At 45.5% G+C, this 288,358-nt stretch overlaps 1 protein-coding gene across 3 annotated transcripts; it reads left to right on the forward strand.

Moving 5' to 3' along the window:
- Positions 1–21,906: 21,906 nt before the first annotated feature.
- Positions 21,907–232,772, forward strand: LOC141259659 (cAMP-dependent protein kinase inhibitor beta-like). 3 transcript variants are annotated; one of them, XM_073675950.1, is made up of 3 exons: positions 21,907–22,200; positions 224,464–224,638; positions 232,128–232,772. In XM_073675950.1, exons 2-3 carry the CDS (start codon positions 224,491–224,493, stop codon positions 232,202–232,204), a joined length of 225 nt encoding a protein of 74 aa, XP_073532051.1. In that variant the 5' UTR covers positions 21,907–22,200; positions 224,464–224,490; the 3' UTR covers positions 232,205–232,772. The 3 variants fall into 3 exon arrangements, with proteins under 3 accessions (XP_073532051.1, XP_073532053.1, XP_073532052.1); XM_073675952.1 differs by lacking the exon at positions 21,907–22,200 and adding an exon at positions 86,675–86,756; XM_073675951.1 differs by lacking the exon at positions 21,907–22,200 and adding an exon at positions 86,689–86,824.
- The last annotated feature ends 55,586 nt before the right edge of the window (positions 232,773–288,358 follow it).

The following is a 288,358-nucleotide window of genomic DNA, read 5'->3' on the forward strand; positions in this document are numbered from 1 at the left end:
TCCAGATGAGGCACAAAAACAGCAGGTGCTTCAACGGATATCAAGTGCTCCTTTAAGTGGGCTCTCCTCCACATCAACTTCAACATCACAAATACTCCAGTCCTCAAAGGTGTCACCCAAATCGCACTTGCTTCCTCACAGCTCCCAAATCTCCAGCTGCCCGTCTGAGTATGAGGTAGAACAGATGGTTGAGTCTGCAGAGCTGTTTACTCATACTATAGCCTGGGAATCAGAGGTCGACTCCAGCGCTTCTGTGAATCCAGACGAGGAAATGATCTGCACTGATGCCCAGAATCTTTATGAGTCGGATCCAGGACCAGACGCAGAAGGTTCTGACCATAATGTAGACCCTCATTCCCAAACTGTAACTCCTGTTGGTGGAGACAATGAGGAAGACAATGATAAGACTCAAATACCTGATTGGAGCGACAACTTTAGCTTTTTGTCAGGGCAGGAACAGGTTGGCTCTGAGGACGACGGGTGTGATAACACACAGGGTGATGATGATGAGGTTGGAGATCCCACTTACTGTCAACCCACAGTCAGCCAAGAGATGAGGTCAGCAGAGGAGGTGGAGGAAGATGCTAGTGACGACGAGGTCAGGTTGCGCCTTCCTGGACAGAGACGTAGTACTGGAAGCACGTCAACAACTGCATCCTCAAACACAACTCTGCCTCTCACCACAAGTCGTGGTGGCTCTTCAGGTCGCATGGGTGCTAAGCCTTGCATAGCCTGGGCATTTTTTCAGATCGATAAAGATGACCCAACTCGTGTTATCTGTAACATTTGTCAGCAAAAGCTAAGTAGAGGCCAAAAAATACATAGTTTGAGTACTTCATGCATGAACCGGCACATGGACATGAAGCATAAGTTGCAGTGGGAAGCTCAGTGTGCTACAATGCGGCCTAGCCGGCCGGGCCAACCACCGTCTGCCATATCTTGTGCATCCGCGGCCTCTTCATCCTCTGTGACTGGGGGGACAGCAGTCACACCTGTTTTGGGGCGCAGACCTGCCACCTCTTTACCCGCAACAGCCAGTGTGATTGGCAGGTCATCATTTTCTTTGGAGGTGGTAACACCAGCTGGTGTTGAGCGCTATCCGACATCAATAGCACCACCTTTGGATCAAGGCAACCTAACATGTCCGCCTGCATCTTCCTCACAGACCGGCAGTTTGCCGGGGACACCCTTATCAACCCCGTCTAAGCACAATAGCCAGCCCTCGGTCCCTCAGATGTGGACAAGTAAAAGACCATTTCCTCCTAGCCATGAGAAAGCTAAGAGGTTGAATTTCACCATCTGCAAGCTCTTGGCTACAGAAATGCTGCCTTTCCGCCTGGTGGACACAGAGGATTTTCGAGACCTTATGTCCGTCGCAGTGCCCCAGTACCAGATGCCCAGTCGGCACTACTTCTCAAAGAAAGGTGTGCCTGCGCTCCACCAGCATGTCGCACACAACATCACCGCTTCTTTGAGAAACTCTGTGTGTGACAGGGTGCATTTCACCACAGACACTTGGACGAGTAGGCATGGACAGGGGCGTTACATGTCGCTGACTGGGCACTGGGTAACTATGGTGACAGCAGGACAAGGGGCTGCTGTCCAAGTCTTGCCGTCCCCACGAGTTGTGCGTCAATCCTCTTTATGTCAAAGTTCCTCCACTGCTTCTGCCTCCTCAACCTCCTCTCGGTCTTCCACCTGCACCCAAAGCCTGTCTGGTCATGCCACAAGCTTTCTAACTGCGCAGAAGGGATCCTGCACACCTCCTTACTATGCTGGCAGTAGGGCTCAACGTCATCAGGCGGTTTTTACTTTGAAATGTCTGGGAAATGTGAGTCACACAGCTGAGGAGTTGTGGTCAGCTCTGGAGAACCAATTTCATGAATGGTTGTCTCCACTGGACCTGAAACCAGGGAAGGCCGTGTGCGACAATGCTGCAAACCTAGGTGCGGCCCTTCGCCGGGGCAATGTCACACACGTGCCTTGTATGGCTCACGTGTTGAACCTGGTTGTCAAGCAATTTTTAGCCCACTATCCCAGACTAGATGGCCTTCTGCAGAGGGCACGGTCGCTGTGTGCTCACTTCCGCCGTTCGCATCCCGCAGCTCAGCGACTTACATCTCTACAGAAGTCGTTGGGCCTGCCACTTCACCGGCTAAAATGCGATGTGCCTACCCGGTGGAATTCAACTCTGCACATGTTGCAGCGACTGTGGCAGCACCGACAAGCCCTGGTGCAATACGTTCTGACGTATAGCCTGGGCCAACGAGATTCAGAGGTGGGGCAAATCACGCTGGAGGAGTGGTCTCAGATCAGGGACCTATGCACCCTTCTGCACAGTTTTGAAATGGCGACGAAGATGTTTAGTGCTGACGATGCCATTATCAGCATGACTATTCCGGTGATTTACATGCTGGAGCACATGTTAAACAGAATTCGGAGTCAGGTGGTGGCACAAGAGGAGGTGGAGGAAGTAGAGGAGGAGGAGTTGTATGCGGAAGGGCTAACATCTGCAAGGTCCAGACGGTCGGCAGCACCAAGGCGGCAGGCATGTGAGGGTGGGGGAGATGGTTTTACCAGGGCGCATGGTAGCAGCCAAACTAGTGAGGAAGGTGCAGGAGCCCAGGAAGAAGTGGAGGACGAACTGATGGAAGACTCATCAGATGAGGGAGACCTTGATCACATTTCTGTTGTGCGAGGTTGGGGGGAGAGGACAGAGGAAGGAAGCATGATTGTTACCTCGCCACCAACACAACAGGGACTTGGTGCTCCTGGATGCGCAACACACATGAGTGCCTTCTTGCTGCACTACCTGCAACATGACCCTCGAATTGTGAGAATTAGAAATAATCCTGACTACTGGGTTGCCACACTGTTAGATCCCCGGTACAAAAGTAAATTTGCAGAAATTATTCCTGCCATAGAAAGGGATGCACGCATGCAGGAGAATCAGCAGAGACTGTTGCAGAATCTTACATGTGCTTTTCCACAAAATACCAGTGGTGCACGTAGTGAATCTCACAGTTCCAACTTGCCAACCGTGGGACCGTCAAGTGTTCAGCACTCAAACCGTAACAGAACCACAGTATCTGCTGGTAACATCAATTTTGCGGAATCATTTCACCACTTTTTTAGACCATCCTTTGCAAGGCCACAGGAGACAAGAAGTCTGACACATAGTCAACGCCTAGAGACGATGGTACAGGAGTATCTCCAAGTAAACATTGAAGCCACGACTGTGTCACTGGACCCTTGCTCTTTTTGGGCTTCCAATCTGGATAAATGGCCGGAGCTAGCCACTTACGCCTTGGAGATCTTGTCATGCCCCGCAGCCAGCGTTCTGTCTGAACGTGTGTTCAGCGCTGCTGGTGGTGTGCTGACAGATAAGCGCACGCGGCTCTCCACTGATAATGTAGACAGACTCACGTTCATAAAGATGAACAAATCATGGATCCGAAACGACTTTTCTACCCCTGTGTCATCCTGGGGAGAGTAAAAGCTTGATGATTGGTTAAAATCACCCTACCAACCGTTTTAAGCTTTCAAATTACTAATCATGTTTATCTGTATCTTGACTGGAAAATAATTTGGGCTTTGTAGCAGTGTGCAGCACTGATCCTATTAGGCCATCTATAATAAGCTCCACCAGATTTAAAATTAAAAATAATTTTTAGCTGCATCTAGCCCGGAAAATAATTTTGGGGCTCCGAGATGCGCAAGACACATAAGTGCCTTCTTGCTGCACTACCTGCAGCATGACCCTCATATTGTCAGAATTCGAAGTAATCATGACTACTGGGTTGCCACACTCTTAGATCCCCCAAACTTTTCGATCAACCTTTTCATTTTAATAAAGACCAAAAAAAATGGTCATTTTTGAAATTATAAGCATTAGCAGGTTGTTAGAACCTGAAATCAAACAGTTTTCAACTCAAAACTTTATTGTAGGTGATGTTACATTTTCACATAGGACCCATTGTTCGAAAGGAGCTTCTGAACTCTCTCGTCCATTGAATTTGTCAGGTTTTGGATGGTTTCTGCTTCAATTGTTTTGCATGAGGACAGAATACCCTCCCAGAGCTGTTGCTTAGATGTGAACTGCCTCCCGCCATCATAGACACTCCTTTTAATGATGCTCCAAAGGTTCTGAATGGGGTAGAGGTCAGGGGAGCATGGGGGTCACACCATAAGTTTGTCCCCTTTTATGCCCATATCAGCCAGAGATGCAGATGTTTTATGTGCAGCATGAGATGGTGCATTATCATGCAGAAAAATGATCTTGCTGTGAAATACACGGTTCTTCTTCTTGAACCATGGCAGGAAGTGCTGTTTGAGAAAATCCACATACATTATGGAGTTCATCTTTAGAACCTTCAGGGATCCTAAAGGGGCCGACAATCTCTCTCCCCATGATTCCAGCCCAAAACATTACTCCACCTCCTCCTTGTTGGCGCTGTAGCCGTGTTTGCGTGGGGTGTCCATCAACCAGCCATCCTCCACTCCATCCATCTGGACCATCGAGCGCTGCACGGCACTCATCCGTGAACAAAACAGTTTTGAAATCAGTCTTCATGTAATGTTTGGCCCACTGGAGCCGTTTCTGCTTGTGTGAAGTGGATAGAGGAGGTCGACAGGATGGCGTATGCACAGCTGCAAACCTCTGAAGGACCCTGCATCTTGCTGTTCGGGGGACGTTGGAGGCACCAGCAGCTTCAAAAACTTGTCTGCTGCTATGACAAGGCTTTCTTGCCGCTGCTCTTTTAACCTGACGTAATTGCCTGTAGGAAAGAGTCCTCAATTTGCCCTTATCAGCACGCACACGTGTGTACTGTGAATCAGCTACATACTTCTTGATTGCCAAGACACTTCATCCTGATCATCGCACAATGTTGATTGTAGTCATGCCTTGACCTAAACACTCCACAATTTGTTGCTTCTCAGCAGCCGACACATCCTTTTTCTTTCCCATTTTGGCAGAAAATGTAGGCTGCTTAATAATGTGAGAGAGCCTTCTTAAGTAGTCTTGCCTTTCATTGGACACACCTGCCAAACTAATTAGCACAGGTGTCTGCAATTGCTTACAGTGATATAAAGAGCCCTGACACACATCACCATCAATGAGTTTAACTGACAAACAAACAAATTCTTCCCTTATCACTCCTAAACACTTTTTGCATAATAATTTGGAACGCAGTGTACATGTGCTTTTCCACAAAACACCAGTGGTTCACGTAGTGAATCTTACAGTTCTAACTTGCCAACCGTGGTCTGTATGGAATTGTTCAATAAAGGGCCCAAAATTAAGATAACATAGATGGGAGAGGTCTCTATGAATAGGAATTCCTAAGTATTTGATACCCTGTGAGGGCCAGGCAAAGGGAAAGTTGGACTGGATGGAATCCTATATGGATTTGGGGAGGGAGACATCGAGGGCCTCAGACTTCGCTGCATTGATTTTAAAATTTTACCATGTAACAAAGTGATCTATTTCAGCCATAACAGCAGGGATGGATATATGTGATTGAGTGATATATACTAGGACATCATCAGCAAATAGAGAGCACTTGTACTCGGTGCCTCCCACCTCAATCCACCTAATATTGGGGTTATGGCGAATTGATGAGAGCAGGTGCTCCGTCACTAGGATGTATAAGAGAGGGGACAGAGGACATCCCTGCCTTGTCCCATTGGTGATTGTGAAAGGTGATGAAAATGTTCTGACGCACCCCCTGGGCCTTGGGACACCCGGAGCCGGACCCTTTTTGGTGGATGCTGGTGGTTGTAGTCTTCGTGGCGGCGACCCGGTTCCGTGGCTCAGGGCGGTCAAACCAGTGGCGGAACTATTTATGTGGTTTTGATGTTTAAATGTCCGACTACGCCACCCGTGGATTGCGGTCAGAGTGAACCGCCGCTACAGGGCAGACCGCTGAGGCTGGTGTTGTGGGTGCAGCAGAGCGTAGCATAACTCCCCACGGGAGGAGTATAGCCTCAGGGCAGTGTATGCGGAGGATGGGGGTGATGGTGCAGGGCAGCAGCAGTAACGACACGGAGTCAGTGATGCAGTCCAGGGCCTTTACTCACAGTTCTTATTATCCAGACCACGTCTGCAGGTAACGGCTGCCCACGTCGTACTGTGCTCACCAGGTGAGGGGCTCAGACAACTCCCAGATAACTTTGGAGCACTTCACAGGACCCCCTTTGTGTGTCCTTTGTCTGGCCTTTCTTACCAACACTTCTGTCCGGCTGCCTCGGGCCTCCTCTTGGTAAACTTGGCACCAGTTTCCCTGACCCTATGTGGTGCCTTCCTAGCGGGTGTAGCGAGGGGCTGCGCCACATAAAATGTCAGAGCCTCCGGTTTCTAGCTGAGGGTCGTTTCCTGCCTCCACTAGTTCGGGGACCGGTCTCCCCCTTTGGCCTGACCCCTCCACGCAGGTGGATTCGGGCGTGCGGTGGCGACTCGCCCGTCCGCACCCCTGGGATCCCTTCATTCCTCGTTCCTGGAGCCTTCTCCGCTCCTCTTCCTTCCTTTTCCCTCTTCCAGGCCTGGGCCTCTGTTACTAGGCCCGCCTCCGGAGCAGAGCTCATGCAGAGCCCCTGCTCCCTGCCACTTCTGCTCAGACTTCTCTGCACTGAACTAAGATGGTGCCCACCTTTTATACTCCCTTCTCAATGCACCCAGGAACTGCTTCCTCCCTGCTCCTGCACTACAGGGTTCCCCTTCCTCAGTGTTCCCTCCCCCCACTCCAGCCAGGGACAGGGACTGTCGTGCCCATCTCAGGGGCATATTGGTCGCCCTGCCCCACGGCAATGTGGTGTAATGCATGCAGGTGTCGGGTCCTGATCCACACTCCATCCTTACCTGAGAGTGAGATATCACACCTCTGGGTGAGGTGCAATACGTCTGTAGCAACCGAGCCCTCAGGGTGCTACAGTTCCATTTATCTTCAGCCTAGGTGACGTATTGCGATACAGGGCCGTGATTTTGGCTATAAAAGGGTCCCCTAGACCCCTACCCCAAGCTTTTTAAGAGAATCATATATGGCGTGCCAGGAGACTCTATGGAATGCTTTCTCAGCATCCAACGAGAGTATCTAATTACAAATTTTTAACTGCATCTAGCCCAGGAAATACTTTGTGCCTAGTAGCAGTGTCTGCTAGTCAGCGGATTATCCCGGCTGTTAAGCAAGCTACACCACCTGTAGTTTAGACACTTAATTTTTTCAAAGGAAATGCTTCGGGACCATGGGATACTTAGTGAAGAGCATCAGGAGGCACCCCAAGGCATAGGGGCTGGGACTGGCAGTAGGATGCCTTGCGGTGGACAGCCGAGCTCGATCCTTATAAAAGCTTTTTAACTGCAGCAGCTTTAGTGGATGCTACTGGAGCTGGAATTACCGCGGCTGCTGGCATGAGACTTGCCCTCCAATAGATCCTTGTAAATGGATTTAAAGTGTATTCATTCAAATTAGAGAGACAATTTAAATTAAAAAGCTTAGAGCTGCCTCCACCACATGGGGGCTCGCTCGACCCACCAGCGGACAGGCACCAGTATTGGGAGAGGGGGGCTGGCCGTCAGGGTTCACCGCGGCTCTGGCACAAACCCGGCGACACGGAGGTGGCACGGGCAGGAGCGGACTGGCCGTGTCGGCTTCTCACTTTTTGGATTTTAGAAGGGCATGACATGCCTATATCTGTGTCTCCCCCTCCTTTTACTCCTCCACCTCTTTTCTTTTCGCATGACTATATGTACTTGTCACTTTTCCATGTGTTAGTTATGTCTTCTGAGCAGTTTGTCAGCTTTTGGACACCTCTGAAGGTGTTTTCTATGTGTTTCTATGTGTTTTTGTTTGCCTGCCATTGGTTTTAACGGTGTTCGAAGGTGTTCGACGAACAGTTCGACGAACAGTTCGGCGAACACACGGGTGTTCGACGAACCGAACTCGAACACTACGGGGGTGGCTCAACACTAGTTATAGGTTCTGTGACGAGCAGGATGGTCACCGGAAGGAGTCTTCCATCCACGGAGGCGACTGCCAATGGTTCAGCCAGAGATTTGGTGGAATGTGATATTTCTCTACCAGGGACTGGGAAATGAGGTTCCCAGCAGCTCCGGAATCCAGGTGTGCAATTTCAAAGTAGCGGTTCTCTCCGGAGATAGAGACAGACAGTCAGCGAAGGAGAGGGATTACTTTTGCCCAGGATGACCTCTCCGAGCGGTCCTAGACACTGGCGTTTCCCGGCTTCACCAGGCAGGAACGGATGAAGTGCTCCTTACTGCCTCAGTAGAAACAGCTCCCCTCGGCTCGGCGTGACTCTTGGCGCGATTTGACCATATTGGTCTGGTCGACCTGCATAGGTTCGGGCGAGCGTGCCCGGGGAGTTGCTAATTGAGAGGCAGGTCTCTGGAAAGTAGGAGCAAGACGAGGAAATCTTCTCTCCCGGGTAGTCTCTTTAGCACGTTCCAGGAAGCGGATGTCGATCCGGGTAGCTAGCGACACCAGGTCATCCAGAGTGGTAGGGATATCCAGACCGGCTATCTCGTCCTTGATCCAACCGGAAAGGCCCTGCCAAAAGGTGGACACCAGTGCCTCGTTGTCCCAGGTAAGCTCAGAGGCGAGGGTACGGAACCGTATGGCATACTGTGCCACGGTGAGACATCCTTGGCGGAGACGGAGCAATCCTAGGTCCGGGTTCATCGAAGACCCTCCGGAAGGCAGAGAGGAAAGCCGGAAGATCAGACACTAGGGAATCCCCTCTCTCCCAGAGGAAGTTAAGCTATGCCAGTGCCTCCCCGGTGAGGTGAGACATGATGAACGCCACCTTGGCCCGGTTGGAGGGAAACTGATGTGCCAAAAGTTCAAAGTGCAGCGTGCACTGGTTCAGAAAGCCCCGACATCAGACGGGGTCACCTCCAAAACGAGGAGGTGCAGAAAGCTGAGGACCTGGGTTGGATGCCGTGGTATTGGTGGGCAGCGGCGCTGCCGGAGCGGGAGTCGCACGACTCGAGGCGGACACAGGTGGGACAGTCAGCGTGTCCAGACGGGAGTTGACATTCCGCAGGAAGTTCAGGATGGTTTCCTGTTGGGATCTCTGACGAGAAACCTCCTGGTACAGGTCAGAGAGCGAGAGCGCTTGGGGGCCACCGGGTTCCAGGGCCCGAGCAAACTGTTACGGATCCGGTTGGTGGAACCTCTGTGCTGCGGTGCAAGGAGGGACCCAGAGGGGCGTAACTAGGTATCAACTCGGAGCGACCGAGGTCGTACGACGGCTCAATCGACTCCGTGACCAGGGAGGGTCCGAGCAGACGGACCAGGTGCTACTCTGGGGACGACCTTGTAAGGGAGCAGGTGACTCCTATGGTACAGATGGCAAGGACTGACCGATATTGCAGATGGGCACAGCAGGCAGGCTGACGAGTGGTCCGGGTAGATGGACTGGCAGACACGGCAGGCGACAGGCGGGAGCCTCTAGGTAGGCTGTCAGGTGGTCACGGCAAATGACGGGCAGGAGCCTCTAGGTAGGCTGACAGGTGGTCACGGCAAGTGACAGGCAGGAGCCTCTAGGTACGCTGTCAGGTGGTCATGGCAGGTGACAGGCAGGAGCCTCTAGGTAGGCTGTCAGGTGGTCACGGCAAGTGATGGGCAGGAGCCTCCAGGTAGGCTGACAGGTGGTCACGGCAAGTGACAGGCAGGAGCCTCTAGGTAGGCTGTCAGGTGGTCATGGCAAGTGATGGGCAGGAGCCTCCAGGTAGGCTGACAGGTGGTCACGGCATGTGACAGGCGGGAGCCTCTAGGTAGGCTGTCAGGTGGTCATGGCAAGTGACGGGCAGGAGCCTCCAGGTAGGCTTACAGGTGGTCACGGCATGTGACAGGCAGGAGCCTCCAGGTAGGCACGGCAGGTAGCAAGCAGGAGCCTCCAGGTAGGCACGTCAGGTAGCGAGCAGGTGCTTCCAGGAAGGAGGCGGGCAGAGCCCATAGACAGACTGGCGGACTGAACGGAAGACAGACTGTCGGGCTGGAGAGTAGTCAGGCTGGTGGGAACGACTAGTAGTCAGGCTAGCAGCAGGACCTGAGGGCTGAAGCAGAGGTAAGTACACTATGCAACAACTATTGCTCGGGCACCTCCATTTTGGAGGAGGTGCCTTATAAATGGGAGGACCTCCGTCAATTGGCCGGGGACTCCTTAGGGCGGAGCACGCGGCCCCTTCAAGAGGGAGGGAGCATGCGCGCGCGCCCTAAGTACCGTGCCCGGGAAGCTGCGCACGCCGGCAGCAGCAGGAAGAGGAGCGCTGGAGGACGCTGGGCGGGGAGCGCGGCGGTGAGAGGGACGGCGTCTCTGCCTCGCAGGGGGCAGAGACACCGATGCTACAGTTATCATGAACAAGGATATACTGGAGAATGTAATGCTGCTACATGGGAAAGCCAAAGTAGGCAGGAGATGGAAATTCCCGCAAGACAATGATCCTAAGCAAACATCCAATTTAGTCAAAAAATTGGTTAGTGAAGAAAAATGTTCACCTGTTGCAATGGCCAAGCCAATCACCTGATTTAAACCCTATAGAGCACATTTGGGATGAGTTAGGGCGTTGAGTTGGGGCCCGTACCCACAGCAATAAAGATGAATTGTTTTCAGATTTGCAAATAGAATGGAGCAAGATCCCTCAAGATGTCTTGAATACCCTAGTGGCTTCAATGTACCATCGGTGTAGTGCAGTAATTAAAGCAAGAGGTTATACTACAAAATACTAAGTTATGGCATTGTAAACAATGAATTACTCTGTTGATATTGTGATCAATAAATAGTATATGCAAAACTTTTGGCAGTCAGTTTTCTCTAATTAAATGACCACACCTATATTCAAAAGCATATTTGTTAAAATTAAGGTCTTGCATGATGACAACTTCATGCACTTTCAATTCATCACCATTGAAATGGCATCCCAACAACCAGACAGAAGTAATCACACTTTTAAAAAAAATGCAAAACTTTTTGGTCGCCACTGTATTTATTCTGTTTCTACACTGTATATGGGCATGTTTACACGGACAGTCAGGCTGCACTAAACGACCGCTGATCGGTAAACCTTTGCTCAGGGCACATGGGTTGCCATAGTTCTTGGCAGTATGAATCCTATTTACACTTGACTATGCACTGTTGAGGACGATAATCTCTTTCACTGTACAAAATCTGTCTACATCTGATGAACGAGCATTTTGCTCAGTCATTGGGCGATTGGCAGCCCGTTCACACTGAGAAATTATCGTGAACGAGCAATCTTAAGAATGTTTTTGTTTTGTGTAGCACTGTCTTATTTCATAGAATCCCCTCATGTTATATATAGCACTGTCCCTCTTTACTTAGTATCCCCTCTTGCTATGTATAGAGCTGTCCATTACTACATAGCATTCCCTCTTGTTATGTATAGTGCTGTCCCTTATTACATAGCATCCTCTCTTGTTATGTAAAGCTCCTTCCCTCTTTACATATCATTTAGTGATGAGCAAAAGTGCTCGCCACTGCTCGGTACTCGCCCGAGTGTCTCACTGCTCGAGAAGCTCGGCGCTCGACGAGTATTTCCGGGTTGCTCGGGCGGGAGCTTGGGTCCCCTCCCTGCATTTTTAGCGCTCTTTAGACAGCCAATGAACATGCAGGGATTGCCTGCCATGCACTGTAATGCCGTAGCCATGTTGGTTGTGGGCATTACAGTGATTGGCTGACCACACAGCATCATCAGGTGTATATAAGACCGGGCGCCGCCATGCTCATCACAGTCTACCAGGAATCAAGCAGAGTAGGGAGAGGTGCTGCTGCGTCAGGGAGAGATTTCCTTGTTTAGAGTTAATATAGATATTCCACAACATTTATCTATAATATCTATCTGAACTAACAGTCCTTCTGAGAACTAATCCAGCTGCTTATAATCCGTGCTAGGCAGGCAGGCAGTGTATGTTGCAGACTGCAGTGCATGATACAGCACATGGGGGTCCATTGAACGTCCAGTTAGTATAGGCATTCCACAACATATACCTATATCTATCTGAACTAACAGTCCTTCTGAGGACTAATCCAGCTGCATATAATCAGTGCTAGGCAGTTAGGCAGGGTATGTGGCAGACTGCAGTGCATATAGTGCAAGAGGGTCCATTGAATGTTCCTGCTGCTGCTGTTGTTACAGATATTTGTAGACATAGCCCCAGATATCAGGGGTCAAGGAAAAAAAATTTTTGATCGTAATCCTAGTTATTTGCTTAAAAAGCAATCCAGAGTACACCATTTTCTGCTCCATTTGCTTGTTGGCACTGCAGAATAGAGCCAGATCCTTTCCATATTACAGAGATAGAAATCCAGAAATTTGTAGTGAACATGGAAAATATTGGCCTCCATTTAATCTTTTTTGCAGTGTGTCAGTGAAGTTATTGACACGAGGTCACTGTGAAAAATAGTAACCTACAGGCCAGCTATTTAAAACTGTGGTTTTCCGTCACGTATCACATATCACTGAGGTTCAATTCCAGCCATTTGTAGTGACCGTGGAAAATATTGTCCTCCATTTAAAATGGGCAAGGCGCGTGGCAAGGGACAAGGAAGTGGATGAGATGGTGATGGTGCATGCAGAGGACGAGACTGAGGCCGTGGGCAAGCTGAAATTGTGCCACAACAAACACCCACATCTTGTCGCTCGACCTTCCTGTGCTGATTAATAGGGGACCACAGAACACCACTATTGAACACAGAGCAGTGTCAAAAGGTTGTTGGTTGGATAGCAGATAATGCTTCCAGTCACTTAGCCACCACCAACACCACCCTGTCTTCCACATGGTCAAGTCTCAGTAGCCGTGAGTCTGGACTGCATATTCCTCACCCTGAACCTCCTTCCTCCCACCATTCTGAGTGCCCGGAGACAACTGATCCCACACTTGGACACTCCGAAGAACTTTTCGCTTTTCCATTTATAGATTTGGGCCTCTGGCCTCGTCCACTTGAAGCGGGGCAAGAGGAGATCGCATGTAGCGAAGCCCAAATATTTGAGCAGCCACGGTCACACGAAGGCGACGGTGGGAACTGTCTCAAGAGGTGGATGATGATGAGACACAATTGCCAGAAAGTCAGGAGGAGGACCAGGGTGCGGAAGTGGAAGACGATGTGGTGGATTATATAGTAACTGACTCATCCTGGCAGGGGGACACACAGAGCAAGGACAGCAGCACACAGGGGGAGGGAGGCATAACACCACAACAGGCAGAAAGAAGCAGTGTGGTGGCCGCAGACACAAGGCGGGAAAGTGTTCCTCGTAACGCCAACACGACGGAAGTTGCCAGTACAACTGCGGTCTTCCCGAGTCTGGTTGTTTTTCAAAGACTCTGACGATAACCTCAAAAAGGCCATTTGTACCACCTGCCAGGCCAGCATCAGCAGGCGTAGCAAAACTAGCAGCCTGACCATCACCAGAATGATCAGGCACTTGGCAGCAAAGCACCCGACTAAGTGGGCCAAACCCCAGGGTTCAGCAACAGTGTCTGTGGGTGACACCACTGCTTGTTCCGCTGTTGTGTGTGCACGCCAATCCCTTGTCCATGGCGCATGCCAAGATACCTCCCGCCCTGCACCTGTCGTTGAACACTCTCAAGTAGCAGCATCAGCAAGCATGTCCACGTCCTTGTCCCAGTGCAGCGTTCAGCTGTCCCTACCTCAGTCCTTGGAACGCAAGTGCAAATACGCAGCTAACGCCCGACAGGCCACACTACTAAATTCACACATTTCGCGAATGCTTACACTCGAAATGTTGCCTTTTAGGCTCGTGGAGATGGAAGCTTTCCGCAACCTGATGGCGTCGGCTGTCCCTGGGTACTCTGTCCCCAGCCGCCACTGTTTCTCCCGATGTGCGGTCCCCGCATTACACAAGCACGTGTCCCACAACATTAGCCGTGCCCTGAACAATGCCGTTATTGGGAAAGTCCACCTAACCACGGACATGTGGACAAGTGCTTGTGGGCAGGGACGGTACATCTCGCTGATGGCACTCTGGGTTAACATAGTGGAAGCCGGGACCCAGTCGGACCTTGGGACGGAACAAGTCCTTCCGATGCTGAGGATTGTGGGCCCTAGGTCAATCAGGGTTGCCCCCACATTTTACAGCTCCTGCACCTCATCCTCCTCCTCCTCTTCATCCTCCATCTCTGAAATGGCCACATTAGTCACAAGCTGGAAGCACTGCAGCACTGCCTCAGCCAAGCGGCAACAGGCTGTGCTGTGACAAACCGCACAATGCTGAAGAGTTGTGGACAGCTCTGAAAGAGCAGGCAGATCTGTTGCTGACACAGCAGAACCTACAGCCAGGCATGATCGTGTGTGACAATGGATGGAACCTGGTGGTGGCTCTGAGGCGAGGCGAGCTCACACACGTACAATGCCTGGCCCATGTTCTTAACCTCGTGGCTCAGCGGTTTCTCAAAACCTACCCGGATCTCTCGGATCTGCATGTCAAAGTATGCCACCTGTGTGCCCATTTTAGAAAGTCAGCTACAGCTTCCGCCGCCCTTGCCGTGCTTCAGCAGCGTTTGCAGCTTCCAGGTCATGGACTGATCTGCGATGTCCCCACGCATTGGAACTCTACATTGCAGATGTTGAAAAGGATTTGTGAGCAGAAGAGAGCAGTTGTTGACTACCAGCATCCACAAGGCGGTCGGTATTCAGGTCATACTCCACACATAAAACCTCAGGAGTAGACATGGATGTTAGACATATGTATCATCCTCCAAAACTTTGAGGACTCCACCAAGATGGTGAGCGGCGATGACGCCATAATTAGCATCACCATCCCGCTTCTCTGTCTTCTGAAATGCTCTCTGCTCTCAATTAAAGAGGATGCATTGCAGGCGGAAGATGATGAGATGGAGCAAGGAACCATGCAGAGTAATTCCACACAGCCCAGCCTCATCTCATCCCAACGTGGATTGGGTGACAATGAGGAAGAAGAGGAGGAGGAAGAACAGGAGCTAGTTTCCTGCGCTATAGATGGTACTACCTGCGCAACTGTCATACCAACTGTTCAGCATGGATGGCCTGAGGACAGGGAGGAGGAGGAACAGAAGCAGGATGAGGAGAAGAGCATGGTCCGTCATCCTCTTGGTGGGGACACGGATGTCTTGCCTCTTTGCAGTCTGGCACAGATGGCTGAGTTTATGTTACGCTGCCTCTCCCGTGACCCTAGCGTTGTCCAAATTTTGGGTGACAGTCATTACTGGTTGGTGACGCTTCTAGACCCATGCTACAGGGAGAACTTTATGTCTCTTATTCCTTTGCAGGACAGGCCTAATAAAATGGGGCAGTACGAGAAGGCCCTTGTTGTGGAATTATTGAAAAAATTTCCATCTGAAAACGCTGGCAGCAAAAGTCACAGTTCGTTGGACAACGAAGGAGCAGCAGAGGCAAGGGAACACTGTCAAAGTTCTGGGACAGTTTTCTCAGACCCTACCATCGCACAGGTGATGAGGCGGGGGGTACTTTCACAAGGAGTGCAAAGTTTGGGAAGACGCTGAGAGAGTACCTTGCTGACCGTACCAACGTCCTCCGTGATTCCTCTGTGCCTTATAATTATTGGGTATCCAAGCTGGAGACGTGGCATGAACTGGCTCTCTATGGCTTGGAGGTCCTGGCCTGCCCTGCCGTTAGCGTTTTGTCAGAGCGGGTTTTTAGTGCCACCGGTGGAATTATAACCGATAGGAGCATCCGCCTGTCAACTGAAAATGCTGACAGACTGACTCTTATAAAAGTGAACAAGGGCTGGATTGGGCCAGACTTCTCAACACCACCGAATGATAGCAGCATAACATAAACTCAAATACAGTGTCTTTTTTTGGGGAGGTCTAACTCTATTTCCATGCACCTCTGTCTTCACACCCAGACATGGGTATACGCTTCCTGATTTTATCTATTTGGTCGTGTCCTCCTCCTTCTCCGCATCCTCATCCTCCACCACATGTACCATATCAACATATCTACGCCTCTTGCAAGGGGCATTGGAGTTCCTCCACATTTTTGGCAGCCATTGCTTCTGTGCTTAGGCAAACAGTATGGGAGACCCACTTCCTAATAATGGGAATTTTTTTTTCAGGAGGCCCTCCGACCTCTGCGTCTCTTGCAAGGGGCATTGGAGTTCCTCCAAATTTTTGGCAGCCGTTGCTTCACTGCATAGGCAAACAGTATGGGAGACACACTTCCTAATAATGGGAGCATTTTTTGCAGGAGGCCCTCAGACCTCTACATCTCTTGCAAAGGGCATTGGAGTGCCTCCAAATTTTTGACAGCCATTGCAGTCACGTCATAGGCAAACAGTATGGGAGACCCGCTCCTTTCTAATGGGAATATGTCATTACTGTGGCCCAGCTCTATGAGTCTTTAAATTGTTAGTGGGGCTTTTCACAAATTTTGGCAGCCCTTGCAGTCACATCATGGGCATTACCACTATAGGAGACCTGCTCTTTTATAATGGGAACATTTCTTTTACTGAGACCCTCCTCTATGTCTCTTTAATGGGGTATTGGGTTGCATCCAAATTTTTGGCAGCCCTTGCAGTCACTGCATACGCAATAACAGTATAGGAGACCCACTCGTTAATAATGGGAACAACAAAGCATAGCCGGCTGATGGCTCTTTAACAATAGCGAGGGCTGACTGCTGACCCTTTAAAAATTGTAAGGGCTGCCTGATGACCCTATAAAAATAGGCTTTGTGACTTTCAGAGTCCCTCCATCATAAATGAAACAGGATGTGTCTGATGATGTGTCACACACCACATGGCCAGATAAGGTTGTAAAATGTTAAAATGACATTTCCCGGTGAATCCATTTGTCTTAAAAAATAACGTAAAAAAATAAATAAAAACACAGTAGGATATTTGTTTAGTATAAAAACCAGACTCGTCAATGTAACCTCAATGTAATCACATTGTTCAGCTCCTGCACCTCCTCCTCCAGTTCGGCCTCCATCTCCGAAATGACCACATTAGTCACAAGCTGGAAGCACTGCAGCACTGCATTGGCCAAGCGGCAACAGGATGTGCTGAAGATAACATGCTTAATGCTTAGGTGACAAACCGCCCAACGCTGCAGAGTTGTTGAAAGCTGTAACACAGTAGCCTGATTTGTGGCTCTCACCGCTGAACCTAAAGCCAGGCATGGTCGTGTGTGACAATGGGCAGAACCTGGCAACGGAGAAATTACAGTAGGAGTAGACACTGTTTCTCTCTATGCCAGTCCTTTAACCGAGCTAAAGATTATGGCTGTGGTGAAATACAACTCCCACTGAGAAGCAGTTTCAAACTGAAAAACATTGGGCCCACCAGAGGATTTGATTCTGAGGGCTCACCTTTCTACCCCACTCAAGAACCCCATAGCTGTTGCAAAGTTTGCACTATCATGAACTCTCCTGATGGAGAAGCCAGGGCCCACCCGAGGATTCTCTGGTGGGACTGTCCAACCCTGTCGAGAAGCAGTACTGGCTAAGAAAAGTGTGTGGGAAGGCTCCCGGGCACCCTATGGCTGCTTTTTTTTTAATGTGGATTGAACGTGCTTAATTGCATGTTATTTCTGAAACCGCATTGCAGATCAGGCCATTGCCCAACTCTGTAGTCATGAAATTAAAGGGCAAAGAAAGATGTTTGTGTGTTGAAGCACCAACGACAAGTGCGAGCTGATGTTGGACGGGCTGCCATTGCTTATGCGCTAAGCTGCATAGAGGACTTCCTGGGAGAAATGACACCCAGAGTAGATATGGTTTCTTTCTATGCCAGTCCTTTCACCGAGCTAAAAAATATGCTGTGGTGAAATACAACGCTCACAAAAAGCTGTGGACTGGCTCTGTACCGTCCCTGGCCACATTCATTTGCCCACGTGTTTGTGGTTAGGCAGTCCTTCCCAGTAGGTGCACTGGGAAGAGCACGGGTAATGTTGTAGTGTGGCGCCCCTGAGGGTTCAGTCGCCACAGAGGTACTACATCTAGTGGTGCCTCACTCTCTGGTAAGGAAAGGGTACAGCCCGGGACCCCAACACCTGCATCCAACACTACACTGCTCCAGGCTGGCTGGAAGGGCAAGATGCACTGTGTTCTGCTGAGCCCTGTCCCTGGCTGGAGTGGGGGGAACCAGAGTGAGGGGGAACCAAGTAGTGGGTGTGGGTGGAGGAAGGAGTTTAGGGGAGCATTTGTTAGGAGTATAAAAAGGGAAACCATTTTTGGAAGAAGAGTAGTAGTAGTTGTTTTGGAGAGTTTGGGGTCTGGTGAGAGGGGCAGGGGCTCTGCAGGAGCTTCGCTCCAGAGTGGGGCCTAGCAAGAGAGGCCCAGGAGTGAGAGGGGAGCAAGGGAGGAATGCTCCGGGAACAGAAGAGATCCAAGGGGGTACGGTGAGTGCAGGACGGCACCCGTACGCCCGAATCTGCCAAGAGTCAGAGGGATCAGGCCGCAAGAAGGGAACCGGTCCCTGGCTCAGCCATGTTACTCCAGGTCTCGGCTGGAAAAACCGGAGGCTTCTGCACTTCCATGGTGCAGTTGCCACAACCTCACCCTAGCCGCCGTGAAGGGCACTGAGTAGGTCCGGGAACTCCAGGTTGACCAGAGGGATCTCAGAGTACCCGATCGGGACAGAGTGTGGGGAGCGCAGGGCAGGAGGGAGAAGACCCAGCGCGAGAAGTCGGCTGAGGAAAGGAACATATAGTAGGGGGGTCCCGATAAGTACTCTCAAATTGCCAGAGGGACTTCTGAACCCCTGCTTGGTGAACGCAGCGCGACGTGGGAAGCGGTAACCTGTGCAGTGTAACCTGAGGAACTTGTAAACTGTGAGTAAAATCAGAGGACTGCACTTCACTGTCTCTGTCGGTTATTGCCACTGCACCATCATCCTTCCTACACGACAATGCCCTGCATCCCTTCATCAACCCTGCCCCGGGGGGCTCGCTCCGCCTGTGGGGAGCAGAAACATCCCAGCTGCCATCCCATCACCCCCGGAGGTCTGCAGCAGCGCCGGTACTCCTTACCGGGAACCACAGGTGGCGTCATGAGACAGACTGTTAACAAAAACCTCCTTTTAAAGAGTGACCCCAGAGGACGGGCCCGGGAGACGACTGCCGTGACATCCCACAGAAGGTCAAGGCCCAGGTACCGAGTCCCCCCCCCCGTATCCCCCTGGGCGAGTCAGTAGAACCCGTGCTTGTGGAAGACGGAGCCGACACCGGGACAAATAGTGGCGGCTGGGGTCCAAGTATGGACACCCGGACGCTGACGCTATAAGGTTGTGGACAGCTTCCGTCTCCACGAGCCTAAAGGGACACATTTCAAGTTCAAGCAGCTATCAAAAATTTGTCAGTATAGTATTACAGCCTGTGGGTGGGTGGGTTTCTGGCTGCATACTTGCGCTTGCATTCCAACTAATGGGGTAGGGACAACTGAATGCTGTGCTGGGACAAGGACGTGGACGGTGATTGTTGCAAGTCTGCAACGACAGGTGCATGGCGGGAAACATCTTTGCATGCGCCAAGGATCACTTATGATGGGCACACTTTTAGGCAGTGACTTGGGAGTCAGAGATGCTTCCAGAGGTCTTCCCCATGCTGTTCCCATGTCTTTTCAGCACTGTATGCATTTGTCTGATGATATGTCACACACCACATGGCCAGATAAGGTTGTAAAATGTTAAAATGACATTTCCCGGTGAATGCATTTGTCTTGGCTGAAAGCAATGCAAAAGTGCAAAAACGCATCAAAAATGCTACGTGTGAACATAGCCCGAGGTGTGGAGGAGCATTTTTGTTTTTGGTTATTTATTTTGCCTTATATACAAGTCATTACCCTGGAAAGGATGTTCCTTAACATATTGCCCGGAAAATCCATTTTGGTTTTGTTTTTGTATGTTTTCTTGTGAGTCCGTAAAAGTGGCGTAATACCTCTGACAACATTGTTGACAGCAGTGACCTGGGAGTCAGAAATGCTTGCAGGGGTCTTCTCCGTGCTGTTCCCATGTCATTTGAGCACTGCTCCCATCGATTTGGGCAATTTTTAGGCCCTCTGCAGACCGCCGGGGTGAGCTGCTTGAAAAATGCTCGAGCTTCTCATAGAATTACATTGGGTTCGTTAATCGGACCGAGCACTCGAGCATTCCAATTTGCTCGCCTCAAACAACGAGTACCCGAGCATTTTAGTGCTCGCTCATCACTAATAGCATTCCCTCTCGTTACGTATAGCGTTGTCCCTGATTACATAGCTTCCCCTCCTGTTATGTATAGCGCTATCCCTCTTTACATAGTATCCCCTCTTGCTATATGTAGAGCTGTCAGTTACTACATGGCATCCTCATTTGTTTTGTACAGAGCTGTCTGTTATTAAATTGCATTCCCTCTTGTTATGTATAGCGCTGTCGCTAATTACATAGCTTCCCCTCATGTTATGACACTGTCCCTCTTTAAATAGTATCCCCTCTTGCTATTTATAGATCTGTCCATTACTACATGGCATTCTCTCTTGTTATGTATAGAGCTGTCCGTTATTACATATCATTCACTCTTGTTATGTATAGCATTGCCCCTGATTATATAGCTTCCTCTCCTGTTGTGTATAGTGCTGTCCTCTTTACATAGTATACCCTCTTGCTATGTACAGTATAGAGCTGTTCCTTATTACATAGTATTCCCTCATGTTATATATAGAGCTGTCCGTTATTACATAGTATCCTCTATTTTTATGTAAAGCCCAGTACATAAGGGATTTACATGGCATTATCATCCCATCATGTTAGGTATAGCATTGTCCCTGATTATATAACTTCCTCTCCCGCTATGTATAGTGCTGTCCCTCTTTACATAGTATACCCTCTCGCTATGTTATGTATAGCGCTGTCCCTTTTTACATAGCATTCCCACTTGTTATGTATAGAGCTGTCCGTTACTACATAGCATTCCCTCTTGTTAAGTATAATGCCGTCTCCTATTACATAGCATTCCCTCTTGTTATGTATAGCGCTGTCCCCTATTACATAGCATTCCTTCTTGTTATGTATAGCGCTGTCCCCTATTACATTGCATTCCCTCACATTATATATATCGCTCTCCCTCTCCCTTTTTACATAGTATCCCTCTTGTTATGTATAGCGCTGTCCCTTATTACATAGTATCCTCTATTTTTATGCATAGCCCAGTACATAAGGGAAAAAAATTGGTGTCTGCAGATGTGCAACAGAGTACCTGTGTGTTCATCACGTGACATATCACATGTCCTCCCTAAAATGACATGTGACAAGTCACATGATACATTGGTAGCTGTGGGGGTCCACACACCCTAAACTGCCAGGGGCCCTAGCTACCCTTAATCTGCGCTGAGTATGGGGTCTAACTAGATTCCCATTTTTAGAAGGAAAAAAAAAGTTTCATATGCAGTGCTTTTTTTCTCTCTAATAAATGGGCCATAGATTGACTCCATAATAATCAATGAGCTTCCGCTTGCATAAATGATATCACTTTTTCCTTATGTCTGTTCCCAAAACGGAATATGTAAACCGAGCCTTCGTTTTCTGTCAATTATTTCTTTTTTTTTACATGGAGAATCCCTCCAATATGAACATTAATTACAAATGGATTGCAGATTATTTTCTAATTCCGGTTACGCATAAGAGTAAGATATGTGAACCAGATATCAAGCACAACATGAAGACACTGATGCATTCAGTTATTTACTCAGATTTGGCAATTGGTTAAGCAGTCTATATCGTATGACATTGATGGATACAGGCGATTTCTTCCTCGGCTTCACTTCATTTCATCATTTTTGCTTGTAAATCTTGCAGCCATATATGCTAATGTGTTATTTCCGTGTCCACTTGATGGCAGTGCGATTATCTTTCTAGAATTGCTCAGTGCTAAGATCCAGGCAGGGGAGGGGAATCTGTCTGTTCAAGTCACATAATAAAGAGGAGAAGTAAAGGTGTATGTGTGTTGGATTACTGGGAAGAACAACTGTGGCAGCGTCTCAGTTGGCACCGGGCACCGCATGTGGCTGCTGTCCTTACGCCCCATCTTAATCAGTGCGGCTGTCGCTGCTGCTGACATGACCTCCACACTTCTCTGCAGAGGTCTGGATTATAAAGGCTGAGCACTGTATCCTGAGTCTTTTCAAGAGGGTCTCTGACAGCCCCAGAGTGCTATACTGATCATCTCATTGGTGAGTGATTATGGGGCTGCAAGTCATTGGGTTACGGTGGGTCAAGGGCTGCAGGAGCGCACATCATATATGGATTTCTATATGTATATTTTGCAAAAGATCATCAGATTATTCCATGACTCACTCTGCTGCTTTGTTTTAGATCTAATCTTCATTTGATTGAAAAAAATCCACAAATTCCTGACTTTTTTTGACTAAAGAACAGGAATTAGAGTCAACAGATGGGATATGAGCGTGAGGGGGAGTCAAGGGGGCTTTTATCATATGCATATTGGTTATAAAGGATGTCCTGGCTGCTAGGATTCCTGATCTGTGCACCATAACTATGCACGGATTAATTTATGGAGGTCTTTAAGGGTTACGTTAATATTTGATGTGTTGCATCCTTGGCGAATCAATGAGTGCCTTTGATCACTATGTGTTTCTTTCCGTGGTACTCCTAGTAACTGCTGGCATATTTTGTCTTACCAATGCTCAGAGAGTAAGCAATTCATTGAATGAACTCCGGCTCTTCACTACAATAAACTGTCCGTCAGTCTGTGACATTTTATTAAAAGAAATCAATTCCAATTTTATGGCAAACATCAGCTGTGAAAATAGCAATCACATGGATTGCCGTTCAGTAAACTGTAGGAATCCATTTTGTATAAATAAATCATAGTGTACATATAGATAGAAAAAGCTAAGGAATGGAAGAATGGTTGTCTGGGGTCCAATTAAATGGAATTATCTGAGTGTATTACCTGGATACAGCAGTGGATGACCATACCTATTAAGCCGCTGTGTCTGTGCAAACAGGTCTCTATAGAGATGTGTCTTATTGTGATACCTAGAGCATGTATATTATTCTTACTACTGGTTCATGTTCACACTGTCTTCTTATCAGATAGGTCCCATGACTATGCACAGGATAAAATGCACCTTCTATAAATTGGTCCTTATGCATCTTTAAACCTTTTCTAATTCATGTGTGCAGTCAATGCGCTGATGCAGACAAATCAATGGACCATTGATGTATTCCATTGTGAGATACCTTTTTTATAGTGGCTCTTTGGACTGGAAGATGAATGAGGTTTTTTTTTTGTTCAGACAAAACCATTTTTTTTGGTCATTGAAAAACACTATGAGGGCAATTTGTTAAGGTCTTTAATACATTAATAAATTACAGTATTTTTGCAAATCTTGACAGATTACATACCAGTCCTGGCCAGCTATGCCAATATAGGTGTGACATGGGTGGTCACGCCCACCTGGCAAATTAATTATAAGTTATGTCACTAAAGTGGTGTCACTTTCTCCACAAATGTACTCCTCTGTCTGGTGTACAATTCTGGCGATGGTGCATGATGGGTACGAGGCGTGCCTGGTTCGCTTATAGGTGAGCGCTGATTAATGAATCAGGTCAGTGTACTGCAGCGAGCACTTCATTAAGACTGGCATCCCCTACACCAATCTTAATGAAAAAAAAACAAATAAAACCTACAAAAGACAAAAAATATATCTCATACCCTACCATCATTATATATAAATGTAAAGCAAAGTTGCATATTAAATATAGGGTACTTAGTGAACTATTTTTGATCAAAAAAAGTATACAAGCCGTGCCACCAGCGACCAGGTGACCCTAAATTGGGACGGTACCTACACTGTCTATATTAAAAACTTTACTGTATATCAAAGTTGAAGTAATGCATATAAAAGGGTAGACAAATAGGACCGGGTCCCAACTTCAGACCACCTAGGCCCGTGGTAAACTACATATATACTAATCAGCTCAACAAAGGGGATGCCACACCCTTAATTTGCACAGAATGCAAACAAGACAAAAAAACAAGCAATGTGAACTGAGGTCTAAGATGGTACACATGCAAGAAATAGGAGCATGTTCACACTAGCAAAAAGAAGCAAAACCTACAAAAGACAAAAAATATATCTCATACCCTACCATCATTATATATAAATGTAAAGCAAAGTTGCATATTAAATATAGGGTACTTAGTGAACTATAATTGCACCCTATATATAGAGCACGCTGTAAAAGATATGCCAAAATGGAAAAAACACACAAAACTAAAATAATTCACAAAAATTCTTACAGTTTATAGAACTTTTCATATTTCCCTATATTTTTATCTGGCCCAGACCATCATGACAACTACTTCCAGTCATAACTTTAATCTGCACACCTATCTCCCATCCAACAACTAGCCCAAATGTCCCTCTCACTACCCCCACACAGTAAGGGGCCCCACAAAGTAAAAGTAATAAATTTCTCTATATGCCCACTACCTAGTAAAAATAACCATATGTGCTTCGACTCAAAAATAGCCTTTTTGTGTGCCTCCACGGTAATAATTTCTTTATTTTGCCCCTCAAATTAATATTTAATTTCTATGTCCCCCTCAAAGAAATAATCCACTCTTTTCACTCCATTGTAATAATACCAACATTGTGCTCAATATCGATAATCCCCCTTTGCTCCACAAAAGTAATAATTCCTATTTGTGCCCTGACAAAGAAATAATGACCATTTTGTGTTCATTAATGTAATGTTACCCAAAAATATCCACTTTGTTCTCCACAGTGATGGTGCCCCCACAAATAAAAATATGTTAATAAAACACATACACTCAAAAAAAGACCACAGTTTATAGTGTTTTTCATCTCCCAATTGACTTTTAGCTGCAGTGTTTTTTGCTGCAAAAAATGTGGAAAAACACCAATACAACCTGTGCAAAAGTATAGCTTTTTTTCTCTAAAAAGGTTGTGTGTGAAACCACCCTAAGACTTAAAAGGACTCTGTCAGCACAGAATGACTGTTCAAACCAAGTACAAGTCCTCAGTGCATCATGGTGGAGCCATTCATTTATATATACCTTCCCACCTGCTTGGTTTCTATCTATCTCTGCCCTTCTCTGGCTCTATGAAGACAGAGCTGTCAATCAAAGAAGAGGAGGGTGGAGAGAGGGGAAACAAGCAGGTGGGAAGGTGTATATAAATGATTGGCATCTCCATGATGTAGAAAGTGACGGGACTTGGTTTGCACAGTCACCCTGTGCTGACAGAGTCCCTTTAATAATCCAAGCTCTACACTCATGTGTTCTCTATTTCACATACAACAAATCACTTTTTGAAAACTGCAATGGAAGGAATTGTCCAGTTGAACAAAATTATGCTTTAAGGGAATCTGTCACCAGGTTTTTGCCTCCATAGCTAAGAGTAGCACAACACAGGGGAGGAGACCCTAATTCCAGTGATGCATCACTTACTGGGATTCTTGCTGCAGTTTTGCTAAAACCATAGTTTTAACTGCTGCAGATCTACTAATGAATGCTGAGCTTTGTATAACCCCTACCACACCACTGATTGACAGCTTTCTGTGTACACTGTGCATACTTAGAAAGCTGCCAATCAGAGGTGGGGGCGGGGCTATACAGAGCTCATAAATATGGAGGACAACCTTGCAGCAGGTTTACTAGTCCTCTAGAAATAATCTCCTGCTGATAAACTCATTTTATCAAAAGTATGGCAAACAGCCTAGTAAGTGAGACTTCTCTGGATTCAAGGTCTCTGTTTCTGCATTATGCTGCTCTCAGATTAGGTGGTGGAAAAACCCTGCTGTTTTCCTTTACATAATAACTAAACTTTTTTCATTTTTAAACTAGAAATGTAACTTTTATACTTTTTGTATAAACCTATTTTGCCGCCTTCATGAAAAAAATACTGTAGGTGCTGCAGTGTGTTTATTAAGTGCATAGATCCATACTGTATATGTGGAGTATGGCTTTCCCAACTATGATATACAGTAGCAGTCACAGAGAGGAGTGCAGAAGCTGGTACTCGTCTTACCAATCCCCTGCCACTCTTGGTTCAATGCTGCCTGATTCCCGGATGGTCTCTGTTTGGTCCAAAGAGACATGAGACTTCTGCCCATTATTGCAGGAAGGACTGAGACCCAGGCAGCTTTGGAATGTGAGCGTTTTACTGTTCAATGCCTGTGTAAGAACTACACTTTTCAGAGTGCAGATCACCATGTGCCAAAACACACAGCTATGCGGAAAAAACACATTAAAACCGTATCAAACGTGTCTGTTATTGCAGGTGCAGACAAGTGTATTTTCGGTGCGAGTGTGATCCGATAAAACGTCAGATCACACTCGGACCAATGCTAGTCTGTGGGGCCATGTACAAGTCAGATTTTTTCCTCGGACCGCGTCAGTCTAAGGAAGAAGTCACTGCATGCCAGAGTTTGATCCGATATTCGGATCGCACTCGGCAATGTAAGTCAGTAAGTCAGACTGCACTCGGATGACATCTGAGTGTAGCCTGATTTCCATGGACAGAATGGAGAAGAAGGAAACTATTTTTTCTCCATATGCAAAGCCGTAGAATGATGGGGGAAGGGGAAGGGGCAGGAGAGTCAGCTCACTGGATGAGTATAGCAATAAAGACTAGTATATCCTCGCACGGAGCCACCCAGGATCAGGTGCAACAGTCAATTGAAGGAAAAGGAATCTCCAGCGAAGGATCCAGTCAGGTAACTATAAAGCATCAGTATTTATTCATTATTCGTTTCGGCTAACCTTATTCAGGAATGATCCTTCCTGGATCCTTCGCTGGAGATTCCTTTTCCTTGAATTTTTTCTCCATCTCGTCATCCTAGAGAATCGGATCACAATATGCTCGCACTCTGATCAGCGTTTAATCAGAGTGTGATTTGCCCAATCGACCTGTTTCTCTCGGATGAGAGAATACACAGTCGTCTTTACATGCGCTTAAAAGCGGTTTTACCTGTGGCTTTTGTCAAAGCTTCTAAATTGCAGGCCACCTGTTAATGGGGTCGATGTTTCCCTTCTACGGCTAAAGACTGATTGTTTGTTTTGATGTTATTGTATTACATGTACTGTGTAAATCTATGTGCTATACCTTTAAACCAGGGGTGAGGAACCTTCTTTCTGCCAAGGGCTATTTGGATATTTAATCCATCCTTTGAGGTTCCCCACTCCTGCTTTAAAGTGTTGGTCGGCGTAAATCTCCAGGCCTTAGTTGTCTGGACCAGTAGACCGGCACATGGCAGTATGAGCGCTTGTTTTTTTGGGGACGTTTTGCACTTTTGAATGACACCATTCATTTTTATCATGTGATTTACTGGAAAGTAGAAAAAAAAGTGCTATAAAATAGCAAAAAAAAACGTGTAATTCTGCAAAAGTTTTTTTTTTTTATTCACTATGTTTACTACATGGTAAAACTGACCTGGCAGTATGATTCTCCAGGTCAGTACGATTACACGGATACCAAACATGCATAGGTTTTTTCTATTTATTTGCTGAAAAAAAAAAAATTCTGAAATTTGTAGAAAAAAAAATTGACTTTTGTCGCCATTTTCCGAGATGTGTAACATTTTCAATTTTGGGGAATGGGGCTATGTGAGGGCTTATATTTTGCTCCCTGAACTGACATTTTTACTGATACAATATTGGGGGTCGAAAAGATGTTTTGATCTCCTCTTATTGCATTTTATTCCAGTGTTGTGGCAGCCAAAAAAACATAATTCTGGCATTTTGATTTTGTTCTCATTACGCCATTTACTGATCGGGTTAATTTATTTTATATTTTGATAGATTGGACTCTTCCGAATACAGCAATATCAAAAATGTGTATTTTTTAAATTTACTTTTAATGGGGGAAAAGGGAGGTGATTTGAACTTTTATATATATTTTTTTCATATTTTTAAAATCATTTTTTTCACTTTCAACAGTACTTGTTAGTCCCCTTAGGGGACTTAAACCTGTGATTGTCTGATTGCTTCTACTATAGGATTGTTATGTATAGCAAAAATCACGGTCTTCTATGAACCCCAGCTACAGGATGGCTTTCACAGTAGTACCGTCATAACAGGCACACAGGTCTTCAGCAGACCCCCGGCAGTCATGGTAACCCATCGGCGCCCCGCGATCACCAATACATATAACACAAAGACTCGATTTAAGCAAAGGTCACTTTCTGATGATAGCTTCCTTTAAGAGTGAAAATGTCTTATCAGCATACTGTAGAACAGTACAAAGTTATTGCATTCTTTTTAAGAACGAGGGAACATCCTAGTTCTCACACTGCAACCTTTATTGTCTGTTCACCTGCCGTTATGATCATTGAAAGTGCTGAACAAGAGCACTTTAAATAGGGGCATCAACATGTGACCTCTTGTATTTATGAGTAAAAGAAGGTTCTTTGGTTGAAAAATCTGTGCAATGTTATTTTCAGGTCAGGTGGAATTGCTTCTTCAAGTAACTTGTCATTTCACTTAACGGGTCTGTTTATTGGATATTCTTGCATTGCCCGTAACATAATAAAGCTGGAGCATCTATTCTGAGAATTTTTTTTTTCGTAGAATTTCTTAGAACTCTATTCTGTACAGTTTCGCTGCTATTTAATCTGGAAATGTATGAATAAAATATTTTGCTTTGTTATTCACCTTGACAATGGGGTCATTTCTCTACACAGTCAGTGCAGACTGTTTAGGGACATACCCTATCGAGCAGAATGGTAACGCCTAGTTGTTCATTTATTCATACATTTCCCTGAGGAAGAATAAAGGACCATTGTAAGAAAATATACCTTAGTATTGTACTTTATGGACAAGTTCTCAAGCTGTACTCTTTGTTCCAAGGTCTCTCTAATAAATTGGTTATTAGTGTAAAGAAAGGAGTCATTGTAGAACCTACACATAAGGGTTAAAACGTCCGTCCGGAGACTTTTTTACTTGTTCAAGTAAAAAACACAAGGAAACAATGTTCAGCACACTACACTCCTATTTTACCTGTTTCAGGTGGTAGATGTCTGCTTAGTCTTAGCTCATGACCCACAGCTTCGACTAAGGACATATCTATTGTCTGAAACTAGTAAGATAGTGTTGTGTGCTGAACATACTTTCCCTATGGAGGTTTTTTTGTCATAATTTTATTTTCTTACTTTTAACTTTACCTTTTAGTACACAGACAAATTTAATCTGACAATGATCACATATCGTAAATTTACAGCATGTGGTTGTAGCAGGTGTTTGGAGCGGGCTCAGGAATTGAGCCTGCATCATTCCAGGCAGTTACCAGCTGTTTTACACAGCCAGCATCTGCCCGTAACAGCAACGACCTCAACTGAGCTCCGATCTCTGCTGGTTAATCATTTAAATGCCGCTGTCAATCACTGATGCGCCAGTGCGCACATACACCGGCTCCCATTGGCATCTTACAATTTGATGGGTTGTCATGGCAGCTGTTACCCTGCTGAAGATTCCCATAATTGCAATCTTGATCCTCATGTGAAGCTTAGCCACAGATTGAGCTCCATAGAAGAACCGCAATTTCACTACATACTGCAATACTGTGCTATTAAATACTATGGCATTAAATAACGGAAAAAAAAGAGTGGAGACACATAAGCAGCTATTTTATGATACTTGCTACAAAAAAATGCAATAAAATGAGATCAAAACGTATGTTTGAAAATATTGTTTTAAATAAAAATGTAAGCTCAGAGTGAAAAACAAGCCCCTACACAGTTCCAGTCATAGAAAAATAAAAAGTTACGGGTTTCAAGAAATGACGACAACATTTTTTTTTTTTTACAAAGTTCTTTTTTTGTTCACTAAAATATCAAAAAAAATCCTCATAAAGTTTTGTATCACCATATCCATACTGACCTGAAGAATCATACAACCATGTCATTTTTACTGTATAACAAAACCTCATAAACAATAGCGAAATTATTTTTTTTTACTATTTGACTAAACTTAGCATTTTTTCCCCATTTTTCGGTACATTTTTTCCCTAATTCATCAAAAGCCATTACCCCAGAATTCTGGAGTAAATCACCTTGAAAAGTTGCAAAAAAATTTTGCAAGTTGGAGTTGCCGAAAACAAATTGTGACTTTTGGTGTTTTCGCGCTAGTTTCTCCAAGCTCCATCAAGATGGAGCTAAGATTTGTGGCAAGGTGCATGGAGTGGCTAGACTAAGATCACCTAGGTGAGCCTCAGGGAATCAATGTGCATAAATTAGGAAAATGTAGGTTTACTTATTTATAGTCAAATAATATAGGTCATACTTGGACTAGACATGTAAAATGCACATAGGGATCACCAGGTTCACAGGAGATCAGAAAAAGACACATGCTAAGAGAAATGCAATCATACATATATGGCAGAAACATATTGACAAGTTTAAAATAACATGAAGGAGGCATACCAGTGTGGCAGTTCAACTAAGGAGCACCCCTGACGCGCGTTTCGCGATCAGCGTCCTCCGAGGGGTGAATGCTAAATCATTTGTTGTGTGTTATGTATAGATGTTATGTGATTATAGAAAGATGACTGGTGCGAGGTGATCGCTACAGAACAGGAACTGTTAGCCTCAAACGGACTTACTTGCAAGACATCTGGATTTTTGGCACATCTAGAGAAATAGAAAATTAAAATAAATATAATCAAAGTTCTTAAAACTATGTTTAACTTAAAAATTTATTAATATAATAGGTTATTTTCTATTAGGATTGGTAAACTCAATATTCACTGATTATTGTGCGGATAGACCAGATGATAAACTATATCTGGCTGGTGATGATTGCAGGTTTATTACCCTACAGTTCTCAAGCTATATTTTAAAAGCTTTAAAAAGGGCATTGAATTTTCTCAGCAAAGCTCAAAAGATGAAATAACATTGTTCAAAGGGGGTTTTCGTTTAAAACAATGTGCAAGTGGCATAAGAAGAACAATCTTTCCCGTCTGGAGACCTGTCACTTGTAATAATGCTGCTCCGAGAGTACCTCTGCATACTGCCTGCAGCGCTACTTGCTCTGTAAAAGCCACTACATTAAATGAAGATTTCTTTAAATCTATATGACAGCTCAAGTATTAGTCTGATACAGTCACTCTCTTGGCCTTTAAATGCCATAGGAAAAGAAAGCATCTATAAAGAAGCATAGCATGGACCTTGTCTTCAGAGCATTTACAGGAGGGTAAACTGGTCAGAATTTTGCTGATACAGATTGGGCTCTATTCACATCTGTGTTAGCAAATCTCAGATTTCTCTTTTGTTACATGTGCAGAATTTTGAACTTAATGACAGTGATGGACCCTTTGTATGCCAGACATAAGCAGTGCACCAATCGATGGACCAAAATTAATTTAATGCAGTTTGATGGGTTTCCATTAGGGGGACCACACAAAATCTGCAACAGAGCCACTTAACAGAAGATCCAACACAAATGTGTACATGGCCTTAGCTGGTGGCAGTCATACTCTTTTAATGCAAATTTCTTATACAGCATAGTATATAAAGCCAAAAATAATAACCTGAACTTCCATTGCCTTGCCCAATATTTTTTTTCTACTTTGATTTACAATGTGATATAGTGTGCTGTCAAAATGTTATACTCAAAGTGGAGTTTTCTACTGTATTTGCAACTCAAAAAACATGTAGACATGGCAACTGAAACAATGGCAATGCTGTTTTTTTCTCCTACAGGGAAACAGCAGGACAAGGTCTGGTCCTTTGTCTACTTGAAATATCACTGTGGTTATATGCTGCAGGAAGGAGCCATTTTTGTAGTGTATTCCTATTCTAATAATCATTTTGCTTCCTTTTTGCCAAAGACCATGCTGAAAGTGCTGTATATACAGCCTTGTTCATGCACTTAGAGTAGCTGATTTGAACTGCAGCTGTACTAAAAATTTGTATTCCACAGTGAGCTTCAATGCTCCCCTCCCCAATGCTCAAACACTATTTACAACCACTCTCCCCTCTGATCATCGGGAAGGAGAGCAAAGGAGCTTGCACTGGAGCATACATTTTTGGCACAGCTGCATTTCAAATCAACTACTTTAAGTGCATAAACTAGGCTGGTGAAACAGCACCTTCAGCAGGGAGTTTGGCATGAAGCATACTACAAGATTCATAACTTTTCAAAAACTGATCAATAATAATAATATATAAAAAAAAGTTTAGTTACTCATTAATATAACAGATGGTTTTATAAAATATTGTTTTGTTAAAGATTGTTATTCTAAAAAGATGAATCATAATCTATGCTTATTCAGTTTTAAATGATAAATATAACGTATCAGATGTACTGCTGCCATAAATAAAGTGTGCAATCTGCAGATTAAAGTCTGCCTCTGTGGTTCTTCTCCATACTTTATACGTGTGTGGTCCCTAAGCTTATTATATTACTCCCTGTTGCTCTATCTTTTGTTTTATACTGTTTCACTAAAACACTGATAAATAAATTGCAGCTGCTTTAACCTCCTCCGCATCAACGCCCACTTTTAGGCTCTGTTCACATTACCATCATGTGTTAAGAATCATGATAGTTTTGATTCATCCGTTGTGTAAAGGATTCTAATGAATTCCACCAGTTTACCATAGATTTGTCTGTTTTTTTTTTTCCTTTTTTTCACACTATATTAAAAGGTAAAACTGATGTAAAAGAATATGACCACAGTATGAACAAAGTCTGTATGACGATAGTCACTACTTACGGGCACATTGTGAGGTGGGGAAGTCAGGGAGTCTGAGGTCGAAAGCCAAGAGGGTATATCATAAACTCAGGGGTGAGGCAAAAGCATAGGCAGGTCACAGTCCAGAGGTCAGAATTCCAAGAAGGTAGCCAACGAAGACAAATGGGCTAGGCAAATGGATGGTCAAAGACAAATCCAAGGTCAGTCAACAAAGATGAAAATACTAGAATTCAAAGCACAGAGCAAACATACACACACCACTTGGGCAGAGATACAACTAGCAAAGATAAGAGGCAGACAGGCAGTTAAATAGCCTGGGAATCATAATGAGCAGGAGACACCTGTAGGAAACCTAGCAAGCCCCGGCCCTGATTGGGCAACTGGACTGTCACTAGACTGACAGCTCAGCATACCCAAGCCTCAGAATGGACAGCTGAGCTGTCTATCACAATACTGACAGCTCAGCACGACCCTGTCCCAGTTTGGACGGCTGAGCTGCCACTCACCACATTGAGAGGAGGAATCGTGACAGTCTGATTTTAGAAATGTTTTTTTTTCATTATTTACTTATTTAATAGCATATATTAATATAGACTTTTTTTTTTTACTTATCAGTAAAGTAACAGCTTTTCCATCTTAGCTTAGATTGTCTGGCTACATCTGAATTGATTTCTCCTTGCTCACCATATGGATTTATAGTAAATAAAATCTAAAAATACCAACCTCCGCTATATGTTAATCCTTATTAAATGGCCGTACGTAAGAAGCTTACCACTAACTTACATAATACGGTTTCAGTGACAAATCTTTATTAACCACTTCGCTGCCAAAAATGAGGGCTATTCTAGTTTTTATCTTATTAGAGTGATAGAGCATATTCATATTGTAAATTAGAAGTCATTTTAATGAAAGTTTTATTCTATGAAATCTTACAAGTGTTAATCATGGTAACCTGGGGTTTTAGAGGTAAAATTACATTGTGATAAGCTAATTTACATTTTGGAACCCAATCAATTTATGCAACAATCATGCGACCACATGTAGTTATTTTTTGCACTTCATTTATGAAAAATTCCTTAACTAGTTTTAAAACTTGTCTCCGGAGACTAGTAAAACTTAAAAATACACTGAAAAAAAAGAAAGTAGGGTACAACCACAGTAAGGGCTGTGAAGCATAAAACATACTTCAGTCAAAACTGTCTTTTTAGCTGCTCCTTACCAACAAGAGGGAGAAAGGAGCTTACAATTTGGGAAGCAAGTGCCTTAGACCAACAAGTATATTAACTCCTGAAACAACATATGTACAGTGCTAATATAACCTGCAAATGGAACATATATCACTTTTCTTCTTTATAGTTCTGCAACTTACTGAGGTCCTTCTGCATTCCATAAATGTCAAATTTAATATGTGTTGATTTTAGCATGGCGGGTAGTAAAAATACAATTTGGTAACATTAGGTACAGGTTCATTCTTCTATAAAGCATCATACTCACATGAGGAACTTGTTGGTCTCCAAGGCTTTGCACATTGTCAGAAAGTCTTTATAATGAAGTCTTCAGAGACTTGTTGTAAAATGAAGCGGATGAAAGAAACCTGTAATATATACACATTTATTGTACCATACGCATACAGACATTCCTTTTGTTACATAAACCATAAAACCGGATTATGCACTACAAAATATTCTAAATGGACCATAGGCAAAAATTCTTCAATCTTCCATACATAATTGTTATCATTTTGAAAGTGTCTTTTGCCTAAAATTTGCATATACTGTACAGCATATAATAGTTTTATTACATATCATACACATACAGTGAAACCTCTGTAAAAGACCATCTCTTTAATAAGACCACTGGCTTTTCGAGAACAGATTTCCTGTAACAGATTTTCAGTTCCACTATGTGTAAAAGCCATCTTCTTTGGGAAGACCCTCTTTCCCTTAGGTCAGTTTTGAATATACAGTATACTGTTATGTCTATATACCAGTCATCCATAACATTAAAGCCTGTAAGGTAGCGCTATTCATCACGCTGGGGTACTCGCCTCACTGGGTCAATTAAAGCACACATGCAACGCTTTCCAGTATTACGTAGTCCAGTAGTTTATTACACCTCATAAACCGCACATAACATAGTCCATCTCAGTGGCTCGCCGACATGTTACACATATAACATCCAAGAGCCTTTCCAGTGACAGATATGCCCACTTGGCTCCAGACACAGCCTTCAGCAAGGTAACAATATCAATGTCCACATCAAGCAGCGGTTTTACCTTTGCCGGGTCGTAGCTGCTTCAGTCAGCTCGGATCTGCCACAGCTGTGGCTTTAAGGCTTCCCAGATGGGGCCTCCGGGCCATGTATCTTCAAAGGCTACTGGTTTCTCAAACACAGGGGATCCAGCCTCTGCCTTCCAGGCTAGTGGAGTCCCACACAGGGACCAGGCCTCTCTCTCTAGGCCTCGCCAGGCCACTCTTTCTCTACCTGTTTCAAAACTACCAGGGTTTATATCCTTTTGTGCACACAGGGCGTGTGATGATGTCACAGTCACGTGATCAGTCACGTGAGGGGGAGGTAAATGGTCAGCTAGAGAACACCCCCTGGACATTCTAGCAATGCAGCAAGCTGCTGAATTACATATCCCCCCCTCTGTTCAAACTTGTGGGGTTGAACACATAGCATACACAATAACATTATAACCCACGGTTCACACAGAGACTTGACAATTGCGCTGCTCAGCCCCTGGAACATTAGTCATCGACATTATCCCATTCCTTTGGGACCTACCATCTGTTATTGTCACTACCTTCGTCAAGTCACATTTCCGAGTAGTAACCTTGTCAGACCTCCCCTGCTCCCAGCGGCCAGTCGTAACCCTATCAGACCTCCCCCACTCCCAGCAGTCAATACAGCAGTGTAACTTACTTGCCCTTGTATCTACGGTCAGGTCTGAATTCGTGCTGTCCCGTACTCTATTGGGTTGTTTGTATGGGCCTCTCAGACCTGAGTTACTGGAGGTCTCACTACCTCTAAACCAATGCCCACTATCCTCAGGACATCTTGAAAGGTCTCTAACTTCTACTGTAGCCGTCCTATTATTTGAAGGCCCCTTTCTCTGTCTGGTCTCACAATTTATAGACGGCTGCCATCTTTTGCTGGTCAGACGATGCTCTTTCCATTCGCAGTCTGGCGTGATTCAACTGTTCTACCTCTCGCAGGTAGGTCACTCGGTACTCCATCAGCATGCGTATATAGCAAGATTTTCTTCCTTTCCTACAGCAGAGAATGACACCATGCCGTCTTCATCTGGTATCCAGTCCTGATAATCACGTGGACTGCTTACTTTCATCACACTAGACTTCTTTACCGTCATTTGCATGGCTTGGCCATTTCTCCCAATGAGATTTCTTATCAGAGCATGAGGCACCCGGATGACTTCTTTCCGCAGACTTTGAGCTTCTCTCATAAGCTCCAGATGTCTAATGGCTTGTTCCGTCTTCAATCGGACAAACCGCTTTGTGCGAATACATCGCCAGTGCATGTCACTTAGGATAGCCACCCTCTTCACTGTGGCTTCGATTGTGGACAGGACCTCCAGCTGTTTAGCTTCTGAAGTCGAGTACACCTTACAGGCACCCACGGCCTTCTTGAACTCTTCATGCACTGACTCTCTGGTGCATTCTTCTCTCAAATCTTCGGGTACATCTATGAGACACTTGTACCGAGACATTTCTGTCTCACCAGTGGTCTCCAAATGATCATCTGGCTTAGGTTTCAGGGACAACTGACTTTCAGCTTCTTCACCCTGTATGCTTCCCCTGAGCTGACTCACAGCTATGAACTCAAGAATTCTCTTCTTGACCACTCCCATTTCATACTTATTTTCTTTCAACACTCTCTCAGCTCTTTTCAGGTCCATCCTCTCATGGCCCAAAGGACTGAGCGCAACTTGTTTGCCCTTCTCCAAGGAGGCTTCATTCACTGATTGGTACTTTGCCAGGCGACCTTTGAGCTCGACAACTTCTTTCTCTAGCTCAGCTATTCGCCTCTCAGCAGCCCATCTCTGAAGCTCTTACAGCTTCAACTGCTCCTTTGTCAACAGAATTTTCTCAGAGCTCTCTGTCTCCAATGCGCCCACTCGGCTCTCGACAGCCAGTCTCTCAAGCTTCTCTTGCTTAAAATGGAATTATAGCGACTCCTTGAGCTCCTTGATCTCGGCTCTTACATCCACCGAACACCCAAGCTCGCCTTATCCAATGAGGCATTTGCTTCATACCTCCCTTCTTCGATGGACTCCTCCATCCTGCAGATTCTATCCTTAAGGCACATCTATGCCCTCTGGAGATCACCACAGAATGTCTGCAGCTCCTTCACCTGAGCTTCCAGACCTGGGATCTTTCTGCGGAGATCATCATTCTCATCAGGGGTGTCCTGTAGAGTAGTCTCAATCACTTGGCGCATGTGCTCTGCATCAGTTTTATCATCCTCTAGTTTTTCCTTAACCTTGAGGAGATCTTCATAGTCTCTCTTGATTTGTTGCAGTTCCCTATTGAACTTTTCATGCCTCTTTTCTGCCTCACGGTCGTGACCAGACACTTCATCTTTTATTGCCTCTTTCAGGGCGGATAGTTCCCAGTCTCGCTGGTACAGAGAGTCCACCAGCCACTCCTTCTCCTGCATTAGAGGCTTTACTTGGTCCTGGAAATGCTGCAGCTCCCTCATGAGTTCACCATACTCCTTCTTGGAGTCACACAGCTCCCAGTTGAACTTTTCGCGCAGTCGTTCTAGGTTTTGGTCACGTCCAGAAATTTCATCCTGCAGCGCCTCTTTTAAGGCAGACAGCTCCCTATCCCTCTGGTGTAGTCCCTCATCCAGCTTTTGCTTCACCGGTATCAGCTCTAAGTGTGCCAGGGAGAACCGATCTTTCAACTCGCACTGCTCATCTTCAAACTCCGCTTTGTCAAGCTCCAACTGAAAAACCTCCTCTTTACTTTTCTGGAACTTTTCCTTCCAATTGTTGCTTTCCTCCAGTTCTCGCTGTAAGTTCCTCACAACCTGGTTTATTTTCTGCCGTTCAGACTCCAGGCTCAGCTGGTTTGAGGACACATTCTCCAGGTTTTTCCTTAGTTGTTGCACATCACTCTTATACTGCTGCCTGATAGGCTCCAGCTCTTGGTCATGACTGGCCACCTCCTCTTTCAGGGCTGTCGGATCCTGATCCTTCTGTCTCAGTACAGTACTGGAGATTGCTACTGGCAACATCACCTCCTCTTCTGCTTCTAAAGGAGGAGGATCCACACTCGGAGTTAAAGCACACAGCATTACATTTTCTTTATTTGCGCTTTCAGCAAAGGCTACAGGAGCAACTTTTTTGTGGCCCTTGCGCCGTCGAAGACGAGAGAGGGACTTTCTCACCTCGTCTAGTTTCTCCTGACTGAACTCGCTTTCTACTTTCGTAGTGTCACCATCAGTTGTGAGGTCTGTGTCACTCCCCATGGTGTTGTGGACCAACAAGTCACCTCCCACTTTGACGTCAACCCCTTCTACTGGAGCTACCCCATTATCAACGGTCAAATTGTCATGTTTAGGCGGTACCAACCCACAACCAGTAACCAATTTTGGTTTTCTATACTCCACGCTCTTTTGAAAATCCGCCCCCTTTTGAGACTCCGCCCCCTTTTGGACATCCACACCTGTAGAGGGTTTTTTAAAAAAAAAAAAAACACGCGATAGTCTTAGGACCCAGTTCACAACATCTCTTACCACCTCCCCGGGCACTCTGGGACAATACTGGCACCCCCGGAGAACTCACAGAATGGCCCACTGCCGCCATTCTATATGGTGCCAACAGCTCCTGCCGTTCCTGAACCATGTCCTGTTGCTGTAATTTTAACAGGTACCTAAACCGCTCAGCAGCTTCAGTCTATTCTGCTGCTCCCTTCACAGCCATTTTCATCTGCTCCTGCACCTCTTCAGAAAACTCTGTTTTGCTGAAGAGTAGAGATGAGCGTTGTTCTACTCGAACTGTTCGCCAATCTCAAATTCGAGCTGTTTTGGGCGGTGTTCGAGCCGTTCGGCGAACACGAACGATTTGAGAAAAATTCGGCTGTTCGAGGTTATGTTCGATAACTGTTCGTGCACCAAAATCATAACTGGATTTTTTCTCAGTAATGATGAAAATTAATGTTAATACGCAGTTTGAGTGTACAGCGGGGTGGGGGGAGGGGCAGGGGGTGGATCTCTGCAGGAATAATGAAGATCTCCATTTTTTTTTCTCTTTCCCGCATTTACAGTGGGGAGGTGCAATCTGTCAGCCTATCAGCAGCGCACACACGGAGCGAAGTGCTTTTTTTCACACAAGCAAGGGCATGTGTCATTGGCAGTGTATGTCACATGTCCTTGCCCTATAAGACCAAGCCATTTTCCCCGTCGCCACCATTTTCTCACTGCTGCAGCTGCGTGTTAGACGGCACCGCTGTTGCTGTGTGTGCTATACCTTGTTAATTTCAAGCCAATTTTCGCACAAATCTACAGATAGCTTGGGAGTAGGGAATAGTTGTGATTGCAGTCCTTTTAAGGACTAGGTTACAGCATTTCCTACGACTTTTATCAGGCAGGTCTGTGCTCTTAAATAGATAGGTTGTGGGAGTAAAGACTAATTGTAATTGGAGTCCTTTTCAGGACTAGGTTACATCAGTTCCTATCAGTTTTTGCCAGGCAGGTCTGTGCCAGTGCTGTGCAAGTTTTTTTCACAGCATTTGGCTGAATCTAGCAAAGCTAATCCTTTTTGGCCTATTGCAGAGTGTGTTAGTCAGTGGAGTAGCCTATCTGTGTTGCAAGATATACCACCTGTGTATAGAATACCAATTTTTTTACTGCACCTAGTGAAGTAAAGTCTTTTGGGCATAGCATCATTCTATTAGTCCATCTATACTGACCTCCATCAGGTTGCAAATTGAATATAATTTTTTTCTGCATCTAGCTCTGAAAAAATATTTGGCCTTCTAGCAGTGTGTGGGACTTTCTCTATTAGTCCATCTATACTGACCTCCATCAGGATGCAAACTGAGTATATTTTTTTCTGCATCTACCTCTGAAAAAATATTGGGCTTGTAGCTGTGTGTGGGACTTGTTCTATTAATCCATCTATACAGACCTCCATCAGGTTGCAAACTGAATATAATTTTTTTCTGCATCTACCTCTGAAAAAATATTTGGGCTTCTAGCTGTGTGTGGGACTTGTTCTATTACTCCATCTATACTGACCTCCATCAGGTTGCAAATTGAATATAATTTTTTTCTGCATCTAGCTCTGAAAAAATATTGGGCTTCTAGCTGTGTGTGGGACTTGTTGTATTAGTCCATCTATACTGACCTCCATCAGGTTGCAAACTGAATATATTTTTTTCTGCATCTACCTCTGAAAAAATATTGGGCTTCTAGCTGTGTGTGGGACTTGTTCTATTAATCCATCTATACAGACCTCCATCAGGTTGCAAACTGAATATAATTTTTTTCTGCATCTAGCTCTGAAAAAATATTTGGCCTTCTAGCAGTGTGTGGGACTTTCTCTATTAGTTCATCTATACTGACCTCCATCAGGTTGCAAATTAAAAATAATTTTTATCTGCATCTAGCTCTGAAAAAATATTTGGGCTTCTAGCTGTGTGTGGGACTTGTTCTATTACTCCATCTATACTGACCTCCATCAGGTTGCAAATTGAATATAATTTTTTTCTGCATCTAGCTCTGAAAAAATATTGGGCTTCTAGCTGTGTGTGGGACTTGTTGTATTAGTCCATCTATACTGACCTCCATCAGGTTGCAAACTGAATATATTTTTTTCTGCATCTACCTCTGAAAAAATATTGGGCTTCTAGCTGTGTGTGGGACTTTCTCTATTAGTCCATCTATACTGACCTCCATCAGGTTGCAAATTAAAAATAATTTTTATCTGCATCTAGCTCTGAAAAAATATTTGGGCTTCTAGCTGTGTGTGGGACTTTCTCTATTAGTCCATCTATACTGACCTCCATCAGGTTGCAAACTGAATATAATTTTTTTCTGCATCTAGCTCTGAAAAAATATTTGGCCTTCTAGCAGTGTGTGGGACTTTCTCTATTAGTCCATCTATACTGACCTCCATCAGGTTGCAAATTAAAAATAATTTTTATCTGCATCTAGCTCTGAAAAAATATCTGGGCTTCTAGCTGTGTGTGGGACTTGTTCTATTACTCCATCTATACTGACCTCCATCAGGTTGCAAATTGAATATAATTTTTTTCTGCATCTAGCTCTGAAAAAATATTGGGCTTCTATCTGTGTGTGGGACTTGTTGTATTAGTCCATCTATACTGACCTCCATCAGGTTGCAAACTGAATATATTTTTTTCTGCATCTACCTCTGAAAAAATATTGGGCTTCTAGCTGTGTGTGGGACTTGTTCTATTAATCCATCTATACAGACTTCCATCAGGTTGCAAACTGAATATAATTTTTTTCTGCATCTAGCTCTGAAAAAATATTTGGCCTTCTAGCTGTGTGTGGGACTTTCTCTATTAGTCCATCTATACTGACCTCCATCAGGTTGCAAACTGAATATAATTTTTTTCTGCATCTAGCTCTGAAAAAATATTTGGCCTTCTAGCAGTGCGTGGGACTTTCTCTATTAGTCCATCTATACTGACCTCCATCAGGTTGCAAACTGAATATAATTTTTTTCTGCATCTAGCTCTGAAAAAATATTTGGCCTTCTAGCAGTGTGTGGGACTTTCTCTACTAGTCCATCTATACTGACCTCCATCAGGTTGCAAATTAAAAATAATTTTTATCTGCATCTAGCTCTGAAAAAATATTTGGGCTTCTAGCTGTGTGTGGGACTTGTTCTATTACTCCATCTATACTGACCTCCATCAGGTTGCAAATTGAATATAATTTTTTTCTGCATCTAGCTCTGAAAAAATATTGGGCTTCTAGCTGTGTGTGGGACTTGTTGTATTAGTCCATCTATACTGACCTCCATCAGGTTGCAAACTGAATATATTTTTTTCTGCATCTACCTCTGAAAAAATATTGGGCTTCTAGCTGTGTGTGGGACTTGTTCTATTAATCCATCTATACAGACCTCCATCAGGTTGCAAACTGAATATAATTTTTTTCTGCATCTAGCTCTGAAAAAATATTTGGCCTTCTAGCAGTGTGTGAGACTTTCTCTATTAGTCCATCTATACTGACCTCCATCAGGTTGCAAATTAAAAATAATTTTTATCTGCATCTAGCTCTGAAAAAATATTTGGGCTTCTAGCTGTGTGTGGGACTTGTTCTATTACTCCATCTATACTGACCTCCATCAGGTTGCAAATTGAATATAATTTTTTTCTGCATCTAGCTCTGAAAAAATATTGGGCTTCTAGCTGTGTGTGGGACTTGTTGAATTAGTCCATCTATACTGACCTCCATCAGGTTGCAAACTGAATATATTTTTTTCTGCATCTACCTCTGAAAAAATATTGGGCTTCTAGCTGTGTGTGGGACTTGTTCTATTAATCCATCTATACAGACCTCCATCAGGTTGCAAACTGAATATAATTTTTTTCTGCATCTAGCTCTGAAAAAATATTTGGCCTTCTAGCAGTGTGTGGGACTTTCTCTATTAGTCCATCTATACTGACCTCCATCAGGTTGCAAACTGAATATAATTTTTATCTGCATCTAGCTCTGAAAAAATATTTGGCCTTCTAGCAGTGTGTGGGACTTTCTCTATTAGTCCATCTATACTGACCTCCATCAGGTTGCAAACTGAATATAATTTTTTTCTGCATCTAGCTCTGAAAAAATATTTGGCCTTCTAGCAGTGTGTGGGACTTGTTCTATTAGTCCACCTATACTGACCTCCATCAGGTTGCAAATTCAAAATAATTTTTTGTCTGCATCTAGCTTTGAAAAAATATTTGTCCTTCTAGCAGTGTGTGGGACTTTCTCTATTAGTCCATCTATATTGACCTCCATCAGGTTGCAAACTGAATATTTTTTTTTCTGCATCTACCTCTGAAAAAATATTTGGGCTTCTAGCTGTGTGTGGGACTTGTTCTATTAGTCCATCTATACTGACCTCCATCAGGTTGCAAATTGAATATAATTTTTTTCTGCATCTAACCCAGCCAATAGTTTTGGCCTAATACCACAGTTTGGCCACTCAGCTCTGCTCGGTTCCCATCCATTGTTTTTTTGTGCAAACAACTCCAGAGTTGTGAATTAGTTAACCACCAAAATGAGTGGAAAAAGGCCTGCTGCTGGTGGAAAGGGGAATAGGCGTGTTGGGAAGGGGAAAAAAGGTTGTGTCCGTGGGGTAGGTGTTAAAGCAACAGTAACATCTGCAGAAGAAAGACCATCTTCCAGCCAAACTAAAATGTCTACTTCTTTTAGCGGACAATGTAATAAGTTCCCTTTCTTACGGCCACGCCAATCGCTACAAATTCCAGATGAGGCACAAAACAGCAGGTGCTTCAATGGATATCAAGTGCTCCTTTAAGTGGGCTCTCCTCCACATCAACTTCAACATCACAAATACTCCAGTCCTCAAAGGTGTCACCCCAATCGCACTTGCTTCCTCACAGCTCCCAAATCTCCAGCTGCCCGTCTGAGTATGAGGTAGAACAGATGGTTGAGTCTGCAGAGCTGTTTACTCATTCTATAGCCTGGGAATCAGAGGTCGGCTCCAGCGCTTCTGTGAATCCAGACGAGGAAATGATCTGCACTGATGCCCAGAATCTTTATGAGTCGGATCCAGGACCAGACGCAGAAGGTTCTGACCATAATGTAGACCCTCATTCCCAAACTGTAACTCCTGTTGGTGGAGACAATGAGGAAAACGATGATGAGACTCAAATACCTGATTGGAGCGACAACTTTAGTTTTTTGTCAGGGCAGGAACCGGTTGGCTCTGAGGACGACGGGTGTGATAACGCACAGGGTGATGATGATGAGGTTGGAGATCCCACTTACTGTCAACCCCCAGTCAGCCAAGAGATGAGGTCAGCAGAGGAGGTGGAGGAAGATGCTAGTGACGACGAGGTCAGGTTGCGCCTTCCTGGACAGAGACGTAGTACTGGAAGCACGTCAACAACTGCATCCTCAAACACAACTCTGCCTCTCACCACAAGTCGTGGTGGCTCTTCAGGTCGCATGGGTGCTAAGCCTTGCATAGCCTGGGCATTTTTTCAGATCGATAAAGATGACCCAACTCGTGTTATCTGTAACATTTCTCAGCAAAAGCTAAGTAGAGGCCAAAAAATACATAGTTTGAGTACTTCATGCATGAACCGGCACATGGACATGAAGCATAAGTTGCAGTGGGAAGCTCAGTGTGCTACAATGCGGCCTAGCCGGCCGGGCCAACCACCGTCTGCCATATCTTGTGCATCCGCGGCCTCATCATCCTCTGTGACTGGGGGGACAGCAGTCACACCTGTTTTGGGGCGCAGACCTGCCAGCGTGATTGGCAGGTCATCATTTTCTTTGGAGGTGGTAACACCAGCTGGTGTTGAGCGCTGTCCGACATCGATAGCACCACCTTTGGATCAAGGCAACCTAATATGTCCGCCTGCATCTTCCTCACAGACCGGCAGTTTGCCGGGGACACCCTTGTCAACCCCGTCTAAGCACAATAGCCAGCCCTCGGTCCCTCAGATGTGGACAAGTAAAAGACCATTTCCTCCTAGCCATGAGAAAGCTAAGAGGTTGAATTTCACCATCTGCAAGCTCTTGGCTACAGAAATGCTGCCTTTCCGCCTGGTGAACACAGAGGATTTTCGAGACCTTATGTCCGTCGCAGTGCCCCAGTACCAGATGCCCAGTCGGCACTACTTCTCAAAGAAAGGTGTGCCTGCGCTCCACCAGCATGTCGCATACAACATCACCGCTTCTTTGAGAAACTCTGTGTGTGACAGGGTGCATTTCACCACAGACACTTGGACGAGTAGGCATGGACAGGGGCGTTACATGTCGCTGACTGGGCACTGGGTAACTATGGTGACAGCAGGACAAGGGGCTGCTGTCCAAGTCCTGCCGTCCCCACGAGTTGTGCGTCAATCCTCTTTATGTCAAAGTTCCTCCACTGCTTCTGCCTCCTCAACCTCCTCTCGGTCTTCCACCTGCACCCAAAGCCTGTCTGGTCATGCCACAAGCTTTCTAACTGCGCAGAAGGGATCCTGCACACCTCCTTACTATGCTGGCAGTAGGGCTCAACGTCATCAGGCGGTTTTTACTTTGAAATGTCTGGGAAATGTGAGTCACACAGCTGAGGAGTTGTGGTCAGCTCTGGAGAACCAATTTCATGAATGGTTGTCTCCACTGGACCTGAAACCAGGGAAGGCCGTGTGCGACAATGCTGCAAACCTGGGTGCGGCCCTTCGCCGGGGCAATGTCACACACGTGCCTTGTATGGCTCACGTGTTGAACCTGGTTGTTCAGCAATTTTTAGCCCACTATCCCAGACTAGATGGCCTTCTGCAGAGGGCACGGTCGCTGTGTGCTCACTTCCGCCGTTCGCATCCCGCAGCTCAGCGACTTACATCTCTACAGAAGTCGTTGGGCCTGCCACTTCACCGGCTAAAATGCGATGTGCCTACCCGGTGGAATTCAACTCTGCACATGTTGCAGCGACTGTGGCAGCACCGACAAGCCCTGGTGCAATACGTTCTGACGTATAGCCTGGGCCAACGAGATCCAGACGTGGGGCAAATCACGCTGGAGGAGTGGTCTCAGATCAGGGACCTATGCACCCTTCTGCACAGTTTTGAAATGGCGACGAAGATGTTTAGTGCTGACGATGCCATTATCAGCATGACTATTCCGGTGATTTACATGCTGGAGCACATGTTAAACAGAATTCGGAGTCAGGTGGTGGCACAAGAGGAGGTGGAGGAAGTAGAGGAGGAGGAGTTGTATGCGGAAGGGCTAACATCTCCAAGGTTCAGACGGTCGGCAGCACCAAGGCGGCAGGCATGTGAGGGTGGAGGAGATGGTTTTACCAGGGCGCATGGTAGCAGCCAAACTAGTGAGGAAGGTGCAGGAGCCCAGGAAGAAGTGGAGGACGAACTGATGGAAGACTCATCAGATGAGGGAGACCTTGATCACATTTCTGTTGTGCGAGGTTGGGGGGAGAGGACAGAGGAAGGAAGCATGATTGTTACCTCGCCACCAGCACAACAGGGACTTGGTGCTCCTGGATGCGCAACACACATGAGTGCCTTCTTGCTGCACTACCTGCAACATGACCCTCGAATTGGGAGAATTAGAAATAATCCTGACTACTGGGTTGCCACACTGTTAGATCCCCGGTACAAAAGTAAATTTGCAGAAATTATTCCTGCCATAGAAAGGGATGCACGCATGCAGGAGTATCAGCAGAGACTGTTGCAGAATCTTACATGTGCTTTTCCACAAAACACCAGTGGTGCACGTAGTGAATCTCACAGTTCCAACTTGCCAACCGTGGGACCGTCAAGTGTTCAGCACTCAAACCATAAGAACCACAGTATCTGCTGGTAACATCAATTTTGCGCAATCATTTCACCACTTTTTTAGCCCATCCTTTGCAAGGCCACAGGAGACAAGAAGTCTGACACATAGTCAACGCCTAGAGACGATGGTACAGGAGTATCTCCAAGTAAACATTGAAGCCATGACTGTGTCACTGGACCCTTGCTCTTTTTGGGCTTCCAATCTGGATAAATGGCCGGAGCTAGCCACTTACGCCTTGGAGATCTTGTCATGCCCCGCAGCCAGCGTTCTGTCTGAACGTGTGTTCAGCGCTGCTGGTGGTGTGCTGACAGATAAGCGCACGCGGCTCTCCACTGATAATGTAGACAGACTCACGTTCATAAAGATGAACAAATCATGGATCCGAAACGACTTTTCTACCCCTGTGTCATCCTGGGGAGAGTAAAAGATGGATGATTGGTTAAAATCACCCTACCAACCGTTTTAAGCTTTCAAATTACTAATCATGTTTATCTGTATCTTGGCTGGAAAATAATTTGGGCTTTGTAGCAGTGTGCAGCACTGATTCTAGTAGGCCATCTATAATAAGCTCCACCAGATTTAAAATTACTAATCATGTTTATCTGTATCTTGGCTGGAAAATAATTTGGGCTTTGTAGCAGTGTGCAGCACTGATCCTATTAGGCCATCTATACTAAGCTCCACTAGATTTAAAATTAATAATAATTTTTAGCTGCATCTAGCCCGGAAAATAATTTTGGGGCTCCTAGATGCGCAAGACACTTCTTGCTGCACTACCTGCAACATGACCCTCATATTGTCAGAATTCGAAGTAATCATGACTACTGGGTTGCCACACTCTTAGATCCGCCAAACTTTTCGATCAACCTTTTCATTTTAATAAAGACCAAAAAAATGGTCATTTTTGAAATTATAAGCATTTGCAGGTTATTAGAAACTGAAATCAAACAGTTTTCAACTCAAAACTTTATTCTAGGTGATGTTACATTTTCACATAGGACCCCTTGTTCGAAAGGAGCTTCTGAACTCTCTCATCCATTGAATTTGTCAGGTTTTGGATGGTTTCTGCTTCAATTGTTTTGCATGAGGACAGAATACCCTCCCAGAGCTGTTGCTTAGATGTGAACTGCCTCCCGCCATCATAGACACTCCTTTTGATGATGCTCCAGAGGTTCTGAATGGGGTAGAGGTCAGGGGAGCATGGGGGTCACACCATAAGTTTGTCCCCTTTTATGCTCATATCAGCCAGAGATGCAGATGTTTTATGTGCAGCATGAGATGGTGCATTATCATGCAAAAAAATGATCTTGCTGTGAAATACACGGTTCTTCTTCTTGAACCATGGCAGGAAGTGCTGTTTGAGAAAATCCACATACATTATGGAGTTCATCTTTAGCGCCTTCAGGGATCCTAAAGGGGCCGACAATCTCTCTCCCCATGATTCCAGCCCAAAACATAACTCCACCTCCTCCTTGTTGGCGCTGTAGCCGTGTTTGCGTGGGGTGTCCATCAACCAGCCATCCTCCACTCCATCCATCTGGACCATCGAGCGCTGCACGGCACTCATCCGTGAACAGAACAGTTTTGAAATCAGTCTTCATGTAATGTTTGGCCCACTGGAACCGTTTCTGCTTGTGTGAAGTGGATAGAGGAGGTCGACAGGATGGCGTATGCACAGCTGCAAACCTCTGAAGGACCCTGCATCTTGTTGTTCGGGTGACGTTGGAGGCACCAGCAGCTTCAAAAACTTGTCTGCTGCTATGACAAGGCTTTTTTGCCGCTGCTCTTTTAACCTCACGTAATTGCTTGTAGGAAAGAGTCCTCAATTTGCCCTTATCAGCACGCACACGTGTGTACTGTGAATCAGCTACATACTTCTTGATTGCCAAGACACTTCATCCTGATCATCGCACAATGTTGATTGTAGTCATGCCTTGACCTAAACACTCCACAATTTGTTGCTTCTCAGCAGCCGACACATCCTTTTTCTTTCCCATTTTGGCAGAAAATGTAGGCTGCTTAATAATGTGAGACAGCCTTCTTAAGTAGTCTTGCCTTTCATTGGACTCACCTGCCAAACTAATTAGCACAGGTGTCTGCAATTGCTTACAGTGATATAAAGAGCCCTGACACACATCACCATCAATGAGTTTAACTTACAAACAAACAAATTCTTCCCTTATCACTCCTAAACACTTTTTGCATAATAATTTGGAACACAGTGTACATGTGCTTTTCCACAAAACACCAGTAGTTCACGTAGTGAATCTTACAGTTCTAACTTGCCAACCGTGGTCTGTATGGAGTTGTTCAATAAAGGGCCCAAAATTAAGATAACATAGATGGGAGAGGTCTCTATGAATAGGAATTCCTAAGTATTTGATACCCTGTGAGGGCCAGGCAAAGGGAAAGTTGGACTGGATGGAATCCTATATGGATTTGGGGAGGGAGACATCGAGGGCCTCAGACTTCGCTGCATTGATTTTAAAATTTGACCATGTAACAAAGTGATCTATTTCAGCCATAACAGCATGGATGGATATATGTGATTGAGTGATATATACTAGGACATCATCAGCAAATAGAGAGCACTTGTACTCGGTGCCTCCCACCTCAATCCACCTAATATTGGGGTTATGGCGAATTGATGAGAGCAGGTGCTCCGTCACTAGGATGTATAAGAGAGGGGACAGAGAACATCCCTGCTTGTCCCATTGGTGATTGTGAAAGGTGATGAAAATGTTCTGACGCGCCCCCTGGGCCTTGGGACACCCGGAGCCGGACCCTTTTTGGTGGATGCTGGTGGTTGTAGTCTCCGTGGCGGCGACCCGGTTCCGTGGCTCAGGGCGGTCAAACCAGTGGCGGAACTATTTATGTGGTTTTGATGTTTAAATGTCCGACTACGCCACCCGTGGATTGCGGTCAGAGTGAACCGCCGCTCCAGGGCAGACCGCTGAGGCTAGTGTTGTGGGTGCAGCAGAGCGTAGCATAACTCCCCACGGGAGGAGTATAGCCTCAGGGCAGTGTATGCGGAGGATGGGGGTGATGGTGCAGGGCAGCAGCAGTAATGACACGGAGTCAGTGATGCAGTCCAGGGCCTTTACTCACAGTTCTTATTATCCAGACCACGTCTGCAGGTAACGGCTGCCCACGTCGTACTGTGCTCAGACAACTCCCAGATAACTTTGGAGCGCTTCACAGGACCCCCTTTGTGTTTCCTTTGTCTGGCCTTTCTTACCAACCCTTCTGTCCGGCTGCCTCGGGCCTCCTCTTGGTAAACTTGCCGCCAGTTTCCCTGACCCTATGTGGTGCCTTCCTAGCGGGTGTAGCGAGGGACTGTGCCACATAAAATGTCACAGCCTCCGGTTTCTAGCTGAGGGTCATTTCCTGCCTCCACTAGTTTCGGGGACCGGTCTCCCCCTTTGGCCTGACCCCTCCACGCAGGTGGATTCGGGCGTGCGGTGGCGATTCGCCCGTCCGCACCCCTGGGATCCCTTCATTCCTCATTCCTGGAGCCTTCTCCGCTCCTCTTCCTTCCTTCTCCCTCTTCCAGGCCTGGGCCTCTGTTACTAGGCCCGCCTCCGGAGCAGAGCTCATGCAGAGCCCCTGCTCCCTGCCACTTCTGCTCAGACTTCTCTGCACTGAACTAAGATGGTGCCCACCTTTTATACTCCCTTCTCAATGCACCCAGGAACTGCTTCCTCCCTGCTCCTGCACTACAGGGTTCCCCTTCCTCAGTGTTCCCTCCCCCCACTCCAGCCAGGGACAGGGACTGTCGTGCCCATCTCAGGGGCATATTGGTCGCCCTGCCCCACGGCAATGTGGTGTAATGCATGCAGTTGTCGGGTCCTGATCCACACTCCATCCTTACCTGAGAGTGAGATATCACACCTCTGGGTGAGGTGCAATACCTCTGTAGCAACCGAGCCCTCAGGGTGCTACAGTTCCATTTATCTTCAGCCTAGGTGACGTATTGCGATACAGGGCCGTGATTTTGGCTATAAAAGGGTCCCCTAGACCCCTACCCCAAGCTTTTTAAGAGAATCATATATGGCGTGCCAGGAGACTCTATGGAATGCTTTCTCAGCATCCAACGAGAGTATCTAATTACAAATTTTTAACTGCATCTAGCCCAGGAAATACTTTGTGCCTAGTAGCAGTGTCTGCTAGTCAGCGGATTATCCCGGCTGTTAAGCAAGCTACACCACCTGTAGTTTTGACACTTAATTTTTTCAAAGGAAATGCTTCGGGACCACGGGATACTCAGTGAAGAGCATCAGGAGGCACCCCAAGGCATAGGGGCTGGGACTGGCAGTAGGATGCCTTGCGGTGGACAGCCGAGCTCGATCCTTATAAAAGCTTTTTAACTGCAGCAGCTTTAGTGGATGCTACTGGAGCTGGAATTACGCGGCTGCTGGCATGAGACTTGCCCTCCAATAGATCCTTGTAAATGGATTTAAAGTGTATTCATTCAAATTAGAGAGACAATTTAAATTAAAAAGCTTAGAGCTGCCTCCACCACAGGGGGGCTCGCTCGACCCACCAGCGGACAGGCACCAGTATTGGGAGAGGGGGGCTGGCCGTCAGGGTTCACCGCGGCTCTGGCACAAACCCGGCGACACGGAGGTGGCACGGGCAGGAGCGGACTGAACGTGTCGGCTTCTCACTTTTTGGATTTTAGAAGGGCATGACATGCCTATATCTGTGTCTCCCCCTCCTTTTACTCCTCCACCTCTTTTCTTTTCGCATGACTATATGTACTTGTCACTTTTCCATGTGTTAGTTGTGTCTTCAGAGCAGTTTGTCAGCTTTTGGACACCTTTGAAGGTGTTTTCTATGTGTTTCTATGTGTTTTTGTTTGCCTGCCATTGGTTTTAACGGTGTTCGAAGGTGTTCGACGAACAGTTCGACGAACAGTTCGGCGAACACACGGGTGTTCGACAAACCGAACCGAACTCGAACACTACGGGGGTGGCTCAACACTACTGAAGAGTGTTTGCAGCCGGTCATCTAACCACTTTTCCATTCCGTCTGGGGATACTGCTCCATTCATAGCCTTCGCGGTACACTGTTCACACTAGACACTTCACACCGCTCTCCCCAGAAAATTTTTGTGGCCCCACCAAGCCACAGCAAACCAGGTTTGAGTGCGACGACAATTTTCGTAACCCCGCCGAGTTACAGCAAGATGCTTGCATCCACAATCGTCGTCCTGTGCCGTTACCCCTAGCAACCAGGCTTCCATTGGATTCTGCAGTTGCAGGGTGCATTCTCCACCACATGTAAGGTAGCGCTATTCATCTCGCTGGGTTACTCGCTTCACCGGGTCAATTAAAGCACACATGCAACGCTTTCCGGTAATACGTAGTCCAGCAGTTTATTACACTTCATAAACCGCACATAACATAGTCCATCTCAGTGGCTCGCTGACATGTTACACATATAACATCCAAGAGCCTTTCCAGTGACAGATATGCCCACTTGGCTCCAGACACAGCCTTCAGCAAGGTAACAATATCAATGTCCACATCAAGCAGCGGTTTTACCTTTGCCGGGTCGTAGCTGCTTCAGTCAGCTTGGTTCTGCCACAGCTGTGGCTTTAAGGCTTCCCAGATGGGGCCTCCGGGCCACGTACCTTCAAAGGCTACTGGTATCTCAAACACAGTGGATCCAGCCTCTGCCTTCCAGGCTAGTGAAGTCCCACATAGGGACCAGGCCTCTCTCTCTAGGCCTCACCAGGCCACTCTTTCTCTACCTGTTTCAAAACTACCAGGGTTTATATCCTTTTGTGCACACAGGACCTGTGATGATGTTACAGTCACGTCATCAGTCACGTGAGGGGGAGGTAAATGGTCAGCTAGAGAACACCCCCTGGACATTCTAGCAATGCAGCAAACCGCTGCATTACAAGCCTAATAATGTGTAAATGGTCCTAATTTGAAAGCCAAGTGAACTCTTTAATATTTTTCTGAAACCATTACTTAAAGGGGTTTTCCCACAAACAAAGTTAATTTTAATGTTGATTTTAATCAATACATTTTGGAATAATAATAAGTTCCACAACTGGATGTGTTTAAAAATAATGTTCCTGTGCTGAGATAATCTTATAAATGTGCCCCTGCTGTGTACTGTGTAATGTTTGTGTCTCACCAGGCATGAACATGGTCTGATCATACCACAGCTCCTGAGCAGGAGAGGAAGCAAAAGAGATAAAACATTTCCCTGCCTGTTTTTAAAAAATGTTTTACCTCAAAGAAAGAATTATTGGCGATTCCATGTTGTAATCTCTGTATACTCTTTTGCTTCCTCCCCTGCCCAGGAGATGTGATATGATCAGACCATGTCCCTGTACGGTCAGACACAGCCATTACACAGTACACAGCAGGGGAGCATTTATAAGATTATCTCAGCACAGGAACATTATTTTTAAACACATTCAAATGTGGAAAGTATTATTATTCCAAGATCTATTGATTAAAATCAACCTTAAAATGAAATTTGTTGTGGGAAAACCTCTCTTTAACAATCCCTGAAAGAGGCTATTACCATTAGAAATGCCATTGCCATAAAAGAAGAGTAGTTTGAACCAGTGACCTTTTGCCCTCATACTGTTCTCCATACTGAACCCCCTCCTCACACTGTCCCCCTATACAGTATGATGGTGACCACAGCTGCCCATACAGTATAATATCCACAACAGCCACCCATATACACTATGATGTCCATCACAGACCCCAATGCAGTATGATGTCCACTACAGCCACCCATATATGTCATCACTGTCATGTTTGGGGATTCGATCCACTGACCTATTACTCCATGGTCAGTTCCTCTGTCTGCTGAGCTATTGCCTTTTCTTCCCTGAGTGAGTGTGTATTACATTCATAGCAGTCACCACCACAGCCCCCCATATATAGTATAGTGGCCCCCCACAGCACCCCATACAGTATTATGGCCCCCAATCTCTGATACAGTGTAATGACCCCCACCGCCGCATATATATACTATAATGTCCCCCACACAGTATGATATCCACCACAGCCCTCCAATATACAATATAATGTACACTACAGCCCCTGTACAGTATGGTAACCACAGCCATAGAGAATAATGTCCCCCACATCACCCTTTAGAGGTTGGTCACAAGAGCCCCAATATAGTATGGTCAGCACAGACCCTTGTATGTCCCCTACAGCCCCTATACAGTATGTTCATCACAGCCCCTTTACAGTATGATGTCTTCATAACCCCCAGTATTATGTCCCCCACATCCTTCTATACAGTATGATGACCCCCACAGCCCCCTACATAGTATGATGTCCCTATATACCCCTATATGGTACGACAGGAAATGTCTGACCACTGTAATTGCAAGCAAAGGTATTTGTACCAAATATTAAGTACTGTTTATCTATTATATCAAATACTAATTTCATGCAATAAAAATGCTATTTAATTATTTAAAAATCATACAATGTGATTTTCTGGATTTTAATTTTAGATTCTGTCTCTCACAGTTGAAGTGTACCTATGATAAAAAGTACAGACCTCTCTATTCTTTGTAGGTGGGAAAACTTGCAAAATCAGCAGTGTATCAAATAATTATTTTCCCCACTTTATGAGAATAATAAAAAAACGTATACTCACCTAATACAGGCTTCTGCCTAGCGCAGCCTCCATCTCTTTTCCTATCCTGTACAAATGTGGGCACTGGATGGCACGATGACTTCACTACATCGCGCCATGTGACGTCCCCTGCATGCGCCGTTTCCAACAGGACCTGCATTCTGAGGGAGTTCCCAGCTGAGCAGGGAGCTGATTACTGCTCCTCTGCTCCTGTGCTGGGCAGCGCCATCATCAATTGTATGCACCTCTTACAGACACGAAAACAATTGAATGTGAGGAAGCAGCGACAGCTGGGGCACAGGCATATAGAGGGGCGAGCGGTGTCGTTGACTGCTCACCCGTGTGCCCACTCCCCGGCCGTCACTGTGCTGAATGCCTGTGACCGGGTGAAGGAGATGGGCAGCCGCAGGCATTCAGCGATGTCAGATGTTTACCCCCTAGGCGGTGCTTACCCTACCTACTCTTTGTCCCGGCCCTGTCTGCAGGGTCTAAGTTATAGTCATGCTAAACTGATATGCCATGTATCCCGGTTTAAATAGGGATTTTAACTTGACAATCATATATAATCAAGGTTTACAATTTACTCATTATAGAACTTCATTATTATATAGTTATTTTATGCAAAGGAAATATTTTTCCACATTTGTAAAATAATTTCTTCAGTACATTATATGATAAATTCTGTATTCTAGGACATTTTACTTACCATCTGTTATTCTCTTTCTAAGAATCAATCTACAGAACTTCCATCATTTGTTGTCTCCTCATACATTAGGTGGGCTGAATTAACTATTACTCAGTTTGTCTGCAGCGTAGGTTTTTAGAAATCTGCAAGCATATGTCACTTGAGAATAATTGAGAAAGAAATATATGAAATTCCTGTGTATATCATCCTCTGCTTAAGCAATTATCATCTGAAACCTAAGGGCACGTTAGTCTTCTGTTCATTTTAATCCATTTACTGAAATGATTCATTGAAGATATTCATTTTCTTTTCTACATATCAATCAGATCCCCAGGAGTTAGCCTATACCAGCCCTGGGAGTGGTGTTATCAAATGTATCCACTTGTGACAATTCAATTCCAGTTCATTTAAATCGCAAGCAATTGGACATGTATGAGGGTCAGGAATATGTCTTATTCTGTGGATTGGTAGATGGTCTAACTACGAAATCCCCACAGATCTGATGTCTATGACTTGTCTGTTTTACTTGATGTAACAATCGTTATTTGACAAGCACTTTATTGCACAATTTTTCCTTTTTGCGCTTTACTCTTTCCTATAATTGAAATTGTCACTTAAGTTGTTAAAAAGCATACTCGCTTACCCAAATGCTTGCTGCTCCTCTGTACTTCTGCCAGTGTCCTCTTCTGGTTTCATGGTTAACTCTTTGACATCAAGTGACTACTGCAGCTAGTCAGCAGCAGTCATGTTCTATCTGAGCCAGTCCAAAGAGTCCGAAGACTCTTCTCACTCAGATAGAATATGACCTATGCTGCGGTGACCTGATGCCATCCTTCTCCCCTTTAGGAGACCAATGAGAGACACTGACAGCATTAGCCACCAGTAAAAGTGTCAGGGGTATAGTGGTTGTTTTCTTTTATTTCGCATTATATCAATAATTATAAAATGTATTTAACATTATATATTATATCCAAACAGAAAAAATGGAGTAACCATGAAACACCAATAAATATCAAAATTCATATATGAATTTTTATATTTATTGGTGGTTCAATGTTACTCCATTTTTTCTGTTCCGATATCATGTTGGAAGTACTCCACTATTCTGATATTGTGGTAAAATTTACTATGTGGTGGGACATCAAACTCTAGTCCATTACCATAATGATGATTGAGTGCTATATGAATTTTTTTGTATTCATTATTTATTATATTCATTATCATCTTTTTAATATGTTGTGAGGAGAAAATGAAAACATAGGTTCCTTATTGTTCACTTAGACTTCACAAGGTATGTTCCTCAGAATGTCACAAGCCAATGGGGTAACTGGGGGAGGGAGCAGGAGGAGTATTTTAGCAGGGAGAAGAGAGGGAGCGTTGAGGGACAGTTTGTGAACAGCAAAAGGATTGTTTCTGCAGCCACCCGACACAGAGCACCTCTGTCAGCAGTAATCAGATGCTTCCTTCAACTGTAGGCGCTCTGTGCATCCAGCGTCTGCAGCAGTAATCAGCTGCTTCCTTCAACTGTAGGCGCTCTGTGCATCCAGCGTCTGCAGCAGTAATCAGCTGCTTCCTTCATCTGTAGGCGCTCTGTGCATCCAGCCTCTGTAGCAGTAATCAGTAGTGTTGAGCCACCCCCATAGTGTTCGTGTTCGGTTCGTCGAACACCGGGATGTTCGAGGAACTGTTCGTCGAACTGTTCGTCGAACACCTTAGAACACCGTCTAACACCGTTAAAACCAATGGCAGGCAAACAAAAACACATAGAAACACATAGAAAACACCTGCAAAGGTGTCCAAAAGCTGACAAACTGCTCAGAAGACACTCTCTTTAAAAAAGCCGGCCCGCAAATTCAGCAGTGGCATACACCGGTACCCGACAATTTAGACAAGAAGGAATAGAGCATCACACATAGATTAGATAGATAGAAACATGTCAGTCACATATATAAGAAGTACAGTGACAGAGTTGGTTACTGCACTTGTCATTTAGTGTAAAGGATTTAGTAAAAAAAATATTAGTGTTTTCATGCACCGTCTCTTTAAAAAAGCCGGCCGGCAATTCAGCAGCGGTACCCGACAATTTAGAACAGAAAGAATAGAGCTTCACACATAGATTAGATAGATAGAAACATGTCAGTCACATTTATAATAAGTACAGCGACAGTGTTGGTTACTGCACTTGTCATTTAGTGTAAAGGATTTAGTAAAAAAAATAATAGTGTTTTCATGCACCGTCTCTTTAAAAAAGCCGGCCGGCAATTCAGCATCTGTACCCGACAATTTAGAACAGAAAGAATAGAGCTTCACACATAGATTAGATAGATAGAAACATGTCAGTCACATTTATAATAAGTACAGCGACAGTGTTGGTTACTGTACTTGTCATTTAGTGTTAAAATAAAGGATTTATTAAAATAAAAATTGGCGTGGGGTTCCCCGTAATTTTAGGCTCTAGCGGAGGTTAAGCAGACGGCTGGGGCAGAGGTTTGAAGCCTGGGAAGGGGGTAATACCCACGGAGCTTCCCAGGCTACTAATATCAGCCCCCAGCTGAATACTTAGCCTTTACTAGCTATTAAAATGGGGGACCCCCCCCCAAAAAATGACGTGGGGTCCCCCCTATGTTAATAGCTAGCAAAGGCTAGGCAGACAGCTGGGGGCTGATATTAATAGCCCAGGAAGGGTGCCATGAATATTGGCCCCCTCCCAGGCTAGAAACACCAGCCGTAAGCCGCCCCAGAAATGGCGCATCCATAGGATGCGCCAATTCTGGCACTTAGCCTTGGTCTTCCCACTGCCCTGTAGTGGTGGCAGTGGGGTAATAGGGTTGGGGTTGATGTCAGCTTATAACGCCTGCTGACATCAAGCCCAGGTTAGTAATGGAGAGGTGTCTATAAGACACCCCCATTACTAACCCCATAGTCAAAGTTAGAAAAAAACACAAACACCCAGAATAAAGTCCTTTAATTGAAATAAACACACAATTCTTTATTGTTCTAAATTAAACCATACTTACCATCACGCCCATTCCAGCTGAAGCCAACGATCTCCTGTAATAAAAATAAAATAATAAACCAACATCATCCTTACCTTTCGATGGTTCCCAGGACAGCTCCAGCTCTGCTACATCGAGATGACAGGCTGGACCGCAGGAGAAAGCTGCCATCCAGCCTGTCATCCCGCGGACACTGAGAAGCGCAGGCATGCTTGCGCTCCTCAGTGTCTCGCTGTGACGGCATCCAGATGAGCCGAGGTCATGTCCAATGAACTCGGCGCACCTCATGCACGTCACTGACAGCGTGGGAAAATTCTCCTGCACTCAGCGCTTCAGCGTGGGAAAATTCTCACGCTGAAGCGCTGTCAGTGACGTGCATGAGGTGAGTTCATGTCCAATGATCTCTGCTCACCTCATGCACGTCACTTACAGCGTGGGAGAATTCTCCTGCACTCAGCATTTCAGCGTGAGAATTTTCCCACGCTGTCAGTGACGTGCATGAGGTGAGCTGAGTTCATTGGACATGACCTCGGCTCATCTTTATGCCGTCACAGCGAGACACTGAGGAGCGCAAGCATGCCTGCGCTTCTCAGTGTCTGCGGGATGACAGGCTGGATGGCAGCGTTCTGCTGCGGTCCAGCCTGTCATCTCGATGTGGCAGAGCTGGAGCCGTCCTGGGAACCATGGAAAGGTAAGGATGATGTTGGTTTATTATTTTTCTTTTATTGCAGGAGATCGTTGGCTTCAGCTGGAATGGGTGTGATGGTAAGTATGGTTTAATTTAGAACAATAAAGAATTGTGTGTTTATTTCAATTAAAGGACTTTATTCTGGGTGTTGTGTTTTTTTTAAATACTTTACTAGAAATTCATGGCGGTCATGTCTAATACTGGCGTGACCCCATGAATTTTGGGCTTAGGGCCAGCTGATAATACCAAGCTGTCCCTAACCCCTTTATTACCCAGTGAGCCACCGCACCAGGGCCCTGGATGAGTTGGGTACAGCGCCAGAAGATGGCGCTTCTATGAACGCGCCATTTTCCGGGGTGGCTGCGGACTGCAATTTGCAGCGGGGGGGGGGGCCAGAAAGCTTGGGCCTCCCTGCGCTGCAGATTCCAGCCCCCAGCTGCCTAGTTGTACCTGGCTGGACACAAAAATAGGGCGAAGCCCCACGTATTTTTTTTTTAATTATTTCATGAAATTCATGAAATAATTAAGAAAAAAAGGCCTTCCCTATATTGTTGTGTCCGGCCAGGTACAAATAGGCAGCTGGTGGTTGGGGGCAGCCCGTTCCTGCCTGCTGTACCTGGCTGGACACAAATATAGTGCGAAGCCCCACTTCAATTTTTTTTTATTATTTCATGAAATTCATGAAATAATTAAGAAAAAAAGGCCTTCCCTATATTGTTGTGTCCGGCCAGGTACAAATAGGCAGCTGGTGGTTGGGGGCAGCCCGTTCCTGCCTGCTGTACCTGGCTGGACACAAATATAGTGCGAAGCCCCACTTCAATTTTTTTAAATTATTTCAGGAAATTCATGAAATAATTTAAAAAAAATTGACGTGGGGCTTCGCACTATATTTGTGTCCAGTCAGGTGCAGCAGGCAGGAACGGGCTGCCCCCAACCACCAGCTGCCTATTTGTACCTGGCCGGACACAACAATATAGGGAAGCCCTTTTTTTCTTAATTATTTCATGAAATAATTTAAAGAAAATTGACGTGGGACTTCGCCCTGTTTTTGAGTCCAGCCAGGTACAACTAGGCAGCTGGGGGCTGGAATCCGCAGCGCAGGGAGGCCCAAGCTTTCTGGGCCACCCCCGCTGCAAACTGCAGTCCGCAGCCACCCCAGAAAATGGCGCGTTCATAGAAGCGCCATCTTCTGGCGCTGTACCCAACTCATCCAGGGCCCTGATGCGTTGGCTCACTGGGTAATAAAGGGGTTAGGGCCAGCTTGGCATTATCAGCTGGCCCTAAGCCCGAAATTCATGGGGTCACGCCAATATTAGACATGACCACCATGAATTTCTAGTAAAGTATTTAAAAAAAACACAACACCCAGAAAAAAGTCCTTTAATTGAAATAAACACACAATTCTTTATTGTTCTAAATTAAACCATACTTACCGTCACGCCCATTCCAGCTGAAGCCAACGATCTCCTGAAATAAAAGAAAAATAATAAAGCAACATCATCCTTACCTTTCCATGGTTCCCAGGACGGCTCCAGCTCTGCTACATCGAGATGACAGGCTGGACCTGCAGAACGCTGCCATCCAGCCTGTCATCCCGCAGACACTGAGAAGCACAGGCATGCTTGCGCTCCACAGTGTCTCTCTGTGAGGGCATCCAGATGAGCCGAGTTAATGTCCAATGAACTCGGCTCACCTCATGCACGTCACTGATAGCGTGGGAGAATTCTCCTGCACTCAGCGCTTCAGCGTGAGAATTTTCCCACGCTGTCAGTGACGTGCATGAGGTGAGCCGAGTTCATTGGACATGACCTCGGCTCATCTGGATGCCGTCACAGAGAGACGCTGAGGAGCGCAAGCATGCCTGCGCTTCTCAGTGTCCGCGGGATGACAGGCTGGATGGCAGCGTTCTGCTGCGGTCCAGCCTGTCATCTCGATGTAGCAGAGCTGAAGCTGTCGTGGGAACCATGGAAAGGTAAGGATGATGTTGCTTTATTATTTTTCTTTTATTGCAGGGGATCGTTGGCTTCAGCTGGAATGGGCGTGACGGTAAGTATGGTTTAATTTAGAACAATAAAGAATTGTGTCTTTATTTCAATTAAAGGACTTTATTCTGGGTGTTTGTGTTTTTTTTTTTAAGTTTGACTATGGGGTTAGTAATGGGGGTGTCTTATAGACGCCTCTCCATTACTAACCTGGGCTTGATGTCAGCTGGCATTATAAGCTGACATCAACCCCAGCCCTATTACCCCACTGCCACCGCTACAGGGCAGTGGGAAGAGCGAGGCTAAGTGCCAGAATTGGCGCATCCTATGGATGTGCCATTTCTGGGGCGGCTGATGGCTGGTGTTTCTAGCCTGGGAGGGGGCCAATATTCATGGCACCCTTCCTGGGCTATTAATATCAGCCCCCAGCTGTCTGCCTAGCCTTTGCTAGCTATTAAAATAGGGGGGACCCCACGTCAATTTTTTGGGGGGTCCCCCATTTTAATAGCTAGTAAAGGCTAGGCATTCAGCTGGGGGCTGATATTAGTAGCCTGGGAAGCTCCATGGGTATTACCCCCTTCCCAGGCTTCAAACATCTGCCCCAGCCGTCTGCTTAACCTCCGCTAGAGCCTAAAATTAAGGGGAACCCCACGCTAATTTTTTTTAAAATAAATCCTTTATTTTAACACTAAATGACAAGTACAGTAATCAACACTGTCACTGTACTTCATATATATGTGACTGACATGTTTCTATCTATCTAATCTATGTGTGATTCTCTATCCCTTCCATTCTAAATTGTCGGCTACCGCTGCTGAATTGCCGGCCGGCTTTTTTAAAGAGACGGTGCATGAAAACACTAATATTTTTTTTAATAAATCCTTTACACTAAATGGCAAGTACAGTAATCAACACTGTCACTGTACTTCTTATATATGTGACTGACATGTTTCTATCTATCTAATTTATGTGTGATTCTCTATTCCTTCTATTCTAAATTGTCGGGTACCGCTGCTGAATTGCCGGCCGGCTTTTTTAAAGAGACGGTGCATGAAAACACTAATATTTTTTTTTATAAATCCTTTACACTAAATGACAAGTACAGTAATCAACACTGTCACTGTACTTCTTATATATGTGACTGACATGTTTCTATCTATCTAATCTATGTGTGAAGCTCTATTCTTTCGGTTCTAAATTGTCGGGTACCGGTGTATGCCGCTGCTGAATTGCCGGCTTTTCATGTTTCACTGTTGGCACTGTTCCCATCGATTTGGGCAATCACTGTAATGCCACAACCACCATGGCTGTGGCATTACAGTGAGTGGCAGACAATCCCTGCATGATTGGTGCTCTAAATAGCGCCAGACATGCAGGACACGCTTTTGGTGCACGAACAGTTATCGAACATAACCTCGAACAGCCTAATTTTTTGCAAATCGTTCGGGTTCGTCGAACAACTCGAACACCGCCCAAAACAGCTCGAATTTGAGATTGGCGAACAGTTCTAGTCGAACACCGCTCATCTCTAGTAATCAGCTGCTTCCTTCATCTGTAGGCGCTCTGTGCATCCAGCGTCTGCAGCAGTAATCTGCTGTTCCTCACTATCTTGTCTAAAATTGAACTGCTCCTGTGAGCAATGTTGCAATCGTACCATACAACATTGCATGAGCGCTGGCGTCACTGTCCCCGCCTTCAGATGTATTGGACATCAACAGGAAGTCAAGGCTGCGGCTGCGCTGACTTCCCTCTTCCTGTTCGATTTGTCCAAAGGCATTGACAATGTCGCCAACGCTGATTGGGAAGAGGGCTCACGTGTCATAACATCACGTGAGCCATGGGAAAGCGAGTGCCGACACCACTGAAACAGCGCTATCACCAGGGGGTGAGTATAGGTGTTTTTATTTTAAAGGGGCCAAACATAAGGAATGAGAAGGGGTTGACCAAGTAGTGGACAATTCCTTTAATCGCTTTGCAGTATCTCCATTCTATTCATTATTGTAGTGAGGCAGGTAGAATGGAGTTACTGTGTGAAGAACTTCTATATACTACTGTTTGCACAGTAATCAAGAACCTCCATATATCAACATCATTCTAGTCATTCCTGTAGTGAGACAGCTAAAATTGAGTCACTGTGTAGAGAATGTCCTTATGCACACTACTGTGTGCATAGAAATCATGAACCTCCATACTGCAACAATGTTGTAGTTATTCCTGTAGTGAGCCAGCTGGAATGGAGTTACTGTATAGACATGAGTGTGTGCAAAGAGATCGTGAACCTCCATACAGCATCTAGATTTGATTCTAGTCATTCCAATAGTAGGACATCTAGAAAGGAGTTCAAGGTCTTTAGGCAGGCAGTCACACATCTTGAAAAGTCGCAACATTTTTTTGCACGTAATTGGCCAAAAATTTGGTGACATTTAGCATTTTCATGCTAATTTTGGGTATCTCCACCAAAATGGGTAGAGCAGGTGCAGATTTGTACTAGAATGAGGTGTGGCTATGTCTGCCAAATTCTTCAAATCTGTTGGTGTTTCTTACGCCAGAAATGTTACTTCAGTCACTGGTAATGTAGCACCCTGAGGATTCGGCTGCTACAGGGGTATTGCACCTCAACCCAGAGGTGTGATATTCCACTCCCGGGTAAGGATGGAGTGTGGAACTGAGCTCGGTAGGCTGCATGCACTACACACATCCCATTTCCGAGGAGCAGACCGACGGTACTCCCACTTAGAAATGTGCAGGTACGACCGAGTCTGTTCCTGGCTGGAGTGGGAGGGGGGTGGTACATCCCAAGTAGTGTAGGGGCAGATAGGGGGAGCAGCCTGGGTAAAGTTAGGAGCTCATTGGGTGCTGGTCACCTGAGCTCACACATAGAGGGTGTATATAAGGTGGGCACCAACTAAGAACAGGGTCAGTTGCAGAGAGAAAGTCAGGAGCAGAGGAGAAGAGAGACCCAGAGTGAGAGAGGAGAAGAGAGAGACCCAGAGGGGGGAAACAGCAGAAAAGGACTCCAAGAACCCAAATTAAATCCCCGGGTGAAGAGTCGGCATCAGGGTACCGGAACCCAAGCTGGTGGGGGCAAAAACACACCCCAGCCAGAGACCGGAGACCGTGGGCAGCGTTTGCCACGGTCACCCACCACATCCACCACGAAGGCATACCACGAGGAGGGTCAGGGAACCCAAGGCCAAGGGTCTCCCAACAGAAGGCCCGAGGGAGCTGGACCTGGGTGGATCACTGGTGGGGACGGCCAGAGAACGGGACAGAAGGAGAGCTCAGGGCCACGCTCCGGACTTGTTTGGGGGTTGGCTGGATCCAGGACCTGGTGGACGCAGCACGGCTCGGGTGGTCACTCGAAGCTGGAGTGACCAGTACAACATCTGCAGTAAGTAAACACCCTTAACTGCACAACCCGACTCTGTCTTCACTGCCGTCTGCACTGCACCACCACAACCCCCATCCTCTGCACCTGTCCCCCCTGAGGCTATACCCCTCCCGTTGGGGGTTATTACACCAAGCTGCGCACCCACCATCAGCCTCAGCGGACCCTGCTGCAGCGGCGGCCACAGTGACCGCATCACAACGGGTGGCGTAGTCGACACAAAAGAACTCTTAATAACATCTGTAGGACTGCCACATAACACTGAGTTTGACGCCCTGGGCACGGGCCGGGTCGCAGCCGCTCGGAGACTACAACCCCCCATCTGATCCGGTGCCGGGTATTCCCCTCAAAAAGGAATATGTCCCAGGGGGCGCGTCAGTAATAATTGATTATTATACACTACATTTTGCGGACCAGCTGTGCTACCCATATAAATGAATAATGGTGCCTCAGCATTTACATTAAAACTGCTTAAAAACATTTGGTAACATCACAGTCACGTGACCATAATGTCACCAAAAGTCCTTTAACTGCAGGAGTCTAAAGAAACTAAAGAGGAGATAGGTTGATATGCAGGGCTGGCATTAGGGAGAAGGAGGGGGGGGGGAACTGGGCAATTTCTCATGGCCCCCACTTTCTTAGGTGTCCCCAGCATTTCTGTTCTGAGGTTAAGACTGCATAAGGACCTCTGGAGACATCACAGTCATGTTATCATGATGTCACCTTCAGATCCTTTGCCTGCAGGAGTCTAGAGACAGACTGGTATTTACTATATGTGCGTATGTATGTATTTACATGTGTATATGCAGTGTGTGTAATGACATGATTATTTTTGAATAAATGTTGATTTTTTGTTCAAAAATAAATGTGGATTGTTGTTCATGGAAAAAAAAAGACATCCCCTGAAAATAAGGCTGAACCCATCTTTTGGAGCAACAAAGAATGTAAGACCCTGTCTTATTTTCAGAGAAACACAGTATTATCATCAGGGCCGGCGTCAGCACCCGGCATACCCAGGCAAGTGCCGGGTCCCTCGACCTTCAGTGGGGCTCACTCGCTGTCAGGGCCTGGGCCGCTTCCCCGGCATCTGTGCAGGACCGCCGGTGCTATGTGAGTGCTGTCACTTTCCAGACATGGCCGCGCGCAGTCCGGCTGTGTCTGGTAGTAATGACACGGCAGGAGCGACACTGCGCCTCTAATTGTGCTTGTGTGTCGCCCCTGCCGCGTCATTACTAGCAGACACAGCCGCACAGCGCGCGGCAATGTCTGGAAAGTGACAGCACTCACACAGCACCAGAGATCCTGCACAGATTCTGGTGAAGCGGCCCGGGCCCCGACAGCGAGTGGGCCCCTCTGATGGTCCCGGGCCATGTCTGTGACACGCCGGCGGCCCTGCACAGCCACATGCCTGAGGATCTGCTGGACAGGACACAGGCCGAGGACAGGTGAGCGAGCTTCCTCAATCCCCATATTAAAAATATTTCTAATGTGTGTGTGTGTGTCTGTGTGTGTGTCTGTGTGTGTGCATGTATGAAGTGAATGTTTGTGTATGTCAGTGCGTATGATATGACTGTATATATATTTATGTCTGTTTTATATGTGTTTTTAAGAATTTGTGTTCAAATATGTATGTATGCCTGTATGTGGACGTATCTGTGTATCTGTTTGTGTATGTACGTGTCTGTGTATTGTATCTGTGCATATCTGTGTACCACGTGCATGTGTGTATGACGCACCCCTGGGCCTGTGTCGCGCAGCGTAGCGCACGCGGGAGCTTACCCGGAGCCGGATCTGTTGAGGGTTGTAGTCTCGTGGCGGTGACCCGGTCCGTGCCCAGGGAGTCAGACTAAGTGGCGCTGTATTAGCGGTAGATGTTGGACGACTACGCCACCCGTTGAATGCAGCGAAGGAGCTGCCGCTGCAGGGCAGACCGCTGAGGCCGGTGGTAGGATTGTGCAGCGTGATAGTATCACCCCCAACGGGAGGGGTATGGCCTCAGGGCAGCCGACGTGGATGATGGGGTAGCAGGAATCACTCAGAGACGATGCGGTGTAATTCAGGGTCTTTACTGGTGATAAAGATAGACCCTCCCGGAGTACTGGCTAGCGATCGGGGCCTGGTCAGTCCTTGAGCAGATGGGATCTCCCCTGGCCAGGCGGAGTTGTAGGCCTCCCAAACTGACTGTACTCTTCTGGCTACCTTGCTAGAGGCGGGTATAAGTAGCCCACGTCCCTGAGTGTACCGTGTGGTGCTCACCCGTATGGCCGGTGACTCGGGGCCTTCTAGTGGTGTCCGCTCCACGACGGCGGTGCTGGTCCCACGCGTGTGACCGTGCCTTCGGGTTTCTTGGCCAGAGGACCTGAAATCCCCTGCCGGGCGGTTTCTGCTGCTGGGTAAAGATTAGTCCCCACAGCCTCGGACTCCGGGTCCGGTGATAGCTTCTCAGTCAGGGCGAGCTCTGCAGCTGCCAGCCCCTGACTCCTTATAGCACTGCTCCCACAGAGCTCCTGATGTTCTTTTCCTATATCTGCTTCTCTTCTCTGTCTCTACTTCTTCTCTACTCTCTAACCCTGCCTCAGCCCTAGGTTTATATAGGGGAAGTCCTTCCCCTCCCAGGACTGGGCAGGAGGTGTGGCATGCATAGGATTCCTGACCAAGAGACCTCCCACCTGCTCTCAGACATAACATTGCTGTTACTGTGGAAACCAGACCCCTGGGGTGCCACATTCCCCCCTAGTGAAATTTAGTACTCCGGGACTAAACATATTTTTAGAAAAACATAACAAGGTATAAACAATAATAATACAATAAGAAAAACACATAAAGATGGTTACGGCGTGTCCGCAACTGGGTGCAGTCTTTGAAGAAAACAAAGGTGTCCATTTCACCAAAACAGGGAGACGTAACCAGGTAGGGGTCTGTCCTGCCCCGAGTCCTTAACAGTCTTTTAGTCCATTCCTGGGTTACGCTCCAACCAATTGTACAAGGATTCCCGGTAAATCCACCAAGGACTCCTAAAAATAACTAGAAACACATAATTATTTACAAGTAACAGACAGGTGACCACAAATAAAACAATTTAAACACTTCAAATCCTCCAACGTGCGGGTAACTGGCCTCTAGTGGCCCTAGTGGACCTACGGAGTTGACTGTCTGGCCCTGAACTACAGGGTATAGGAGCTGTCAAGGGTAAACTGGGCAGCTGTCTACGGGCTCTTTGGCTCACTAGGGGTACGCATCCTTGTGTGTGATACGGTTAATTTTCCGGTAATCTACACACATCCTCATGGTGTTGTCTTTCTTTTTGACTAAGACTAGTGGAGCTGCCCAGGGGCTACAGCTATCCCTGATCACCCCAGCCTCCTTCATGTCCCTAAGCATCCCCTTGGCGTGTTGGTAGTGTGCAGGGGGTACGGGTCGATACCTCTCTTTTATAGGAAGATGGTCTCCCGTGGGGATGTGGTGTTCTACCCCCTTGACTCGCCCGAAGTCTAACGGGTGTTTACTAAACACTCTCTCGTACTCTTGAACCACCCGATAGACTCCCTGTTTCTGGTGTGAGGGAGTGGAGTCAGTACCCAAATGTAGTTGCTGACACCAGTCCTCCATTGTTTCCTTAGAGCCGTTACCTTCCTCCGGGGAAGATGGAGGCAAGGGTTCTACGGACTGTATGGAATTTTGATTGATGGTATACAATTTGGCTAGCGTGGCATACCGGGGCAGGTACACTTCCCTCTTCCCGATATTTATTATGCGAACGGGCACCCTCCCATGGTGTACATTGACCACCCCCCGTGCTGTCAAAATGGTGGGCCTACTGTCTGAGTAAACTGGTTCTACCATTGCCTGGTAATCTCTACCTCTCAGACCAATAGCTGCCCGGCACCAAATCATCATTTCACTTTTTGGGGGCATGGCAATAGGAAAAGGGTCACACATTCTTACGCTACCAATCTCACCACCGGAGAGTTCTATCTGTTGCCGTCGCATCAGTGCCCGGATCTCTTTCTGGAGCACTCGCTGCTGGCCGGAGCTGGCGTTCTTGGCAACCTGCTGTAAAAGGAAAATCACCTCTGCAAGACAATTTTCAATTACATTAGTTCCTAGAGTTATCTTTGGGTGACTCTCGCGCTTGTCAATGTCTACAATGATCAGTCCCTGTGCCGCCAATTCGACTCTACCGATTTTAATGGTCACCTCTTTAAATCCAATCTGTGGCACGGGCTGACCATTGCTGGTGATGATACTCAAGTCGTCGTCAGGGTAGCGGGTGATATCCGAGTCATTCCAGTACTGCTTGAAGAGCACGTACGGGATAGTGGTAACCTGTGACCCGGTGTCCAGTAGGGCACTCATGGGGATGCCATCCAGTACCACGGGCAAGACTGGACGTCCTCCCACATATTTGTCGCGCCAGTTCGATGGGCCTGATGATCTTTTTCCTGGGGTTTGGCCCTCTACCCCAGGTTGTGCCAGTTTAAAGGACAGTACCTTGCCATATGTCCGGGTTGATTGCAGCGGCGGCAGATGGGTTGTCCGTCCTCGTATCGGTCGCTGGGTCTTCCTCTGGCCGGTGGGGTCCTCCTTGGTCGACGCCACGGGATGTCCTCCGGTCCGGATGCCAGCTGGATCTTCCCTGGAGTGGAAACCTGTAAAGACTGCACAGTTCGGGTTAGCGCGGCAACGCTTTTAGCTAGCTCTTGGACCTGATGGTGCAGGTCTGGAGCCGGGTCATTGTTCAAAGCCTGCGCATCAGCTCCCACAGGCCCTGCCGACAAGGGTGCCGCCTCCTGGTGGTAAGTGGTAGTGGGGCGTCTGTGGGTCACAACGCCACCTGGTGCCGGTTCTCGGAGCACCCGGATGGCTCTGTCCTTGAACTGTGCAAATCCCAGATGATGGTCCTGTAAGGCCATTGCCCGCAACTGGGTTCGGTGGGCATTGCAATATAAACCCTCTATAAATTGTTCAGTCAACAGCCTGTCCTCGTCTCCCACGCCGTCAGGGTCGGTCTGCTTAATGGCTCTCAGGGCCTCTTGTAGGTTCAGGGCATAGTCCCTTATACTCTCGTGTGCTCGCTGCTTGCACCCGTAGAATCTAAGCTTGATCTCGGCTGAGGTGCGGGTATCAAAGGTGTCCCTCAGCCGGGTTAGTATCCCTGCAACAGTCCTTCCCCCAGGTGGCCAGGACTTTACCTCCCTTTGGGCTGCCCCGGTTAATTGGGCCACCAGGATGCTCACTTTTTGCTCTTCTGTGAGGGGATACACCTGGAAGAGGCTATCCAGCTTTTCTCTAAAGTCATGCAGGGTATGTGACTCCCCTGAGTACTGGGGTAGCCAGGCCGCTCCCGGGATATAGGGCATGGTGAAAGGCATGACTGCAGCAGCGCTGGCGGGGGTTGAGGCAGTGAAGCTCTCCTCCGTATCCGACATCTTCCTCCCCCCTAGTGGACCGTGGCCTACCTTGCGATGATCCTCTTCCGTAGGCCGCGGCTCCGCAGTGGATCGTCAGGGTTGAGGACCTTCCGTCGCGCTCCTGTGACGTCGGCGTCTGCTGGGCTCCTTCCAGGACCTTACGCAACGTCCGGACGTGAGGCGGGGCTTCAGTTCTCGCGCGCTTTCGGAGTCCACGCCCCTCTTCTTCCCGCGCGGCGTCTTCAAGATGGCGTCCAACGGCGGGAAAACTCCACGGATGGCGGGAAGAAGGCAGAAGATGGCGCCGGATGGCGGGAAAACTTCGCGGATGGCGGGAAGAAGACAGAAGATGGCGCCGGATGGCGGGAATCTTCACCACTGGTAAGTTTGAGCAGTCTTTTTCAGGCACGCAGTACCCGGTGGTTGCGGGCACGAGATCCTGCCGACTACGCCAAAAGTTGACGCACCCCTGGGCCTGTGTCGCGCAGCGTTGTGCACGCGGGAGCTTACCCGGAGCCGGATCTGTTGAGGGTTGTAGTCTCGTGGCGGTGACCCGGTCCGTGCCCAGGGAGTCAGACTAAGTGGCGCTGTATTAGCGGTAGATGTTGGACGACTATGCCACCCGTTGAATGCAGCGAAGGAGCTGCCGCTGCAGGGCAGACCGCTGAGGCCGGTGGTAGGATTGTGCAGCGTGATAGTATCACCCCCAACGGGAGGGGTATGGCCTCAGGGCAGCCGACGTGGATGATGGGGTAGCAGGAATCACTCAGAGACGATGCGGTGTAATTCAGGGTCTTTACTGGTGATAAAGATAGACCCTCCCGGAGTACTGGCTAGCGATCGGGGCCTGGTCAGTCCTTGAGCAGATGGGATCTCCCCTGGCCAGGTGGAGTTGTAGGCCTCCCAAACTGACTGTACTCTTCTGGCTACCTTGCTAGAGGCGGGTATAAGTAGCCCACGTCCCTGAGTGTACCGTGTGGTGCTCACCCGTATGGCCGGTGACTCGGGGCCTTCTAGTGGCGTCCGCTCCACGACGGCGGTGCTGGTCCCACGCGTGTGACCGTGCCTTCGGGTTTCTTGGCCAGAGGACCTGAAATCCCCTGCCGGGCGGTTTCTGCTGCTGGGTAAAGATTAGTCCCCACAGCCTCGGACTCCGGGTCCGGTGATAGCTTCTCAGTCAGGGCGAGCTCTGCAGCTGCCAGCCCCTGACTCCTTATAGCACTGCTCCCACAGAGCTCCTGATGTTCTTTTCCTATATCTGCTTCTCTTCTCTGTCTCTACTTCTTCTCTACTCACTAACCCTGCCTCAGCCCTAGGTTTATATAGGGGAAGTCCTTCCCCTCCCAGGACTGGGCAGGAGGTGTGGCATGCACAGGATCCCTGACCAAGAGACCTCCCACCTGCTCTCAGACATAACATTGCTGTTACTGTGGAAACCAGACCCCTGGGGTGCCACATTCCCCCCTAGTGAAATTTAGTACTCCGGGACTAAACATATTTTTAAACATAACAAGGTATAAACAATAATAGTACAATAAGAAAAACATATAAAGATGGTCACGGCGTGTCCGCAACCGGGTGCAGTTTTTGAAGAAAAGCAAGGTGTCCATTTCACCAAAACAGGGAGACGTAACCAGGTAGGGGTCTGTCCTGCCCCGAGTCCTTAACAGTCTTTAGTCCATTCCTAGGTTACGCTCCAACCATGTACAAGGATTCCCGGTAAATCCACCAAGGACTCCTATAAATAACTAGAAACACATAATTATACACAAGCAACAAGAAAAACAGGTAACCACAAATAAAACAGTTTATACACTTCAAATCCTCCAACGTGCGGGTAACTGGCCTCTAGTGGCCCTAGTGGACCTACGGAGCTGACTGTCTAGCCCTGAACTACAGGGTGTAGGAGCTGTCAAGGGTAAACTGGGCAGCTGTCTACCGGCTCTTTGGCTCACTAGGGGTACGGCAGGCTCACTATAAGCAAAGGGTTGATCCTCCTGTTCTGCTTGTGTGGAGTCTTCTGCCTCCTGGACCGGCTGCTCTTCCAGCTCTACCTGTTGCTCCGTAGGCACTTGGGATGCTGGTTGGAGGAACGTGAGGACGGGTACCACAACTGCACCATTGACTTGAGTCCAGGACCGAGGGAAGTCTCCGAGCACAGTACTAACCATATCTTCCCTTTCCTCTACGGGTCGATGGTCTTCTTGTTCCTCTTCAGGGTTCCGTAGCTGTTCAGGACACTTCTTCAGGTGATCCCGGGATACAATGACTATGGTCTCCCCTCCGTCTTTACTGATGGTACAGACTTTCGGGTTCTCGTGGCTTGAGGGCAGTACGGTGTACGGGTCCTTCTCCCACTGGTCGTCCAACTTGTGGAGCCGTCTTTTCCTCTTCAAGACCTGCTCTCCGGGTACCAGGGGAACAGCGGGAGCATACTGGTTGTAAGTTTTCTCTTGTCTTTCCCTAGCCTGACAGAGACTTCGCTCCACGCTCTCCTGTACTTTCCGGTACTGCTGCTGCCTCTCTGTGTCCCAGTCTGCCTCTGGTGAAGTGTCCTCGGGTGTCAGGACTCCCATTTCCAGGTCAACAGGTAACTTACCAGGTCTCGCCCTCATTACTTAAGCCGGGGTACAGTTGGTGGAACCTACCGGGATGTGGTTGTATAGGTCTACCAGATCGGGCAGCTTCTCAGGCCACAGACTGCGTTCTTCCAGGGGCAACATTTTCAGGAGATCCATTACCACCTGGTTCATTTTCTCACAAAGTCCATTAGTTTGCGGATGATAGGGTGTCGTCCTTATCTTCCGGCAGCCATACAGATTGCAGAATTCCTGGAAGACCTCCGCTTCAAAGGCAGGTCCCTGGTCCGTCAGCACTTGGTCCGGGTACCCGTGTGGGCGGCAGAAGTGCTGCTGGAAGGCTCTAGCTGCTGTTTGAGCCGTTAAGTCCTTAACGGGGACGACGACCAAGAACCGGGAGTAATGATCCACAATGGTTAACGCGTAGACGTAGCCACTTCTGCTTGGGGTCAGTTTTACATGATCCAAGGCTACCAGTTCCAACGGCTGCCGGGTGACGATGGACTGCAGGGGAGTCTTCTGGCTGGCACGGTCCTTCCTTCTTAGGTTGCACGGGCCACAGTCTCTGCACCACCTCTCGATGGTTCCCCTCATGCCTACCCAGTGGAACCGCCCACGCAGCAGGAACTCCAGCTTCTTCCATCCGAAGTGTCCAGCCCCGTCGTGGTATGCTTCCATCACCATGGCTGCGTCTCTCCGTGGCACCACTACTTGCCAGATTAGTTCATGCGTCCGGGAGTTAACCATTCTGCGGCACAACTTCCCCTTGTAAAGGAACAGTCGACTCTTCTCAGCCCACAGTTGCTTGGCTTCCTCCAGAGCGTCTGGGTCAAGGCGAGCCTCTGGCCGAGTCAGCATCTCCTTCACCAGCCGGACGGCAGGGTCACTGTCTTGCGTTTCCTCCCAGTTGTAGTGAGGCAAGGGGTTAAACGTAGCGGCTTGCTTACTCCTTACCCGATGGGAATACTGGATAGTCCCATGACGGTGGAACGCGGGGAGTTCGACTTCTTCCAGTCCCTCTGGATCTTCTCCTACGTCCGGTAGGTTTGGCATCCTGGACAGGGCGTCCGCGTTGGTATTGGAGCGTCCTGCCCGGTATTTGATTGTGAACTCGTAGTTGGACAGACGGGCCATCCATCTCTGCTCTAGGGCACCGAGTCTTGCCGTGTCCAGGTGTGTCAACGGGTTGTTATCCGTGTACACGGTGAACCGGGAAGAAGCGAGGTAGTGCTTAAAGCGTTCGGTGACTGCCCACACCACTGCCAGGAACTCTAGCTTAAATGAGCTGTAATTCTCAGGGTTTCTTTCGGTGGATCGCAGTTTTCGGCTAGCGTAAGCGATTACTCGTTCTTTCCCCTGCTGGATCTGGGACAGTACGGCTCCTAGCCCGATGTTACTTGCGTCGGTGTAGAGGATAAAGGGCTGGCTGTAATCAGGGTACGCCAGGATTTCATCCCGCGTGAGGGCCATCTTCAGCTGGCGGAAGGACTCTTCTTCTAACTTCTCCCATTTGAAGGGCGGCTTCTGGTTCTTGGCCTTCCGGGACTGGCCTATCAGGAGGTCCTGCATAGGAGCTGCCTTTTTGGTGAAACCGGGGATGAATCTGCGGTAATAGCCTACCAACCCGAGGAACTGCCGCACTTCCTTTACACTGGAGGGACTTGGCCATTCCTTAATTGCGGTGATCTTATCAGGGTCGGGAGCCACTCCGTCAGCGCTCACCACGTGTCCCAGGTACTGCACCTTTGGTTTCAAGAGGTGACACTTGGAGGGTTTTACCTTTAAGCCGTAGCTTGCCAGAGCTTCGAACACTTCCGCCAGGTGTTTCAGGTGGTCCTCATAAGTCTTGGAATATACGATGACATCGTCCAGGTACAACAGGACCGTCTCGAAGTTTCTGTGGCCCAGACAGCACTCCATTAATCGTTGGAAGGTTCCCGGTGCGTTGCAGAGTCCGAACGGCATACAGGTAAACTCGCTAAGTCCCATCGGGGTGGTGAATGCGGTCTTCTCCCGGTCCGCCTCTGCTACAGGAACCTGCCAGTACCCGCTAGTGAGATCCAAGGTAGAGAAGAAGTTAGCAGATCTTAAAGCAGCCAAAGACTCCTCTATCCTTGGTAAGGGGTACGCATCCTTGTGTGTGATACGGTTAATTTTCCGGTAATCTACACACATCCTCATGGTGTTGTCTTTCTTTTTGACTAAGACTAGTGGAGCTGCCCAGGGGCTACAGCTATCCCTGATCACCCCAGCCTCCTTCATGTCCCTAAGCATCCCCTTGGCGTGTTGGTAGTGTGCAGGGGGTACGGGTCGATACCTCTCTTTTATAGGAAGATGGTCTCCCGTGGGGATGTGGTGTTCTACCCCCTTGACTCGCCCGAAGTCTAACGGGTGTTTTCTAAACACTCTCTCGTACTCTTGAACCACCCGATAGACTCCCTGTTTCTGGTGTGAGGGAGTGGAGTCAGTACCCAAATGTAGTTGCTGACACCAGTCCTCCATTGTTTCCTTAGAGCCGTTACCTTCCTCCGGGGAAGATGGAGGCAAGGGTTCTACGGACTGTATGGAATTTTGATTGATGGTATACAATTTGGCTAGCGTGGCATACTGGGGCAGGTACACTTCCCTCTTCCCGATATTTATTATGCGAACGGGCACCCTCCCATGGCGTACATTGACCACCCCCCGTGCTGTCAAAATGGTGGGCCTACTGTCTGAGTAAACTGGTTCTACCATTGCCTGGTAATCTCTACCTCTCAGACCAATAGCTGCCCGGCACCAAATCATCATTTCACTTTTTGGGGGCATGGCAATAGGGAAAGGGTCACACATTCTTACGCTACCAATCTCACCACCGGAGAGTTCTATCTGTTGCCGTCGCATCAGTGCCCGGATCTCTTTCTGGAGCACTCGCTGCTGGCCGGAGCTGGCGTTCTTGGCAACCTGTTGTAAAAGGAAAATCACCTCTGCAAGACAATTTTCAATTACATTAGTTCCTAGAGTTATCTTTGGGTGACTCTCGTGTTTGTCAATGTCTACAATGATCAATCCCTGTGCTGCCAGTTCGACTCTACCGATTTTAATGGTCACCTCTTTAAATCCAATCTGTGGCACGGGCTGACCATTGCTGGCGATGATAATCAAGTCGTCGTCAGGGTAGCGGGTGGTATCCGAGTCATTCCAGTACTGCTTGAAGAGCACGTACGGGATAGTGGTAACCTGTGACCCGGTGTCCAGTAGGGCACTCATGGGGATGCCATCCAGTACCACGGGCAAGACTGGACGCCCTCCCACATATTTGTCGCGCCAGTTCGATGGGCCTGATGATCTTTTTCCTGGGTTTTGCCCCTCTTCCCCAGGTTGTGCCAGTTTAAAGGACAGTACCTTGCCATATGTCCGGGTTGATTGCAGCGGCGGCAGATGGGTTGTCCGTCCTCGTTGTATCGGTCGCTGGGTCTTCCTCTGGCCGGTGGGGTCCTCCTTGGTCGACGCCACGGGATGTCCTCCGGTCCGGATGCCAGCTGGATCTTCCCTGGAGTGGAAACCTGTAAAGACTGCACAGTTCGGGTTAGCGCGGCAACGCTTTTAGCTAGCTCTTGGACCTGATGGTGCAGGTCTGGAGCCGGGTCATTGTTCAAAGCCTGCGCATCAGCTCCCACAGGCCCTGCCGACAAGGGTGCCGCCTCCTGGTGGTAAGTGGTAGTGGGGCGTCTGTGGGTCACAACGCCACCTGGTGCCGGTTCTCGGAGCACCCGGATGGCTCTGTCCTTGAACTGTGCAAATCCCAGATGAGGGTCCTGTAAGGCCATTGCCCGCAACTGGGTTCGGTGGGCATTGCAATATAAACCCTCTATAAATTGTTCAGTCAACAGCCTGTCCTCGTCTCCCACGTCGTCAGGGTCGGTCTGCTTAATGGCTCTCAGGGCCTCTTGTAGGTTCAGGGCATAGTCCCTTATACTCTCATGTGCCCGCTGTTTGCACCCGTAGAATCTAAGCTTGATCTCGGCTGAGGTGCGGGTATCAAAGGTGTCCCTCAGCCGGGTTAGTATCTCTGCGACAGTCCTCCTCCCAGGTGGCCAGGACTTTACCTCCCTTTGGGCTGCCCCGGTTAATTGGGCCACCAGGATGCTCACTTTTTGCTCCTCGGTGAGGGGATACACCTGGAAGAGGCTATCCAGCTTTTCTCTAAAGTCATGCAGGGTATTTGACTCCCCTGAGTACTGGGGTAGCCAGGCTGCCCCCGGTATATAGGGCATGGTGAAAGGCATGACCGCAACAGCGGTGGCGCTGGCGGGGGTTGAAGCGGTGAAGCTCTCCTCCGTATCCGACATCCTTCTCCCCCCTAGTGGACCGTGGCCTACCTTGCGATGATCCTCTTCCGTAGGTCGCGGCTCCGCAGTGGATCGTCAGGGTTGAGGACCTTCCGTCGCGCTCCTGTGACGTCGGCGTCTGCTGGGCTCCTTCCAGGACCTTACGCAACGTCCGGACGTGAGGCGGGGCTTCAGTTCTCGCGTGCTTTCGGAGTCCACGCCCCTCTTCTTCCCGCGCGGCGTCTTCAAGATGGCGTCCAACGGCGGGAAAACTCCACGGATGGCGGGAAGAAGGCAGAAGATGGCGCCGGATGGCGGGAAAACTTCGCGGATGGCGGGAAGAAGACAGAAGATGGCGCCGGATGGCGGGAATCTTCACCACTGGTAAGTTTGAACAGTCTTTTTCAGGCACGCAGTACCCGGTGGTTGCGGGCACGAGATCCTGCCGACTACGCCAAAAGTTGACGCACCCCTGGGCCTGTGTCGCGCAGCGTTGCGCACGCGGGAGCTTACCCGGAGCCGGATCTGTTGAGGGTTGTAGTCTCGTGGCGGTGACCCGGTCCATGCCCAGGGAGTCAGACTAAGTGGCGCTGTATTAGCGGTAGATGTTGGATGACTACGCCACCCGTTGAATGCAGCGAAGGAGCTGCCGCTGCAGGGCAGACCGCTGAGGCCGGTGGTAGGATTGTGCAGCGTGATAGTATCACCCCCAACGGGAGGGGTATGGCCTCAGGGCAGCCGACGTGGATGATGGGGTAGCAGGAATCACTCAGAGACGATGCGGTGTAATTCAGGGTCTTTACTGGTGATAAAGATAGACCCTCCCGAAGTACTGGCTAGCGATCGGGGCCTGGTCAGTCCTTGAGCAGATGGGATCTCCCCTGGCCAGGCGGAGTTGTAGGCCTCCCAAACTAACGATACTCTTCTGGCTACCTTGCTAGAGGCGGGTATAAGTAGCCCACGTCCCTGAGTGTACCGTGTGGTGCTCACCCGTATGGCCGGTGACTCGGGGCCTTCTAGTGGCGTCCGTTCCACGACGGCGGTGCTGGTCCCACGCGTGTGACCGTGCCTTCGGGTTTCTTGGCCAGAGGACCTGAAATCCCCTGCCGGGCGGTTTCTGCTGCTGGGTAAAGATTAGTCCCCACAGCCTCGGACTCCGGGTCCGGTGATAGCTTCTCAGTCAGGGCGAGCTCTGCAGTTGCCAGCCCCTGACTCCTTATAGCACTGCTCCCACAGAGCTCCTGATGTTCTTTTCCTATATCTGCTTCTCTTCTCTGTCTCTACTTCTTCTCTACTCACTAACCCTGCCTCAGCCCTAGGTTTATATAGGGGAAGTCCTTCCCCTCCCAGGACTGGGCAGGAGGTGTGGCATGCACAGGATCCCTGACCAAGAGACCTCCCACCTGCTCTCAGACATAACATTGCTGTTACTGTGGAAACCAGACCCCTGGGGTGCCACATGTGCGCATGTCTGCATACTATGTGTGTGCATGTCTGCGTACTGTGCATGCGCATGTCTGCGTACTATGTGTGTGCATGTCTGCGCACTGTATGTGTGCATGTCTGCCTACTGTGTGTGTGCATATCTGCCTACTGTGTGTGTGTGCATGTCTGCATATGTGAAGGATGAGGTGGCAGGCTGGGCCCTGTGTTGTACACCTATATTTCTCTGCCGTATCTGTGCATCATGAATCGTGATATGTGCTCAAGGGGCCAGCTGACTCTTTCGCCTGGGGCCCACGAAAACCTGGAGCCGGCTCTGGTTATCATGTTGTGCTCAATCAGTTTGAAGCAGTACTAGATAATGTGGTTTCTTTCCTAAATACAGTGAAACCTTTCCAATAGACCAGCTATTTCATAAAGAAAAAAATATATCTTTTCCAATCCAGATTTCTGGATGGTGACAATTGCACTAGATATATGATGATCAGATGATTGTGGTGATTTCAATTTCAGTAATCCATAATGATTAGCTGGAGTAGCCTGACATTTCCCATGCAGCAAGCAAAATGTAGTATGATATACCTGTCACTCAAATTAATGGCTGTAATCAATCAATGGACTTTGTCCCTCATGGCAAGAGGCACTCTTTGTCGGTGACTCTCTACTATGGCCAATACGAAGGGAGATGGTAACTTGAGTATTGCAAATCCCAAAAAATCAAGCAAGATCTTTGACGAGCTATTAGGCTGTGCGCCCACTATGCGTTTTTTAAGCATTTCCGCAGCGGCAATTCTGCTGCAGAAATGCTTAAAAAACACTTGGTAGAAGGCCTGCTATGTTCCCCAATGGTAATCCGCATGTGCTGTGCACATGCTGTGGAAATTTCCGCTGCGGATTATCATTGCGGAAAATTCCGCAGCACTACCAATTATATTGTGTAATCGCAGCATTTTCGCCGCCATTGACTTGCATTGAATCGCTTAATATCCGCATGACTACATGTGCACATGCAGATATTAAGTGATTCAATGTGCAGATGGTACCCATTCTGGAGAAGAGGAGACTCTCCTCCAGACCCGGGTACCATTGTACCTGTAAAAAAAAAAAAATAAAATAAAAAAATACATTATACTTACCTTCTGATGGCCCCCGGTCTCCATAGCGATGCGACCTGGCTTCCTGGGAGCTCGTAATGGTCTAACAGGACCTGCGGTGATGTCATTTAGTCATGTGACAGGTCACGCGACCGCTGACGTCTGCGGTCGCGTGACCTGTCACATGACTAAATGACGTCATGGAAGGTCCTTTTAGACCACCGCGAGCTGCCCAACACACCGGACGCACCGGAGGAGACCGGGGGCCATCGGAAGGTGAGTATAATGTTTATTTTTTTACCATTTTTTACCATAACTTGGTCACACTATATAAATCCATGCCAGTTGCATGGATTTATATAGTGTGACCAAGTTGTCAAGCACTTTCCAAGTGATGCTAAAATCGCTTGGAAAGCGCTTGACAACCCGCATGCGGAAATGCAAGTGAAGAACGCTTCACATCCGCTTGTCCCTGGCAGGAAAAACGCATGTACAATCCGCATGTACAATCCGCATGCTTTTTTTCTGCCAGGGAGATGCAGAAATGCTCAGGAAAAATCCGGAGCATTTCTGCATCGTGGTCATCCAAGCAATTGTTTTTGCCATTTGGATTCCATCAAAAAAGTACATAACTTACAAGTGTCACCGGGTTGAAGCTTCTGCTGTCCTTAAAATATATAAACTGACAAAGGACACATGATGTAAAGCATTCCAATTTAGCCAAACCGAGCTTTTCTTATTCAATAGATCTTTCTAAACCCAATGTAATAAATTTGGTTGGAAATAATCCAAGTTGACATATAGTGGTTTCAGCTGGTTAGAAAATCTCTTTGTAATGAACTGATCTCGGAGAGTTGAGGCTTGAAGATGTGAAGATGACTTAGCAACTACCACTGTCAGCTGTAAAAAATTCATCTTTTTTTTTATTTATTTTACTCACTTATATAGTGCCATTAATTCCACAGCGCTTTACAGACATTATCACCACTGTCCCCATTTGGGCTTACAATCTACTTTCCCTATCAGTATGTCTTTGGAGTGTGGGAGGAAACCAGAGGAGACTCAGAGGAAACCCACGCAAACACAGGGAGAACATACAAACTTGCATATGTTTCCTTAGTTGGATTTGAACCCAGGACCCCAGCACTGCAAGGCTAGAATGCCAACCACTGAGACACTGTGCTGCCCTTTCTTTTTATTATTTGGTTTCGTACTGTCCAGTACAAAAGCTTCTATGTAAGAAATGTTTATGACAGACTAAAACTATATGTAATTTATAATGCAAGTTGTAGGTCTCATCAGGATGTGTGACTTCTGCTTCTTTTATGATGTGGGAGAGGTAGCTGCTGATGGAATAGAAAGCAAGAAGTGATCAAACTGTTTTGCTGCAGCTGTTGCTGTAGTTACCCCAAATCTTTCTCCACAAGCGCTTTGTGAAGTGCACAATATTGGCACATTGAAGCCACTGGAGGTAAATGCACTATGTGCTTCAGCTGCTGAAATACAGATAAAAACAAGATGTAATCTTTATATTTAGATACACATTTCTAGCTGTGCTCTATGTGAGAGTATGAACTGTGATAGCAGCAGGAGAGCATTAGGACCCTGTGGGTTTTGCCTGGCTGAGCTCAGAGCAGGGGCAAATCGGGAGACCCTGTGTGTTCTGAGGGTGTCTGCTGTGTGAGATGCTGGAAGGAGAGTCTGAGGAGAACTGTGAGGACTGTACATCAACAAGACTCTTTCTCTACAAGCTTTCCTGTGGGGGTGTTAACCCCTGGCCCTGGTGAAGCTGTGTCCCTGCTTAAGAACGAGTGCTGAGCTGGGGAAAGCTGTGTGGCTCTTTGGAGTTTTGTGGAAGTCCATGCTGAGTGGACTAGAGACTTTGTGCTGAACGAGCCAAATGTCGAGTGAGAGGGAATGAGACTGAGGCTGCGTGCCCACTATGCGTTTTTCAAGCGTTTTTGCCGTGAGATTTCCGCAGCGAAAACGCTTAAAAAAATGCTTGGTAATACATGCCCCATGGTGCCCAATGATAATCCGCATGTGCTCTGCACATGCTGCGGAAATTTCCGCTGCGGATTATCATTTCGGAAAAATACGCAGCATGTCCTTTAATTTTGCAGACACGCAGCGTAATTGCCGCCATTGACTTGCATTGAAGTGCTTAATATCCGCATCACTACATGTGCACAAGCTTTAAGCGATTCAATGTGCGGACCCGGGTCTGGAGAAGAGGAGACCGTGGTATCTGTTAATAAAAGAATTTAAAATAAAAAAATAAACATTATACTCACCTTCCGATGTCCCCCGGTCTTTTCTCCGCTGCGTCCGGTCTCTTGTACGACTCATGGTGGTCTGAAAGGACCTTTCATGACGTCATTTAGTCATGTGACAGGTCATGCGACCGCCGACATCAGCGGTCACCGGACGCAGTGGAGAAACGACCGGTGGCCATCAGAAGGTAAGTATAATATTTTTTTTTGTTTTTTTTACCATTTTTATTATTTTTTTCAACTATTAACTTGGTCACACTATATAAATCCATGCCGGTTGCATGGATTTATATAGTGTGACCATGTTGTCAAGCACTTTTCCAAGTGATGCTAAAATCGCTTGGAAAAGCGCTCTACAACCCGCATGCAGAAATGCATGCAAAAATGCTTGACAAACGCTTCTACCTGGCAGGAAAAACGCATGTAAAATCCGCATGCATTTTTCTTGCCTGGGAGGTGCAGAAAAAATATGCAGCATTTCTGCATCGTGGACACTTAGTCTGAGGATATCATTTCTGTGACGGAGCGCGTGGTCAGTGGTCTGGAAAACAGTGAGTGACTGTGAGAGGAGAGACGGGGTACGGTGCCATTCACATTGAGAGGATACTGACAAGCCTGGTGAAGAGTTCTTCCCAGACCTTAACCTGAGGCTACAGGACTAAAGTCCCCGGCGTGTGGGCTCGGCATTGGCCGACAAGACAAGGAACCTTTGCTGTTTTTGTAAACGTTGCTTTTTATTTGGCGCCAAAGTTTTCCGGGACTAGCTGCAGCCACCGCGATTCACAGGCCTGTGATAGACCACATCTGAGGTTAATGGTACCGTAACTTTAAGATACCCGGGTATCCCTAAACTAGGGGTATAAGAGCAATTGGTGTAGTTTCATGCATTGTTATTGTTAGTAGTGGTAGGATTGTACTCAGTGTACCATCTCAGGGGTCCCTATAGAACACCCCCACTAGATTAACACAGTGTTTAGTAAAATTGTTCCAGATCTTTAGTATAATTCACATAAACTGGAAACCTTGAGATTGGCACATTGATTTCAGCTTTTGCTGATTGTGTGTAGTTATTAGAGACAGTGTCCCAGGTAGAACCTGAGACTGATTCATGCAATACTGAATTTTAGTCTAATCCCTGTTTTAGTATAGAAAGTGTATATTTCTGTCTCTGTCGCAGTTTGTGACTCACTGGATCTCTCTCGGACCTCCAGTCATTACACTCTACATCGCAGTTCCTTCCATCTGGGATCAGTAACTTGTTGGATTTTATGTATTTATGTTCCCATGGGAATAGAACTCCACCGTATTTGGCAGCATTGGTCAGACATGTCAACACTCACATTAGTCCTAGATATAAGCTGCCTAATATTGTGTAGGGCCGCCTAGTGCAGTTACATAATATGTTGAGGCACTGACTTATGGCGCAAAGGCTGCTTGTGTACTCCACAAACTGATATTAAAATTGGGCCATCACACCTTTCTATGTAACTCTGAAGCCCCCAGCAATAATGTTCATTATAGTCAAATGCTCCTTCAGTTATTTAGAAAGTGATTCTGATATTCACTTTATATAAGGCATTGCTTATCACCACTGATAGTAGAGGATGATGACATTTTTATTTCACCCCGACAGCAAAGCGAAGGTCTAATCTTTTATCTGTAATGATGAAGTCAAATAGTGGTTAAAGTTAAAGGGGCTGTCCACTACTAGGAAACCCCTTTTAAATCTGAACATTTCACCCCGTTAAAATAAAAACACCTATACTCACCTCCCGTGCCGACGCCGTTCCAGCTGTGTCGGCACTTGTGCTCCCGAGTCTCACGTGAGGTTGCTATGTCACGTGAGTCCTGCGCCCAGTCAGCGCTGGCATCACTGTCCTCGCATTCGGACGTATAAGTAATCAAGAGGAAGTGAGAGATGTGGCTGCCGCTCACTTCCTCTTGATTACTTATACATCCGATGGTGGGGACAGTGATGCCAGCGCTGACTGGGCGCAGGACCCACGTGACATAGCAACCTCATGTGAGACTCGGGAGCACAAGTGCCGACACAGCTGGAATGGCTAGTCCATATGCAAATTAGATGGCTTTGGTGCACCAATGGCATGGTCTTGAGCCGGATTCACCATTACGCCTCCTCAATTTGCATCTAGGGGACAGCCTTGGCTTGTGATGGACAGCAATCACTCCTAGAATGCTCACTGCCCCACGGTTGTTCTTATACACACTGATTCTGGCTGTGCTGGCCATGTGCGCAGACAGTGGCTGACTTCCTTTTCCTACATGGCTCTCTGCGGATGCCACTCACTATGCTTCCTGGTGTACAAGTGGCATCAGAAAAGAGGAACCAGGAAAGAGTGCATGGCCAACACAGCTAATATCAATGCACACGCGGGGCAGCGTTCACTCTAGGAGTGATTACTGTCCATCAGAAGCTAAGGCAGTCCTCAAGATGCAAATTGAGGGGGCTTAATGGTGCACCCAGCTCATGGCCTCACCATCAGTGCACCAAAGACCCCTAATTTGCATGTGGATTAAAAGTTATTTTCACAAGAACTGTACCAGTAACAGGTACAGTGCTAATTAGATTTTTATTGGGGATGAAATCCGCTATATCATGGTATAGTTGAAAACTGGAAAAAGGCATTTTTGGGCTGACAGATTCCTTTTAACTAGTCAACAAGAGAGGATTCCTGATGGTTTTTTTTTTTAGAACTGGCTTAATCTGTTTCTCTAAAAGACAATTTTGTATCCAAATCTTTCCATTCTTTTGGGATCTGGCCCACATTAACTAGTAAGCAAGCTTTGAGATCAGCGGTTTATTACTGTAAATGTGTGTCATGCATAATTGCCTTTTTTGCAGTCATGGTCCAGTGTGAAATCAATTAAATGAAGCTCAGTGGATACTTAGGCAACAAGTTTTATCTTGAAGTTTTGATGTTATTATCGATAGAGATGATGTTACAACACATTCTCTTCACAGGGGTTGATGACCATGACAGTAATTTAGAAAATATATATGTGGAGTGTTAAAATTGCCAGCTGAGAAATAGAAGGATTTCTTACATGTTAGGTTAAAATGACACTGTTAGATGGATGGCCTGAAAAATAACAATGGCCAAAGAAACGCTTGTATAAATATACTTCCAAGGTTGACACGTTAAATAAGCTACATAATGGAAGAGCACATTTTTGGTGGAAGGGAGTTGTCATATTATTTCCCAGATTAGTTTTACGAAATAAATAGTGTGATGGTAATGCTAAAGCAGGGGAAATTATTGGACTCTGTCAGAGAACAGGGCACCTCTTGAATGAAGTATTATGATTATAATTATTATTATTATCTTTTCAACTTACTGGCTTTAAAAATATTTGTGTATTTGCTAATAAAATGAAGAGTGAAATATTAATTTTGTAAAAAGGGGATAATACTTATAATTTAGAGTTAACTAAAAAAGATTTGCTTGACTGGTCTAGCTGCCAGACCGGTAGTCCATGGCAGCCAGACCAAAGCCTTGTAAAACGCCTCCTTCCTGCCGACATGCCTGGTGCCTCTTCCAGTTAGTAGACCTGGTAGAATGTCATGCATGCATTGCACCACAACGATTACATTGTGATAAGGCTACTAATCAGAAGAGACGCCTGAGATGCTAGCAAGTAAGAGGCTCTGGTTCGGTGGACATGGACCACCAATGTGGCTGAAGGACAAGAGTCCTGAGAATCTTTTTGACTAAGTGAACATATAAACCCTCGAAACAATATTTATTTATTATTCGTCTCTCTATTAAAAAAACACCAAACCCCGTGCAGTAGGAGTGTAAAATAAAACACCAAGTCTGGAGGATCAAAAAGTTTATATTACAAATATACAGTGATATAGTTTCATCCAAAAAAAAGTGGATCCAGTAAACCTATGTATCCCAAGAATCCCAATATCCTCCAACTATAAACAATTTCTGTCTATTTAATGATGAACATAAACATCAAGCCTGCTGCACTTATAAACAGTAGACTTATAGACAATGCAGAGCAGATGATAGGCTAACAGTACTAATTGGAAGTACTTCCCCAGGTCAAACCCCCCCAAAAAACTATGAGTCCTTGGTGAATACTTAGGCAGATGATGCCTGGCCATCGATAGAAGGAATATAGGATGGGGTTACACTATTTTATGTTCAATGGTAGAACATATGTTACAATGCAGTATCAGAACAATTAATGGTGAGTGCTCCCAATGGAGATATCACATAAAGTGATGCATGCTAGAAGCAATCGGAAGGAACCCAACATAAAACACATTCTTGGAGAACGCAAAGAGGTGCTTTTATAGGAAGCAAGTACAGGAGATTTGTTTGTTTGATCCTTTAGGGGTCAAGGATTGAAACCTGAAGATCCACTCTGATTCCCTTCTGAGGATGATTTTATCCAAATTACTTCCCCAAACCCTCGTTTTTTGATGTTCCACAATACAGAAGGAGATATACCCCAGTCATCCATCATGGAAGCTTTTAGTGTGCCGTGCTATTGGGGTGTCACATTTATTACGGATGTCACCTCCTCCCACCAGCCTTCTTAATTCCCTTGTAGTCTTCCCGAAATAGTCATGGGAACATGTACAAATGGCCTTATAAACTTCCCCAGAGGATTTAAAATTGCCAAAGTTCCAAATAGATAAGGTTTTTCCTGATGCTGCACTTTTGAATGTCTTACATGGGTCCATTCATTCACAAGTGCAGAATTTCCCGCATGTAAAATATCCACACATCTTTCTGTCCAACCAGGTCCCTGCCTTCTGTGGTTTCTGCTACCGGCTGAGCACCAGCCGATCACCAATGGATCATTTATAGGTAATATTGGGTGTTAGTGAAATCAACCCCTTTAGATTTGGGTCTGCTAGTAAAATTCCCCAATGTTTCTTAAGAGTATGATACACTCTATCAGCCTGACGATCATAGGTACCAATTACCCTGATCTTACTAGTGTCCTACTTTACTTTGGGTTTTGAAGGAGGGAACTTCGGTCCATCCCTAGTGCATGGGAGTAAGATTGGTCAAGGACCTGGTGGGGATAACCCCTATCCTGGAATCTCCAGTAGAGATCAGATGCCTAAACCCTGAAATCACCCATATGGGAACAGTTTCTTCTATCATTATCATACACAAAATCTTTCATACTAATTGAGAACAGCTGCATCAGATAAAATATTCATAGAGCTGCGTTATGGTTCTGTGTTGTGTGGATGCATAATATGACACCTTATATATACTGTATATTTATTGTTATGAACAACTATACATAAATCATTATCACCTACTGCCACATCATAATCATAAATCCAGTGACTGACATGTGCTGTACTTTCTGTTTGGAGTCATTTTTCCCATCTTCTTTCTCTGGCCCAAACAACCTTGACGACATCTTCAATTTGTGATTTGTGTCTACAGAGTTTGCTGTAAGGAAATGGAAATGCTGTGCACACGCCATGAAGAATCTGTGCTGAAATAATGCATTTTGTTATTTTGCACATTTACTGTATTGCATGTTCAGTAATTTGCATTGCCATGTGATGGAGTTGTGTTCTGCCCAGCAACAGGTAGTTGGGATAGAAGGAGTTACGCAGGGGCACAGGACATGACCTCCTGGTTATGAGTCAGTTAGGGCCCAGATCGCACCTGTAACAGACCTCAAGTCTGATTAGTTGGTAGATTTGCATAGATTGTGTGTTCCTGTAGCAACAGGGAGACGAGAGAAGTGGATAGTACAACCTTGCAGAGAGAGAAATGATCCAGAAACAGTATAGCAGATCAGAGTCGGAACAGAGACAGAGAGAAAGAAGGGGCGTTAATTGAGGTCTGGGTCAGGAAGCCCAGCAGAATGTTATGGAGTTTACAGCCGGAAAGGTAATGGAAAAAGAAAGGGAGAGGGAAGCAGAAAGAAGAGAAAGTGCACCACATGGTGGTTCAGAGGTGTCAGTACAAAAAGGAAGCTGAGCAGTCACCATATTGACATAGAGAACTCTCCTACGGAGAGAAGGACACAATACCGCAGGTTAGAGTTTATAACTCTTGCTTACTGGACTTTAGTGAAGATTTCTGAGGACGATGGAAGCTCCCAAGGTAGTGTGCTGGGTTGTGCTAAAAGCTGAGAAGAACCGAGAGAGACGATGATTTCAGCAAGGCAGGAAATGTGTGTGAGGTTGTGTTCTACTAAATGCAAATTGTCTCTTCAGAACGTCCATAATAATAATAATAATAATTTTTATTTTTATGGCGCCAACATATTCCGCAGCACTTTACAATTTTAGGGGGGACTTCTACAGACAATACAGAATAAGCATATCTCATATCGAAAGGAGTGAGGGCCCTGCTCGCGAGCTTACAGTCTATGAGGAAATGGAGGCACAAAAGGTAAAATGTACATATATTGTATAATGCAGCCTTGATATACTAAATAGGATAAATAATAATACATGGACTGGTCGCCTGCCAGTATGTGTACAGTCCTGACCGAGGCTATTAAGTGCATGGATGGTATGAACCTGAAATTGAAAATTTTAATATGGACCAAAACTAGGACAGTTAGATAGTGTGTTGAGGCGATAGGCCAGTCTAAAAAAATGTTTTTTTAGGGTCCGCTTGAAACTGTGGGATTGGGAATTAATCAAACTGTCCTGGATAGTGCATTCCAAAGAATTGGCGCAGCACACAAGAAATCTTGGAGACGGGAGTGGGAAGTTCGGATTATGAAGGATTTTAGTTTTAAGTCATTGGCAGAACGGAAGGCACGGGTAGGATGGTAGTCTGAGACAAGGGAGGAGATGTAGGGCGGTGCTGAAGCATGGAGTGCTTTGTGGGTAAGCGTGATAAGATTATATTGAACTCTATATTGGATGGGAAGCCAATGCAATGAATAGCACAGGGAAGAGGCATCGCTGTAGCGGTTGGCGAGGAATATGATCCTGGCTGCTGCGTTAAGGACGGATTGGAGAGGGGAGAGTATAGTAAGAGGGAGCCTGATAAGTAGAGAGTTGCAATAGTCGAGACGAGAATGAATAAGAGCTACAGTAAGAGTTTTTGCCGAGTCAAAGGTAAGAAAAGTTCTGATTCTTGAGATGTTTTTGAGGTGTAGATGACATGAGCGAGCGAGTGATTTGATGTGAGGAGTGAAGAAAAGATCTGAATCAAAAATGACCCCAAGACAGCGGGCTTGTTGCTGGGGAGTAATGGTTGAGCCACAAACGGAAATGGCAATATCGGGCACAGGTAGGTTAGTGGAGGGAGGAAATACGAATAGTTCAGTTTTTGACAGATTCAGTTTTAGATAGAGGGAGGACATAATGTTAGACACAGCAGAAAGACAATCACTGGTCTTTTGTAGTAATGCAGGGGTGATGTCCGGAGCAGCGGTGTATAATTGGGTGTCATCAGCATAGAGATGGTACTGAAAACCGAATCTGCTGATTGTTTGTCCAATAGGAGCGGTGTATAAGGAGAAAAGAAGGGGGTCTAGGACTGATCCTTGAGGAACCCCGATGGTAAGGGGAAGAAGAGAGGAGGAGGAGCCGGCAAAAGACACAGAGAAGGAGCGGTCAGAGAGACAGGAGGAGAACCAGGAGAGAACAGTGTCCTTGAGACCAATAGAGCGGAGCATAGTGAGGAGGAGCTGATGATCCACAGTGTTGAATACTGCAGAGAGATCTAGGAGAATCAGCAAGGAATAGTCCATGAAGATATATATCTACTATCCTCTGTATATAGTCCTTATTCAGTTACTCTTTAGTAAAAAGAAGTTTATGTTTGAACTGTGGTCTCCCTCACTGGAATCCTTAACACCTGGTCCTAGCCAGTCGAATACAGTAGCACCATGGGGTCTGCAGAGAAGTAACACGTTCTGGGGCGTGGAAGACGAGTACCTCGCCCATGGCTACCGCCCCGCGCCCCCTTACATTGCAATACAAACATATTTGACTTCTAACTTTTCTAGCACCCTCCCTACCTTTTCCCAGTCCCCCCTTCCAGCAGCTACTACTAATTCCATTCCTGTTTCCTACTCTATTTGCCCCATCACTGTATCTACTGAGTGACCCTGTGCTATAAAAAGTTGGCATGTGCCCACTATGTTTGGCATCACAGGTATATAGATTTCCCACAAACACATACAATTTTGTTTCTCTCAGACCCGATATCAATTCCTTACTAACCAGAATCCCACAATGTCTGTCCGCTATTTCATCCTTTTTCTCTGATAGATTTCTAAAACTTAACAAGGAAAAAGCTGAATTCATCATCTTTCCCCCACCTCACTCAGCCCCCCATCTGACCTATCCATCAAAGTTAACAGCTGCCCGCTCTCCCCAGTCCCACAAGCTCGCTGCCTTGGGGTAACCCTGGACTCTGATCTCTCCTTCAAACCCACATATCCAAGCCATTTCCACTTCCTGCCGACTCCAACTCAAAAATATCTCCCGGATCCGCACATTCCTCAGCCAAGACTCTTCAAAAACACTAGTGCACACCCGCATCATCTCCTGCCTCGACAACTGCAACCTCCTGCTCTGTGGCCTCCCCTCTAACACTCTCGCCCCCCTCCAGTCTATCCTAAATTCTGGGGCCCGACTAATCCACCTGTCACCCCGCTATTCCCTGGCCTCTCCCCTCTGTCAATCCCTTCACTGGCTCCACATTGTCCAGGGACTCAAGTTCAAGACCCTAACCCTGGCATACAAAGCCATCCACAACCTGTCTTCCCCATACATCTGTGACCTAGTCTCCCAGTACTTACCTGCATGCAACCTCCGATCCTCACAAGATCTCCTTCTCTACTCCCCTCTTATGTCCTCTTCCCCCAATCGCATACAAGATTTCTCCTGTGCATCCCCCCTACTCTGGAACTCTCCACCTCAACATATCAGACTCTCGCCTACCGTGGAAACCTTCAAAAGAAACCTGAAGACCCACCTGTTCCGACAAGCCTGCAACCTGCAGTAACCATCGCTCCACCACACCGTTGCATGACCAGCTCTACCCTCACCTACTGTATCCTCTCCCATCCCTTGTAGGCTGTGAGCTCTCACGGGCAGGGTCCTCTCTCCTCCTGTACCAGTCGCTAGCTCGTTCTGTTAAGATTATCTGTATAATCAAGTCCCAGAACTTTTTGCTGCTCTTTGAAACTGACATTTTGAATTGATTTACTCAAAGTACAAAACAACTAGTTATTTTTCAGAATTTGTACAGTACTGGGCTATTTTCTCACTATAAATAACAATATATATTTGTAATGTGCCTGACCATTGTGAAAGGGTAAAAGGTCAGATTATATGTAATGTAGGAATAAATCAAGAAAAACAGTGTTTATTATATTGGAAAAAAAACAAGGTAGATAGATTCAGGGGTACTTAATCAGTAAATAAAAAGCTGAAAAAAACCCTTTAAAAATATTCTTTATTAAATATCATATTAAAATTCAAAGTGATTATAACACACACAAATATTAAAGGGAGTACTGCAAGGTCCCTAAATGGAAACCTATTGTCACTCCTGTCTGTCAGCGCATGTTGGCGCCCTAATGTGTGGTCGAAATGGTGCACCCGCTCCACGTCGGCTGACCCTATTGATCCTTGGTAGTCCCTATACCCTCAGTTTTGGCATGATAGAAAATAAAAATATATATCAGTTTGGGTTTACTATATTGACTCTGAAATATATTATTATCCCCCTCAAAATGAGAATTTTGTAGTTGTGCTGCAAAACTTAGTTGAATAGTTGCAAATGTTTACTATGAAATTTTGTGTATTAGTTCTTGATTGCATGTAAAAAAAAAACATTAATTTTTATAAATCCCATTCACTGGATCTGAATGGCATTTATAAAAATCAATACGCTTTTTTTACATTTCGGAAACTGACCTAAGGTGCATTTTTGAATTCCACAATATGTCAATTTCCGCTTTGTGATACGTGTTTTATTTGCGGACTATATCCATAAACTTAGATGAGATGAGAAAAATCCACAGGTAAAAAAAGCATATGCCTTTTTAGTGCGTTTTAGTGGGGAAATACACTAAAAACACATATAATCCACACACTAAAATGTTACCAAAGCTGAGTAACCAGAAGCATCCAAAATAAAGCAGCTTAATTTAAAAGACGACGTACCAAAAAAAAGCATGTAAAAAATGTACTAAAAAATGCAATGAGAAAATAACCAAATTTAGCTAATTGGTGCAGAAATGCTGCAGCATCAAAAACGCACTAAATACGAAACGTTAGGTCTTCTTTTCCCTTCCATTTTTAATTGTTGGTTCATTTTTGACAAACCACAAGTCACTTCTGTTAGCTAAGGAATTGCATGGATCGCATAACATATTGTTGTATCAATATTCGAATAGCATATAGTTGTATCAGTCCAATATTAAAATCCAGTCACTAGTGTTACATGGGCCTATACAGAAATGTATTTGAAAAATGATGTCTGTCCCTCATATACAGGTATAAGCTTTCACCGGTTCAACAGCACTGAAGTGATGGTTTAGGAAAAAAATGAAGATGAAGGGGATAAGATTATAAGTAGAAGCCATGATACTAGTGTGAACACGGCCTACCATTATCCTTCTTCTTCCTTTTACATCTATTCCCAGCTGATATGTTTTGAAAAGTAGGCTAATTGGTTAAACTAAAAATTGTGTAAATAATAATAATAACAACTATAATGGTGTACAACGGTGTTAATGGCAAATATGCTTACAATTACATCTTCCATTCTTAATTCCGCTTATTCAACTTGGGTAACTTGGTTATTTACCTTTCTATACTTGGATCGTCATCAGAGCCAAGCTTAAATTGGATCTGTCTTTTGATTTTGCAATACAAACTACATATATTATCAAGTAGACCTTTGAACCTGATGAGGCAGCTGTACTTATAGTGAAAATCCATTGCAGATTAGATGTATGATCCTATTTTAATCTTTTTCAGCTTGATATTGAAATAGGTATTTTATGACCCAGAACTGGACTCAGAAAATGTTCATTTTCAAATCAGAATTGTTATTGCTCTGCTAATAATGTTATGAACATGTTATCGGGTCATACTGTATGGTGATATCAGTACTGCGTAGCCATGACTCATATCTGCGCACACATTTCCCATCCTATGGCTACTTATAATGTCCCTCTCACTTCCCCACATAGTAATAAGGCCCCATAACATAAATGTGCCTCTACACAGTAATACATTTCCCATTCTGCCAAACAGAATGTACCAATCTGCCATTATGCCTCGTAAAAAAGTGCCCTTACGCAGTAATGAAATTCATATTTTGCCCCTCATAGTAATAGTTACCCCCCTTTTTGCACCCTAGAGAAGATATTCACCCTTCTGTGTCCGCAAAGTAATAATCCTCTCTTTGTGCTCCAAAGTAATAATACCAAGTTAGTGCTCTATAGGAATAATCCCCTTTTAATCCTTACAAGTAATAGTACCTATTGTATCCTCCCATAGTAGTAATGCCTTTTGTATCCTTCAGAGTAACACTACCCCCTCCAATTTAATAATGTCCACTTTGCTATTTGCTACCACAAGGAGGAAATACAAATGTTGTGCCTCACACTAATAGTGCCCCCAAATAGAAATATTTTTCTTTGTGCCCTTCACATAAGAATTTTATCTTTTATGCCCAAAATGTAACAAATATACAAGGTGCTTAACTCAGTCCCCACTTGATGAGAGCAATTCCGTGCACTAGGCTTGGTCCAGGCAGCGCAACAATGTCACTGAATTGTGCCACCTGCACCCGGCCTGTAGGTACAGATGAATGTGGTAGTGGCTTGAGGTTCCAGAGTGCGTGGCTAACATTTTAGGACTTGTGCCCAGATGCCTCGCGCTAGACACCCCAGTGCTGCTTATAATTCAGTACTGTATGGTGTGTACACTTTTTACAAATTGAGTATATGAGGGGATATAACAGGGCACACCCAAAGGAAAGCCATCTCTGAGTATGATTAGTTATTTTTTTCACATTTATAAATTACTTTAGGTTTTAGATTTCTAATTTATAGGGCTTCTCACTGCTTATTCCTTCTTAAAAGGGATTTTCTAGGATTTGGAGCGTTCCAGAGGAAAAAAAAGTCGAAATTAATGACAACATGAAAAAATAACCTTTCCAATATATATACTGTCAAAATTTTAATCCTATCTGCGTCATTCAGAATAATTGCCTTTGTCTTCTTGTGCCTTTCTTCACACTGTTTCATATCAGTAAATCATCCCCAATATTTGCTGCTTTGACAGTGTGAATTATTAACCGGCTGGACGTGTATGAAGATGTCCCTTTAGCTGGGAACTGTTGACTGTTTCTTACAGGAACATAGTGTCCAGATGACTGCTGTGCCTTCCATGTAAAATGCCTAATTTATAGTTTGTATAGAAAGACCACAATAAAAGGATCTATACTGATAAAAAACAGTTTAAGTAATGTTCAACATCCTGAAAGTTTATTATGTGAATGTTAGTAGATACAGAATTTACAAGAGAGACTTGCGGAAGCAGATAGTCTTCCTGACAGTACATTTACATAGATTTATATCTTAAAGGGGTTAAATGAAAAGTCTGCAGTCACACAGAGTGACTACAGACTTCATTTTAGACCGGACAAGCCCTTTAAACCAACCCGTTGCTCTGGTATGTGGTGGTATATTAGTCGTTCTGCCATATTGCTTCTGCGCTGAAGTATTTCTTGCCATATCTAGAACCATGATAGATATGCTAAGCAATGAGAACATTTAAACAGTTTGTAAAGCAATATTTCAACTTTAGATGGTCCCGTTTTGTTTCAGAGGCCCCTCAATAAAAGCTAAATGCAGTTTGTTCTGCTCTAGGAAGCCCTAGTAATCAGCTGTAGTCTTTGGGGTGTGAAGACTGACCGTCTGCTGTTCTTAACTACATGCCTTACACTGGTAATGCCCGTTTACATTTAAAATAAGCACTGGAGGCAGATTCTCAGAGAGATCTATGCCCCGCCCATAGATCTTAACAGCTCATTTACATATTAAGAAAAACCTGGATTTCTCTGGAATAAGACATCGGATCATAGATATCAAGGTATCATTTTATTCAGCTTCCTATGACCCACATATCCATATAGACATCTTAGGAGATTTGATCCTACTAACAGATTCCATCTAATCTTGGAGCCGACTTCTGGCACCCCCACAAATCAGCTGATTGAAGCAGGTGCAGCATATCTGAATTGGAACTGCTCCATACATTATGCTGTTACTGTGAATGGTACTGCATGTTCTTTCCTATTCATTACACAAGGGTAGGTAAGGGTAGGTAATCAATATTAATGGAAAAGAAAAATCTTTAAATATACTGCTGGATATTAGCAAAATTAGCTTATATACTTACAATCATGGATACATGGGATGTATGGGAAATATGCCTGCTGATGAGGATCATGGTCATTATGTCTATACACAGACTCAATGATTGCACTATTAGAATTATTCCTTTTTCAGAACCGTTGGTAAAGCTAATTTACATGTGTAAATTATGTGCATTTTGGAAGTGAATTACACAAATTATCTACCTGTGATTGCAAGATAAGATTGTAAATTTATATTTACCATATATACATTTATATATGTGTGCTTTCACGCACACAGTTTTTTCCTGCATTTTTTTAAACTCAAATATTATTTGTAAATCAAGAGGACAATGTTTAACACACAACAAACATTTATTTTTCTATTATCTTTTTTAAAAATTTTTTTACAAACTTTGCATTCTGTAGGTTTGGCTTTTTTAAGGCAGTCTGTGGTGTTTGTCATCTGTGGATAAAAAAGTGGGTAATCATGTATGGGTTTATCATTATAATATTATAATATTTATTAAAGGGATATCCCCAGAACTTTAGGGAAAAACAAAAAATGTGGCTAAGTACTAACAGGCAGGCAATTGTAACTTACTTGCTTGTTGTATCCAGTACCGTTCTTCCCAGACCGCTCCTGCCGTGGATTCAGCTGCATCTGCGATGCGACGGGGCGTGACTTCTGCCGTCATTCTGAGTGACAGCCGGCTCACCCAGTTAGGCAGCGGGGATCCGGCTGTCAATCAGAATGACGTCAGACGTCCTGCCCCGTCTACAGAGCGTAGTGGAACAGAAGCCTTCGCTCTGTATACATGACGTCAGCAGCTGCTTCAGAATCCCGGTAGGAGCCGTCTGTAATCGCTCTGTACCGGGGAAGAATGGAGCCGGGTACAACAGACAGGTAACCAGCCTGTTAGTGCTTAGCCACATTTTTTTTTTCTAATAAAGTCACGGATATACGTTTTAATATTTATAAATGCTGCAGGAAAAAAAGCCGGTACTAAAACAAATTATTGGAATTAAAAAAAATCCTAATGAAAAGACACCCGAAAATAAAGAAAATTAAAAATTAAAAAAAAACTATCTTTTGCATATCAATTTCAATCAGTTTTTATGTAGTTTCAGAAACATATGTATGTCTATATCAGGACACTATGGAGGCAATCATTCTGAGATCCATGTTACCAAGTAGCTAACATTGTAAACAGTGGTGTAATTTTCAGGAATTTGTTTTAACATCTATTACTGATCTCTGGCTTTGTAGATACTGTTTTTCACGTTTAATCATTCTCTTATATGTAATGTTACTACTGTGTATCATCACTGGAACTAAATATTATAATGCCATGTATAGTAATATTAATAATGCATTTTTCATATAAATTGCACTAGTTCTATGCAATATATCCAATGCCAATAATCTCTTTTCTTCTATTCTGATCATCAGCATTAAGCGGGTGTTCTGAAATTTACATTTTATTCATCCCTTTAGCAAACATATAAATAGCAGGCATTTTGTCGTTCGGAAACTCTCTCTTTTATAAGTTTCGATAATAGGTCATGTGATACAGGTTGATTTGTATATTTCTAACTCCATTGACATCTCATACTTCGGTCAGGTGGATATCTTCTTCCATTAACCCTCCCTTATGAACAGGGATGTATCAAACGAGGGGTAGAACCAGGGCCGGCGTCACCACCCGGCGCACCCGGGCAAGTGCCAGGGCCCTGGACTAACAGAGGGGCCCACTGGCAGTCTGGGACAACGCTGCTCGCTCTGGGAGTGTCTAAAATGGAGTTGCTCCCGGGAGGTGATGATGCGATTGGAAGGGGCGGCGCCTCCTCCAGTTCAGTGCCCGCCGATACCAGGAAGCAGCGTGGTGCTGCTGAGGCTGCTGTATATGAGGTGATGCTTCACTACAGATCCTGGGAGGGCTGAGGAGCTGCATATGTGGTCAGGGTGGAGACAGCAATTATGTATTTAGTTTTTATGTATAGGACAAAGTGTAAATGGTCTGATACTGTGTTTTGAGGGCATAAAAATTTGGATCAGGTTACTACATGAGGGTTGCATGTAGTGGGACTTGCACACAGAATGTGCACAGTTCTGCAGGTTGTGAGGGCTTACATAACTAAAGGTGTGATGTTGAGGGTCTTGCACATAGAAGGTAGTGATGCATACATGTGCTGGATGTTGTGGGGCCTTTCATAGGGAAGGGATTGTCCACTGCTAGGACAACCCCTGTTCATACCCCACGCTTGGCCCAGATAAAATAAAAAAGCCTATACTCTGATGCCGTTTCAGCGGTGTCGGTACGAGCGGGCTCTGGGCTCCAGTGCGGTTGTTGTGACACGTGACCCCGGCACCCAGTCAGCGCTGGTGTCACTGTCCCCACCTTCGTACAAACTGAACATGAAGAGGAAGTCTGAGATCAGCCACAGCCCTGACTTCCTGTTGATGTTCGATTTGTACGAAGGTGGGGACAGTGACGCCAGCGCTGACTGGTCACGTGTCACAACAACCGCATGGGCGGAGACCATGCTTTAGTGATACCACTCTGGCAGTGAAACAAAAAAAAAAACTACTGGAGTGGCGCTTAAATCATTTTTAACCATTTTTGTTGGTAAATTTGTGTAGCTAATAAAATTTGGAATATTCTTTACTTGAGATTACTGGTGTGCACGTATTTATATGTGCGACTTTTCTGTGTGCTTGGCACTGGTATTTGGGCACCGTAATCTATAGCACTTATTTAAACATTGTTTGACTGTACACCTTATGGGGCAATAACCGAAGGTACCGCATAGGGTATCAACCAATGCTATGCCAGCCCTGCAAGAATGAGCTGAAGGAATATTAGATAAACTTAAATATTGGTGCAATTACCATTTTATTTAATCTTTTTAGTCTACGTGGAGTGTAGAGCTTGGGTGAATATTGTTTGTCATCTCAATGCTTTTACAATGTGCTTTTAGAAGTCTTTTAGTCCCAGGTACATCTTTTATAGCTGAATTCTATTTTAAGATAAAAGCAAACCACTACAATTTCCAAAACAGTCTTCGCTAATGTGGGAATTTGGATTACTTTGAGTCACTCAGTCCCAAAAATAATGTCTTCTTTCTCAAGTCTGAATGGTGCTATTTCTGTTCATAGCTTCTCTGTGCATTATGGCTGCACATGGATTAGTATTTCCATTCCACATGTATTTATATGTGAGTGCAAGCTCCAGTATCTTTATAAAGACACAGCACAGGTGGTGATTTTCTTTTGTCAAACTTTTCTGAAAACTTGTATTTGAGGACAACACAGTTCCAATTTATATGTCTTTTGTAAAATAATATAAATAAGTGATCTCCAATACAACCTCTAAGGTTGTGTTCATCTTTAAGAAATGCTCAATGCTGACCATTCCATAAGGGGGTTACATTTGCATTAGAGATGAGTGTATCCTTTGAAATTTGAATTTGCTGATTTCGCTGAATTTTCTCAAAAATTTGATTCGTAGTGAAAAAATTTGGGCGAATCTCAATACTAGTAAGCTTGTAATTGATCAGAAAATATACGTTGGGGAAAGGAGAGAGAGGAAAACCGGCTGACCATAAGAGCTTACACTCTACAGTAGAGAGAAACTTACCCAGAGACTGGACAAAGACTCTGCTGTATATACGGCTGAGAATCACTGATCTGTGATGGCCCAGGTAGTGACCACCACTGTAGAAGGTATGATGATCTGTAAGATGTCATAGCTGCAGGGCATTATAGGGAGGTGTGAACGGCAATGTAAAATGACATTGGACTGTCATTTTATTTCATCAGTGTGAAATTGTGCCAGGCAAGTATTTTTCAATATAATTCAATTCACGTGGAACCATGGATTTCAGGATATTTGACTCAAATTTGATCCTCTGCGGACTGATCTGCTCATCTCTAGTTGGCAAACTCAAAAATGGTTCTCAGACGTGCCCCTTGGTGTGTCCGTTCAATACAATGAGACAAATAGAGACCTATGGTTAAAACTTTGGACTCTGTTGACCTACTTTCCATCTTGTTTGTGCGACACAATAGCATGCTGATGCAGGGTCAGGTGTAACTCTAAGTAATGCTCAGCGTGGAGTATTATGTGAATATAGCCTAACATTGTACAGTGTTAACAGTGCCAACTTTAACATTAATATATGAAAAACGAGAAAAAGGGAAAATATGGGATATTAAAATAATACCTACAGTGGATGCTACCTTTTGTATGGGTCCTATGGTCTTTGCTACTGGCTGCCAAGAACCTGTGTAGGACTTTCCTCTTTATAAGAATTGCATTGTTGGCAAAAAAAGTGGTTGGAAATTAGTCCAAAGTACATTAAAAGGGCAAAAAAAATCGTAGATCTGAGCTTCCCCATAGTATAAGGCTATGTGCCCACGATGCAGAAATGCTCAGGATTTTTTCCTGAGCGTTTCTGCATCTCCCTGGCAGAAAAAAACGGATGCGGATTGTACATGCGTTTTCCTGCCAGGGACATGCGGAAATGGAGCGGTTACCCACTGACATTTCCGCATGCGGATTGAAAGCGCTTTCCAAGCGATTAGCATCACTTGGAAAGTGCTTGTGACAACTAGGTCACACTATATAAATCCATGCAAACAGCATGGATTTATATAGTGTGACCCGAGAGAGTGGTAAAAATAAAAAAATAAATGTATACTTCCCCTCCGATGGCCCCCGGTGTCCCGCTCACTCCATTCTCCCTTGCCGGCAACAGTGAATTGAAAGACCTGCCGACGTCAGCGTCACGTGACCCGTCACATGACTCTGACGTCAGCGCAGGTCCTTCAACTCACTGCAAAGTGCCGGGAACCAAGCAGGAGCGGTGCGCGGGCCGACAGATGGTAAGTATACATTTATTTTTTATTTTATTCTTTTTTTACAGATTTTTTAATGGTACCTGGGTGTGGAGGAGACTCTCCTCTCATCTACACCCGGGTACCATCCGCACATTAGAACGCTTGGATTACACATCTACATATACAGTGATGCGTAATCCATGCGGTCTAATGCAAGTCAATGGCGGCGAAGACGGAGCACTTCCGCAAAATAATTGGTAGTGCTGTGTTTTTTTCCGCAATGATAATCCGCAGCGGAAATTTCCGCAGCGTGTACACAGCACATGCGGATTATCATTGGGGAACATGGCAGGCCTTCTACCATGCGTTTTTAATGCGCTTTTAATGCGTTTCCGCAGCTGCAAAACCGCTGCGGAAACGCATTAAAAACACATCGTGTGCACACAGCCTAACACTGGATCGAGTGCTATCCAATAAAACGTGTGAGCGAGCCCTTAGTTTGAGGCCTTCTGTCTTCTATTTACCCCACGGTTTAGCCCCCAATCCTGCCACATAGGTTATACAACTTGTCAAATCAAAATAAGTGTATATTTATAGATAGTCATGCAAAAACTCCTACAGTTTTGTTAATGATTCTCTGCTATTATATTGCTACAATTGAGCTTGCATTAAATAAATCTGAGAGCAGAGTGATACTGTTTTATTGTAATAGAAGCACTGCATTAACTTGATTTATTGTTATACTTCAAGTGCTTTTTATCATTTCTATTTGAAGTTATTCATCAAAGGTTTATCACATAATGTGATACCTTAAAGGGAATCCTTCAGTAGGATCATCCCTCCTAAGCCATCTATATGGGCATGTAGGTCATGGGAATATGAATAAAATGCTAACTTGATATCTGTGATCCGATGTCTTATGTAATGCACACGCCCGGGCTGAGCGGCGTGTGCGTGTATATGTAGTGATTCCACTAGACCGTGCCGGAGAGTGAATGCCTGGAGGGACGTAACTAAGTATTCACCCGATCCGACCAGGGTCGCACGACGGCATACGACGCCAGTGCACCAAGGAGGAACCGAGCAGAGGGACCAGGTGCTACTCCAGGACAGACCCCGGACACGGCTGTTGACCCACACAGGGGAATACAGGAACAGACAGGTTAGGCTAGCACACAGACTGCTGGGTATATGCAGGCACGACTGGTATGCAGGCAGGCGGGTATGCAGGCAGGGGGGTACAGGCAAGCACGGCTAGAGTGCAGACAGGGAGGCACTAGCAGGTTGGAACACAGGCGGGATAGGACCCAGTACACACTGGGACTCAGGAATAGAACCACAGATGTGGCGGACAAACAGCAGAGTAAGGCCACCCAGAGTGGTGAGTGAGAGCAGGGCAAGACGAGACCGCCTAGAGTGGTGAGCCAGAGAAGAGCAGGATGAGGCCGCCTGGAGCGGTGAGCGAGAGTAGAGCAGGACGAGGCCGCCTGGAGCGGTGAGCGAGAGTAGAGCAGGACGAGGCCGCCTGGAGCGGTGAGCGAGAGTAGAGCAGGACGAGGCCGCCTGGAGCGGTGAGCCAGAGTAGAGCAGGACGAGGCCGCCTGGAGCGGTGAGCAAGAGTAGAGCAGGACGAGGCTGCCTGGAGCGGTGAGCGAGAGTATAGCAGGACGAGGCCGCCTGGAGCGGTGAGCGAGAGTAGAGCAGGACGAGGCCGCCTGGAGCGGTGAGCAAGAGTAGAGTAGGACGAGGCCGTCTGGAGTGGTGAGCAAGAGTAGAGCAGGACGAGGCCGCCTGGAGCGGTGAGCAAGAGTAGAGCAGGATGAGGCCGCCTGGAGCAGTGAGCAAGAGTAGAGCAGGGCGAGACTGCCAGAGCAGTGAGCAAAGGGTCAGAGCAGAGCGAGACTGCCGGAGCAGCGAGCAAAGGGTCAGAGCAGAGCGAGACTGCCGGAGCAGCGAGCAAAGGGTCAGAGCAGAGCGAGACTGCCGGAGCAGCGAGCAAAGGGTCAGAGCGGGGCGAGAACCGCAGGAGCGGAGATCGAGGCAGGGCAGAGGGGACAGGGCTCTGTTCACACGGAACAGACAGGAAGGGAAAGGCAGAACCAGATACCCACAGGGTACTTGCAGTGAAGTAGCGAGTGGACCACAAACTCACAAACGGAAGTACAGTGACAACGAACAGGAATTAGGTACGAGTTCAGACTCTGCAGAAAAAGCAAAGGTACGGACATAGAGAAAAACAGGAAACAGGCTAGAAGAGTATTCAGACAAGAACAGACACAGTAGCAAGATACAGGAGCGGGTCTAGGTATGCAGCCCCTAGAAGGCGGAAGGAACAGGCTAGGAACGTGTATAGACAGGCCTGGAAATACAGCCTCCAGGAAAGGCAGGCAAGCAAACACAGAAAGGGACTTGGCACATTCAGAGTGAAAGAGCACACTGAATGAAACACAATGCTCAGGCATGGATTCCAGGGAGGAGCTGGGTTAAATACCAGGTGACAGACAGCAATAGGCTGAGGACGCACAAGGGGTGTGCCTGCAGCAGCTACAAGAAGCAGGAAGTGATCGGGCGCTGCCCTTAAGCAGCAGAAACAGAGGCAAGCAGACAGCATGGAGGGAAGCCAGGCTAGCAGACTGGACTGGAGATCAAGTGCGCGCTCTTGCACAGTGGGAGATGGACCACTATGCAAGGAAGCCGCCAGGTATGTTACATCTTATACCAGAGAAATCAACATTTTTCTTAATATGTAAATGAACTGTTACGTTTTTCCCCCATATAACAACTGTATTAAAATATAGAAATATTTTGCAATTTTCACTCTGGTCACTTGGGCTTTTTAGACTCAAACGTCTCGTTGGTTCAAGATACGCCACATAGACATTAGCAGCAATGAACAGACATTGACCCTTTACTAATGAGCATGTGCAAAGGTGAAGCCCTGCTATGTGTAGCACAGGGAATCGGAAGATCACAGCTTCTAGCCTCCCATGGAGCCAGTGTAAAGTAAAAAAAAATGTTTTTAAAAACATTAACAAAATGAAAAAAATATAAAAGTTCAAATCATGACCTTTTCACCCCATTCAAAATAAAACAATAAAAAAATAAAAAATATATGTATTTGCAATCGCCGCATTCAGAAAAGCCCGATCTCTCAACATATAAAAAGAATTAATCTGATCTGTAAATGGCGTAACGAGAAAAAAATCTAAACACCAGAATTACTTTTTTAGGTCACCGCAACATTGCAATAAACTGCAATAATAGGCGATCAAAAGATTGTATCTACCCCAAAATGGTATAAAAAAAACCCCTCAGCTCTGCGCGCAAAAAAATACGTCCTCACCTGGCCCAAGTTCCCGACAAATGGAGACACTACGGGTCTCGGAAAATAGTAAAATGTTTTTTTTTTTGCAAACATTGGATTTGTTTTCACCACTTAAATAAAAAAGAAGCTATACATGTTTGTTATCTATAAACTCATAATGACTGGGAGAATCATAATGGCAGGTCAGTTTTAGCATGCAGTGAACGTGGTAAAAAAAAACAAAAAAAAACAATTCTAGAATTGCACTTTTTTTGCAATTTCATCGCACTTAGAATTTTTTTCCCATTTTCCAGTACACAATATGGTAAAACCAATGGTGTTGTTCAAATGTACAACTCATCCCGCAAAAAACAAGCCCTCACTTGGCAATATTGACAGAAAAATAAAAAAGTTATGGCACTGGGAAAAAGCGGAGCAAAAAACGAAAACGGAAAAACAGAAAAACCCAAAGTGGTAAATACATGTAATACAAAAATCTGATTTAAACAATAGGTCATTTTTTGACCACACATTCCCAACTTATGCTGCTTTAAATGCAGCATGAATAGTAAAAAAGAAGAATAAAAAAGGTAAAAAATAGAAAAAAACATTATACTTACCTCTCCCGTGGCCCCCGGTCTCCTTCTCCGGTAGCGTGCTCTGTCCTCGGCGTCCCGCGGTGTTCTGAAAGGACCTGCGTTGACGTCATTTAGTCAGCTGACAGGTCACGTGACGGCCGACGTCAGCGGTCACTTGACCATCACTTGACTAAATGACGTCACCGCAGGTCCTTTCAGAACACCGCGAGACGCTGATGACAGAGGAAGCCACCAGAGAGGAGACCGGGGGCCGCCGGAGAGGTAAGTATAATGCTTTTTTAAATTTTTTACATTTTAATTCTTTTTTTTTACTAATGGTACCCGGGTCGGAGGAGAGTCTCCTCTTCTCCATACCCAGGTACCATCCGCGCATTGAACCGCATAACATCCACATGTATGCATGCGGATGTTATGCGGTTCAATGCAAGTCAATGGTGGCGATTTCACCGCGCTTATGCACAAGAAATGGTTGTGCTGCAGAATTTTCCGCAATGATAATCCGAAGCGGAAATTTCCGTAGCATGTGCACAGCACATGCGGATTATCATTGGGAAACATGGCTGACCTCTTAACAAGCGTTTTTAATGCGCTTTTGCGGCGGAAATGGCGCAGCGGAAACGCATTAAATCCGCACGGAAACACAGCCTAAAGCTGGACTTGTTTACAGTCCTGCAGAGGTAATATGCTGTATACCTATGTGACCACTGCAGACAATCACTAGCTTTTGTGGTCTAACGGTATGCCTGTTAGCTAATTATGCAGGCAAAGTCACATGACTTTGTGGAATAAATTTTCAATATGATCACATGTGTGATTTGAAAGAAATCATAGGATTTTTATTTTTTAAAGGCTGTGAAATTGTCTAAACTAATGGAATGACTCAGTCACTGTAGCTTGCAATCTCCTTCCTTTCTATGGGGCTCGTAGAAGCATATTAGAGATATTAGAGCAAATGAATGTTTATCACACATTTGCAGCTGCAATGTCACATCAAGTTCTAGTCACACAGTATTTGTAGCGGTAAACCCAGCCGGGATCAGCTGTAATTCGGTACAAGATAAGTAAAACTTAGTGTTTGAACGTTCTCTTAGTTTTTATGTAAAATATTCTTATGTATAAACTGTAAATTGATGTTCAGAGGCAAACCTATGCTTTAAGCTTATGTTCTCAGGAACCCCATGTCTGTGTTATGTTGAGTATGTATTATTGTTTAGCTATAGTTTCTTTTATATTTAAGCAATATTTATTGAATTTTAACATTTTCTCTTTAAAATACAGAAAGTATAGTCTGCAAGGAATAAATACAAACACATAAAAAATGAATGTCAATCGGAAAAGAGTAAGAAAGGAGTCACATACAATATTAGCCTGTATAGTCCTGCTCATCTTTATTTGCACCCATGAAGTTTAAGTGCATAATGTGGAATATCTCCTGAAAAACCTGAATCAAGTGAAACAGTTTTTTTGTATAGAGCACTAGTGTTAAATACAAAAGAGCAAATGATAAACAATAATTTAAAACAAAAAACAATGGGAGGGAAAAATAGAAAAACCTAAAGCTTGCTGTGTCACTGGTATTGGCACCCTTTACGTTAATTTAGTATGGAAACACATTTTGACTCGCCTATGGTAAATCATAAAAGAGATTCTCCTGTGATTAATTGTCGGTGCTCATGTGACATGAATTAGCCAATGAATGATGAATTCACTGTTTAAAAAGCCGCATAGTAGGCCCTGTTCCTTTGTCACAATGGTGAAGACAAAGGAACTGTCTGAGGACATCAGAAATGCTATTATTAGCAAACACAAGACTTCCAAAGAGTATAAGGCCATCTCCAAAGATCTTGGTTTCCCAGTTTCAATAGTGCGCAATGTTATTGAGAAGTTTGCCAAGCATGGAACCCTCAAGAACCTCCCTGAATGAGGGAGAAAGAGGAAAACTAAGAAGAGATGTCTTCGAATGTTGGTGCAAGTAGTGGAAAAAACACAACGCTAAACATCCAAAGACCTGAAGGCCAACCTTCCAACAGTCTGGGGTCATGCTTTCAACAAGTACCATATGCCGCACACTAAACCAAGCAGAGCTTTATGGGCGGAGGCCAAGGAAGAAACCATTGCTGAAGAAAAGACATAAAAAGGAACAACTGATCTTTGCCAAAGAGTACCTTGACAAATCACAATCCTTCTGGGAAAATGTTCTGTGGATAGATGAAACAAAAATAGAGCTTTTTGGCAATGCAAAGCAACATTTTGTTTACAGACGGCGCAATGAAGATTATAAGGAAAAGAACACCTTACCAACAGTTAAGCATGGTGGAGGATCCATAATGCTGTGGGCTTGCTTTGGTGCATCTGGTACTGGAGGCCTGACCCTATCACAGCAAAATATCCTACCCAGTGTAAGAAAACTTGGTTTGAGTTGAAGATCATGAGTTCTCCAGCTAGACAATAACCCATAGCACACATCCAAAAGTACCCAGGAATGGTTGAAAAAGAAAAAATAGACTGTTTTAAAATGGCCAGCATTGAGTCCTGACCTCAATCCCATTGAAACTCTTTGGGGTGAGCTGAAATCTGCCATTGGGAAAAAGAACCCTGCAAACATTCAAGAGCTTGAACAAACTGCAATGGAAGAGTGGGAGAAAATTCCAGCTAAGAAGTGCAAGAAGCTTATAGATGGCTACAAGAAACGTTTGGCGGCTGTCATCAATGCCAAAGGGTGTGCAACCAAGTATTAATTAGGGGTGTCTTTATTGCTGCACATGCTGTTTATTCTGTTTCTTCTCTGAAATTGCAAAACAGAGGTTGAAAAACAATGGTTTAGTGTTGCATTACTTTGGACTACTAATTAAAAAATCCTGAAGATAGAACTTTGGTACTTTTCCATTTATTTCTGGAGATATTGTACAGTCCATGGAAAAAAATAAGGGGTGACAATAATGGTGACCAGCACTGTAGTAATGGCTGTGAAGAAAATTAAACCATGTACTTGAAAATCATTTAGATCACCATATCAATCTCTTATCAAGCTTTTTGCAACTTAATAATATTAAATAAAAATTGTATTTATATAACGCCAACATATTCCTCAGCACTATATAATTGAGCAGGAACACGAACAGACAATAAAGACATCACAAAGTAACAGATAGTTCAACAGTTACCGGAGGAGTGTGGGCCCTCACATTCCAGAAAACTGGCGCAGCACGAGAGAAGCCTTGGAGACGGAGATGTGAGGTTCAGATTATGGAGGATGTTAGTCTTAGATCAGTTGAAGAAAGGAGAGCACGGGTAGTGTGATAGACAGAGATGACGGAGGAGATGTAGGGTGATGCAGAAATTTGGAGAACTTTGTGGGTGATTTCAAAGCTTTATAGAGCCTTGGAGTTTTAATTTTATACAGCTAATTAATAGGTTTGCCTGATCAAGTCTTAATAAATAGCAAATAAAACATTAGGGGGTAAAGTTCCTTCTTCAGGAGTATCGAGATTTATATTTATGGCAATCCCTGGGAAAAATGTATACAAATAGCAACTTCCATATGGAGTAAAGCTTGCTCTCTATGCCACCTAATGGAGGTAGCCACCCTTTAAGGAGCATTGCTACAATTTCAGTTCAAATTCCTTTAGTTTTCTTAATATCTCCTGTTGTTGTGCCATCCTTTTATAGCGCTCTCTTGTACTCGTCATGCTTTGCTTCCTGACCATGCAACGGCAAACCCTGGGGAATCAGATGACCTATGAAGCAAAGCACATGTCCATGGCTGAACGTTGCCCCCTGTCATTTAGTATTCATTGCACATGCTCCAAATCCACCATTCAGCTCATATACATTACAAACCTGTACTGCAATAAATGGCGGCTTCAGAGCAGTAGCATTGGATATTAAATGACAAGTTTGCACATTTGGCCATGAAAATGGGGATGGAATGATATGAAGCTGTAACTTGCAGCAATACGTGCGTGGACCCATCCCATCTACTTAATTTTTCATTTTTAATTATAATTTCTGCTTTATTATGCACTTATAATGGGGTGTATGTAGAAAGTGTTTCTAACTTGTCATCATTTTTTACTGCCTTATTGATTAATAGTATTTGTTGACTATACTTGTTCTTGAGTAAGGGTGTTGGATCGGAGACCAAGTTGTATTATGACCGTGTGCCTCGATTCTTCTAGGTTGGGATTGAAATGGTTTTAATGGATATATTATATATTGTGTAGCTCGTTTATTGATTCGATAATAAAGTATAACATTTTTTACGATTGGATGTGCCCTGTTATCTTGTGTATCTTTCCATGGTAAACAACCGGGAAAGAAATGGAGTAAACTATAGACACCCAAAGAAATGAAATGGAAATACAGTATATTAAAATGTATACAATTTAATTGATACACATAAAAAGATTTTGTATAATATAGTTCTATTAGGAGGTCATAACATATAATAGCACAAGTAAAAAACAAGAACGGAATGATCCCCAGAAAAATTATATAAGGAGATGATAATCACTATGCTGTAGATATCAGTACGCACAAAAATATGTGTGTCAAAATTGTGTGTAGTATAGACGGCATAGATGAATCAACAGTATATATGAAGAATCCCTATAAGTGAAGTGCACTCAAACTGCTGCTACCAATTAGAAAGCAGAGACAATATGGCATGCACAAAATAGTTGTGCAAGAAAATCAACACATAGGAAAAATCAAACTAGCAAGTGCATAGGTAGTATAGGTAGTCAAGGGTATATATAGGAAATATCTATGAATGAAGTACCCTCAACCTACTGCTAGCAATTGGAAACAAATAATTGGAAACAAATAATAATAATAAATAATACATGTACAAAACGATTATACAAAGTCCACCAACATTTAAGGGAATACAAGTGACAAGTGCACAGAAGGTATGTATAAGGTGCCAAAGTAATGCAGGTACAGAAATCTGTCATGCACAATAATGGCAATAGAAATGCTAGTGCAGACTTACAGGACTTATAATAATAGGTATAGAGTAAAATTCACAATATTCCCATGAAAGGTAAAAGATTATACTGTGGAAACACATGTGTGGAGACCACTTGAATATACACTGCTGGAAAAAAATTAAGGGAACACTCAAATACATCCTAGACCTGAATGAATGAAATATTCTCATTGAATACTTTGTTCTGTACAAAGTTGAATGTGCTGACAACAAAATCACACAAAAATCATCAATGGAAATCAAATTTATTAACCAATGGAGGCCTGGATTTGGAGTCACCCCCAAAATTAAAGTGGAAAAACGCACTACAGGCTGATCCAACTTTGATGTAATGTCCTTAAAACAAGTCAAAATGAGGCTCAATATTGTGTGTGGCCTCCACGTGCCTGTATGACCTCCCTACAACGCCTGAGCATGCTCATGATGAGGTTGCGGATGGTCTCCTGTGGAGTCTCTTCCCAGACCTGGACTAAAGCATCCGCCAACTACTGGTCAGTCTGTGGTGCAACGTGGAGGGAGACATGATGTCCCAGATGTGCTCAATCGGATTCAGGTCTGGGGAACGGGTGGGCCAGTCCATAGCTTCAATGCCTTGATGTTGCAGGAACTGCTGACACACTCCAGCCACATGAGGTCTGGCAATGTCCTGCATTAGGAGGAACCCAGGGCCAACCGCACCAGCATATGGTCTCACAAGGTGTCTGAGGATCTCATCTCGGTACCTAATGGCAGTCAGGCTACCTCTGGCGAGCACATTGAGGGCTGTGCGGCCCTCCAAAGAAATGCCACCCCACACTATTACTGACCCACTGCCAAACCGGTCATGCTGAAGGATGTTGCAGGCAGCAGATCGCTCTCCACGGCGTCTTCAGACTCTGTCACGTCTGTCACAAGTGCTCAGTGTTAACCTGCTTTCATCTGTCAAGAGCACAGGGCGCCAGTGGCGACTTTGCCAATCCTGGTGTTCTGTGGCAAATGCCAAGCGTCCTGCACGGTGTTGGGCTGTGAGCACAACCCCCATCTGTGGACATCGGGCCCTCATACCACCCTCATGGAGTCGGTTTCTAATCGTTTGTGCAGACATATGCACATTTTTGGCCTGCTGGAGGACATTTTTCAGGGATCTGGCAGTGCTCCTCCTGTTCCTCCTTGCACAAAGGCGGAGGTAGCGATCCTGCTGCTGGGTTGTTGCCCTCCTATGGCCCCCTCCACATCTCCTGGTGTACTGGCCTGTGTCCTAGTAGCGCCTCCAGCCTCTGGATACTACGCTGACAGACACAGCACACCTTCTTGCCACAGCTCGCATTGATGTGCCATCCTGGATGAGCTGCACTACCTGAGCAACTTCTGTGGGTTGTAGAGTCCATCTCATGCTACCACGAGTGTGAAAGCACAACCAACATTCAAAAGTGACCAAAACATCAGCCAGAAAGCATTGGTACTGAGATGTGGTCTGTGGTCCCCACCTGCATAACCACTCCTTTATTGAGTGTGTCTTGATAATTGCCAATAATTTCCATCTATTGTCTATTCCATTTGCACAACAGCATGTGAAATTGATTGTCAGTGTTGCTTCCTAAGTGGACAGTTTGATTTCACAGAAGTTTGATTTACTTGGAGTTATATTCTGTTGTTTAAGTGTTCCCTTTATTTTTTTGAGCAGTGTAGTAAATCACTTACCCATAGTGGAAGAAGAAGGAGATCACCCACCCATACCCCCTGACGCGTGTTTCGCATTTTGCTTTTACGAGGGGATATGACACATTGTAGGGGAACACTATACTAACAAGATATGTTCCTAGCCCAACATAATATATATTTGTGCTTTGTTCATTTCCTGTCAGTCATATCTTTCAATGTTAAAGGACTGCAAAGAGCAAGCAGATAATACACATTTAGATTTATGTATAGTGTTGATACTCCTAAACATCCACATCATGGATTATGTGTCTCTGCTGACTAGATTGGATTGACCAATCGAAATTAAATGAAAAAAAACTATAAATTAACATCCGACAAGAAGGCCATATATATTCAATAAAAAAGACCTTTATTATAACAAATTAGGGTATATATTGACGCAGAAAAAGAGCATTCCTCAGGGGGTGAGGAAGGACGCACCGAAACGCGCGTCGGGGTGGGCATTACACGTGTAGGAGGAGTAGCCACCGCTATATTTGGACATTCCAACCAGCAGGTATGAGGACATCTAATGATACATATGCATGTAATGCTGAATATACATTATAATTCAGCAAAGACTAGTAGCCACACATCTTTTCCAGTGAATCTTCTAGCCATAGTCCAGTGTTAAAGGGAATATGTCATCAGTATATGACCTATTGTTTAAATCAACTTATTGTATTACATATATTTTTTAAATTTTTTTTAAATATTTCTTTTATATCATAGTCTTTATTAAAAATAAAATTATTAATCTCGCACTTTTCACACTGGCTATTGAGGCTCTTTTAGACCTATACTTCCTCAGTGTAGTGTTTACTGCATTTTCCATATGATATCATATGAGGCAGGATCACAATGACAGGTAACACCGCTGCATACAGCTGATAACACAGGATCCACCAATCACAATAGGTAATGTCACAGCCGACCCTGCTCCCCCTCCCTTCACAGTAACCTGTGCACACGCTCATTAGATGCTTCAATGCAAAAGACAGGCTCAGAGTCTCTTCAATGCTGTTAATTTAGATGAATTTCCTGAAACAACAGGAAGTCAGAATATAAAAAATCCCCAGTGGCCAGTGTGAAAATTGCAATATATCTATTGTGCTAATGGAGAAGTAAAACATTGCTAACATTTAAAAAAATACATTTAGCACCAAACCTGATTTAAACAATTGGTAATTTTCTGATGACACATTCCCTTTAAGTAACCAGAAGGATAACAATGGAAACAAAACTGTTACATTAAAAGCACTGATAAAAGGACAAGTACAAAGCACTGATAAGCTGCAAGTGCACAGATATGGGACCCACAGAATGAGAACCCAGATATCATTTCCCACTAAGTGCTCACTTATGTACTTGGGTCAGCATGCTCATTACTTCTCTGCTTTGTGTGAATAGCATATTAAATATAAATAGACATTGCCATCATGGACATTTATGGTTTATCCATGGACTGACTGATGGATCAAGACTGTGAATTAGTTAAGTGGTGCTTTGCTGTTCCTGTACATAGAAGTGAGTAAAGAAAGAAAGAGAAGATGAGCAGCAACCTCTTCATTCATTCCTTGTCTGGATGCTGCAGACAGCGATCTTACCTTCAAGGCGGAAAAGGATCAGGACCACCATTATGTAGTAAGAAGCAGGTCCAAGTGGTGGGACCCATACATATCAAACATTTAGCTCATGTTTTCTGTAAATGCCTATGATGAGATTACATATTACCCCACTAAAAATACATATATCACATTTTATTTCTGTGCATATAAGACTATGTCCACATTTTTTTCATCTGCATCTTGTGTATATAGTGGAATAGCTCTTGGCATAAATCCACAGGATCCCACTGAACTGACCTGACATTTACTTTAAGAATATATAACAGATTGGGACAGCACAGATCTCAGAGGAATGTGGAAATACGTGTGCACATTCCTGGGTACCTGACCACTGCTGGTCTAACGTTCATGAGAACAGTACATTTCCTCTAGCGGCACTCCAATACACACAAGTTATGCCTCAAGTGATATTTTTATTAAGATTCATTCAGTTCCTGCTCCAAATTTTACAACACAACTCTTGTTGAGGTTTTAGTCTTTGCAGTAAATCAGACAGAGTCCTTCATCAGATATCGATCTCATGGAGACATCTAGGGTCATGGTCATGGAGTGTATTTTTTAATATGGCAAAGATCTGAAAATGCTTTTTCACTTAACCACAAGCACTTACTTATTTTCTTCCAAGGTGTTAAAAATCCTGAGGCTGAAAAACATGCTCCATGCTCCTTCTGGCTTACATTTCTCCATGAGTCCTATGAGTCTATGTCCGATGAGGGATTTCTACTCAAAACATTGCTATAATTTACTTCTATAATCTAAACTAAAGACTAAAATCTCAACATGAGCTGCCGTGTATAATTTGTGTCTGGACCTGAATAATGGCCATATGCCATAAGTATGGTTTCGATACACTTTTTTTTCCATTGGAAGTTTACATCTGGAAATACTGAGCTGTGCCTACAGCAAAAGTCTGAAGCACAGATGAAAAAATTGACCAAGCGGATATGCAATGGTCCAATTATATATTTTTTTAACCATTGATGAATAATTTGTGATTTGAAATAATATATTAAGTATCTTGCTGCCTTCTAACAGCTGTCACAACAGCCAGGCATATGTTGGCTCAAGGGAAGCTTTCTCTTCCCTTGAGAAAGCTGGACGTGTTCCCTGCGAAACGCGCGTCGGGAGGGAAGAGGCACTAGTCTCTCTTATCAGCTGGTGGGGCGCATTTTTACTCTTCGAGGTAATTATCTTATGGACATTTATTGGGGATGCATGGGGATTCTTTTTGAGACTATATATCCAAACAACTATGCTGTGGGCTTATGAGAGGGGCATTGTAGCCTTAATTGTTGCCTTGTACTACTAGGAGATGGGGCACTAAGCTCCACAGTAGTGTTTTGATATTTATTTCCCTAGTCAATTTTTTTCCCTGACCTCCCCCCTCTATTTTACTTGACATCAAGTTCCATCTATCTTGATAATTGCCACATTATTTTTCTACTTCCTTGTGCCCGTGCTGCCTTTCTTTATTGCTATTCTTTTACACACTTTGTACCTACAGATTTTATATGTATGTTTTGCACTAATAAAGTTGTTATATCTTTGCATCAACCTTTAAGACTTCATTTCTTTCTATATAATCTCATGCGTTTTGAAGTGGTTGCTTCAGTGATATCCATCTGCAATCCGTTGCGGGTGTTTTTTCACTGATTATGTTCCTGAGACTTGTGGTTCTAATATGTATTATACATGTAAATTTCACAAAGCATAAAGTTTACATTTACAGAGGTTGATTTTGACAATAATTTATACATTTATTATTAAATTAATGATAATTACATTGGGCAATTATGGTTCTGAGTTTTTTATAAATGAAGAAACCATACTGATAATTGACAAGTGATTCTCCATATCATCTACTAGCAGATATGAATGTCATTACAGGGTATTCCTTATTTCCTTGAGTTGTTCATGTAGTAGACCGGCTGTAGACGAACCTGTGAAAAATTATTCAAGTTTCATCCAGGTTTTCGTCTTTTTTACATCTATGTGCCATCCGACTGTCATTTTTTTAGTGTGTGATCCGTTTTCAGACATCTTTATTCCAAAATATACACAATCAAATACATACATTTTTTACACACCCATAGACTTGAATGGGTTATTATAATCTTAGACTTGGAAGGGAATAATGCGGCGATTTTTTTCGGCACAGACAGTTGGACCAAGAGGAAAATTGGACGTCTACCTAGCCCTATTGAATAACATGGGTCAGTGTGCTGTCCGTGTGCTATCTGATCAAAAATCAGACAACAGACATTTGATTTATACGCTTGTTCTAACAAGCCCTTACACAACCATGCATCTGTGTGTCCACCATGTAACACTACATTCACACACCCATGTGAGATGCTGGAGGGTTTCCGTTTTTTTCTCAGACAACACACTGGTCCATAGAGTTCATTGAGCCATGCACACATCAGTTTTAAACATGGATTATTGTGGTTCTCCTGAAGAAGTATGAGAACTTCGAAACGCGTTGAGAATAAACTGCACTGTCACCTCTAGACCGCATATAGGAATTATTTGTGGACTTACTACCAGCAGCGCAGGTTACCTAAATCTCCGATTACCTGAAAAATAGAATACTGAGAATCAGAGCAATATACTATTCTCATCTTTTTTGTGGATCTGAATTGCCATTAAAGTCTATGGTGATGAAAAGTCTACGAGACACAGATGAAACCAAGAAGACATACTTTGTACCTCAGTCTTCCATCCGAGTTTCACCAGGTTTTAACTGATGCATTGTTAACAGTCAATGGATAAAAAAGTTCAGTCTACCTTCTTCAGTAAAAAATGAAACAAATGATAAAAAAACTGATGCAACTAGGATGACACTTGAGAAAAAAATGGTCCATTTCTCTCTGATGGTAGCACACAGACTTGTGAATCTAGCCTAATAGTACATTATCCCAGGTATAGCCAAAGAAAGCTTCAACTGCAAAATCATATATGCCAGTGGTACTGACGGTCAGTCTATCTAATGGAACAATCCTCTAAGGCCACATTCACACGTTCAGTATTTGGTCAGTATTTTACATCAGTATTTGTAAGCCAAAACCAGGAGTGAGTGAAAAGTGCAGAAGTAGTGATGTGTTTCTATTATACTTTTCCTCTGATTGTTCCACCCCTGGTTTTCGTTGCCTTCATTCAAATAAATGCATTTTAATTGAGTATAGAATATCCAGAATACATAAGATGTCTTGGTCAATTAGAGCTTCATCAGTCCTCTGGAACGTGCTCAAACTGCATGCTGCAGCACTATAGGAATACCTGCGATATCCACCGCTCAGATATGTGGCGCTATGATACAGCAGATATTCCTATAGTGCTGCGGCATGCAGTTTGAGCACGTTCCAGAGGACTGATGAAGGTCTGATTGACCGAAACGTCTTATGTATTCTGAATATTCTATACGCAATTAAAATTAATTTATTTGCATGAAGCCAACGAGTGGCAAGTAGTGTTGATCGAGCACTAAAATGCTCGGGTGCTCGAAGCTCGGGCCAAGCTCACCGTGATACTCGGGTGCTCGACCCGAGCAACGAGCCCAAGGTTAGTCTATGGGAGACCCGAGCATTTTTGCGGCGGCACCCGCGGCAGTCTGTAGAAAGTGCCCAAAACGATAGTGACAGTGCTCAAATGACATGGGGACAGCATGGGGATCGCCCCAGGAAGAATTTCTGACCCCCAGGTCACTGCTGTCAACAACGTGGTCAGAGGTATTAAGCCACTTTTACGGGCTCACAATAAAACGTTCAAAAACAAAACTGAAAATGTTTTCCTGTGAAATATGTTAAGGAACATCCTTTCCAGGGAAAAGACTTGTGTACAAGGTAAAATAAATAACCAAAAACAAAAATACTCCTCCACACCTTGGGCTATGTTCACAAGTAGCATTTTTTAGGTGTTTTTGCACTTTTGTATTGCTTTCAACCGTGAGAAATGCATTCACCGGGAAATGTCATTTTAACATTTTACAACCTAATCTGGCCATGTGCTGTGTGACACATGCATACAGTGCTGAAAAGACATGGGAACAGCATGGGGAAGACCCCTGGAAGCATCTCTGACACCCAGGTCACTGCCTAAAAGTGTGCCCATCAGAAGTGATCCTTGCCGCATCAGAAGATGCAGACTTGCAACTATCCCCGTGCAAGTCCTTGTCCTAGGGCAGAGTTCAATTGTACCTCCCCCATTCCTTGCAATGCAAGCGCAAGTATGCAGCCTGCCACCCACCCACCCCCAGGCTGCAATACCATACTGCTTGCTTTCACTTGAAATTGGGCCTTTTAGGCATATGGAGGCGGAATCTGGCCACCACGTCATGGCTGCGTCGGCGGCCTGGCATCCATACTCAGCCCCCAGCCGCCCAGCGGCTGGGTGTCCATACTCGGTCCCCAGCTGCCCCGCGGCCGGGTGCCCACACACGATCCCCAGCCGCCTGGGGCTTTCTGTTCCTTGGAATGCAAGTGCATGTATGTAGTAGCGACTAGGCCTGAGGTGGTCAGCGTTTTGGCGCATATCCTACCTCCTCCGAGGATTGCTGGATATTTTCCTGCTACTATCCCAGTTCTATGACTCCCGTTAAAACAAAGCTTCAGGTGATGAATGATGGATGAGGTGGTGGCAAAGGAGAAAGAGCAGAAGCAACAGGGACCATTCACATCAATATCAGGCCAGTCAACCACACATGTCTTGTAGGATATGTTTCTGTACCAAAAGGAGCAGTTTGGCTACACAGTTATAGGGCATACAGTGAGTGCAATGCCTACCAAAAATTTCGAGGCACTCCAATGCCCCTTGGAAGTGACAAGGAGGTCAGAGGGCCTTAACTAAACCGTTTTTTCCATTTATAACAACTGGGTCTCCTGTACACTGTTGGCCTAAGCAGTGAAATTATGAGGAACTGCAATGCCCCTTGAAACAGACATGGATTACAGCGTACTAAAAACCTTCTACCCATTATTGGGGAGAGGGTCTCCTTTAGTGTTCGCCTATGCATTGAAAAGCAAAAGCTGACTAAAATTAGGAGGAAATGCAATGCCCGTTGGAAGAGTCGTGGAGGTTAGAGGTAATTAAAAACAACATTTCAATGCCCCTTGGAAGAGCTGTGGAGTTCAGAGTGGTTTAACAAGACGGTTTTAATGCCCCTTGGAAGAGACGTGGAGGTCACAGTAGCTTAACAAGACGGTTTTAATGCCCCTTGAAAGAGACATGGAGTTCAGAGTGGTTTAACAGGACGGTTTTAATGCCCCTTGGAAGAGACGTGGAGGTCACAGTAGCTTAACAAGACGGTTTTAATGCCCCTTGGAAGAGACGTGGAGTTCAGAGTGGTTTAACAAGACGGTTTTAATGCCCCTTGGAAGAGACGTGGAGGTCACAGTAGCTTAACAAGACGGTTTTAATGCCCCTTGGAAGAGACGTGGAGGTCACAGTAGCTTAACAAGACGGTTTTAATGCCCATTGGAAGAGACGTGGAGTTCAGAGTGGTTTAACAAGATTGTTTTAATGCCCCTTCGAAGAGACGTGGAGGTCACAGTAGCTTAACAAGACGGTTTTAATGTCCCTTGGAAGAGACGTGGAGTTCAGAGAGGTTGAACAAGATGCTTTTAATGCCCCTTGGAAGAGACGTGGAGTTCAGAGTGGTTTAACAAGACGGTTTTAATGCCGCTTGGAAGAGACGTGGAGGTCACAGTAGCTTAACAAGATGGTTTTAATGCCCCTTGGAAGAGACGTGGAGTTCAGAGTGGTTTAACAAGACGGCCTTAATGCCCCTTGGAAGAGACGTGGAGGTCACAGTAGCTTAACAAGACGGTTTTAATGCCCCTTGGAAGAGACGTGGAGTTCAGAGAGGTTGAACAAGATGCTTTTAATGCCCCTTGGAAGAGACGTGGAGTTCAGAGTGGTTTAACAAGACGATTTTAATTCCCCTTGGAAGAGACGAGGAGGTCACAGTAGCTTAACAAGACGGTTTTAATGCCCCTTGGAAGAGACGTGGAGTTCAGAGTGGTTTAATAAGACGGTTTTAATGCCCCTTGGAAGAGACGTGGAGGTCCCAGTGGAATAAAAAGACAATATCAATGCCCCTTGGAAGAGTGGTGGAGGTCGCAGTGGAATAAAAAGACAATATCAATGCCCCTTGGGGGAGTGGTGAAGGTCGCAGTGGAATAAAAACACAATATCAATGCCGCTTGGAAGAGTGGTGGAGGTCCCAGAGGAATAAAAAGACAATATCAATGACCCTTGGAAGAGACGTGGAGGTCACAGTAGCTTAACAAGACGATTTTAATGCCCCGTACAAGAGCCATGCAGTACAGCATATTAAAAACATTATTCCCATTATTGGGGAGTGGGTCTCCCATAGTCTTTGCCTGTGCCTTCCAAGCAAAAGCTGCCAAAAATTAGGACGGAGGAACTTGCAATGCCCCTTACAAGAGCCATGCAGTACAGCATATTAAAAACATTATTCCCATTATTGGGGAGTGGGTCTCCCATAGTCTGTGCCTATGCCTTCCAAGCAAAAGCTGCCAAAAATTAGGATGGAGGAACTTGCAATGCCCCTTACAAGAGCCATGCAGTACAGCATATTAAAAACATTATTCCCATTATTGGGGAGTGGGTCTCCCATAGTCTTTGCCTATGACTTCCAAGCAAAAGCTGCCAAATATTAGGACGGAGGAACTTGCAATGCTGGGAACACGGACCACGGTCACCCTGGTGGTATAGTGGTGGTGGAGGCTGAGGATAAGGAGAAGAGCAAAAAATAGCCGAAATGAGGAAGCGTATACCCATGTGTGGGTGTGAAGCGGTGCATGGGAATACACCTCCCGAAATAACACAGTGGATTTGACTTTATGTTACTCTTCTGTCATTTGGTGTTGATGAGAAGTCTGGCCCAATCCAGCCCTTGTTCATTTTGATAAGGGTCAGCTTGTCAGCATTGTCAGTTGACAGGCGAGTGCGCTTATCAGTTATAATTCCCCTAGCAGCACTAAAAACCCCCTCCAATAACACGCTAGCGGCAGGGCAGGCCAGGACCTCCAAGGCGTACAGAGCGAGTTCATTCCAAGTGTCCAGCTTGGATACCCAATAATTAAAAGGCACAGAGGAATCATGGAGGATGCTGGTACGGTCGGCAAGGTACTCCCTTACCGTCTTTTGAAACTTTCCACTCCTTGTGAGAGTACCCCGCGCCTCAGGGCCTGTAAGCTGGGCGGGTCTCAGAAAACTGTCCCAGAACGTTGACAGTGTTCCATTGCCTCTGCTGGATTGGAGTTGCGTCTCTCTCACCTGTACGCCTTGGTTGGGCAACGAACTGTGACCTCTGCCGCTAGCGTGTTCAGATGGGAATTTTTTTAACAGTTCTGCAGCAAGGGCCTTCTGGTACTGCCCCATTTTTGTAGACCTCTCCATCTCAGGAATAAGAGAGTGAAAGTTCTCCTTGTAGCGGGGGTCTAAAAGTGTCACTAACTAGTAATGACTGTCACCCAACATTTTGACAATGCGAGGGTCACGGTTAAGGCAGCGTAACATAAAGTCAGCCATGCGTGCCAGACTGGTAACGGGCAAGACTTCCGTGTCCTCACCAAGATGACGACTGACCATGCTCTCCTCCTCCTCCTCCTCCCCCCTGTCCTCAGGCCACCCACGCTGAACCGACGGTATGACAGTTGAACAGGTACTACCATCTACAGCGCATTATACCAGCTCCTGTTCTTCCTACTCCTCCTCCTCCTCTCCCTCAATGTCCCCCAATGCATGTTGGGATGAGATGAGGCTGGGCTGTGTGTAATCGCCCGCTATGGCTTCTTGATCCATCTCATCATACTCTGGCTGCAATGCCTCCTCTTTAATTCTCTGAAGAGAGCGTTGCAAAAGACAGACAAGTGGGATGCTAACGCTAATGATGGCGTCATCGCCATCTTGGTGGACTCCTCAAAGTTTGTCAGGATGGTACATATGTCAGACATCCAGGTCCACTCCTGAGGTCTTATGTGTGGAGTCTGACCTGAATATCGACAGCCTTGTTGCAGCTGGTATGCCACAACTGCTCTCTTCTGCTCACAAATCCTTTGCAAAATGTGGAGGGTAGAGTTCCAATGTGTGGGGACATCACACACTAGTCAGTGTGCCAGAAGCTGCAAATGCTGCTGCAACACAGCAAGGGCGGCGGAAGCTGTAGCCGACTTCCGAAAATAAGCTGACAGGCGGCGTACTTTGACGAGCAGATCTGGCAACTCGGGGTACGATTTAAGAAACCGCTGAACCACGAGGTTAAGCACATGAGCCAGGCATGGTACGTGTGTGATCTTGCTTCGCCTCAGAGCCGCCACCAGGTTATGGCCATTGTCACACATGACCATGCCTGGATGTAGGTTCAGCGGTCTCAGCCACAGATCTGCCTGCTCTTTCACAGCTGTCCACAACTCACAAGCAGTGTGAGGTTTATCACCTAAGCATATGAGTTTCAGCACAGCCTGTTGCCGCTTGGTTGAGGCAGTACTGGAGTGCTTCCAGCTTGTAACTGATGTGGTGATATCTGAGATGGAGGCTGAACATGAGGAGGAGGAGGAGGATGATATGCAGGAGCTGTACACTGTGGGGGCAACTCTGACTGACATAGGGCCCGCAATCCTCAGTGTGGGGAGGATGTGTTCCGTCCCAAGGTCCGACTGGGTCCCGGCTTCCACTATGTTTACCCTGTGTGCGGTCAGGGAGATGTACCGTTCCTGGCCACAAGCACTTGTCCACGTGTCCGTTGTCAGGTGGACTCTCCCAGTAACTGGATTTTTGAGGGCACGGCAGATGTTTTGGGACACGTGCTTGTGTAGTGCGGGGATGGCACACCGGGCAAAATAGTGTCGGCTGCGGACCCAGTACCGAGGGATAGCCTCCGCCATAAGGTTGCGGACGGATTCCGTCTCCACCAGCCTAAAAGGCAGCATTTCCAACGCAAGCAGTCGTGAAATGCGCGAATTTAGGACTGTGGCCTGTGGGGCGTTGGCTGCGAATTTGCGCTTTCATTCAAAGGTCTGGGATATGGACAATTGAACGCTGCGGTGGGACGTGGACGTGGACGTTGATGCTGTTTCTTGAGAAACTGCCATAACAAGTGAAGACTGAGAGGAGGGGGCATCTTTGCATGCAGTATGGACAGGGGATTGCCTTGCACGCACAACAGGGGGTTCTCTTACACACACAACAGCGGAAGAAGCAGTGGTGACACCCGCTGACACTGGTCGTGGACCCTGGGGTTCGCCCCACAAAGTCGGGTGCTTTGCTGACATATGCCTGATCATGCTGGTGGTGGTCAGGCTTGTAGTTTTGTCACCCCTGCTGATGCTGGCCTGGCAGGTGGTACAAATGGCCTTTTTGGGGTTATCAGCAGAGTCTTTAGAAAAATTCCAGACTCTGAAAGATCTACCGGTTGTACTGGCAGCGTCCCTCGTGTTGGTGTTATGGGGAATGGTTGCCCGCCCTCTGTCTGCAGCCACCACACTGCTTCTTCCTGCCTGTTGGGGTACTCTGCCTCCTTCCCCCTGTGTGCTGCTGGCCTCGCTCTGCGTGTCCTCCTGCCACGTTGGGTCAGTTACTAGATCATCCACCACCTCCTCCTCTTCCACTTCCGCACCAAGGTCCTCCTCCTCACTTTGTGGCAATTGTGTCTCGTCATCGTCCACCTCTTGTGACAAATTGCCAGTGTCGCCTTCCTGTGGCCGTGGCTGTTCAAATATTTGGGCATCGCTACATGGGATCTCCTCTTCCACCACTTCAAGCGGAGAAGGCGAGGGGCACAAATATGGAAATGGACCAGTGAACAGCTCTTCAGAGTGTCCAACTGTGGGATCAGTTGCTGTCTGACGACACTCGGCATGGTGGGAGGAAGGAGCATCAGGGTGAGGAGGAGTATGCGGTCGAGACTCACGGCTACTAACACTTGACCTGGGGCTAAGTCTAGCAATTTGAGAAGCAGCACACAGGACTGTAATGCAGTGTTTGTTGGTATAACCACTGCGTCTCCTATACAGCCTGCCTGCCTGATATCTGGGATGGATATTAGTCCTGAGAAGGACTGTTTGTTTGATTTGGCAGCCTTTAGAGACCCTACACTACCTATTTTGCAGTATAAATCTCTTCCTAGCTCAGCAGCACTGATCCTACACTGGCTGATCCGGAGCGACTGTGTCCAAGATGGCGGCGCCCGGTTTTAAATACTCGAGGTGACGCTGTGCAGCCAGCCAATCACTGTAATGCCCACAACCAACATGGTTGCAGCATTACAGTGACTGGCTGGCAATCCCTGCATGTTCATTGGCTCTGTAAAGAGTGCCAAACGTGCAGGGCGGAGACCCGAGCTCCCGCCCGAGTAACCCGGAAATTCTCGGTGCTCGCCGAACATCCCGAGTAGTGAGATGCTCGGGCGAGTACCGAGCAGTGTCGAGCATGCTCGCTCAAGACTAGTGGCAAGTATTTTTTGTGTACTACCTACGGATTGGGGTCTTACTTATACACCATGTACTCAGAAGTGCCGTGCTTCTTTTCATATCTGCCACTCCTGATTTTGGCTTACGAATACTGATGTAAAAAACTTACCAAATACTGAATGTGTGAACATGGCCTTAAAATAAGTCTTACAGAGCAGAATATCTTAAAAACTGAGTTTGGAGTAGTGTCCGCCTCCTTAAAACTCATATTCCAATTTAGTTTTTACTCTGCGGCCTGCTGATTTGTCATATTCTTTATATTTTCTAAAGAATTTCCTTTAACATATTTGTGAATATCCATGTACTGAGGACTCCAACCCAAAATACAAAAATACCTTTCACAAGCCTACATCATACTAAATTGATTAACGGTAAAGAATTTACTGTATAGCGCATATAAAGCCTGCCATGGACATTCCTATGAGATACTAAGCTCCGGCTTACTAAGCTTTTTGCGTTTTGCTCACAAATCCCAATGTAATTGTTATCCAGGATTTAGAATCAGCCCTGTGCACTGACAGATAAGGTAGAAAAGCAAGTTGAAGCCTGCATGTAGTCACCCCGCAGGTAATTAACCTTAGGTGGAAAATGCTGGTACGTTATCTGCTGGTGCCACATTGAAACAGTTCACTTCTTAATACCTAAGCCTGTAATGGGGGGCACTGCTGTGAAGATTGAACAGTTTAATATCTTTGTCATATGCCTTTTAGAACAATAAAGTAAATTAATAAGAATTTTACAGTATTGTTATAAAGCAATGATTTTCGACATGATCATAAATGTGCGTTAATCACCTGAGAAGTTCTAATGCAGACCATATTGGGACACTGAATGTACGTTATAATTTCTGAACAGTTTACTATAGTTATTACAAAGATCTTAAACAATAGCCATCGTTTTAATTTTTATTTTTATAAATCAATAGTGCATAAAAAAATAAGTAACTTTGTAATATATGTTATTGGAAAAAAGTATGTAAAATCTGTGTTCAGTGATGACTGACTTTCACATAAGTTAAAGAGGTTGCCCACTACTTTATCATTGATGACCTATCCTTAGGATAGGTGACCAATGTCTGATTGGTCGGGATCTGACAGCTGGCACCCTGCCGTTCCTGTTGTCGGCAGCCGTCGGATGGAAATGCTCAATTGCAAAGCTGCTCCGTCTTCAGGTAGTGGCTGCGATAGGTACTGCACTTCCGCCTACTGTTCATTTGAATAGGAGGCGGATGTGCAGTACCCAGTCACGGCCACTATTAGTAGACAGAGTAGCTCCGCATTTGAGCATTTCCGGCCATCGAGAACAGCTGATTGGCAAGGGTGCTGTATGTCGCACCCCGACCGGTAAGACATTATGCAGCTCTCATATGAGGTAGTAAAAACCTGCTGACAGATTCCCTTTAAAGATGCAGCTTTATGCTACAGGGGCCTTATTGAATTTAAATATACATAGTTCATTGCTGCAGAGAGGCAACAGGAATGGGAGAAGCTGAAGACAATAATCTATAAAGTATATTGCAAATTATATTGTTTGGCAATTTTGAGCTGAGTTTAATGAATTGTTAAATCCAGAAAATCCCTCTAATGAAATGTCATGTATAATGTGGGCTTTGCGCACCATTACTGCACTTGCTGTTTTATTTATAGACACTTTCCTATATTGTACAAAGTGTCTCTAATGTTTGATGTGGATGAAACTGCATTTTATATTACTGCTGTATCAACAGTTATAAATTTGCTGGGCAAGCTTCCAGAGTTTTACTGACTCTATAGATATAATGTTCAGTTTGGTGTTACATGGTGATAAAGTATGGTTGGTTATCAGACGCCATTGTCTAGTGCACTTTGAAGATTACAGACTTTGGGACTCACAATAGCAACATATACATACATTGTGCGTTAGTGAATACGTGAACTCCTCTATTGCTATATACATAAAAATGTGAGGTACTTGGTTAACATTTTTTGATCAAAAAGCACGAAAGCCATCCAACCATCCAATGGATGGTCTCCAACTCTAGTAATAATACTGCTAATAATTATACTAATACTATAGGTGTAAGGGTCCCTTTATTGTTTTTCTTTGTATACATTGGAGGCTATGGTCCTCCTGGGTTGTACACACTTATTCACCCATATTTCCCAAAAATGTATCATTACTAGCTAAGACTGGTTCTTATCTCTTACCTATTTCATTTGAGGCCTGTCTGGGCACATGAAGAGGTGCACTACAAGGGTTAGGGACCATCCATATGAGGTCACCTTGTCATTGTTGGATGGCTTTTGCATTTTTCGGTCAAAAAATGTTAAGTAAACACCTTATGTTTTATAGCAATAGTGTGTAGGGATTAGCGCTCTCAGGTAGGCATTAGAGTTCGCACTGACACTGGATTCTTGTGTCAAAACAATGTGATGTTTATTTGGACAGGTTGCACAGCCCCGAAAAAACCCCATAAACACTAAATTCCAGGCGCTAACTAAACAAAGTAGACCCTGGCTACTCATACAAGGCTGAACTAGTCCCAGTTCGGTCAAACAAAATGGCTATTGTCCAGAGCAACCACTGATACTTGCAGACTCCTTTCAGAGAGACTCTAGTTTGTCTCTCCCCAGCTCCAACACAACCAGCTTTGCTCAGCTTCCCCAGCTGACAGAGAGAGAAAGGTGAAAACATGTCCTGGATCTTAGTCAAAGCTAGCCAGGTGAATCTAATCAACACCTGCAATGCAAGGATTTAATCCAAGCTTAACTACAGGTGGAATTCATGAATTTGTTAATCGCAGTGTGCTGATGCATAGTGTATGTACATGTTTGTATATTGGCCTTATAGCGTATTTGTGCACCTCTTTCCTACATGGACAACTTCTGTTCTTGTGTTTTCGTTTTTTCCTTCTTCCAAAAGCCATAACTTCATTTCTTCATTTTTCTATCCACATAGACATATGACAACTTATGTTTTTTTGCAAGATGAGTTGAATTTTTGAATGACATCATTCATTTTACCACATAGTTTACTGGAAAACAGGAATTACATATTAGAAAAACTGGAATTTCTCTCGGATAAGACATCAGATTACAAATATCAAGGTAACATTTTATTCAGCTTCCTATGACTACATGCACATATAGACAGTGCCTATTAGAGATGAGTGACGCGCCCCCTGGGCCAGTGTTGTTGGGGATACCCGGAGCCGGATCAGATGGGGGTTGTAGTCTCCGAGTGGCTGTGACCCGGTCCGTGCCCAGGGTGTCAAACTCAGTGTGTGGCAGTCCTTACTGATGTTACTAAAGTTCTTTATGTCGACTACGCCACCCGTTGAATTGCGGTCACTACGGCCGCCGCTGCAGCAGGGTCCGCTGAGGCTGATGGTGTTTGTGCAGCTCAGGTAGTATAACCCCCAACGGGAGGGGTATAGCCTCAGGGGGTCAGTTGCAGAGGATGGGGGTTGTGGTGGTGCAGCGGGGATGGAAATGAGACTCAGAGTCGGGCTGTGCAGTTCAGGGTTTGTTTACTTACTGCAGTTGTTCTGGTCACTCCGGCCTTAAGTGACCACCCGAGCCGTGCTGCGTCCACCAGGTCCTGGACTCGGCCAACCCCCAGGCAGTTCTGGAGCGTGGTCCTGAGCTCCCTTTCTGTCCTGTCCTCTTCTCTGGCCTTCCCCACCAGGGATCCACCTATGTCCGGCTCCCTCGGGCCTCTTGGTGGTAAACCCTTGTCACTGGGTTCCCTGACCCTATTCGTGGTCTGCCTTCCGGGTGGATTTAGTGGGTGATCGTGGCAGATCAGTCCTGCCCACGACCTCCGGTTCCTGGCTAAGGTGTGCTGTAGCCTCTGCCAGTTTGGGATCCGGTACCCTGTTGCCAACTCTTCACCCTCTGGTCTAATTTGGGCTCTTGGAGTTCCTTCTTTCTCCCCCTCTGGGTCCTTCTTTCTCCTCTCTCACTCTTGGCCTTGGGGCTGCTCTGCTCCTCTGCTTTCCTCCACTGCTCTGCAAAAGACTGACAGACTGACCAGCCTTCTACAAAAGACTCCTCTGCAAAGACTGACTGACTGACTGACCCTGATCTTAGATGGTTCCCACCTTTTATACTCCCTCTATGTGTGAGCTCAGGTGACCAGCACCCAATGAGCTCCTAGCACTACCCAGACTGCTCCCCCTATCTGCCCCTACACTACTGGGATGGTCCACCCCCTTCCACTCCAGCCAAGGACAGACTCGATCGTACCTGCACATTTCTAAGTGGGAGTACCGTTGGTCTGCCCTCCGGAAATGGGATGTGTGTAGTGCATGCAGCCTTCTGAGCTCAGTTCCACACTCCATCCTTACCCGGGAGTGGAATATCACACCTCTGGCTTGAGGTGCAATACCCCTGTAGCAGCCGAATCCTCAGGGTGCTACATTCCCCCCTGGTAAATCACAGCACGTCCTCGGGCTGTAAGATATAAACAACACCAAAACATACAATTTTTGCATAAACAACATAATAAAACATCATATAAAACTTTTCATAAAAACTTTTCATAAAAACATTCTTGTCTTCTGGTTCCTCCGGTCACTGTGCAACTTGTGACCGGGTAAAGTGCGACAGTCTCTTGTAGTAAAAACAACAGTTTCCTATAAAACCGGTAGGGGGCGCTTTAGGAAGCGCAACTATTTACAAGGGAATTATGGCCGCTCTCAGTCCTCGGCCAGGTATTAGGGACACACGGGGTTAACAGTTCAGTTCTCTGGTCCCAACGGGGACTATATTAGCAGCAACGGTTCACTGTGCCCCGACGGGCAACTATATACAGTCTCTATACTACCGTACTCAATGACGGCGTCCTCCTGCTCCTTCTTTGTGGACAGTTTCAGTTTCAGACCCGTCCGGGTCCTCTTGCTCCTCCTCACACCGCAGCTCCTCCTCCGTCAGGCGATGCACATGGAGGGCGTAGGGTCCTTTGGCACACTTGTGCCGGGTGAAGGTGACCTCGTCCCCTAAATACAGGTCACGACCTCTGTGTCCCTCCGGTAGGTGGGACTCAACGTCTCTCCTGGTCACGAAGACGTCGCCTGGGGTGCGGTGATCCCTGATGAAACCCCACCCATGCTGCAGATTAAATTTTATTACAGTCCCGATGGTACGGGGACCATGCGCTGCACGGGGGTCTCTCCTGGTCCGGCTCTTCTGCTCCGCGCTCCTGACTTGAGCTTGCTGTTCCCGGACCCGCCTCTCTCTCCGCTCCCTCTCGAAGACCTCGAGCTGCTGGCGGCAGCACTCTACACGCTCCGCTGCGGCTGCCCGAGTCTCCTGAGTGAACCCCATGAGGTCTTCTCCGGTGGGGTCCCACTCAAACTGGGTCTCTTCTAGCGGGGGCGAGATCCTCTTTATGGGCTTTGGAGCCGGGATCAGGGGTTCGTCTAGGGGTCTCTCTTTCCGGAGTCGAGGATGGTGAAACTCCGGTGGCCATATGAAGGGCTGCCCATCCGGGCACGTATGCTGGGCGAACAGGTCCTCACCCAGGTGCGGCACTCTTGATGTTACGGGCGCTGTGGTGGTAGCGGCGCCCGGGTTGCCCAAGCCTTGCGACCAGGCTTGGGGCACCTTGAAAGTAAAGGGCACCGTAAGTACGGCGGCGCCCTGTGTTACTTGGCCCTGCGACCAGGCCGGTGGCTCCGCGGAGGTAGGGGGCGCTGTTGGTATTGCGGCGCCCGGGGGTACTGGGCCTTGCGACCAGGCCGATGGTACTTCCTGCTTGGTCACGCTCGGGGTCGAGGCGTGTGACGTCACAGGGGTCGCGGCTTCCGTTTGAGGCCTAGTCGGCGGCGGTGACGTTGCAGCGACGGGCACGGCAGGGGGTACTTCGGGCTCTGCGACGGGGAGCTGGGGCAGGCACGCGGTTTCCCGGCTCGGGGTAGTGACGTCCCCTTTACCTGCCTCCATTCGTTCGGCTCCCTTCTCGGCGCCGTCTCCGGCCTTCAGTCCTCCTGCGCCATCCTCAGAGGCGGTCTGTCTCCTCGTCTCGGGTGGCGTGCTCCGCTGACGAGTCTCGGTCTGCTGGGCCATCTCTCGGCTCCACTCCGCCAACGTCTCTCGCTGTACCCGGGCCATCCTCCATGCGAGGCCCTCCAGCGCGGTCTGTGCACACTCCCGGTCTCGGGGGAGCTGTGCTAGGATCTCCAGCAGGCCTTCTGGAGTGGCGACCTGCAACAGGCTCCTGACCACTGGGTCGGTGCTGCCTGGAGTGGCGGCCCGCATCAGGCTCCTGACCGCTGGGTCGGTGCTGCCTGGCTCTCCCTCCATCTCCGGGTAGGCTCTCTCTGGACTCTCCTCCAGACGTCTTGTCTCCGGGTGCGCTCTCTCCAGACTGCTCCAGGCGACACCCATCTTTGTTCTCTTCTTCTGTCTCCGCCCACATTGAGGGTGGTCCCGGGGCAACTTCAGTTCCAGGGGCAGTTCTCTCACGCTGATGGACACTTCCAGCATCACAGTCTCTGTTGGTGGGGGCGGTTTCCGCTTTTGGCGCCATTCTTCGACCTGGCCCACGATGGGAGGTGGCCTCTTGCCACCCTCTGGCACGCCCATAATGGCGTCCGTTCTTCCAAGGCGGGAAATCTTCGGAAATGGCGGGAATCGTCTCCCAGTGGCGGGAAACTCCTTGGATGGCGGGAAAAAGCTGCAAATGGCGGACAACCGGCGGGAAACGACCTGTGATGGGGCCCAATGGCGGGGAGCCTCCGGAACCGGCAGGAGACTTCTTTTTAAGGTAACGATGTACTTTTCTTCAGGCACGCAGTACCCGGTTGTTGCGGGCACGTAATCCTGCCGACTACGCCAAAGTTGACGCGCCCCCTGGGCCAGTGTTGTTGGGGATACCCGGAGCCGGATCAGATGGGGGTTGTAGTCTCCGAGTGGCTGTGACCCGGTCCGTGCCCAGGGTGTCAAACTCAGTGTGTGGCAGTCCTTACTGATGTTACTAAAGTTCTTTATGTCGACTACGCCACCCGTTGAATTGCGGTCACTACGGCCGCCGCTGCAGCAGGGTCCGCTGAGGCTGATGGTGTTTGTGCAGCTCAGGTAGTATAACCCCCAACGGGAGGGGTATAGCCTCAGGGGGTCAGTTGCAGAGGATGGGGGTTGTGGTGGTGCAGCGGGGATGGAAATGAGACTCAGAGTCGGGCTGTGCAGTTCAGGGTTTGTTTACTTACTGCAGTTGTTCTGGTCACTCCGGCCTTAAGTGACCACCCGAGCCGTGCTGCGTCCACCAGGTCCTGGACTCGGCCAACCCCCAGGCAGTTCTGGAGCGTGGTCCTGAGCTCCCTTTCTGTCCTGTCCTCTTCTCTGGCCTTCCCCACCAGGGATCCACCTATGTCCGGCTCCCTCGGGCCTCTTGGTGGTAAACCCTTGTCACTGGGTTCCCTGACCCTATTCGTGGTCTGCCTTCCGGGTGGATTAGTGGGTGATCGTGGCAGATCAGTCCTGCCCACGACCTCCGGTTCCTGGCTAAGGTGTGCTGTAGCCTCTGCCAGCTTGGGATCCGGTACCCTGTTGCCAACTCTTCACCCTCTGGTCTAATTTGGGCTCTTGGAGTTCCTTCTTTCTCCCCCTCTGGGTCCTTCTTTCTCCTCTCTCACTCTTGGCCTTGGGGCTGCTCTGCTCCTCTGCTTTCCTCCACTGCTCTGCAAAAGACTGACAGACTGACCAGCCTTCTACAAAAGACTCCTCTGCAAAGACTGACTGACTGACTGACCCTGATCTTAGATGGTTCCCACCTTTTATACTCCCTCTATGTGTGAGCTCAGGTGACCAGCACCCAATGAGCTCCTAGCACTACCCAGACTGCTCCCCCTATCTGCCCCTACACTACTGGGATGGTCCACCCCCCTCCCACTCCAGCCAAGGACAGACTCGATCGTACCTGCACATTTCTAAGTGGGAGTACCGTTGGTCTGCCCTCCGGAAATGGGATGTGTGTAGTGCATGCAGCCTTCTGAGCTCAGTTCCACACTCCATCCTTACCCGGGAGTGGAATATCACACCTCTGGCTTGAGGTGCAATACCCCTGTAGCAGCCGAATCCTCAGGGTGCTACATGAGCGTTGTTCTACTCAAACTGTTCGCCAATCTCAAATTCGAGCTGTTTTGGGCGGTGTTCGAGCCGTTCGGCGAACACGAACGATTTGAGAAAAATTCGGCTGTTCGAGGTTATGTTCGATAACTGTTCGTGCACCAAAATCATAACTGGATTTTTTCTCAGTAATGATGAAAATTAATGTTAATACGCAGTTTGAGTGTACAGCGGGGTGGGGGGAGGGGCAGGGGATGGATCTCTGCAGGAATAATGAAGATCTCCATTTTTTTTTCTCTTTCCCGCATTTGCAGTGGGGAGGTGCAGCCTATCAGCAGCGCACACACGGAGCGAACTGCTGTTTTTCACACAAGCAAGGGCATGTGTCATTGGCAGTGTATGTCACATGTCCTTGCCCTATAAGACCAAGCCATTTTCACCGTCACCACCATTTTCTCACTGCTGCAGCTGCGTGTTAGACGGCACCGCTGTTGCTGTGTGCGCTATACCTTGTTAATTTCAAGCCAATTTTCGCACAAATCTACAGATAGCTTGGGAGTAGGGAATAGTTGTGATTGCAGTCCTTTTAAGGACTAGGTTACAGCATTTCCTACGACTTTTATCAGGCAGGTCTGTGCTCTTAAATAGATAGATTGTGGGAGTAAAGACTAATTGTAATTGCAGTCCTTTTCAGGACTAGGTTACATCAGTTCCTATCAGTTTTTGCCAGGCAGGTCTGTGCCAGTGCTGTGCAAGTTTTTTTCACAGCATTTGGCTGAATCTAGCAAAGCTAATCCTTTTTGGCCTATTGCAGAGTGTGTTAGTCAGTGGAGTAGCCTATCTGTGTTGCAAGATATACCACCTGTGTATAGAATACCAATTTTTTTACTGCACCTAGTGAAGTAAAATCTTTTGGGCATAGCATCATTCTATTAGTCCATCTATACTGACCTCCATCAGGCTGCAAATTGAATATAATTTTTTTCTGCATCTAGCTCTGAAAAAATATTTGGGCTTCTAGCAGTGTGTGGGACTTGTTCTATTAGTCCATCTATACTGACCTCCATCAGGTTGCAAACTGAATATAATTTTTTTCTGCATCTAGCTCTAAAAAAATATTTGGCCTTCTAGCAGTGTGTGGGACTTTCTCTATTAGTCCATCTATACTGACCTCCATCAGGTTGCAAATTAAAAATAATTTTTATCTGCATCTAGATCTGAAAAAATATTTGGCCTTCTAGCAGTGTGTGGGACTTTCTCTATTAGTCCATCTATACTGACCTCCATCAGGTTGCAAATTAAAAATAATTTTTATCTGCATCTACCTCTGAAAAAATATTGGGCTTCTAGCTGTGTGTGGGACTTGTTCTATTAATCCATCTATACAGACCTCCATCAGGTTGCAAACTGAATATATTTTTTTTCTGCATCTACCTCTGAAAAAATATTGGGCTTCTAGCTGTGTGTGGGACTTGTTCTATTAATCCATCTATACAGACCTCCATCAGGTTGCAAACTGAATATAATTTTTTTCTGCATCTAGCTCTGAAAAAATAGTTGGCCTTCTAGCACTGTGTGGGACTTTCTCTATTAGTCCATCTATACTGACCTCCATCAGGTTGCAAATTAAAAATAATTTTTATCTGCATGTAGCTCTGAAAAAATATTTGGCCTTCTAGCAGTGTGTGGGACTTTCTCTATTAGTCCATCTATACTGACCTCCATCAGGTTGCAAATTAAAAATAATTTTTATCTGCATCTACCTCTGAAAAAATATTTGGGCTTCTAGCTGTGTGTGGGACTTGTTCTATTAGTCCATCTATACTGACCTCCATCAGGTTGCAAACTGAATATAATTTTTTTCTGCATCTAGCTCTGAAAAAAATATTTGGCCTTCTAGTAGTGTGTGGGACTTTCTCTATTAGTCCATCTATACTGACCTCCATCAGGTTGCAAATTAAAAATAATTTTTATCTGCATCTAGCTCTGAAAAAATATTTGGCCTTCTAGCAGTGTGTGGGACTTTCTCTATTAGTCCATCTATACTGACCTCCATCAGGTTGCAAATTAAAAATAATTTTTATCTGCATCTACCTCTGAAAAAATATTTGGGCTTCTAGCTGTGTGTGGGACTTGTTCTATTAGTCCATCTATACTGACCTCCATCAGGTTGCAAATTGAATATAATTTTTTTCTGCATCTAGCTCTGAAAAAATATTTGGCCTTCTAGCAGTGTGTGGGACTTTCTCTATTAGACCATCTATACTGACCTCCATCAGGTTGCAAATTAAAAATATTTTTTTTTCTGCATCTACCTCTGAAAAAATATTGGGCTTCTAGCTGTGTGTGGGACTTGTTCTATTAATCCATCTATACAGACCTCCATCAGGTTGCAAACCGAATATATTTTTTTCTGCATCTACCTCTGAAAAAATATTGGGCTTCTAGCTGTGTGTGGGACTTGTTCTATTAATCCATCTATACAGACCTCCATCAGGTTGCAAACTGAATATAATTTTTTTCTGCATCTAGCTCTGAAAAAATAGTTGGCCTTCTAGCAGTGTGTGGGACTTTCTCTATTAGTCCATCTATACTGACCTCCATCAGGTTGCAAATTAAAAATAATTTTTATCTGCATCTAGCTCTGAAAAAATATTTGGCCTTCTAGCAGTGTGTGGGACTTTCTCTATTAGTCCATCTAACCTGACCTCCATCAGGTTGCAAATTAAAAATAATTTTTATCTGCATCTAGCTCTGAAAAAATATTTGGCCTTCTAGCAGTGTGTGGGACTTTCTCTATTAGTTCATCTATACTGACCTCCATCAGGTTGCAAATTAAAAATAATTTTTATCTGCATCTACCTCTGAAAAAATATTTGGGCTTCTAGCTGTGTGTGGGACTTGTTCTATTAGTCCATCTATACTGACCTCCATCAGGTTGCAAACTGAATATAATTTTTTTCTGCATCTAGCTCTGAAAAAATATTTGGCCTTCTAGCAGTGTGTGGGACTTTCTCTATTAGTCCATCTATACTGACCTCCATCAGGTTGCAAATTAAAAATAATTTTTTTTCTGCATCTACCTCTGAAAAATATTGGGCTTCTAGCTGTGTGTGGGACTTGTTCTATTAATCCATCTATACAGACCTCCATCAGGTTGCAAACTGAATATATTTTTTTTCTGCATCTACCTCTGAAAAAATATTGGGCTTCTAGCTGTGTGTGGGACTTGTTCTATTAATCCATCTATACAGACCTCCATCAGGTTGCAAACTGAATATAATTTTTTTCTGCATCTAGCTCTGAAAAAATAGTTGGCCTTCTAGCAGTGTGTGGGACTTTCTCTATTAGTCCATCTATACTGACCTCCATCAGGTTGCAAATTAAAAATAATTTTTATCTGCATCTAGCTCTGAAAAAATATTTGGCCTTCTAGCAGTGTGTGGGACTTTCTCTATTAGTCCATCTATACTGACCTCCATCAGGTTGCAAATTACAAATAATTTTTATCTGCATCTAGCTCTGAAAAAATATTTGGCCTTCTAGCACTGTGTGGGACTTTCTCTATTAGTCCATCAATACTGACCTCCATCAGGTTGCAAATTAAAAATAATTTTTATCTGCATCTACCTCTGAAAAAATATTTGGGCTTCTAGCTGTGTGTGGGACTTGTTCTATTAGTCCATCTATACTGACCTCCATCAGGTTGCAAACTGAATATAATTTTTTTCTGCATCTAGCTCTGAAAAAATAGTTGGCCTTCTAGCACTGTGTGGGACTTTCTCTATTAGTCCATCTATACTGACCTCCATCAGGTTGCAAATTAAAAATAATTTTTATCTGCATGTAGCTCTGAAAAAATATTTGGCCTTCTAGCAGTGTGTGGAACTTTCTCTATTAGTCCATCTATACTGACCTCCATCAGGTTGCAAATTAAAAATAATTTTTATCTGCATCTACCTCTGAAAAAATATTTGGGCTTCTAGCTGTGTGTGGGACTTGTTCTATTAGTCCATCTATACTGACCTCCATCAGGTTGCAAACTGAATATAATTTTTTTCTGCATCTAGCTCTGAAAAAATATTTGGCCTTCTAGTAGTGTGTGGGACTTTCTCTATTAGTCCATCTATACTGACCTCCATCAGGTTGCAAATTAAAAATAATTTTTATCTGCATCTACCTCTGAAAAAATATTTGGGCTTCTAGCTGTGTGTGGGACTTGTTCTATTAGTCCGTCTATACTGACCTCCATCAGGTTGCAAACTGAATATAATTTTTTTCTGCATCTAGCTCTGAAAAAATATTTGGCCTTCTAGCAGTGTGTGGGACTTTCTCTATTAGTCCATCTATACTGACCTCCATCAGGTTGCAAATTAAAAATAATTTTTTTTCTGCATCTACCTCTGAAAAAATATTGGGCTTCTAGCTGTGTGTGGGACTTGTTCTATTAATCCATCTATACAGACCTCCATCAGGTTGCAAACTGAATATATTTTTTTTCTGCATCTACCTCTGAAAAAATATTGGGCTTCTAGCTGTGTGTGGGACTTGTTCTATTAATCCATCTATACAGACCTCCATCAGGTTGCAAACTGAATATAATTTTTTTCTGCATCTAGCTCTGAAAAAATAGTTGGCCTTCTAGCAGTGTGTGGGACTTTCTCTATTAGTCCATCTATACTGACCTCCATCAGGTTGCAAATTAAAAATAATTTTTATCTGCATCTAGCTCTGAAAAAATATTTGGGCTTCTAGCAGTGTGTGGGACTTTCTATATTAGTCCATCTATACTGACCTCCATCAGGTTGCAAATTAAAAATAATTTTTATCTGCATCTACCTCTGAAAAAATATTTGGGCTACTAGCTGTGTGTGGGACTTGTTCTATTAGTCCATCTATACTGACCTCCATCAGGTTGCAAACTGAATATAATTTTTTTCTGCATCTAGCTCTGAAAAAATATTTGGCCTTCTAGTAGTGTGTGGGACTTTCTCTATTAGTCCATCTATACTGACCTCCATCAGGTTGCAAATTAAAAATAATTTTTATCTGCATCTAGCTCTGAAAAAATATTTGGCCTTCTAGCAGTGTGTGGGACTTTCTCTATTAGTCCATCTATACTGACCTCCATCAGGTTGCAAATTAAAAATAATTTTTATCTGCATCTACCTCTGAAAAAATATTTGGGCTTCTAGCTGTGTGTGGGACTTGTTCTATTAGTCCATCTATACTGACCTCCATCAGGTTGCAAACTGAATATAATTTTTTTCTGCATCTAGCTCTGAAAAAATATTTGGCCTTCTAGCACTATGTGGGACTTTCTCTATTAGTCCATCTATACTGACCTCCATCAGGTTGCAAATTAAAAATAATTTTTATCTGCATCTACCTCTGAAAAAATATTTGGGCTCCTAGCTGTGTGTGGGACTTGTTCTATTAGTCCATCTATACTGACCTCCATCAGGTTGCAAACTGAATATAATTTTTTTCTGCATCTAGCTCTGAAAAAATATTTGGCCTTCTAGCAGTGTGTGGGACTTGTTCTATTAGTCCACCTATACTGACCTCCATCAGGTTGCAAATTCAAAATAATTTTTTTCTGCATCTACCTCTAAAAAAATATTTGGGCTTCTAGCTGTGTGTGGGACTTGTTCTATTAGTCCATCTATACTGACCTCCATCAGGTTGCAAATCGAATATAATTTTTTTCTCCATCTAACCCAGCCAATAGTTTTGGCCTAATACCACAGTTTGGCCACTCAGCTCTGCTCGGTTCCCATCCATTGTTTTTTTGTGCAAACAACTCCAGAGTTGTGAATTAGTTAACCACCAAAATGAGTGGAAAAAGGCCTGCTGCTGGTGGAAAGGGGAATAGGCGTGTTGGGAAGGGGAAAAAAGGTTGTGTCCGTGGGGTAGGTGTTAAAGCAACAGTAACATCTGCAGAAGAAAGACCATCTTCCAGCCAAACTAAAATGTCTACTTCTTTTAGCAGACAATGTGATAAGATCCCTTTCTTACGGCCACGCCAATCGCTACAAATTCCAGATGAGGCACAAAAACAGCAGGTGCTTCAACGGATATCAAGTGCTCCTTTAAGTGGGCTCTCCTCCACATCAACTTCAACATCACAAATACTCCAGTCCTCAAAGGTGTCACCCCAATCGCACTTGCTTCCTCACAGCTCCCAAATCTCCAGCTGCCCGTCTGAGTATGAGGTAGAACAGATGGTTGAGTCTGCAGAGCTGTTTACTCATACTATAGCCTGGGAATCAGAGGTCGACTCCAGCGCTTCTGTGAATCCAGACGAGGAAATGATCTGCACTGATGCCCAGAATCTTTATGAGTCGGATCCAGGACCAGACGCAGAAGGTTCTGACCATAATGTAGACCCTCATTCCCAAACTGTAACTCCTGTTGGTGGAGACAATGAGGAAGACGATGATGAGACTCAAATACCTGATTGGAGCGACAACTTTAGTTTTTTGTCAGGGCAGGAACAGGTTGGCTCTGAGGACGACGGGTGTGATAACGCACAGGGTGATGATGATGAGGTTGGAGATCCCACTTACTGTCAACCCACAGTCAGCCAAGAGATGAGGTCAGCAGAGGAGGTGGAGGAAGATGCTAGTGACGACGAGGTCAGGTTGCGCCTTCCTGGACAGAGACGTAGTACTGGAAGCACGTCAACAACTGCATCCTCAAACACAACTCTGCCTCTCACCACAAGTCGTGGTGGCTCTTCAGGTCGCATGGGTGCTAAGCCTTGCATAGCCTGGTCGTGGTGGCTCTTCAGGTCGCATGGGTGCTAAGCCTTGCATAGCCTGGGCATTTTTTCAGATTGATAAAGATGACCCAACTTGTGTTATCTGTAACATTTGTCAGCAAAAGCTAAGTAGAGGCCAAAAAATACATAGTTTGAGTACTTCATGCATGAACCGGCACATGGACATGAAGCATAAGTTGCAGTGGGAAGCTCAGTGTGCTACAATGCGGCCTAGCCGGCCGGGCCAACCACCGTCTGCCATATCTTGTGCATCCGCGGCCTCTTCATCCTCTGTGACTGGGGGGACAGCAGTCACACCTGTTTTGGGGCGCAGACCTGCCACCTCTTTACCCGCAACAGCCAGCGTGATTGGCAGGTCATCATTTTCTTTGGAGGTGGTAACACCAGCTGGTGTTGAGCGCTGTCCGACATCGATAGCACCACCTTTGGATCAAGGCAACCTAACATGTCCGCCTGCATCTTCCTCACAGACCGGCAGTTTGCCGGGGACACCCTTATCAACCCCGTCTAAGCACAATAGCCAGCCCTCGGTCCCTCAGATGTGGACAAGTAAAAGACCATTTCCTCCTAGCCATGAGAAAGCTAAGAGGTTGAATTTCACCATCTGCAAGCTCTTGGCTACAGAAATGCTGCCTTTCCGCCTGGTGGACACAGAGGATTTTCGAGACCTTATGTCCGTCGCAGTGCCCCAGTACCAGATGCCCAGTCGGCACTGCTTCTCAAAGAAAGGTGTGCCTACGCTCCACCAGCATGTCGCACACAGCATCACCGCTTCTTTGAGAAACTCTGTGTGTGACAGGGTGCATTTCACCACAGACACTTGGACGAGTAGGCATGGACAGGGGCGTTACATGTCGCTGACTGGGCACTGGGTAACTATGGTGACAGCAGGACAAGGGGCTGCTGTCCAAGTCTTGCCGTCCCCACGAGTTGTGCGTCAATCCTCTTTATGTCAAAGTTCCTCCACTGCTTCTGCCTCCTCAACCTCCTCTCGGTCTTCCACCTGCACCCAAAGCCTGTCTGGTCATGCCACAAGCTTTCTAACTGCGCAGAAGGGATCCTGCACACCTCCTTACTATGCTGGCAGTAGGGCTCAACGTCATCAGGCGGTTTTTACTTTGAAATGTCTGGGAAATGTGAGTCACACAGCTGAGGAGTTGTGGTCAGCTCTGGAGAACCAATTTCATGAATGGTTGTCTCCACTGGACCTGAAACCAGGGAAGGCCGTGTGCGACAATGCTGCAAACCTGGGTGCGGCCCTTCGCCGGGGCAATGTCACACACGTGCCTTGTATGGCTCACGTGTTGAACCTGGTTGTCCAGCAATTTTTAGCCCACTATCCCAGACTAGATGGCCTTCTGCAGAGGGCACGGTCGCTGTGTGCTCACTTCCGCCGTTCGCATCCCGCAGCTCAGCGACTTACATCTCTACAGAAGTCGTTGGGCCTGCCACTTCACCGGCTAAAATGCGATGTGCCTACCCGGTGGAATTCAACTCTGCACATGTTGCAGCGACTGTGGCAGCACCGACAAGCCCTGGTGCAATACGTTCTGACGTATAGCCTGGGCCAACGAGATCCAGAGGTGGGGCAAATCACGCTGGAGGAGTGGTCTCAGATCAGGGACCTATGCACCCTTCTGCACAGTTTTGAAATGGCGACGAAGATGTTTAGTGCTGACTATGCCATTTTCAGCATGACTATTCCAGTGATTTACATGCTGGAGCACATGTTAAACAGAATTCGGAGTCAGGTGGTGGCACAAGAGGAGGTGGAGGAAGTAGAGGAGGAGGAGTTGTATGCGGAAGGGCTAACATCTGCAAGGTCCAGATGGTCGGCAGCACCAAGGCGGCAGGCATGTGAGGGTGGGGGAGATGGTTTTACCAGGGTGCATGGTAGCAGCCAAACTAGTGAGGAAGGTGCGGGAGCCCAGGAAGAAGTGGAGGACGAACTGATGGAAGACTCATCAGATGAGGGAGACCTTGATCACATTTCTGTTGTGCGAGGTTGGGGGGAGAGGACAGAGGAAGGAAGCATGATTGTTACCTCGCCACCAACACAACAGGGACTTGGTGCTCCTGGATGCGCAACACACATGAGTGCCTTCTTGCTGCACTACCTGCAACATGATCCTCGAATTGTGAAAATTAGAAATAATCCTTACTACTGGGTTGCCACACTGTTAGATCCCCGGTACAAAAGTAAATTTGCCGAAATTATTCCTGCCATAGAAAGGGATGCACGCATGCAGGAGTATCAGCAGAGACTGTTGCAGAATCTTACATGTGCTTTTCCACAAAACACCAGTGGTGCACGTAGTGAATCTCACAGTTCCAACTTGCCAACCGTGGGACCGTCAAGTGTTCAGCACTCAAACCGTAACAGAACCACAGTTTCTGCTGGTAACATCAATTTTGCGGAATCATTTCACCACTTTTTTAGCCCATCCTTTGCAAGGCCACAGGAGACAAGAAGTCTGACACATAGTCAACGCCTAGAGACGATGGTACAGGAGTATCTCCAAGTAAACATTGAAGCCATGACTGTGTCACTGGACCCTTGCTCTTTTTGGGCTTCCAATCTGGATAAATGGCCGGAGCTAGCCACTTACGCCTTGGAGATCTTGTCATGCCCCGCAGCCAGCGTTCTGTCTGAACGTGTGTTCAGCGCTGCTGGTGGTGTGCTGACAGATAAGCGCACGCGGCTCTCCACTGATAATGTAGACAGACTCACGTTCATAAAGATGAACAAATCATGGATCCGAAATGACTTTTCTACCCCTGTGTCATCCTGGGAGAGTAAAAGCTTAATGATTGGTTAAAATCACCCTACCAACCGTTTTAAGCTTTCAAATTACTAATCATGTTTATCTGTATCTTGGCTGGAAAATAATTTGGGCTTTGTAGCAGTGTGCAGCACTGATTCTATTAGGCCATCTATAATAAGCTCCACCAGATTTAAAATTACTAATCATGTTTATCTGTATCTTGGCTGGAAAATAATTTGGGCTTTGTAGCAGTGTGCAGCACTGATCCTATTAGGCCATCTATACTAAGCTCCACCAGATTTAAAATTAATAATAATTTTTAGCTGCATCTAGCCCGGAAAATAATTTTGGGGCTCCGAGATGCGCAAGACACATAAGTGCCTTCTTGCTGCACTACCTGCAACATGACCCTCATATTGTCAGAATTCGAAGTAATCATGACTACTGGGTTGCCACACTCTTAGATCCCCCAAACTTTTCGATCAACCTTTTCATTTTAATAAAGACCAAAAAAATGGTCATTTTTGAAATTATAAGCATTAGCAGGTTATTAGAAACTGAAATCAAACAGTTTTCAACTCAAAACTTTATTCTAGGTGATGTTACATTTTCACATAGGACCCCTTGTTCGAAAGGAGCTTCTGAACTCTCTCGTCCATTGAATTTGTCAGGTTTTGGATGGTTTCTGCTTCAATTGTTTTGCATGAGGACAGAATACCCTCCCAGAGGTGTTGCTTAGATGTGAACTGCCTCCCGCCATCATAGACACTCCTTTTGATGATGCTCCAGAGGTTCTGAATGGGGTAGAGGTCAGGGGAGCATGGGGGTCACACCATAAGTTTGTCCCCTTTTATGCCCATATCAGCCAGAGATGCAGATGTTTTATGTGCAGCATGAGATGGTGCATTATCATGCAAAAAAATGATCTTGCTGTGAAATACACGGTTCTTCTTCTTGAACCATGGCAGGAAGTGCTGTTTGAGAAAATCCACATACATTATGGAGTTCATCTTTAGCGCCTTCAGGGATCCTAAAGGGGCCGACAATCTCTCTCCCCATGATTCCAGCCCAAAACATTACTCCACCTCCTCCTTGTTGGCGCTGTAGCCGTGTTTGCGTGGGGTGTCCATCAACCAGCCATCCTCCACTCCATCCATCTGGACCATCGAGCGCTGCACGGCACTCATCCGTGAACAAAACAGTTTTGAAATCAGTCTTCATGTAATGTTTAGCCCACTGGAGCCGTTTCTGCTTGTGTGAAGTGGATAGAGGAGGTCGACAGGATGGCGTATGCACAGCTGCAAACCTCTGAAGGACCCTGCATCTTGTTGTTCGGGGGACGTTGGAGGCACCAGCAGCTTCAAAAACTTGTCTGCTGCTATGACAAGGCTTTTTTGCCGCTGCTCTTTTAACCTGACGTAATTGCCTGTAGGAAAGAGTTCTCAATTTGCCCTTATCAGCACGCACACGTGTGTACTGTGAATCAGCTACATACTTCTTGATTGCCAAGACACTTCATCCTGATCATCGCACAATGTTGATTGTAGTCATGCCTTGACCTAAACACTCCACAATTTGTTGCTTCTCAGCAGCCGACACATCCTTTTTCTTTCCCATTTTGGCAGAAAATGTAGGCTGCTTAATAATGTGAGACAGCCTTCTTAAGTAGTCTTGCCTTTCATTGGACACACCTGCCAAACTAATTAGCACAGGTGTCTGCAATTGCTTACAGTGATATAAAGAGCACTGACACACATCACCATCAATGAGTTTAACTGACAAACAAACAAATTCTTCCCTTATCACTCCTAAACACTTTTTGCATAATAATTTGGAACACAGTGTACATGTGCTTTTCCACAAAACACCAGTGGTTCACATAGTGAATCTTACAGTTCTAACTTGCCAACCGTTGTCTGTATGGAGTTGTTCAATAAAGGGCCCAAAATTAAGATAACATAGATGGGAGAGGTCTCTATGAATAGGAATTCCTAAGTATTTGATACCCTGTGAGGGCCAGGCAAAGGGAAAGTTGGACTGGATGGAATCCTATATGGATTTGGGGAGGGAGACATCGAGGGCCTCAGACTTCGCTGCATTGATTTTAAAATTTTACCATGTAACAAAGTGATCTATTTCAGCCATAACAGCATGGATGGATATATGTGATTGAGTGATATATACTAGGACATCATCAGCAAATAGAGAGCACTTGTACTCGGTGCCTCCCACCTCAATCCACCTAATATTGGGGTTATGGCGAATTGATGAGAGCAGGTGCTCTGTCACTAGGATGTATAAGAGAGGGGACAGAGGACATCCCTGCCTTGTCCCATTGGTGATTGTGAAAGGTGATGAAAATGTTCTGATGCACACCCTGGGCCTTGGGACACCCGGCGCCGGACCCTTTTTGGTGGATGCTGGTGGTTGTAGTCTTCGTGGCGGCGACCCGGTTCCGTGGCTCAGGGTGGTCAAACCAGTGGCGGAACTATTTATGTGGTTTTGATGTTTAAATGTCCGACTACGCCACCCGTGGATTGCGGTCAGAGTGAACCGCCGCTGCAGGGCAGACCGCTGAGGCTGGTGTTGTGGGTGCAGCAGAGCGTAGCATAACTCCCCACGGGAGGAGTATAGCCTCAGGGCAGTGTATGCGGAGGATGGGGGTGATGGTGCAGGGCAGCAGCAGTAACGACACGGAGTCAGTGATGCAGTCCAGGGCCTTTACTCACAGTTCTTATTATCCAGACCACGTCTGCAGGTAACGGCTGCCCACGTCGTACTGTGCTCACCAGGTGAGGGGCTCAGACAACTCCCAGATAACTTTGGAGCGCTTCACAGGACCCCCTTTGTGTGTCCTTTGTCTGGCCTTTCTTAGCAACCCTTCTGTCCGGCTGCCTCGGGCCTCCTCTTGGTAAACTTGGCGCCAGTTTCCCTGACCCTATGTGGTGCCTTCCTAGCGGGTGTAGCGAGGGGCTGCGCCACATAAAATGTCAGAGCCTCCGGTTTCTAGCTGAGGGTCGTTTCCTGCCTCCACTAGTTTCGGGGACCGGTCTCCCCCTTTGGCCTGACCCCTCCACGCAGGTGGATTCGGGCGTGCGGTGGCGACTCGCCCGTCCGCACCCCTGGGATCCCTTCATTCCTCGTTCCTGGAGCCTTCTCCGCTCCTCTTCCTTCCTTCTCCCTCTTCCAGGCCTGGGCCTCTGTTACTAGGCCTGCCTCCGGAGCAGAGCTCATGCAGAGCCCCTGCTCCCTGCCACTTCTGCTCAGACTTCTCTGCACTGAACTAAGATGGTGCCCACCTTTTATACTCCCTTCTCAATGCACCCAGGAACTGCTTCCTCCCTGCTCCTGCACTACAGGGTTCCCCTTCCTCAGTGTTCCCTCCCCCAACTCCAGCCAGGGACAGGGACTGTCGTGCCCATCTCAGAGGCATATTGGTCGCCCTGCCCCACGGCAATGTGGTGTAATGCATGCAGGTGTCGGGTCCTGATCCACACTCCATCCTTACCTGAGAGTGAGATATCACACCTCTGGGTGAGGTGCAATACCTCTGTAGCAACCGAGCCCTCAGGGTGCTACAGTTCCATTTATCTTCAGCCTAGGTGACGTATTGTGATACAGGGCCGTGATTTTGGCTATAAAAGGGTCCCCTAGACCCCTACCCCAAGCTTTTTAAGAGAATCATATATGGCGTGCCAGGAGACTCTATGGAATGCTTTCTCAGCATCCAACGAGAGTATCTAATTACAAATTTTTAACTGCATCTAGCCCAGGAAATACTTTGTGCCTAGTAGCAGTGTCTGCTAGTCAGCGGATTATCCCGGCTGTTAAGCAAGCTACACCACCTGTAGTTTGGACACTTAATTTTTTCAAAGGAAATGCTTCGGGACCACGGGATACTCAGTGAAGAGCATCAGGAGGCACCCCAAGGCATAGGGGCTGGGACTGGCAGTAGGATGCCTTGCGGTGGACAGCCGAGCTCGATCCTTATAAAAGCTTTTTAACTGCAGCAGCTTTAGTGGACGCTACTGGAGCTGGAATTACGCGGCTGCTGGCATGAGACTTGCCCTCCAATAGATCCTTGTAAATGGATTTAAAGTGTATTCATTCAAATTAGAGAGACAATTTAAATTAAAAAGCTTAGAGCTGCCTCCACCACAGGGGGGCTCGCTCGACCCACCAGCGGACAGGCACCAGTATTGGGAGAGGGGGGCTGGCCGTCAGGGTTCACCGCGGCTCTGGCACAAACCCGGCGACACGGAGGTGGCACGGGCAGGAGCGGACTGAACGTGTCGGCTTCTCACTTTTTGGATTTTAGAAGGGCATGACATGCCTATATCTGTGTCTCCCCCTCCTTTTACTCCTCCACCTCTTTTCTTTTCGCATGACTATATGTACTTGTCACTTTTCCATGTGTTAGTTGTGTCTTCTGAGCAGTTTGTCAGCTTTTGGACACCTTTGAAGGTGTTTTCTATGTGTTTCTATGTGTTTTTGTTTGCCTGCCATTGGTTTTAACGGTGTTCGAAGGTGTTCGACGAACAGTTCGATGAACAGTTCGGCGAACACACGGGTGTTCGACGAACCGAACCGAACTCGAACACTACGGGGGTGGCTCAACACTAGTGCCTATGTTTTTAAAGTTGTTCTACACATGCACTAGCTAGCTTGATGATGTAATGCTATGTCTTCCCCAACATGATAACTTTGTATATGCTCAGTGGGTTTTTCAGAATGCTGAAGTTGGCGCTCCTTGATAATTACATGGGTCTGTTACATCTTCACATTGTAAGTGAATCATCTTTTGTAATTATGCACACACTTGTGATCTATTATGATTTTTTAAGCACTATGCCCTTTATTTTACACTGTATTGTAATTGAATAGCATTCATTAATATAGTGTGAAATATCACTGTTATTTGTATTTATCTATTTATGCTATAAATGAATTGTATATTTGCTATATGAATTATTTGCACTTTAATTATGGAGAGCTTATAATTTAAGGGAATCTGTCAATAGGATAAACTCTCCTAAGCCATCTATATGGACATGTAGGTCATAGGAAACTGAATAAAATAATACCTTGATATCTGTGATCTGATGTCTTATTCCAGAGAAATCCACGTTTTTCCCATATTATTATTATTATAATTTATTTATATAGCGCCATTGATTCCATGGCGCTGTACATAAGGAAGGGTTACATACCAAATACAGATATCACTTACAGTAAACAAAACTAACAATGATAGACTGGTACAGAGGGAAGAAGACCCTGCACTTGTGTGCTTACATTCTACATTCTATATAAAGTCCTCTATACAAATAGATGTGCGTATAAGTTTGATAAAGTATGGGGAAGGTGGTCAGCAATAGCATATGTAAATGAGCTGTTAAGATCCATGGTCTGGACATAGATCTCTCAGGGATTCTGCCTCCAGTGCTTATAATAAATGAAAGGGGCAGTTACCAGTATGAGACATGTAAATCAGGAGAGCAGACTGTCAGTCATTACATGTCTCACACTGGTAACTAGTATGACCCCTTTCATTCAAAATAAGCTCTTGAGGCGGATTCTCTGTGAGATCTATGTCTGATGCATAGATCTTATTATCAATTAGTTTACATATTAAAAAAAATGTGGATAACTCTAGAATAAAACATTGGGTCACAGATATAAAGGTATCAGTTTTTCAACTTCCTATGACGTACATGTGTAGCGCCCCGAGGGTTCGGCCGCTACAGGGGTATTGCACCTCAGACCAGAGGTGTGATATTCCACTCCCGGGTAAGGATGGAGTGTGGACCAAGACTCAGTAAGCTGCATGCATCACACACACCCCATTTCCGAGGGACAGCTCAACGGTGCTCCCACTAGACAGAAGTGCAGGCACGACAGCATCTGTCCCTGGCTGGAGTGGGGAGGGGGGAGGAAAACCCAGTGATGTAGGAGCAGATAGAGGTTGGGTCTCTGGGCATAGGTAGGAACCCATTGGTTGCAAGTCACCTGGGCTCGTACACAGAGAGGGAGGTATATAAGGTGGGCACCATCTTAGGACAGTGGTTAGTTCAGTCAGGAGGAGAAGAGGAGAGGAGCTCAGCCAGAGAGGGCTGACAGGGAGCTGTGGCTCAGTCTGGGCCCAGCTCCACGAGGCAGGCCTGGAGTGAAGGCCAGAAACAGCAGAGAGGACAGGACCAGCAGAGAGGAACAGAAAGGAAAGGAAGAAAGGAACGGAACACTAAGAGAGGCCCAGAGACACGAAGGCAGAAGGAACCCCAAAGGCCCAGGAGATTGCGGGTGACGGGTTGGCAGAACAGGGTACCGGATCCCAAGTTGGTGGAGGCGACTAATCCTCAGCCAAGGACCGGCGGTCGTGATCACATCTTGGTGCGACCCCTCACTACACCTACTAGAAAGGCATACCACATAGGGTCAGGGAAGAGGACATCCAACATCCCAAGAGAAGGCCCGAGGCAGCTGGACAAAAGTAGTGTCACTGGTGGGGCAGGGCCAGAGAAAGGAATCGAAGGGAGTCCTGTGCCACACTCTGGAATTGCCTGGGGGTTGACCGAGTCCCTTGCCTGGTGGACGCAGCATGGCTTGGGCAGTCACTACCGGTACCGAAGTGATTTGGAATATAAAGAACTGTGAGTAAAGCCTTTGAACTGCAATCCCACGTCTCTGTGCTTCATCGCCGTGCCAGCACTACTAGTGCTGGGACGCTCGCACCATCACTCCCATCATCCACATTCCCTGCCCTGAGGCCATACTCTTCCCGTGGGGAGTTATCCCATCTTTAGCTGCACACACCACACCGGCCTCAGCGGACTGCCTTGCAGCGGCGGTACACGCTGACCACAATCCACGGGTGGCGTAGTCGGACAATTAACCTAAAACCCCCACAAAATACTGCCATCGGCCTGACCACCCTGAGCCACGGGACCGGGTCACCGCCACTGATTCTACAACCCCCAGAGACCCGGCTCCGGGTATCCATACACACGTCCACACTAGGCCCAGGGGGCGAGGCACATGTCCATATAGATGGCTTAGGAAGGTTGATCGAACTGACAGATTCCCTTTAAGCACTTAATTAATACTTCTATATATATCCTCATTGTACATTCATGTGTTTGTTTGTTCTGTGATGGAACCAAAACGTCGCCACATGGGATAATAAAAAGTCCAATTTTGTGCACAATATTTTTTCTTGAGTACAGCTTTTTTAGTTCTTATTATATTTCAAGACTAATGAAGACATGTCTTTGAGGCTTGGAACCTTTTAATGGAAAAACCAAGTGCTGCTTCAGTATTATTCCTATTATCTATCTATCTATCTATCTATCTATCTATCTATCTATCTATCTATTTTACCAAGTAAAATTAGGCAGCACTCCAAAATTTGAAGAAAAGAAAAAAAGTGGACTTTATTCAGCCTATATGGTATGCCGACGTTTTGGCTACACAGAATCTTTATCAAGCCTATCTTACCTTATCTTATCTTATCTTATCTATCTACATGCAAAAATGAAAGCAGCATTCCCAAAATAGAAATTTTGGAAAATTCAATGACCCATAGTCATAGCAACGTTTCGATCCAATTGAGGACCTTTTTTGTATGTATATTGGAGGATTAGTTTATGCCTGGGAGGCTCTGCACTCCTGCCCCCTTTTTGCTGTTGCTGCATTAATTTTTTCTTTCTATCTATCTATCTATCTATCTATCTATCTATCTATCTATCTATCTATCTATCTATCTATCTATATCCTGGAAATTAGGGTCAATCTATCTGTAGCTTACACTTAACCAAATTCTTAAATATGAAAATATGAAATAATAATAAAAGTTAGTCTGTATGCCTTACATATTGTGACTAGGTATACCAGGCATGTTCTGACCCTTTATTTTTGTGTTCTGGCTTATTTTTCCATTTACATTGTATTGATGGATTAAATAGTGTGCTGGGTAATTATTCTGTTGTTCATAATGCTGTCATACAGACCATAAAAATACCGCTGAGCAGCCACTGATCACTGCACATCTCTTAGAAACATTAATGGTTTGTCCTATGACAAGGGTCAGTCAGGTGTTTCTAACATATTCCATGGAGCCAAAGTATGTGAACATTCTAGTTAATGCCACGGCCCCACTATCAGTATTTGGTCAGTAATCAGTCAGTATTTTTCTCAGGAGTGGGAGCCAAAACCAGGACTGGGTGATAAATGCAGAATTGGTGACTTGTTTCTATTATACCTTTTCTCTGATTGTTCCTCATCTGGTTTTGGCTCCCACTCCTGAGAAAAAGAAAAAATACTGACCGAATACTGACCACATACTGATAGTGGGGCCATGGCCTAATAATAATAGAGTTGTCCATGCTAAGGGAAGGAAAGGAATAAAATAACAAGCATTACTCCTAATCGGACCACTGTAGCAGCTCCCTTGGAAAGGTGGGTGTTTGAATGGAGAAGTAAGGCATATTGTATTATTATTATGCTATTTCCTACTCGTAGCCAAAATTTGACACATCCCAGACAACCCCATTAAGTTCAAGTTCTAGGTTTTGTATATAATTCTTATTCATACTTCATCTTATGCTATGAATAAGGATTATCTGCTAAACACACAATCCAATATGGACCCTTGTGGTGATATTTTATCCATTGTTGATCCTGAAAAAAAACCTCAAGCGCTATGCAGATTTTTGAGCGAGTTCACACTTTCAATCACCGGCGGGAAATGATTTGGAAACATGATAAGCTGACACCTTCTGTATCATTTGAAATTAAAGGGGTATTTCCATCTCATACATTTATATGCTATAGATTTATGGTAGGTGTTCATCCTACCAATGGCACCTGCATCCTTCTCTAAAACGTGGACTTGGTGCTCACCGCTGTCACTGGAGAGGAAGCCAGATTTCCCATTCATTAGTCTGAGAACCCCACACCACTAAGTGCCATGCTCGAAGAGGTTTGTTCTCCAGATAGATGCAGGTCCCACTGGTGGGATCTGCATCTAGTATACATTTTTGGCATATCCTGTGGATATAACGTAAATATACAAGATGGGAATTCCCCTTTTAGTTAATCTACTTCAACCATTAAAAACCAGTGCAAAAAAGCAAGCACACAGGCATGGAATGACCGTAGATAAATAATAGTAGTATTATGTGTTAGTTCATGACTCCAAATCGGAGGTGTAGCTTGGGTTTTGGTTCACGGGGGGAAACTTCTGAGTGGGTCCCTAACCAGGTAACCCTGATTACAGCTATGGTGGCGCACCCCAATAGTGGATATATGAGAACCTCAGCAGAAGACCGCGCTGTTACTAAAAATAATTTCTATACAAAGACCAATACTGATAGTACTGCCATATGGTGACTATATATTGATAGATGCCAGTCCCACGAACAAAGTTGATTTTAAAGTTGATTTTAATCAATACATCATGGAATAATAATAATTTCCACATTGGGATGTGTGTAAATAAAATGTTCCTGTGCTGAGATAATCTTATAAATGTGCCCCTGCTGTGTACTGTGTAATGGCTGTGTCTGACCGTACAGGAACATGGTCTGATCATACCACAGCTCCTGGGCAGGGGAGAAAGTGACGTGCAAAAAGGGGATACTTATAGGGGATTTGTCGTGACGCCACCTGTGGTGTCTGGTGAGGATCACCAGCGCTGCAACAGTCATCTGAGGCAGATGATAAGGCAGCTTGAGATGGAACGGCTACCCACTGGTGGAGCAGGCCTCAGGGCAGTGTAGAGGTGTAGAAAGATGGTGGAAGCAGGAGAGAGACGGCAGGACGGTCCCAGAGGAAGTACAGGCACACACACAAGGGCAAACTTCAATTCCTTTACTGGTGGTGATGCAGGTACGGTCCAGGGCACTCAGGGCGAAGGGTACATTTCTGGACTCTCCCCAGTGAGCGGGTGTAAGGCCTCCTGATCTGTGTCTTTTACTCTCTAAGCTTCGGGCCTGCCTGGAGCTAGGCCTGGCTTGCTTACTGCTTCCTTCTTGTACCTACTGACCTGGCGGTAGGGTTTTCTCCTGGTTCCACTATTCCTGGTCGCTGGAGCCTTAGTGGTACCTAACCCTGTTGCTGTGGTCAGCGGTTGGTTATCCTGGGACTTGTAGTTCTCCAGGGATTCCAGTTGTTCCTACTGGTCATAAAGATCCCTGTAGGCGCGGACCCGGTGTCCGGTATATGGTTCGGGGTGAGCCTGTTATGCTCCTCTGCCCCCTATGCGTTTCTCTTTCTTCTCATCAGTCTGCAGACTCTCTCATGCAGACTCCCTGAGCAGACTCTCTGAGTTCTGTTCCTGTCTGTGCCTGACAGGAACTCTCACTTGCCTTCTAGCCCGCTCCAGGCTCTCACTGGCCAGACTAGCCCGCAGCTTGGGCCTAGCCTGGCCTTCAGCCACACAGACTTCAGCTTGTCTGGAGCTGCAGCATGGTGTCACACTGCTTCCCACTGACTGACTTCCTGAACTCCACCCCCCAGCATTTATATACCTGACAGGGCTCCATCTAGTGGACTAGGGTGGAGGTGTCTGTATGTATTGAGGCCACTGGGGAGAATTCCATTCATGCACCCCTCTGGGATCTGTGGCACCAGTGCGCAGCAGGGCGCCACAGAAGCAAAAGAGTATACAGATATTACAGCACGGGATCACAGCTGATTCTTTTTGTGAGGCACGTGATTGCTGGTCACCAATGCGTGGTCATGACAACTCGGGGTCTGCAGCAGTCCCCTGTGGTTGTCATGTAAAGATTGCTATGAACGCCACCTAGTGGTCGGCGCTCATATCACAGGAGCATTTCTACTACATAGAAGCGATCTGCTCATCGCCTCTGTGTTGCAGAGGCGATCAAGTAATTCCTGCTTCTCGTCTCCTATGGAGTCTATTGAAGCAAGCAAAAAGTGTAAAAAATGTTTTTAAAAATATAAATAAAATTTAAAAAATATAAAAGTTTAAATCACCCCCCTTTTGCCCCATTCAAAATAAAATAATAAAAAGTAAAGCCCACATACATATCTTTGGTATCACCCGATCTATCAATATAAAAAAAGAATTAATCCGATCGGTAAACGACGTAATGAGAAAAAAGTTCCAAACGCCATAATTACGTTTTTTTGGTCGCCGCAACATTGCAATAAAATGCAATACCGTGCGATCAAAACATCGGACCTACCCCAAAATGGTATCAATAAAAATGTCAGCCCGGCGCACAAAAAATAAGCCCTCACCTGGCCACAGATCCCAAAAAAATTAGATGCTACAAGTCTTGGAAAATGGCATCATATATATTTTTTTTTTAGCAACTTCACCGCACTTGGAATTTTTTCCCCATTTTCCAGTACGTGATATTGTAAAACCAGTGATGGCGTTTAAAAGTACAACTCGTCCCGCAAAAAATAAGCCCTCGCATGGCCATATTGACCAAAAATAAAAAAATTCTGGCTCTGAAAAGAAGGGGAGCAAAAAACGAAAACGCAAAAATGGAAAATGCTCCGGTCATGAAGGCGTTAATATTCCAAGATCTATTGGTTAAAATGAACTTTGTTCATGGGAAAACCCAATTAAGTACAGTTTTGAAAAATGTGTAAAAAAATGCGTAGTGGAGCCCTAAAATGCGTCAACTTGACCTAAACTTTTGGTGCAAAATATTGGCTAGAAATAAGCCAAACAAAACTTATGCCTCTCTGCGTCTGTCTTTGTATGTATACCTTGTCTCCATGTTCTGGTAAGTGTATACGTATTTTTAGTTAAAAGGGGTCTTATTAAGAAAACCACTTCTCATATGCCCTATTAGCGCATATTTACATAGTACCATACATAAATACTGACTGCAGTATCCATTTTTTGAGATGTTAAAAGCTTTTAACTACAATATTTTTCTGCATCATGTAGTGTAATAAAGATGGAACTGTTTGACTACAGTGATGTTGCGCTTTATTCTATACTGAATATCTTTATATCTTTATTTTCCTTCAGCAGAATATAAGGTGTAAAGGTTACACCCCTGCTATTGTGTTTGATAGATGATAGAGATGACTGGCCCAGGAGTAGTGCAATAAGCTCCTTGTTAGATGGCAAGTGCAATTACTCATCCTGTAGAGACATCTGCAAACTTTGCTGATAAATATAACCTGTAATAAAAATTAGATGACAGTATTTTGATCAAAAAAGCGTAAAAACCACTCCACTGCGACAAGGTGTACCCAATCAGGATGGTCCCTAACTCTAGTATCTCACCTTGCTATGTGCCTGCAGGCCTCAAAATAGACAGGGGGCAGAGAAGGACCTGAACCTGACTGTTTTAAATGCCATCTCACCGGGACAAGGTGACCCAAGAGTTGCACCTCATAATGTTCAAATAATTGGTAGGTTCTTGCAGATTTACCTGCAGAAGAAGATATAGAACATGGTGTTTAAGATAATAAGGTACAACTTGTTTTTATTGCAAAAAAATTGGCTGTATAACCTTTGTAGCACAAAAGAGCGTTCTTCGCTCCACATCCTTTCTGCATCTGCCTGATGTCTTACACTGCCCTCGAGTGCCTTTTGCTCCCTTCACTATCTTATGCTCTTTCTGTGGCTATCTGCTTGACTTTTTCCATCCTTTTATCGAGAAGCTAATCTAGACACATACTGATTCGTTCTCACTTGCTTTCAGCAGTCACTGCCTGCCACAAACACTATAAAGATCAGCTACAAAATCTTTTTGTCAACACCAGAGAAAATATCATCAGTTCATCCCATATTTCTTCAAATTTATTATTAACCCTAAAAAGATGCTGAAGACTAAGTATACAATTCTCACACTTTGGGAAGAAGAATGTTCTTAATTTGCAACAGTTCATTAAACACAACATTGGGAAAACATTAAAATGAGTCTAGAATATAAAAATGCGCTTTAAAATTCTACTACTTTGTCAAATTCTATAAAGTTAAATATCATGGACCATTTTCTACTGCTGAATTTCTACAATGATTTTACGTACTTTGCCTAATAGGAGGAACTAATTTGAATAAACAAAACCCAGAATATTATGCACAGTATTACAAATGTGTTCCCAAATGATTTTTTTTTCTACATGTCACTAGCACGATATAATAGTAGGAAGATCGTCTTCATACTTGACATTTTATGGTCTGCAGTGGTAGGAAGTAGATCACAATCATAGACAACCAGAGCAGTTGGATATATTGGTTATGGCTTGACACAATGTGGATTAGTGTGTAGAACGATGGCTTGTGATTGCCGTCAGTCATCGACCTGCACACTACTCTACAACTAGTTGGATTTACCATTACTACCTTGTACCAAATAGCAGAGCATTAGGTAAATTATGAGTTGGCCATCTGCTGGCAACAACAGTCTATTGGGCCAGCAATTTCACTTGAGCTAGAATGGAAAAATAATGTTAGCTATTACAAAAGTCAAACAAAACTTTCCAATTAATGAAATTTTGCTTCTCATGCGATAGCTCTAAAAGATTATATTGACACAGTCAATTCAACAAATGCAGTTGTTTTTTAATTGTTGGGATATTGTAGTTAAAGGGAGTTTGTCAGCAGAAAATGACAGTTCAAACCAAGCATGAGTGCTCAGTGCAACCTTGGCATCTCCAAGCAGGTCAGTGTATCTTTCCTCCATCTACTTGTTTTCCATCTATCTCTGGCCCCCTCTTCCTCGATTAACAGCTCTGGCTTTACCGCAGCCAGAAGAAGGTAGTGATAAAACACTCCCATTAATTTTTTTTTTCATTTAATGTGTGTATATGTCTATGTAATGTAGTGTGAGTGTATACTCACCAACCACCCCTCTCTTTAGGATCCAGCGCTGTTCTGCTCCTCTTCTCAGTGACCTCACCGTTCTTCAGACTAACCCGCTCACGCTATGATCTATGCATGAACTGCAAGTATTTTTTGCAGTATGAGAACATGCAGCCTTGTTCTAATGCTCCATAGACTTATATTGTAAGAGCCACTTCCAGGTCATGTAATGTGACCTGGAGAGTCTGAAGAGCAGTGATGTCACTGAGAAGCGGAGAAGAAGAACAAAACAATGCTGGATCCTAGAAAGAGCGATGGTAGGTGAGTATTATAATACACTCACGCTACATTTCATGCACATACACACGTTTAATGAAGAAACATATTAATGGGAGTGCTTCTTTAAAGAGAACCTGACAGCTGTTACATGCTCCAAAGGCAACACGTATCAGACACTGAAAGTATAATTTCAGCCATATATGTTCAACTCTGAAATGCTGCGGCGTTTCAGAGAAAAACATATTTTAATATCCACTTATCCTCACCTGCTGATATTAACAGGTCTCTGTATAGGGATAAACCTATCACTAAAGGGAAGTGGGCAGGGAGAAACCACCGGGGAACCGCCTGTACGACTAGTCTCCCATGGTGCTCAGTCCCTATGGCTATTAAATTATGTTTTTCTCTGAAACAACGCAGCTTTTCAGAGCCAAACATACCTGGCTGAGATCATACAGCTAGCGCCTGATATATGCTGTCCATGGATCGGGAAGTATGTATCAGCTGTCAGGGGCCCTTTAACTCCTTTGCCACATCATCAAGTGCCTGTTCTTGATTTGAAAAGTCATTTTGTGCTGACAGACACTATTTAATTAAAATTTTCTTTTACTGCATTAATTGCATTAAACAAAATCAAGCCTTCATATGGCAGATCCAAGTGTAGCAGTAACACCCAAGTGCTTGTGCTTTGGGATATAGGGTTGGTGGGAGGTAAGGCCACTATGCCACATAAACCATTTCTTTAATAAATGGCAAATGGTAGGTGTGACGATACAGCTTATAATCTTAATCAGCCAGACTATTAGATTTGTTAAGCCAAATGAAATATACTATTGTCTTTATGCTGACTTCTGAATGTATGTGTATTTCTGTGGCTGGTCAAGAAGGATAGACCAGTATTTGTATAAAACTGAATGTTGACTTGTCTTCGTTTGGAAACAATGATGTTTGTTAATATGCTAATGACATATTGTACTAAGCCATCTAGATGTGAATTTTTAAGAGCAGGAAAGATACAAACTATGTAAGTAGATTAGCTCAAACAATGAGCCCTGAGCCCTGTGAGTGCTGCCCTTTCCCCCCAACCTGTGACTGATGACCTTAGCCACATATGTAAATATAAAAATGGTTTTTCTATCATGCTGCAAGGAGACTCAGGGAGAAGCAAAAGACACACAGACTCTCTGAGACCATCAGCTTGGAAGCATTATACTTACCACCCTCAGTCTTCAGCTGTTCCCTGCCCCACTCTTTTCCCGATCCGCCATCTTGTGACCCCAACGTCTAAATAACCGGAAGTCAGGGGTAACGGTCACAAGGTGTCAGTAAAGATTCGAGCAATCCGGCAAGTCATACGTTGCTGGAAATTGACTGGAGCAGTGGCGAGAAAAGAGCGAGGCTGGTAAGTATGAGACTAAATTCAGGGAACTTAGATTAGTTGCACCACTCCAGCACTGCAATAAAAAAAATTGCTTGAGTGGTGCTTTAAAGCTAGAATGCGTGCATACAAAATGAAATTCAGTATAGAATATTATCCAGAATAATGCCAACCACCAGTATAATTAGGGGAAAAAATAAAGGTTAATAGATACAGCTAACATAGTAGTTTATGAAGTTGCTAAGCAATCTTACCGACTTTTTAGAATAACTATGATTTTGGATTTTATACTGTTAATCCTTAGCAACCACTGCACTGTGTGACTTTGTTTTCTATTAAACATACTATATATACCTCTGAATATTTCATTTTTATTATAAACACCATGAAAAAGTAGGATAAATGACTTTTAATCTTAGTTTAAACTCTAGCACAAACTAAAGTGGTAGATTTGAGTGAAACTTGTGAAACAGAATCTATGACACTTACAATGCTTGATATATTTAAAGGGGTATTCCCAACTCATTCCCATTATGTAGGTAGGTGTATTAATAATAATATTAGCAAATAACTCCAATTATAAATGTAGTATAGTTTTTCAGATTCGCTATGTTGCTTACCCCATGTGCAGGGCATCGCAGTAGCTTAGGTATCCATGGTTATGACTACTAACAAATAACTGTCACTATATCAGTGGTCATAACCATGGATACCTAAGCTACTACAATACCCTGCACATGGGGTAAGCGACATAGCAAATCAGAAAAACTATACTACAGTTGTAATTGGAGGTATTTGCTAATATTATTATTATTACATCTACTACATATTGGGATAGAATTTTGGAGATGGGATTACCCCTTTAACTAAATGGGCCAATGTGCAAGGAATGGCCCACTAACTCTTGTGAAAACTATGCATTATAGTGCTATATAGGTGCTGCACATTTTAGCAAGTCAGAAAGCGGACTGCAATAGGGTAGAAAGTATGAAAAGGATATTTATTTTGGGATTTGGAAAAATAATGGTATTTTGATTGACACTGGTCAGTCTGTTTGGATGTGGGTAATAACTGGCTGACACTAGTGGGGCATTGTATCTGACACCCATGAGATACTGTGGTTAAGAGTGCAAGAGATGTAACATGGAGGACTCCTTTGGAGTTCTAATACTGTATGGGTGGAACACTATAGCTAGCAGTGTATTATCACCCTTGTGGTTTGATTGTATGACGGTGTAATGTATGAAGGACTGCAACTCGTAAATCATCTGCTATGGAACCTCACTCTGAAGATGACATGAAACTCCTACTTTACTTTAAAAAAAAAGGTTCTGTAGCAGCTTAATCATTACAAATAGTAGCAGTGAACTCTGATTTTCTATTTGCTTTACCTATGAGCGGTGGGACGGCCATTATGGATAGTTTTCTGATAGGAACCAGAATCCCCTGATGAAGGAAAGAAACGTGTCAGGAGGTTCCACACAGTGATCGTCCGTGAATGGAGATAAGGGTGAGATCGATCCAATATAGCCTAATGAGTATATGGTCCTGGTAAAAAAGAAGTCCCTCTATTTTTGAGCTATATTAATTTGTGGTACCAGTCGGATGTGGTTATTAGTAGTGTTGGAAGAAATGTCATGATGATTGTTTAGGGGACATACATACTTCTTACCAATAGAAACTGAAGGTCACAAGGTTTTTGCTGCATACTGCTCATACTGTATGTATTCTAGTATACAGTACAGACCAAAAGTTTGGACACACCATCTCATTTAAAGATTTTTATGTATTTTCATGACTATGAAAAGTGTACATTCACACTGAAGGCATCAAAACCATGAATTAACACATGTGGAATTATATACTTAACAAAAAAGTGTGAAACAACTGAAAATGTGTCTTATATTCTAGGTTCTTCAAAGTAGCCACCTTTTGCTTTGATGACTGCTTTGCAAACTCTTGCCATTCTCTTGATGAGCTTCAAGAGGTAGTCACCGGAAATGGTCTTCCAACAATCTTGAAGGAGTTCCCAGAGATGCTTAGCACTTGTTGGCCCTTTTGCCTTCACTCTGCGGTTCAGCTCACCCCAAACAATCTCGATTGGGTTTAGGTCTGGTGACTGTGGAAGCCAGGTCATCTGGCGTAGCACCCCATCACTCTCCTTCTTGGTCAAATAGCCCTTACACAGCCTGGAGGTGTGTTTGGGGTCATTGTCCTGTTGAAAAATAAATAATGGTCCAACTAAACGCAAACTGGATGGAATTACATGCCGCTGCAAGATGCTGTGGTAGCCATGCTGGTTCAGTATGCCTTCAATTTTGAATAAATCCCCCACAGTTTCACCAGCAAAGCACCTCCACACCATCACACCTCCTCCTCCATGCTTCACGGTGGGAGCCAGGCATGTAGAGTCCATCCGTTCACCTTTTCTGCGTCGCACAAAGACACGGTGGTTGGAACCAAAGATCTCAAATTTGGACTTATCAGACCAAAGCACAGATTTCCACTGGTCTAATGTCCATTCCTTGTGTTCTTTAGCCCAAACAAGTCTCTTCTGCTTGTTGCCTTTCCTTAGCAGTGGTTTCCTAGCAGCTATTTTACCATGAAGGCCTGCTGCACAAAGTCTCCTCTTAACAGAAGAGCCAGTTTCTTTGTAGCGCTTGATGGTTTTTGCAACTGCACTTGGGGACACTTTCAAAGTTTTCCCAATTTTTCGGACTGACTGACCTTCATTTCTTAAAGTTATGATGGCCACTCATTTTTCTTTACTTAGCTGCTTTTTTCTTGCCATAATACAAATTCTAACAGTCTATTCAGTAGGACTATCAGCTGTGTATCCACCTGACTTCTGCACAACGCAACTGATGGTCCCAACCCCATTTATAAGGCAAGAAATCCCACTTATTAAACCTGACAGGACACACCTGTGAAGTGAAAACCATTTCCGGTGACTACCTCTTGAAGCTCATCAAGAGAATGCCAAGAGTGTGCAAAGCAGTCAGCAAAGCAAAAGGTGGCTACTTTGAAGAACCTAGAATATAAGACATATTTTCAGTTGTTTCACACTTTTTTGTTAAGTATATAATTTCACATGTGTTAATTCATAGTTTTGATGTCTTCAGTGTGAATGTACAATTTTCATAGTCATGAAAATACAGAAAAATCTTTAAATGAGAAGGTGTGTCCAAACTTTTGGTCTGTACTGTATATTGCACGGTGAATGGTGCAAAAATACAGATAAGAACTATTTTAGTACTGCTGTCTATTTCTTCATTCTGCCTCCAAAAAAATCGGAATAAGGCTCGGCTCACATTTATCCTGCGCTCTCTGCTGAGCGCTTACGTTGGGGTTTCCGTGTAAATTCCCCAAAACCACAATTCAGACAAAAAACCCAGATGGAGCCACTCACTTATGAGGCCGATGGAGTCCCTTTGGACTGGTCTCTGTTCCGGCGGTGTCCCATCATTTTAGGGTTGTTTTTTAGCGCACAAGTGTGGAAGACTACAGATCTGTGCAAGACTAAAAAGATGGAGATTACCGGAGCAGATGCCAAACAGAGTGTTTCCATCTGCCTCATTATTATGGGTGGTTCCGTTTGGGGGTTTTGTCTGAATCACATTTTTGCTGAATTTACATGGAAATCCCGACGTAAGTTCTTAGTGTAGACTGGCGATCCTGTCTTATTCTGGAAGCAATCGAAAATTATGTACCCCAAAATGTTACCAATAAAACCCCCAATTTATCCCACACAAAACCAGCCCCCCTCTCAGGTCTGTCATCTCTCACTGGAACTATAGGGGGTTACAGGTTACTGGTAGAACAAAGACTCTGGAAAAGTGACAGCTTCCACACCCTCAAATAAAATTTAGTGAATTCTGCACTCCCAAATCCAAATGCCACTTCTTCTGATAACCACTGTGCCTAAACTGCAGTAAGCGGCCACATGTTTGACATTATTGTAGCGGGGAGAGCACTTAATAATTTACAGGGTGTGTGTCACCAGGAGAAATGTATGGGGGCGCTACAATAAATGGGGGCACTACACTTTATGGGGGAAACAATGTATGGGCACTAAACTAGCATATTTGGAATTATCCTGGCATGGATGTTACATAATAGTCACTGTAGCAGTCAATAAATTCATTGAGAATTTCTACAATGGGATCACTTTTGTTTTTTTTCTTCTGTTCTGGCACCTTTGGGGCTCCGCAAATGTCGCCCACAAACTATTCTACCAAAATCTGTGCTCCAAAAGCCAAATAATGCTCCTTCATTCTCAACCCTGACGTGTGGCCTAACAGTAATTTCTGATAACATATGGGGCATCATAGCGTTTGGGAGAAATAGCATAACAAATTATGGGGTCCGTTTTCTCCTATTATCCATTGTAAAAATTACAAATTTGGGGCTAAAACTACATTTTCGTGAAAAAAATGAAAATTTTCAATATGATGACCTAATGTTATCAAATTTTGTGTAGTACCTGTGGGTTCAAAATGCTTACCATATCCCTGGATAAAATCCTTGAGGGGTGTAGTTTCCAAAATGGGGCAACTTGTTGGGGTTTTCCACTGTTTAGGCACATCAGGGGCTCTCCAAATGCAAATTGACACCCGCAGACCACTCCATCAAAGTCTGCTCTCCAAACATCACTCCCTCCTTTACAAGCCCTGCCGTGCGCCCAAACAATAGTTTTCCCCTACATATGGGGTATATCCGTACTCAGGAGCAATTGCACAACAAATTTTAGGGTACATTTTCTCCTGTTACCCTTGGGAAAATAAAAAATTGGGGCTAAAAGTACATTTTTGTGGAAAAAAATTTGATTTCTTAATTTCATGGCTCTACGTTAAAAACTTCTATGAAGCACATGGCGGTTCCAGGTGCTCACCACACATCAAGATAAGTTCACTGAGGGGTCTAGTTTCCAAAATGGAGTCATTTGTGGGGGATTTAGACTGTTTAGGCACATCAGGGGCTCTCCAAACGCAACATGTCGTCAGCTCTCAATTCCAGCCAATTTTGCATTCAAAAAGTCAAACGTTGCTCCTTCCCTTTTGAGCTCTGAAGTGCACCCAAACAATGGTTTTCACCCACATATGGGGTATCAGCGTGCTTAGAATAAATTGCACAATACATTTTGTGGTCCATTTTCTCTCTTTACCCTTTTTAAAATTAAAAAATTGGGTCTGAAGTAAACATTTTGTGAAAAAAAGTTAAATGTTAATTTTTTCCTTCCACGTTGCTTCAGTTCCTGTGAAGCATGTAAAGGTTAATAAACTTCTTGAATGTGGTTTTGAACACCTTGAGCTGTGCAGTTTTTATAATGGTGTCACTTTTGGGTATTTTCTGTCACATAGACCCCTCAAAGTCACTTCAAATGTGATGTGGACCCTAAAAAAATGGATTTGTAAATTTTGTTGGAAAAATGAGAAATCGCCGGTCAACTTTTCACCCTTATAATTTCCTAACAAAAAAAAATGTTGTTTCAAAATTATTGTGCTGATGTAAAGTAGACATGTGGGAAATGTTATTTATTAACTATTTTGTGTGACATATCTCTCTGATTTAAGGGCATAAAAATTCAGTTTGAAAATTGTGAAAATTTCTAAATTTTTGCCAAATTTCCATTTTTTTTCACAAGTAAACGCAAGTGATATCGAATACACTTTACTACTATCATGAAGTAAAATATGTAAAGAAGAAAAAATCTCAGAATCAGTGGGATCTGTTGAAGCGTTCTAGAGTTATTACCTCATAAAGTGACACTGGTCTGAATTGAAAAATTTGGCTTGGTCATTAAGGACATAATTGGCTCCATCCTTAAGGGGTTAAAGGAACAAGAAAATATTTAAAGGATATATCTGCAGCCCTTATGCAATAACTGGGGAATATACAGATAGCTACGTACATGCTAATTTAGAAGCAGTGCAAGATAAGTAATGTACAGTATTTAAAAAGTTAATCAACTTGTTAAGCAAATTATTCATTCATAGAAATACAAAGACACAAAATATGATGTAAGTAGAAATGTAAATATAATGAAGCCTGGCTGCATTGTTTTTCTGCCGTCTTCTTCAAATAATAAATTGAGATACTGATGTTTGGTTTTAGTCTCTACAAATTCCTAAAAGCATCTCTGTTTGTATAAATCAATTGTGCCAACTTGCAAAAGCCTGGCGTCAGCTCTTTAAATTCACAGAAATATGCGCTTAGTGTGCTGTACTATTTATAACTAGCGATTGGACTTTGAGATGACATAGAGCTTCCTCACACACATGCAGCTGGTCTGGACTTCATGTAGCTTCAAAACAAGCGTTGTAATTAGTGTTGAGCGATACCTTCCGATATCAGGAAATATCGTATCGGATTGGATCGGGCCGATACCCAAAAAGTATCGGATATCGCCGATTCCGATACCGGAAACCAATGCAAGTCAATGGGACACAAATATCGGAATGAAAATAAACCCTTTCTTTCCTTGTAGGTTAATTCTACATGAAGTAAAACAACTAAGAATAATGTAGAATGACATGAAAAGCCGGCAATTCATCAGCGGCATTCACCGGTACCCGACAATTTACAACAGAAAGAATAGAGCTCCACACATAGATTAGATAGATAGAAACATGTCAGTCACATATATATGAAGTACAGTGACAGTGTTGCTTACTGTACTTGTCATTTAGTGTAAAGGATTTATTAAAAAAAATATTAGTGTTTTCGTGCACCGTCTCTTTAAAAAAGCCGGCCGGCAATTCAGCATCTGTACCCGACAATTTATAACAGACAGAATAGAGCTTCACACATAGATTAGATAGATAGAAACATGTCAGTCACATATATATGAAGTACAGTGACAGTGTTGCTTACAGAACTTGTCATTTAGTGTAAAGGATTTATTTAAAAAAATAATAGTGTTTTCATGCACCGTCTCTTTAAGAAAGCCGGCCGGCAATTCAGCAGCGGTACCCGACAATTTAGAATAGAAGGAATAGAGAATCACACATAGATTAGATAGATAGAAACATGTCAGTCACATATATATGAAGTACAGTGACAGTGTTGATTACTGTACTTGTCATTTAGTGTTAAAATAAAGGATTTATTTAAAAAAAAATTGGCGTGGGGTTCCCCTTAATTTTAGGCTCTAGCGGAGGTTAAGCAGACAGCTGGGGCAAATGTTTGAAGCCTGGGAAGGGGGTAATACCCACGGAGCTTCCCAGGCTACTAATATCAGCCCCCAGCTGAATACCTAGCCTTTACTAGCTATTAAAATGGGGGACCCCCCCAAAAAAATGACGTGGGGTCCCCCCTAATTTAATAGCTAGCACAGGCTAGGCAGACAGCTGGGGGCTGATATTAATAGCCCAGGAAGGGTGCCATGAATATTGGCCCCCTCCCAGGCTAGAAACACCAGCCGTCAGCCGCCCCAGAAATGGCGCATCCATAGGATGCGCCAATTCTGGCACTTAGCCTCGCTCTTCCACGCTGCCCTGGTGCGGTGGCAGGGGGTAATAGGGTTGGGGTTGATGTCAGCTTATAATGCCAGCTGACATCAAGCCCAGGTTAGTAATGGAGAGGCGTCTATAAGACACCCCCATTACTAACCCCATAGTCAAAGTTAAAAGAAAACACAAACACCCAGAGTAAAGTCCTTTAATTGAAATAAAGACACAATTCTTTATTGTTCTAAATTAAACCATACTTACCATCACGCCCATTCCAGCTGAAGCCAACGATCTCCTGCAATAAAAGAAAAATAATAAAGCAACCTCATCCTTACCTTTCGATGGTTCCCAGGACAGCTCCAGCTCTGCTACATCGAGATGACAGGCTGGACCGCAGCAGAAAGCTGCCATCCAGCCTGTCATCCCGCAGACACTGAGAAGCGCAGGCATGCTTGCGCTCCTCAGTGTCTCTCTGTGACGTCATCCAGATGAGCCGAGTTCATGTCCAATGAACTCAGCTCACCTCATGCACGTCACTGACAGCGTGGGAAAATTCTCCTGCACTCAGCGCTTCAGCGTGAGAATTCTCCCACGCTGTCAGTGACATACATGAGGTGAGGTCATGTCCAATGAACTCAGCTCACCTCATGCACGTCACTGACAGCGTGGGAAAATTCTCACGCTGAAGTGCTGAGTGCAGGAGAATTTTCCCACGCTGTCAGTGACGTACATGAAGTGAGCGGAGTTCATTGGACATGACCTCGGCTCATCTTTATGCCGTCACAGCCAGACACTGAGGAGTGGAAGTATGCCTGCGCTTCTCAGTGTCTGCGGGATGACAGGATGGATGGCAGCGTTCTGCTGCGGTCCAGCCTGTCATCTCGATGTAGCAGAGCTGAAGCTGTCGTGGGAGCCATGGAAAGGTAAGGATGAGGTTGCTTTATTATTTTACTTTTATTGCAGGAGATCGTTGGCTTCAGCTGGAATGAGCGTGATGGTAAGTATGGTTTAATTTAGAACAATAAAGAATTGTGTGTTTATTTCAATTAAAGGACTTTTTTCTGGGTGTTGTGTTTTTTTAAATACTTTACTAGAAATTCATGGTGGTCATGTCTAATATTGGCGTGACCCCATGAATTTTGGGCTTAGGGCCAGCTGATAATGCCAAGCTGGCCTTAACCCCTTTATTACCCAGTGAGCCACCGCACCAGGGCCCTGGATGAGTTGGGTACAGCGCCAGAAGATGGCGCTTCTATGAACGCGCCATTTTCTGGGGCGGCTGCGGACTGCAATTTGCAGCGGGGGTGGCCCAGAAAGCTTGGGTCTCCCTGCGCTGCGGATTCCAGCCCCCAGCTGCCTAGTTGTATCTGGCTGGGCACAAAAATAGGGCGAAGCCCCACGCATTTTTTTTTAAAATTATTTCATGAAATTCATGGAATAATTAAGAAAGAAAGGGCTTCCCTATATTGTTGTGTCCAACCAGGTACAAATAGGCAGCTGGTGGTTGGGGGCAGCCCATTCCTGCCTGCTGTACCTGGCTGGACACAAATATAGTGCGAAGCCCCACGTCAATTTTTTTTTAATTATTTCATGAAATAATTTTTTTAAAAAAGGGCTTCCCTATATTGTTGTGTCCGGCCAGGTACAAATAGGCAGCTGGTGGTTGGGGGCAGCCTGTTCCTGCCTGCTGTACCTGGCTGGACACAAATATAGGGCGAAGCCCCACGTCAATTTTTTTTAAAATAAGTCCTTTATTTTAACACTAAATGACATTTGAGGAGTTAATAAAGATGCAGTCCCTAAATTATTATTTATTTTTTAATTAATTTTTCCCAAAACTTTTGACGTGGGCTTCGCCATATTTTTGTATGCCAGCCAGGTACAGCATCCAGCTTCTATGAACGCGCCATTTTCCGGGGTGGCTGCGCACTGCAATTTTCAGCGGGGGGAGGGGGGGGGGCAGAAAGCTTGGGCCTCCCTGCGCTGCAGATTCCATCCCCCAGCTGCCTAGTTGTACCTGGCTGGACACAAAAATAGGGAGAAGCTTCACGTATTTTTTTTTTTTAATTATTTCATGAAATTCATGAAATAATTAAGAAAAAAAGGGCTTCCCTATATTGTTGTGTCCAACCAGGTACAAATAGGCAGCTGGTGGATGGGGGCAGCCCGTTCCTGCCTGCTGTACCTGGCTGGACACAAATATAGTGCGAAGCCCCACGTCAATTTTTTTTAAATCATTTCAGGAAATTCATGAAATAATTTAAAAAAATTGATGTGGGGCTTCGCCCTATATTTGTGTCCAGTCAGGTACAGCAGGCAGGAACGGGCTGCCCCCAACCACCAGCAGCCTATTTGTACCTAGCCGGACACAACAATATAGGGAAGCCCTTTTTTTCTGAATTATTCCATGAATTTCATGAATTTAAAAAAAAAAAAACGTGGAGCTTCGCCCTATTTTTGTGTCCAGCCAGGTACAACTAGGCAGCTGGGGGCTGGAATCTGCAGCGCAGGGAGGCCCAAGCTTTCTGGGCCCCACCCGCTGCAAATTGCAGTCCGCAGCCGCCCCGGAAAATGGCGCGTTCATAGAAGCGCCATCTTCTGGCGCTGTACCCAACTCATCCAGGGCCCTGATGCGGTGGCTCACTGGGTAATAAAGGGGTTAAGGCCAGCTTGGCATTATCAGCTGGCCCTAAGCCCGAAATTCATGGGGTCACGCCAATATTAGACATGACCACCATGAATTTCTAGTAAAGTATTTAAAAAAAACACAAACACCCAGAAAAAAGTCCTTTAATTGAAATAAACACACAATTCTTTATTGTTCTAAATTAAACCATACTTACCATCACGCCCATTCCAGCTGAAGCCAACGATCTCCTGCAATAAAAGAAAAATAATAAAGCAACCTCATCCTTACCTTTCCATGGCTCCCACGACGGCTCCAGCTCTGCTACATCGAGATGACAGGCTGGACCGCAGCAGAACGCTGCCATCCAGCCTGTCATCCCGCAGACACTGAGAAGCGCAGGCATACTTCCACTCCTCAGTGTCTGGCTGTGACGGCATCCAGATGAGCCGACAATGAACTCGGCTCACCTCATGTACGTCACTGACAGCGTGGGAGAATTCTCCTGCACTCAGCGCTTCAGCGTGAGAATTTTCCCACGCTGTCAGTGACGTGCATGAGGTGAGGTCATGTCCCATGAACTCGGCGCACCTCATGCACGTCACTGACAGCGTGGGAGAATTCTCACGCTGAAGCGCTGAGTGCAGGAGAATTTTCCCACGCTGTCAGTGACGTGCATGAGGTGAGCTGAGTTCATTGGACATGACCTCGGCTCATCTGGATGACGTCACAGAAAGACACTGAGGAGCGCAAGCATGCCTGCGCTTCTCAGTGTCCGCGGGATGACAGGCTGGATGGCAGCGTTCTGCTGCGGTCCAGCCTGTCATCTCGATGTAGCAGAGCTGAAGCTGTCCTGGGAACCATGGAAAGGTAAGGATGAGGTTGCTTTATTATTTTACTTTTATTGCAGGAGATCGTTGGCTTCAGCTGGAATGGGTGTGGCGGTAAGTATGGTTTAATTTAGAACAATAAAGAATTGTGTCTTTATTTCAATTAAAGGACTTTTTTCTGGGTGTTTGTGTTTTTTTTAAATACTTTACTAGAAATTCATGGCGGTCATGTCTAATATTGGCGTGACCCCATGAATTTCGGGCTTAGGGCCAGCTGATAATGCCAAGCTGGCCTTAACCCCTTTATTACCCAGTGAGCCACCGCACCAGGGCCCTGGATGAGTTGGGTACAGCGCCAGAAGATGGCGCTTCTATGAACGCGCCATTTTCCGGGGCGGCTGCGGACTGCAATTTGCAGCGGGTGGGACCCAGAAAGCTTGGGTCTCCCTGCGCTGCAGATTCCAGCCCCCAGCTGCCTAGTTGTACCTGGCTGGACACAAAAATAGGGCGAAGCGCCACACATTTTTTTTTTTAATTATTTCATGAAATTCATGGAATAATTAAGAAAAAAAGGGCTTCCCTATATTGTTGTGTCCGGCTAGGTACAAATAGGCAGCTGGTGGTTGGGGGCAGCCCGTTCCTGCCTGCTGTACCTGGCTGGACACAATTATAGGGCGAAGCCCCACATAATTTTTTTTTAATTATTTCATGAATTTCCTGAAATAATTAAAAAAAAATTGACGTGGGGCTTCACACTATATTTGTGTCCAGCCAGGTACAGCAGGCAGGAACGGGCTGCCCCCAACCACCAGCTGCCTATTTGTACCTAGCCGGACACAACAATATAGGGAAGCCCTTTTTTTCTTAATTATTCCATGAATTTCATGAAATAATAAAAAAAAAAAAAACGTGGAGCTTCTCCCTATTTTTGTGTCCAGCCAGGTACAACTAGGCAGCTGGGGGATGGAATCTGCAGCGCAGGGAGGCCCAAGCTTTTTGCCCTCCCCCCCCCCCCGCTGAAAATTGCAGTCCGCGGCCGCCCCGGAAAATGGCGCGTTCATAGAAGCTGGATGCTGTACCTGGCTGGCATACAAAAATATGGCGAAGCCCACGTCAAAAGTTTTGGGAAAAATTTATTAAAAAATAAATAATAATTTAGGGACTGCATCTTTATTAAGTCCTCAAATGTCATTTAGTGTTAAAATAAAGGATTTATTTAAAAAAAAAATGGCGTGGGATCCCCCATAATTTTAGTCTCTAGCGGAGGTTAAGCAGACGGCTGGGGCAGATGTTTGAAGCCTGGGAAGGGGGTAAAACCCACGGAGCTTCCCAGGCTACTAATATAAGCCCCCAGCTGAATACCTAGCCTTTACTAGCTATTAAAATGGGGGACCCCCCAAAAAAAAATGACGTGGGGTCCCCTCTATTTTAATAGCTAGCAAAGGCTAGGCAGACAGCTGGGGGCTGATATTAATAGCTCAGGAAGGGTGCCATGAATATTGGCCCCCTCCCAGGCTAGAAACACCAGCCGTCAGCCGCCCCAGAAATGGCGCATCCATAGGATGCGCCAATTCTGGCACTTAGCCTCGCTCTTCCACGCTGCCCTGGTGCGGTGGCAGGGGGTAATAGTGGTGGGGTTCATGTCAGCGCCAGCTGCCATGAAGCCCAGGTTAGTAATGATGGCCGTCTATATGACACCCCCATTACTAACCTACAAAGTGTTAAAAAGAAAAAACACACTACACCCAGAAAAAAATAATTTATTTGAAATAAAACACCATTTTATTTAATTCTTAGTTTACTAAAAAAAAAATAGTTACCTGTCCACGTTCCTGCGCTGATCTCCCATGCACAGCTGTCACATCTGGAGATGGTGACAGCTGTGCATGGCTGCTGTAAGCTCACGCTGCCGGGAACACGTCCGCTCCCGGCAGCGGGGGCCACTGACTGAGGTCACCGGAGTGCATTCAGGCAGCGCAGCTCCGGAGACCTCCTTTACGGCAGTGCTGTACCGTGGGAATTTCTCACGATACAGCAGTGCCGTAAAGGAGCTAACCGGAGCAGCGCTGCTTGAACTCCGGTGAACCCTTACGGCCCCGTCATTCTAGCGGCGGCAGCGGTTCAGAGCGGTCACATTCTATGTGGCTGCTCTGAACTGGAGATCATCGTGGGACACTCGTGGACTACTACGGAGGGGTAAGGATAAGGTTGTGGTTTATTATTTTATATTTTATTACAGGAGATCGATGGCTTCGGGGAATTAGGTGTCTAGGTGAGTATAGGTGTAGTTTTTTATTTTTTACTTTATTTTAGGTGGCGATCGGCGGGGACAGGTAATGTATGAACTAATTTCTTTTAGGTAACCACTGGCCACCAATGACATGTATTTAACATTTATTGGGGACACAGTAGGGCAATTTAAATAGCAGGATCAGGCTGATGGGAACTACTGCTCCCATCGAGCTGATCCTGCTGGCAGGAGTGGACGGGGGACAGACATAGGCCGATGGGAGTAGTAGTGTCACATCGGCCTATGTCTGCCCGCACACACACCCGCACACACCCCGCACACACACACACCCCGCACACACACACCCCGCACACACACCCCGCACACACACACACCCCGCACACACACACACCCGCACACACACCCCGCACACACACACACCCCGCACACACACTAATCATGACGGGTCCGGGAGGTGAGGCTGACCTGTGCGGCCGTGGGAAAGTTGATGTGAGTTCATGCAGTCAAGCATGAACTCACATGAACCCTCTGAGGGCACCGCGGCTACTTCAAATGAACAGCTGATCGGCATCACCTGATACCTCAGCTGTTCATTTGAAATAACCGGCGGGAAAGCGCAGCACAGAACGGGAAAGCCGGCGGTGAAGTCTTTTCACTGCCGGCTTCCCCGCCCGGGTCCTTCGCTCCTTGGTGCTGCGCTCCCCGCCCGGTCCTAATTTACGATCGGGATGGGAGGTGGCGAGGGGAGCGGAGGATCGGGGTGGGAGGCTGCGGGGAAGCAGTATGGGGCTGCGTGATTGTTTAAAAGCCGGCGGCTTTTTACCGCCCGCCGGCTTTTAAACAATCAGGAGAATTCTCCCACGCTGGGATGGCATTCTGATGACAAGCTGGATCGCAGCTGAGCGCTGCCATCCAACTTGTCATCCTTCACAGACACTGCAGAGCGCAGGCATTATGGGAACTTCCGATTCCGGTATCCGATATTATAAAAGTATCGGAATTAAGTATCGGAATTCCGATACAGTGAATATCGGCCGATACCCGATATTTCAGTATCGGAATGCTCAACACTAGTTGTAATCTATCACTTCAGTTATATGACTATACAGAACAATGCTGGTGTAACCAATCCCTCCCTCCATCTAATTGTCACACACCATTAAAATGTTAGAATATTTCCCTCCCTAGATATCCTCTTCAAGTAGAAGGTCAGCTTCACTATTATGAATTACCACTGTTGGAAAGAAAGTGAAACATTGAGCTTACCCCCCAAAATACAGCAGCAAATCCAGAGCAAAATTAATACCATGTTCTTAGGCTTTAAAAATATATATATTTTTTATTAGGATAAATTCTGTGACAAATACCTAATCTTTTTTATACTTAAAGGGGTTGTCCAGACTTAAAGGGTTATTGTCATCTACAAGATCCTATCCCAATATCCCACTGCATTCACTGCTCTGCTCCTTCCCGTGTTAGGCCACCCCACTGAGTTCTCATGCAGCTTCTTCAGCTCTGCTGCATATCCCTGCTGCTTTCACCTTGCTATATGGAGGCACAGCCAGATCCTGCAGCAACTTAACCCTGCTGTGTCCTGCAGGGATTGACTTTCCCAGCCTATCGCTAGACAGCAGGGGTTTATTAGGCAGCTCCTCCCTCGATTCCTTGGGTGAATGTAGGTTCCTAGTAGCTTATCTCTAGTTCCTGTTTGTGTATATTCATTCTGTCCCTCCTGTTATTGACCCTGCTCGTTTACCGTTTATCCTGATCTCTCCACTTCTGACCTCAGCTACATATATTGAACCTGTGCTGCCTGCCCTGACCTCGGATTGTCTGACCAATGCTTTCATCCTCCTGTACCTCCTACCCATGTCTCTGATTCTCCGGTCAGCTGTTGCAGACCATGGGATTGCCCTAGAGCGGTAGCTGGTGACTACCTGCGGCCAAGCCAATCCTCACCATGAGAGGCTCTAGTCTAGCGGATACCAGCTAGTCACTTAGCTACGCCCCTCCAGAGTAAGACCGGCCCATGGCGCAGTGGTCCGAACCCACCAGCATTACACAGGGACTGTCTTCTAACTAGCTATTGGTGAGATTGTTCCTATATTTTCTTATGGCATTTAAATTCAGCACATGTTGTTTAACACATTAGGGCTTGGAGTACAGACAATTTAGTTACAGTTGTTTGTCGTTTTTTTAATATGCCCCTGATTAGGATATTTTTAAATAATTAATTAAAAGTTATATTTTACCTACTCTATTGCTGGGTTCAATATGTTTAGTTGCCAGTTAGTTAATTATATTGAGATTACACATTTGTAACAACACTCCTTTGCGGTACTGCAGATTTTTTAAGCTGGAAATATTCTGAATATAAAATAAAAGGAAAATCAAATGTCAGGTTTTAGTTTAGAAACAAATTAGTTAAAAGATGTATTTCACTTTTACTTTACTTTTAGCAAATGAGTGCTATGCTTTATATAATAGAATATATGTGTAATACACTTTCCTAGTATGCTTTCTGTATCAATAAATCATACCTTTCTGGATCTCTGTCATTTAATAGAAAACCTCTGTTATTTAATCCCTGGGTGATAACTATATGTTCTGTCCATAAAAAGGACACACAGGTTTGTGGTTCATGATAATACAGAGCTCTGAAAACTATGAAGAGTCTTAAAACTGCACATGACCAGGACAGATATTTATGACCAGTAGAGATCATGAAAGCCAAGAGAAATTGATGACAAATTACTATAAGATTATATAACTGCAAATCAGTTGTAAATCCTATCAATGCATTTGTATGCGAGACTTGGTTCACACTTATGGTTGGAGTTTTGCTTTTCTGTTCCATTATAGGAAAATGGAAGTCTCTTACAGAAATACTCATGAAGGTAAGGGCTCGTTCACACTGGCGTGTGCTCTGTCATGCAAGAGAATTGGCTCAATTATACTAATGACATTAGGCTCAAACTCTGTCAGAGTTTGATCCGAGTGTCAACTGAGTGTACTCCGCTTCTCTTGCATGAGAGAATAGCAGCACAGGTGTGAAGACGGAGAACTTAAATTTCTCCATCTTCTCCATTGTCTCTGGGCGCATACATAGGACTACACTCGGATGTCATCCAAGTGCAGTTTGATGTTTCACACGCACCCATAGACTTGTATGGGAGCACGTGATCCAAATATTGGAGACACTCGGCATGAGAAAATAATCGCAGATCTGCACTGCCCCATAGTATAACACTGAGCTGAGTGCTTTCTGATAAAACATCAGAGAGCACTCTGTAGATGACGGACACAACAGCACCAGATGGACCCATTGATCATAAGGAGGTGTGACAAAGTCATTGGCAAAGTACTGCAGGGGAGGTATGTAGCACTGAGATTGTTAGCTGCAGTAATATCAACATAGGAAAAATGTTGCAGCACACGAAGTGATGAGGGGTTTATCAGCCATGTTTAGTGCTAGGCTGATTATCTGATACCCCACGAAGATGAACTCATATCGAAGCTGGGGTCAGCCAGATACATCACCTCTCTGGACAAAATGAAAGGTTACTGGCAAATCCTCCTCTCTCAAAGTAACAAGAAGAAGACGGCCTCTTTTACACCTGACGGTTGCTTCCAGCATACCAGAAGCCCATTCGGGCTGCAAAGAGACCCCGCTACCTTCCGGAAGGCCATAGACCAGATCTTAGCCCCTCACAAAAAGTATGTCACAGCTTACCTTGACGATATTGTGATATTCAGCCTGGATTGGGAAAGATATCTGTAGAAGGTCCAGGCCATGCTGGATGCGCTAAGGCAAGGGGGGGTTTACCATAAACCCTAAGAAGGGTGCCATCGGGAAAAAGAAGGGAAATTACCTGGGCTACATTGTTTGAAGAAGCAAAGTAAAGCCGCTATTGAATAAGGTCGAGGCAATCCAAAATTGGCAGAAACCGGTCTCCTAGGATCAGGTTCGGGCATTTCTGAGAATGGTGGGATGCTATCAGCGGTGTATCCCAAATTTTGCCATGATAGCCGCACCCCTGACTGGCCTTCTTAAGGGCACGAAGACGTCAATGGCCAAAAGGCTTCTTGAAGCAGAGATGTCATTCCAAGAGTTGAAACTCAGGGCTACAGGTTTTCATCTTTCATGTGGAACACAGGCCTTGGGAAGCTGCACGGTAAGGCAGATGCCCAGTTTAGACTTCCATGTTTGGCGACTGAAGGTGCCAAAACCTACGGCTTTGGGCAGAGAGGGCTGGTATGTAGGAAGAATGTTCCAGCACACAAAGTGATGAGGGGTTAATCAGCCATGTTTAGTGTTAGGGTGATTAAACACCTATAGAGAGGGAAGAGGTCAGAGAATAAATTCCCAGCCTTTTAGAGTATTTGGTGTGGGGTGGGTCTGGAGTGACAAGCGCTGGTTTGTCATGTGAAGGAAAGCTAAACCTTGGGTTGATAGTTCCTGAAACGAGCAGTTACCCGTAGCAATAAGGACTGTGCCATACGTTATGTTTTGTTTTTCCTGTTAAGCCGGGAAGGCCGTCTTTGTTTTGCTAACGTCGCCGTGGTTTATGCAGTGCTCTTAATAAACCACAAAAGATTTATAGAGACAGTGTTCCTGTGTCTACCTCTATGTGCAACCAAGTGAGCCGATCTACCACAGAGGATAATTTGGTTTCCCCTAGAGTATTTCTCAGTTTAGCATGAAAAATAGTCCAGCATGCTACACGTTTTCTTCTGCTGAAAACAATGGCTCTTAGTAACGGATGTTAAAACTCAAGTGTGAACCTAGTCAAGCACTTAATTTTGCTGAGAATTTTCCCCTTTGCATTTGAAAGAGTATAATCCATTGCAAATTTGCAGTATATAAGATGTGCTGTAGATTTTAGGATCTGAAACATTCCCCAAAAGCAGTGAAATTTTTTTTTCTGCCGAGTCTGAACATGCCCTTACAAGACAGAATAATTCAGCTCTTAAGGTTGGGTGACAAATCATAAGACATTATGGTAAATTACATTAGCAGACAACATATTGGAAATACAGCCTCCTTTGATTCAGACATGGCTGCACAGAACATTAGCAAATGTTCAAGGACTTGTCTTTCCAGGTATTTTACTTTCTTTTAAGTGGAAATGTTCTTTAAGCGCACTCGTTGTCATGTTAAATTTTTCACTTTTCTGCCCAAACACTCCAATGGATGGCTACAAGAAGCTTCAAACTGATCAATGCACTTCCAAGAACTCTCTTCTTCATGTAGCAAACATTTGTGTTCTTTTTATGTTGGTTATAATAGTGATATATTCTGAAAATGTCAAATGAAACAAAAAGTATAAGTTAATATAATCAAATATAGCTTTCTTACTGGTTTGTTATCATGGATGGATACACATAGGATATTTCCCTACTTACAGTTCCCTTAGCGAATTTTCTAGGGGTAACATTCAAAATCCTAAAGTGCAAATGGGTTTGTAGTATCTTATTAAATAGTTAGAGTACATACACTGTTCACTCAAACTACAATATTTTATTACTCTTTTATGAGACCATTGTAACCTAAAATATTGAAATTTAAAACATTCTATGGAGAACTAGTAATTGGTTGGGAAGCTCCCAAATGTCAACACAAGAAAGAATTAAGATAGACAAAAAAGCAGATGACTATTAGGTATAAAGCAAGTCCTTACATGTAAAGGTCAGACAGAGCTGCTGAAAGCTAGGAATCACTCTCTGGATGGAGATTTCTGAAAGGTCAGTACAATGCACACAATGAATTGTAATAATAATAAAATGAAAAATATCGCTTGTCAAGTAGAGAGTTAAACAGTAGATGTAGTACAGGTAGTAGAAATATATAACATGTAACACAGATAAAGAAGAGTGCAGTACATATAGTACAGCAAGATACATGTATAGAATATACAACACAGGTAGGAAGTCATACAGTACATGTAGTAGAAGAAAAGAAAATATAACACAATGTGTGAGCAGTTCAGAACACATAATACAAGTAGATATAAATTTTGAACATTTAATAGATAGAGAACAGTACAGTATGTGTAGTACAGGTAGATATATACAAGTAACACAGATACAAGCCACTCCAATTACATGTTACCCCTTAAACCACTCGAGTGTTGCTTTAGCAGTATGCTTTGGGTCAGTGTCCTGTTGGACGGTGAACCTCTGTCCCAGTCTCAAATCACTGACAGACTGAAACAGGTTTTTCTCAAGAATATCCCTGTATTTTGCACCATCCATCTTCCCCTCAACTCAGACCGTTTTCCCTGTCTCTGCTGCGGAAAAATATGCCCACAGCATAATGCTGCCACCATCATGCTTCACTGTGGGTGTTCTTAGGGAGATGAACTGTGTTGATTTGGCACCAGAAATAGCGTTTACCTTGGTGGCCAATTTTGATCTCATCTGACCATGGCACCTTCCTCCATACATTTGGGGAGTCTCACACATGTCTTTTGGCAAACTCAAAACGAGCCTTACAATTTTTGTGTGTAAGTAAAGGCTTTTTTTCTGGACAATCTTCCATAAAGGCCATGTATATGGAGTGTACGGCTTATTGTGATCATATGAACAGATACTTCAGTCTCAGCTTGAAACTCTGATTAATGCCCTCCTTGCCTGGGCTGAGAGTTTTGGTGAGCAGCCCTCTCTTGGTAGGTTTGTTGTGGTGCCATGTTCTTTCCAGTTGATGATAATGAATTTGATGGTGCTCTGGGGGATCATCAGAGATTGGGTTATTTTTTTTATAACCTAACCCTAACTTGTACTTCTCAACAACTTTGTCCCTGACTTGTTTGGAGATCTCATTGGTCTTCATGGTGTTGTTTGGTAAGTTTTGCCTTTTGCTTAATGGAGTTGCAGCCTCTGTTGCCTTTCAGAAAAGGTGTTTATACAATATATTGACAGACCATGGGACACTTAGATTGCACAGAGATGGACTTCCTTTCAATAAGCATGTGACTTGTGAAGGTAATGGCTACCACCAGAAATTTTTATGGGTTTCATAGCAAAAGGAGTGAATACATATACAGAAGGAAATTTCTATTTATTTTATCCAATAAATTAAATTTTTGCCTATATGTTTCTTATTAGGCGTCGGTCTGGTGCTGGATTTGAAATGGGTCCAGGACCTTCTGTGGTCTCCCATTTTGGTTCAGCTGGGGCTGATGCTGCTCAGCATCTTCATCAGCCCCAACACCTAGCTGGTCCGCGAGCACTGTTTATGTCCAGAGTTTGCCGTACTGAGCATGTCCGTGACCTGGCGGATCATGATTGGTGGTGTGGCACCCACCTGACCCGGTGACCTGGCACCGCCTGATTGGTCCACGGGTAACGTCACCAATGGCGCGTCGGTGGGCAGGGCTTAGTCTTTAAAAGGCCCTCCCACAAACATGGCGACGCGCTCAGATCATTTGAGCTGGTTATTTGTGGTGTGCACGCTTAAACTCTTGGGCTCCTCTAAGAGCCATAGCTTTATGCAGGCAGGTAGCTTGAGCCATATAGAGCGGGTCTGCTCAGTCCGGTAGCACGCCGGCTGAGTGCACGAATACCCGGCGGGTATCACACCCACATACTAGCGCCGTCTCCTATAGCGTAGCGCCTGTACCGGAGACAGGGCTACGGCTTCTTCTCCGGTCACACGTCTCCCTGCGGTTCTTGGAGATTGTGTGAACCGCTTTAGCGCCATTCACCATAGAATAGCCCCTGTATCAAAGACAGGGCAACTGCTTCTCCCACGGTCGCACGTCTCCCTGCGGTTCTTGGAGATTGTGCGAACCGTCTTACCCTTCCGTGTGCTTTAACACGAAGGGCTAAGATAGTTGATAGGTGCGTCGCCGGTCGCTCTTCCTCCGTGCAGTTAACGGAGATAGAGCGTATTGCCTTACCCGGTCCAGTGTGCTGTTAACACAGACGGGTTATCAGTTTAGTTGTCGCTTTCCTTTCCACCCGGAAAGTGTTCGGCAGCAGTCCATTAGGCTGCATTGCGGACCCCGGGGTCGGTTGCATTCCATTAAAATAAAGGTGTCTGCAACCGCCCTCCTAACAGTATCTGAGCGCCAGGGTCTTGCCAAACATGGCCGACAACCAGCAACTGCAGCGGTATATTCAGCAACTGGAGGCCAGACTTAGAACTCTGGAACAAACTGCTCCGGTTGTTGATATCACTGCAGTAGCTTCCCAGGTGGCTACTCTAGCAGCCAACATTATAAACTCGGCTGCGGTGAATACTGCAACCACTGCAAGTGCCCTATTACCCCGGTTTGCTCTCCTGGAGAAATTTTCTGGGGACAGTAAACTCTGTAGGGGGTTTATTAACGTATGCTCCATTCATTTGGAGATGATGGAGGCACGGTTCCCCTCCGAAAGAGCCAAAGTGGGATATATTATTTCTTTACTTTCTCACAGGGCTCTGGAGTGGGCTACTCCTCTATGGGAGCGGAACGACCCAGTGGTAGTAAACGCGGGTCTTTTCCTTAAGACCCTAAAAAGTGTTTTCCTGGGTCCTCAGGTCACGCATGATACGGCTCTTAAGCTTCTTGCGTTGGTCCAGGGTTCGGCCACCGCCAGTCACTATGCCGTCCAGTTCAGAACCCTAACGGCTGAACTGGATTGGTCAGAGCAGTCGCTTATTCCGGTGTTCTGGAGGGGTCTGGCTGGGCATATTAAGGATGCCTTATCTACCAGAGAGATTCCAACCTCTCTGGAGGAGTTAATATCTCTCACTGACCGTATTGACTTGCATCATGTGGAACATAAGTTAGAGCTGGAGGTTGCCAGACCTCAACATCTGTTGGCACCAGGTGTCTTTAAACCCAAGACTCTCGACCCGGAGCCTGAGGCTATGGATATATCCCGGACTGAGTCTAGTTCCTCTCGTTACCGACCCGCACTTCTCTTGGAGCACCCCATAAATAAGGGTTCCAGGCAGTCGGTAAAACGAGTAGGTCTTACCACCGTTGGAGGAGGTGTATTAAAGTCCGGGACGTCTTCCTCCAAATTATCTTTCAATGTGACATTGTCCCTTGGTAAATCTACAACTGCTGCCAAGGCGTGGGTGGACTCTGGTGCTGAGGGCAATTTTTTATCATCTACATTTGCCCAGAAGCATGCCATCCCTATTGAGTTACTCTCCAGACCAATGGACATTAGTGTTGTCAATGGTTCACTCCTGGACGCGCAAATCACCCACCAGTCGATTCCCCTCACCATGTCATTCCCTCAGGGCCATCGGGAGGTCATCTCATTTCTTATTATTCCCGGTGGTTTAGACGAGGTGTTATTGGGTCTCCCCTGGCTACGTTGTCATACTCCACACATTGACTGGAATACGGGGAGAATTTCTTCCTGGAGTGAGAATTGTGCGTCTCAGTGTATGGTCAATGTCACCCGGAGGGTAGTCTCTGATCCCTCTACCGTTGTGGCATTCGGTACAGATTCTTTGTCTGTCCCCAGGACCCGGGTCTTGTCAGATTATGTCATAAAGAACTCTCAGGAAGAGAGGGTGGCGGCAGTGTCCTCTAACCCGGTTCCGTCGGGGAGGACGTTTGTTTCACCTAATCTACAGAATATGGTGCTCTCCTGGGCTCATGCCCCTAAGATCGGAGCTCACCTGGGGATCAAACGTACCACTAAGTCCCTTCACCGGTCCTATTGGTGGCCCCGGTGGCGCCAGGACGTCAAGGACTTTGTAAACGCGTGTCCCGTCTGTGCGAGAGATAAATCTTTCTGCCAGAGACTGGCGGGTCCTGTCCCTCTGTCACCCGTGAAGGATCCCACACATGGAGAACCAGTTGTCATTTCTTGCCATCCTGCTTCCCGCCCCAAAAAAGGGTACCCTGTACACCAGAGGGGTCACAGTTCCGTGAATCCTTTCTGTGACCCGGTGGACCACATTCTTGCCCCCCGGCTCATGGAGGAAAATGAGTGTCAAGTGGAGCGGGATAATGTTAGGCGTCAGTCTGGTGCTGGATTTGAGATGGGTCCAGGACCTTCTGTGGTCACCGATTTCAGTCCAGCCAGGGCTGATGCTGCTCAGCATCTTCATCAGCCCCAACACCTAGCTGGTCCGCGAGCACTGTTTATCTCCCAGGTAGTTGTTCCTAACAATGTTAAGCCTGGGTTGCAGAGAGAGACAGTGCTTGCGGAGTCTAAGTCCAGAGTTTGCCGTACTGAGCATGTCCGTGACCTGGCGGATCATGATTGGTGGTTTGGCACCCACCTGACCCGGTGACCTGGCACCGCCTGATTGGTCCACGGGTAATGTCACCAATGGCGCGTCGGTGGGCAGGGCTTAGTCTTTAAAAGGTCCACCCACAAGCATGGCGACGCGCTCAGATTATTTGAGCTGGTTGTTTGTGGTGTGCACGCTTAAACTCTTGGGCTCCTATAAGAGCCATAGCTTTATGCAGGCAGGTAGCTTGAGCCATATAGAGCGGGTCTGCTCAGTCCGGTAGCACGCCGGCTGAGTGCACGAATACCCGGCGGGTATCACACCCACATACTAGCGCCGTCTCCTATAGCTTAGTGCCTGTACCGAAGACAGGGCTACTGCTTCTTCTCCGGTCACACGTCTCCCTGCGGTTCTTGGAGATTGTGTGAACCGCTTTAGCGCCATTCCCCATAGCGTAGCGCCTATATCAAAGACAGGGCTACTGCTTCTCCCACGGTCGCACGTCTCCCTGCGGTTCTTGGAGATTGTGCAAACTGTCTTACCCTTCCGTGTGCTTTAACATGAAGGGCTAAGATAGTTGATAGGTGCGCGCCAGTCGCTCTTCCTCCGTGCAGTTAACGGAGATAGAGCGTATCGCCTTACCCGGTCCGGTGTGCTGTTAACACAGACGGGTTATCAGTTTAGTTGTCGCTTTCCTTTCCACCCGGAAAGTGTTCGGCAGCAGTCCATTAGGCTGCATTGCGGACCCCGGGGTCGGTTGCGTTCCATTAAAATAAAGTTATCTGCAACCGCCCTCCTAACATTTCTCACCTCACTTCACCAACTTAGACTATTTAGTGCTGATGCATCACAAACAAATGAGATTACAAAAATATTTAAGCACAGGTTATAATGGAAAAAAATAGGTAAAACCCCAAGGGGGTGAATACTTTCTCAAGCTACTGTATTACACAGTTAGAGAGCAGTAAAGTAGTACAGGAAACAGGAAGACCGAAGTCTAGAACATACATTACAGGTAGATAGCAGTACAGTACATGTATTACAGGTAGAAATATAGAACATACAGTACAGACCAAAAGTTTGGACACACCTTCTCATTTAAAGATTTTTCTGTATTTTCCTGACTTTGAAAATTGTACATTCACACTGAAGGCATCAAAACTATGAATTAACACATGTGGAATTATATACTTAACAAAAAAGTGTGAAACAACTGAAAATATGTCTTATATTCTAGGTTCTTCAAAGTAGCCACCTTTTGCTTTGATGACTGCTTTGCACACTCTTGGCATTCTCTTGATGAGCTTCAAGAGGTAGTCACCGGAAACTGTTTTCACTTCACAGGTGTGCCCTGTCAGGTTTAATAAGTGGGATTTCTTGCCTTATAAATGGGGTTGGGACCATCAGTTGCGTTGTGCAGAAGTCAGGTGGATACACAGCTGATAGTCCTACTGAATAGACTGTTAGAATTTGTATTATGGCAAGAAAAAAGCAGCTAAGTAAAGAAAAACGAGTGGCCATCATTACTTTAAAAAATGAAGGTCAGTCAGTCCGAAAAATTGGGCAAACTTTGAATGTGTCCCCAAGTGCAGTTGCAAAAACCATCAAGCACTACAAAGAAACTGGCTCACATGAGGACCGCCCCAGGAAAGGAAGACCAATAGTCACCTCTGCTTCTGAGGATAAGTTTATCCGAGTCACCAGCCTCAGAAATCGCAGGCTAACAGCAGCTCAGATTAGAGACCAGGTCAATGCCACAGAGAGTTCTAGCAGCAGACACATCTCTACAACAACTGTTAAGAGGAGACTTTGTGCAGCAGGCCTTCATGGTAAAATAGCTGCTAGGAAACCACTGCTAAGGACAGGCAACAAGCAGAAGAGACTTGTTTGGGCTAAAGAACACAAGGAATAGACATTAGACCAGTGGAAATCTGTGCTTTGGTCTGATGAGTCCAAATTTGAGGTCTTTGGTTCCAACCACCCTTTTTTTGTGCGACGCAGAAAAGGTGAACGGATGGACTCTACATGCCTGGTTTCCACCGTGAAGCATGGAGGAGGAGGTGTGATGGTGTGGGGGTGCTTTGCTGGTGACACTGTTGGGGATTTATTCAAAATTGAAGGCATACTGAACCAGCATGGCTACCACAGCATCTTGCAGCAGCATGCTCTTCCATCCGGTTTGCGTTTAGTTGGACCATCATTTATTTTTCAACAGGACAATGTCCCCAAACACACCTCCAGGCTGTGTAAGGGCTATTTGACCAAGAAGGAGAGTGATGGGGTGCTACGCCAGATGACCTGGCCTCCACAGTCACCAGACCTGAACCCAATCGAGATGGTTTGGGGTGAGCTGGACCGCAGAGTGAAGGCAAAAGGGCCAACAAGTGCTAAGCATCTCTGGGAACTCCTTCAAAATTGTTGGAAGACCATTTCCGATGACTACCTCTTGAAGCTCATCAAGAGAATGCCAAGAGTGTGCAAAAGCAGTCATCAAAGCAAAAGGTGGCTACTTTGAAGAACCTAGAATATAAGACATATTTTCAGTTGTTTCATACTTTTTTGTTAAGTATATAATTCCACATGTGTTAATTCATAGTTTTGATGCCTTCAGTGTGAATGTACAATTTTCAAAGTCATGAAAATACTGAAAAATCTTTAAATGAGAAGGTGTGTCCAAACTTTTGGTCTGTACTGTATCTAATGCCTTGAGAATTTGTTGTACCCTTCTCCTGCATTATAGCTTTCAACAGTAAGATCACTTTACTGTGTTGTAAGCTGTTTATGGACCATGGCTTTTGCTATAAAATGCACCTAAAAAATCCTATTAGAACAGCAAAACTTTACATGACTCATGTAAATCTGAATCACTTTAAATAAAAGCAGCTTTGTACTGTAGCCAAGGTAGACAGCAGTACAATCATAGCTCCCAACTGTCCTAGATCCAGTAGTACAGTCTAGAGTTTTGGGAGATTTCCTGCAAAGACAAGGATACATCACAACTTTCACTCAGTGTCTCCTCTCGCTGTCTGCTCACTGTGTGTATGACTGAGGAGTTCATTTATCTGTAGCTCCTTCTCTTCCAACATTGTAGCCAGCATCTGTCTGTGCTCTGTCTATACTTGGATTCTTTTAATTAACTCATTGTTTACTTTTCTTGAAGTGTTGTCTTCCTCAGAATTTGAACACCCAACCTCTTGCATGGCAGTCAGGAGTTATAACAATGAGCCACTGGCTGCAATGCCATGTATGGGCTACTGTGTCTGATATTCTTCACAATAGGCACATTGTACTAGTACATAAAGCTACATCTCTATATACTGGTGCAATTTTATGTACCTGTATTCTAGAGGTAAAATAGTAAGAGATTTTTTTCTTTCTTTTACAATATGATTATACATTATTATTACAATAATGTTAATTTTAATACACTTTAAAAAAAAAAATCACAAATCAAACATATTTGGTATCACTGTAATCGTAACGACTAGTGATGAGCCAGGTACTCGTTGTTTGAGTCAAGCAAATTGGAATGCTCGCATGCTCGGTCCGAGTAACGGGCCCGATGTAAGTCTATGGGAAACTCGAGCATTTTTCCGGCGACTCCCCCTGGCGGTCTGCAGAGGGCCTAAAAATTGCCCAAATCGATGAGAACAGTGCTCAAATGACATCTGAACAACATGAGGAAGACCCCTGGAAGCATTTCTGACTCCCAGGTCACTGCTGTCAACAATGTTGTCAGAGGTATTACTCCACTTTTACGGACTCACAATAAAACATACAAAAATTAAACCAAAATGGATTTTCCTAGGAAATATGTTAAGGAACATCCTTTCCAGGGTAATGACTTGTATATAAGGCAAAATAAATAACCAAAAACAAAAATGCTCCTCAACACCTTGGGCTATGTTCACATGTAGCATTTTTGATGCGTTTTTGTACTTTTGCATTGCTTTCAACCAAGACAAATACATTCACCAGAAAATATCATTTTAACATTTTACTAACTTATCTGGCCATGTGGTGTGTGACACATCATCAGACAAATCCTGTTTCATTTATAATAGAGGGACTCTGAAATTCACAAAGATTATTTTTATAGGGCCATGAGGCGGCCCTTACTATACTTAAAGGGCCAGCAGTCGGCCCTCGCTATTGTTAGAGAGCCATCAGCTGGCTATGCTTTTGTTGTTCCCATTATTAATGAGTGGGTCTCCTATACTGTTATTGCGTATGCAGTGAAGCAACGGCTGCCAAAAATTTGGAGGAACTCCAATGCCCCTTGCAAGAGAGGTAGAGGTCGGAGGGCCTCCTGAAAATAATGTTCCCATTATGAGGAAGTGTGTCTCCCATACTGCTTGCCTATGCAGTGAAGCAATGGCTGTCAAAAATTTGGAGGAACTCCAATGCCCCTTGCAAGAGATGTAGAGGTCAGAGGGCCTCCTGCAAAAAATGCTCCCATTATTAGGAAGTGTGTCTCCAATACTGTTTGCCTATGCGGTGAAGCAACGGCTGCCTAAAATTTGGAGGAACTCCAATGCCCCTTGCAAGAGGCGTAGATGTCGGAGGGCCTCCTGAAAACAATGTTCCCATTATTAGGAAGTGGGTTTCCCATACTGTTTGCCTATGCAGTGAAGCAACGGCTGCCCAAAATTTGGAGGAATTCCAATGCCCCTTGCAAGAGACGAAGATATGTTGATATGGTACATATGGTGGTGATATGGTGGAGGAGGATGAGGATGCGGAGAAGGAGGAGGACAAGAGCAAATAGACAAAATCAGGAACCGCATACTCATGTCTGGTGTGAAGACAGAGGTGCATGGGAATAGAGTTAGAACTCCAAAAAAAAGTATTTGAGTTTATGTTACACTGCTGTCATTCAGTGGTGTTGAGAAATCTGGTCCAATCCAGCCCTTGTTCATTTTTATAAGAGACAGCCTGTCAGCATTTTCAGTTGACAGGCGGATGTGCCTATCAGTTATAATTCCACCAGCGACGCTAAAAACCTGCTCTGACAAAACTCTAGTGGCAGGGCAGGCCAGGACCTCCAAGGCGTAGAGAGCGAGTTCATGCCACGTGTCCAGCTAGGATACCCAATAATTATAAGGCACAGAGGAATCACGGAGGACATTTGTACGGTCAGCAAGGTACTCCCTCACCATCTTCTGAAACTTTTCCTTCCTTGGTAGAATACCCCGCGCCTCAGGGCCTGCGCGATGGGAGGGTATGAGAAAACTGTCCCAGAACTTTGACAGTGTTCCCCTGCCTCTGCTGGATTGCATTTGTGTCTCTCTCACCTGTACTCCTTGATTGTCCAACGAACTGTGACCTCTGCCGCCAGAATTTTCAGAGGGGAATTTTTTTAATAATTCCTCAACAAGGGCCTTCTGGTACTGCCCCAATTTAGTAGACCTGTCTGCCTCGGAAATGATAGATATAAAGTTTTCCTTGTAGCGTGGGTCTAGAAGTGTCACCAACCAGTAATGACTGTCACCCAAAATTTGGACAATGCGAGAGTCACGGGAAAGGCAGCGTAACATAAACTCAGCCATGTGTGCCAGACTGCTAACAGGCAAGACTTCCGTGTCCTCACCAAGAGGATGACCGACCATGCTCTCCTCCTCATCCTCCTCCTCTTCCCTGTCCTCAGGCCATCCACGCTGAACAGATGGTATGACAGTTGTGCAGGTAGTACCATCTATAGCACATGAAAATAGCTCCTGTTCTTTCTCCTCTTCTTCCTCATTGTTACCCAATCCACTTTGGGATGAGATGAGGCTGGGCTATGTGTAATCACCCTGTATGGTTCCTTGCTCCATCTTTAATTGTGAGCAGAGAGCGTTTCAGAAGACAGAGAAGCGGGATGGTGACGTTAATTATGGTGTCATCGCCGCTCACCATCTTGGTGGAGTCCTCAAAGTTTTGGAGGATGGTACATATGTCTGACATCCATGTCCACTCCTGAGGTCTTATGTGTGGAGTCTGAACTGAATACCGACAGCCTTGTTGATGCTGGTAGTCAACAACTGCGCTCTTCTGCTCACAAATCCTTCCCAACATCTGCAATGTAGAGTTCCAATGCACGGGGACATCACACACCAGTCGGTGGGCCGGAAGCTGTAAACGCTTTGGAAGCAAGGCAAGGGCGGCGGAAGCTGTAGCTGACTTTCTAAAATGGGCACACAGGCGGTGCACTTCGACAAGCAGATCCGGCAGATCCGGGTAGATTTTGAGAAACCGCTGAACCATGATGTTAAGCACATGGGATAGGCATGGTATGTGTGTTAGCTTGCCTCGCCTCAGAGCCGCCACCAGGTTCCAGCCATTGTCACACACGACCATGCCTGGCTGTAGGTTCAGCGGTGTGAGCCACAGACCTGCCTGCTCTTTCAGAGCTGTCCACAACTGTTCAGCATTAGGCGGTTTGTCACGTAAGCATATTAGCTTCAGCACAGCCTGTTGCCGCTTGGCTGAGGCAGTGCTGCAGTGCTTCCAGCTTGTGACTGATGCGGTGATTTCAGAGATGGAGGCTGAAGAGGAGGAGGAGGAGGTACAGGAGCTGTATAATGAAGGGGAAACCCTGATTGACCTAGGGCCCACAATCCTCAGCGTCGGGAGGACGTGTTTCGTCCCAAGGTCCGATTGGGACGACACTAGTAGTGTGGCCTGTGGGGCGTTGGCTGCGTATTTGCGCTTGCATTTCAATGACTGGGGTAGGGACAACTGAACGCTGTGCTGGAACAAGGACGTGGACGTGCTTGCTGATGGTGCTGGCTGAGAGTGTGCAACGACAGGTGCAGGGCAGGAGGGATCTTGCAATGCGCCACGGACAAGGGATTGGTGTGCACGCACAACAGCGGAAGAAGCAGTGGTGTCACTCGCAGACACTGTTCCTGGACCCTGGGGTTCGGTCCATTTAGTCGGGTGCTTTGCTGCCATGTGCCTGATCATGCTGGTGGTGGTCAGGCTGCTAGTTGTGTTACCCCTGCAGATGCTGGCCTGGCAGGTGGTGCAAATGGCCTTTTTGGGGCTATCGGCAGAGTCTTTAAAAAACAACCAGACTCTGGAAGATGACTCAGCTCTGCCTCCCTCCCCCTGTGTGCTGCTGTCCTCGCTCTGCATGTCACCTTGCCAGACTGGGTCAGTGACTACATCGTCCACCACCTCATCTTCCACTTCCGCACCCTAGTCCTCCACCTGACTTTCTGGCAATTGTGTCTCATCATCATCCACCTCTTGTGACAGTTTCCCACCATCGCCTTCGTGTGACCGTGGCTGCTCAAATATTTGGGCATCGCTGCATGCGATCTCCTCCTGCTCCGCTTCAAGTGGACCAGGCGAGAGACCCGAATCTATAAATGGAAAAGTGAACAGCTCTTTGGAGTGTCCAAGTGTGGGATCAGTTGTCTCTGGGCACTCGGCATGGTGGGAGAAAGGAGGATCAGGGTGAGGAATATGCAGTCCAGACTCACGGCTACTGAGACTTGACCATGTGGAAGACAGGGTGGTGGTGGTGGTGGCAAAGTGACTGTAAGCATTATCTGCTATCCCACCAACAACCTTTTGACACTGCTGTGGGTTCAATAGTGGTGTGCTGCTGTCCCCTATTAATTGGGACAGGAAGGTCGGGCAACAAGATGTGGGTGTTTGTTGTGGCACAATTTCCGCTTGCCCACGGCCTCGGCCTTGTCCTCTGCATGTATCATCACCATCACGTCCACTTCCCTGTCCCTTGCCACACGCCTTGCCCATTTTAGATGGAGGACAATATTTTCCACGTTCATTACAAATGGCTGGATTTGAACCGCAGTGATATGTGATACATGTGACGGAAAACCACAATTTTAGATAGCTGGCCTGTAGGTTACTATTTTTCACAGCAATCTCGTGTCAATAACTTCACTGACACACTGCAACAAAATTTAAATGGAGGCCAGAAATGGCTAAATTTGGAGCAAACTTATATGTGATATGTGTGACGGAAAACTACAGTTTTAAATAGCTGGCCTGTAGGTTACTATTTTTCACAGCAATCTCGTGTCAATAACTTCACTAACACACTGCAACAAAACTTAAATGGAGGCCTGAAATGGCTGAATTTGGAGCGAACTTATATGTGATACGTGTGACAGAAAACCATAGTTTTAAATAGCTGGCCTGTAGGTTACTATTTTTCACAGTGACCTCGTGTCAATAACTTCACTGACACACTGCCAATATTTTCCACGTTCACTACAAATTTCTGGATTTTTATCGCTGTAATATGGAAAGGATCTGGTTGTATTCTGCAGTGCCAACAAGCAAATGGAGCAGAAAAATGGTGTACTCTGGATTGCTTTTTAAACAAATAACCAGGATTAAGATGAAAAAAAAAATTTCCCTGGCCCCTGATATCTGGGGTTATGTCTACAAATATCTTTAAGAACAGCAGCAGCAGGAACGTTCAATGGACCCTCTTGCACTATATGTACTGCAGTCTGCCACATACACTGCCTGCCTGCTTCCTGCTATCACCACTGAATATATGCAGCTGGATTAGTCCTCAGAAGGACTGTTAGTTCAGATGGATATATATATGTGTTGTGGAATACCTATACTAACAGGACGTTCAATGGACCCTCTTGCACTATATGCACTAAAGTCTGCCACATACACTGCCTGCCTACCTCCTGCTATCACCACTGAATATATGCAGCTGGATTAGTCCTCAGAAGAACTGTTAGTTGAGATGGATATAAATATATGTTGTGGAATACCTATACTAACTATGAAGAAGCAAATCTCTCCCTGATGCAGCAGTACCTCTGCCTACTCTGCCTGATTCTGGTTTAGGCTGTGATGAGCATGGCGGCACCAGGTCTTATATACACCTGATGTTGCTGTGCGGCCAGCCAATCACTGTAATGCCCACAACTAAAATGGCTACGGCGTTACAGTGCGTGGCAGGCAATCCCTGCATGTTCATTGGCTCTCTAAAGAGTGCCAAACATGCAGGGCGGGGGCCCGAGCTCCCGCCCGAACAACCCGGAAATACTCGCCGACCGCCGAGCATCTCGAGCACAGTAATGCTCGGGTGAGTACCGAGCAGAGGCGAGCACGTTCGCTCATCACTAGTAACCACAAAAAAACAATAAATAGATTATTCATAATGATTAGTAAATGACATAAAAAAATAATGCCGATTTAGTTTCTTTATTAAACCCATAAAATGTAATGCTTTGGCCGTATTCACACATAGCGTAAATGCTGCTCTTTATCTGCACTTGTCCCCACTGCACTACAGAGTAACAATCTTCCCTGATTGTTGCATTTTTGCTGCATTTTTTTTACTGCCTTCTCACCTTATTTTTGGGGCATATTTGAAGCAGCAACAACATAGGTTGTCCCTCTTTCGGTGGTCTGAAAGTTAGGGGTATGTGTATAATCCGCTGTACTGCAGAGTGTCATTGCTAGTGCAAGATCTTCATTGCAAGTTAAATGAAGTGTCAACTTACAATAAAGGTCACTATAAGGTAAAACTATTGTAATCTGAGGGGTCGGTGTATTTAGAACTTTTTTTCTTCTTAAAAGACCTCACCATTATTACTTAATTTAAGGAATACGGGTTGTCTCTACTTCATTCAGCATAATAGGTTATGTTTGCACATTGGCATTTCGAAATGTAATTTCACAGGGTAAGAGTCAAGGTAATACAATGTATATTTAATTATTTATATAGGGTAGTTCACTGACATGTATTATGTTTCAAGGGTCTATTGAAAGCAAGCATGTCACCGATATAAACAGGTTGAAGGAGTCTATACTGCAATATGGTGTCCTTGTACAGATATTACCTCCCATATGATCAAATAGACAAAGAGGTATAGGAGCCATGCCCACCACCCACTACCTTCTGCTTTTATTTTACATACGCATTCTAGAAGGTACGTAACTGGGTGACACCATTGCCATGTATTATCTTGTCTGTAAAAGTACTTCTTCCTTCCGTGCAGGACTGAGTCACCAGTATTTCCAATGACTCATAGCAACTGAAAAAAAATATGGATGCATTAAAGATTGAAATACAGATCGCCTGTATCTAGGATGTCTTCAGCTTGACATTCTCTTTTGTAAGTGTACTGTACATGTAAGCTACTGAATAGAGCATAGAATGCACACAGTGTTATGTTAGGAGCAGGTGAAAGTTGGGCTTTGACTTGAATGGTTGTAATAATGTATTTATGTGGGAGTAGCCAATTACCACTGAAACATCAAGAAATTTATGGGATGTCAGACCATTCAATAAAAGGCTTATTTCAACTCTGAAATATATAGTTTTTGAACATATGTCCAAATATTCTTCGCCATACAGTGTATTTCTAACTTTGTCCAAAAATTATCCATCCCTTTGATTGGACCTCTTCTCTAAACTTATGATTTTGTCCATTACCTTCACATATAAAGAGTTCCAGGATTTGTTCTAGGCTTCTCCATTCTATTGGGAATGTACTTTTTGATGTATCATACTTGTTCTCATCTTTCTAGTGTTCAAGGGTTTTTCTTAAGATCACTCTTCATGGGCGCACTAATCCACAGCCTCTTGAATTCCTGCTTGCTAGGAAATGATTTATTCCTGAAGATTGACAGTTTCAGCCTGGCAGCACGGTTGAGGTTCTAGTCTGACCTGCGCGTTGCCTTTGCAGCATTAGAGGAACACAAAAGCACTGAAACTTTCTTGATCTGGCAATCCTGCCAACTTCAAAGTAGTGCTCTATAGAAGAGAGCTGGCAAGTGCTGTAATCTTTGCTTAGGATACCAGCCACCACTGATAAAACTGTAGAGGTGGCCAGTAACAAAAACTTGAGAACTGAGAGAATTTTTAATAACAACTGAATTGCAAAGTTGCTTGGTATTAAAAGCATTTAGCAATTTTAACCATTTTTCATATTGAGTCTTACCCTTTAAAACATTACTTCTACCCTATAATTTAAATCTACTGTTCTTGCATCTTGTGTATTGTAGATGTTTGGGCAATGCCATTCTTTTGCTTGTATTTCTGCACATAGCGTTCATACTCGATACTGAATAAATCAAAAGATTTTTAACATTTTATCTCCATTTTTTTATCATTTGCATATCATTAACATGTCCATCAATCCTGTGAGTTCCATAATTCAATGATTTTTCTTTACTGGTGTTGAAAATTCAGTATTGAGGGTGTAGAGATCTGAGGTTGTGGGTTGTAAGTAATCCCCTAGGCAGGTTAACGATGCAACAATATTTTATTGATCACAGCCATGGTAATAAATAGAGATGAGCGTTGTTCTACTCGAACTGTTCGCCAATCTCAAATTCGAGCTGTTTTGGGCGGTGTTCGAGCCGGTCGGCGAACACGAACAATTTGAGAAAAATTCGGCTGTTCGAGGTTATGTTCGATAACTGTTCGTGCACCAAAATCATAACTGGATTTTTTCTCAGTAATGATGAAAATTAATGTTAATACGCAGTTTGAGTGTACAGCGGGGCGGGGGGAGGGGCAGGGGATGGATCTCTGCAGGAACAATGAAGATCTCCATTTTTTTTTCTCTTTCCCGCATTTACAGTGGGGAGGTGCAATCTGTCAGCCTATCAGCAGCGCACACACGGAGCGAAGTGCTTTTTTTCACACAAGCAAGGGCATGTGTGATTGGCAGTGTATGTCACATGTCCTTGCCCTATAAGACCAAGCCATTTTCCCCGTCGCCACCATTTTCTCACTGCTGCAGCTGCGTGTTAGACGGCACCGCTGTTGCTGTGTGCGCTATACCTTGTTAATTTCAAGCCAATTTTCGCACAAATATACAGATAGCTTGTGAGTAGGGAATAGTTGTGATTGCAGTCCTTTTAAGGACTAGGTTACAGCATTTCCTACGACTTTTATCAAGCAGGTCTGTGCTCTTAAATAGATAGATTGTGGGAGTAAAGACTAATTGTAATTGGAGTCCTTTTCAGGACTAGGTTACATCAGTTCCTATCAGTTTTTGCCAGGCAGGTCTGTGCCAGTGCTGTGCAAGTTTTTTTCACAGCATTTGGCTGAATCTAGCAAAGCTAATCCTTTTTGGCTTATTGCAGAGTGTGTTAGTCAGTGGAGTAGCCTATCTGTGTTGCAAGATATACCACCTGTGTATAGAATACCAATTTTTTTACTGCACCTAGTGAAGTAAAATCTTTTGGGCATAGCATCATTCAAATTAGTCCCTCTATACTGACCTCCATCAGGTTGCAAACTGAATATAATTTTTTTCTGCATCTAGCTCTGAAAAAATATTTGGGCTTCTAGCAGTGTGTGGGACTTGGTCTATTAGTCCATCTATACTGACCTCCATCAGGTTGCAAATTAAAAATATTTTTTTTCTTCATTTAGCTCTGAAAAAATATTTGGGCTTCTAGCAGTGTGTGGGACTTGTTCTATTAGTCCTTCTATACTGACCTCCAGCAGGTTGCAAATTGAATATAATTTTTTTCTGCATCTAGCTCTGAAAAAATATTTGGGCTTCTAGCGGTGTGTGGGACTTGGTCTATTAGTCCATCTATACTGACCTCCATCAGGTTGCAAACTAAAAATAATTTTTTTCTGCATCTAGCTCTGAAAAAATATTTGGGCTTCTAGCGGTGTGTGGGACTTGGTCTATTAGTCCATCTATACTGACCTCCATCAGGTTGCAAATTAAAAATAATTTTTTTCTGCATCTAACCCAGCCAATAGTTTTGGCCTAATACCACAGTTTGGCCACTCAGCTCTGCTCGGTTACCATCCATTGTTTTTTTGTGCAAACAACTCCAGAGTTGTGAATTAGTTAACCACCAAAATGAGTGGAAAAAGGCCTGCTGCTGGTGGAAAGGGGAATAGGCGTGTTGGGAAGGGGAAAAAAGGTTGTGTCCGTGGGGTAGGTGCAGAAGAAAGACCATCTTCCAGCCAAACTAAAATGTCTACTTCTTTTAGCGGACAATGTGATAAGATCCCTTTCTTACGGCCACGCCAATCGCTACAAATTCCAGATGAGGCACAAAAACAGCAGGTGCTTCAACGGATATCAAGTGCTCCTTTAAGTGGGCTCTCCTCCACATCAACTTCAACATCACAAATACTCCAGTCCTCAAAGGTGTCACCCAAATCGCACTTGCTTCCTCACAGCTCCCAAATCTCCAGCTGCCCGTCTGAGTATGAGGTAGAACAGATGGTTGAGTCTGCAGAGCTGTTTACTCATACTATAGCCTGGGAATCAGAGGTCGACTCCAGCGCTTCTGTGAATCCAGACGAGGAAATGATCTGCACTGATGCCCAGAATCTTTATGAGTCGGATCCAGGACCAGACGCAGAAGGTTCTGACCATAATGTAGACCCTCATTCCCAAACTGTAACTCCTGTTGGTGGAGACAATGAGGAAGACGATGATAAGACTCAAATACCTGATTGGAGCGACAACTTTAGTTTTTTGTCAGGGCAGGAACAGGTTGGCTCTGAGGACGACGGGTGTGATAACGCACAGGGTGATGATGATGAGGTCGGAGATCCCACTTACTGTCAACCCACAGTCAGCCAAGAGATGAGGTCAGCAGAGGAGGTGGAGGAAGATGCTAGTGACGACGAGGTCAGGTTGCGCCTTCCTGGACAGAGACGTAGTACTGGAAGCACGTCAACAACTGCATCCTCAAACACAACTCTGCCTCTCACCACAAGTCGTGGTGGCTCTTCAGGTCGCATGGGTGCTAAGCCTTGCATAGCCTGGGCATTTTTTCAGATCGATAAAGATGACCCAACTCGTGTTATCTGTAACATTTGTCAGCAAAAGCTAAGTAGAGGCCAAAAAATACATAGTTTGAGTACTTCATGCATGAACCGGCACATGGACATGAAGCATAAGTTGCAGTGGGAAGCTCAGTGTGCTACAATGCGGCCTAGCCGGCCGGGCCAACCACCGTCTGCCATATCTTGTGCATCCGCGGCCTCTTCATCCTCTGTGACTGGGGGGACAGCAGTCACACCTGTTTTGGGGCGCAGACCTGCCACCTCTTTACCCGCAACAGCCAGCGTGATTGGCAGGTCATCATTTTCTTTGGAGGTGGTAACACCAGCTGGTCTTGAGCGCTGTCCGACATCGATAGCACCACCTTTGGATCAAGGCAACCTAACATGTCCGCCTGCATCTTCCTCACAGACCGGCAGTTTGCCGGGGACACCCTTATCAACCCCGTCTAAGCACAATAGCCAGCCCTCGGTCCCTCAGATGTGGACAAGTAAAAGACCATTTCCTCCTAGCCATGAGAAAGCTAAGAGGTTGAATTTCACCATCTGCAAGCTCTTGGCTACAGAAATGCTGCCTTTCCGCCTGGTGGACACAGAGGATTTTCGAGACCTTATGTCCGTCGCAGTGCCCCAGTACCAGATGCCCAGTCGGCACTACTTCTCAAAGAAAGGTGTGCCTGCGCTCCACCAGCATGTCGCACACAACATCACCGCTTCTTTGAGAAACTCTGTGTGTGACAGGGTGCATTTCACCACAGACACTTGGACGAGTAGGCATGGACAGGGGCGTTACATGTCGCTGACTGGGCACTGGGTAACTATGGTGACAGCAGGACAAGGGGCTGCTGTCCAAGTCTTGCCGTCCCCACGAGTTGTGCGTCAATCCTCTTTATGTCAAAGTTCCTCCACTGCTTCTGCCTCCTCAACCTCCTCTCGGTCTTCCACCTGCACCCAAAGCCTGTCTGGTCATGCCACAAGCTTTCTAACTGCGCAGAAGGGATCCTGCACACCTCCTTACTATGCTGGCAGTAGGGCTCAACGTCATCAGGCGGTTTTTACATTGAAATGTCTGGGAAATGTGAGTCACACAGCTGAGGAGTTGTGGTCAGCTCTGGAGAACCAATTTCATGAATGGTTGTCTCCACTGGACCTGAAACCAGGGAAGGCCGTGTGCGACAATGCTGCAAACCTGGGTGCGGCCCTTCGCCGGGGCAATGTCACACACGTGCCTTGTATGGCTCACGTGTTGAACCTGGTTGTCCAGCAATTTTTAGCCCACTATCCCAGACTAGATGGCCTTCTGCAGAGGGCACGGTCGCTGTGTGCTCACTTCCGCCGTTCGCATCCCGCAGCTCAGCGACTTACATCTCTACAGAAGTCGTTGGGCCTGCCACTTCACCGGCTAAAATGCGATGTGCCTACCCGGTGGAATTCAACTCTGCACATGTTGCAGCGACTGTGGCAGCACCGACAAGCCCTGGTGCAATACGTTCTGACGTATAGCCTGGGCCAACGAGATTCAGAGGTGGGGCAAATCACGCTGGAGGAGTGGTCTCAGATCAGGGACCTATGCACCCTTCTGCACAGTTTTGAAATGGCGACGAAGATGTTTAGTGCTGACGATGCCATTATCAGCATGACTATTCCGGTGATTTACATGCTGGAGCACATGTTAAACAGAATTCGGAGTCAGGTGGTGGCACAAGAGGAGGTGGAGGAAGTAGAGGAGGAGGAGTTGTATGCGGAAGGGCTAACATCTGCAAGGTCCAGACGGTCGGCAGCACCAAGGCGGCAGGCATGTGAGGGTGGGGGAGATGATTTTACCAGGGCGCATGGTAGCAGCCAAACTAGTGAGGAAGGTGCAGGAGCCCAGGAAGAAGTGGAGGACGAACTGATGGAAGACTCATCAGATGAGGGAGACCTTGATCACATTTCTGTTGTGCGAGGTTGGGGGGAGAGGACAGAGGAAGGAAGCATGATTGTTACCTCGCCACCAACACAACAGGGACTTGGTGCTCCTGGATGCGCAACACACATGAGTGCCTTCTTGCTGCACTACCTGCAACATGACCCTCGAATTGTGAGAATTAGAAATAATCCTGACTACTGGGTTGCCACACTGTTAGATCCCCGGTACAAAAGTAAATTTGCAGAAATTATTCCTGCCATAGAAAGGGATGCACGCATGCAGGAGTATCAGCAGAGACTGTTGCAGAATCTTACATGTGCTTTTCCACAAAATACCAGTGGTGCACGTAGTGAATCTCACAGTTCCAACTTGCCAACCGTGGGACCGTCAAGTGTTCAGCACTCAAACCGTAACAGAACCACAGTATCTGCTGGTAACATCAATTTTGCGGAATCATTTCACCACTTTTTTAGCCCATCCTTTGCAAGGCCACAGGAGACAAGAAGTCTGACACATAGTCAACGCCTAGAGACGATGGTACAGGAGTATCTCCAAGTAAACATTGAAGCCACGACTGTGTCACTGGACCCTTGCTCTTTTTGGGCTTCCAATCTGGATAAATGGCCGGAGCTAGCCACTTACGCCTTGGAGATCTTGTCATGCCCCGCAGCCAGCGTTCTGTCTGAACGTGTGTTCAGCGCTGCTGGTGGTGTGCTGACAGATAAGCGCACGCGGCTCTCCGCTGATAATGTAGACAGACTCACGTTCATAAAGATGAACAAATCATGGATCCGAAACGACTTTTCTACCCCTGTGTCATCCTGGGGAGAGTAAAAGCTTGATGATTGGTTAAAATCACCCTACCAACCGTTTTAAGCTTTCAAATTACTAATCATGTTTATCTGTATCTTGACTGGAAAATAATTTGGGCTTTGTAGCAGTGTGCAGCACTGATCCTATTAGGCCATCTATAATAAGCTTCTCCAGATTTAAAATTAAAAATAATTTTTAGCTGCATCTAGCCCGGAAAATAATTTTGGGGCTCCGAGATGCGCAAGACACATAAGTGCCTTCTTGCTGCACTACCTGCAGCATGACCCTCATATTGTCAGAATTCGAAGTAATCATGACTACTGGGTTGCCACACTCTTAGATCCCCCAAACTTTTCGATCAACCTTTTCATTTTAATAAAGACCAAAAAAATGGTCATTTTTGAAATTATAATCATTAGCAGGTTGTTAGAAACTGAAATCAAACAGTTTTCAACTCAAAACTTTATTCTAGGTGATGTTACATTTTCACATAGGACCCCTTGTTCGAAAGGAGCTTCTGAACTCTCTCGTCCATTGAATTTGTCAGGTTTTGGATGGTTTCTGCTTCAATTGTTTTGCATGAGGACAGAATACCCTCCCAGAGCTGTTGCTTAGATGTGAACTGCCTCCCGCCATCATAGACACTCCTTTTAATGATGCTCCAAAGGTTCTGAATGGGGTAGAGGTCAGGGGAGCATGGGGGTCACACCATAAGTTTGTCCCCTTTTATGCCCATATCAGCCAGAGATGCAGATGTTTTATGTGCAGCATGAGATGGTGCATTATCATGCAGAAAAATGATCTTGCTGTGAAATACACGGTTCTTCTTCTTGAACCATGGCAGGAAGTGCTGTTTGAGAAAATCCACATACATTATGGAGTTCATCTTTAGCGCCTTCAGGGATCCTAAAGGGGCCGACAATCTCTCTCCCCATGATTCCAGCCCAAAACATTACTCCACCTCCTCCTTGTTGGCGCTGTAGCCGTGTTTGCGTGGGGTGTCCATCAACCAGCCATCCTCCACTCCATTCATCTGGACCATCGAGCGCTGCACGGCACTCATCCGTGAACAAAACAGTTTTGAAATCAGTCTTCATGTAATGTTTGGCCCACTGGAGCCGTTTCTGCTTGTGTGAAGTGGATAGAGGAGGTCGACAGGATGGCGTATGCACAGCTGCAAACCTCTGAAGGACCCTGCATCTTGTTGTTCGGGGGACGTTGGAGGCACAAGCAGCTTCAAAAACTTGTCTGCTGCTATGACAAGGCTTTTTTGCCGCTGCTCTTTCAACCTGACGTAATTGCCTGTAGGAAAGAGTCCTCAATTTGCCCTTATCAGCACGCACACGTGTGTACTGTGAATCAGCTACATACTTCTTGATTGCCAAGACACTTCATCCTGATCATCGCACAATGTTGATTGTAGTCATGCCTTGACCTAAACACTCCACAATTTGTTGCTTCTCAGCAGCCGACACATCCTTTTTCTTTCCCATTTTGGCAGAAAATGTAGGCTGCTTAATAATGTGAGAGAGCCTTCTTAAGTAGTCTTGCCTTTCATTGGACACACCTGCCAAACTAATTAGCACAGGTGTCTGCAATTGCTTACAGTGATATAAAGAGCCCTGACACACATCACCATCAATGAGTTTAACTGACAAACAAACAAATTCTTCCCTTATCACTCCTAAACACTTTTTGCATAATAATTTGGAACGCGGTGTACATGTGCTTTTCCACAAAACACCAGTGGTTCACGTAGTGAATCTTACAGTTCTAACTTGCCAACCGTGGTCTGTATGGAATTGTTCAATAAAGGGCCCAAAATTAAGATAACATAGATGGGAGAGGTCTCTATGAATAGGAATTCCTAAGTATTTGATACCCTGTGAGGGCCAGGCAAAGGGAAAGTTGGACTGGATGGAATCCTATATGGATTTAGGGAGGGAGACATTGAGGGCCTCAGACTTCGCTGCATTGATTTTAAAATTTTACCATGTAACAAAGTGATCTATTTCAGCCATAACAGCAGGGATGGATATATGTGATTGAGTGATATATACTAGGACATCATCAGCAAATAGAGAGCACTTGTACTCGGTGCCTCCCACCTCAATCCACCTAATATTGGGGTTATGGCGAATTGATGAGAGCAGGTGCTCCATCACTAGGATGTATAAGAGAGGGGACAGAGGACATCCCTGCCTTGTCCCATTGGTGATTGTGAAAGGTGATGAAAATGTTCTGACGCACCCCCTGGGCCTTGGGACACCCGGAGCCGGACCCTTTTTGGTGGATGCTGGTGGTTGTAGTCTTCGTGGCGGCGATCCGGTTCCGTGGCTCAGGGCGGTCAAACCAGTGGCGGAACTATTTATGTGGTTTTGATGTTTAAATGTCCGACTACGCCACCCGTGGATTGCGGTCAGAGTGAACCGCCGCTACAGGGCAGACCGCTAAGGCTGGTGTTGTGGGTGCAGCAGAGCGTAGCATAACTCCCCACGGGAGGAGTATAGCCTCAGGGCAGTGTATGCGGAGGATGGGGGTGATGGTGCAGGGCAGCAGCAGTAACGACACGGAGTCAGTGATGCAGTTCAGGGCCTTTACTCACAGTTCTTATTATCCAGACCACGTCTGCAGGTAACGGCTGCCCACGTCGTACTGTGCTCACCAGGTGAGGGGCTCAGACAACTCCCAGATAACTTTGGAGCGCTTCACAGGACCCCCTTTGTGTGTCCTTTGTCTGGCCTTTCTTACCAACACTTCTGTCCGGCTGCCTCAGGCCTCCTCTTGGTAAACTTGGCGCCAGTTTCCCTGACCCTATGTGGTGCCTTCCTAGCGGGTGGAGCAAGGGGCTGCGCCACATAAAATGTCAGAGCCTCCGGTTTCTAGCTGAGGGTCGTTTCCTGCCTCCACTAGTTCGGGGACCGGTCTCCCCCTTTGGCCTGACCCCTCCACGCAGGTGGATTCGGGCGTGCGGTGGCGACTCGCCCGTCCGCACCCCTGGGATCCCTTCATTCCTCGTTCCTGGAGCCTTCTCCGCTCCTCTTCCTTCCTTCTCCCTCTTGCAGGCCTGGGCCTCTGTTACTAGGCCCGCCTCCGGAGCAGAGCTCATGCAGAGCCCCTGCTCCCTGCCACTTCTGCTCAGACTTCTCTGCACTGAACTAAGATGGTGCCCACCTTTTATACTCCCTTCTCAATGCACCCAGGAACTGCTTCCTCCCTGCTCCTGCACTGCAGGGTTCCCCTTCCTCAGTGTTCCCTCCCCCCACTCCAGCCAGGGACAGGGACTGTCGTGCCCATCTCAGGGGCATATTGGTCGCCCTGCCCCACGGCAATGTGGTGTAATGCATGCAGGTGTCGGGTCCTGATCCACACTCCATCCTTATCTGAGAGTGAGATATCACACCTCTGGGTGAGGTGCAATACGTCTGTAGCAACCGAGCCCTCGGTGCTACAGTTCCATTTATCTTCAGCCTAGGTGACGTATTGTGATACAGGGCCGTGATTTTGGCTATAAAAGGGTCCCCTAGACCCCTACCCCAAGCTTTTTAAGAGAATCATATATGGCGTGCCAGGAGACTCTATGGAATGCTTTCTCAGCATCCAACGAGAGTATCTACTTACAAATTTTTAACTGCATCTAGCCCAGGAAATACTTTGTGCCTAGTAGCAGTGTCTGCTAGTCAGCGGATTATCCCGGCTGTTAAGCAAGCTACACCACCTGTAGTTTGGACACTTAATTTTTTCAAAGGAAATGCTTCGGGACCACGGGATACTCAGTGAAGAGCATCAGGAGGCACCCCAAGGCATAGGGGCTGGGACTGGCACTAGGATGCCTTGCGGTGGACAGCCGAGCTCGATCCTTATAAAAGCTTTTTAACTGCAGCAGCTTTAGTGGACGCTACTGGAGCTGGAATTACGCGGCTGCTGGCATGAGACTTGCCCTCCAATAGATCCTTGTAAATGGATTTAAAGTGTATTCATTCAAATTAGAGGGACAATTTAAATTAAAAAGCTTAGAGCTGCCTCCACCACAGGGGGGCTCTCTCGACCCACCAGCGGACAGGCACCAGTATTGGGAGAGGGGGGCTGGCCATCAGGGTTCACCGCGGCTCTGGCACAAACCCAGCGACACGGAGGTGGCACGGGCAGGAGCGGACTGGCCGTCTCGGCTTCTCACTTTTTGGATTTTAGAAGGGCATGACATGCCTATATCTGTGTCTCCCCCTCCTTTTACTCCTCCACCTCTTTTCTTTTCGCATGACTATATGTACTTGTCACTTTTCCATGTGTTAGTTGTGTCTTCTGAGCAGTTTGTCAGCTTTTGGACACCTTTGAAGGTGTTTTCTATGTGTTTCTATGTGTTTTTGTTTGCCTGCCATTGGTTTTAACGGTGTTCGAAGGTGTTCGACGAACAGTTCGACGAACAGTTCGGCGAACACACGGGTGTTCGACGAACCGAACCGAACTCGAGCACTACGGGGGTGGCTCAACACTAGTAATAAAGCAATTCCAGGTAAATGGCCAAAATACAGTTCTCTCAGTCCTTAAGTTCTCAACCTGGGATCAGTAGTTCCTCTGGCTTTGTATCAGGTGATACCCACTGTCTCCCAACTTTTGGTTGGCCCACAGATTTTGTATCTCCAGCCAGTATAGTCTGTAGCCACAGTCCATGATCCTCCAGACGACAGATAAAATGATGAAAGCACAGATATCCAGTAGCAGCAGTCCTTCAATAAAGTTTAAATCCAAATGACATATCCACAACTGAAGCGCGTTTATCCACTTTAGTTGATAACAGATCTTCAACACTAGGTAAGCCATCCATCCATCAGCTCCAGGTCCACAGCCACAGATCCTAACCCTCCGGCATCTTTCCACCAACTCCTAGACTAAAACGTGTCTCTTCTCTCCTTCTCTGGGGTCAGCCCCCTCCCAGCTCAGAAGTGATGACACCCTTTCCCTTAAGCATTTACTGTTCGCCAAAACAATGAAGAATATTCTAGAAGGCTTCATCTGAGACTGCATGTAAGAACCCCTGTGGTGACGGCTCCACTGTGTCTAAATCTACACTCACCTAATGAGTTTATTGGCTGTTGAAACAATGGACTCCTGAGATAAAGATGAGATTAGTGAAATGCTGGACATTTTACAAGTAAATCTTACATACTGACAAGTAAGCAGAATTGTATAAAACATAACAAGTAAATCACTAATAACACACAACAATAATATTGACGAAAATGGTGGTCCGTGCTGGAAAAGTATCATAGTCTTTAGTAAGTGGGCAGCTCCTCACAGAGGGGTATAGAGAAAAAAAAATAATACAGTTGAAAAAATAACAATGACATGTAGATGAAATTTTTTTTGCCAGAATTAAAAAAAAATAATGCAAAAATTAGCACAAAATTCGGATTTAAAATAAGTCTTTTTCTGATGATACATCACTTTTAAAATCACTTGCCATTGTTCTCTAGGTTTTTGAAAAACTAAAAGTCCGTCTAATATCTGGAGAAGAATTATTCTGATTAGTAGTGAATTACAGTAGCCCTTTCAATTCCACTTTGACAAGCACAAGGAATATCACAATGCAGAGCAGATTTTGTGGGTGTTTGTTACAAATTTTCCAGAGAGGTAAAAAGACCAATTTACAAAAGAGATCCTTATGTCAAATTTTCACTTGATAGCATTAATGCTTGCGTTTTTTTATACAGAACACCATTTAGGTTCTGGTCCTGAGAAAAGTGCAGTATTCCATATTTAGATGCTATATAAAACCTTGTATACAGTGGCATGTAAAGGTTTGGGCATCCCTGGTTAGAATTACTGTTATTGTGAACAGTTAAGAAAGTTGAAGGTCAAATGATCTCTAAAAGGCCTAAAGTTAAATATGACACATTTCCTTTGTATTTTAGGAAAAAAAAAAAATATTGTAATATTTTTCTTTCTAAAAATTACAAAAAGGAAACAGGGCCGATGCAAAAGTTTTGGCACCATTGGATAACTTTGACCAAGGTTTCAGACCTTAAAGCGCACCTGTCAGCAGGATTGTGCTCAGTAAACTACATACACTGACAGGTGGGCGCCGTTACATTGATTAAAATGATACCTGGGCTGATGAAATCTGTCCTGTAGTTCTTTTTTAATCTTTATTTTCAGTTTTGAGATAATGAGATTCTCATGCTTCGGGGCGGCCTTTGGGGAGGGGCTTTATCTGGTGCTCTGCTTATGTATTCCTATGTCTGCCTTCTGACAGGTCACTGTACCTTCACCTTCAGTGACCTGCCTCTTATTTAAAATCCTGCATGTGTAATTCTGTGGTCCAAATCCAGAAATATGCCTGCTGCAATATGGCGCCGGCCCCCACGCATGCGCAGTAGCATATCTCATTTGCCAATAGATGCTACTGTGCAAGCGCAGCCGGCGACGCCATATTGCTGCAGGCAATTCCCCCCCCCCGCAGCAAAATGGTGCATGCGCAGTAGCATCTATCTCTTGCTGATAGATGCTACTGCACAAGCGCTGCCAGCTGCGCCATTTTGTTGAAGAAAAAAAATTTGCCTGCAGCAATATGGCGCCGCCGGCTACACTTGTGCAGTAGAATCTATCAGCAATCGATTGCTCTAATGGAATATTGATGACCAGCGGCCATACAGCGACTATTGGTTGGCTGCTGTGCTAACAAGACATAATAATGTCGAACGAATGCTGAGACCCGGCACCTTCATCATTTGAATGTCATCAGTGCGGGAGTTGAGTATAATCTTTTTTTATCTTGCTCAGGAGAATCGGCATTTAAGAACAGGGTGTCCAAGTACTGGACAACCCCTATAATTAGTTTGTCACGCTTCAGAACTTCAAATAGTCACTTTCCCTTTTCTAAAAACTTTTTCAAACTTTCAGAAAAAAGTGTCTAAAACTCATAAAAATCTATGTGGAGTTTTTCTTAGCAAAATTTGAGCCAGGATTCTGTATCATTTTGCTTACCTGTCCCATTTTTAATCTGTCCCATTTTTTTTCAGTCCCATTTTTAACAATTCAGACAGAATTTTCCCTACATGTATTACAGTAAGTTCTTTAGCTAAGTAAAACATGCTGATTGCTTTAAGAGCTGGTGATCTGAGGTCCAGATTAGTTTCCACACACATGAGCTTTAGTTGGTAATATGATTAGGTAGCAGAGGCTAAAAATGGAGCTGACTTTATGAAGGTGTTGAAGGTTATAAATCCAGCAGATGAAAGGGCAGCCTATTATGATCGTTCAGTATTTCGGATGCCACCGGTACACAAAAGCCATGCTATACACGTGACACAAGATTACAAACTCATTTAGGCATGCTGTGTTCAAGTGAAACAAATAAGTGACTGTGAATGTCATTAGAATTCTCAGCACAATAGAAAGCCACATAATGGTAGTTGTTCTTGAAAATGGAGGCTTGTTCTATAGCAGCATGGTGCCCATTACCTTTTTCTTTATTTTTTATGTTATTTTTTATCCCTGATGCATGGAACTTTTTCAGCATTCTTACATAAGTAATATTTCAATAAGATTTTATCTAGAAGAAATAGAATTGGTTTGGCAAAATGCTTAAATATTAGGATAGTAAATAATGTATAAAGGTCAACAGTTTTCTGCGATCTATCCCCCTCGATATTAAGGACAAGTCGGCCTAGCACTTCATAGACCTTAATCATTATTCATTATTTTTGCTTAAATAATATCTACATCTTGATAATACATGTCTTACATGGGTTAGTGGAGTTTCCAGTTTAAACTACCTAGCCTCAGACATACAAGCACATATACAGTGGTGTGATAAAGTGTTTGCCCCCTTCCTGATTTCTTATTCTTTTGCATGTTCGTCACACTTAAATGTTTCAGATCACAAAACAAATTTAAATATTAGACAAAGATAACGCAAGTAAACACAAAATGCAGATTTTAAATTAAGGTCTTTATTATTAAGGGAAAAGAAATCCAAACCTACAGGGTCCTGTGCAAAAAAGTGATTGACCCCTAAACCTAATAATTGGTTGGGCCACCCTTAGCAGCAACAACTGCAATCAAGTGTTTGCAATAATTGCCATTGAGTCTTTTACAACTCTCTGGAGGAATTTTGGCCACTCATCTTTGCAAAATTGTTGTAATTCTGCCACATTGGAGGGTTTCCGAGCATGAACCGTCTTTTTAAGGTCATGCCACATTATCTAAATCGGATTAAGGTCAAGACTTTGGCTAGGCCACTCCAAAGTCTTAATTTTGTTTTCCTTAAGCCATCCAGAGGTGGACTTGCTGGTGTGTTTTGGATCATTGCCCTGCTGCATAACCCAAGTGCACTTCAGCTTGAGGTTACGAGCAGATGGCTGGGCATTCTCCTTCAGGATTTTTTGGTAGACAGCAGAATTCATGTTCCATTTACCACAGCAAGTGTTATAGGTCCTGAAGCAGCAAAACAGCACCAGACCATCACACTACCACCACCATATTTTACTTCTACGCCAGATGTAATGGGACATACACCTTCCATAAAGTTCTACTTTTGTCTCGTCAATCCACAGAATATTCTTCCAAAAGACTTGGCGATCATTGGTGTTTTCTGGCAAAACTAAGATGAGCCTTTATATTTTTTTTAGCTCAGCAGTGGTTTTCATCTTGGAACTCTGCCGTGTCTGCCATTTTTGCCCAGTCTCTTTCTTATGGTGGAACCATTTCACTCAGCTCCGACAAAGTGGTCTTGATGAATCAGGCCCATCGCCTACATATTTCAAGCCTTCAGGTTTTTATTCATAGCAACATATGGTGTTGTTACACAGCTTAAATAGCATTTTTGAGAAATGATAACATAAAGCGCCGCCCTCAGACATTCCCCAAAACAAATCAAACTTTTAGAACTTACAAGAAATGATGAGAGAAATACAAAATCACCAATTTGAGGAAAATGTAATACATTAAAGGGATATTTTCAAGTTCTTTAATTGCTTTAATTGGTTAGATAGCACGAAATTAAGCTTGTTCGCAATCAACTTACTTTTTCTATCTGATGTGATTCTCCTCCAATGACAGATTTTATCTTTTATAGGGTACAAGGGGTTTCCATGGAGCTTGGCCTCCAGATCCTGGCAGAGAATGTGCAGTAGCTACCTTCTTGGGGCAAGGTTAGCTTTTAACATCCCTGTCACCTCTCTACAGCCCATTGATTTTTATACAGCAGTTAGCTACACACCTCACTCGCCATCTCTACTTTCCTTCTTATCTTCTGAAGAGATGCAGTTATAAATCACCAGGCTGGCAGCTTTTACAGCAGATCTGCTAATCATGGCTTTCTGCTTCTCAACCTTCTCTGTCCTGCGCTGTGTGCTTGTTCAAATGCCCTGTTCTCTCTAGGTGTAAATACTGTGATAACAGTCTAGACTCAGAACAGTTACTGATAGCTGAATGTGTTATAACAGAACTTGTGCTGAGCTTTATGGTTTTACTAATACTACAGTTGTATTAATCACCAGAACTGTCACTCAAAGAGGAGAGTCCGCCCAGCTAAGAAACAGAAAGCAAGGAAACTGTAGAGTTGTGTGCCTCTCAAGAGACAACTTGAGAACATCCCTTTAATAGTGATGCATTAGATCTGTTCTATAATTTAAACACAGAGGTGCACAGGTCTCCATAAATAAAATCCAGAATGCTTTACATTCTAATAATAATCCCAATAAATTATAGCTAGTTTCAAATGTAGCATGCAAAAATCCACGCACTTGCTGCAAAACAACCTCACTCAATACATGAAATATTTCAGCAACATATCAGCAAATATACCCAACTTTAGTATATCTATATAATGTACGATAGAAACTGCAAGACCCAGCAGAATACAAAGAAATCACAGGGAACACTTACAAAATATGAGTATTAGGTAGTAACACTGTTTTCATGCAGATAGTTTGACTTGATAGGTATTGTTAATATAGTATGTCCTGTCAGATCATTGTTGGACAGTAACCCTAGATCTGTGAGAAAAATAATCCCAGAGTCGAGTCTATAAACATAGCTTATTTCCTGTTTAGTCGCAGATTTTAGATGTTGGGAAATGACTGGCCAGAAAATATGTAATTTCCCTTTGCTTAATGTTTTTATTCATATATTGTATGGGTCAGGGGAAAAGATATTCAATGCTGGAACAGCACCAAGGAGACTAAAATTTCTAACCTTATCACTCTCCCCATCAATGATATTGTGCCATACAGTTAAACCAAAGAGCCGAATACAGGATACATTGTCATGTGGTGTCCACAAAACAGTGTGATACAATTCTTGAAATCATAGCACTGCATTATACGCTGCCTAAAGAGTGTGCAAAACAGGAGAAAACATACACCATGCATCTAACATAACCTGCTAAGTATTGATTTACCCCCCGGCTCATTCATTCTACAAACAGGCAACTAGAAGTCCCCAGACCAAACAATATTTAGTGATTTCCTCTCCTTCTGTATAATCTGGCCCTGCTAGCTTTCATTGCTGTGTCTTATATTTAGGGTGAGGCCAGAGGGCCATGTCTGGTCCTGGGGGGGCTGTGGACCACTGTGGCCATTATCTGCAGCAGTTTTTGCAGAGGAACAACATTAACCTACAAAGCTGTGTGGACACACATTACCCTTACTATGCAATTAACTTGCAATTAGTTTCCTATATTCTTTTATTTAGTCACTTTTGATAGTATTCCAGGCCTGAATAATTATACTGAACAAAAATATAAAGCCAACACTTTTGTTTTTGCTCCCATTTTCCATGAGCTGAACTCAAAGAGCTAAGACTTTTTCTATGTACACTAAAGGCCATTTTCTCTCAAATATTGTTCACAAATTTGTCTAAATCTGTGTAAAGCTATGTTCACATATTGCGTTTTTTGCAGCGTTTTTTTGCTGCGTTTTTTTATGCAATTTTTCATCTGCGTTTTACAGTACCAGCAAAGTCTATGAGATTTTAGAAATCTCAAGCACACACACCTGACTGTTTTTTTCGAAGAGCTGCATTTTTGCAAAATGCAGCATGTCACTTCTTTCAGAGTTTTTGCAGCGTTTTTCATCCATAAAAAGTAATGGGTAGTGCAAAAACATTGTAAAAATGCAGCAAAAAATGCTGGTATCAGGTTTTGCTGCATTTTTTTGGTGAATCAGGTTATTTTTTATGAACTAAACTTTATCAGCATGCACAAGAGACAAGTGTACCCTAACAAAAAATGCAGTAAAAAAACGCGGCAAAAAACTCATCAAAACCTGCTTTTTTGAGGTTGCTTTTTTCTTGCCAAGAGAGCAGGTTTTGCCTTCAGAAAAAAACGCAGCAAAAATGCAACATGTGAACATAGCTTAGGGCTATGTTCATACGTTGCATCTTTGCTGCGTTTTTTTTTTTTTTGTTGCTTTTTTATGCAAATGTATGCAAAGTAAAAGCTGCGTTTTACAGTACTAGCAACAGCTATGAGATTTCAGAAATCTCATGCACACACATTGCTTTTTTTTTCCTGACTGAATTAGAAAAGAGCTGCGTTTTTTAAAACTGCAGCATGTCACTTCTTTTACTGTTTTTTCAGCGTTTTTTCTCCCATAGAAAGCAATGAGTAAGTTCAAAAGTGCAGCAAAAAATGCAAGTATCAGGATTTGCTGCATTTTTTGTGAAAAAAAGCAGGAACAGCGGTATGTGAAATTTTGTGATTTTCCCAAATTTAACTGGTTCCCGACCGCCCACTGTAGATAAACGTCGGCGCTTGCCGGGCTCTGTGCAGCGCCAACGTTTAAAAACGGTGGGTGGTCTCGCAGCGCTCAGGACCCCCAGGGTCCTGCAAGCGCTGCGATTCCGGTGCAGAGCGTTAGCTCTGACAGGGAACATCATCGGGACCTGATTAGATCAGGTCCCAGTGATGTTAACCCCTTGCTGTCTTCTATATGCTGCGATCTATAGTGATCACGGCATATAGGAGACAGCAGGAGGAGAGGGGGTCGTCTTACCTCTCCGAAGACCTCCGTTTCCTTCCAGGACCTGGGGTTGCTATGGCAGCTGGAGGTCACATGACCGCCTCCAGCTCTGCCATATATGGTGTCCTGTCTGGCTCAGCCTGCAAGCTGAGCCAGACAGGAGACTGACTGAAACAGTCAGGGAAGATCTCATGTAATGTAATATATGTCTATTACATTACATGAGATCAGTGATCAGAAAAATAAAAATTAATGTCCCATACGGGGACTAAGTAAAAATGTAAAAAAAAGTAAAAAAAAAGTTTTTAAACTATTAAAAAAAAAAATCACAAAATAAATAAAAATAAATAAATAAAATGTTAAACCAATAAATCCGTATATTTTTACAAAACCAAAAAAAGTACACACATTTGGTATCGCCGCGTCCGAAACAACCCGAGCTATAAAACTGTCACACTAATTAACCCCTTCTGTGCACACCGTAATAAAAATAAATAAAAAACGGAGCAAAAAAATATGCTTTTTCATCATATCGCCAAACAAAAAGTGGAAAAAAATGCGATCAAAAAACAAAATAGAAATAAAAATGGTACCTCTGAAAACGTCATCTTGTTCCGCAAAAAAAAAGCTGCCATACAGCTCCATCAGCCAAAAAATAAAAAAGTTATAGCGCTCAGAATAAAGCAATGCAAAAAAAATATTTTTTCTATAAAATTGTTTTATTGTGTAAAAGCGCCAAAACATAAAAAAGATACAGTAAGTGTAGTATCGCTGTAAACGTACTGACCCGAAGAATAACGCTGCCTGATCACTTTTACCACACGCAGAACGGCATAAAAAACCCCTCAAAAAACAATTCCTGAATTGTTTGTTTTTGTTAATTTTACCTCCCAAAAAACGGAATAGAAAGCGATCAAAAAATGTCACGTTCCCAAAAATGGTACCAATAAAAATGTCAACTCGTCCCGCAAAAAACAAGCCATCACATGACTCTGTCGGCCGAAATATGGAAAAATTATAGCTCTCAAAATATGGTGATGCAAAAACTAGATTTTGCAAAAAAAGCGTATTTTAGTGTGTGACAGCTGTCAGTCATAAAAACCCGATATAAATCTGGTATCTCTGTAATCGCACCGACCCGAAGAATAAAGTAATCTAATCAGTTATATCACACTAGGAACGGCGTAAAAAATAAATAAAACCAATTCTTCACCTGCTACTGATTTGTTTATTATGTCTCCCAAAGATCCCAGTAAGGCTCTGCTCACATTTATCCTGCGCTCTGCGCTGAGCACTTACACCAGAGTTTCCGTGTAAATCTCTGAAATATGTGATTCAGCCGGAACCCATGACGGAAGATTCCCTGTAATGAGGCAGATATAGGCCACTGTGGACGCTGTCTAGCCTGGGATCCCACGGTGTCATTTGTTTTAGGCGTGCATAAAAGTGCGGTTGGCCACAGTTTTGTGCCCTTCTGAAAAAAAGGACACCGCTAAACAGAGGCCAGACGGAGTCCAGAGTAACTCTGCTGCCTCATTACAGTGAATGGATCCCGCAGGGGTTTCATCTGAATTATATCACTTGGAAATTTAGATGGAAACCCCGATGTAAGTGCTCAGCCTAGAGCGCCGGATAAATGTTACGTAAAATGTTCCCAATAAAAGCTTCAACTCAGTCCTCAAAAAAAGCTAGTCCCCACTCAGGTCCGTCATCTGTTAAAAATATAAGGGACTTCCAAGTTACTAGTAGCAGAAAGGCTCTGGAAAAGCAAAATGACCCTTGCCCCCCAAAAGAAATTCAGAAAATGTTGTGCTCCCACATCCAAATGCCTATTCTACAATAATTTGTTCTCCAATTGTCAAATAGCGCTCCGTCCCCCCCAGATCTCGCCGTACGGCTGAGCGGTACGATACAGCCACATATGGGGTATTGCCACTTTTAGAAGAAATTGTGTGACACATTTCGGCACCATTTTAACCCATTGCCCTGTGTGAAAATGTAAAATCTGAGGGTAAAACATTTTTTTGTGGTAAAAATATAATTATGCTTTTTTCACTGCCCAATGGTATAAATTTAAAAAGTAAAAAATACTCACTACTTCCCTAGATGAATTACTTGAGAGGTGTAGTTTACAAAATGGGGTCACTTGTGGGGGTTTCTGCTGTTTTGGCATGTCAGCGACTCTTCAAATGTGACATGGCGTCTGCTGCCTATCCCAGCCAACATAGCGCTCCTTTCTCTTCCGAACCCTGCCGTACACCAAAGCAGTGGTTTTCCCCCACATATGGGGTATCGGCGTACTCAGGAGAAATTGTACAACAAATTTCATGGTGCAATTTATCCTGTTACCCTTATGATAATGCAAAATTAGGGAATGAAAAACATTTTTTATGGGAAAAATGTGAAAATTTTATTTTTATGGCTCAATATTATAAACTTCTGTGAAGCAGCTGGGGGTGCAAGGTGCTCACCACACATCTAGATAAGTTCCCTAAGGGGTCTAGTTTCCAAAATGGTGGCACTTGTGGGGGGTTTCCACTGTTTAGGCACATTAGGGGCTCCCCAAATGCGACATGGCGTCTGCTAATTATTCAAACAAATTTTACATTCAAAAAGTCAAATGGCGCTCCTTCCCTTTCAAACCCTGCCATGTGCCCAAACAGTAATTTGCCTCCACATATGGGGTATCGGCGTGTTCAGGAGAAATTGCACAACAAATTTCATGGTGCAATTTATCCTGTTACCCTTATGATAATACAAAATTAGGGAATGAAAAACATTTTTTGTGGGAAAAATGTGAAAATTTTATTTTTACGGCTCAATATTATAAACTTCTGTGAAGCAGCTGGGGGTGCAAGGTGCTCACCACACATCTAGATAAGTTCCCTAAGGGGTCTAGTTTCCAAAATGGTGGCACTTGTGGGGGGTTTCCACTGTTTAGGCACATTAGGGGCTCCCCAAATGCGACATGGCGTCTGCTAATTATTCAAACAAATTTTACATTCAAAAAGTCAAATGGCGCTCCTTCCCTTCCGAACCCTGCCATGCGCCCAAACAGTAATTTGCCTCCACATATGGGGTATCAGCGTGTTCAGGTGAAATTGAACAACAAATTTCATGGTGCAATTTATCCTATTGCCCTTATGATAATGCAAAATTAAGGGATGAAAAACGGTTTTGTGGGAAAAATGTGAAAATTTTATTTTTACAGCTCAATATTATAAACTTCTGTGAAGCACCTTGGGGTTCAAGGTGCTCACCACACATCTAGATAAGTTCCCTAAGGGGTCTAGTTTCCAAAATGGTGTCACTTGTGGGGGGTTTCCACTGTTTAGGCACATCAGGAGCTCTCCAAACGCAACATGGCGTCTGCTAATTATTCAGACAAATTTTACATTCAAAAAGTCTAATGGTGCTCCTTCCCTTCCGAACCCTGCAGTGCGCCCAAACAGTGGTTTTCCCTCACATATGGGGTATCAGCACGCTCAAGAGAAATTGCACTAAAAAAATTGGGGTCCATTTTTTCCTGTTACCCCTGTGAAAATAAAAAATATTGGGTCTAAAGTAACATTTTTGTGAAAAAAGTTAAATGTTAATTTTTTTCTTCCACATTCCAAAAATTCCTGTGAAGCACCTGAAGGGTTAATAAAGTTCTTGAATGTGGTTTTGAGCACCTTGAGGGGTGCAATTTTTAGAATGGTGTCACTTTTGGGTATTTTCTGTCATAAAGACCCCTCAAAGTGACTTCAAATATGATGTGGTCCCTAAAAAAATGTTTTTGTAAATTTTGTTGGAAAAATGAGAAATCGCTGGTCAACTTTTAACCCTTCTAGCTCCCTAACAAAAAAAAATTTTGGTTCCAAAATTGTGCTGATGTAAAGTAGACATGTGGGAAATGTTACTTATTAACTATTTTGTGTGACATATCTCTCTGATTTAAGGGAATGAAAATTCAAAGTTTGAAAATTGCAAAATTTTCAAAATTTTCACCAAATTTCCGATTTTTTCACAAATAAACGCAAGTTATATCGAAGAAATTTTACCACTATCATGAAGTACAATATGTCATGAAAAAACATTCTCAGAATCAGGGGAATACGTTGAAGCGTTCCAGAGTAATTACTTCATAAACTGACAGTGGTCAGAATTGAAAAAATTGGCCCGGTCACGAAGGCAAAAACAGGCTCTGGCGTGAAGTGGTTAAACCATAATGTTTTGGTGTCATCACCTAAGAATGGCAGTTTAGGATTAGTACAATTTAATTAGGATTAATACAATTGAATTAAGTTAGTGATGCCAACAATACCTGATCATCTCAAGGGCCGACCAAAGTGTGAAAGTAAACAGTGTCCTACAAACTCAATACACTGCCAATGCCTTAGGTAAACTATTCCCAACCAATTCACATCCGCCCGCTTTTACATTTGTAAGGGCTCGCTCCCATTTGCGATTAAATCAGATGAATGCAATCCGATTAAAAATTGGATTGCATTCGTACCAATTTAATCCTATGCTTGTATTCTCAAAGGCGTTTTTTTTTCCTGCTCCAATCGGATCACGATCAGACGGGAAAAAAGACGCAGCATTCTGTGATTGCATGCGGAATTCGGATCGCATGCACCCATATAAATTTATGGGTGGGTGTGAAACATTGCACTGCACTCAGATATCACCTGAGTGCAGTGTGATTCCCACAGACGCCAGAAACAGAAGAGATGGAGAAATTCATTTCTCCGTCTCCTCCGCAGCTGTGATGCGATCCTCATGCGAGAGGATTGGAGCACGGAGCACTGACACTTGGCTCCCGCTCGCAGCAGAGCAGGAGCCGAGTGTCATTAGCATCTCGCATCTGATGCCCTCCCATCAGATGTGATTCGCTAATGGGATACCGGCCTCATTGTGTATTTTTTCATGAATTCATGTGAACTTTGTTGTTCAGAATAGTCACTATTTTTTCAGACATAAAAATCTTTTTACACTAAATAAATTGATCAAATTGTGTTTTTTTTTTTTAACAAAAATGGTTTGATGGTTTCATATTTGTTTTGCATTTGTGACCTGTGTTCATGCTTCTTTGATGGAAGCAAAGCTGAACTTTGGTATCCTGAAAAACACAGAAAAAAACGCAGCAAAATCTGCTTTTTGTAAGCAACTCCTTTACTACCAAGAGAGCAGATTTTGCCTGCAGAAAAAAATGCAGTAAAAATGCAACTTGCGAACATAGCCTTTGTGAGTACTTCTCCTTTGCTGATATAAATCCATCTCACAGGTATGGCAGATCAAGATGCTGACTAGAGAGCATGATTATTGTAAAGGCGTGCCTTAGGGTGGCCACAATAAAAGACCACAAAGGATAAGATCTGCAAGGAGTTTGTATGTTCCCCTCATGTTTGCCTGGGTTTTCTCCAGTTTCTGCCCACACTCCAAAGACCTACAGATAGTGAATTTAGATCATAAGCCCCAATGGGGACAGTGATGATGATGACTGTAAAGTGCTGTGGAATTAATGTAACTTTGTAAGTAAATGTAACTATATAAGTAAGTAAAATAAATACATAAAGACCATAGTAAAGCCTTCACTCGATTAGACTGATCAATATAAAACTGGATTGGTAGTTATATCAATCTATACTTCACATTGTGCTGTTTATTAAATGTACTTGAAACAAAAGAATGCAATGTACGGAAAAGCAAAATGCCTAACTCACTAAATTCTGAAACCCTAGCTTTGTCCCATGGTAGGAGAAGGATGCAGCTGTCATTTCCACCTTGTATTGGCTGCTGGCAGGCACAAATCCCAGTGGATTACTAGTATCCTACAATGCACTGCTAAACTGGTAACACACTGGAACTGAAATAGTACATATGTCTTTGTTCTGATTGAAACTATTTGTATGAATGTATTTAGTTACATTTTAAAATACTTTTCACACAATAGTATCTGGAACTCTGTAAAGGGAGGGTCGCTCTTCTGCTGCTCTCTCAATTGGATGACTATTTCATTGAGAATGCATCATACCTCGTCCCCTTAATTCTCATACAGTTATTTATAACTCCAACCAATATTGTTTCTTTATAATATAATCCAACTCTTTACCATATATCTGAAGTGTCACCTTTTCTTGGTGAAAACCATGGGCCTAATTCACCAAAGCTTTTTAGCCAGAATTGTGGCGTAAAAAGCTTTGTAAGGTTGAAAAATTTTTGTACAACGTGAGGTTTTGCAAAAATGTTGTGACTTTTGGTGGTTTCATGCCAATTTCACCCAGCTAAAGTAGGTAGAGCTGGGGCAAGACAGGGGTGTATTGACCCCCACTCATCTAATTCATGATATGCTGTGTTGTTTGTTACGCCACAAACCTTACTCCAGCAAGGACTGGAGTAAAATTTATGGCAAGGTGCACATGGAGGTGCATATCACTTTTTGCCTCTCCTGATTCATTAAAAGGCATGTGCCTCTTGATGAATCAAGAGACGTGCACTCGTCAGCCCCCCTCATCAAGATTAGCCTAAAAAAATGCTGGTCTTGATGAATTGCGGACCATATTTACACACAGGATAGTGCATAATTATCCTGAAAATTAGAGATGAGCAAAGAGATTTGAGCTACCGTAGTCTTGCGTCCAGTTTGGTCTTCTGCAGCAGCCGGACCAGGACAGTGTTCACTTCTGCATCTGCAATTCTCTGCACTGTATTCTCAGCATTTCTGCCGCTTACATCATGATGACATGGGTGCCTAGTAAGCAACATGGGAACTTAGGATGCCAGGTAGAAAATTGTTGGTGCAAAAGTGAACACTGTCCTGGTCCGGCTAGCCCAGAGGACCACACTGGATGAAAGAATAGGGCAGTAAGAAAATGCTTTGTACTGACAATCCTAAAATGCTCTACACTTTTGAAGTTTAGTCGTCTTGTTACTCACAACACGGCTTTTCTTCATGAATTAATAGTGAATTGAAATAGTGTAGCTTGATTATATCAGAAGATTGTAGCCAATAATATTTCACCAGATGGGGTGGCAAAATGAATAAACATAGAATATGTGATAGGTAGAAGTCTGACTACCGGGATCCCCCAACAGTTCTAAGAATGTGGTTCAGAAATGCGATGTCTGAATGGAGCTTTGACTGGATACAGGCTCGGACTGGCCCACAAGGGACCATGTGAATCCCTCTGTTGCCCCCCGTGCAGGTGTAAGCCACTCACCCCTCAACATGAGCAGTAGTTAGCCTAGTACATTTGATTCACTGTGTACAGACAAAAGCAGCATCTCATCAATCATTCAACAAATTACCTAGTTATAGTTATTTAGAAGCAAAAGTTAATTAGTGAATGAAGGGCCTATGTTACTGGTGGGCACTTGTCTCTGCTAGAAATAACCTGGATATAGTGCTCAACTTTTTTCTGGCAGTCTCAAAGAGAATGAATGGGGCGGTGGTGCACATATTCTGCCAAAGCTCTATTCACACATGACATTTCAGAGCCCCTTCTTCAGGATAAGTGAGACTCCCAGTGGTCAGACCCCCCCACTGATCAACAAGTTATCACCTATCCTCTGGATAACTTCTAAAGATGGAAATAACCCAGAAAGTCCTAGCATCTTTTATCACGGGTATTATACTGTATAATGTACCAATAAAATAAGAAAATAGTTGCCTTTAATTTAAATTATTTGATAATTTTATACAATATAAAAGCAGAGGTACAGGCTTAATGAGACCCTGGTGTCTGGCAGGCCCCTCTGTCACTTTAGAAGGCACTACTTATATAAATGCCACATAAGTGGTCTCTTAACAGATTTTCCATTGGGTCCCAAGAGGTTGCAGTTGCTCCTCTGCTCATCTGGGCTGATAAGCTTTTAGTGGTTGAAAATAGAGTCGAGAAGGAAAAAATGAACTTGTTCTAATTTAAAATTTGAGAGCTGGAGTCATAGAGTGCCAATATTCTGGAATATAACCACTGATCCCCACATATCAGTCTACTGTTTAGTATATACAGCAGATAATATAGTGGATAGCTGGTTGCTTGATGACGGCAGTGAGAGCCTGTGACCTTTCAGACATAGGTTTATCTTTGTTTTCAGCTCACTAGGTGTACAAATTCAATCTTTTCTGAATATCTTGATGACATTTCCCATAATCAAACTTACCTCTTGTCTTTATGCAAGCCGCATTGTAGGATATTGGGATTTACAGTGAGATATGATTCCCAATGTGCACAGTACATACAGTGGTGGCCAAAAGTATTGGCACCCCTGCAATTCTGTCAGATAATACTCAGTTTCTTCCTGAAAATGATTGCAATCACAAATTCTTTGGTATTATTATCTTCATTTAATTTGCTTGCAAGGAAAAAACACAAAAGAGAATGAAGCAAAAATCAAATCATTGATCATTTCACACAAAACTCCAAAAATGGGACAGACAAAAGTATTGGCACCCTCAGCCTAATAGTTGGTTGCACAACCTTTAGCCAAAGCTTCCGGTAACCATCAATGAGTTTCTTACAATGCTCTGCTGGAATTGTAGACCATTCTTCTTTGGCAAACTGCTCCAGGTCCCTGATATTTGAAGGGCGCCTTCTCCAAACTGCCATTTTGAGATCTCTCCACAGGTGTTCTATGGGATTCAGGTCTGGACTCATTGCTGGCCACCTTAGAAGTCTCCAGTGCTTTCTCTCAAACCATTTTATAGTGCTTTTGGAAGTGTGTTTTGGGTCATTGTCCTGCTGGAAGACCCATGACCTCACACTGGGCCCTACATTATGCTGCAAAATTTGTTGGTATTCTTCAGACTTCATAATGCCATGCACACGGTCAAGCAGTCCAGTGCCAGAGGCAGCAAAGCAACCCCAAAACATCAGGGAACCTCTGCCATGTTTGACTGTAGGGACCGTGTTCTTTTCTTTGAATGCCTCTTTTTTTTTCCTGTACACTCTATGTTGATGCTCTACTTTTGTCTCATCTGACCAGAGAACATTCTTCCAAAACGTTTTAGGCTTTCTCAGGTAAGTTTTGGCAAACTCCAGTCTGGCTTTTTTATGTCTCGGAGTAAGAAGTGGGGTCTTCCTGGGTATCCTACCATACAGTCCCTTTTCATTCAGACGCCGACGGATAGTACGGGTTGACACTGTTGTACCTTCGGACTGCAGGGCAGCTTGAACTTGTTTGGATGTTAGTCGAGGTTCTTTATCCACCATCCGCACAATCTTGTGTTGAAATCTCTCGTCAATTTTTCTTTTCCGTCCACATCTAGGGAGGTTAGCCACAGTGCCATGGGCTTTAAACTTCTTGATGACACTGCTCACGGAAGACACAGGAGCATTCAGGTCTTTGGAGATGGACTTGTAGCCTTGAGATTGCTCATGCTTCCTCACAATTTGGTTTCTCAAGTCCTCAGACAGTTCTTTGGTCTTCTTTCTTTTCTCCATGCTCAATGTGGTACACACAAGGACACAGGACAGAGGTTGAGTCAACTTTAATCCATTTTAACTGGCTGCAAGTGTGATTTAGTTATTGCCAACACCTGTTAGGTGCCACAGGTAAGTTACAGGTGCTGTTAATTACACGAATTAGAGAAGCATCACATGATTTTTCAAACAGTGCCAATACTTTTGTTCACCCCCTTTTTTAGGTTTGGTGTGGAATTATATCCAATTTGGCTTTAGGACAATTCTTTTTGTGTTTTTTCATTGAAGACAAATTAAATGAAGATAATAATACCAAAGAATTTGTGATTGCAATCATTTTCAGGAAGAAACTGAGTACTATCTGACAGAATTGCAGGGGTGCCAATACTTTTGGCCACCACTGTAGCATCCATTTGATGATGACCCTACATATTTTGAAATTACTGATCTGAAAATTGAAAGGGTTAACACACAATGTAAAGTATTAGATTTGATACTTATTAGAAGACTACAAGAAGAGCCCTAGCGATCATTTCTTTTCTGTGCACATTGGGAATCATATCTCACTGTAAATCCCGGTTATAGGAAGTTTCGCCCCCAGCAGTTTGCCCCCAGCAATTTGCCCCCATCAGTTCGCCCCCAGGAAGATTCGCCCCCGCACATTTCGCCCCCGCACGTTTCGCCCCCAGATCAGGGCGAACTGGGGGCGATATGTGCGGGGGTGAAATGTGCGGGGGCAAAACATCCTGGGGGCCAAGTGCTGGGGACGAAATGTGTGGGGGCGAAATGTACCCTGGGGCGAATTGCTGGGGGCGAAGTTCTGGGGGCGAAACATCCAATTCCCCTTTTAAAAATGGACACAGCTGCATAGTCAGATAACAAAGCACTTGTTATAGTGCAGATTGATCTATGTTTTTTTTTCTCCCAAATAATGAAAAGTTAATGAGTCTAAAGTACATTATTCTAGAAATTGAGGCAATGAATTTGTTTGCGATGTGTATTTCTGATCTGGAGATGTTTGACGTAATTTCAAGTAGTAAAAATAAAGAATGGACAAATAGATTTAAAGGTTAAGGATGTTTTCTTTCTGGGATGAATCATTGTAGAAACTGATGATGAGATGGAGTCAGACAGATGTCTCTAGTACTGTACTTTCAGATAGTCCATTCCCCAACCATTCTCCTTATTCTTAGTTCTTATTTTCTATGCAGTGTTTGGCAGTTCAACATTCACACATAACAATAGTGTTAACAATTATGAGCTCAGAGTTTCATTTCCTCCAAAGGTTAAAAGTGACGAAGACAGTAAAAAGTGAATGAAGAGAAATCAATGGTCTGTATAATGTAAAACTCTCTAAAAGGGAAAGTTCAATGTATTGATTTTTTCTATCGTCACACTCTTCCATGAGTACTATGTACAGAGACTAAGTGGACAATAGAGAGATATGTGTTGTAATTACATTGTATTACGTTATCCAGTTATGGAGATTGTATGATACATTTAGCATTTAGCATTTTTTGACTTTACAAGGGCAATTTGTGATTAAAATAGTTTTTGAAACCATTTCTTTACAAGCATTGGAGCAAATTTAGAGGAGCAGATTTTTTCTTAGCATTAATGGTCTGCTGTTTGGAGGTAGAGTCACCATTGATAATTACAGTTAAAGTTAACGGACCAGAGCAGAAAATGTGAAGTTCTAGTTCCTGCTTTTTCCCCAGAGAAAAAACAATCAAAATGGCAAAATATATTTATAGGGCCCAGCTTTATCATATCTATAGTTAGAGATAATGGATTCAACTGCCCACAGGATTTTGATGTACTAAAGTGAATCTGTCAGCAGGATTCACCCAAACTATTTATATGCGCATATAGCTTTTTCAAAGAAAAGTCCAGAAATACCTTTACATGACCAGTCTGTTCCTCAATTACTGAGAAATCAGTGTTTGAATTGATATGAAAACAAGGCTATATATCTGAAGCCTCTGTCACTCCAGCTCTATTCCCCACCCAGAGCTGCCTCCTCCTGCTTGCCTAGCAGCTTCTACGCTGTGTGATTTCATGCAAAGCAGCCATCAGACTAGCAGGAGGAGGCGGCACTGAGAGTGCAATAGAGCTGGAGTGACAGAGGCTTGTGACTTACTGTACCATAACTATTTGCACATCGGTTAAAACGCTAATTACTCAGCAACAGAGGAACAGACTGGACATGTACAGGTATTGCTGGATTTCTGTTTGATTAAGCTACATGCACACACAGAATTTTGGGGGTTAAAGCCTCATGACAGATTCCCTTGAAACTAATCAGATTTGTAAGGTACTAATCCAGTATTTTATTTTATTTTACCATTTGTTTGCTATCAGTAATGTATGTTCCGCTATGATCTGCTACAAGCACTAAGGAAAGACAGGAGATCTGTCCCTACAATAGAACTAAACTGGATCCCTACGATGTAACGGGGAACCTGATCCTGTGATCAGACCCGCTAAAGTCCTCGGCTAGTCTGTACAAAGACCTATAGATGCAAGGGAGGGATCCCTACAAGAACTAGGGACTGGGATAACGTTGGACACCTCTTAGCAGAAATTGTAGCAGTCAAAGACAAACACACAACAAAGAACATAGAGGTCCGAAGACCTAGCACAACTAACAGAGAACGGTAACAGAGCACCAAGCTAGCTCAAGAGTAGTAAATACAATGAAGTCCAGCAAGGCCAGGAGGGCGGAGCCGGATTAAATAGGCAAAAATGGTCATGAGACCAGCAAACTAGAAAAAACCTAACAGGAGAGTTCTAACATGTTCAGTGTATGCATTAAAATACCTACTGGTTGCTGTTTTCTGCTGTTTCTAGTGCTGCTCCATTCCCTCTCCTGCATCATGTGACTACAGGTTTTTCTTGCTCAATCACATAGAGACCCATTATTTTTTTCTATTAATTTTAGTCTCATAATCTAAATCTCAGAGACTTTCATTGAGAAAGTTACTTCCGATCCCTCCAGAAATGTTGTGTGAGCCGGCTAGTCACAACTGCAGTCACCTGATCCAGGAGAGGACCGCATCAGCAAGTATTCTAATGAACACACTGCACATATGTGTTTCCATGAAAATAAAACCTACCCTGAAAATAAACCTTTGCATGATTTTACAAGATTTTTGGAGCATGCTTAAAATATAAGCCTTACTTAAAAAATAAACCCTAGTTACAGCCAGGGGGAGGGGGAGTTAAACTGGGAAATGACCCAGAGCCCTTACTCTCTTTGGGACCTCCAGTGTTTCCATTCCAGTGTTAAGACTGCTTAAGGATCTTTGGTGACTTCTCAGTCATGTGACCATGATGTCATCAAAGTTCTCTTCAATGCAGGAGTCTAGAGGAACTGAACAAGAGACAGTCTGGTATGCAAGGCTGGTGTAAGGGTGTAGGAGGGGGAAACTGGACAGTTTCTCAGGGCCCCCACTCTCTTAGTGGTCCCCAGCATTTTTATTCTGAGGTTAAGACTTTTTAAAGACATTTGGTGACATCATGGTCATGTGACCATGATGTCACCAAAGGTCTCTTAACTGCAGAAGTCTAGAACTGAAGAGGAGACAGGCTGGTATGTTTGTGCAGTGTGTGTATATACATGTGTATGTGCAGTGCATGTGTATGTATATTTATACAGTATATAGATGTGTATGTATGTGCAGCGTGTGTGTGCAGTGCGTGTGTGTGTATATTTATACAGTATATAGACATGTGTATGTATGTGCAGTGTGTGTATATACATGTGTATGTGCAGTGAATGTGTGTGTATATTTATACAGTATATAGACATGTGTATGTATGTGCAGTGTGTGTATATACATGTGTATGTGCATGTGTGTATATATTTATACAGTATATAGACATGTGTATGTATGTGCAGTGTGTGTATATACATGTGTATGTGCAGTGCATGTGTATGTATATTTAATCAGTATATAGATGTGTATGTATGTGCAGCGTGTGTGTGCAGTGCGTGTGTGTGTATATTTATACAGTATATAGACATGTGTATGTATGTGCAGTGTGTGTATATACATGTGTATGTGCAGTGCATGTGTGTGTATATTTATACAGTATATAGATGTGTATGTATGTGCAGTGTGTGTATATACATGTGTATGTGCAGTGCATCTGTGTGTATATTTATACAGTATATAGACATGTGTATGTATGTGCAGTGTGTGTATATACATGTGTATGTGCAGTGCATCTGTGTGTATATTTATACAGTATATAGACATGTGTATGTATGTGCAGTGTATGTATATACATGTGTATGTGCAGTGCATGTGTGTGTATATTTATACAGTATATAGACATGTGTATGTATGTGCAGTGTGTGTATATACATGTGTATGTGCAGTGAATGTGTGTGTATATTTATACAGTATATAGATGTGTATGTATGTGCAGTGTGTGTATATACATGTGTATATGCAGTGCGTGTGTGTGTATATTTATACAGTATATAGACATGTGTATGTATGTGCAGTGTATGTGCATATACATGTGTATGTGTAGTGCATGTGTGTGTATATTTATACAGTATATAGACATGTGTATGTATGTGCAGTGTGTGTATATACATGTGTATGTGCAGTGCATGTGTGTGTATATTTATACAGTATATAGACATGTCTATGTATGTGCAGTGTGTGTGTGTATATACACATGTGCATGCACATTTCTGCCAGAGGCGCATGGCACTTGTAAGATTCCTAATTTATTAAGTGGTGTGCGCCTTTTAATGAATCAGGTACATCTTACTCCAGTGGCCCCATTCATTAAGACTGATCTGCAAAACATCAGCCTTAATGAATGAGGGCCATTGTTCTCGTTAGCACATTGCCTGGTGTAAACATTAGATGTGCTGCCGATAAAATGCCGACAGAATGATCTATTAGTGATCATTCTAACCCCATCGTACTTCGTCAGCATCTGTAAAGAGTAGATTGTTGTACATGGAAAAACAAAACAGGATCTCAAGAAATTCATGATGGAATTCAGGGTTTGGGGAGTTATATTGATGTTCCAGAATGTGATGACACGATTATATTTCAATAAATGTTAATTTTTTGTTCAAGAATAAATTTAGATTGTTGTTCATGGAAAATAAAAAAGACATCCTCTGAAAATAAGCCCTAACCCATCTTTCGGAGCAAAAAATAATACAAAACCCTGTCTTATTTTCAGAGAAACATGGTAGATTATTGAATGCTAACAAATGCTGAAATAATAATTGATTTAACAATACAATAAGAAATAGTTGTATGATATGACTTTCAGCCAAATTGTTCCTTTATTAAATGCAGTAGCCACTAATGATTGGTTCAGCTGATGCTACATTATGTAATATGTTGGATGATCCAAGTGAATTTGGACAGAGTAATACCTGGTCAGACAAGTCTTGCTAGAGAGAGAAATACTCTGCAGTGACTCACCAGTTTGACTAATGGGCCGCCAGGAGACCTCTATTTATGATGATCATAATCATAACCCTATTAGGTCACATGAACATAGATTGAGCTGAGTTAAAATCCCTTGAAAAGGAATCTGACAGCTGACAGCATGTATCAGAAACTGGTTTCATGATTTCAGCAATATATTTTTAACGCCTAAATGTTGCGGTGTATATAGTCACCATCCTTTCACCGCAGGGCAACGGGCAGGTTGAAGTCACCGAGGACTCGCCTTTTTGACTAGTCTCCTGTGCGGCACAGTTCTCGGTGGCTATTAAACTATGTTCTTCTCTGAAACACCACAGCACTTCATAGTTAAACATACCTGGCTGAAATCATAAAGCCAGTGTCTGATACATTCTGCCCATGGATTGGGCAGAATGTATCATCTGTCAGGTTCGCTTTATCTATTGCTTCCATATACTATGGTATAAGAGGCTACTATGGTTTACAAATACATTTTGCAAAGTTAACTAAATGAAACACCCACACAACGTCTCTTTTCTCCTAGATGTCATTGCAATGTACAACGTTTCCAAGGATTCAAATCAACACTTAAATGTATTCTGGTAATTGTTCCATCTATCACACATGATGTAACTTGGAGAAGTACACTCAGGTCTTATTTCTGGAGCGGTTCCATGAATGAAGATGTATATTCTTTGATTTGAAAAAAAAACTTTTTAATTTTTTCAGTAACTCAAGGCACTAATATATTGTCCTGAAGTTATAGTCAATAATAGTATAATGACATTTTCATAGAAATAAAACTTTTTAATCAAACTTTACAACTCTCCAGATATTTGTTATTCTAATTGTCAGTTTCTAAAATACACAAGGTCAACCTTCAACTTCTGTACCTCTTCGCGGAATGTGTAATTCATATGAAATTATTCTTCCCTTACATGACAGTGAAATTCATCCCACAGAAGGTTAACAAGGTGAAGATTTGGTGACTGTATCAACCAGTGTATCAACCCTAATAATAGTTAAATAGCTAAAAATAGTTTTTGCATACAAGAGAATTAATCAACAGTGCACTGTCCTGCTATTTACAGTGCTCAGCATAAATGAGTACACCCCCTTTAAAAAGTAACATTTTAGTCAATATTTCACTAAACATAAGAAAAATCTCCAAAATTTTGACAAGTCTGAGTTTCATAGAACATTTTTTAACCATAACATGAAAGTAAGGTTAATTAAATCATTTTCATTACAAAATCTTCAGTTTTGCTCAGATTAGTTGATTCAAAAATGAATACACCTCATATCAAAAATAACTACATCTAGAATTTTGTATGACCTCCATGATTTTTAAGGACAGCATCAGGTCTTCTAAGCATGGAATGAACAAGTTGATGACATATTGCAACATCTGTCTTTTTCCATTCTTAGAAAAATGACCTTTTTTAAAGGCTGGATGCTGGATGGAGAATGATGCTCAACTTGTCTCTTGAGAATTCACCCATAGGCATTGGATTGGGTTCAGCTCAGGAGACATACTTGGCTACTTAGCAACTTTCACCCTGTTCTTTTTCAAAACTGAAACAGTGGCCTTATATGTGTGTTTTGGATATTATCATGTAGGAAAAGTGCACGTCTACCAAGAGCAGGGAGTGATAATAGCATCTTCTCTTTCAATATAGAACAGTATATCTGTGAATTCATGATACCATCAATGAAATGCAGCTCTACGATACCAGCAGCATTGATGTAGCCTCACGTAAGGACACTGCCACCACCATGTTTCACTGTAGGCATCATGCATTTTAATTTAAGCTACTCACCTTTTTAAGCCGTCAGTTCCAAAAACATTTATCTTGGTCTCATCACTCCAGAGTATTGAGCCCCAGTAGTCTTCATATTTTTCAGCATGGGCCCTGGCAAACTGTAGGTGGGTTTTTTGTGCATGAGCTTTATAAGAGGCTTCCTTTGTGGGTGATACCCATGCATGCCATACCTTTGCAGTGTACACTGTATTGTGTCACAGGAAACACTCACTCCAGTTTGGCTTCCTACTTCTTTGGCTAACTGCAATAAACTTACATGTCAATTTTCTTCAACCTTTGTTATCAGAAAATGCTCCTATTTAGGTGTAAAATTTTGTGACCGGCCTGGATGTCTCTGTGAGACGGATACAGTTCTATCTTTGTTACATTTTTTAATTACTTTTGCTACAGTATTCTGACTGATAAGTAATACTTTGCTAATCTTCTTGTAGCCTTTACCTTTCTTGTGTAAAGAAATGATTTTCTTTCTCAGGTCTTGTGACATTTCTTTTCCCTGTGGTGTGGTGAAATGGGAATGGGGTTTCTTTAAATAATGCCCTTTTATAGTCAACTGTTTGCTGGACACCTATTTAATGTATGATTATACTTACAGTACCTGTGGTTGAATTCTAGTCAATTAGATAGACTGGAGGGGTGCGAGAGTGTTAGAAGGGAGGCCACAGAGCAGGATGTTGCAGTTGTCGAGGCGAGAGATGATGAGGGTGTGCACTAGCGTTTTTGCAGATTCATGGTTGAGGAATGTGCGGAAATATTTTTGAGTTGGAGTTGGCAGGAAGTGGAATGGACTTGGATATGAGGATTGAAGGAGAGATCAGAGTCCAGGGTTACCCCAAGGCAGCGAGCTTGCGGGACTGGAGAGAATGGACAGCCATTGACTTTGATAGATATGTCAGATGGGGCGAGGGTTGAGTGAGATGGCAGAAAGATGATGAATTCTGTTTTATCCATATTAAGTTTTAGGAATCTAGCAGAGAAGAAAGATGAAATAGCGGACAGACATTGTGGGATTCTCATTGTTAAGGAGGTGATATCAGGTCCAGAGAGGTAGATCTGTGTGTCATCAGCATAAAGGTGATACTGAAATCAGTGAGACTCTATAAGCTATGAAAGGCCGAAGGTGTAGATGGTGTAGATAAGACTTTTCCTTTTGGACATTAGAATAATGGCTGTTGGACATAGTTATAAGATATAAATGTAAACCCCTAATTTTATAAAACTGTATCAACCCGTGATTTCAAGCAGTAAATGTTTTTTTTTTAAATCAATTTAAATGTCTGTTTTATTGATATGATATTAGATAACCTATTGTGAATGTAACCTTCATGTGTGTTAATTTTTAGATGTTGCTATGAAGAAAGAGGTCAGAAATGACTGATGTGGAGCCTGTGGTCACAGATTTCGCAGCATCAGGAAGGTCAGGTCGCCGCAATGCCTTACCAGACATTTTGGGTTCTCCAGCAGGAGCTGAGACCTCAGATCTGCCACAGAAACTAGCGGAGCTCTGTGTATCTCAAGGTAATTACTAATTATTTTAAAGAGGTTTTAAGCTCTTTTTTATTAAAGTCAACATATAGAGGCTAGAAACAATACTTATTACTGGAATCTACAGCCCAATCCAATGTTCCACTCCATAATGGTAGTGATAATGCCCCAACCTCTAGTCATATGACCATGAAGCCAATTGGTGACCTCAATGGTCAGGTGACTGGTGGTTGTGAGGTCATCACTTCTGATGATGCAGTTCAAGGGGTAAATTCTGGTGTATTCTTTTTTTCTTTAATAATCATAGCATCCCTATGTTACCTTAAATAAATAGGTGGAAAACCCTTCAATAAAAAGCAATACAACAGATGAATTAAATAAATATTGTATATTTAGTTAAAACAACTTTTGTCCATATGTCCTATTTGGGCACATGGATGTCATAGAGGGGATCCTCCTCCTACTCATGCAGGAGCTAGCCAGACAAGGCTTTAGCTGAGTCCTAAGGTTGTGCAGAACATCCATTAAATATACATTACATGAGAAAGTATGCAAACTACATACAGGATCAGGCTAGGGGTTTGGAAATGAATAAATGAAAATGAGGCAGTGACCCAAGATTGTTTAACTGAAATATTTTTATTTTGCCAACTTACAAAAATAAAATCAAAACGTTATAATCCGGTTCGCAGCCGGGTTGCCTATATCAGTCTGTTGCTGTGGGCGACTGCACTGCCGTATAAGTCCCGGTTGCGGTATGGCCTTGGTTTAGTCTCTGGCTCTGGTCTGTGTTCAGTCTCACATAGACAGGTATATACAGCGCCTCGTGCTCTGCTGCTTGCAAACTAACGCTGAAACACCCAACCCTTACCTGAAAGTTTAAATGGGAATTGTGGACATGGGCCACTCCCAAGACCCGGCCTGGAGGGAGCGATCCGTCCCACTACCTTCCTACAGATCTCGCCAAAAATAAAGGCCCATGTCAGGTTTTACTAAATTTGACTTGGTCAAATAGCTTGACCCAGTCCACACTCCCTTTCATTTTGCATTGTAACCACAGCTGTGGCTATAATTACAATGCTCTCCAGCGGGTTCAGTATGTTTCTATGCTGATCCTAGGGGACACATAACAGCCCTCATATATGATTCCCCTCACTGCCTCACACCACTAACAAGAAAAAATCATTTTTTAACTTGTCAAAGATGTCCATAGCCTTAATAGTCATTTCATACACATTACACAAAACTAAGCAACATTAAATTTGACGTTTTATTCCTTATCCCTCATTTAGTTATATAGGATCTTCTTATGGTTGTTGAAAGAAAATATATGAAGCTCTTTTTATCTTTTTCGTTCAAGCTTTTTTCCATTGACTTTTATTTTTATCTACATGGTGATGACAAGGAGAAATGTCAGAGTGAAAACTAGACTGTCACTACTTTGGGAAAGAACACAATGATCAGTCATTTTTCTATATAGTCTTAACTAGGAGTAGATTACATTATGATAGCTCTACTTCATGGCTGAAATTGAATTTGGCATTGATGATGAGAAAGTGGAACAATCATTTATATACATGACTGTCCCCATGCTCCTTTGGGAATTGGGTACTTCTCCTCAAAACTAGATTTTCAGTTTTTGATGGATTTAGTCTTTAAGCCATATAAATTCTCAAAGGATATCTAATCAAACAGTGTACTGAAATGTTAAGAAGTAAGGCTGAATGGATGATACCAGAAGATGAATTAAAGTGAACAAGAAAATATTTTTGTTATTAATTTTAATATTTGTAGAATTTTACAATTTTTTTTATATTTTATTTATCCACTTCCAGCCATGGTTGAATTTGATGGCCCTTCTTGTTCAGCACTGTTTCTGCTGAAAGCTTCACACAGTCATCTATGGGAATCCGAATTACTCAGGAAAGGTCTAACTGTCAATCTATATTAGTATTGCCGCTCTGATAAGTGTTGTTTAGGGCAATGTACTCTGGGAATAAGAATGCAAATGTAGCACCCTGAGGACTCGGCTGCTACAGGGGTATTGCACCTCAAACCAGAGGTGTGGTATTCCACTCCCGGGTAAGGATGGAGTGTGGGACTGAGCTCAGTAGGCTGCATGCACTACATACATCCCATTTCCGGGGGACAGAACTACGGTACTCCCACCAAGTAGATGTGCAGGTACGACAGCGTCTGTCCCTGGCTGGAGTGGGAGGGGGGGGTGGAACATCCCAGTAGTGTAGGGGCAGATAGGGGAGGGGCTCTGGGCATAGAGATAGGAGCCCATTGGGTGCTGGTCACCTGGGCTCACACATAGAGGGAGTATATATGGTGGGCACCATCTAGAGATAGGGTCAGTCTGTGAGTCTGTCAGGAGAGTGCTGAGGAGGAGTTCAGCCAGGAGGGCTGACAGGGAGCTGTGGCTCCGGCTTGGCCCAGCTCCAGGGCCAGGCCTGAAGCAGAGAGGAAGAAGAAAGGCCCAGAGACGCAGAAAAGAGGGAACCCTAAGATCCCACGAGTGAGCTAAAAAGGGTGAAGGGTTGGCAGAAGAGGGCACCGGATCCCAAGCTGGCGGAGGCAAAAGTAACCCTTAACCAGGAACCGGAGGTCGTGGGCAAGCTTTGCCACGACCCTCACCACATCCACCAGGAAGGTACACCAAGAGTAGGGTCAGGAAAGCCAGAGAAGGTTTTACCATAGAAGGCCCAAGGGAACCGGACAAAGGTGGATCCCTGGTGGGGACGGCCAGGAGAAAGAGAGAGAGAGGGAAGCTCAGGACCACGCTCCGGAACTGCCTGGGGGTTGGCCGAGTCCAGCACCTGGTGGATGCAGCACGGCTCGGGTGGTCACTCAAGGCCAGAGTGACTGAAGGAACACCTGTGAGTAAAAAACCCTGAAACTGCATCTCACGTCTCTGACTCTCTTTTCTGCACTATCACTACCCCCATCATCTACACCTGCTGCCCTGAGGCCATACCCCTCCCGTTGGGGGTTATACCATCCCAGCTGCACCATCCTTCCACCGGCCTCAGCGGACTGTTCTGCAGCGGCGGCCTTGTGACCGCAAATCAACGGGTGGCGTAGTCGACACAGAAACAACATCTACCAAGACTGCCACACACTTAGTTTGACACCCTGGGCACGGACCGGGTTACCGCCACGAGACTACTACCCCCATCTGATCCGGCTCCGGGTAAGCCCCCGTGCGCGCGATGCCGCATGACACAGCAGGCCCAGGGGCGCGTCAACTTTGGCGTAGTCGGCAGGATTACGTGCCCGCAACCGACGGGTACTGCGTGCCTGAAGAGAAGTTCACATTTACCGTAAAAAGGAGTCTCCCGCCAATTCCAGAGGGTCCCCGCCATCGGACGCCATCTCGGATCGTTTCCCGCCGTTTGCCCGCCATCTGCAGTCTTTTCCCGCCGTCCACGGAGTTTCCCGCCATTGGGAGACGGTTCCCGCCATCTGAGAAGATTTCCCGCCCTGGCAGAGTGGACGCCATTATGGGCGTGCCAGAGGGTGGTAAGAGACGACCTCCCATCGTGGGCCTGGTCCCAGAAGAGCGCCAAAAGCAAGGACCGCCCCCACCAGCAGAGACTGCAATGATAGAGATGTCCATCAGCGTGGGGGGACTGCCCCTGGAACTGACAATCACCAAGTTGCCCCAGGACAGCCCTCAGTGTGGGCGGATCAAGAACAAAAGAGTGGGGATGGGTGCAGCCTGGGGGAGTCTGGTGAGGTCGCACCCGGAGATGGAGGGAGAGTCAGGCAGCACCGACCCTGTGGTCAGGAGCCTGTTGCAAGCCACCACCCCACAAGACCTGGTGGAGATCTTGGCACAGCTCCCCCGAGACCGGGAGCGTGCACAGACCGCGCTGGAGGGCCTCGCACGGAGGATGGCCCAGGTGCAGCGAGAAACGCTGACTGAGTGGAGTAGGGAGATGGCCCAGCAGAATGGAACCCGCCAGCGGAGCACGCCACCCGAGACGAGGAGTCTGACCGCCTCTGAGGATGGTACAGGAGGAATGAAGGCCGGAGACGACGCCGTGGAAGGAGCTGAAGAGACGGAGGCAGGTAAAGGGGACGACACTACCCCAAGCCTAGAAACCGTGAGCCTGCCCCAGCTCCCCGTCGCAGAGCCCGAAATTCCCCCTACCGTGCCCGTCGCTGCACCGCCACCGCTCCAGACTAGGCCTCAAGCAGGAGCCTCGGCCACGCCCCCTGTGACGTCACGCGCCTCAACCCCGAGCGCGGCCAAACAGGAGACGCCACTGGCCTGGTCGCAGGGCCGAGTACCCCCGGGCGCCGCAGTTCCAACAGAGCCCTCTATCTCCACCAAGTCACTGGCCTGGTCGCAAGGTCGAGTGCCCCCGGGCGCCGCCGTCTCCACAGTGCCCTTTACCTTTAGAGTGCCACCGGCCTGGTCGCAAGGCCTGGTGAATCCGGGCGCCGCTACCACCATCGCGCCCTCAACCTCCACCGTGCTACCTTTGGGTGAAGACCTGTTCGCCCAGCACACTTGCCCGGATGGGCAGCCCTTTGAGTGGCCACCGGAGTACCTCCATCCCCGACTCCGGAAGGAAAGGCCTCTGTGTGAGCCCCTGATTCCGGCTCCGGCGCCCGCCAAGATCACCCCACTCCCGTTGGAGGAGGCGCAGTTCGAATGGGACCCCACCGGAGAAAACCTCATTGGGTTCACCCATGAGACCCGGGCGGCCGCAGCCCAGCGAGCAGAGTGCTGCCGGCAACAGCTGGAGGTCTTCGACCGGGAACGGCGAGAGAGGCGGGTCCGCGAGGAGCGGCTGCAAGTACAGAGTGCGGAACAGAAAAGCCGGACCAGACGAAACCCCCGTGCAGCCCATGGTCCCCGCGCCACCGGGACCGTAATCAAGTTTCAACTGCAGCACGGTTGGGGTTTTATCCGGGACCACAGAACCCCCGGCGACGTCTTTGTCACCCGCAGGGACGTCGAGAGCCATCTGCCGGAGGGACACAGAGGACGTGATCTTTACCTGGGTGATGAGGTCACCTTCACCCGGCATCAATGTGCCAAAGGTCCATATGCTCTCCATGTGCACAGATTGACTGAGGAGGAGCTGCGGTTTGAGGAAGGTCAAGAGGACCCGGACGGGTCTGAAGATTACCCTCAAGAAGGAGCAGGAGGATGCCGTTATTAAAGTACGGTACAGTGAAGCTGTAAATAGTTACCCGTAAGGGTACAAGAACTGTTACCAGTAAAGTATAGTCCCCGTAGGGACCAGCAAACTGTTACCCGTGTGTCCCTATCCCTAACCAGGCTGAGGACTGTGAGCAGCCATCCCTTATTCCCACTGACCGAGGACTGAGAGCGGTCGTTCTTTCCCTCTACCTGGCCGAGGACTGAGAGCGGCCATACCCTTGTAAATAGTTGCGCTTCCTAAGGCGCCCCCTACCGGTTTTATAGGAGGATTACTGTTTTCCTCCCAGTGACTGTGGCACTTTACCTGGTCACAAGTGCACAGTGGCCAGAAGCTCAAGAACATTTTATATAAAAGAGTTTTATATGAAAAAGTTTATATTGCTAGAATCTGATAATGTTTATAATGTTTTATATGTTGGTGTATGTTTTAAAAAGTTGTATGTTTTGGTATGTTTTATTCTTTTACAGCCCGAGGACGTGCTGTGATTTACCAGGGGGGAATGTAGCACCCTGAGGACTCGGCTGCTACAGGGGTATTGCACCTCAAACCAGAGGTGTGGTATTCCACTCCCGGGTAAGGATGGAGTGTGGGACTGAGCTCAGTAGGCTGCATGCACTACATACATCCCATTTCCGGGGGACAGGACTACGGTACTCCCACCAAGTAGATGTGCAGGTACGACAGCGTCTGTCCCTGGCTGGAGTGGGAGGGGGGGTGGAACATCCCAGTAGTGTAGGGGCAGATAGGGGAGGGGCTCTGGGCATAGAGATAGGAGCCCATTGGGTGCTGGTCACCTGGGCTCACACATAGAGGGAGTATATATGGTGGGCACCATCTAGAGATAGGGTCAGTCTGTGAGTCTGTCAGGAGAGTGCTGAGGAGGAGTTCAGCCAGGAGGGCTGACAGGGAGCTGTGGCTCCGGCTGGGCCCAGCTCCAGGGCCAGGCCTGAAGCAGAGAGGAAGAAGAAAGGCCCAGAGACGCAGAAAAGAGGGAACCCTAAGATCCCACGAGTGAGCTAAAAAGGGTGAAGGGTTGGCAGAAGAGGGCACCGGATCCCAAGCTGGCGGAGGCAAAAGTAACCCTTAACCAGGAACCGGAGGTCGTGGGCAAGCTTTGCCACGACCCTCACCACATCCACCAGGAAGGTACACCAAGAGTAGGGTCAGGAAAGCCAGAGAAGGTTTTACCATAGAAGGCCCAAGGGAACCGGACAAAGGTGGATCCCTGGTGGGGACGGCCAGGAGAAAGAGAGAGAGAGGGAAGCTCAGGACCACGCTCCGGAACTGCCTGGGGGTTGGCCGAGTCCAGCACCTGGTGGATGCAGCACGGCTCGGGTGGTCACTCAAGGCCAGAGTGACTGAAGGAACACCTGTGAGTAAAAAACCCTGAAACTGCATCTCACGTCTCTGACTCTCCTTTCTGCACTATCACTACCCCCATCATCTACACCTGCTGCCCTGAGGCCATACCCCTCCCGTTGGGGGTTATACCATCCCAGCTGCACCATCCTTCCACCGGCCTCAGCGGACTGTTCTGCAGCGGCGGCCTTGTGACCACAAATCAACGGGTGGCGTAGTCGACACAGAAACAACATCTACCAAGACTGCCACACACTTAGTTTGACACCCTGGGCACGGACCGGGTTACCGCCACGAGACTACTACCCCCATCTGATCCGGCTCCGGGTAAGCCCCCGTGCGCGCGATGCCGCACGACACAGCAGGCCCAGGGGCGCGTCACAAATACCTTTCCTACAGAAGTGAGACAACTGTCTCCTTAGTGCTATCTGTATATGACTAACCAGTAAACCTGATCTTGAAGAAAGGTTTAAGGAGGAATGTTTCTTCTTGTCGAGTCTCAAGCCGGTTTGGCACTTTACACAAGGAGACCCTCCCATTTCCTTAGAACCTTAGTCAAAGTCCTCTCACCTAGCCATATAAATCTCCTGTTTTGCACTGATGAAGGGCAAACAACCCAAAACACATGTCTGCAATGGGACTACTTATTCTAAGTCATTAAAGAGTCGATATTGACTTTATAAGATTGCTACTCTAGGTGGTGTTAGAGTTTAAGTCCTATCTGAAGAGCCTATTTGCATGAAGATAGGTCTGGAATGGATCCAAAAGCTCCTACACTCACTAAATTATCACGATTACTTTTGTGTTTACCATCGCCTATGACAATCTCCAAGTATGTTTCTTATGATTTTCTTCGTGATAGGTGATCGGTCAAAGGAAATATCCTAGAAATCTTTATTAGTAGAATAATGTGTTGATTAAATGTGCATCCTATCTTGAAGAAAAGTAGTTGCATATTAATATTTTGGGCTTTTTTTTAGATGAAGGAGCAGAAGGAGGAGGGACAACTGCGGGAGAAACTCCTGCTGAAACTCCAGAAGAAAAATCTGATACCTAAGAGTCATCTTGAGACGGATACAAGCAGAGTTCACCTTCTCTGATGGACAATGAGCCCAAGTTATTATTGCTGGGCAATAAGTGGACTATGCAACACTTTATATGGGAATAGTATATCTCTTAGTGCTTAGCTCTCTCGAATAGAAATATATTTTCTACTCCGTATGGAGACGGAAGGACACATTTAGGAAAGAGCTATATGACAAAGAATGTTACTTGGGCTGTGTTTTACAAAACCAGAAATCTGTTTACAGCCTTGTACACGATAGCTACTGGAGTAGTATCAGGTATTGTTTTATTGTTTGTATCCTTCAATATAAGTACAGAACAGTAACGTTTGGTGTTTGGTATACCTAGGAAGCTGTTTCATGAGTAATGCCACCACATCTCATAGATTTTGTTTCAATGTTAATCATCACCACAGGAATTAGGTCATCTGAAACTACTGCTCCAGAATTATTGTCTGTCTCTGAAAGGGAGAAAAACATAAAGGCAACCATGTTCCCAGTGCCTTAATGTCATTAGTTTTCTATGTGACAATCCCGTAACCTAAAAGCTGAGCCCGTGAAACACACGCCACATGAAGAATTGGTGGAACAGTAGCCAGCAATTAAGCTGCCTCTTTCTGTAATTTTGTCAGCTAATGTAGCATTGTACGTGGTTTCAGTCGTTTGATATGAAAATAAAAATGATCCTGTCATTGCGGCTGTGGTGTGCGACTTGTAATGTTAATTGCTCATTCCGCGGGGATGAATAATTAGACAAGGTATTTCTTATTAAACTGTTTATCTGCCTAACAAGATCATGGCTATAAATAAAACACTGATTTCTAAGCAGGATGAACGCATTTACAAGAGATATTTGTAACCCAGCTGGGAGTAACATTCTGTGCAGTTGCTCTACATCTGCTAATAATTCAAAATACAATATGCCTAGAGAAAGAGAGAAGGGAAACATGGCTCTGTATTATGTAATGACTGAATCGTAATCCCTGTACATGTATAGAACAGATGTACCATCAGTTCTGGCTTCTGTTACCATCAATAACCCTAAAATGCAATGTTTCTCTTGTGTGACTCTAGAGAGAGAGCTGAGAGAGAGGAAAATATGAAATTCATTATGCTATGCTTATCCGATAATTATTTTGGAATGAGGCAGTCAATTATTATAATGAGGCAATTATTATTTCGTTTGAGGCATAATGGCTTCGTTCCTTCTACTTGGTTTCACTATGATAATATTTAGAATTCCACTTATCACATCTTTCAGTAAAGTACATCTGTCCATATATGAGTAGTAACCCTGTAATTTGACATATATTTTCCAGTGGTTTCATCCATAATTGCTTCTAACAGTCTGGCTTAATGGTATATTTGGAAATCAAAATAGTAAAGTTTCACTTACTCCTCACAAGATGAATAGACCACTCCAGCAAACTCTAAAAATACAGGATTTATTACAGCTACAAGACCTGTCAGCGCCAGTGTCATGGTTATTACTATTCTAGCTTATACAGCGCCATTAATTTCCACAGAACTTTACAGTCATCATCATCACTGTCCCCATTGGGGCTCACAATCTAAATTCCCTATCAGTATACCTTTATAGTGTGGGAGGAAACCCACAAAAACATAGAGAGAACATACCATCTTCTTGGTGATATTGTCCTTGGGGGTTGCTTTGGTAAACATTTGCAATCCCTATAAAATACCAATGGTGAACAATTATTTCTTAGAATTTTACGTTGTACAGTTGCTCTGTATTACTCTTGGCCTGACCTTGTGAACTCCTAATACTGCTCTAAAATGGCAACCTAGGCAGCATCAGATGTTCCCTGTACATGACAACCAATAATAGTAAGTATGGTTGCCACAAATAGTAAGTATGGTTGTCAGAGGAAGCTCGTTGTCACAGCCGCGATAAGGGCCAGCAGCTGAGTGCTGTCAGGAGATCTACAGAACAATGCCTCCATTCCTTGAAAGCTCTCTTAATAGCCAAGAGTTCCCGATCGCCAATATCATAGTTGGACTCTGCTTGTGAGAAAACAATCACAAGGATGAAAGTAACCATCCATCTTCTGTGAAAAAACAGCATCCATCCCCACAAAAGAGGCGTTTACCTCGACCACAAAAGGCAAATCAACATTGGGTTGACTGAGGACAGTAGCTTTAGAAAAGGCTGTCTTAAGAGCAGCAAAAACATCAACAGCCTCAGTAGGCCAAGAGGAAAAGTCAGTACCCTTCTTTTTCATAAAAGTAAGACGTTTGACTATAACTGAGAAGTTCTAAATGAACTTTCAATAAAACTTAAGAACCTCTGTAAAGTTTCAAGATTAGTAGGTCAAGATTAGTGATGGCCTGTACCTTAACGGGATCCATCTGAAAACCTTTAGCAGGATCTAAATGGCCCAAAAACTGAATCTGCTGCGCCTCAAATTGACTCTTCTCTAGTATTGGCAAATAAATGTGTGTCACCCCAGGCCTGGATGCCACAAATAATAAAGGCTGTGTCTGAGAGCAGGAGGGAGGTTCCCTGGTTAGGGACAATTAGCATGCAGCACCTCCTGTCCCAGGCCAGTAGGGGGAGCAGGCTGCCCTATAAAAGCTGGAACTGGGGGCAGGGTTAGAGAGACCTGGGAGACCGGAGACCGTGACGGAGTCTAGGCCCAGAGAGTAAGGGTCAGCAGCAGGCTGAGGAGGTCGTGAGGCAGTGGAGGAACTGCTAGCCAGGGACGTACGGCACCGAGAGCCTGTCCTGGCAGAAAGGGAGAATTACCTACCGGACATTGGGGTCCGAGGCTGTAAAGACTCTAAGTCCAGCAGCAGAGAATCAATCCGCGAGGGATTTCATGTCCTTTGGCCTAAAAAGCCCAGAGGCTCCGCCACAACACAAGGGACCAGCAAAGCCAAGAGAGACCAGAGGTAAAAGGAGCCCAAGTTGCAAGCCATACGGGTGAGAATACATGGCACGCTCAGGGACGTGGGCTATTTTACCACTAAGAGGGGAATAGTCAGAAAGAGCATAGAGAGCACAGTAGGCCTACACCCTCACCCTGACCAGAGGGGCTTCCCGAGTGTTCTCAGACATCCAGGCCCCTTCTAGCTGGTACTGTTGTTGGGTCATTACCATCTGTTACAATAAAGACCCTGAACTGTTTAAGCAGACTCTGCATTCTGACCATCGCGGCCGGAACTATCACCCCCAACATCCACCTACACTGCCCTGGGGCTACACTCCTCCCGTGGGGAGTTATACCATTCCTGTGCTGCTCACCAACACCAGTCCCAGCGGTCTGTCCTGCAGTGGCGGTTATCCCTGACCGCAATCCACGGGTGGCGTAGTCGGACTTTCACATATATATATAGAGAGAGAGACTGCCACCATTTTAGTCTGACACCCTGAGCACGGGACCGGGTTGCCACTACTACCCCATCAGCACCACGCAACCCAGAGACCCGGTCTTGAGTACCCCACGGCCCAGGGGGTGAGTCAGCTTTTTGGCGTAGTCGGCAGGATTGTGACCAACCCGCCACAAATGGGCATTGCATGCCTGAAAAGACTTTACACTTACCTGAGTGACGTTTCCTGCCACTCTGGGCCGTTTCCCGCCAAAAGGCGCCATCTTCGGGACGCCGCGCGGGAAGAAGAGGGGCGTGGACACCAAAACCGCGCGAGACCTGAAGCCCCGCCCTACGTCCGGACGCTGCGCAAGGTCCTGGAAGGAGAGAGAGAGCGACGCTGACGTCACCAGGACGTGACGCAAGGTCCTCGCCCAGAGCAGCGCTAGCGGAACCGCGGCTTACGGAAGAGGATCAACGGAAGGTAGGCCACGGTTAACTAGGGGGGAGGAAGATGTCGGAAGCGGAGGGGCCCACTACCACCAGCGTGGCTGCAGCAGCGGTGATGCAGTTTTTCATGCCCTATATCCCCGGAGCGGCCTGGCTGCCCCAGTACTCGGGGGAATCCCATACATTGAGTGACTTTAAGGAAAGACTGCACAGTTTATTTAAAGTCTATCCCCTAACAGAAGAACAGAAAATCAGCATACTGACAGGGCAGTTAACTGGTGCGGCCCAGCGGGAGGTAAAATCATGGCCAGCTGAGGAGAAAAGGACTGTAAAGGACATTTTGACCCGGCTGCGGGGTACCTTTGACACCCGCACCTCAGCTGAAATTAAAATGCGGTTCTACGGATGTAAGCAGTGGACACAGGACAGCATCAGAGATTATGGCCTAACTTTACAGGAAGCCTTGGGAGCAATCAAACAAGCTGACCCTGGCGGCGTGCAGGATACAGATAAACTATTGACTGACCAGTTCATAGAAGGTCTGCTGTCCAGCGCCCACAGAACCCAGCTGCGCCTCATGGCCCTACAGAACCCCGATTTGACTTTCGCACAGTTCAAAGAGAGGGCCATCCGGGTGCTCCGAGAACCCACACCAGGTGGCGCTGTAGCTTCCCGGCGTCCTGCCATTACATACCACCAGGAGGCGGCGCCCTACCCTGCAGACCTTGTGGGGGCTGATGCGCAGGCCCTAAACCCATCCCCACCTGCAAACCTGCACCATCAGGTCCAAGAACTAACAAAGAGTGTTGCTGCATTGACCAGGACCGTACAGTCGTTACAGATGGACCCGTCAGGACCAATCAAGCTAGCTTCCAGTCCGGAAGATGTCCCGTGGCGTCGACGGAGGAGGATCCCGTCGTTCAGAGGGAGGCTCACAGACCGCTACGCTGAGGATGGACAGCCGATTTGCCGCCGTTGCAACCAGCCAGGACACATAGCCAGGTACTGTACTTTAAACGGGTCTGACCTGGGGCAGAGGGCCAACCCCCACACATAAGGTCACCAGGCCCGTCTAATTGGCGCGATAAGTACGTGGGGGGACGGCCGGTTTTACCCGTAGTGCTGGACGGTATCCCCATGAGTGAACTGCTGGACACCGGGTCTCAAGTGACTACCATCCCCTATGTACTTTTCAAGCAGTACTGGAGTGACACTGATATAACCCGTTATCCATACGATGACTTGAGCATCATCGCCAGCAATGGCCAACCCGTGCCGCAGGTGGGGTTCAGAGAGATGACCATTAAGATTGGTAAAGTTTAACTGCCGGCACAGGGAGTGATTACTGTGGACATTGACCGTCGAGAAAGTCACCCTAAAATAACCTTGGGTACTAACGTGATTGAAAATTGTCTTTCAGAAATAATTGTAATTTTGCAGCAGGTGGCGATGAATGCTAGCTCCAGCCAACAGAGGGTCCTCCAGAAAGAGATAAGAGCCCTGATGAGACGGAAACAGGTAGAACTGTCTGGTGGTGAGATCGGTAGCGTGAGGATGAGCGACCCGTTCCCCATTGCCATGCCTTCCAAAAGTGAAATGATGATCTGGTGTCGGACTGCAATCGGGTTAAGAGGAAGAGACTACCAAGCGATGGTAGAACCCGTGTACTCAGACAGCAGGCCCACCATTTTGACAGCCCGGGGGGTGGTTGCTGTCCGCCATGGAAGGGTGCCCGTCCGTATCTTAAACATTGGGGAAAGGGAAGTACACTTGCCCCGGTACGCTACACTAGCCAAATTGTTTGCTGTCGAACACAATGCTCTCAGGGTCGTGGAACCCTTGCCTCCATCTCCCCCGGTGGAGGATAATGGCTCCCAGAAACACAAGGAGGACTGGTGCCAGAAACTCCATGTGGGTGCTGACTCCACTCCCTTGCACCAAAAACAAGGAGTCTACCGGGTGGTTCAGGAGTACGAGAGAATCTTTAGTAAGCACCCACTGGACTTCGGCAGAGTGAAAGGGGTAGAACACCACATCCCAACGGGGAGCCACCCACCTATAAAAGAAAGATACAGACCTGTACCCCCCGCACACTATCAGAACGCAAAGGGCATGCTGAGAGAAATGAAAGAAGCAGGGGTCATTAGAGACAGCTGTAGCCCCTGGACAGACCCCTTGGTTCTGGTAAAAAAGAAAGACGGTACCATGAGAATGTGCGTGGACTATAGAAAAGTCAATCGTTTCACCCATAAAGACGCATACCCATTGCCTAGAATAGAGGAGTCTTTGGCCGCACTAAAATCAGCTAATTTCTTCTCTACTTTGGACCTTATTAGCGGGTACTGGCAGGTTCCTGTGGCAGAGGCTGACAAGGAGAAGACCGCCTTCACCACCCCGATGGGATTAAGTGAATTCAACTGTATGCCATTTGGGCTCTGCAATGCACCCGGGACCTTCCAGAGGCTGATGGAATGCTGTCTAGGGCACCGAAACTTTGAGACGGTCCTACTTTACCTGGACGACGTGATTGTATATTCAAAGACCAACGAGGACCATCTGAAACACCTGGCAGAGGTGTTCGAAGCCCTGGCTGGCTTTGGCCTGAAGGTGAAGCCCTCAAGTGTCACCTGTTGAAACCGAAGGTACAGTACCTAGGACACGTGGTGAGTGCAGAGGGAGTAGCCCCCGACCCCAACAAGGTTACAGTAATCAAGAGCTGGCCAAGCTCCTCTAACATCAAAGAAGTGAGGCAATTCCTCGGGTTGGTAGGCTACTACCGAAGGTTCATCCCTGGGTTCACTAAAATGGCAGCCCCAATGCAGGACCTCCTAATAGGTCAGTCCAAAACTAGAAGTAACAAACCACCCTTCAAGTGGGATAAGTTGGAAGAGGATTCCTTCCGCCAACTGAAGATGGCCCTCATGGGGGATGAAATTCTGGCCTACCCTGATTATGGCCAGCCTTTTTTCCTCCACACCAATGCCAGTAATGTGGGGCTATGAGCCATACTGTCCCAAAATCAACAGGGTAGGGAACGAGTGATAGCGTATGCCAGCCGGAAGCTGAGGCCCACCGAAAGAAACCCAGAGAATTACAGCTCCTTCAAGCTAGAGTTCTTGGCAGTGGTGTGGGCCGTAACAGAATGGTTTAAACATTACCTGGCCTCTGCAAAGTTCACGGTGTACACGGACAACAACCCGTTGACACATCTGGACAATGCTAGACTTGGTGCCCTAGAGCAGCGGTGGATGGCCCGGCTGTCAAATTATGACTTCACGATCAAATACCGGGCTGGCCGAACAAATGCCAACGCAGATGCCCTATCCAGAATGCCTCACTTACCCGACGGGGAAGAAGATCCAGAAGAGCTGGAGGAGGTGGAGCTCCCTGCTTTTCACCGGTATGGGGCCACCCAATATTCCCACAGCGTAAGAGACAGCTGGGCTGAAACGCAGGATAGTGACCCTGCAGTCAGCCTGGTGAAAGAGATGCTGACCCAGGCAGACGCTCGCCCTGATCTGGATGCTCCAGAGGAAGCTAAGCAGCTGTGGAAGGAGAAGAGCAGACTATTCCTCTACGAAGGTAAGCTGTGCAGAAGACTTGTCAACCACCGGACCCACGAGCTGACCTGGCAAGTAGTGGTCCCAAGACGAGATGCGGCTATGGTTCTGGAGGCCTACCATGACAGAGCGGGACACTTCGGGTGGAAGAAACTAGAGTTTCTACTGAGAGAACGGTTCTTCTGGATAGGTATGCGAGGGGCCTTAGAGAAGTGGTGCAAGGACTGTGGCCCATGTAATCTAAGAAGGAAGGATCGTACCAGCCAGAAGACACCCTTGAGGCCCATCGTCACCAGGCAGCCTCTTGAGCTGGTAGCTCTGGATCATGTGAAATTGGCTCCAAGCCGGTTGGGCTACATCTATGCCCTGACAATAGTGGATCACTATTCCCGGTTCCTGGTGGTGGTCCCGATTAAAGACTTGACAGCCGAAACGGTGGCCAGAGCCTTCCAGCAGCACTTCTGCCGCCCACACGGGTATCCAGAACAGGTACTGACAGACCAAGGTCCAGCATTCGAGGCTGAAGTCTTCCAAGAGTTCTGCAACCTCTACGGCTGTAAGAAGATTCGGACGACGCCTTACCACCCACAAACCAACGGGATGTGTGAGAAAATGAATCAGATAGTCATTGATCTCCTCAAGACGTTGCCCCTGGAAGAACGCAGCCTGTGGCTGGAAAAACTGCCAGACCTGATAGACTTATACAATCATATCCCGGTGAATGCTACCAACTGCACCCCAGCTTACCTGATGCGAGCAAGACCCAGTAATCTGCCTATGGACCTGGAGATGGGAGCCCTGACACCCGAGGACACCTCCCCAGATGCGGACTGGGATACGGAACGGCGGCTACAGTACAAAAAGGTACAGGAGAGCGTGGAGAGGAGCCTGCCTCAAGCAAGAGAAAAGCAAGAGAGGCTCTTCAACCAACACGCCCCTGCTGGTCCCCTGGAACCTGGCGAGCAGGTCCTGAAGCGGAAGAGAAAGCTTCACAAGCTAGATGACCAGTGGGAGAGAGACCCGTACACAGTACTGCCGTCCAACCACGACAACTCAAAGGTATGTGTAATAAGCAAGGATGGAGGAGAGACCATGAACACTGTCTCCAGAGACCACCTAAAATGGTGCCCCGAGCAACTACAGAGTGCAAGTGAAGATCAAGATGACCTTGAGCCCGCAGTGGACAAGGAAGAAATGGTCAGCACCATTCTCGGAGAGTTCCCCCGGTCCTGGACTCGGATAAACGACGCAATAGTGGTACCTGTCCTACACTTCCTTCAACCAACCCAGCAAGAACCTACAGGAGAGCAGGAAGAATCAGAAGAACAAGCAGCCCCGGAGACAGAAGAACCCATGCCAGCCGCCCAGGAGTGTCAACCCTCTGCTGACAGTGAGCCTGCCATGCCTGCGGTAAGCCAAAGGACCCGCAGACAGCTGCCTGCACTGCCTGTAAACCCAGCTAGCAGCTGTACCCTAAATGCTAGTGGGGAAAGCCAGGTTAGACCACCACCAGACAGTGGGTTACGTAGGTCAACCCGAAGCACTAGGGGGCAGATACCCGCTCGCTGGAAAATATAGGGTGTGTTAAGAACTGTAAATAACCCTTGTAAATAATTGTCAAATGTTGAAATGTTTGAAAAGCTAATTGCATAACCAGTGATTATGTTTTTCAGTTCTTTCAGTTAACCAAACGGACTAACAGGTTATGGACATTAAGTAACCGGGACACTTTGTAAGGTTTGTTTGGAGCTTAACCGAGGAATGAATAAAGACTGTCCACCAAAGACTGTCAAGGACTCGGGGCTAGGACAGACCCCCACCCGGTTTAAGCTCCCTTTTGTTGGTGATATGGACACCCGGTCACAGACCACACTGTGACCTTAAGAACTCAAATTGTGCTGGTATTTGTTGATGTTTTATGGTTGTATGTATTTACCTTGTTTGTTTTGGTCAAAAAAAAAAAGGGCTTAGTCCCGGAGTACTAAACTTTTACTAGGGGGGAATGTGTCACCCCAGGCCTGGATGCCACAAATAATAAAGGCTGTGTCTGAGAGCAGGAGGGAGGTTCCCTGGTTAGGGACAATTAGCATGCAGCACCTCCTGTCCCAGGCCAGTAGGGGGAGCAGGCTGCCCTATAAAAGCTGGAACTGGGGGCAGGGTTAGAGAGACCTGGGAGACCTGGGACCGTGATGGAGTCTAGGCCCAGAGAGTAAGGGTCAGCAGCAGGCTGAGGAGGTCGTGAGGCAGTGGAGGAACTGCTAGCCAGGGACGTACGGCACCGAGAGCCTGTCCTGGCAGAAAGGGAGAATTACCTACCGGACATTGGGGTCTGTAAAGACTCTAAGTCCAGCAGCAGAGAACCAATCCGCGAGGGATTTCATGTCCTTTGGCCTAAAAAGCCCAGAGGCTCCGCCACAACAGAAGGGACCAGCAAAGCCAAGAGAGGCCAGAGGTAAAAGGAGCCCAAGTTGCAAGCCATACGGGTGAGAATACATGGCACGCTCAGGGACGTGGGCTATTTTACCACTAAGAGGGGAAAAGTCAGAAAGAGCATAGAGAGCACGGTAGGCCTACACCCTCACCCTGACCAGAGGGGCTTCCCGAGTGTTCTCAGACATCCAGGCCCCTTCTAGCCGGTACTGTTGTTGGGTTATTACCATCTGTTACAATAAAGACCCTGAACTGTTTAAGTGGACTCTGCATTCTGACCATCATGGCCGGAACTATCACCCCCAACATCCACCTACACTGCCCTGGGTTTACACTCCTCCCGTGGGGAGTTATACCATTCCTGTGCTGCTCACCAACACCAGCCCCAGCGGTCTGTCCTGCAGCGGCGGTTATCCCTGACCGCAATCCACGGGTGGTGTTGTCGGACTTTCACATGTATATATATATATAGAGAGAGAGACTGCCACCATTTTAGCCTGACACCCTGAGCACGGGACCGGGTTGCAACTACTACCCCCATCAGCACCACGCAACCCAGAGACCCGGTCTTGAGTACCCCACGGCCCAGGGGGTGAGTCAAATGATTTTCACGAAGAACCTGAAGCACCTGTCAAACATGCTCCTGATGCTCCTCACGAGAACCTGAGTAAATCAAGATATCATCCAAATATATCACCACAAATCTACCTTCCAAAGAAGAAAAAATCTCATTTATGAAGTTTTGAAACACTGCTGGATCATTGATCAAACCGAGTGACCTTCAAGAGTATTGAAGGCAATCTTCCACTCATTACCATGGCGAACACATATATGGTTATATGCCCTTCTCAGATCCAGTTTAGAAAACCACTTTATTCCCACTAGTTGATTAAAGAGATCAGGAATAAGAGGTAATGGGTATGGATTATGTACTGTAATCTTATTAATCTCTCTAAAATGCAAACAAGGATGCAAAGCTCTTTCTTTTTTCTTAACAAAGAAATATCCCATGGTGACTGGTGACGTGGAAGCCCTTATGTGACCCTTGGAGAGACTCTTTTGAATGTACTCTTTCAATACATCTCTTTTAGGAAGAGAGAGGTTAAACAGATGAGATTTAGGTAATTTGGCCCCTGGGATAAATTCGATAGCACAATCATATGACCTTTGCGAGGAAGAACTTCACATTCAGTCTCTGAAAAAACATCCTCAAAATCCTGAATAAAATCTGGAAGAAGGGACCTCAGAGATACCAGGGATTAGATAGACAACTAGAAAATCCAAAATTCCCCAAAGTCTTAACTTCGCAAGTCTCCCAATTGATGGTAGGATTGTGTTTCACCAACAATGGCACACCCAACACAACTTTAGCTTGCAAGAAAAGAAAGACCATGAGTGAAATAGATTCTGTGTGTAACACTGCCATTCTCATGCACACATTCTCAACCTTAGAAGTACTTGAATAGGATAACAGAGAGTTAAAACTGTGTACTCACATTCGATAGCAAAATCACGGTCAATGAGATCTAAGGTGAAACCTGAGTCAACAAATACAGAGGTAACTATAACTACAGATGTGGTAAGACACTTATAGAAAACAACCAGTAGTATGCATGTGACCAAACCTTTAGAACCAGTGTCCTTACATACTAATGATTTTTTTCCTTTCTCTATACCTTTAAGAAATTCATTATTGTATCTGAGACACTGAATCATTACATGACCTCATGACCCATTCGAAGACAGTACAGACAGAAACCAATCTTTGGTTCATTGATTCAGCAACAGCAAATTTATCAGGGTCATAATAAATGAGCCCCAGAGCAGAGAAAAAAGCATCAACTGAGGCAAACACTGGAGAATCCTCAGGCAGAGAAAATGCCCAAGATCACAAAAGAGCAACGACAGAACAATACCAATCACTCATGGGGGGTGAAAGACTTAGTGCAACACAGAGGGAAGAGGGAAAGGGAGCCCAGACACTAGGGAAAGGGGGGAGAGGAAACTTCCTAGTCTGGTCAAGTGTCACCCTGTCTCAACTACCATCCCTATGTTGGCTCTTCACCAATCGCCGCACACGTGTCTCGCCCTAACTTTCCCTGGTGTATGGCTTAGGCTAGGGAAGGGAGGAGGTGAGCACTAGTCGATCTCCACTAAACTCTATAGACAACAAGGGTAGACAAACAGGGGGGATTGCATAGCTTTAGACGACTCCAGCCAAATGTGTACACGGCCTCAAGCTTCAGAGAGGACGAAGTACTTCTCTTGCTAAAGCCTCACAAGTAGTAATGAATATCGCCTCCCTCTCAGACACACCAGGTATTTATACACTGAGGCCAGGGAGCTAATTAGCCAGAGTGAGGTAGCCGCTGGGTCCTAGAGACAGCCAGCCTCTAAAAAGATGTCTGTAATGCCAAACGTAGAGATCTCCTGCAACCAACTGCAGAGCGACTGTCTGTCACCTCTGACACACCCATGACAATATCCATGCGTTGACTCTCTCCTCTGGATGAGACTGGACGGAAATGTAAATACAACTTAAAGTATATAAAGAAAGAAAGATGGAAAACTTACTTCGTCCCCGTCTAAACAATTCGATAAATTTACCTTAGGTTCAGAAGACAATTTTGGGTGGAGTAGAACCTGCGTTGTGGTGGATTATGCATGTTGTTGTTGCCGCTTGATGTCTGTCACCTCCAAAGACAAGAACCACAATTGCGCCGTCAGGGCGTCCACAGCGTCCATGATGGCTTCTCAGCACACAAAAAAAATGGAGTGGACTGGTGATAATGTTATGAAAATAGGTAACACACTAAAAACTGAAACTGACCCTGCCGGTTCCAGTACAGACTAGAGATCCTGACACAGCAATCCCTAGTGGTTCCTGCGTGAGCAGAGATAGCCCTAACCATAGACTAGATGATGGCAACTCAGACCTATGCTTCCTGCAAGGCCGTCAAACACTTCACGTTCCTACTAAAGAACAGAAGGTCAGAGCAGAGTGCAAATTACCTACAGAAGGGAAAATGTGGGCTGAAATAGAAAGAGATCCCAGAGTGAGTAAAACAAACCATGAAATACAAAATAAAAGATTATGTACATACTGTTAGAGAATATGCCAACTACTTCCTCAAAAGAAACAGAAGATAGGTGTAGGGTAAAGAACATAAACTGCAGAGGGATAATTCTGAGACTGCAGAAATCATTAAAAGTGGCTTTTTGTGATTCATTCGGAGAACCCACTTGTTATATTTATTGTGTTGTGCTATATAAATTGTTTAGTTCATTGCAAACAGCAGAAAGTTTGTAAATTTTGCTAACAAATCTAATTAACAATGGGGATTGAATATATTTGATTGCAACTGTAATTGCTTTGGTGACTTTATTATTTTTTACTATTTAGTGTCAAGGTTAAGAATAGAGCTGATAATTTTAAAGTGGATCTGTCACCATATTTCATAATACAGACTGCATCTATTATTAACCTCTTTACCCCTCAAAGTTGTTTGCACGTTAACGATCAGGCTAATTTTTACAATTCTGACCAGTGTCAATTTATGAGGTGATAACTCTGGAATGCTTCAACGGATCACACTGATTCTGAGACAGTTTTTCGTGACATAATGTTTTTTAGTTCCAAATTTTGCATTTTCATAAGAGGGTAACAGAAGAAATTGCACCATTTAATTTTTTGTGCAATTTCTCCTGAGTACACCGATAACCAATATGTGATCAAAATCTACTTTTGAGGCATAGTTTTAAGCTCAGAAGGGAAGAAGCACCATATTGGAGTTCATATTTTGCTGGGCTAGTTTGATGGTGCCATGTTACATTGGCAGAGCCCCTAAGGTGCCAGAACAGCAGAACTCCCCATAAGCAACCCCATTTTACAAACTACACCTCTCAAAGAATTCGTCTAGAGGTGCAGTGAGCTTGTTGACAATACATGTGCCTCACAGAATTTTATTTTGCAGTGAAGAAAGAATGGTTACATTTTTACCACCAAAGTTTTTGTAGCCCCAGACTTTATATATTGACCCTGGGAAATGGGTAAAAATGGCATCAAAATCTGTCACACAATTTTTGCTGAATGTAGAATGTAGAAATACCCATATGTGGCTGTACAGTACTGCTTAGCCACACGGTGAGACTCGGGAGGGACGTACTGCTATTTGCCTCCGGGAGTGCAGATTTTCCTAGAATAGTATGCGGGCTCCATATAAGTGATAGAATAGCAGAATCTCCCCTCAAGTGACCCCATTTTGGAAATTAGACTCTGTTGGGAATTTATCTACAGGTGTGGTGAGGATTTTAACTACATGGCTGATTTCCTGAAACAAGCAGCAGTGGATGTTACTGAGTGAAAATTGCAAACTGCCGTTGTAGTGATCAGTACGTTGTAGTCACCATCTCGTGTTTCTGGAGACATGCACCCGTAAATTAGGTGGGCTCTCATCGCTACAGAAATGCCAAACATGTGGATGCTAACTGCGGTTTAGGCACACTGTGGGGCTCAGAAGGGAGGTGGGCATTTGGATTTGAGAGCACAGAATTTGCTGAATTTCTTTTTGGGGCAAGAGCCATTTCAATTTTCCAGAGCCTTTATACTACTAGTAACGTGGAAGCCCCCTATATTTCTGTTAACAAATGACAGACCTGAGTGGGGACTTGCTTTTTTGTGGATTGAGTCAAAGCTTTGGTTGTGATCCAAAATGTTATGTAAAATGTTCCCATTTATCCTGTGCTCTACGCTGAGCACTGCTATTGGGGTTTCCATTTAAATCTCCAAGTGACGTAATTCAGATTAAACCCCCAAGGGATCCAGTCACTATAATGAGGCAGCAGAGTTACTCTGGACTCCGTTTGGCCTCTGTTTATCGGTGTCCTTTTTTTCAGAGGTCCACAAAACTGTGGCCAATGGCACTTTTATGCACATCTAATAAAAAGACTGACACTGTGGGATCACAGGCCAGACGGCGTCCACGGTGCGTCCATCTGCCTGATTTTAGGAAATCTTCCACTGGGGGTTCTTTCTGAATCACGTATTTCAGAGATTTACCTCGGCGTAAGCGCTCAGCGGAGAGCACAGGATAACTGTGAACCAAACCTTATTGTGATCTTTGGCAGGAGAATGAACAAATCAACAGCCGGTGAAGAATTGGTTGTATTTATTTTGTATGCCGTTCTTTGTACGGTATAAGTGATTAGACGACTTTATTCTTTGGGTCAGTGAGATTACAGCGCTACCAGATTTATAGTGGGTTTTTATATTTGGCTGCTGTCACACACTCAAAGACTTTTTTTTTCAAAACTAGTTTTTGCATCGCCATATTTTGAGAGCTATAATTTTTCCATATATCGGCCTACAGAGTCATGTAAGGGACGAGTTGGCCTTTTTTTATCATTTTTTGGCACGTGACATTTTTTGATCACTTTCTATTCCAATTTTTGTGAGGCAGAATAAACAAAAATCAACAATTCAGGAATCGTTTGGTGGTGGAGTTTTATGCTGTTTCGCGTATGGTCAAATTGATAAGTCAACTTTATTCTTCAGGTCAGTACAATTACAGCGATACTACATTTATATTGTTTTTTATGTTTTGGCGCTTTTACACAATAAAAAACAATTTTATAGAAAATAAATTATTTTTGCATCACTTTACTCTCTGAGCAATATCTTTTTTATTTTTTGGCTGATGGAGCGGTATGGCAGCTTGTTTTTGATTATGTTTTCAGCAGTACCATTTTTATTTACATTCATCTTTTTGATTGCATTTGATTCCACTTTTTGTTTGTCGGTATGATGAAAAAGCATTGTTTTTTGCCTCGTTTTTTTTTTACCGTGTTCACTAAAGGGGTTAACTAGTGGGACAGTTTTATAGGTTGGGTTGTTCCTGACGTGGCGATACGAAATATATGTACTTTTATTGTTTTTTTTATATAATAATATTTATTTATGGGTACAATATATATCTTTTTTATTATGTTGTGATTTTTTTTATATTTTTTCAACATTTTTTTAACTTTCTTACTTAGTCTCACTATGGGACTTTCACTTTTTGCAGTCTGATCGCTATTATAAGGCATAGAAGTGCAGGATCACTGCTATGCCTTATAGCTGTCAACCCTGCAGACACAAGTTAGTTAGATCATGCACCTTGCTAGTGCCTGGTGACCTGGATGTCATCATGACGACATCGGGGGTTAAAGTGCCGGGAGCGGTGCGGTCACCATTCCAAGCATTGAGTGCCAGGTGTCAGCTGTCAGAATCAGCTGACACCCCGCGGCGATCACTCGCGCACAGCCACTGTTTACGCAAAATCGCCTAGATGTATCCATACATCCCAGGTTGGTAAGTACCAGTCCACAGGAATGTATGGATACGTCTCATGTCAGAAAGGGGTTAAATAGATCACTTAGACCTAATGAGGCTGATGCACTCACTTTGAAAAAATAGGTTTAAAGAAGTTATCCACTACCTTATTTCATTTGATTTTTTTATTCATTAATCTTTCTATTATGTGCCAGTAAATGCATCCATACCCTTCTTATAATAATAATCACTTGGTATCTGCCAGCTGCAACTCTGATGCTTATATAGATACGTTCCTGTCTTCAGGCTTACTGTATTCTAATACTACAAATTCCATCATGCATTGCAGTGGCCTATGAGCCAGCACTTATCATGCCCCCCTACATTCTCCACCCAAACTCCTCCCTCCTCACTCTTCACAAGGCATGCTCAGGCAAGCTGTCATTCAATCCAAAAACGTCTACACCCACCACCAGGAACACAGTGACCACTTTCTTTCATTTTGTATGATTCCTGTGCCGGAAAAGGACGTATCAGACACAATAGAGGAGGAAGATGAATCGCCATAACAATCCTGTACCATGTGATCCCTGCTGAGCTGCGCTCATAGAAGCTATACATGTAATACAAATATAATAAAGTATATTACAAAAAGTATTGTTTTGAAGAGCTATGATATATAATGGGGGTGAAAAAGTAGTGGAAAACCCCTCTAAGATCTATTTAATAATATATATATATGCTGCTTGTATAGTGAAATGTAGTGACAGATCTTAAAGTACCACTCCAGTGTTTTGTTTTATTTCAGAGCTGGACTAGTGCTTTAAACCTAAGGTCCCTACGCCTACTCTTATACTTATCCTCTGGCGAGTTCACCTTTTTTATCGGTGCCTCTCTTGTCTATTGGCGCCATAGGTGGATTATAATGAAGGCAATCTGGGCTACCGCCCGGGGTCCAGGTTTCTAGGGGAGGGGCCCCATGACCAGATTGCCCTCATTATAATGTTTTATGCGCCATGCCACATATCCCGGCAACTTACAGGGGCAACTTCCCAATGTACCCCCTGTGTGTCTGTGTTCATGTATGATTGTGTTTATCTATGTATGTGTGATATGTCTGTTTAGATGTATTTTTCTGCATATCTTTAAATATTTTTAGGCCTGTATGTGTCTTTGTATATGTCTGCATATGTGTCTGTGGGTGTGCACATTTCTGCTACCCATATATGTCTGCATGCATATACATGACTACGTGTGCGACTGCACGTGCATGATTTTGTGTGTGCGTGCACGTACCTGCTGGTGTCTGACTGCATGTGGGACTGCGTGTGTGTACTGTACCTAGTGAGTTACGTGCGGCCCCATACTGTACCCAGGGAGCTACATGTGGCCCCATACTGTAGCCAGGGAGCTACGTGTGGCCCCATACTGTAGCCAGGGAGCTACGTGCGGCCCCATACTGTACCCAGGGAGCTACATGCGGCCCCATAATGTACCCAGGGAGCTACGTGCGGCCACATACAGTACACCGGGAGCTACGTGCGGCCCCATACTGTACCCAGGGAGCTACGTGTGGCCCATACAGTACCCAGGAAGCCACGTACGACCCCATACTGTAGCCAGGGAGCTACGTGCGGCCCCATAATGTACCCCCAGGTAGCTACATGTGTCCCCATACTGTACCCAGGGAGCTACACGCGGCCCCATACTGCACCCAGGGAGCTAAGCATGGACTCATACTGTACCAAGGGAGCTAAGCGCGGACTCATACTGCATCTAGGGAGCTACACGCAGGCTCATACTGTACCCTGGGATCTACGCGCGGACTCATACTGTACCTAGGGAGCTACACGTGGCCTCATACTGGAACTAGGGAGCTACATGCGGCCTCATACTGGATCTAGGGAGCTACGTGCGGCCTCACACTGGATCTAGGGTGCTACGCACGGCTTCATACTGTACTTAGGGAGCTACGCGCAGCCTCATACTGAATCTAGGGAGCTACGTGCGGCCTCATACTGGATCTAGGGAGCTACGTGCAGCCTCATACTGTATATAGATGGATATGTATGGCCTCACACTGCATCTAGGGATCTATATGGGGTCTCATACTGTATATAGGGAGCTATATGGGGACTCACACTGTATATAGTGGGATGTCAGCATACTTAATTGTGCTCAATTATAAGTCATGCAATTAATTATGATTAGTGTTGAGCCACCCCTGTAGTGTTCGAGTTCGGTTCGGTTCGTCGAACACCCGTATGTTCGCCGAACTGTTCGTCGAACTGTTCATCGAACACCTTCAAACACCGTTAAAACCAATGGCAGGCAAACAAAAACACATAGAAACACATAGAAAACACTTCAAAGGTGTCCAAAAGCTGACAAACTGCTCAGAAGACACAACTAACACATGGAAAAGTGACAAGTACATATAGTCATGCGAAAAGAAAAGAGGTGGAGGAGTAAAAGGAGGGGGAGACACAGATATAGGCATGTCATGCCCTTCTAAAACCAAAAAAGTGCGAAGCCGACATGGCCAGTCCGTTCCTGCCCGTGCCACCTCCGTGTCGTCGGGTTTGTGCCAGAGCTGCGGTGGACCCTGACGGCCAGCCCCCCTCTCCGAATACTGGTGCCTGTCCGCTGGTGGGTCGAGCAAACCCCCCTGCGGTGGAGGCAGGTCTAATCTTTTTAGTTTAAATTGTCTCTCTAATTTGAATGAGTACACTTTAAATCCTTTTACAAGGATCTATTGGAGGGCAAGTCTCATGCCAGCAGCCGCGATAATTCCAGCTCCAGTAGCGTCCACTAAAGCTACTGCAGTTAAAAAGCTTTTATAAGGATTGAGCTTGGCGGTCCACCGCAAGGCGTCCTACCGCCAGTCCCAGCCTCTGTGCCTTGGGGTGCCTCCTGATGCTCTTCACTGAGTATCCCGTGGTCCCGAAGCATTTCCTTTGAAAAAATTAAGTGTCCAAACTACAGGTGGTGTAGCTTGCTTAACAGCTGGGTTAATCCGCTGACTAGCAGACACTGCTACTAGGCCCAAAGTATTGCTTGGGCTAGATGTAGTTAAAAATTTGTAATTTCGTTGGATGCTGAGAAAGCATTCCATAGAGTCTCCTGGCACGCCATATATTATTCTCTTAAAAAGCTTGGGGTAGGGGACCCTTTTATAGCCAAAATCATGGCCCGGTATCACAATCCGTCAGCTAGGCTGAAGATAAATGGAACATTATCATCACCTTTCATAATCACCAATGGGACAAGGCAGGGATGTCCTCTGTCCCCTCTCTTATACATCCTAGTGATGGAGCACCTGCTCTCATCAATTCACGATAACCCCAATATTAGGGGGATTGAGGTGGGAGGCACCGAGTACAAGTGCTCTGCATTTGCTGATGATGTCCTAGTATATATCACTCAACCACATATATCCATCACTGCTGTTATGGCTGAAATAGATCACTTTGGTACATGGTCAAATTCTAAAATCAATGCAGTGAAGTCTGAGGCCCTCGATGTCTCCCTCCCCAAATCCATACAGGATTCCATCCAGTCCAACTTTCCCTTTGCCTGGCCCTCACAGGGTATCAAATACTTAGGAATTCATATTCATAGAGATCTCTCCCGTCTATTTTATCTTAATTTTGGGCCCTTTATTGAACAACTCCATAGAGATCTTACTTCTTGGTCGGTGAAGCCCTCCTTTTATCAATGTTACCAATAAGTAAACGTAGTTATAAAAGGTCATCAATAGGCTACCTAATACAGGTGGCTAAGAATGTCATTCCACGACACTTGAAAACCAGAGACCCACCCACTGTGGAGGAATGGTTTGCGGAGGTCTCCCTCCTTAATAGGATGGAGCATCTGATTGCCATCTCACCGGCTGATGTTGATAGATACTGTGTGATTTGGAGGGATTGGATTGATTTGCAAAACTCTGACACCTACCATCTAGCCCCCAACTAAAGTTATCCGTGATGTCGGCACAACAATGATCATAATCGCACTCTATTGATTGGTGGTCTGCCGTGGTCCGCTCCCTCTCTCTCTATCTTTCATATGGAAAAATACATGCTTGATCTGGATATTGATGGAAAACCCTCCCTGTACCCCCCAATGTACTGTCGTTATGCATAGATTTATAGTTATACTACCCCTTTTACTATGTATATTGTATTTTCTTGTACTTTTTCAACAAAAAAATAAAAAAAACCTTGAATTTGAAAAAAAAATTGTAATTAGATCTACATGCGGTGGCTACTCTGCTGACTAGCAGACACTGAAGCTTTGGAGCAGACCTCTGATTCCCAGGCTATAGTATGAGTAAACAGCTCTTCAGACTCAACCATCTGTGTTATCCCAAGCCATAGTGTATGTAGTTTCTTACGGTTAAAAGGGGGGGGAGAGACCCGACCCACCTGGAATTGATGATGGCAACGTCATGTAAAACACAGCAAGGGGACTCCAAAAAGAGTCTCCATTTTTTCCCAAAATTGTGGCACAAACACCACTTAAGTGGCATCAATTGTCCCAGAGTTGCTTAAAATGGTTGGTGAGGTGATTTTCCAAAATCCTCAAGCTTTTAGTCTCCCCAGAATGACACAGGTGGGGCAGGCGGTGGTTGGCCCGGCCCGCTAGGCCGCATTGTAGCACAGTGAGCTTCCCACTGCAACTTATGCTTCATATCCATGTGACGGTTCATGCATGAAGTACTCAAACTATGGATTTTTTGGCCTCTACTTAGCTTTTGGTGACAAATGTTACAGATAACATGAGTTGGGTCATCCTTATAGATCTGAAAAAATGCACAGGCTATGCAAGGTTTAGAACCCATGAGACCTGAAGAGCCACCACGACTTGTGGTCAGAGGCAGAGTTGTGTTTGAGGATGCAGTTGTTGACGTGCTTCCAGTACTACGTCTCTGTCCAGGAAGGCGCAACCTGACCTCATCGTCACTAGCATCCTCCTCCACCTCCTCTGCTGACCTCATCGACTGGCTGACTGTGGGTTGACAGTAAGTGGGATCTGCAACCTCGTCATCATCACCCTGTGTGTTCTCACACCCGTCGTCCTCAGAGCCAACCTCTTCCTGCCCTGACAAAAAACTCAAGTTGTCGCTCCAATCAGGTATTTGAGTCTCATCATCGTCTTCCTCATTGTCTCCACCAACAGGAGTTACAGTTTGGGAACGAGGGTCTACATTATGCTCAGAACCTTCTTCATCTGGTCCTGGATCCGACTCATAAAGATTATGGGCATCAGTGCAGATCATTTCCTCATCTGGATTCACAGAAGCTCTGGAGCCGACCTCTGATTCCCAGGCAATAGTATGAGTAAACAGCTCTGCAGACTCAACCATCTGTTCTACCCCATACTCAGACGGGCAGCTCGAGACTTGGGAGCTGTGAGGAAGCAACTGCGATTGGGGTGACACCTCTGAGGACTGGAGTATTTGTGATGTTGAAGTTGAGGTGGAGGAGAGCCCACTTAAAGGAGCACTTGATATCCGTTGAAGCACCTGCTGTTTTTGTGCCTCATCTGGAATTTGTAGCGATGGGCGTGGCCGTAAGAAGGGGATCGTATCACATTGTCCACTAAAAGAAGTAGACATCTTAGTTTGGCTGGAAGATGGTATTTCTTCTGCAGATGTTACTGTTGCTTTAACACCTACCCCACGGACGCAACCTTTTTTTCCCTTCCCAACACGCCTATTCCCGTTTCCACCAGCAGCAGGACTTTTGCCACTCATTTTGGTGGTTAACTAATTGACAACTCTGGAGTTGTTTGCACAAAAAACGATGGATGGAAACCGAGCAGAGCTGAGTGGCCAAATTGTGGTACTAGCCCAAAAGGATTGGCTGGGTTAGAAGCAGTAAAGCAATTTTATTAGATACACAGGTGGTGGAGCTTGGTATAGATGGTGTAGCACCCCGAGGATTCGGCTGCTACAGGGGTATTGCACCTCGAACCAGAGGTGTGATATTCCACTCCCGGGTAAGGATGGAGTGTGGACCGGGGCTCAGTAGGCTGCATGCACCACACACACCCCATTTCCGAGGAACAGACCAACGGTGCTCCCACTAGACAGAGTGCAGGCACGACAGCTTCTGTTCCTGGCTGGAGTGGGGAGGGGGAGGAAAACCCAGTGGTGTAGGAGCAGATAGGGGTGGGTTTCTGGGCATAGGTAGGAGCCCATTGGTTGCTAGTCACCTGGGCTCGGGTGTCAGAAGGAGGTATATAAGGTGGGCACCATCTTAGATCAGGGTTCAGTCCGGTTCAGTTCAGAGAGGAGGAGAAGAAGAGAGGAGCTCAGCCAGAGAGGGCTGACAGGGAGCTGTGGCTCAGTCTGGGCCCAGCTCCAGAGGCAAGCCTGGAGTGGAGGCCTGAGACAGCAGAAAGAGAAAGGAGAAGGAACAGGAAGGAAAGTAAGAAAGGAACTGAAACGGAGGAGAAAGGAGGCAAGGAACACAAAGAAAGGCCCAGAGACACGAAGGCAGAAGGAACCCCATATTCCCAGAGGAGATACTGGGTGAAGGGTTGGCAGAGCAGGGTACCGGAACCCGAATTGGTGGAGGCGACTAATCCTCAGCCAAAACCGGAGGTTGTGACCACATCTTGGTGCGACCCCTCACTACATCCACCAGAAAGGCATACCGCATAGGGTCAGGGAGACCGGAGAGAGGTTTCACCAACAGAAGGCCCGAGGAAGCTGGACAAAGGTGGGTCACTGGTGGGGACAGCCAGTAGAAAGGAAGAGAGGGGAGCTTTCAGCCACACTCTGGAATTGCTTGGGAGTTGACCGAGTCCCTCACCTGGTGGATGCAGCACGGCTCGGGCGGTCACTGCTGGCCGAAGTGACCGGAGCAACAACTGTGAGTAAAGCTTTGGAAACTGCACCACACGTCTCTGTGATTCCTTGCCGCTCCAGCACCACTAGCACTGGAACCCTCACACCATCACTCCCATCATCTCTCACATTAGCTGCCCTGAGGCAATACTTCTCCCGTGGGGAGTCATCCCATACTCGGCTGCGCAAACAACATCAGCCTCAGAGGTCTGCAGCGCAGCGGCGGTCCCCACTGACCGCAATCCACGGGTGGCTTAGTCGGACACTTATTACCATACAAATAGACTGCCACTGGTTTGACCACCCTGGGCACGGACCGGGTCACCGCCACGCGGAGACTACAACCCCCAGCATTCTACAACAGCGATCCGGCTCCGGGTATTCCCCCTGCACAGCAGCAGCAGCACAGGCCCAGGGGGCGCGTCAACTTTGGCGTAGTCGGCAGGATCGTTACCAACCCGCCACAAGCGGGTATTGCGTGCCTGAAGAAAACTACACATGTACCTTAAAAAGAAGTCTCCCGCCATTTCCAGAAGTTTCCCGCCGTCCGGAGTCGTTTCCCGCCATCAGACGCCATCTTGGACCGTTTCTCGCCATCTTCATCAGTTTTTCCCGCCCTGGCAGAGCGGACGCCATTATGTGCGCACCAAAGGACAGCAGGAAGCCACCTCCCATCGTGGGCCAGGTCCCAGAGTGGCACCAAAGAAGGAGCCCGCCCCCACCAGCCATGAATGCAGCAGTGGAGATGTCCATCAGCGTGGGAGGGCTGCCCTTGAAACTGACTGTCACCAAGTTGCCCCAGGACCACCCCCAATGGGGGCGGGAAGTGAAGAAAACTGTGGGGCAGGGCGTGCTCTGGATCAGTCTGGACAGACCGCACCCGGGAATGGAGGAAGCGTCCAGCAGTGCCAACACCTTGGTCCGGAGCCTGCTGCAGGCCGCACCGCCAGACAGCCTAGTGGAGATCCTGGCACAGCTCCCCAGAGATCCGGAGCGTGCACAGGCTGCGCTGGAGGACTTGGACCGGCGGATGGCCCGGGCACAGCAGGATGCGCTGGCCGAGTGGAGAAGGGAGATGGCCCGGCAGGCTGGAACCCGCCGACAGGAGGCGCCACCCGCAACATGGAGCACGTCTGCCTCTGAGGATGGTGCAGGAGGGACGAAGACCGGAGACGACGCCGCGGAGGGAGCCGCAAGGATTGAGGCAGGTAATGGGGACGTCATCACCCCGAGCCCAGCAGCCGTAAGCCTGCCCCAGCCTCCCGTCGCAGAGCCCGAAGCCCTAATCACCACACCCGTTGCCGCGCCGCCACTGCTCCCAACTAGGCCTCAAGCGGCAGGAGCCGCGGTCACGCCCCGTTCCGCGCCACACCCCTCGACCCCGGGCGCGGCAAAAGAGGAAGTACCACCGGCCTGGTCGCAAGGCCTGGTGAACCCGGGCGCCGCTGCCCCTCCAGCGCCCTCTTCCTCAACAGTGCCACCCCCAGACCCAACCGGAAGTTCCCCGGCCTGGTCGCAAGGCCAAGTAACCCGGGGCGCTGCTCCCCGATCGGGGCCCGTGGTGCCACCCTTGGGCGCAGATCTCTATGCGCAACATACCAGCCCGGACGGGCTGCCCTTCGTGTGGCCACCGGAGTACGTTAACCCCCGTTTCCGGAGGGAACGGCCCCTGTGTGAGCCTCTGATCCCGGCTCCGGAGCCCGCCAAAATCGCTCCGCTTCCGCTGGAGCATGCCCAGTTTGCATGGGACCCCACCGGTGAGAATCTCATAGGGTTCACCCAGGAGACCCGGGCGGACGCAGCCCGGCGTGAAGAGTGCTGCCGCCAACAGCTGGAGGTATTTGAAAGGGAACGGCGGGAGAGGCGAATCCGAGAAGAACAGCTGCAGGTCCGGAGCGCGGAGCAGAAGCGCAGGACCCGACAAGATCCCCGAGCCGCCCGCGGTCCCCGAGTCAACGGGACCGTAATAAAGTTCCAGCTGGAGCATGGCTGGGGCTTTATCCGAGACCATCGAACCCCCGCGACGTCTTTGTCACCCGCAGGGATGTCGAGAGCCACCTGCCGGAGGGACACCGCGGACGTGATCTCTACCCAGGTGATGTGGTCACCTTCACCCGGCACAAGGGTGCCAAGGGACCGTACGCCCTCCACGTTCACAGGCTCACGGAGGAGGAACTACAGTACCGCCCAGAAACAGAGTACACCGAGGGTCCGGACGGACCTGAAGACTACCCGGAAGAACAAGGAGGACACCATTATTAGAGGATGGTAAAGTGGAACTGTATATAGTTACCCGTCGGGGTACAAGAACTGTTGTGAAATTGTTGACTGTGTGAACTGTTACCTGTGTGCCCCTAATCCCTAACCAGGCTGAGGACTGTGAGCAGCCACTCCCTTATTCCCACTGGCCGAGGACTGAGAGCGGCCATACCCTTGTACATAGTTGCGCTTCTTAAAGCGCCCTCTACTGGTTTTAAACAAGAACCGCAACGTCTACCTCAAGGCGGATTAAAATGGACTGTTGCACTTTTACCTGGTCGCAAGTTGCACAGCGGCCAGAGCTCAAGAATATGTTTTGAAAATGTTTATTTGAAAATGTCTTATAATGGAAAGTTTAATATGCTGCTAAAATAGTAATGCCAAAAGTTTTATATGGTGTTTTGCAAAAAGAGTTCCAGTGGCATTAGTAGAATGTTTTATAAAAATGTTTTATACCAGTAACGTTAAAAAGAGAAGAGTACCTCCCATAAAGGGATGAGTGAAAAGTTAATGTCTTATATATGAGTGCACTTTAAAAATTTGTATGTTTTAAATTGTCTTTGCTCTTTTCCAGCCCGAGGACGTGCTGTGATTTACCAGGGGGGAATGTAGCACCCTGAGGATTCGGCTGCTACAGGGGTATTGCACCTCGAACCAGAGGTGTGATATTCCACTCCCGGGTAAGGATGGAGTGTGGACCGGGGCTCAGTAGGCTGCATGCACCACACACACCCCATTTCCGAGGAACAGACCAACGGTGCTCCCACTAGACAGAGTGCAGGCACGACAGCTTCTGTTCCTGGCTGGAGTGGGGAGGGGGAGGAAAACCCAGTGGTGTAGGAGCAGATAGGGGTGGGTTTCTGGGCATAGGTAGGAGCCCATTGGTTGCTAGTCACCTGGGCTCGGGTGTCAGAAGGAGGTATATAAGGTGGGCACCATCTTAGATCAGGGTTCAGTCCGGTTCAGTTCAGAGAGGAGGAGAAGAAGAGAGGAGCTCAGCCAGAGAGGGCTGACAGGGAGCTGTGGCTCAGTCTGGGCCCAGCTCCAGAGGCAAGCCTGGAGTGGAGGCCTGAGACAGCAGAAAGAGAAAGGAGAAGGAACAGGAAGGAAAGTAAGAAAGGAACTGAAACGGAGGAGAAAGGAGGCAAGGAACACAAAGAAAGGCCCAGAGACACGAAGGCAGAAGGAACCCCATATTCCCAGAGGAGATACTGGGTGAAGGGTTGGCAGAGCAGGGTACCGGAACCCGAATTGGTGGAGGCGACTAATCCTCAGCCAAAACCGGAGGTTGTGACCACATCTTGGTGCGACCCCTCACTACATCCACCAGAAAGGCATACCGCATAGGGTCAGGGAGACCGGAGAGAGGTTTCACCAACAGAAGGCCCGAGGAAGCTGGACAAAGGTGGGTCACTGGTGGGGACAGCCAGTAGAAAGGAAGAGAGGGGAGCTTTCAGCCACACTCTGGAATTGCTTGGGAGTTGACCGAGTCCCTCACCTGGTGGATGCAGCACGGCTCGGGCGGTCACTGCTGGCCGAAGTGACCGGAGCAACAACTGTGAGTAAAGCTTTGGAAACTGCACCACACGTCTCTGTGATTCCTTGCCGCTCCAGCACCACTAGCACTGGAACCCTCACACCATCACTCCCATCATCTCTCACATTAGCTGCCCTGAGGCAATACTTCTCCCGTGGGGAGTCATCCCATACTCGGCTGCGCAAACAACATCAGCCTCAGAGGTCTGCAGCGCAGCGGCGGTCCCCACTGACCGCAATCCACGGGTGGCTTAGTCGGACACTTATTACCATACAAATAGACTGCCACTGGTTTGACCACCCTGGGCACGGACCGGGTCACCGCCACACGGAGACTACAACCCCCAGCATTCTACAACAGCGATCCGGCTCCGGGTATTCCCCCTGCACAGCAGCAGCAGCACAGGCCCAGGGGGCGCGTCAACTTTGGCGTAGTCGGCAGGATCGTTACCAACCCGCCACAAGCGGGTATTGCGTGCCTGAAGAAAACTGCACATGTACCTTAAAAAGAAGTCTCCCACCATTTCCAGAAGTTTCCCGCCGTCCGGAGTCGTTTCCCGCCATCAGACGCCATCTTGGACCGTTTCTCGCCATCTTCATCAGTTTTTCCCGCCCTGGCAGAGCGGACGCCATTATGTGCGCACCAAAGGACAGCAGGAAGCCACCTCCCATCGTGGGCCAGGTCCCAGAGTGGCACCAAAGAAGGAGCCCGCCCCCACCAGCCATGAATGCAGCAGTGGAGATGTCCATCAGCGTGGGAGGGCTGCCCTTGAAACTGACTGTCACCAAGTTGCCCCAGGACCACCCCCAATGGGGGCGGGAAGTGAAGAAAACTGTGGGGCAGGGCGTGCTCTGGATCAGTCTGGACAGACCGCACCCGGGAATGGAGGAAGCGTCCAGCAGTGCCAACACCTTGGTCCGGAGCCTGCTGCAGGCCGCACCGCCAGACAGCCTAGTGGAGATCCTGGCACAGCTCCCCAGAGATCCGGAGCGTGCACAGGCTGCGCTGGAGGACTTGGACCGGCGGATGGCCCGGGCACAGCAGGATGCGCTGGCCGAGTGGAGAAGGGAGATGGCCCGGCAGGCTGGAACCCGCCGACAGGAGGCGCCACCCGCAACATGGAGCACGTCTGCCTCTGAGGATGGTGCAGGAGGGACGAAGACCGGAGACGACGCCGCGGAGGGAGCCGCAAGGATTGAGGCAGGTAATGGGGACGTCATCACCCCGAGCCCAGCAGCCGTAAGCCTGCCCCAGCCTCCCGTCGCAGAGCCCGAAGCCCTAATCACCACACCCGTTGCCGCGCCGCCACTGCTCCCAACTAGGCCTCAAGCGGCAGGAGCCGCGGTCACGCCCCGTTCCGCGCCACACCCCTCGACCCCGGGCGCAGCAAAAGAGGAAGTACCACCGGCCTGGTCGCAAGGCCTGGTGAACCCGGGCGCCGCTGCCCCTCCAGCGCCCTCTTCCTCAACAGTGCCACCCCCAGACCCAACCGGAAGTTCCCCGGCCTGGTCGCAAGGCCAAGTAACCCGGGGCGCTGCTCCCCGATCGGGGCCCGTGGTGCCACCCTTGGGCGCAGATCTCTATGCGCAACATACCAGCCCGGACGGGCTGCCCTTCGTGTGGCCACCGGAGTACGTTAACCCCCGTTTCCGGAGGGAACGGCCCCTGTGTGAGCCTCTGATCCCGGCTCCGGAGCCCGCCAAAATCGCTCCGCTTCCGCTGGAGCATGCCCAGTTTGCATGGGACCCCACCGGTGAGAATCTCATAGGGTTCACCCAGGAGACCCGGGCGGACGCAGCCCGGCGTGAAGAGTGCTGCCGCCAACAGCTGGAGGTATTTGAAAGGGAACGGCGGGAGAGGCGAATCCGAGAAGAACAGCTGCAGGTCCGGAGCGCGGAGCAGAAGCGCAGGACCCGACAAGATCCCCGAGCCGCCCGCGGTCCCCGAGTCAACGGGACCGTAATAAAGTTCCAGCTGGAGCATGGCTGGGGCTTTATCCGAGACCATCGAACCCCCGCGACGTCTTTGTCACCCGCAGGGATGTCGAGAGCCACCTGCCGGAGGGACACCGCGGACGTGATCTCTACCCAGGTGATGTGGTCACCTTCACCCGGCACAAGGGTGCCAAGGGACCGTACGCCCTCCACGTTCACAGGCTCACGGAGGAGGAACTACAGTACCGCCCAGAAACAGAGTACACCGAGGGTCCGGACGGACCTGAAGACTACCCGGAAGAACAAGGAGGACACCATTATTAGAGGATGGTAAAGTGGAACTGTATATAGTTACCCGTCGGGGTACAAAAACTGTTGTGAAATTGTTGACTGTGTGAACTGTTACCTGTGTGCCCCTAATCCCTAACCAGGCTGAGGACTGTGAGCAGCCACTCCCTTATTCCCACTGGCCGAGGACTGAGAGCGGCCATACCCTTGTACATAGTTGCGCTTCTTAAAGCGCCCTCTACTGGTTTTAAACAAGAACCGCAACGTCTACCTCAAGGCGGATTAAAATGGACTGTTGCACTTTTACCTGGTCGCAAGTTGCACAGCGGCCAGAGCTCAAGAATATGTTTTGAAAATGTTTATTTGAAAATGTCTTATAATGGAAAGTTTAATATGCTGCTAAAATAGTAATGCCAAAAGTTTTATATGGTGTTTTGCAAAAAGAGTTCCAGTGGCATTAGTAGAATGTTTTATAAAAATGTTTTATACCAGTAACGTTAAAAAGAGAAGAGTACCTCCCATAAAGGGATGAGTGAAAAGTTAATGTCTTATATATGAGTGCACTTTAAAAATTTGTATGTTTTAAATTGTCTTTGCTCTTTTCCAGCCCGAGGACGTGCTGTGATTTACCAGGGGGGAATGTAGCACCCTGAGGATTCGGCTGCTACAGAGGTATTGCACCTCGAACCAGAGGTGTGATATTCCACTCCCGGGTAAGGATGGAGTGTGGACCGGGGCTCAGTAGGCTGCATGCACCACACACACCCCATTTCCGAGGAACAGACCAACGGTGCTCCCACTAGACAGAGTGCAGGCACGACAGCTTCTGTTCCTGGCTGGAGTGGGGAGGGGGAGGAAAACCCAGTGGTGTAGGAGCAGATAGGGGTGGGTTTCTGGGCATAGGTAGGAGCCCATTGGTTGCTAGTCACCTGGGCTCGGGTGTCAGAAGGAGGTATATAAGGTGGGCACCATCTTAGATCAGGGTTCAGTCCGGTTCAGTTCAGAGAGGAGGAGAAGAAGAGAGGAGCTCAGCCAGAGAGGGCTGACAGGGAGCTGTGGCTCAGTCTGGGCCCAGCTCCAGAGGCAAGCCTGGAGTGGAGGCCTGAGACAGCAGAAAGAGAAAGGAGAAGGAACAGGAAGGAAAGTAAGAAAGGAACTGAAACGGAGGAGAAAGGAGGCAAGGAACACAAAGAAAGGCCCAGAGACACGAAGGCAGAAGGAACCCCATATTCCCAGAGGAGATACTGGGTGAAGGGTTGGCAGAGCAGGGTACCGGAACCCGAATTGGTGGAGGCGACTAATCCTCAGCCAAAACCGGAGGTCGTGACCACATCTTGGTGCGACCCCTCACTACATCCACCAGAAAGGCATACCGCATAGGGTCAGGGAGACCGGAGAGAGGTTTCACCAACAGAAGGCCTGAGGAAGCTGGACAAAGGTGGGTCACTGGTGGGGACGGCCAGTAGAAAGGAAGAGAGGGGAGCTTTCAGCCACACTCTGGAATTGCTTGGGAGTTGACCGAGTCCCTCACCTGGTGGACGCAGCACGGCTCGGGCGGTCACTGCTGGCCGAAGTGACCGGAGCAACAACTGTGAGTAAAGCTTTGGAAACTGCACCACACGTCTCTGTGATTCCTTGCCGCTCCAGCACCACTAGCACTGGGACCCTCACACCATCACTCCCATCATCTCTCACATTAGCTGCCCTGAGGCAATACTTCTCCCGTGGGGAGTCATCCCATACTCGGCTGCGCAAACAACATCAGCCTCAGCGGTCTGCAGCGCAGTGGCGGTCCCCACTTACCGCAATCCACGGGTGGCGTAGTCGGACACTTATTACCATACAAATAGACTGCCACTGGTTTGACCACCCTGGGCACGGACCGGGTCACCGCCACACGGAGACTACAACCCCCAGCATTCTACAACAGCGATCCGGCTCCGGGTATTCCCCCTGCACAGCAGCAGCAGCACAGGCCCAGGGGGCGCGTCAATGGCCTAATAGAATGAGTACCAAACCCTGCTACAGGCCCAAAATTATTTTCCGGGCTAGATGCAGCTAAAAAATATTATTAATTTCAAAGCTGGTGGAGCTTGGTATAGATGGCCGAATACAATGAGTACCACACACTGCTACTATGCCCAAAATTATTTTCCGGGCTAGATGCAGCTAAAAATTATTAGTAATATGAAAGCTGGTGGAGCTTAGTATAGATGGCCTAATAGAATGAGTACCACCCACTGCTAATATGCCCAAAATTATTTTACAGGCAAGATGCAGCTAAAAATTATTATTAATTTCAAAGCTGGTGGAGCTTGGTATAGATGGCCTAATACAATGAGTACCACACACTGCTACTATGCCCAAAATTATTTTCCGGGTTAGATGCAGCTAAAAATTATTATTAATTTCAAAGCTGGTGGAGCTTGGTATAGATGGCCTAATACAATGAGTACCACACACTGCTACTAAGCCCAAAATTATTTTCCGGGCTAGATGCAGCTAAAAATTATTATTAATTTCAAAGCTGGTGGAGCTTGGAATAGATGGCCTAATACAATGAGTACCACACACTGCTACTAAGCCCAAAATTATTTTCCAGGCTAGATGCAGCTAAAAATTATTATTAATTTCAAAGCTGGTGGAGCTTGGTATAGATGGCCTAATACAATGAGTACCACACACTGCTACTAAGCCCAAAATTATTTTCCGGGCAAGATGCAGCTAAAAATTATTCTTAATTTCAAAGCTGGTGGAGCTTGGTATAGATGGCCTAATACAATGAGTACCACACACTGCTACTATGCCCAAAATTATTTTCCGGGCTAGATGCAGCTAAAAATTATTCTTAATTTCAAAGCTGGTGGAGCTTGGTATAGATGGCCTAAAACAATGAGTACCACACACTGCTACTAAGCCCAAAATTATTTTCCGGGCTAGATGCAGCTAAAAATTATTATTAATTTCAAAGCTGGTGGAGCTTGGAATAGATGGCCTAATACAATGAGTACCACACACTGCTACTAAGCCCAAAATTATTTTCCAGGCTAGATGCAGCTAAAAATTATTATTAATTTCAAAGCTGGTGGAGCTTGGTATAGATGGCCTAATACAATGAGTACCACACACTGCTACTAAGCCCAAAATTATTTTCCGGGCAAGATGCAGCTAAAAATTATTCTTAATTTCAAAGCTTGTGGAGCTTGGTATAGATGGCCTAATACAATGAGTACCACACACTGCTACTAAGCCCAAAATTATTTTCCGGGCTAGATGCAGCTAAAAATTATTATTAATTTCAAAGCTGGTGAAGCTTGGTATAGATGGCCTAAAACAATGAGTACCACACACTGCTACTAAGCCCAAAATTATTTTTCGGGATGCAGCTAAAAATTATTATTAATTTCAAAGCTGGTGGAGCTTGGTATAGATGGCCTAATAAAATGAGTACCACACGCTACTACTAAGCCCAAAATTATTTTCCGGCTAGATGCAGCTAAAAATTATTATTAATTTCAAAGCTGGTGGAGCTTGGTATAGATGGCCTAATAAAATGAGTACCACACACTGCTACTAAGCCCAAAATTATTTTCCGGCTAGATGCAGCTAAAAATTATTATTAATTTCAAAGCTGGTGGAGCTTGGTATAGATGGCCTAATACAATGAGTACCACACACTGCTACTATGCCTAAAATTATTTTCCGGGCTAGATGCAGCTAAAAATTATTATTAATTTCAAAGTTGGTGGAGCTTGGTATAGATGGCCTAATACAATGAGTACCACACACTGCTACTATGCCCAAAATTATTTTCCTGGCTAGATGCAGCTAAAAATTATTAGTAAAATGAAAGCTGGTGGAGCTTAGTATAGATGGCCTAATAGAATGAGTACCACCCACTGCTAATATGCCCAAAATTATTTTACAGGCAAGATGCAGCTAAAAATTATTCTTAATTTCAAAGCTGGTGGAGCTTGGTATAGATGGCCTAATACAATGAGTACCGCACACTGCTACTATGCCCAAAATTATTTTCCGGGCTAGATGCAGCTAAAAATTATTATTAATTTCAAAGCTGGTGGAGCTTGGTATAGATGGCCTAATACAATGAGTACCACACACTGCTACTAAGCCCAAAATTATTTTCCGGGCTAGATGCAGCTAAAAATTATTATTAATTTCAAAGCTGGTGGAGCTTGGAATAGATGGCCTAATACAATGAGTACCACACACTGCTACTAAGCCCAAAATTATTTTCCAGGCTAGATGCAGCTAAAAATTATTATTAATTTCAAAGCTGGTGGAGCTTGGTATAGATGGCCTAATACAATGAGTACCACACACTGCTACTAAGCCCAAAATTATTTTCCAGACAAGATGCAGCTAAAAATTATTCTTAATTTCAAAGCTGGTGGAGCTTGGTATAGATGGCCTAATACAATGAGTTCCACACACTGCTACTATGCCCAAAATTATTTTCCGGGCTAGATGCAGCTAAAAATTATTATTAATTTCAAAGCTGGTGGAGCTTGGTATAGATGGCCTAAAACAATGAGTACCACACACTGCTACTAAGCCCAAAATTATTTTCCGGGCTAGATGCAGCTAAAAATTATTATTAATTTCAAAGCTGGTGGAGCTTGGTATAGATGGCCTAATACAATGAGTACCACACACTGCTGCTAAGCCCACAATTATTTTCCGGGCTAGATGCAGCTAAAAATTATTATTAATTTCAAAGCTGGTGGAGCTTGGAATAGATGGCCTAATACAATGAGTACCACACACTGCTACTAAGCCCAAAATTATTTTCCGGGCAAGATGCAGCTAAAAATTATTCTTAATTTCAAAGCTTGTGGAGCTTGGTATAGATGGCCTAATACAATGAGTACCACACACTGCTACTAAGCCCAAAATTTTTTTCCGGGCTAGATGCAGCTAAAAATTATTATTAATTTCAAAGCTGGTGGAGCTTGGAATAGATGGCCTAATACAATGAGTACCACACACTGCTACTAAGCCCAAAATTATTTTCCAGGCTAGATGCAGCTAAAAATTATTATTAATTTCAAAGCTGGTGGTGCTTGGTATAGATGGCCTAATACAATGAGTACCACACACTGCTACTAAGCCCAAAATTATTTTCCGTTCAAGATGCAGCTAAAAATTATTCTTAATTTCAAAGCTGGTGGAGCTTGGTATAGATGGCCTAATACAATGAGTACCACACACTGCTACTATGCCCAAAATTATTTTCCGGGCTAGATGCAGCTAAAAATTATTATTAATTTCAAAGCTGGTGGAGCTTGGTATAGATGGCCTAAAACAATGAGTACCACACACTGCTACTAAGCCCAAAATTATTTTCCGGGCTAGATGCAGCTAAAAATTATTATTAATTTCAAAGCTGGTGGAGCTTGGTATAGATGGCCTAATACAATGAGTACCACACACTGCTGCTAAGCCCACAATTATTTTCCGGGCTAGATGCAGCTAAAAATTATTATTAATTTCAAAGCTGGTGGAGCTTGGAATAGATGGCCTAATACAATGAGTACCACACACTGCTACTAAGCCCAAAATTATTTTCCGGGCAAGATGCAGCTAAAAATTATTCTTAATTTCAAAGCTTGTGGAGCTTGGAATAGATGGCCTAATACAATGAGTACCACACACTGCTACTAAGCCCCAAATTATTTTCCGGGCTAGATGCAGCTAAAAATTATTATTAATTTCAAAGCTGGTGGAGCTTGGTATAGATGGCCTAAAACAATGAGTGCCACACACTGCTACTAAGCCTAAAATTATTTTTCGGGATGCAGCTAAAAATTATTATTAATTTCAAAGCTGGTGGAGCTTGGTATAGATGGCCTAATAAAATGCGTACCACACGCTGCTACTAAGCCTAAAATTATTTTCCGGCTAGATGCAGCTAAAAATTATTATTAATTTCAAAGCTGGTGGAGCTTGGTATAGATGGCCTAATAAAATGAGTACCACACACTGCTACTAAGCCCAAAATTATTTTCCGGCTAGATGCCGCTAAAAATTATTATTAATTTCAAAGCTGGTGGAGCTTGGTATAGATGGCCTAATACAATGAGTACCACACACTGCTACTATGCCTAAAATTATTTTCCGGGCTAGATGCAGCTAAAAATTATTATTAATTTCAAAGCTGGTGGAGCTTGGTATAGATGGCCTAATACAATGAGTACCACACACTGCTACTATGCCCAAAATTATTTTCCGGGCTAGATGCAGCTAAAAATTATTAGTAAAATGAAAGCTGGTGGAGCTTAGTATAGATGGCCTAATAGAATGAGTACCACCCACTGCTAATATGCCCAAAATTATTTTACAGGCAAGATGCAGCTAAAAATTATTCTTAATTTCAAAGCTGGTGGAGCTTGGTATAGATGGCCTAATACAATGAGTACCGCACACTGCTACTATGCCCAAAATTATTTTCCGTGCTAGATGCAGCTAAAAATTATTATTAATTTCAAAGCTGGTGGAGCTTGGAATAGATGGCCTAATACAATGAGTACCACACACTGCTACTAAGCCCAAAATTATTTTTCAGGCTAGATGCAGCTAAAAATTATTATTAATTTCAAAGCTGGTGGAGCTTGATATAGATGGCCTAATACAATGAGTACCACACACTGCTACTATGCCCAAAATTATTTTCCGGGCTAGATGCAGCTAAAAATTATCATTAATTTCAAAGCTGGTGGAGCTTGGTATAGATGGCCTAATACAATGAGTACCACACACTGCTACTATGCCCAAAAGGTTTTACTTGGCTAGGTGCAGTAATAAATTGGTATTACATGCACAGGTGGTGTAGCTTGCAACACAGATAGGCTACTCCACTGACTAACACACACTGCAAGAGGCCCAAAAGGATTTGCTTAGCTAGATTTAGCCAAATGCTGTGAAAAAACATTTGCACCGCACTAAAACAGACCTGCCTGGCAAAAAGTGATAGGAACTGATGTAACCTAGCCCTCAAAAGGGCTGGAATTACAACTAGTCACTACTCCCAACCTATCTGTCGATTTAAGAGCACAGACCTGCCTGCTAAAAGTGCTAGGAACTGCTGTAACCTAGCCCTCAAAAGGGCTGGAATTACAACTAGTCACTACTCCCAACCTATCTGTCGATTTAAGAGCACAGACATGCCTGCTAAAAGTGCTAGGAACTGCTGTAACCTAGCCCTCAAAAAGGCTGCAATTACAAACTAGTCCCTACTCCCTAAACCTTTCTGTCTATTTAAGAGAAAATTCGCTTGCAATTTAGTTACACAACATAGCGCTAACAGCAGCAGTAGTACTGTCTAACACTCAGCTGCAGCAGTGAGAAAATGGTGGCGATGGGGAAAATGGCTGGGTCTTATAGGGCAAGGACATGTGACATACACAGCCAATGACAGCTTGCTTGTGTGAAAAAAAGCACTTTGCTCCGTGTGTGCGCTGCTGATAGGCTGACAGACTTGCACCTCCCCACTGTAAATGCGGGAAAGAGAAAAAAAAATGGAGATCTTCATTATTTCTGCAGAGATCCATCCCCTGCCCCTCCCCCACCCCGCTGTACACTCAAACTGTGTATTAACATTGATTATCAGCATTACTGTGAAAAAATCCAGTTATGATTTTGGTGCACGAACAGTTATCGAACATAACCTCGAACAGCCGGATTTTTTTCAAATTGTTCGTGTTCGCCGAACGGCTTGAACACCGACCAAAACAGCTCGAATTTGAGATTGGCGAACAGTTCAATTCGAACGCCGCTCATCTCTAATTATGATTAATATGTTAATATTAATATTGTGCAGAATTAAATTCCGCCTATTGCTGCAGCCTCCACAACAGTCACGGTCTCTCATGTGACCCCTTTGGAAAATGGATCTCCCACCCCTGCCCTATTTTGTTTAGCGCTATGTTATGCGTTGCGCTGTACACAAGGGAAAGATGTGCTCAACGCGCGTCGTTTTCTGTCTTCTTTCGTCTACAGATATGCACCAAAGCACCTGTGTGTTGCTCACATGACCTATCATATGATTTATCAAAGTGGATCATGTGACATGTCACGTGATACATCAGGTACTGGGAGGGGCCCACGCCTTCTAAACTGCCTGGGGCCCTGGCTACTTTTAATCCACCCCTGCGCAGCGCCATCTTGTTACAGCACCTTCTGACTAGCCGGATAGCGGCGATGATAACAGATAAAGACGCTGGAAGGTCAGCATAAGACACGGGGCAAAGGACTTAGATTTGAACAATGGACTACAAAAAAATATGCCTGTTATTTCTGTACTCTAGTTATTTCTGTGCCAGAACTTCTGACTTGAAGGTCACTGTGACACAAGACTAAATGTCCAGATTTGTAAAAGAAAATATTTAGTACGTAACTAGCAGTAAAAATATCTCTCATATTTCTATAAAAAAAATGAGAATACAAGGAACACAAAGATGTAAAGAAAAAAGGACATTGTAGACCTGGTAAACAAAATAGAAATATTTTAATCGTGGAAACATTCAGTAAATAGGGCAAATATGTCAAATGATCAGGCATTATGTGGACAAGAAAAATAATTTTCAAGAGAAAACAGAAACTCAAAGTATGTGACTCAAAAGCAAAGGGTGAAGAAGGTAAGAAATATAACAAAAAATAAGAACTATATAGAGCATGAATCCTATGTAGCTGGACATTGAGAGGATGTAGACGTGATGTGATCTGGGTGTGGTGTGGATTAAGCATCTGTTACAATAAATCGCATCAATAATTCAGTAAGGGATCATCATCATTCCTTTTCAGGTCTTTGTTTAATACTAAACATCTGCTTGTTGAATAGGCTCACACCTGACAGTAAAACACAACAATCTAATTTGCCCTTAAATTGAGCTCGTTAAAGCGTTATGGGGATGTCTGGTATTTTTACATTGATGGCCTAGCCTTAGCATATCAGATCAGTGGAAGTGCGACACCCTGCAGATTAGCTGTTCCTAGTGCTCAGTTGCAGAGCAGAAAAGCCCAGTTCCATTAATTGTAAAGTGGCCACTTTCAGGTATTGAACATCTGCCTATATTTAAATGAATAGGCGTTGAACTGCAGTACCCCAATGCAGCCACTATACAGTTGATGGGGCAGTGCTGTTCCGCCCTGTAACTGAGCACATCTGGCCACCCCCTTTACCAGGAACAGCTAATGGAAGGGGATACTGGGTAACGCACCCCCACCGATCTAACATTGATGATCTTTTCTTCTAAGAATAGGCCATCAATATAAAAGTACAAGACAACGCCTTTAAGTGTCAAAAAAGTCTATAGATCAGTCACCATGCAAAGTTGTCTGCATCACCACATAAATATGCATAACACAATTATGTTGCCATTTCTTTTATATATTTTTTTTAGCATAGGAACATTTGCTTCATGCTTTAGTTCTCTGTATCTACAGCTATTGTGCATTTCTAATATTATTTTGACTGTAAGGGATGATGACTGGCTTTATCCAATGGCTTGTAAACCAAAGGCTTCTATTCCAGACAACCCAGCACTGTCTGAAGTTGTCAGGAAATGGTCTTTCTACTTGGGTGAGGCCTCAATCTTCGATAGCTGCTTTAGCTGTTGACCTGCAGTACCTTCCAAGCAGTGTCGCCTTGTATGGGAGTACAGTGGTCCCCAACCTTTCTTATCTTGAGAGCCACATTTTGCTCTGAGGGAGGGTAGCAAGCCACATTCTGACCCCCGGTAGTAGTAGTAGTAACATCCAGATCCCGCTCCCTCAACAGTAAAGACACCCAGAGCCACCAATTACCAGTATAATAACAGTCAAAACTTCCCCACAGAAATCACACCATGGCAATATACTTTCATCCACCACAAAATTGCATCCAGCTTTAAGCAACACTTTAACCCCTTCACCCCTGGGCCATTATCCGCTTTTGCGCTTTCGTTATATGGTCACCTTTTTCCCAAAGCCATAACTTTTTTATTTTTTGGTCAATATGGCCATGTGAGGGCTTATTTTTTGTAGGACAAGTTGTACTTTTTAGCGACAAAAAAATTTTGTGCGGTGAAAAAAAGTGCAATTTCACAGTTGTTTTTTGTTTTGTTTTTTACCATGTTCACTAAATGCTAAAACTGACCTGTCATTATGATTCCCCAGATCATTACGATTTCGTTGAAACCAAACATGTATAGGTTCTTTTCTATTTAAGTGGTGAAAAAAAATCCAAAGTTTGTTAAAAAAAAAGTCGTCATTTTTCCGAGAACCGTAGCGTCTCCATTAGTGATGAGCGAGCACTAAAATGCTCGGGTACTCGTTGCTCGGGTCGAGCAAATTGAAATACTTGGGTGCTCGACCCGAGCAACGAGCCCAATGTAAGTCTATGGGAAACTCGAGCATTTTTCAGTCGGCTCCCCCCGGCGGTCTGCAGAGGGCCTAAAAATTGCCCAAATCAATGGGAACAGTGCTCAATTGACATGGCAACAGCATGGGGAAGACCCCTGGAAGCATCTCTGACTCCCAAGTCACTGCTGTCAACAACGTGGTCAGAGTATTACGCCACTTTTACGCCACTTTTACGGACTCACAGTAAAACATACAAAAACGAAACCAAAATGGATTTTCCTGGGAAATATGTTAAGGAACAACCTTTCCAGGGTAATGACTTGTGTATAAGGCAAAATAAATAACCAAAACAAAAATACTCCTCCACACCTTGGGCTATGTTCACACGTAGCGTTTTTGATGCGTTTTTGCACTTTTGCATTGCTTTCAACCAAGACAAATGCATTCACCAGGAAATGTCATTTTAACATTTTACAACCTTATCTGGCCATGTGGTGTGTGACACATCATCAGACACATGCATACAGTGCTGAAAAGACATGGGAACAGCATGGGGAAGACCTTTGGAAGCATCTCTGACTCCCAGGTCACTGACTGAAAGTGTGCCCATCATAAGCGATCCTTGGCGCATGCAAAGATGCCTCCCGCCATGCACCTGTCGTTGCAGACTTGCAACAATCACCGTCCACGTCCTTGTTCCACTGCAGCGTTCAGTTATCCCTACCCCATTCCTTGGAATGCAAGCGCAAGTATGCAGGCAGCCACCCACCCACCCACAGGCTGCCATACTATACTGCCAAATTTTTGACAGCTGCTTGCACTTGAAATGTGGCCTTTTAAACTCATGGAGGCGGAAGCTTTTCATAACCTTATGCCGGCGGCGGCCGGGTGTCCATACTCAGTCCCCAGCCGCCACTATATTTCCCAGTATCGCCTCCGCCTTCCACAAGCACGGGTCCCACAACATTACCAGTGCCCTCCCCAGTGCACTTACTGGGAAGGACCGCCTAACCACAAACACGTGGACAGGTGAATGTGGCCAGGGACGATACGGAGCCAGTCCACAACTTTTTTTGCTAAGAGTTGTATTTAGCTCTGTGAAAGGACTGGCATAGAGGCAAACCATATTTACCCTTCGTGTCATTTCTCCCAGGAAGTCCTGTAATTGAGCTTGTTGCAGAAGCAATGGCAGCCTGTCCAACATCAACTCGCACTTGTCGGTGGTGCTTTGACACACGCACATCTTTCTTTGCACATTTAATTTCTTGAATACAGAGTTGGAAAAGGGCCTGATCTGTAATGCGTTTTGAGAAATAACATGCATAAGCATGGCCGATCCACATTAAAAAAGCAGCCATAGAGTGTCCGGGAACCTTCCCCCACACTTTTCTAAGCCAGGGCTGCTTTTCGGCAGGGTTGGACGGGCCCACCAGAGAACCGGAGACTCCTCCGGCGGGCCCTGGCTTCTCCTTCAGGATGTTATGATCTGCTACAAGCACTAAGGAAAGAAAGGATATCTGTCCCTACAATAGAACTAAGCTAGATCCCTACGATGTAACGGGGAACCTGATCCTGCGATCAGACCCGCTAAAGTCCTCGGCTAGTCTGTACGAAGACCTATAGATGCAAGGGAGGGATCCCTACAAGAACTAGGGACTGGGATAAAGTTGGACACCTCCTAGCAAAGATTGTAGCAGTAAAAGACAAACACACAACATAGAACATAAAGGTCCGAAGACCTAGCTAAACTGACTGAGAAAGGTAACTAAGCACCAGGCTAGCTTAAGAGTAGAAATTACAATGAAGTCCACCAAGGCCAGGAGGGCGGAGCAGGATTAAATAGGCAAAAAAGGTCATGTGACCAGCAAGATAGAAAAAACCTAACAGGAGAGTTCTAACAGTACCCCCTCTTCTATGAGGATCCTCCGGATCCCCTAGGCCCAGGCTTATCAGGAAACCTCTTGTGAAACACTCTGACAAGTCTGGAAGCAGAAACATCATCTGCCCTCACCCATGAGTTATCCTCGGGTCCGAAACCCTTCCAAGCGACGAGATACTGCAAACTCCCTCTATACCGTCTAGAATTTAGGGTGCGGGAAATTTCGTATTCCCCGTCCTCCACCACCGGAGGAACAGTGGCAGAGGCATCTCTATCCGACACATAAGCTCTTTTCAACAGAGAAACATGAAACACCGGATTAATCTTCCAGGAGGTAGGAACCTCCAACCTAACAGCAGATTGGTTAACTACCCAATTTTTTAGAAGGAATCCTCAACCGCAGATTCTTAGAGGACATCCAAACCATGTCACCAATAGCAAACAAAACCTCTTGCCGTTTCCTATCAAAGTACCTCTTAGATTTTTTGTTAGCCTCCTGAAGATTACCACGCACATCCGTCCAAACTCTCTCCAAATCACCGGAAAAACTCTCCTCCTCAGGCACAGCCGATACCAATTTGGAGAATGACCCAAAAGACGGATGTCTCCCAGAACAACAAAAAAAAGGCGAACAACCAGCAGAAGAGGATGTATGGTTGTTAAGAGCAAACTCAGCAAGTGGCAGAAACTCAGACCATCCCTCCTGATTGTCTGCCACAAAACAATGCAAGAACTGCTCAACATTCTGATTCTTCTTTTCTGTCTGGCCATTAGACTCAGGATGATATCCGGATGAAAACGACAAATGAACTCCCAACCTGTCACAAAAGCACGCCAAAAACGAGCCACGAACTGAGGTCCCCTATCCAAAACAATGTCAGTAGGAACGCCATGTAGTCTGACAATTTCCTTGACAAAGGCCTTAGCGAGTGTCTTAGCGCAGGGTAGTTTGATGAAAGGAACCAAGTGACACATCTTGCTAAAACGGTCCACGACCACCCAGATGACTGTGAAACCCTCAGAGGGGGGAAGGTCAGTAATAAAGTCCATAGCCAGATGTGTCCAAGGTGCACTAGGAACCTCCAGAGGGCAAAGCAACCCCGCTGCAGGAGTATGTGAAGACTTAGATCTAGCACACACCGTACATTGACGCACCCACTTAATGACTTCCTTCTGCCATCCAGGCCACCAAAAACTGCGACCCACAAGTCTCTTGGTCTCAGAAATTCCTGGATGACCTGCCAACCGAGACTCATGACACTCAACAAACAAATCTCTCCTAAAGGTCCTAGGCACAAACAACCTCCCATGGGGAGTGTTAGATGGGGCATTCTCCTGTGCTTTAAGAATCTCATCTTCCAAAACGAAGTCCAATGCAGCAATCACAACACCTTCTTGTAAAATGCTCTCCTCTTCCTCCTCAACACCGACCATGGGAGAAAAGCTGCGAGACAAAGCATCAGCTTTAACATTCTTGGTACCCGGGATGTAAGTAACGGAAAAATTAAACTGCGAGAAAAAAAGTGCCCACCTAGCCTGACGGGCATTCAAGCGCTTGGCAGCATCAAGATAGATCAGATTTTTATGATCAGTGAAAACCTGAATGGGAAATTCAGCACCTTCCAAGAGATGACGCCAGTGTTCAAATGCGAGTTTAATAGCCAGCAATTCCCGATTACCAATATCGTAATTAAGTTCAGTCTCAGAAAATTTTTTTGAAAAAAAAGCACAGGGATGTACTCCATCCTTGTTTTTCTGAGACAACACCGCACCGACCCCCACCGAAGAAGCATCAACCTCAACCAAAAACGGCTTAGTCACATCAGGCTGCATAAGGATGGGAGCAGAGCTGAACCTCTCCTTTAGAAACACAAAAGCTTCAATGGCCTCAGTAGTCCACTGAACCGCATTAGCACCTTTCCTGGTGAGATCGGTCAGTGGTTTGACAATAATAGAAAAATTTTTAATGAATTTTCTGTAATAATTGGCGAAACCCAAAAACCTCTGTATCGATTTCAAACCAATAGGCCTAGGCCATTCCTGAACCGCCTGAACCTTCACAGGGTCCATCTCAAAGCCCTCGCTGGAGATAATGTAGCCCAAAAAACTAATTCTCTGCACAGCGAACTCACATTTCTCCAGCTTAGCAAAAAGCGAATTGTCAATTAATAACTGTAATACCTCACGTACGCTCCGCCAATGAGACTCCAGATCCGATGAATAAATCAAAATGTCATCCAAATACACAACCACATTTTTGCCGATCAAAGGTCTAAGAATGTCATTAATAAGATTCTGAAAAAATGCTGGAGCATTGGTAAGACCAAAAGGCATAACCAGATTCTCAAAATGACCCACAGGAGTGTTAAAAGCAGTCTTCCATTCATCACCCTCCTTCATTCGCAACAAATTGTATGCCCCCCGGAGATCAATTTTAGAGAACCACTTGGCCCCCACTAACTGGTTAAACAAATCAGGAATCAATGGCAGTGGGTAAGGATTGCGTACAGTAATTTTATTAATCTCACGAAAATCCAGACAAGGACGTAAACCGCCGTCCTTTTTTTTAACAAAAAAAAATCCAACAGCCACAGGAGATATGGAAGGCCTAATGTGACCGGCGGCCAAGCTTGTCTGTATGTATTCCTCCAAAGCCTTTCTCTCAGGAATAGTAAGATTAAATAAACGACTTTTAGGAAGAGTCGCTCCAGGGACAAATTCAATGGTACAATCATAGTCTCTATGGGGAGGCAAAATTTGTGACTCCTCCTCAGAAAAAACTCTCCAAAAATCCTGAATAGGTACAGGTAGTTCCCCTTTTTACACCGCAGCAATACGTCTGTTACAACACTTGTCATAACACTTAGGGCTCCAGGACTTAATTTCATTGGTAGACCAATCCAGTACAGGATTGTGCAATTTTAACCAGGGTAACCCCAAAATTACTGGAGAAGGCAAATTATTTAATACTACCAAATCCAAATTTTCTTGGTGAATACCATTAATAGTGAGGGGAAATTCACAGACCTTGTGAGTAACACTCTTCAAGGGGGAGCCATTGACAGAAACCACAGCAATAGGGGATGACAAAGGTTTGGGTTTTAATTTAAGCTTTTCCAAGAATCCCCCATCAATCACATTCAGAATAGAACCACAATCCACAAATATCCAAAATTCAATTAATTCTTCCTGAGCAGCAGTAGTACCAGAAATAAATACCCCCTTAGTATTTAAACAGGCAATACGGGCGTAACTGACCTTTTTTTTTTCTTTGTTCATACGAAGCACACAGTTCTTAATAAAATGGTCAGAATTCCCGCAATAAAAGCACAAACCTTCAGAAGATCTGCGGTCTTTTTCCTGAGAGCGGGGTGCCATCGCCCCAATCTCCATCGACTCTCCAATGTCATTACAGACCCTCTCAAGACAAGGAGCTGACATGGCAGAGGATTTACTCTCATTAACCCTTGCACGCAGTCTCCTGTCCACCCGTGTAGCTAATTGCATTGCCTCCTGCAAGTTTCCAGGTGTGGGATAAGCAATCAGCAACTCCTTAACCCTTTCACCTAGCCCCGCAAGAAACAAACTTTTCAAAGCTGAATCATTCCACCCCACCTGGGCTGACCACCGACGGAAGTGAGAACAATATTTTTCAACATTACCTGATCCCTGCCTCAAACGTCTCAATTCAGTCTCAGCTGATGAGACACAATCAGGATCATCATACAACAAACCCAAAGCAGAAAAAAAACTATCCACTGATCTAAAGCATGGATCACTAGGTTGGAGAGAAAAGTCCCATCCCTGAGGTTCTTTGCGCAAAAGTGACATTATGAACCCTATGCGCTGTGATTCATCACCAGAGGATCTGGGTCTCAAACGAAAATACAACAAACAAGCATTTTTAAAGGAAAAAAACTCTTGCTGATCACCAAAAAATAAATCAGGCAAACGTACCTTTGGCTCCACAAAATGTGCTCCAGAACCGCTACTCACGTGTTGTTGGAGCTCGGCCACCTCCAGAGAGAGTCCCTGCAGGTGTTGAGCCAAATCCTGAACCGACACCATGATGGAAACTGGAGGTCTTTCCTTAGAGATATTTTTGGGCTGGACTTACTGTTATGATCTGCTACAAGCACTAAGGAAAGAAAGGAGATCTGTCCCTACAATAGAACTAAGCTAGATCCCTACGATGTAACGGGGAACCTGATCCTGCGATCAGACCCGCTAAAGTCCTCGGCTAGTCTGTACGAAGACCTATAGATGCAAGGGAGGGATCCCTACAAGAACTAGGGACTGGGATAAAGTTGGACACCTCCTAGCAGAGATTGTAGCAGTAAAAGACAAACACACAACATAGAACATAAAGGTCCGAAGACCTAGCTAAACTGACTGAGAAAGGTAACTAAGCACCAGGCTAGCTTAAGAGTAGAAATTACAATGAAGTCCAGCAAGGCCAGGAGGGCGGAGCAGGATTAAATAGGCAGAAAAGGTCATGTGACCAGCAAGATAGAAAAAACCTAACAGGAGAGTTCTAACACAGGAGAGTTCATAGTGCCGAGGTGAGGCCATGATGATGATAGAGACCACCATCTGCTTAGTTTTCTGTTACTTGGAATGCAAGTGCAATTATGCAGCCAGCCACCCACCCCACCACAGGCCGCAACACTAAATTGCCAGATTTCTGGGCAGCTCTTTGCACTTGAAATATGGCATTTTAAGCTCATGGAGGTGGAAGCTTTTCACAATCTCATGCCGGCGACGACCGGGTATCCATACTCGGTCCGCAGCCGCCATTATTTTTCCCGGTATCGTCTCCGCCTTCCACAAGCACGGGTCCCACAACATTACCCGTGCCCTCCCCAGTGCACTTACTGGGAAGGACCGCCTAACCACAAACACGTGGACAAGTGAATGTGGCCAGGGACGGTACAGAGCCAGTCCACAACTTTTTTTGCTGAGAGTTGTATTTAGCTCGGTGAAAGGTATCTACCCTGTGTGTCATTTCTCCCAGGAAGTCCTCTAAAGCTGCTTGCACTTGAAATGTGGCCTGAACATTACTGCTGGTACTTTTCTGTGGGAATTTGCTTGCCTCCTACCAGCCTGGAATATTTCCAGCAAACTATGGTAAGACGCCATGGTATTAGCAGTGCCCCCAGTACCAGTAGCGAAGCCATCCCCAATTTACTTCTCAGGAATTTTATTTGGTAGACTGAGTGGCTGCCCAAATACATTTTCTCACAAAGGAGCTGAAGATAGAGTGGCAGTAGGTGCAAGTTTCTCCAGCCTGTTAGATATTAGAGGGTGAACGGCAGCACATTGCATCAGTGGTTAGCACTGAAGCCTTGCAGCGCTGGGATCCTGTGTTCAAATCCCAGCAAGGACAACATCTGCAAGGACTTTGTATGTTCTCCCCGTGTTTGCGTGTGTTTCATCCTCAGTAAAAAAGCAGCCATAGAGTGTCCGGGAACCTTCCCACACACTTTTCTTAGCCAGGACTGCTTCTCGGCAGTGTTGGACGGTCCCACCAGAGAATCCTCTGGTGTGCCTTTGCTTCTACCTCAGGAGAGTTCATGATAGCGCTAACTTTGCAGATGCTATGGGGCTCTTGAGCGGGTGAGAAAGGTTTGCCCTCAGAATCAAATCCTCTGGTGGGCACAATGCTTTTCAATCTGAAACAGCTTCTCAGTGGAAGTTGTATTTCACCACTGCCATATTCTTTAGCTCTTTGAAAGGACTGGCATAGAGGGAAAGCGTATCTACCCCGGCTTTAATTTCTCTGTCACCAGGTTCCGCCCATTGTCACACATGACCATGCCTGGACAAATGCATTCACCGGGAAATGTCATTTTAACATTTTACAACCTTATCTGGCAATGTGGTGTGTGACACATCATCAGACACATCCTGTTTTATTTATGATGGAGGGACTCTGAAAGTCATAAAGCCTATTTTTATAGGGACATCAGACAGCCCTTACTATTCTTAAAAGGCCAGCAGTGGGCCCTAGCTATTGTTAGAGAGCCATCAGCCGGCAATGCTTTGTTGTCCCCATTATTAACAAGTGGGTCTCCTATACTGTTATTGCGTATCCAGTGACTGCAAGAGCTGCCAAAAATTTGGACGCAACCCAATACCCCTTTGAAGAGACATAGAGGAGGGTCTCATTAAAAAAAATGATCCCATTATAAAGGAGCGGATCTCCAATAGTGGTAATGCCCATGTTGTGACTGCAAGGGCTGCCAAAATTTGGGAAAAACCCCGCTAAGAATTTAAAGACACATAGAGCAGGGCCACAGTAACAAGGACGACATGCTCTCTTTAGAAAGTAGAGGGTCTGCTATACAGTTGTAGGGTATGCAGTGAGTCCAACGGCTGACCAATTTTAAGAAAAACCCCACTAAGAATTTAAAGACGCACGGAGCAGGGCCACAGTAACAAGGTACGACATGTTCCCATTAGAAAGGAGAGGGTCTGCTATACAGTTATAGGGTATGCAGTGAGTCCAACGGCTGACCAATTTTAGGAAAAACCCCACTAAGAATTTAAAGACACATAGAGCTGGGCCACAGTAACGACAAATTCCCATTAGAAAGGAGAAAGTCTCCCATAGTGTTGGCCTATGCAGTGAATGCAAGGGCTGCCAAAAATTTGGAGGCACTTCAATGACCCTTAGAAGAGACGTGGAGGAGGGCCTCATAAAAAAAATGTTCCCATTAGAAAGGAGCGGGCCTCCTATACTTGTATTGCCCATGCACTAAGTGTATGGGCTGACAAACATTTACCCCTGGGGGGTATACATGAACATACTGTATAAAAATTTTTTTTATGTGCATCATAAACACCCTTTAAAAAAATATGTGGGTGTTGCATCATGGACCACGGTCACCTTGGTGATATGGTGGTGGACGATGAGGAGAAGGAGAAGCAAGTGCAAATAGCCAAAATCAGAAAGCGTATACCCATGTGTGGGTGTGAAAAGGTGCATGGGAATACACCTCCCAAGAAAAGACACTGGATTTGAGTTTATGTTACGCTGCTATTCTGTCACCCCAGGACTGGATGCCACAAATATTAAAGGCTGTGTCTGAGAGCAGGAGGGAGGTTCCCTGGTCAGGGACCATTAGCATGCAGCACCTCCTGTCCCAGGCCAGTAGGGGGAGCAGGCTGCCCCTATAAAAGCTGGAACTGGGGCAGGGATAGAGAGACCAGAACCCACTTCTGAAGTGACCAGAAGGGTTCCTTAGAGGAAGGGACAGGTCAGCCGCAGCGGAGGAGTCCGTGAGGCAGAGGAGAGGCTGCAAGCCAGGGACAGAGGCGACGAGAGCCGGTCCTGGCTGAGAGAAGCACACAACCGGACATTGGGGTCCGAGGCTGTCAGGGTTGCAAGCCCAGCAGCAGAGAACCAACCCGCGAGGGATTTCAGGTCCCTTGGCCTAAGAAGCCAGGAGGCTCCGCCACACAGAGGGACCAGAACAGCAAGGAGAAGCAAAGGTACCCAAGGCCCGAGTCACAAGCCATACAGGCAAAGTACACGGCCAGCTCAGGGACGTGGGCTATTACACCACGAAAAGGGGGATAGTCAGCAAGAGCATAGAGAGAGAACGGTAGGCCTACACACTCACCCTGACCAGTGGGGCTCGCCCGAATGCTCTCAGATACCCAGGCCCACTCCTAACCGGTACTCCTGTTGGGTCAGTAATAACATCTGCAATAGAGACCCTGGACTGTTTGAAGCGGACTCTGAACTCTTACTATTGCGGCCTGCACTATCACCCCCAGCATTCACCTACACTGCCCTGAGGCCACACTCTTCCCGTGGGGAGTTATTCTACCCCTGTGCTGCACACCAACACCAGCCTCAGCGGTCTGCCTTGCAGTGGCGGTTATCCCTGACCGCAATCCACGGGAGGCGTAGTCGGACATTCCCAAATCTATAAATAGACTGCCACAGCATTTGGTCTGACCACCCTGAGCCACGGATTCGGGTTGCCACTACTACCCCCAGCATCGCACAGAAGCCCGGTTCCGGGCGCCCCATGGCCCAGGGGGCGAGTCAGCTTTGGCGTAGTCGGCAGGATTGTGACCAACCCGCCACAAACGGGTATTGCGTGCCTGAAAAAGACTTTATACTTACCTGAGTGAAGTTTCCCGCCATTCGGGGCCATTTCCCGCCATCCGGAGCCGTTTCCTGCCATCGGGCGCCATCTTCGGGACGCCGCGCGGGAAGAAGAGGGGCGTGGACGTCAAAAGCGCGCGTGACCTGAAGCCCCGCCCTACGCTTAGACACTGCGCAAGGTCCTGGAAGGAAATGCAGCGGACGCCGACGTCATCACCGAGCGACGCAAGGTCCTCGCCCAGAGCATCGCGAGCGGAGCCGCGGCCTACAGAAGAGGATCATCGGAAGGTAGGCCACGGTTAACTAGGGGGGAGGAAGATGTCGGACGCGGAGGGACCCTCAACCACCAGCATAGCCGCTGCAGCTGTGATGCCGTTTTCCATGCCCTATATCCCCGGAGCGGCCTGGCTGCCACAGCATGCCGGCGAGTCGCATACCTTGGGCGACTTTAAAGAAAGGCTGTATAGCCTGTTCAAAGTTTACCACCTGACAGAAGAACAGAAAGTAAGCATACTGATAGGGCAGTTAACTGGTGCGGCCCAGCGGTAGGTAAAGTCTTGGACAGCTGAGGAGAAAAGGACTGTATAGTGGGTTCTGACCCATCTACGGGACACTTTTGATACCCGTACCTCAGCAGAAATCAAAATGCGGTTCTATGGATGTAAGCAGCGAGCTCAAGATAGCATCAGAGATTATGCCCTAAATTTACAGGAATCCTTGGGAGCAATTAAGCAAGCTGACCCTGGCAGCGTGCAGGATACGGATAAACTATTGACTGACCAGTTTATAGAAGGTCTGCTGTCCAGCGCCCACAGAACCCAGCTGCGCCTCATGGCCCTACAGAACCCCGATTTGACTTTTGCACAGTTCAAGGATAGGGCCATCCGGGTGCTCCGAGAACCCGCACCAGGTGGCGCTGTAGCTTCCCGGCGCCCTGCCATCACTTACCACCAGGGGGCGGCGCCCTATCCCACAGACCTTGTGGGGGCTGATGAAAAGGCCCTAAATCCATCCCCGCCTGCAAACCTGCACCATCAGGTCCAAGAACTAGCAAAGAGTGTCGCTACATTGACCAGGACCGTACAGTCGTTAAAGATGGACCCGTCAGGACCAATCAAGCTGGCTTCCAGTCCGGAGGATGTCCCATGGCGTCGACGGAGGAGGATCCCGTCGTTCAGAGGGAGGCCCGCCGATCGTTACACTGAGGATGGACAGCCGATTTGCCGCCGTTGCAGCCAGCCGGGACACGTAGCCAGGTACTGTACTTTAAATGGGTCAGACCTGGGGCAGAGGGCCAACCCCCAGGCATAAGGTCACCAGGCCCATCTAATTGGTGTGATAAGTACGTAGGGGGACGCCCGGTTTTACCCGTAGTGCTGGACGGTATCCCCATGAGTGCCCTGCTGGACACCGGGTCCCAAGTGACTACCATCCCCTATGTACTTTTCAAGCAGTATTGGAGTGACACTGATATAACCCGCTATCCAGACAGTGACTTGAGCATCATCGCCAGCAATGGCCAGCCCGTGCTGCAGGTGGGGTTCAGAGAGATGACCATTAAGATTGGTAAAGTTGAACTGCCGGCACAGGGAGTGATCATTGTGGACATTGACCGTCGAGAAAGTCACCCTAAAATAACCTTGGGTACTAACGTGATTGAAAATTGTCCTTTAGAAGTGATTGTAATTTTGCAGCAGGTGGCGATGAATGCGAGCTCCAGCCAACAGACGGTCCTCCAGAAGGAGATAAGAGCCCTGATGAGACGGCAATAGGTAGAACTGTCTGGTGGTGAGATCGGTAGCGTGAGGATGAGCGACCCGTTCCCCATTGCCATGCCTCCCAAAAGTGAAATGATAATCTGGTGTCGGACTGCAATCGGGTTAAGAGGGAGAGACTACCAAGCCATGGTAGAACCCGTGTACTCAGACAGCAGGCCCACCATTTTGACAGCCCGGGGGGTGGTTGATGTCCGCCATGGAAGGGTGCCCGTCCGGATCTTAAACATTGGGGAAAGGGAAGTACACTTGCCCCGGTACGCTGCATTGGCCAAATTGTTTGCTGTTGAACACAATGCTGTCAGGGCCATGGAACCCTTGCCTCCATCTCCCCAGGCGGAGGGTAATGGTTCCCAGAAACCTAAGGAGGACTGGTGCCAGAAACTCCACGAGGGTGCTGACTCCACTCCCTTGCACCAAAAACAAGGAGTCTACCGGGTGGTTCAGGAGTACGAGAGAATCTTTAGTAAGCACCTGCTAGATTTCGGCAGGGTGAAAGGGGTAGAACACCACATCCCCACGGGAAGCCACCCACCAATAAAAGAGAGATACAGACCTGTACCCCCTGCACATTATCAGAACGCAAAGGGCATGCTGAGAGAAATGAAAGAAGCCGGGGTCATTAGAGATAACTGTAGCCCCTGGGCAGCCCCCTTGGTTCTGATAAAAAAGAAAGACGGTACCATGAGAATGTGCGTGGACTATAGACAAATCAATCGTATCACCCATAAAGATGCGTGCCCGTTACCTAGGATAGAGGAGTCTTCGGCTGCACTAAAATCAGCTAATTTCTTCTCTACTTTGGATCTTACTAGCGGGTACTGGCAGGTTCCTGTGGCAGAGGCTGACAAGGAGAAGACCGCCTTCACCACCCCGATGGGATTGAGTGAATTAAACTGTATGCCATTCGGGCTCTGCAATGCACCCGGGACCTTCCAGAGGCTGAAGGAATGCTGTCTAGGGCACCGAAATTTCGAGACGGTCCTACTTTACCTGGACGACGTGATTGTCTATTCGAAGACTTACGAGGACCATCTAAAGCACCTGGCCGAGGTGTTCGAAGCCCTGGCAGGCTATGGCCTGAAAGTGAAGCCCTCAAAGTGTCACCTGTTAAAACAGAAGGTACAGTACCTAGGGCACGTGGTGAGTGCTGAGGGAGTAGCCCCCGACCCCGACAAGGTTTCAGCCATCAAGAGCTGGCCAAGCCCCTATAACATCAAAGAAGTGAGGCAATTCCTTGGGTTGGTAGGCTACTACCGAAGGTTCATCCCCGGGTTCACTAAGATGGCAGCTCCAATGCAGGACCTCCTGATAGGTCAGTCTAAATCCAGAAGTCACAAGCCACCCTTAAAGTGGGACAAGCCGGAAGAGGAGTCCTTCCGCCAGTTGAAGATGGCCTTCACGGGGGATGAGATCCTGGCCTATCCCAATTATGGCCAGCCTTTTATTCTCCACACAGACGCCAGTAATGTAGGGCTAGGAGAAGTACTGTCCCAAAACCAACAGGGCAGAGCAAGGGTGATCGCGTACGCCAGCCGGAAGCTAAGGCCCACTGAAAGGAACCCGGAGAATTACAGCTCCTTTAAGCTAGAATTCTTGGCAGTGGTGTGGGCCGTCACAGAACGGTTTAAACATTACCTGGCCTCCGCAAAGTTCACTGTGTACACGGACAACAACCCGTTGACACACCTGGACAATGCAAGACTTGGTGCCCTAGAACAGCGGTGGATGGCCCGGCTATCAAATTATGACTTCACAATCAAATACCGGGCAGGCAGAACCAACGCCAATGCAGATGCTCTATCAAGAATGCCCCACCTACCCGAAGGAGATGAAGACTCGGAAGAGCTGGAGGAAGTAGAGCTCCCTGCGTTCCACCGGTATGGGGCCACTCAGTATTCTCACCGGGTAAGAGACAAAGACCTAACCACCGTCATGTTCAACCCCTTACCCCACCACGGCTGGGCTGAAATGCAAGATAGTGACCCTGCAGTTCGCCTGGTGAAAGACCTGTTAACCCAGGCAGACGCTAGCCCTGGCCCGGACGCTCCAGAGGAAGCCAAGCAGTTATGGAAGGAGAAAAGCAGGCTATTCCTCTACGAGGGTAAGCTGTGCAGAAGGCTTGTCAACCACCAGACGCATGAGCTGACCTGGCAGGTAGTGGTCCCGAGATGGGATGCAGCAATGGTCCTGGAGGCCTACCATGACAGAGCGGGACACTTCGGGTGGAAGAAACTGGAGTTCCTACTGAGAGAGCGGTTCTACTAGATCGGTATGAGAGGGGCCATAGAGAAGTGGTGCAGGGACTGCGGCCCATGTCACCTCAGAAGGAACGACCGTACCAGCCAGAAGACACCCTTGAGGCCCATCGTCACCAAGCAGCCTCTTGAGCTGGTAGCTCTGGACCATGTGAATTCGGCTCCAAGCCGGTCCGGCTACATCTATGCCCTCACGATTGTGGACCATTACTCCCGATTCTTGGTGGTGGTCCCGGTTAAAGACTTGACGGCCCAAACGGCGGCCAGAGCCTTCCATCAACACTTCTGCCGTCCACACGGGTATCCGGAACAGGTCTTGACAGATCAAGGTCCAGCGTTTGAGGCGAAAGTCTTCCAGGAGTTCTGCAACCTCTACGGCTGTTGGAAGATTCGGACAATGCCTTACCACCCGCAAACCAACGGGCTGTGTGAGAAAATGAATAATATCGTCATTGATCTCCTCAAGACGTTGCCCCTGGAAGAACGCAGCCTGTGGCCGGAGAGGCTGCCAGACCTAATAGACTTGTACAACCATATCCCGGTGAATGCTACCAACTGCACCCCGGCTTACCTGATGCGAGCAAGACCAGGTAAGCTGCCTATGGACCTGGAGATGGGAGTCCTGACACCCGAGGACACCTCCCCAGATGTGGACTGGGATACGGAACGGCGGCTACAGTACAAGAAGGTACAGGAGAGTTTGGAGAGAAGTCTGGCTCAAGCGAGAGAAAAGCAAGAGAGGCTCTTCAACCAACCGCCCCTGCTGGTCCCCTGGAACCTGGCGATCAGGTCCTGAAGCGGAAGAGAAAGCTTCGCAAGCTAGATGACCAGTGGGAGAGAGACCCGTACACAGTACTGCCGTCCGACCTCGACAACCCAAAGGTATGTGTAATTACCAAGGATGGAGGAGAAACCACTAGCACCGTCTCCAGAGACCACTTAAAAAGGTGCCCCGAGCAACTACTGAGTGCAGGAGAAGATCAAGATGACCTTGAACCCGCAGTGGACAAGGAGGGACCTCCAAGGCATAGAGAGCCAGTTCATTCCACGTATCCAGCATGGATACCCAATAATTATAAGGCACAGAGGAATGACGGAGGACGTTGGTATGGTCGGCAAGGTACTCCCTCAGCAGCTTCCCAAACTTTGCACTGTTTGTGAGAGTACCCCGCGCCTCAGGGCCTGCGCGATGGGAGGGTCTGAGAAAACTCTCCCAGAACTTTGACAGTGTTCCCCTGCCTCTGTTGGATTGAAGTTGTGTCTCTCTCGCCTGTACTCCTTGGTTGTCCAACGAAGTGTGCCCTCTGCCCCCAGCGTTTTCAGATGGGAATTTTTTAATAGTTCCGCAACAAGGAAGACCTGTCCGCCTCAGGAATAAGAGATATAAAGTTCTCCTTGTAGCGTGGGTCTAGAAGTGTCACCAACCAGTAATGACTGTCACCCAAAATTTTGAGAACGCGAGGGTCATGGGAAAGGCAGCGTAACATAAACTCAGCCATGCGTGCCAGACTACTAACAGGCAAGACTTCCGTGTCTTCACCAAGAGGATGACTGACCATGCTCTCCTCCTCCTCCTCCTCCTCTCAGTCTTCTGGCCATCCACGCTGAACAGACAGTATGACAGCTGTGCAGGTAGTACCATCTACAGTGCATGAAACTAGCTACTGTGCTTCCTCCTCCTCCTCCTCTTCCTCATTGTCACCCAATCCACGTTGGGATGAGATGAGGCTTGGCTGTGTGTAATCACCCTGTATGGTTCCTTGCTCCACCTCATCATGCTCCGCCTGCAATGCATCCTCTTTGATTGAGAGTTTCAGAAGACAGAGAAGCGGGATGGTGACGCTAATTGTGGCGTCATCGCCGCTCACCATCTTTGGAGTCCTCAAAGTTTTGGAGGATGGTACAGATGTCTGACATCCATGTCCACTCCTGAGGTCTTATGTGTGGAGTCTGAACTGAATACCGCCAGATTTGTTGATGGTGGTACTCAACAACTGCCCTCTTCTGCTCACAAACCCTTCCCAACATCTGCAGTGTTGAGTTCCAACGCGTGGGGACATCACACACCAGTCTGTGAGCCGGAAGCTGCAAACGCTGCAGAAACACAGCAAGGGCGGCGGAAGCTGTAGCTGACTTTCTAAAATAGGGACACAGGCGGCGTACTTTAACAAGCAGATCCGGCAGCTCCGGGTAGGATTTGATAAACTGCTGAACCACGAGGTTAAGCACATGGGCCAGGCATGGTACGTGTGTGAGCTCACCTCGCCTCAGAGCCACCCCCAGGTTCCAGCCATTGTCACACACGACCATGCCTGGCTGTAGGTTCAGCGGTGTGAGCCACAGATCTGCCTGCTCTTTCAGAGCTGTTCACAACTCTTCTGCATTGTGCGGTTTTTCACCTAAGCATATTAGCTTCAGCACAGCCTGTTGCTGCTTGGCCGAGGTAGTGCTGCAGTGCTTCCAGCTTGTGAATGATGTGGTCATTTCGGAGATGGAGGCAGAAGAGGAGGATGAGGCTGAGGAGGATGAGGTGCAGGAGCTGTAGACCGAGGGGGCAACCCTGATTGACCTAGGGCCCGCTGGGACCGAGTACTGAGGGACGGTCGCCGCCATCAGGTTGCGGAATGCTTCCGTTTCCACAAGTCTAAAAGGCAACATTTCGAGCGCAAGTAGTCATGAAATGTGAGAATTTAGTAGTAAGGCCTGTGGGGCATTGGCTGCATATTTGCGCTTCCGTTCCAAGGACTGGGGCATGGACAACTGAACGCTGCGCTGGGACAAGGACATGGACGTGCTT

This window comes from Phyllobates terribilis, unplaced genomic scaffold (genome assembly GCF_046119375.1).
Source record: "Phyllobates terribilis strain yellow unplaced genomic scaffold, ASM4611937v1 Scaffold_3__8_contigs__length_932513732, whole genome shotgun sequence".
Taxonomy (NCBI): Eukaryota; Metazoa; Chordata; class Amphibia; order Anura; family Dendrobatidae; genus Phyllobates; species Phyllobates terribilis.

Coding starts and splice junctions, on each gene's coding strand:
- LOC141259659 (XM_073675950.1), top strand. CDS start 224,491: ATGACTGATGTGGAGCCTGTGGTCACAGATTTCGCAGCATCAGGAAGG. Junction 224,639..232,127: donor GGAGCTCTGTGTATCTCAAG/GTAATTACTAAT, acceptor GCTTTTTTTTAG/ATGAAGGAGCAGAAGGAGGA.